General features: G+C 43.6%; 1 protein-coding gene and 4 long non-coding RNA genes across 6 annotated transcripts in view; all 5 read right to left on the bottom strand.

Annotated features, from left to right (window-relative positions):
- Positions 1 to 8,656, bottom strand: part of LOC138750209 (uncharacterized) — a 22,546-nt gene extending 13,890 nt beyond the window's left edge. Inside the window, exons 1-5 of the long non-coding RNA XR_011349161.1 lie at positions 8,360 to 8,656; positions 6,318 to 6,623; positions 4,276 to 4,580; positions 2,234 to 2,539; positions 192 to 496 (exon numbers count right to left, since the gene is read on the bottom strand). This is a non-coding gene — a long non-coding RNA (uncharacterized lncRNA). The remainder of the gene's footprint in view (positions 1 to 191; positions 497 to 2,233; positions 2,540 to 4,275; positions 4,581 to 6,317; positions 6,624 to 8,359) is intronic.
- Positions 8,657 to 116,802: 108,146 nt separating this feature from the next.
- Positions 116,803 to 122,629, bottom strand: LOC138750212 (uncharacterized). Its single transcript, XR_011349164.1, has 4 exons — positions 122,519 to 122,629; positions 121,218 to 121,407; positions 120,541 to 120,621; positions 116,803 to 117,235 (listed from the first exon to the last, which is right to left on the bottom strand). It is a non-coding gene; the product is annotated as an uncharacterized lncRNA (long non-coding RNA).
- A 7,273-nt stretch (positions 122,630 to 129,902) lies between these two features.
- On the bottom strand, positions 129,903 to 198,430 carry LOC138750213 (uncharacterized). Of its 2 annotated transcripts, none has more exons than XR_011349166.1 (4): positions 198,290 to 198,430; positions 180,620 to 180,780; positions 136,574 to 136,714; positions 129,903 to 130,278 (listed from the first exon to the last, which is right to left on the bottom strand). It is a non-coding gene; the product is annotated as an uncharacterized lncRNA (long non-coding RNA). The 2 variants fall into 2 exon arrangements; XR_011349165.1 differs by lacking the exon at positions 198,290 to 198,430 and adding an exon at positions 182,869 to 182,991.
- Positions 198,431 to 205,677: 7,247 nt separating this feature from the next.
- Positions 205,678 to 210,374, bottom strand: LOC138750210 (uncharacterized). The gene is made up of 3 exons (XR_011349162.1): positions 210,136 to 210,374; positions 209,442 to 209,522; positions 205,678 to 206,126 (listed from the first exon to the last, which is right to left on the bottom strand). It is a non-coding gene; the product is annotated as an uncharacterized lncRNA (long non-coding RNA).
- An 8,216-nt stretch (positions 210,375 to 218,590) lies between these two features.
- Positions 218,591 to 285,917, bottom strand: LOC138750208 (uncharacterized). The gene is made up of 8 exons (XM_069912343.1): positions 285,762 to 285,917; positions 281,932 to 282,021; positions 280,754 to 280,806; positions 253,723 to 253,942; positions 252,788 to 252,890; positions 251,677 to 251,752; positions 227,320 to 227,460; positions 218,591 to 219,238 (listed from the first exon to the last, which is right to left on the bottom strand). Exons 1-7 carry the CDS (start codon positions 285,915 to 285,917, stop codon positions 227,355 to 227,357), a joined length of 804 nt encoding a protein of 267 aa, XP_069768444.1. The 3' UTR covers positions 218,591 to 219,238; positions 227,320 to 227,354.
- Between the last annotated feature and the right edge of the window lie 2,441 nt (positions 285,918 to 288,358).

Below are 288,358 nucleotides of genomic sequence, written 5' to 3'. Positions count from 1 at the left end.
TATATTTTTAAGTCTAGTTCTGAACGATGGTTATAAGATTAATGTTTTCTCCATCCTGCTGCCTCAAATCACCAAATATTAGGACATGTTCTTGACAATAAATTCTGATTCTGAACCTGACAAGATATGAAAGGTATCTTCACAAAAAGTGGAAATAGGTGCATGAGACCAAAAAATATGTAAACAATTACCTTCCCAGCAGGAGGCACACTGCACATCCGGCATCCGGATTGAGGCTCTTTCCACATCCGGCAGGAGGACTATTCCACATCCAGCATCCGGCAGGAGTCCCGTTCCACATCCGGCAGGAGGCCCATTTCACATCCGGCATCCGGATGGAGGCCCATTCCACATCCGGCAGGAGGACTATACCACATCCGGCATCTGGCAGGAGGCCCAATCCACATCCGGCTGGTGGCCCCTTTCATATCCGGTACCCGGCAGGAGGCCCAAGGCTTTAAAGGCATGAGGCTCTCTTTTAAAATATTTCAGTGGCCTTTACAGAAACAGGAAACAAACAGAAGCCATTAATCAATGGTAATACATAAAAAGGAATATTCAGATAAAATACAAATTATAAAAATAAATTGATCATGTCTAACCATTATATCATAACAAACAGAAATAAAGTGATAAACATTTAAACAATTAAAACATATGTCTAATAGAACATGATTTAAGGAGTATACTATACTCAAAATTCCTTCCCCTTCCCTTCTGAAGTTCTTCAGTGAGTACATAAAATTTCACTACCATTAAAAAACACAAACATATAAAGCAAGGTCCAAGTGATTAAATGTTACAAAAACTTTGAATTAAAGTGCCCATGGACATAGAATGTTTAAATGTGAATCTGTGGAAGAATATCTCATTAATTCAAAGTTAGGCCTGCCACCATATCACAGAGTAAATGTGTGTTTTTACGGGCAACAGCATCTTTCCAACTCATCAATATTACACGTCGAGCAACAAGGGAGGCAAAAGAGACTGCATGTGGTTAATTCATAGTTCAATTCATTTAGGTAGTCTCTGTTGATTCAAAAGGAGCAATATTAGATTAGTTATCAACTTCAGGACGTCCTTCAATACCATTGTTCCCTCAGTGCTGGTCAAAAAGCAACTAACTTTATCCCTCTGTACCTCACTCTGCAATTGGATCTTTGACATTCTCATTGGAAGACCACAGTCAGGACGAATTGGAAACAAGGTCTCTTCCCCACTGATCATCAACACAGGCGCAGTCCAAGGATGTGTGCTTAGCCCCCTGCTCTACTCTCTGCAAACCCATGACTGTGTGTGGTGAGCCATAATTCCATTGCTATCGACATGTTGGCTGATGACACCAGAATGGTCAGCAAACAATAAATGGCAATGATGAAGCGAAGAAGGAAGGACATAGATCAGCTGGTTGAATGCTAACAAATCAAACCATTCACTCAATGTCAATAAAACAATGGATAAGATTTTGGATTCAGCAGGAAGTCAAAAGAACACGACCCAGTCTTCATGGAGGTGTCAGGAGTGCAGATGTTCGCGAACGTCAAATTCCTAAGCATTAAAACTCTGAGGATCTGTCATGGAGGCTCCATGGTGATGCTTTCACAAAAAAGCCTCACCATTGGCTATACTGTGAGATGTACCTGAGGAGATTCATTATCGCAATGAAGACACACCTTAACCTCCACAGGTGTACTATGCAGATCATTCTGGTAGGATGCATCACTGCCTGGCCTGGAGGTGCCATGTCTCAGGAAAATGATAATTTCGAGAGGGTGTTTAACTCTCCCTGTAACATCACAGGCACCAGAATTCACTCCAGTTAGAACCTATACATGACATGCTGTCTTAAAATAAAAGTCTGTATCATGTAAAACCTCCACCACACCAGACAATAACTTCCTCACTCTACTATCATTGGATAAGGTACTGGAGCCTGAGGAATAGAGGTGAATGCCACAATGACAGTTTCTTCCCTGATGCCACCAGTTCCTGTATAATCAATGAGCCAAAGACACAGCCTTGCTTTTTTGTGCACTTTTAACTATATTTTTAAGTCTAGTTCTGAACGATGGTTATAAGATTAATGTTTTCTCCATCCTGCTGCCTCAAATCACCAAATATTAGGACATGTTCTTGACAATAAATTCTGATTCTGAACCTGACAAGATATGAAAGGTATCTTCACAAAAAGTGGAAATAGGTGCATGAGACCAAAAAATATGTAAACAATTACCTTCCCAGCAGGAGGCACACTGCACATCCGGCATCCGGATTGAGGCTCTTTCCACATCCGGCAGGAGGACTATTCCACATCCAGCATCCGGCAGGAGTCCCGTTCCACATCCGGCAGGAGGCCCATTTCACATCCGGCATCCGGATGGAGGCCCATTCCACATCCGGCAGGAGGACTATACCACATCCGGCATCTGGCAGGAGGCCCAATCCACATCCGGCTGGTGGCCCCTTTCATATCCGGTACCCGGCAGGAGGCCCAAGGCTTTAAAGGCATGAGGCTCTCTTTTAAAATATTTTCAGTGGCCTTTACAGAAACAGGAAACAAACAGAAGCCATTAATCAATGGTAATACATAAAAAGGAATATTCAGATAAAATACAAATTATAAAAATAAATTGATAATGTCTAACCATTATATCATAACAAACAGAAATAAAGTGATAAACATTTAAACAATTAAAACATATGTCTAATAGAACATGATTTAAGGAGTATACTATACTCAAAATTCCTTCCCCTTCCCTTCTGAAGTTCTTTAGTGAGTACATAAAATTTCACAACCATTAAAAAACACAAACATATAAAGCAAGGTCCAAGTGATTAAATGTTACAAAAACTTTGAATTAAAGTGCCCATGGACATAGAATGTTTAAATGTGAATCTGTGGAAGAACATCTGATTATTCAAAGTTAGGCCTGCCACCATATCACAGAGTAATTGAGTGTTTTTACGGGCAACAGCATCTTTCCAACTCATCAATATTAAACGTCGAGCAACAAGGGAGATAAAAGAGACTGCATGTGGTTAATTCATAGTTCAATTCATTTAGGTAGTCTCTGTTGATTCAAAAGGAGCAATATTAGATTAGTTATCAACTTCAGGACGTCCTTCAATACCATTGTTCCCTCAGTGCTGGTCAAAAATCAACTAACTTTATCCCTCTGTAACTCACTCTACAATTGGATCTTTGACATTCTCATTGGAAGACCACTGTCAGGACGAATTGGAAACAAGGTCTCTTCCCCACTGATCATCAACACAGGCGCAGTCCAAGGATGTGTGCTTAGCCCCCTGCTCTACTCTCTGCAAACCCATGACTGTGTGTGGTGAGCCATAATTCCATTGCTATCGACATGTTGGCTGATGACACCAGAATGGTCAACAAACAATAAATGGCAATGATGAAGCGAAGAAGGAAGGACATAGATCAGCTGGTTGAATGCTAACAAATCAAACCATTCACTCAATGTCAACAATACAATGGATAAGATTTTGGATTCAGCAGGAAGTCAAAAGAACACGACCCAGTCTTCATGGAGGTGTCAGGAGTGCAGATGTTCGCGAACGTCAAATTCCTAAGCATTAAAACTCTGAGGATCTGTCATGGAGGCTCCATGGTGATGCTTTCACAAAAAAGCCTCACCATTGGCTATACTGTGAGATGTACCTGAGGAGATTCATTATCGCAATGAAGACACACCTTAACCTCCACAGGTGTACTATGCAGATCATTCTGGTAGGATGCATCACTGCCTGGCCTGGAGGTGCCATGTCTCAGGAAAATGATAATTTCGAGAGGGTGTTTAACTCTCCCTGTAACATCACAGGCACCAGAATTCACTCCAGTTAGAACCTATACATGACATGCTGTCTTAAAATAAAAGTCTGTATCATGTAAAACCTCCACCACACCAGACAATAACTTCCTCACTCTACTATCATTGGATAAGGTACTGGAGCCTGAGGAATAGAGGTGAATGCCACAATGACAGTTTCTTCCCTGATGCCACCAGTTCCTGTATAATCAATGAGCCAAAGACACAGCCTTGCTTTTTTGTGCACTTTTAACTATATTTTTAAGTCTAGTTCTGAACGATGGTTATAAGATTAATGTTTTCTCCATCCTGCTGCCTCAAATCACCAAATATTAGGACATGTTCTTGACAATAAATTCTGATTCTGAACCTGACAAGATATGAAAGGTATCTTCACAAAAAGTGGAAATAGGTGCATGAGACCAAAAAATATGTAAACAATTACCTTCCCAGCAGGAGGCACACTGCACATCCGGCATCCGGATTGAGGCTCTTTCCACATCCGGCAGGAGGACTATTCCACATCCAGCATCCGGCAGGAGTCCCGTTCCACATCCGGCAGGAGGCCCATTTCACATCCGGCATCCGGATGGAGGCCCATTCCACATCCGGCAGGAGGACTATACCACATCCGGCATCTGGCAGGAGGCCCAATCCACATCCGGCTGGTGGCCCCTTTCATATCCGGTACCCGGCAGGAGGCCCAAGGCTTTAAAGGCATGAGGCTCTCTTTTAAAATATTTCAGTGGCCTTTACAGAAACAGGAAACAAACAGAAGCCATTAATCAATGGTAATACATAAAAAGGAATATTCAGATAAAATACAAATTATAAAAATAAATTGATCATGTCTAACCATTATATCATAACAAACAGAAATAAAGTGATAAACATTTAAACAATTAAAACATATGTCTAATAGAACATGATTTAAGGAGTATACTATACTCAAAATTCCTTCCCCTTCCCTTCTGAAGTTCTTCAGTGAGTACATAAAATTTCACTACCATTAAAAAACACAAACATATAAAGCAAGGTCCAAGTGATTAAATGTTACAAAAACTTTGAATTAAAGTGCCCATGGACATAGAATGTTTAAATGTGAATCTGTGGAAGAATATCTCATTAAATCAAAGTTAGGCCTGCCACCATATCACAGAGTAAATGTGTGTTTTTACGGGCAACAGCATCTTTCCAACTCATCAATATTACACGTCGAGCAACAAGGGAGGCAAAAGAGACTGCATGTGGTTAATTCATAGTTCAATTCATTTAGGTAGTCTCTGTTGATTCAAAAGGAGCAATATTAGATTAGTTATCAACTTCAGGACGTCCTTCAATACCATTGTTCCCTCAGTGCTGGTCAAAAAGCAACTAACTTTATCCCTCTGTACCTCACTCTGCAATTGGATCTTTGACATTCTCATTGGAAGACCACAGTCAGGACGAATTGGAAACAAGGTCTCTTCCCCACTGATCATCAACACAGGCGCAGTCCAAGGATGTGTGCTTAGCCCCCTGCTCTACTCTCTGCAAACCCATGACTGTGTGTGGTGAGCCATAATTCCATTGCTATCGACATGTTGGCTGATGACACCAGAATGGTCAGCAAACAATAAATGGCAATGATGAAGCGAAGAAGGAAGGACATAGATCAGCTGGTTGAATGCTAACAAATCAAACCATTCACTCAATGTCAATAAAACAATGGATAAGATTTTGGATTCAGCAGGAAGTCAAAAGAACACGACCCAGTCTTCATGGAGGTGTCAGGAGTGCAGATGTTCGCGAACGTCAAATTCCTAAGCATTAAAACTCTGAGGATCTGTCATGGAGCCTCCATGGTGATGCTTTCACAAAAAAGCCTCACCATTGGCTATACTGTGAGATGTACCTGAGGAGATTCATTATCGCAATGAAGACACACCTTAACCTCCACAGGTGTACTATGCAGATCATTCTGGTAGGTTGCATCACTGCCTGGTCTGGAGGTGCCATCTCTCAGGAAAATGATAATTTCGAGAGGGTGTTTAACTCTCCCTGTAACATCACAGGCACCAGAATTCACTCCAGTTAGAACCTATACATGACATGCTGTCTTAAAATAAAAGTCTCTATCATGTAAAACCTCCACCACACCAGACCATAACTTCCTCACTCTACTATCATTGGATAAGGTACTGGAGCCTGAGGAATAGAGGTCAATGCCACAATGTCAGTTTCTTCCCTGATGCCACCAGATCCTGTATAATCAATGAGCCAAAGACACAGCCTTGCTTTTTTGTGCACTGTTAACTTTATTTTTAAGTCTAGTTCTGAACGATGGTTATAAGATGAATGTTTTCTCCATCCTGCTGCCCCAAATCACCAAATATTAGGACATGTTCTTGACAATAAATCCTGATTCTGAACCTGACAAGATATGAAAGGTATCTTCACAAAAAGTGGAAATAGGTGCATGAGAACAAAAAATAAGTAAATAATTACCTTCCCAGCAGGAGGCACACTGCACATCCGGCATCCGGATTGAGGCTCTTTCCACATCCGGCAGGAGGACTATTCCACATCCAGCATCCGGCAGGAGTCCCGTTCCACATCCGGCAGGAGGCCCATTTCACATCCGGCATCCGGATGGAGGCCCATTCCACATCCGGCAGGAGGACTATACCACATCCGGCATCTGGCAGGAGGCCCAATCCACATCCGGCTGGTGGCCCCTTTCATATCCGGTACCCGGCAGGAGGCCCATTGCTTCAAAGGCATGAGGCTCTCTTTTAAAATATTTTCAGTGGCCTTTACAGAAACAGGAAACAAACAGAAGCCATTAATCAATGGTAATACATAAAAAGGAATATTCAGATAAAATACAAATTATAAAAATAAATTGATAATGTCTAACCATTATATCATAACAAACAGAAATAAAGTGATAAACATTTAAACAATTAAAACATATGTCTAATAGAACATGATTTAAGGAGTATACTATACTCAAAATTCCTTCCCCTTCCCTTCTGAAGTTCTTTAGTGAGTACATAAAATTTCACAACCATTAAAAAACACAAACATATAAAGCAAGGTCCAAGTGATTAAATGTTACAAAAACTTTGAATTAAAGTGCCCATGGACATAGAATGTTTAAATGTGAATCTGTGGAAGAACATCTGATTATTCAAAGTTAGGCCTGCCACCATATCACAGAGTAATTGAGTGTTTTTACGGGCAACAGCATCTTTCCAACTCATCAATATTAAACGTCGAGCAACAAGGGAGATAAAAGAGACTGCATGTGGTTAATTCATAGTTCAATTCATTTAGGTAGTCTCTGTTGATTCAAAAGGAGCAATATTAGATTAGTTATCAACTTCAGGACGTCCTTCAATACCATTGTTCCCTCAGTGCTGGTCAAAAATCAACTAACTTTATCCCTCTGTAACTCACTCTACAATTGGATCTTTGACATTCTCATTGGAAGACCACTGTCAGGACGAATTGGAAACAAGGTCTCTTCCCCACTGATCATCAACACAGGCGCAGTCCAAGGATGTGTGCTTAGCCCCCTGCTCTACTCTCTGCAAACCCATGACTGTGTGTGGTGAGCCATAATTCCATTGCTATCGACATGTTGGCTGATGACACCAGAATGGTCAACAAACAATAAATGGCAATGATGAAGCGAAGAAGGAAGGACATAGATCAGCTGGTTGAATGCTAACAAATCAAACCATTCACTCAATGTCAACAATACAATGGATAAGATTTTGGATTCAGCAGGAAGTCAAAAGAACACGACCCAGTCTTCATGGAGGTGTCAGGAGTGCAGATGTTCGCGAACGTCAAATTCCTAAGCATTAAAACTCTGAGGATCTGTCATGGAGGCTCCATGGTGATGCTTTCACAAAAAAGCCTCACCATTGGCTATACTGTGAGATGTACCTGAGGAGATTCATTATCGCAATGAAGACACACCTTAACCTCCACAGGTGTACTATGCAGATCATTCTGGTAGGATGCATCACTGCCTGGCCTGGAGGTGCCATGTCTCAGGAAAATGATAATTTCGAGAGGGTGTTTAACTCTCCCTGTAACATCACAGGCACCAGAATTCACTCCAGTTAGAACCTATACATGACATGCTGTCTTAAAATAAAAGTCTGTATCATGTAAAACCTCCACCACACCAGACAATAACTTCCTCACTCTACTATCATTGGATAAGGTACTGGAGCCTGAGGAATAGAGGTGAATGCCACAATGACAGTTTCTTCCCTGATGCCACCAGTTCCTGTATAATCAATGAGCCAAAGACACAGCCTTGTTTTTTTGTGCACTGTTAACTATATTTTTAAGTCTAGTTCTGAACGATGGTTATAAGATTAATGTTTTCTCCATCCTGCTGCCTCAAATCACCAAATATTAGGACATGTTCTTGACAATAAATTCTGATTCTGAACCTGACAAGATATGAAAGGTATCTTCACAAAAAGTGGAAATAGGTGCATGAGACCAAAAAATATGTAAATAATTACCTTCCCAGCAGGAGGCACACTGCACATCCGGCATCCGGATTGAGGCTCTTTCCACATCCGGCAGGAGGACTATTCCACATCCAGCATCCGGCAGGAGTCCCGTTCCACATTCGGCAGGAGGCCCATTTCACATCCGGCATCCGGATGGAGGCCCATTCCACATCCGGCAGGAGGACTATACCACATCCGGCATCTGGCAGGAGGCCCAATCCACATCCGGCTGGTGGCCCCTTTCATATCCGGTACCCGGCAGGAGGCCCATTGCTTTAAAGGCATGAGGCTCTCTTTTAAAATATTTCAGTGGCCTTTACAGAAACAGGAAACAAACAGAAGCCATTAATCAATGGTAATACATAAAAAGGAATATTCAGATAAAATACAAATTATAAAAATAAATTGATCATGTCTAACCATTATATCATAACAAACAGAAATAAAGTGATAAACATTTAAACAATTAAAACATATGTCTAATAGAACATGATTTAAGGAGTATACTATACTCAAAATTCCTTCCCCTTCCCTTCTGAAGTTCTTCAGTGAGTACATAAAATTTCACTACCATTAAAAAACACAAACATATAAAGCAAGGTCCAAGTGATTAAATGTTACAAAAACTTTGAATTAAAGTGCCCATGGACATAGAATGTTTAAATGTGAATCTGTGGAAGAATATCTCATTAATTCAAAGTTAGGCCTGCCACCATATCACAGAGTAAATGTGTGTTTTTACGGGCAACAGCATCTTTCCAACTCATCAATATTACACGTCGAGCAACAAGGGAGGCAAAAGAGACTGCATGTGGTTAATTCATAGTTCAATTCATTTAGGTAGTCTCTGTTGATTCAAAAGGAGCAATATTAGATTAGTTATCAACTTCAGGACGTCCTTCAATACCATTGATCCCTCAGTGCTGGTCAAAAAGCAACTAACTTTATCCCTCTGTACCTCACTCTGCAATTGGATCTTTGACATTCTCATTGGAAGACCACAGTCAGGACGAATTGGAAACAAGGTCTCTTCCCCACTGATCATCAACACAGGCGCAGTCCAAGGATGTGTGCTTAGCCCCCTGCTCTACTCTCTGCAAACCCATGACTGTGTGTGGTGAGCCATAATTCCATTGCTATCGACATGTTGGCTGATGACACCAGAATGGTCAGCAAACAATAAATGGCAATGATGAAGCGAAGAAGGAAGGACATAGATCAGCTGGTTGAATGCTAACAAATCAAACCATTCACTCAATGTCAATAAAACAATGGATAAGATTTTGGATTCAGCAGGAAGTCAAAAGAACACGACCCAGTCTTCATGGAGGTGTCAGGAGTGCAGATGTTCGCGAACGTCAAATTCCTAAGCATTAAAACTCTGAGGATCTGTCATGGAGCCTCCATGGTGATGCTTTCACAAAAAAGCCTCACCATTGGCTATACTGTGAGATGTACCTGAGGAGATTCATTATCGCAATGAAGACACACCTTAACCTCCACAGGTGTACTATGCAGATCATTCTGGTAGGTTGCATCACTGCCTGGTCTGGAGGTGCCATCTCTCAGGAAAATGATAATTTCGAGAGGGTGTTTAACTCTCCCTGTAACATCACAGGCACCAGAATTCACTCCAGTTAGAACCTATACATGACATGCTGTCTTAAAATAAAAGTCTCTATCATGTAAAACCTCCACCACACCAGACCATAACTTCCTCACTCTACTATCATTGGATAAGGTACTGGAGCCTGAGGAAGAGAGGTCAATGCCACAATGTCAGTTTCTTCCCTGATGCCACCAGATCCTGTATAATCAATGAGCCAAAGACACAGCCTTGCTTTTTTGTGCACTGTTAACTTTATTTTTAAGTCTAGTTCTGAACGATGGTTATAAGATGAATGTTTTCTCCATCCTGCTGCCCCAAATCACCAAATATTAGGACATGTTCTTGACAATAAATCCTGATTCTGAACCTGACAAGATATGAAAGGTATCTTCACAAAAAGTGGAAATAGGTGCATGAGAACAAAAAATAAGTAAATAATTACCTTCCCAGCAGGAGGCACACTGCACATCCGGCATCCGGATTGAGGCTCTTTCCACATCCGGCAGGAGGACTATTCCACATCCAGCATCCGGCAGGAGTCCCGTTCCACATCCGGCAGGAGGCCCATTTCACATCCGGCATCCGGATGGAGGCCCATTCCACATCCGGCAGGAGGACTATACCACATCCGGCATCTGGCAGGAGGCCCAATCCACATCCGGCTGGTGGCCCCTTTCATATCCGGTACCCGGCAGGAGGCCCATTGCTTCAAAGGCATGAGGCTCTCTATTAAAATATTTTCAGTGGCCTTTACAGAAACAGGAAACAAACAGAAGCCATTAATCAATGGTAATACATAAAAAGGAATATTCAGATAAAATACAAATTATAAAAATAAATTGATAATGTCTAACCATTATATCATAACAAACAGAAATAAAGTGATAAACATTTAAACAATTAAAACATATGTCTAATAGAACATGATTTAAGGAGTATACTATACTCAAAATTCCTTCCCCTTCCCTTCTGAAGTTCTTTAGTGAGTACATAAAATTTCACTACCATTAAAAAACACAAACATATAAAGCAAGGTCCAAGTGATTAAATGTTACAAAAACTTTAATTAAAGTGCCCATGGACATAGAATGTTTAAATGTGAATCTGTGGAAGAACATCTGATTATTCAAAGTTAGGCCTGCCACCATATCACAGAGTAATTGAGTGTTTTTACGGGCAACAGCATCTTTTCAACTCATCAATATTAAACGTCGAGCAACAAGGGAGGCAAAAGAGACTGCATGTGGTTAATTCATAGTTCAATTCATTTAGGTAGTCTCTGTTGATTCAAAAGGAGCAATATTAGATTAGTTATCAACTTCTGGACGTCCTTCAATACCATTGTTCCCTCAGTGCTGGTCAAAAAGCAACTAACTTTATCCCTCTGTACCTCACTCTGCAATTGGATCTTTGACATTCTCATTGGAAGACCACAGTCAGGACGAATTGGAAACAAGGTCTCTTCCCCACTGATCATCAACACAGGCGCAGTCCAAGGATGTGTCCTTAGCCCCCTGCACTACTCTCTGCAAACCCATGACTGTGTGTGGTGAGCCATAATTCCATTGCTATCGACATGTTGGCTGATGAACCAGAATGGTCAACAAACAATAAATGGCAATGATGAAGCGAAGAAGGAAGGACATAGATCAGCTGGTTGAATGCTAACAAATCAAACCATTCACTCAATGTCAACAATACAATGGATAAGATTTTGGATTCAGCAGGAAGTCAAAAGAACACGACCCAGTCTTCATGGAGGTGTCAGGAGTGCAGATGTTCGCGAACGTCAAATTCCTAAGCATTAAAACTCTGAGGATCTGTCATGGAGGCTCCATGGTGATGCTTTCACAAAAAAGCCTCACCATTGGCTATACTGTGAGATGTACCTGAGGAGATTCATTATCGCAATGAAGACACACCTTAACCTCCACAGGTGTACTATGCAGATCATTCTGGTAGGATGCATCACTGCCTGGTCTGGAGGTGCCATGTCTCAGGAAAATGATAATTTCGAGAGGGTGTTTAACTCTCCCTGTAACATCACAGGCACCAGAATTCACTCCAGTTAGAACCTATACATGACATGCTGTCTTAAAATAAAAGTCTCTATCATGTAAAACCTCCACCACACCAGACAATAACTTCCTCACTCTACTATCATTGGATAAGGTACTGGAGCCTGAGGAATAGAGGTGAATGCCACAATGACAGTTTCTTCCCTGATGCCACCAGTTCCTGTATAATCAATGAGCCAAAGACACAGCCTTGCTTTTTTGTGCACTGTTAACTATATTTTTAAGTCTAGTTCTGAACGATGGTTATAAGATTAATGTTTTCTCCATCCTGCTGCCTCAAATCACCAAATATTAGGACATGTTCTTGACAATAAATTCTGATTCTGAACCTGACAAGATATGAAAGGTATCTTCACAAAAAGTGGAAATAGGTGCATGAGACCAAAAAATATGTAAATAATTACCTTCCCAGCAGGAGGCACACTGCACATCCGGCATCCGGATTGAGGCTCTTTCCACATCCGGCAGGAGGACTATTCCACATCCAGCATCCGGCAGGAGTCCCGTTCCACATCCGGCAGGAGGCCCATTTCACATCCGGCATCCGGATGGAGGCCCATTCCACATCCGGCAGGAGGACTATACCACATCCGGCATCTGGCAGGAGGCCCAATCCACATCCGGCTGGTGGCCCCTTTAATATCCGGTACCCGGCAGGAGGCCCATTGCTTCAGAGGCATGAGGCTCTCTTTTAAAATATTTTCAGTGGCCTTTACAGAAACAGGAAACAAACAGAAGCCATTAATCAATGGTAATACATAAAAAGGAATATTCAGATAAAATACAAATTATAAAAATAAATTGATCATGTCTAACCATTATATCATAACAAACAGAAATAAAGTGATAAACATTTAAACAATTAAAACAAATGTCTAATAGAACATGATTTAAGGAGTATACTATACTCAAAATTCCTTCCCCTTCCCTTCTGAAGTTCTTTAGTGAGTACATAAAATTTCACTACCATTAAAAAACACAAACGTATAAATCAAGGTCCAAGTGATTAAATGTTACAAAAACATTGAATTAAAGTGCCCATGGACATAGAATGTTTAAATGTGAATCTGTGGAAGAATATCTCATTAATTCAAAGTTAGGCCTGCCACCATATCACAGAGTAATTGAGTGTTTTTACGGGCAACAGCATCTTTCCAACTCATCAATATTAAACGTCGAGCAACAAGGGAGGCAAAAGAGACTGCATGTGGTTAATTCATAGTTCAATTCATTTAGGTAGTCTCTGTTGATCCAAAAGGAGCAATATTAGATTAGTTGTCAACTTCAGGACGTCCATCAATACCATTGTTCCCTCAATGCTGGTCAAAAAGCAACTAACTTTATCCCTCTGTACCTCACTCTGCAATTGGATCTTTGACATTCTCATTGGAAGACGACAGTCAGGACGAATTGGAAACAAGGTCCCTTCCCCATTGATCATCAACACAGGCGCAGTCCAAGGATGTGTGCTTAGCCCCCTGCTCTATTCTCTGCAAACCCATGACTGTGTGTGGTGAGCCATAATTCCATTGCCATCGACATGTTGGCTGATGACACCAGAATGGTCAGCAAACAATAAATGGCAATGATGAAGCGAAGAAGGAAGGACATAGATCAGCTGGTTGAATGCTAACAAATCAAACCTTTCACTCAATGTCAACAAAACAATGGATAAGATTTTGGATTCAGCAGGAAGTCAAAAGAACACGACCCAGTCTTCATGGAGGTCTCAGGAGTGTAGTTGTTCACGAACGTCAAATTCCTAAGCATTAAAACTCTGAGGATCTGTCATGGAGCCTCCATGGTGATGTTTTCACAAAAAAGCCTCACCATTGGCTATACTGTGTGATGTACCTGAGGAGATTCATTATCGCAATGAAGACACACCTTAACCTCCACAGGTGTACTATGCAGATCATTCTGGTAGGTTGCATCACTGCCTGGTCTGGAGGTGCCATCTCTCAGGAAAATGATAATTTCGAGAGGGTGTTTAACTCTCCCTGTAACATCACAGGCACCAGAATTCACTCCAGTCAGAACCTATACATGACATGCTGTCTTAAAATAAAAGTCTCTATCATGTAAAACCTCCACCACCCAGACCATAACTTCCTCACTCTACTATCATTGGATAAGGTACTGGAGCCTGAGGAATAGAGGTCAATGCCACAATGTCAGTTCCTTCCCTGATGCCACCAGATCCTGTATAATCAATGAGCCAAAGACACAGCCTTGCTTTTTTGTGCACTGTTAACTTTATTTTTAAGTCTAGTTCTGAACGATGGTTATAAGATGAATGTTTTCTCCATCCTGCTGCCCCAAATCACCAAATATTAGGACATGTTCTTGACAATAAATCCTGATTCTGAACCTGACCAGGTATGAAAGGTATCTTCACAAAAAGTTGAAATAGCTGCATGTGGACAAAAGATATGTTAACAATTACCTTCCCAGCAGGAGGCACATTGCACATCCGGCATCCGGATTGAGGCTCTTTCCACATCTGGCAGGAGGACTATTCCACATCTAGTATCCGGCAGGAAGTCTGTTCCACTTCCGGCAGGGGGCACAATTCACATCCGGGCACCAGAGGCCCATTCCACATCCGGCAGGAGGACAATTCCACATTCGGCAGGAGGTCCATTCCACATACGGCAGGAGGACTATTCCACATCCTGATTCCGGCAGGAGGCCTATTCCACATCCGGCAGGGTGCCCATTTCACATTGTCTCATAAACCTTCAGACCAGATAAGTTGAAACACTTGGAAATCACTTCAGTCAAACAAGCAGAAGGTCCTGTAGTGATGCTCTTCTTATCATGGGAGATCCACAATATCAGTGGCAATGAAGAAGGGTCAATTCACTGTCTCTTTGCCAAAAGAGGGCAGTTCTACTGTATCCATTTCTACAAGCTACTTTGTGTAGCCTTTGCCTGGGTTTGTAAAATTATTGTAGAAGAAAAACAAGTTCCAAAATTTCCATGCAAGAGTTGAAAATCAGTCACATGAAGAAACAAATCTTTGAAAACAACTTGACAAGAAATTTGTGAGTTTTGTGGTCTGATGCCTCACGCTTTCTCCATAATTGATTTTGAACAGCAGCAAAGACTAAGTTCAACACAAAAGCTTTCTGAGACTGAACTTTAAAATCATCTCTTCAGAATTAAGCTTAAACTATAATGGGCACCCCCTCCTCACACACACACACACACACACACACACACACACACACACACACATTCATTTGCGCATTGTGGGGTTAAGTTACATTTATGTTTAGAGTTAAGGAACAAACGATAAACTATAAATAAAAAAACGATTGTTTGGAAGATATTGTTTTCTTTGTGAATTTCTATTGCTGCTGGTCTCGTATTTAACACATTCCCTGGCTTTCTTCCTGTTAACCATGATTCCCTGACTAATCCTATACATCTCAATCTCTGCCTTAATTACTCCCAATGTCCTCATTTCCACAATTGCCTTTAGCAACAAGCTTCACAGACTCGTGAGCCCCGGACTAATGAAATATTTTGCATCTCTGTTTTAAATTGACACCCTTTAATCCTGAAATTATGCCCTCTTATCCTACAATCCACTGTCATGGGAAACATCCTTGCCACATCTACTCTGGCTCGGCCTTCCAGCATTTGAACTGCCTCAATAAATTTCCCCTCATCCTCTGTACTCTATCAAGAACAGCCGAAAAGCTTAAAACGATTCCTCAAATGCTAACCCTTTGAATCCTGGTATCATTCCAGTCAATCATCTCTTAACCCTCTCGTCTCCTAAATGCAATTCTACGATTAATGAAGTCCAATATACAGTATGCCTTGTTAATCACAGAATCAACCTGAACAGCTTTTTGGAGCCCCCTATGGACTCAAACCACAAGATCCCTGTGATCCTCCACACTGCCAAGAGTCTTACCATTAAAACTAAATTCTGCCATCATATCTGACCTACCAAAATGAACCAGTTCGCATTTCTTTGGATTGAATTCCAACTGCCACTACTCAGCCGGGATTTTGCTTCCAAACGATGTCCTGCTGTAACCTCTGACAGCCCTCCACACTATCCACAACACCCCCAATCACTGTGTCATCTGCAAACTGACTAACCCATCCCTCCACTTCCTCATCCAGGTCATTGATCCAAATCACAATGGTTCCCAGAACAGATCCCTGAGGAACACCACTGGGCACCTACCTCCATGCAGAATAGGACCCGTCCACAACCACTCTCTCCCATCTGTGGTCAAGCTCATTCTGCATCCACAATGCAATGCCCCTTTGGTTGCTTTGCCTCCATACCTTCTCAATAACACTTGCATAGGGAACCTTATCAAACGCCTTGCAAAAATTCATATACCCAACATCTCCTGCTCTTCCTTCATCAATGGGTTCAGTCCCAGCCTCAAAGAAATTCAATCAGGCTCGTAAGGCTCAACCTGCCCTGGACAAAGTCACCTTGACTCTTCTTCATCATAGTCGACCTCTCCAAATGTTCATAAATCCTGCCTCTCATCATCTTCTCCATCAATTGACCAACCACTGCTCGATCATTTCCTGGGCTACCTCGACTCACTCTCCTGAATAAAGAATCAACATCCTCCGGAACCTCTCCCGTCCCATCGATGATTCGAAGATCGTTGTCAGAGGTTCAGCGATCTCCTCCCTCACCTCCTCCAGTCGCCTGGGATCCATCTCATCTGGTCCCAGCCACTTCTCCCACTTGATGCTTTCCAAAAGCTCCACCACATCCTCTCTCTTTTATCTCCAGGCTCAAGCTTTTCAGTTTGCTGCAGGTCATCTCTTCAATCACCAAGATCCTGTTCCATCGTCAAGTCTTCATCAACCCCTCTGCTATTTCCTCACTTTCCCATTGTTACACTTGATAGGTCCTATTCTTTCACGTCTTATCCTCTTGCTCTTCACGCACTTGTAGAATGTCTTGATGATGTCGTGGTCTTACAGTTCAAAAATACACGCCACTTTTGAACAAATCTGCCCCTACACCCCCACTTATCTCCACCACTGTGTCAGCAGGATCAAGGCCTGTCCGACATGTCCTGTGCTGGGAAGGGAGCTGAATCTCATGCTCGGAATCAGAGATTGACAAGAATATGTGTCACAAATTTTGCTGAAACTGAATAACATTAATATTGACTTCTCTGGCTGTCGTTAAGCTCCCCACTTCAATTCTCCCCCATCACCTTCCCCAAGATCTGTCTCTCTCCCCTTTCCCTTTCTCCTTTCCCACAGACATCATCAATGCTCACCTCTCTGTTGGATATGACACCATTACGTGTATGCAATGATTTATACTGAATATTTGGTAGTAATTTCTGTAGTATGTAATGAATAAAGCATTGAGTTAGTCGGCATTGACGATATGACTGTCATTATTTACAATGGGGGGCTCGAACATAACAGTGGCAACAAGGATTCAAGAACTCACTCAACCATGACACATTTATCATTTCTAACTCCAGAAGACAGTGAGATGGCGGCAGAAGTTCCTGCAGCTCCCTTAGACTAATCCAATGAAGATGAAGACACGTGGGAAGCATATGTAGAAGGTTTTGATGATCATTGTATTGTACATGATATGACTGAAAATCCTCCATCCAATAAAAACGGGCATTGTTTTTAACCCTAATGGGAGGAGGCACCTGAGCTCTTAAGATCGCTGACCAGCTCACACATGCCTTCAACGAAAACATCTGCTGAAATCTGTCAAGTGATCGCTCAACACCTTAACACCCCACCTCCAGTGATGACAGAAAGTCATAAATTTTACCGATGTAAACAACAACACAGAGAGTCTGTCCCCAATTTCATGTAAACTGTCTAGATACAATGCAGTTGGGCAGATCAAAGACGTCAAGAGATCAATTCATAATGGGTTTAGCTGAACAAACGACCCGAAGAAAACAAATTGCAGCACAAAATCTGACACCTGAACTGGCGTTAGACATTGCTACTGCCGCCGAGACAGTGGGAAGCAATGCAGATGTCTGTCCGAGAGACTTGGCTATCAATAAATCTTGGCGCCAAGATTCTTCCCGCCAGGAACCTGCCCGTCAAAAATGTTTTTGCTGTGGGAAGACGAATCAAAGTCCCAATATTTGCTACTTCAAAAAGCCAAATGCCACAAATGCAATGTGAAGGGGCACATCAAAGCAAGATGGCCATTGATTAAACTGAGGAAAGATTACCAGCCAGACTCCTGAAAAGTACATTTTGACCAAGAGACGGGAAAAGCCAGACACTGAAATCCGGATACCAATGAATCAGAAGTGGAACCAAACCAAAGTGAACATGTGATCCAAGTAATCCCCGTCCGTGGGCCACAAAGAGCCAAATTTTTACATCCACGTCCACATGAACAGCAAACTGATATGGATGGAACTCAATACAGGAGGAGCGGTTTCCCTCAGGCCCAGAACAATGAAGGAGGGCCAGCTACCACACACAGATGCTCCATCTTAAAAACAGTTATTGGGAAGGAAATACAAGTTCTTGCCAAGTGCAATGTACACGTTAAGTACAAGGATCAATCGAATCAGTTGCCCCTCTATATCACCTAGAGGCCAGAATTGCTCGGTCCTCATGGTTAACAACTTTCAGCTGGATTGGCAAGAAATAGGGAACATAATCAGTCAAAAGAACAAAGAAAAGTGGGATGAACACCTGCTGCAAACCACACACCTCAAACTGGCTCCAATTTTAAAATGTGATGGTAAGGAGATCAAAGCAATCCTGGTGTCTCACCAAGGTTTAGATAATTAAAATAAGAAAACATCACTCCTGTCCAGGTGAACGCAAGACTATGAAGCAGTACTAGGCTATTCAGCCCTACTACCTGGCCTTCTCCCCTTGATGCTCTGACTAATCAAGAATCTCTGCCGATGACCTGGCTCCATAACTGCCTGTGGCAACAAATTCCACAGATTCACCACCCTCTGGCTACAGACATTCCTCCACATTTCTGCTCTAAGTGGAATTCCTTCAATCCTGAAGTTGTTCCTTCTCTTCAACTCTTCCATCATAGGAAACAACTGTTCTACATCCACTCTGACCATGCCTGTCAACATTCAAAATGTTTCAATGATGACCTCCCCCCCACACATTCTCCTAAATTCTAACGAGTCCAGGCCGAGAGCCAGCAAACATTCCTCATGCCATGTATCCCGCACACTTGCAGCACCAGGCTGTTAGTTTTCCCACAGCTTCCAAGTCCTGCACCATTCCTGCTTGGAAATATATTTCTGGTCCTTCATCATCCCTGGATCTTAATCCTGGAAGACCCCCCTCCCCCACCCTCCTGCCTAAAAGCAGCTTCACCAGAAAGATGGCTGCACTTCAAGAAGGCAGTTCAGCCCCACACTCCCCAAAGCTGAGTGGTAAATACTTGCTTTCAGATTAGATTAGATTAGATATGATTTATTGTCATGTCATCAAACATAAATGTAATATTACACATCATCAACAATATTACAGCAGGTAACATCAAGGATCCACACCACACAGCACATGTTCTGTTCTCGCTGGATAGGGTGTAGGGGCCACAAGACTCACACCACTAGGTTCAGGAACAGCCGCTCCCCCTCCACCATCAGACTCTTCAACAACAAACTCAATCAGGGCTTCATTTAAGGACATTACTTTGCCACTTTATGATTTTTCCCACTTCTCTTTATTGCACAGTCTGTTTCCATTTCTTTATTTGTTTCCGCAGTGTCCAGTTTTTTCTTGCAATTCCAAGAAGTGGTCATTTGGTCAGGCCCACAAGATAACAAATCTCAGGGTTGTATGTGCGATCATTCATGTACCTTGACTATAAATCTGAATCTGAAATCATTGCCCTCAGTCTGACAATAATGCAGACAAAGATTCACTGTGAGCCTGAACATTGACTGGCTCCCCTTACAGTCAGGCAAAGAGAGGTCAAAGAGAGTCCCTTCACAGTCATTGGGTGACCGTGGATTTGTCTCCGATGCTCCCGCAGCCTCTGCCAGACTCCCGTTCAGTTCAAATCATGGCCCGTTCCAAACCTACAGCACAGTGAGGAAGTCTTCAAAGCCCAAGGCATACAAAACGTGGATGTTAAACTGATTGGAATCCAGCATCTCAACAGCAACTCACTTGTACATGAGAAATGACATCTATTCGAGTTGACTTGTTCATGTGAAGTCTTGTTTGATGTCTATCATTTCCATTTCTTAAGAAAGTGCATCCAGAAATGTGAAAAGCTGAGACATGAAACAATGTACCTCAAACAAGTTTAAAGGGATGTCCATCAACTTTGTATTCAAGAATATGCCTTAAATATTGTACCTCCCCATGGTAAAATTCCAATGAGATTCTTGTATTAGCCAGGTGACACTGTCCACCTGACATTAATACTACTTATTCCCGCTGGTGTGACTCGAATTAAAGCCATGTCTTGTACTTTGTGGTTCTGTTGGGATTTTTGAACCTCACAGGAGGCACAATGATACAAGGGTAGTTCTATTGCGTCTGTTTCTTCATGGGACTTCGTGTAACCCTTGCTTGGGTTTTTTAAATCATTGGGGAAGAAAAACGTCCTGAAATTTCCATGCAAGAGTGGAAAATCAGTCATATGAAGAAACAATTCTTTGGAAACAACTTGACAAGAAATTTGTGAGTTTTGAGGTCTGATGGCTCACGCTTCCTCCATAATTGCTTTTGAACAGCAGTAAAGACTATTTTCAACACAAAAATTTCTGAGACTGAACATTAAAATCAACTCTTCAGAATTAAGCTTATAATTTAATAGTTTGGGTTTTGCCCCATGCGCGCATGCACACACATTTGCACATCATGTGGATAAGTTAGATTTAAGTTTCGAGTGAAGTAAGAGATTATTAATAAATAAATGATTGTTGTGAAGATACCCTTGCCTTTGTGAATTTCTATTGCTGCTGGTCGAATATTTAACACATTCCCTGGCTTCTTCCCTGTAAACCAAGATTCCCAGACTAATACAAAGCATAGCAATCTCTGCCTTAAATACTCCCAAAGACCTCACTTCCACAGCCGCCTGTGGGATCAAGCTCCACAGATCATGAACCTCTGGCTAAAGAAATTTTTCTGAATCTCTCTTTTAAATTGGCATCTTTTCTCCAGAAATTATACCCTCGTCCTAAAATCCAGGCCATGGGAAACATCCTTTCCCCATTTACTCTGGCCAGGCCTTTAGCATTTGAACTGCCTCGATATGTTTCCCCTCATCCTCTGTAATCCAGCTGAAAACCATTCCTCATAATGTTAACCCTTTCAATCCTGGTCACATTCCAGTAAATCTTCTCTCAACCCTCTCCGAAGCCAGCACTTTGTTTCTCAAATAAGGCACCAAAACTGTCCCCAATACTCCAAGAGAGGCCTTACCTGAGCTTGATGGAGTCTCAACATCACACCCCTGCTCTTGCCTGCTGTCTCTCTGGAAATGAATCCCAACATCGCGTTCACCCTGTTTATAACAGAATGGAATGTTCTAGAACTCATCAGGATGACCAATGGCCTTCATCGCAATCCGTCAATAATGGTGATTTCAGTTGGGATTGTGATGAATAAATTAGAACTTCCCTGGACATTCCATGTTGTCTTTTGAATGTCCCTCTTGTTCCAGCCTCCATCACCACCCTTGGCAATGCATTCCAGGCACCCACCACACTCTGTGGAAAATAACATCTGGCCTCTGTTATCACCACTAAACTTTCCTCTGAAACTACATTTTCATAAAATTGAATTATTCCCAATCAACTCACATGATCCTATATATGACAATATACCATTTAAGATTGTTTTTTTATAAATTTTTTATTTTTCACACCATAAACCACATTGACCAAGATACATACATTTTCCTTTTCAAATATATAGTGTCATTTTCTACCCCACCCCTCCCTCCTCCCATCCCACCCTCCCTACCTCCCCCCCATTCATTTAAAGTACAGAATCTAAGATACATTAAACCAGTCAAACAATGTTGTCATTCAATAAAAATAAACAAGAAATTCCAGAGTCAATTCTTTTCATTTCCTTCTCCTTTCGTTAATTTAGGTGGTAGATGTCCCCGGTAGGTTTTCTCTATTATGTTTCATGTATGGCTCCCATATTTGTTCAAATATTTCAATATTATTTCTTAAACTATATGTTATTTTTTCTAATGGAATACATTTATTCATTTCTATATACCATTGTTGTATTCTCAAATTATCTTCTAATTTCCAGGTTGACATAATACATTTTTTTGCTCTGACTAGAGCTATCTTAACAAATCTTTTTTGTGCATCCTCCAAATCAATTCCAAATTCTTTGTTTTTTATGTTACTTAGGAGGAAGATCTCTGGGTTTTTTGGTATATTGTTTTCTGTAATTTTATTTAATATCTGGTTTAGATCTTCCCCAAATTTTTCAACTTTCTCACATGTCCAGATTGCATGAATTGTTGTTCCCATTTCTTTTTAACAATGAAAACATCTGTCAGATACTGTTGGGTCCCATTTATTTAACTTTTGAGGTGTAATGTGTATCCAGTGTAATGTGTATCCAGTTATATTGTATCATACGTAACCTCGTGTTTATTGTATTTCTCATAGTTCCAGAGCATAAATTCTCCCATGTTTCCTTCTTTATCTTTATGTTTAAATCTTGTTCCCATTTTTGTTTAGTTCTACCATTTGTTTCCTCATTCTCCTTTTCTTGCAGTTTAATATACATATTTGTTATACATTTTTTGATTATCATTGTATCTGTAATCACATATTCAAAATTACTTCCCTCTGGTAACCTCAGACTGCTTCCCAATTTGTCCTTCAAGTAGGATCTCAGTTGGTAGTATGCCAACACTGTATCTTGAGTTATGTTATATTTATCCTTCATTTGTTCAAAGGATAGTAATTTATTTCCTGAAAAACAATTTTCTATTCTTTTGATCCCTTTTTTTCCCCCATTCTTTCAAGGAAAGGTTATATATTGTAAAAGGGATTAACTGATTTTGCATCAGTATTAGTTTTGGTAATTGGAAATTTGTTTTATTCCTTTCTACATGAATCTTCTTCCAAATATTGAGCAGATGATGTAATACTGGAGAACTCCTACATTGTACCAATTTTTCAACCCATTTATATATGTTCAGGTATCTTCTCCCCTATTTTATCTACTTCTAATCTAGTCCAATCTGGCTTTTCCCTTGTTTGATAAAAATCTGATAGGTATCTTAATTGTGCGGCTCTATAATAATTTTTAAAGTTTGGCAGTTGTAAGCCTCCTTGTTTATACCATTCTGTTAATTTATCTAGTACTATCCTCGGTTTCCCACCTTTCCATAAAAAATTCCTTATTATTTTCTTTAACTCCTTGAAGAATTTCTCTGTCAAGTATATTGGCAATGCCTGAAATAGGTATTGTATCCTTGGGAAAATGTTCATTTTAATACAGTTTATCCTTCCTATTAGTGTTAGTGGTAAATCTTTCCAATGCTCTAAATCGTCCTGTAATTTTTTCATTAGTGGATAATAATTGAGTTTATATAGATGGTCGAGGTTTTAATTTATTTGTATACCTAGGTATGTTATTGCTTGCATTTGCCATCTGAATGGTGATTCCTTCTTAAATTTTGAGAAATCGGCATTATTCATTGGCATTGCTTCACTTTTATTTGCGTTAATCTTGTAACCCAACACTTCTCCATATTCCTTCAATTTCTTATGTAATTCTTTTATTGACAATTCTGGTTCTGTTAAGTATACTATAACATCATCTGCAAATAAACTGATTTTATATTCCTTGTCTTTTATTTTTATCCCTTTTATTTTATTTTCTGTTCTTATCAATTCTGCTAGTAGTTCTACAGCTAACGCGAACAATAAGGGTGATAGTGGGCATCCCTGCCTTGTTGATTTGCTTAAATTAAATTACTTTGATATATATCCATTTACTGTCACTTTCGCCAATGGCCCCTAATATAATGCTTTAATCCAATTAATATACTTCTCTGGTAAACTGAATTTTTGCAATGCTTTGAATAAATAATTCCATTCTACTCTGTCAAAGGCCTTCTCTGCGTCTAAAGCAACTGCTACTGTTGGCGCTTTACTCCCTTCTACTGCATGAATTAAGTTAATAAATTTACAAATATTGTCTGTTGTGCGTCTTTTTTTAATAAATCCAGTTTGGTCTAGATTTACCATTTTAGGTACATAATCGGCTAATCTGTTTTCTAATAGTTTAGCTATTATCTTATAATCTGTGTTAAGTAATGATATTGGTCTATATGATGCTGGTGCGAGTGGATCTTTCCCTATCTTTGGTATTACTGTAATTATTGCTGTTTTGCATGAATCTGGTAAGCTTTGTGTTTTGTCAATCTGGTTGATTACTTCCAGGAGAGGAGGAATTAATAAATCTTTAAATGTTTTATAGAATTCTATTGGGAATCCGTCATCTACTGGTGTTTTATTATTTGGTAGTTTTTTAATTATTTCTTATATTTCTATTATTTCAAATGGTTCTGTTAATTTATTTTGTTCCTCTATTTGTAATTTTGGTAGTTCAATTTTAGTTAAAAATTCATCTATTTTCCCTTCTTTCCCTTCGTTTTCAGTTTGGTATAATTGTTCATAGAATTCTCTGAAGTTTTCATTAATCTCCGTTGGATTTTATGTGATTTGTTTGTCTTTTTTCCTTGATGCCAATACCATTATCTTAGCTTGTTCTGTCTTAAGCTGCCATGCTAGAATTTTGTGCGTTTTTTCCCCTAGTTCATAATATTTCTGTTTTGTCTTCATTATGTTCTTCTCCACCTTATATGTTTGTAGTGTTTCATATTTTATTTTTTTTATCTGCCAATTCTTTTCTTTTAGTTGTGTCTTCCTTCATTGTTAATTCTTTTTCTATATTTACTATTTCTATTTCCAACTGCTCTGTTTCCTGATTGTAGTCCTTCTTCATCTTGGTTACATAACTTATTATTTGCCCTCTGATGAACGCTTTCATTGCGTCCCATAGTATAAACTTATCTTTCACTGATTCCGTATTTATTTCAAAGTACATTTTAATTTGTCTTTCAATGAATTCTCTAAAATCCTGCCTTTTAAGTAGCATGGAGTTTAATCTCCATCTATACATTCTTGGAGGGATGTCCTCTAACTCTATTGTCAATATCAGGGGTGAGTGGTCCGATAATATTCTTGCTTTATATTCTGTTTTTCTAACTGTCTTCCATACGAGCTGAGTATGTTTTATGTCTCCCCGAATAATATGAATATTCCTTTTCCTTTGGGTGTTGTTTCCTCCATATATCCAAAATTTGCATTTCTTGCATCGATTTAATTATAAATTTGGTTACTTTGTTCTTTCTGTTAATTTTTTTCCCAGTTTTATCCATATTTGAATCCAAATTAAAGTTGAAATCCCCTCCTATTAATATGTTCCCTTGCGTGTCTGCTATCTTCAAAAAAATATCTTGCATAAATTTTTGATCTTCTTCGTTAGGTGAATATACATTGAGTAAATTCCAAAACTCCGAGTATATCTGACATTTTATCATTACATATCTCCCTGCTGGATCTATTATTTCCTCTTCGATTAAAATTGGTACATTTTTACTGATTAATATAGCTACCCCTCTAGCTTTTGAATTATATGACGCTGATGTTACATGTCCTACCCAATCTCTCTTTAATTTCTTATGCTCCGTTTCAGTTAAATGTGTTTCTTGCACGAATGCTATATCAATTTTTTCTTTTTTCAGTAAATTTAGCAGTTTCTTCCTTTTGATTTGGTTATGTATTCCGTTAATATTTAAAGTCATATAGTTCAACGTAGCCATTTCATACTTTGTTTATCTTCCCTTTCCGTTTCCTCATCATCACCTTTCCTTCTTATCCATTTCTGCTTTCTTGTTTTGAACACTTTATAAGAGAACATTTCTAAAACATCAAACATTTCCCTTATTCTCCTATCTAAAATTTCTTTAACCCCTCTATCCCCTCCCCTTCCTGAGTTGCCCTTTATCCCTTTTCGGGCAACCACATCTCCCCTCTCCATTTGGATTTGTGAATTCACTCGCAAGCATCAAGTGATTTCGCAATGACTGTAACTCCTCCCCACCCAGCCCCCCCGGAAAAGTTTTCAATTTTCATATATAACAAAGGTCACTCTTTTAATTCCCTCCTTATTTCCTCTGTTCCCTTTCATTCTCTTATTAATTCTTATCTATACTCTATATATTTTCCTCTAAATACGGATACACTCATATACACACATACATATAGTTCGTGGTCATTTTTACTCTTATTACATGTCTTCATCTCTCTGCTTGTTTTGTAGTTGTTCTGCAAATTTCCTTGCTTCCTCTGGATCCGAGAATAGTCTGTTTTGTTGCCCTGGAATAACTATTTTAAGTACCGCTGGGTACTTTAACATAAATTTATATCCTTTTTTCCATAGGATCGTTTTTGCTGTATTGAATTCCTTCCTCTTCTTCAGGAGTTCAAAACTTATGTCTGGATAGAAAAAAAAATTTTGACCTTTGTATTCCAGTGGCTTTTTGTCTTCTCTTATTTTCTTCATTGCTTTCTCCAATATATTTTCTCTTGTTGTATATCTTAAGAATTTTACTAAAATGGATCTTGGTTTTTGCTGCGGTTGTGGTTTCGGGGCTAGTGTTCTATGTGCCCTCTCTATTTCCATTTCTTCCTGTAATTCTGGTCTTCCTAGGACCCTGGGGATCCAATCTTTTATAAATTCTCTCATATTCTTGCCTTCTTAATCTTCCTTAAGGCCCACTATCTTTATATTATTTCTTCTATTATAGTTTTCCATTATATCTATCTTCTGAACTAACAGCTCATGTGACTCTAACTTTTTTATTAGATTCTTCTAATTGATCATTTAAGTCCTCTACTTCCATTTCTACGATTATTTCTCGTTCTTCCACATTATCCACTCTTTTTCCTATCTCTGATATGACCATTTCTATTTTATTCATTTTTTCTTCTGCACTCTTAATTCTTCTTTTTATTTCATTAAATTCTTGTAATTGACATTCTTTTACTGATTCCAAATATTCTTTAAAAAAAATGTTTCCATTGTCCTGCCTTTTCCTTCTTCTTCCATTTCTCTGTTCTTCTTCTTCTTCTTCTTCCTCTGGGTTGGCCATCTGTTGTTTCCTTGTTTTCTTTTTGCTCTCTTCTTTCTTGTTCTCGTTGTTTTCTGTGTTCTCCTCCTGTTGCTGTGTTGCAGCTGTCACTCTCAGCTGTGGAGATCGACTCCTCAGCTGTTCCCCCCTCCCGTCAGTGTGTTTTTTTTCATGCGCATCGCGCATGTGCGGTTGCGCACTTTTACTCGGCTCCGCGAGCCATTTTTGTAGTCCCGAGCTTGGGACTTCCACCGACCTTAGGGAGCGGGCTTCTCTCTCCGCAGCGGGCCTCCTCGGACAGGTAAGGCCTTCACCTTCTTCTTCCGACGTTCTTTCTTCTTCTCTTCTTCCCGTTGCTTTCGACTTTTCTCTCTTCGCTGCCATTTTCTTCTCACCTTTACTTGTACTTTGTTTTAATTTTTATTCTTGTACCTTTGTGTTTTGTGTGTTTTTTTTTCAACTTTTCCAGAGAGGGCTGGAATTCCCTGACCGGCCACTACTCCATCACGTGACTCCTCCACCATTTAAGATTGTTAAAGAGCATTTTATTTATTTAGGTGTTAAAATCACCAGGAATTTTAAAGATTTGGTTAAATTAAATTTTGCTCCTTTATTTGTTTTTGTGAAGCAATCCTTTACTAGATGGGCCCTGTAGACTTTGTCTTTGGTTGGCCATATTAACGCTGTTAAAATGATAACATTATTTAAAGTTTGAAATCTATTTCAAGCTGTCCAAATTTTAATTCCGAAATCTTAATTTGATGATATTGATTTGAAGATTTAATCTTTGATGCACCATCAATAATCGCATAAGACTGAAGTGAAACTGATGGGCTTTTATTAACTATAGACTGGAACAGCCGTCACCCTCATTGACTGATCGAGACAGAGTGGATTGGGGAGCAAACAAAGAATTATGGGTAGGATCGGTCTTGGGAGGCATTTCCTGTCAGCAGCACCCAATCACAGCACGACATCGGTTTACCACACCATTATATTTGGAATGGTGAAGGCATCAGATTGGGCTTCACTTCCAGAAACCTAAGAAGGATGGTGGTCTGATTTTACTATTGGGCACTTAATATTTCTTGTCTGATTTTTTTTGGATTTATTACTTGGATAAATTTGATTGTCCACACTGGGTAGATTTGGAATTGAAATCTTTCTAGAATGATTCCTTCACTTCTTTGTAGGGTCAGCATGACCTTTTAGACGACCTCAGATCAGTAAGTAGATTTCCAAACCCGTGTCCTATTGTTGCAACCACTTCAACCCAGAGATAAAGCCTCTGACTATCCAACAATCAATGCCTCTCAGTATCTTAAACACCTCTATCAGGCACCTCTCATCCTCCGTCAGTCCAAGGAGAAAAGGCTGAGTTCACTCACCTGCTTTCACAAGGCACGTTCCCTAAACCAGGCAACATCCTTGTAAACCTACTCTGCACCACATCCTTCCAGTAGTGAGGTGACCAGAATTGAGCACAGTACTCCAACTGGAGTCTGACCAGGGTCCTATAGACAAAGGACCACCCTTGGCAATGCATTCCAGGCACCCACCACACTCTGTGGAAAATAACATCTGGCCTTTCTCATCTCCACTTAACTTACCTCCACTTGCCTTCAACAGGTGCCCTCTGAGTTTTGCTGTTGCTGCCCCAGGGAAGAGGCGTTGGTTCTCCATCCTATCTAAGCCCATCGTCATCTTATGTACTTCTATTAAGTCTCCTCTCTTCCTTCGAGAGGTTCTGTGGTGAGGAGCCAGGAGATGGGTGATCAGCCGTTGTTCTTGGTACAGAGTAACAAGATGGTCAGCGAGGCAAGAGAAAAGTGGGGAATGTCTGGAATGAATCATTCAGGAAGTGATAGCAGGCCATCTAACGTGATGGTGGGATGAGATAGAGGCAATGGAAATGGTGTTGGATTCAGCTATCCAGTCCTTTTGAGGATGTCATTGTCAGATTAGATGAGTGGGAGCCAGATTGGGTGTTGATCCATTTTAAGGCATTTGGAAAGGTGCTTCACGAGAGACAATGAAACAAAATAGGAGAATGGGTGATTGTGATTGAGGACTATATACTGACATGGAGTGTGGGTTAGTTCATGGACAGAATATGGACAGTATGGCTGTTCACCAGTCTTTTGCAAACCGGTGAAGGGCAGCTGGTATCATCCCAACTGTTCATAATTCATGTCAGTGATGTGGTAAAGAGGTCCAAATGGAGGGAGGTAGCATTCGAACCTTTGATGACATGGTGGGAGACAGGGTGGTTGGGAGAGATGTGGCCAATGCTGTGCCACAGGAATCAGTGTTGGTCACTGAGGCATGGCTTTAAGATGGGAATGAACATTTGCAGTGCCTGAGGAACAATTTGTTACTGAGAGGGCGATCCATATCTGGAACAAGCTGCTAGAGGAAATTGTGGGGGCAAGTACAATTATGATTTTAATAGATATTTAGACAGATATATGGATGGGAAGAGCTTGGAAGAATCTGGGCCAAATGCAGGAAATGGGACAAGCCCTTAATCCTAAGTTGGTCGAGGGGAACAAATTAGATGGAAGGACCTGTTCCATGCCGTAGTTCACCAGGATTAAGTCAAGTCCAGTTTTTTGGCATCTGACTGTACAAGCACAAGCTGACGAAACAGCATTCTCTGGTCCTCGGTGCAAACATTCCGACACAAAACCAGACATATCACACATAAAAACAAACAATACATATGCAGGAGAAGTATTTTTCTCTGAAGGAAATACTATTTTGTCCAAATTAGAGCCTTGGATGTTAGTGTGAGCAGATCCTTTGGTCATTCAACATTCTCACCGCCTGTGGGAAGGAACTGTTCCTCAGCCTTTTATAACCATATAACAATTACAGGATGGAAACAGGCTACATGGGCCATTCTAGGCCGCATTGATTTAAGTGAACTCCACTAGTTCCACCTACCTGCTCACTGCCAAAAACCCTCACATCCATGAACTCATCCAACCTCCTGTTAAATGACAAAATTGACCCTACTGTAACGACCTCTTCCGAAAGGTCATCCCACTCAGCCACCACTCTCCGAGTGAAGAAGCTTCTTCTTGTGTTACTTCTAACATTTTGCCATCTAACCCTTAACTTATGACCCCTCGTTCCAATCTCTCTTACCCTCAAGGAGAAGAGACTATCTGAAATAGGTATATGACAAAGTAATGTTATCATTTTAACAGCATTAATACGGCCAACCAAAGACAAAGTCTACAGGGCCCATCTAGTAAAAGATTGCTTCACAAAAACAAATAAAGGAGCAAAATTTAATTTAACCAAATCTTTAAAATTCCTGGTGATTTTAACACCTAAATAAATAAAATGCTCTTTAACAATCTTAAATGGTGGAGGAGTCATGTGATGGAGTAGTGGCCGGTCAGGGAATTCCAGCCCTCTCTGGAAAAGTTAAAAAAAAACACACAAAACACAAAGGTACAAGATTAAAATTTACAATAAAGTAAAAATAAAGGTGAGAAGAAAATGGCAGCGAAGAGAGAAAAGTCGAAAACAACGGGAAGAAAAGAGGAAGAAAGAATGTCGGAAGAAGAAGGTGAAGGCCTTACCTGTCCGAAGAGGCCCGCCGCAGAGAGAGAAGCCCGCTCCCTCAGGTCAGTGGAGGTCCCGTGCTCGGGACTACAAAAATGGCTCACACAGCCGAGTAAAAGTGCGCAACCCCGCATGCGCGAGGAGTCGCGCATGCGTAATGCACATGAAAAAAAAAACCCACTGACGAGAGGGGGGACCAGCTGCGGAGTCGATCTCCACAGCTGAGAGAGACACCTGCAACACAGCAACAGGTGCAGAACACGGACAATAACGACAACAAGAAAGAAGAGTGTAAAAAGAAAACAAGAAAACAACAGATGGTCAATCCAGAGGAAGAAGAAGAAGAAGAGAAAGAAGTGGAAGAAGAAGAGAAAAGCAAGACAATGGATGAACCTTTTTTTAAAGAATATATGGAATCAGTGAAAGAATGGCAATTACAAGAATTTGATGAGATAAAAAGAAGAATAAAAATGCAGAAGAAAGAATGAATAAAATGGAAGTGGCCATATCAGAATTGGCAAAAAGAGTGGAAAATATGGAAAAATGTGAAACATTTGTAGACATGGAAGTAAAAGACTTAAAAGAGAAATTAGAAGAATCTAATAAAAAAGCTAAAGAAGCACAGGAGCTGTTAGCTCAGAAGATAGATATGATAGAAAACTATAATAGAAGAAATAATATAAAGATAGTGGGCCTTAAGGAAGATGAAGAAGGCAAGAATATGAGAGAATTTATAAAAGATTGGATCCCCAGGGTCCTAGGACGACCAGAATTACAGGAAGAAATGGAAATAGAGAAGGCACATAGAACTTTAGCCCCGAAACCACAACCGTAGCAAAAACCAAGATCCATTTTAGTAAAATTCTTAAGATATACAACAAGAGAAAATATATTGGAGAAAGCAATGAAGAAAGTAACAGAAGACAAAAAGCCACTGGAATATAAAGGTCAAAAAAATTTTTTCTATCCAGACATCAGTTTTCAACTCCTGAAGAAGAGGAAGGAGTTCAATACAGCAAAAACGATCTTATGGAAAAAAGGATATAAATTTATGTTAAAGTACCCAGCGGTACTTAAAATAGTTATTCCAGGGCAACAAAACAGACTATTCTCGGATCCAGAGGAAGCAAGGAAATTTGCAGAACAACTACAAAACAAGCAGAGAGATGAAGACATGTAATAAGAGTAAAAATGACCACGATCTATATGTATGTGTGTAAAGGGGTATATGTGTGTATATATATAGTGTGCATACATGAATGTATCCGTATTTAGAAGAAAATATATAGAGTATAGACAAGAATTAATAAGGGAGGGAAATGGAATAGAGGGAATAAGGAGGGAATTAAAAGAGTGACCTTTGTTACATATGAAAATGGAAATCTTTTCTGGGGGGTCTGGGTGGGGATGAGTTACGGTCACTGGAAAATCAGCTGACGTTTGCGAGTGAATTCGCAAATCCAAATGGAGAGGGGAGATGTGGTTGTCCGACAAGGGATAAAGGACAACTCAGGAGGGGGAGGGGAGAATGGAGTTAAAGAAGTTTTAAATAGGAGAATAATGAAAATGTTTGATGTTTTAGAAATGTTGCCTTATAAAGTGTTCAAAACAAGAAAGCAGAAATGGATAAGAAGGAAAGGTGATGATGGAGAAACGGAAAGGGAAGATAAACAAAGTATAAAATGGCAACGCTGAACTATATGACTTTAAATATTAACGGAATACATAACCAAATTAAAAGGAAGAAACTGCTAAATTTACTGAAAAAAGAAAAAATTGATATTGCATTTCTGCAAGAAACACATTTAACTGAATAGGAGCACAAGAAATTAAAGAGAGATTGGGTAGGACATGTAACAGCAGCGTCATATAATTCAAACGCAAGAGGAGTAGCTATATTAATTAGTAAAAATGTGCCAATTAAAATAGAAGAGGAAATAATAGATCCAGCAGGGAGATATGTAATAATAAAATGTCAGATATATTCGGAGTTTTGGAATCTACTCAATGTATATTCACCTAACGAAGAAGATCAAAAGTTTATGCAAGATATTTTTTTGAAGATAGCAGATACGCAAGGGAACATATTAATAGGAGGGGATTTCAACCTGAATTTGGATTCAAACATGGACAAACTGGGAAAAAAATTAACAGAAAGAACAAAGTAACCAAATTTATAATTAAATCGATGGAAGAAATGCAACTTTTGGATATATGGAGGAAACAACACACAAATGAAAAGGAATATTCATGTTACTCGGCTAGACATAAAACATACTCAAGAATAGACCTATTTTTGTTATCAGCTCATATGCAAGATAGAGTAAGAAAAACAGAATATAAAGCAAGAATATTATCGGACCACTCACCCCTGATATTGACAATAGAGTTAGAGGACATCCCTCCAAGAATGTATAGATGGAGATTAAACTCCATGCTACTTAAAAGGCAGGATTTTAGAGAATTCATTGAAAGACAAATTAAAATGTATTTTGAAATAAATACGAAATCAGTGAAAGATAAGTTTATACTATGGGATGCAATGAAAGCATTCATCAGAGGGCAAATAATAAGTTATGTAACCAAGATGAAGAAGGACGATAATCAGGAAACAGAGCAGTTGGAAAGGGAAATAGTAAATATAGAAAAAGAATTAGCAATGAAGGAAGATACAACTAAAAGAAGATAATTGGCAGATAAAAAAATAAAATATGAAACACTACAAACGTATAAGGTGGAGAAGAACATAATGAAGACAAAACAGAAATATTATGAACTAGGGGAAAAAAACGCACAAAATTCTAGCATGGCAGCTTAAGACAGAATAAGCTAAGAAAATGGTATTGGCATCAAGGAAAAAAGACAAACAAATCACATATAATCCAACGGAGATCAAGGAAAACTTTAGAGAATTCTATGAACAATTATACCAAACTGAAAATGAAGGGAAAGAAGGGAAAATAGATGAATTTTTAACTAAAATTGAACTACCAAAATTACAAATAGAGGAACAAAATAAATTAACAGAACCATTTGAAATAGTAGAAATACAAGAGATAATAAAAAAATTACCAAATAATAAAACACCAGGAGAGGATGGATTCCCAATAGAATTCTATAAAACATTTAAAGATTTATTAATTCCTCCCCTCCTGGAAGTAATCAACCAGATTGATAAAACACAAAGCTTACCAGATTCATGTAAAACAGCAATAATTACAGTAATACTAAAGCAAGGGAAAGATCCACTCGCACCAGCATCATATAGACCAATATCATTACTTCACACAGATTATAAGATAATAGCTAAACTATTAGGAAACAGATTGGCAGAGTATGTAGCTAAAATGGTAAATCTAGACCAAACTGGATTTATTAAAAAAAGACGCACAACAGACAATATTTGTAAATTTATTAACTTAATTCATGCAGTAGAAGGGAGTAAAGCGCCAACAGTAGCAGTTGCTTTAGATGCAGAGAAGGCCTTTGACAGAGTAGAATGGAATTATTTATTTAAAGTATTGCAAAAATTCAGTTTACCAGAGAAGTATATTAATTGGATTAAAGCATTATATAAGGGGCCATTGGCGAAAGTGACAGTAAATGGATATATATCAAAGCAATTTAACTTAAGCAGGTCAACACGGCAGGGATGCCCACTAACACCCTTATTATTCGCGTTAGCTATAGAACCACTAGCAGAATTGATAAGAACAGAAAATAAAATAAAAGGGATAAAAATAAAAGACAAGGAATATAAAATCAGTTTATTTGCGGATGATGTTATAGTATACTTAACAGAACAAGAATTATCAATAAAAGAATTATATAAGAAATTGAAGGAATATGGAGAAGTGTCAGGTTACAAAAGTAACGTAAATAAAAGTGAAGCAATGCCAATGAATAATGCGGATTTCTCAAAATTTAAGAAGGAATCACCATTCAGATGGCAAATGCAAGCAATATGATACCGAGGTATACAAATAAATAAAATTCTCAGCCATCTATATAAACTCAATTATTATCCACTAATGAAAAAATTACAGGACGATTTAGAGCATTGGAAAGATTTACCATTAACACTAATAGGAAGGATAAACTGTATTAAAATCAACATTTTCCCAAGGATATTATACCTATTTCAGGCATTGCCAATACACTTGACAGAGAAATTCTTCAGGGAGTTAAAGAACATAATAAGGAAATTTTTATGGAAAGGTGGGAAACCGAGGATAGCACTAGATAAATTAACAGAATGGTATAAACAAGAAGGCTTACAACTGCCAAACTTTAAATATTATTATAGAGCCGCACAATTAAGATACCTATCAGATTTTTATCAAACAAGGGAAAAGCCAGATTGGACTAGATTAGAAGTAGATAAAATAGGGGAAAAGATACCTGCACACATATTATATAAATGGGATGAAAAATTGGTACAACGTAGGAGTTCTCCAGTATTACATCATCTACTCAATATTTGGAAAAAAGATTCATGTAGAAAGGAATAAAACAAATTACCAATTACCAAAACTAATATTGACGCAAAATAAGTTACTCCCTTTTACAATAGATAACCTTTCCTTTAGAGAATGGGAGAAAAAAGGGATCAAAAGAATAGAAAATTGTTTTTCAGGAAATAGATTATTATCCTTTGAACAAATGAAAGATAAATACAATATAACTCAAGATACAGTGCTGGCATATTACCAATTGAGATCCTACTTGAAGGACAAATTAGGAAGCAGTCTGATGTTACCAGAGGGAAGTAACTTTGAATATGTGATTACAGATACAATGATAATCAAAAGATTTATAACAAATATGTATATTAAACTGCAAGAAAAGTAGAATGAGGAAACAAATGGTAAAACTAAACAAAAATGGGAACAAGATTTAAATATAAAGATAAAAAAGGAAACATGGGAGAAGTTATGTTCTGGAACGATGAGAAATACAATAAATACGAGGTTACGTATGATACAATATAACTGGATACACAGGCTATACATTACACCTCAAAAGTTAAATAAATGGGACCCAACAGTATCTGACAGATGTTTTCGATGTAAAAGAGAAATGGGAACAACAATTCATGCAATCTGGGCATGTGAGAAAGTAGAAAAATTTTGGGAAGATCTAAACCATATGTTAAATAAAATTACAGAAAACAATATACCAAAAAATCCAGAGATCTTCCTCCTAAGTAACATAAAGAACAAAGAATTTGGAATTGATTTGGATGGTGCACAAAAAAGATTTGTTATGATAGCTCTAGCCGTAGCAAAAAAATGTATTATGTCAACCTGGAAATTGGAAGATAATTTGAAAGTACAACAATGGTATATAGAAATGAATAAATGTATTCCATTAGAAAAAATAACATATAGTTTAAGAAATAATATTGAAATATTTGAACAAATATGGGAGCCTTACATGAAACACAATAGAGAAAACCTACTGGGGACATTCACTACCTAAATTAACGAAAGGAGAAGGAAATGAAAAGAATTGACTCAGTGGAATTTCTTGTTTATTTTTATTGAATGACAACATTGTTTGAATGGTTTAATGTATCTTAGATTTTGTACTTTAAATGGATGGGGGTGGAGGTAGGGAGGGAGGGATGGGAGGAGGGAAGGGGGGAGAAAATGGTACTGTATATATTTGAAAAGGAAAATGTATGTATCTTGGTCAATGTGGTTTATGGAGTGAAAAATTTTTAAAAATTTAAAAAAAAAGAAGAGACTATACACATTTACTCTATCTATTTCCTTCATAAATTTATATACCTTTATCAAATCGCCTCTCAACCTTCTCATTCCAATGAATAAAGACCCAGTCTACTCAAACTTTCTCCGTATTCTACATACTGCAATCCAGGAAACATTTTAGTAAATCTTCTCTGCACCCTCTCTACCTTATTGATATCCTTCCTATAATTTGGAGACAAGAACTGCACACAATATTCCAAACCTGGCCTCAACATTTCCTCCCACCTCCTATATTCTATGCTATGATTTATAAGGCCACCATAACAAAAGCCTTCTTCACCAGCCTATCTACATCAGTCGCCACCCTCAAAGAACGTTCAACCGTTATTCCAAGATCTCTTGATTCTTCTGCATTCATCAACACCCCCTCCCCTTCACTTCATTTTGTGTATTTTTCCCAAAATGAAGTACATCTCTCTTCTCTACATTAAACTCCATCTGCCACCATTCAGCCCACTCTTCTAAGCCGTCCAAATCCTTCTGCAGTCCACAAAAACCCTCCTCACTATCCACAACACCCCCACTTTTGTATCATCCACATATTTACTACCCAATTTACCACACCATCATCCAAATCATTCATGTAAATGATGAACAATAAAGGACCCAAAACCGATCCCTGAGGCACACCGCTGGTCACTGACTTCCATCCTCACAGACAGTTGTCCACCATGACTCTCTGGTGCCCATCTGACTACCTCAACATCTATCCATAGTGACTGAACCTACCTCACCATGTGGAACCATATCGAAAGCCTTACTGAAATCTAAACAGACCACGTCCACTGATCTACCTTCATCAACTTTTCTATTCACTTCCTCAAAAAATTCAACAAGATTTGTCAAACATGACTTCCCATCACAAACCCATGTTGGATGGCGCTGATCAATCCCTGCCCCTCTCGATACTTATACATATTATCCCTAAAAATACTTTCCATTAGTTTACCCACCACCAATGTCAAAATTACTGGCCAATAATTGCTGGGCCTACACCTTAAGCCCTTTTTAAACAGAGGAACCACATTTGCAACACGCCAATCCCACGGCACCACACCCTCCTCCAGTGACTGTGGAAAAATCACTGTCAGAGCCTTTGCTATTTCCTCCCTGACTTCCCTTAAGGTCCTGGGGAAAATCCCATCGGGATCTGGAGACCTATCCAGCTTTATATACCTCAGAAGTTTGAACACCCCCTCTTTGCTGATCCCTATGTTTTCCATAACTACCCCTTTTGCCTCACTTATCCTACACAATTCCATAGCCCTTTCCCTAGTGAATACCGATGAGAAGATCTCATTCAATATCTCTCTAATCTCATTTGGCTCCTTACATGCTCCGATTCTCCAGTGGACCAATTCTGTCCTTCACTCTCCTTTTGCTATTCACATAGCATAAACCCTTCGGATTTACTTTCACTCTATTTGCTTTTCCCACCTTGTACCTTCTTTTCGCTTTCCTAATTTCCTTCTTAAGCTTCTTTCTACAATCTCTGTATCTTTCAAGCATCTCGTCCATCCCTTGCTTCCCGTATTTAATGTAAGCCTCCCTCTTGACTTGAACCAACTTCCTAATCTCTCTTGAAAACCACAGATCTCTTGAACATCTGGCCCTGTCTTCTATCCTTACAGGAACATAAAGATTCTACACCTTCAAAATCTCACTTTTAAATGTCCTCCAATTCTCCTCCACCTCCTTCACAAAAAAAACAAATCAGCCCAAACCACACCCTCCAAATCCCTTCTCATTTCATCAAATCTGGCTTTCCCCCACTCAAAGACCTTCATCATCGGACCAGACCTATCCCTTTCCATAATTATGCAGAAACTAATGGTACCATGATCACTGGATTCGAAGTGCTCCCCAACAGTAGGTCCAACACTCCCCCCTCTCTCGTGCATACCTCAACATATTGATGCATCAAGCTATCCTGCACACATTTGACAAATTCTAAGCCAACCAGGCCTTTAACTGACGGAGTCTCCCAATCTATATTAGGAAAATTAAAATCCCCAACTAACACAACTCTGTGCTTATTGCACACCTCAGCTATTTCCTTTCACATTTGCTCCTCTAGTTCTCACTCCCCACTAGGTGGTCTATAAAACACCCCTATAATTGTAACCTCACTTTTTCTATGTTTTCATTCCACCCACACCGCCTCCCTCGACGAGCCCTTCAATCTATCACGTCTCACCACTGCTGTAATATTTTCCCTGACAAGTAATGCCACACACCCCCTTAACCCTCCCCCCCCCACCCCTCCAATTCTCTCACATCTAAAGCAGCAAAATCCTGGAATATATAAGTGCCAATCACATCCCTCATACAAACACATCTCACTAATATCCACCACATCATATTGCCAAGTGTCTATCCCACCTTCAGCTCGTCCACCTTACTTTTGATAGAGTTGAATGGAGATACTAGTTTGAAATTTTGGAAAGGTTCAATTTTGGTTTTGGACTGAATTCCTGGATTAAGTTACTTTATTTTAAACCAACTGCAGTAGTTATTACGAATGATCTCAAATCTTCGCCACTCACATTGTTTCGATGTACTAGACAAGGCCGTCCCCTCACACTTCACTTTTTAATCTGGTGTTAGAACCCCTTGCAATTGCACTCCGTAATTCAAATGAGATTCAAGGAAGAGATAAAGGACATCGTCTCTCGAGATGCAGATGATCTTCTAGTCTCTATTTGAGATCCTGCTCGTTCTATCCCTGCGATGCTCGCTTTACTATCACATTTTGGGAGGGTTTTCTGGATATAAACTACATTTTCATCAAACTGAATTATTCCCAATCAACTCACATGATCCTATTTATGACAATATACCATTTAAGATTGTTAAAGAGTATAGTACATACTTAGGTGTTAAAATCACCAGGAAATTTAAAGATTCGTTTAAATTAAAATTTGCTCCTTTATTCACTTTTGTGAAGCAATCTTTTACTCGATGGGCCCTGTTGACTTTGTCTTTGGTTGGCCGTATTAATGCTGTTAAAATGATAACATTACTTTGTCATATACCTATTTCAGCTGTCCCAATTTTTATTCCGAAATCTTAATTTGATGATATTGATTTGAAGAATTAATCTTTGATGACTAATGAAACTGATGGGCTTTTATTAACTATAGACTGGAACAGCCGTCAACCTCATTGACTGATCAAGGCAAACAAAGAATTATGGGTAGGATCGGTCTCGGGAGGCATTTCCTGTCAGCAGCACCCAATCACAGCACGACAGCGGTTTACCACACTATTATATTTGGAATGGTGAGGGCATCAGACTGAATCAGCTTCACTTCCAGAAACCTAAGAAGGAGGGAGGTCTGGCCTAACGGAATTTGAGATTTTGCTATCGGGCACTTAATATTCGCTGTATGATTTTTTGGGTTTATGACTTGGATAAATTTGATCGTCCACTCTGGGTAGATTTGGAATTGAAATCTGTCCAGAATAATTCCTTAGCTGCATTTTAGTGTCAGTGTTACCTTTTAGACGACCTCAGATCAGTAAGTAGATTTCCAAACCCATGTCCTCTTGTTGCGATAATTCCCATCTTGGGAAAAACCTTCTCACTATTCACATCATCAATGCCTCTCATCATCTTAAACACCTCCATCAGGTCCTCTCATCCTCTGTCAGTCCAAGGTGAAAAGCCCGAATTGACTCACCTGCTTTCATTAGGCATGCTCTCTAAATCAGGGAACATCCTTGGAAATCTCCTCTGCACCCTTTCTATGGTTTCCACATCCTTCCAGTAGTGAGGTGACCAGAATTGAGCACTCTACTCCAACTGGGGTCTGACCATGGCCCTATATCACTGCAACATTACGTCGTGGCTCCTAAATCCAATTCCACGATTAATCAAGGCCAATACACTGATCAGCTTCTTAATCACAAAATCAACCTGCACAGCTGCTTGAGTCTCCTATGGACTCGGACGTCAAGATCCCTCTCATCCTCTACCCTGCCAAGAGTCTTCCCATGAAAACTATATTCTGCCATCCTTTAACAAACTGTTTAAAGACAGCTCGGAGGAGTTGGTAGCAGGACTAGGCAGCAGTACCATGTGGGAGAGCACTGTGTCTCCACTGGCTGAACACGCTGGATTTGTACAAGTGACAACGCTGCCATTTCTCAACACAGTTTGCCAGTGATATCTGATCCCAAGAGACAAGGGATAGACACTGTAGAGAGCTGATAGTGAAATCAGTGGCCAAACCTAGTGGCTGAGGACATCAGCATATGTGGGGGCTGCACAGTTGGTATCTTGGGGCAGAAAGGGCGAGAGGAATATTATTCATCCTAGCTCTGCCTCTCAGAATCTTGTAGACCTCTATTAAGTCTCCTTTCATCCATCTTCACTCCAAAGAGAAAAGTGTCAGCTCTGGTTAAGACTTACTTTCCTATCCAGGCAAATTTCTGGGAACTCTGTTCTGCACCCTCTCCATAGCTTCCACATCCTTCCTATAATGGATGATGGTAGATGGGGAGAGAGGGGGTGGGACAGATGATGGATGGAATCTGCAGTTCTCTATCCTCACAGTCACATCAAAGTGAGGTTAATTACTCCCTGACCAACAGGTGATCTCTCTCGGACCAACAGGTGAATCGACCCTGACCTACGTGTGACCCCTGTCCAATAGGTGACCACTCTCTGATCAAAAATTACCTGTCCCTAACCAACAGGTGACCTCTGAACAGCAGGAGATATCTCCCTGACCTACAGGTGACCCATGACTAATAGATGACCTCCTGACCAAAAGAAGACCTCTCCCTGACCCACAGGAGACCCCTCGACCACAGGTAACACCTTCCTGACCAACAAGTGACTGCCTGACTAACAGGTGACTTGACCAACAAGTGACCACTGCTTGACCAACATATGACCCTGACCAACAGGTGATGTCTCCCTGACTAACATGTAGACTCCTTCCTGACCAATGTAGACTCCTTCGTAACCAACAAGTGACTCTCTCTGACCAATGGATCACCCCAGGCTAACAGGTGACACCTGACTAACAGTTGATTCCTGAACAAGATGACCCCTGACCAAAAGCTGACCTTGAACAACAGCTGATCTCTGACCAACAGGTGACCCTTAACAAACAGGAGACCTCTCCCTGACCAACAGTTCATTTCTCCCTCATCAACATCTGACCACTGACCAACAGTTGACACTTGACCCATTGGTAACCCTTGGTCAATATGTGGTCCCTCTCTCATGTATAAAAACAACTGACCTTCTCCAGCAAACCATCAAAGTCCGTCTGCTGGTTCATCTGTTGTTTTTAGGTAAGCAAGAACCCTTTAATGACTTTTTTGTGCACTCTTCAAAGGCCTTGCAAAAGGAATCAAGAGACAGTATGTCTCTTGCTGTTGCTTTAAAGACAATAGTCTATTCAACCTTAACGTCAATTCAGTTAACACCAACTTGTGAAATCTCCAGTGCTGTTCTTTACAACTTCTGCAAAGTCACTGTGGATATAAATTCTTCAGTATTTCAAATAAGATCTGCTTTAAAGTGTGTGTATGTACATAACCTGCTCTATGTTTCCCAATTTATCTCCCAAAAATATTTCTATATATTCTGTCACATGCCCAACAGGAGATCTCTCTCTGACCAATAGGTGACCACCATATGCAGGCCATTTGAGTCCACGTTGGTCGCCAGGGTTAACTGGCCCAACCTGTCCCCCATCCCTTTTACAGTCACAATGGACTACCTAAAGGTACTGGGGATCTGGTTTGGAGGGGTTGAGGCATGCACTAAGAATTGAACAGAGCAATCATTAAGGTCCTCCAAAAATGGTCATTGTGACTTTTGACCAACAGGTGACTTCTCCCTGACCAATATGTGACCCTTGACCAACAGATAACCCCTGACCAAGTGATCCACTGCATAACCAAGAGAAAACCTTTCCCTCACCCAAACGGGGCCCCTGTCCAACAGGTGACTATGACATGCCAACAGGTGACGCCGGATCCACCTTTGAGCCTGCCCTGACCCACAAGTGGCCCATAACCAACAGGTGACTCCTGATCCACAGAAGACATCTTGCTGACCCACAGGTGGCCCTGACCCACAGGTGATTCCTTCCTGATCAATAGATGAATCCTTCCTGACTAATACGTGACTATTCACCAAACAGAATTCTACCTGGCCAAAAGGTGACCCCTGACCTGCAGGTCACCTCTTCCTGACCAGCAGGTAACCCTTGACCAACAGGTAACTAACTACTCCTTGACCAACACATGCCCTGTCCTGACCGAGATATCCACTTGACCAACAGATGACCTCTCCCTAACCAATTCGTGACCATTGTCCAGCAGGTGACAACCTGACCAACTGGCAACCACTCTCTGAATAACAGGTTACCCTGATGAACAGATCATCTCTCCCTGACCAACAGGTGACCTCGGAACAACGGGTGACCCCTGAACAACACATGACATCTGAATAACACGTCCCGTTCAAAAACACACTGGGGTGTAGGTCAATGGGGTGTAAGGACTTGTAGGACCGAATTGGTGGCCTGTTACAGTGCTGTTTGTCTAATTATAAAAATTAAAGAAAAACAGGTGACCCCCTCCCCAAGAGTTAACTCTCCCTGAGCAACAGAGTGAGGAGTCTGAGGAGATTTGAGATGTCACCAAAGACTTGCCAATTTCTACCGGTTGCATCACCTGAGCTGCCAATACACAAGACAAGAAAAGGCAACAGAATGTTGTGAACTCAGCCAGTGCCACCATGGGCATTAGTCCCCACTCCATCGAGGACATCTACAAGAGGCGGTGTCTCAAGAAACCAGCCACTATCCTCAAGGATCCCCACCACCTGGGCCATGCCATCTTCTCACTGCTACCATCGGGATGGAGGTACAGAAGCCTGATGAACACCCAACAGAACAGGACAGCTTCTTCCCCTCTGCCCACAAGAGCCCGATAGCTATTTAATTAACACTGTTCTTGAAGCTTGGGGTGGGGGGAGGGGGTGTCAGGCAGAAGGTTTGTGAACTACGACCACCTGCAACCTTGAGGCATGGCCTTGTGACCCTCGCTCTGCCAGTGCTGTCAGGCGTGGGGTTGGCCATGGTTGGAGCATGCTGGGAGCAGCACCGTGCATGCTGGGAGCAGTGCCAGGCATTCTAAGGGCAACAAAGTGCCGACTGTGATGGCTATTTTTGTGAGAACAGCCTTCTACTCAAAACAGAGATGCTGCATGAGGGAGAGTTGACTGTTGAAGAGGTTTGTCAGTTGTCACCTCAGTGGCTGGCATTTTCAAAGTGTTTTATTCTGTGTAACAAGGCAATAAACTGATAACATCTATGAAGAAGGCAACAGTATTGCGAGCCTGCATCATTTCAAAGCCTCTGGTTCCTTCTGGCTGCCTTGCCGACTCCTGATACATATTTTTACAGGATGCAACTTCATCCACTTCTGAGTGGTTCCCTCAATTCCAGATCTCTCAAGGTTGCCCTTGCAGGTTGATAGGATCGTTCAGAAGGCTTATGGTATTCTGGCCTTCATTAGTTGGAGATTGAGCTCAAGAGTTGAGAGGTCACGTTACAGCTCGAGAAAACTGGTTAGACCACAATTAGAATATTGTGTTCAGTTCTGGTTTCCTTATTACTGGAAGCTTTGGAGAGGGTAAATGTAAATGTTTCACTATCATCATGTAACACTACATTTAGAATGTAACATACATGAAATTCTTTAACTTTTTTCTACGGGAAGGCGGACAGAGTGTTGCCCATTTCTCCAGCGCCCCTCAGAATCCTACAGCACCGGGTGTCCCTAGGCAGTCTCCCCTCCAAGTCCTGACCAGTCCTGAGCCTGCTTCGCTTCCAAGATCAGGCAATCTCAGGCATATTCAGGTTATTAGGGTGCATAGAAGATTTATGAGGAGGTTACCTGAACTGAAAAATGAGGCAAGCTTAACAGAGCTAGGGCTTTTCCCTTTGGAGTGAAGAAGGATAAGTGGTGACAATAGAGTCCTACAAGATTATGAGGGCATTGGTAGGGTGGACAGGTGGCAACATTTTCCTGGGGTGAGAGGAGCAAATACCAGAAGACAGAGAGGTGCTAATGAGACTCTTTCTCAGAAAGGATGTGATGTTGATGGAGATGGTGCAGAGATTTACTAGGATGATTCCTGGAATGCAGGGGCTGGCGTATGAGGAACATTTGGCACCACAAGGGTTGTATACGTTGGAGTATAGGTGAATCTCATAGAGATCTTTTGAATATTGAAAGATTTTGACAGAGAGAATGCAGATTAGATGTTTCCCTTGATAGGTGAATTGAGGACAAGGGTCATCATCTTAAAATTAGAAATTATTCATAGAGGAGGAACTTCTTTCGTCAGAGGGTCGTGGATCTGTGGAACTCACAGCCGCACAAGGCAGTGGAGGCCAGATCACGAGGAGAATTTAAATAGGAAATAGATAAGTATCTCATTAGTAAGGTTATCAAGGGACCTGGGGAAAAGGCTGGAAATCAGGTGTTCAGCTGAGTGTAGTCATGGAACAGACTCGATGGGCCTAGTGACCTGCTTCTGTCCCTTTACATTGTGATCAGATTTACGAATGTTCAACGAACCATAGACACGATCTCATATTCTCTTCTTTTGAAAATGTAATTTATAGCAATATTTGCACCTATGATACTGCTGTGGAACAATAAATTGCGTGAAATGTTCATGAGAATAAATTCGGATCTGGATTCTGCATTGTTCCAAAACAAGGTCTAATTAATAGAGTAGAGATACATGCTCCATTTGTGTCTGGTGGACTTTGCTTATTGTTGTACACTACTCTGATCTCGAATGATGGATGCCAGTGTAAGTTTGTTGTCTGTCTCAGTTGCTATTGTATGTGTGTCGTCAACTTCCAAAATGGCTATCCCCATGGTTTGCACGCAGTCGCCGTTGGAGTTGACGTTAACCCTATCCGTCATGCTCGGGCCCCCACGATGCTATTTTCCACGACTAGAAATGGGGCCAGAGGTGACACAGTCCAAGTTGGCGATGGCCGTTGTTCACATGAAGCACTGGAAGGGTAAGATCTGGCCTTACGCACTTATTCTTAGGGTCCCTTTCTTCCGCAGCTGAAACTGGCTGCGCTTCTGGCATGTCAGCTCTTTCATGGATGCTTTATCTGGGAGTGAGATGGGTAGAAGTTGGGGAATATCTTTGATAGGGTTAGACCATAAGATTTAATGCATGCAGTTACCAGATTCTGGAGTTCTGTTTTGATTTTCAGAGAGATTTTGTGACCCTTTAGGCTGTGAAGTTCCTGCTGCATTTCAGTCAATGGAAATCATTTCTAGACTGGACTGGGGCTGTGCCAACAGAGAGGCTGGGTCGAGAGGAACTGTTCGCCCTGGAATGACAGAGGCTGGGGGGTGACTTGAGAGAGGCTTAGAAAATAGAAAGGACATGTGCCAAGCATAGAGAAATGTAATGTATTAATATGAACGTAACAGTCTGGTGTCCCATGACACACTTGACTCCAATCACACCCAATTAACCTGCCAACCCTGTATGTTTCGAAGGGTGGGCGGAAACCGGAGCACCTGGCAAAAAGTCACACAGGTCATGGGGAGAAAGTACAAACCCTTCACAGCCCAACCAGGGGATACAACACAAACTCTGCCCACGTCACTCTTCACTCTGTCCTTTCATTTACACTTGTGGCTGCTCTCACTCAATCCCTCTGTTCATTAAACAGTTCTCCTGTCCCATTTCAGATTCAAGATTCCTTTGTTGTAATATGGCACGAGATTTGCTTTAATCTGTCCTAATTCGCAGAACAGCAGTAATCATCAGGAATCCGCACCACCCAGCACACGCTCTTTTCTCACTGCTACCATCAGGAAAGAGGTATTGGTGCCACAAGCCCCACACCACCAGGTTCAGGAACAGCTGCTCCCCCTCCACTATCAGACTCCTCAACGACAAACTCAATCAGGGACTCATTTAAGAATTCTTAATTGTGCACTTTATTGAGTTTTTCTTTTATTCTCTCTGGATTGCAGTTTGTTTACATTTATTATTTGCTTACAGTTAGAAACATAGAACACTGCAGCACAGAAAACAGGCTGTTCAGCCCTTCTAGTCTGTTCCAAAATATTATTCTGCTTGTCCCATTGACCTGCACCCAGTCCATAACCCTCCAGATCTCTCCCATCTGTGAATCTATTCAATTTATTCAAGAGTGAGCAGGCATTCACCATGACAGATGGCAGTTCATTCCACACTCCCACCATTTTCTGAGTTCCCCCTAATGTTCCCCCAATTCCTTTCTCCTTTCACCCTAAAGCCATGTCTTCTCCTAATCTGTGGAAAGAGCTGACTCTCATTTACTGTCTATTCCCCAGAATTTTGTAAACCTCGATCAAATCTCTCCTCGTTCTTCGACGCTACAAGCAATAAAGTCCTAACCTGTTTAATCTTTCCCTATAACTCAACTCCTGAAGACCTGGCAACGTCCTAGTAAATCTTCTCTGCCCTCTTTCAATCTTACTGATATCCTTCCTGTAGTTAGACGACCCAGAACTGCACACAATACTCCAGATTTGACCTCACCAACATATTATACAACCTCATCATAACTTCCCAACTCCTCTATCAATACTTTGATTTATGAAGGCCAAGAATGCCAAAACTTTCTTTGCAACCTTTAGTTCTTTACATCAGAACATTGAGTCCAGTTGTGTTTGCATGACCAATAAGTGGTAATTCTGCCTGACCCACAACAAAAATGATCTGAGGGTTGTATGTGATGTCATGTATGTACTCGGACAATAATTCTGAAATCTGAATGTTCCTGACACTGGGGCTTTGAATTAAAGGAGAGGTTGGATAGACTGGGACTGTTCTCCTTCGAGTGTAGGAGGATGAGGGGGACCTCAGAGATCTTGAAATCTTATGTTAATTCACCTTTTTCCCCAACATGTAACATCAGAGGACATAGATTTAAATTGAGAGGGGAAAGATTTAAAAAGGACCTGAGGGGCATCATTTTAACCCAGAGGGCGGCGGGGCAAGTGGAACGAGCTGCCAGAGGAAGTGGTAAAGCCGGGGACTATTGTAATGTTTTAAGAACATTTACCCAGGTACAGATTCAGACGGATATGGGCTAAATGCAGGTGAATGGAACCAGTTGAAGAAGACAACTTGGGTTTCAGGGTCGAGCTGGTCTGAAGGGTCGGTCTCTGTGGATTACAATTCCATGAGTCTCTGATATCAGTGACTGCACAATCTCTTCCATAGAAAACTCCAGCAGAACAACAGGCCTTTTGGCCCTTTTAGTCTGTGCTGAACTATTATTTTATACAGATCAAACTGACCTGCACCTAGAACATAGCCCTCTCATCAAGGTACAAGCCCAAAGTTTTATTAACTATTAAAATCAAGCCGGCATTCACCACTTCAGCTGGCAGTTGGTTCCATTCTCCCACCACTCTCTGTGTGAAGAAGTTCCCCCCAAATGTTCCCTTTCAACATTTCACCTTTCATTCTTGACCCATGCCCTCTGGTTCTAATCTCACCTTAACTCAGTGGATAAAAAGCCTGCTTGCATTTGTTTCATCTACATCGCTCAGAATTCTGTGTCGATGTAAGCAGAACAGTGCAGCGGAAGCGTGCTGGGCCCACATCCCAGAGGGCGATGGATCTAGATATTCTTTGGGTGCCATGGTTGGCTTAGCAGTTATCACAACTCCTTTCATCGCCAGCGATTGGGCCCAGGGTTCAAATCACGTGCTATCTGCAAAAAGTTTATACTGTGAGAGATTATGCTATATTTTATATTGGTTATAGATATGTTTTAAAATGAGATAAATTGTGGCAGGTTTTTTAGTGTAGGTCACATACAAACACTTCAAAACAGATCTCATTTAAAATGCCAGAGCTCTGCTCAAGGCAGACAGTCCAGGCTCCGGGTGCCTTTGCAAAAACTTTGAAGAATGACTATAAGGATTTCACAAGTACGGGTTAATTCGAACTGCTGTGGAGTGATGGATTATTGTTTTGGAAAGCAGCAGATGGACAAACTCAGAGGATTAGCTCTGGTGCCGCAGTCTGAGTGCAGTTGGCTGTTCTCAGAGGGTCATGTGGTTTTCTCTGTGTGAGTGAGAGAGAGAGAGAGAGAGAGAGAGAGAGAGAGAGAGAGAGAGAGAGAGAGAGAGAGAGAGAGAGAGAGTTGAGTTCTCCAGATCTGCAGCAGCTGGGACTGGAACAGGACAAGGAGGGAAATCCCCATTTGGAAGATGGGTTGGGAGTCCTGACTTCAGCCTGGTCAAAGCCCTTGTGGTCCACACAAGAGGAGATGTCTGGCTGTATAATGTTTCACTTGAAATAAGGGAAACACAAAAGGAACAGTGTGGTGCCCTGTCTGATGATATGCTGCAGTACCTAACTCCGCCACTAGGTGGCGTAGAGACTCGGCACCCGGCCTAATGACATCCATTTCTCTCTCTCTCCCCCTCCCTCTCTCTCACGACCCCCGGGACCACTGTAAACACAGCAAGCAGCCAACTAGATCTTTAGGTGAGTGAAATCAAGCTGTGTGGCCCCAAATACTATTGTGCCTGTGTTGTCCTTTGATGCATGCTGCCACAATTTTTTCCACTCACATAAAATTTGAGTGATCACACCCAAGCACGACGAGGAGATCGAGGAGGAGGTCAAACCTTTCATGGTTCAGATATGTGCGAGCCCCCCCCCCCCCAAACCTGTTGGACTTTGGCTCAGACACGGGGATGAGAGTGAGGACGCCAGACCCTCAGTGGACATCTACCAGGTAACGCCAGTCACCAGGGAGTCCCACATCCATCAGTGGAAGCGACAGTCCCCAGCCCCAGCACGACCGGGGCACTTAGAAATGAATCAACGGCAGCACTGGATGCTACGGCCGGAAAGCCTGGAACTAGACCCCTGAGACCCCTGCATACGCACGCATTTCAGTCGCTGCAGACATTGTTTCCTGAATCACAGTCACGTGCTGATGCCCACTGCCCACCCAGAAGACCTTTTCATGCAGCTGGTGGCCCAGCTGGGAGACCTCCTGTACACATTAGTCCAGAACTGTGCCTCATACAGGGAGGCTATGGACATGCTCCAGTCCCACTATCTCCAAGGGGGAGGTGAAGTTCACACGAGACACTGTCTCCTGACCAGAAGACAGCAACCAGGGGAGTCCTTCCGGGATTTCATGCTCTCAGTAAGAGCCCCAGCACGGGCATACAACTTCTGTGCTAGAATACCACAGCAAATAGCACAGGACCTGATGAGGGACACGCTGGTGGCAGGGGTCCGGTCAAACAAAATTCGCCAGCGGCTATTAGAACAAAGCACGGTGTCCCTGGAAGAGACTGTTAGGGTGGCAAAGGCAATGGGAGACGGCTAGAAACAACCTTGGGGAATACCTTCCCAACCACAGCGCCAAGCACATCATTCCAACTCTGCTAGATTCGCTGACACCCCGCCAAGATCGGGCCGAGAATATGGAGATGACAACGGCTGCAGCAATGGCAGCTCAGCTAGATGTGACCTATAGATGCCAGTTCTGTGGCCAAAACCCCCACCCCTAGGACGCTGCCCAGCAATAGACGCGGACTGCTCGAAATGTAGAAAACAAAGCCATTATGCTCAGGTCTGCAGGAGCCCATGGGCGACCACCAAGACACAATGTCATGTAAATAGGCGGCAGGATAGCTCTGGTTCTTCCCCAGGTCAGCCAGGAAGGAATGTCATGTGCACCCAGAGGGAGCAGCTACCTTGAACCTTGGATCCAGAGGAGGAACGCCACCAAGACGGAGATCTCGAGGAGACCGAGGAGAGCACAATGGATTCCCTGAGGATCAATCAGATGAGTCCACACAATTTGTCAGAGACTATGGTCTCCGTGCGGCAGTGACTGTGACACGAGGTACAAAATAGGAAGATGGACTGCAGACTGAGTCTGATACTGTGACACGAGGTTCAGAGTGGGGAGCATGTTTAATGGTGATGTACGGCAATCTTTGCCAGATACTGTGACACCAAGTTTAGAGTGGGGAGAAGGGTCAACGGTGATGTATGACACCGGGTTCATAGTGGGGAGGTTTATCAGTGAAGTACAAGAAACTGGCATATACTGTGACACCAGGTTCAAAGTGGGCAGAAGGTTTAAAGGTGTTACATGATACACTGTTGCAGAACCAGTGACACCGGTTTGACAGTAGTGAGAAGGTTTAACAGTGATGTACGATAAACTGCAGCAGAAACTGTGATACCAGGATCGCAGTGGGAAGAAGGTTTAACGGTGATACAGGATACACTGTTGCAGAACCAGCGACACCAGTTTTACAGTCGTGAGAAGGTTTAACAGTGATGTACAGTAAACTTTGGCAGATAATGTGACACCAGGTTCACAGTGGGGAGAAGTTTTAACCGTGATGTATGGTAGACTGAGACGGATACTTTGAGACCAGGTACACATTAGTGAGACGGTTTCACAGTGAGGTTCAATGAACTGTGGCAGGTACTGTGACACCAGGTTCACAGTGCGGAGGAGATTTAAGGTGACACACGATACATTGTTGCAGAAACGGAGACACGGAGTTAACAGTGGGGAGAAATTTTAATGGTGAATTTCGGGAGATTGAGGCAGATATTATTTCACCGGGTTCACAGTGGGGAGAAGGTTTCACGGTGATGTATGGAAGAATGAGGCAGACACTGTGAAACCGGGTAAATAGAGGGGAGAGGATTTAGCAGTGATATACAGTAGACTGAGGTAGATATTGTGACACCGTGTTCGGGAGAAGGTTTATCAGTGATGTAAGATAAACAGGGGCAGATACTGTGACAACAGGTTCACACTGGGAAGGAGGTTTAACAGTGATACACAGGAGACTGAGGCAGATACTGTGAGACAGGATTCACAGTAGTGTGAAGGTTTAACAGTGATATACAATAAACTGTGACATATACTGTAACACCGGGTTCGTAGAGGGTAGAAGTTTTATTTTTGATGTGACAGTAGATTGAGGCAAATAGTGTGACATCGGGTTCACAGAAGTGAGAAGGTATAAAATTGCTGTTTGAGACACTATATCAGATATTGTGAAAACAGGTACACAGTGGAGAGAAGGTTTAATGGTGATATACGGTAGATTGAGACAGGTAATGTGACCCTGGGTTCACAGTAATGAAAGGTTTAATAGTAATTGACGAAAAACAGTGTCAGATACTATACACCCAGGTTCATGGTGGGGAGATGGTTAAATGGTGATGTACGGCAGACTGAGGCAGATACTGTTACACTGTGTTCACAGTGGGGAGAAGGTTTATCAGTGATATGCAGTGGAGTGAGACAGAAACTGTGACACCGGGTTCAGAGCAATACAAAGGTTAAACAGTGATGAACATAAAACTTTGGCATATACTGTGACACCAGGATCAAAGTGGGGACTAAGTTTAATGGTGATATGCAGGTGACTGAGGCTGAAAGAGTTTACATCGGGTTCACAGTGGGGAGAGGGTTTAACGTTGTGTGCTGAGACAAATACTGTGACACCGGGTTCAGTGCAAAGAAAAGGTTCAACAGTGATGTACGATAAACTGTGGCAGATACTGTGAAACCAGTTTAACACTGGGGAGAAGGTTTATCAGTGATACAAAATAAACTCTGGCATATACACTTATATACGGTTCACAGTGGGTAGAAGCTTTAACAGTGATGTACGGTGGACTGTGATGGATACTGTGAAACCATGTTCACATTAGTGAGACGATTTAACGGTGAGGTTCAATGAACTGTGGTAGGTACTGTGACACCCGGTTCACAGTGCGGAGGATACATTGTTACATTGTGATACATTGTTGCAGATACAGAGACACAGACTTAACAGTGGGGAGAGATTTTAATGGTGATTTTCGGGAGATTGAGGCAGATATTATTTCACCGGGTTCACAGTAGGGAGAAGTTTTAACGTGGTGTATGGTTGATTGAGGTAGATACTGTAACACCAGGTTCACAGTCGGGAGAAGGTTTAACGGTGATGTGTGGTAGAAAGAGGCAGATACTGTGAAACTGGGTAAACAGTGGGGAGAGGATTTAGCGGTGATATACAGTAGACTGAGGTAGATATTGTGACACCGTGTTTGGGAGAAGGTTTATCAGTGATGTAAGATAAACAGGGGAAGATAATGTGACAACAGGTTCACAGTGGGAAGGGTTTAACGGTGATACACAGGAGACGGAGACAGATACTGAGACACTGGGTACACATTAGGGAGAAGGTTTAACTGTGATTTTCGGTAGATTGAGACTGATACTATGGCACAGGATTCACACTAGTGAGAAGGTTTAACAGTGACGTACGGTAAATGTTGGCAGATACCATGAAAATGAGTTCACAGAAGTGAGAAGGTTTAATAGCGATGTACGATTAACTGTGGCTGATACTGTGACACCAGGTTCAGAGTTGGGAGAAGGTTTAATGGTGATGTATGGCAGACTGAGGCAGAAACAGTTACATTGGGATCTCAGTGGGGTGAAGGTTTATCAGTGATGAATGATAAACTGTGGCAGAAACTCTGAAAACAAGTTTCCAGTGGAGATAAGGTTTAATGGTGATGTAAGATAAAGTGTGGCAGATCCTGAGACACCAGGTTAACAGAGGTGAGAATGTTTAATGGTGATGTACGATTGACTTAGTCAGGAACTCAGACTCCCAGCTTACAGGAGTGAGAAGGTTTAACGGTGATGTACGGCAGACTGAGGAAGATACTGATATACCGGGTTCACAAGGCTGCACCATTTCATTGGATGTAAGGATCGACAACAAGATAGACAACAGACTCGCCAAGGCAAATAGCGCCTTTGGAAGACGACACAAAGGAGTCTGGAAAAATAACCAACTGAAAAACCTCACAAACGTTAGGGTATACAGGGTCGTTGTCATACCCACACTCCTGTTCGGCTCTGAATCATGGGTCCTCTACCGGCATCAGCTATGGCTCCTAGAACGCTTCCACCAGCGTTGTCTCCGCTCCATCCTCAACATTCATTGGAGCAACTTCATCTCCAACATCGAATTACTCGAGATGGCAGAGGCCGACAGCATCGAATCCACGCTGTTGAAGATCAAACTGCGCTGGGTAGGTCGTTTCCAGAATGGAGGACCATCGCCTTCCCAAGATCGTGTTACATGGCGAGCTCTCCACTGGCCACCGAGACAGAGGTGCACCAAAGAAGAGGTACAAGGACTGCCTAAAGAAATCTCTTGGTGCCTGCCACATTGACCACCGCCAGTGGGCTGATATCGCCTCAAACCGTGCATCTTGGCGCCTCACAGTTCGGCGGGCAGCAACCTCCTTTGAAGAAGACCGCAGAGTCCACCTCACTGACAAAAGAAAAAGGAGGAAAAACCCAACACCCAACCCAACCAACCAATTTTCCCTTGCAACCGCTGCAACTGTGTCTGCCTGTCCCGCATCGGACTTGTCAGCCACAAACGAGCCTGCAGCTGACGGGGACATTACCCCTTCATAAATCTTCGTCCGCGAAGCCAAGCCAAAGAAGGAGACAATAAACTACAACAGATGCTGTGGCATCAGGCCAACAGTGGGGAAAAGGTTTAACAGTGATGTACGATATAATGTGGCAAATATAATGTGGATTCACAGTTGAGAGATAGATCAACGATGATATACGGTAGACTGAGGCAGATACTGTGACACAGTGTTCACAGTGGAGAGGTGGTTCATCAGTGATGTACGATATACTGTGGCAGATACTGTAACACTGGATTCACAGCAATGAGAAAGGTTAACAGTGATGTACAATAAATGACAGCAGATGCTGTGGCATCAGGTCAACAGTGGGGAAAAGGTTTCATGGTGATGTACGATATAATGTGGCAAATACAGTGACACTGGATTAACAGTTGAGAGATAGATCAACAGTGATGTACGGTAGACTGAGCAGGTACTGTGACACCAGTTACGCAGTGGGGAGTAAGTTTAACAGTGATATACAGTAGACAGAGGCAGGTACTGTGACACCGAGTTCACAGAAGTGAGAAGGTTTAACAGTGATATACAATAAACTGTGGCAGATACTGTGACAACAGGTTCACAGTAGGGAAGAAGTTTAACGATGATTCACGTCACACTTTTGCAGATTCAGTGACACTGTGTTCACAGTGTGGAGAACGTTTAATGGTGAGGTACAGTAGACTGGGACAGAAACTGTGACATTGGGTTCAGAGCACTGAGAAGGTTTAACAGTGATGAATAAAAAAAAACTCTGGCATATACAGGATCACAGTGAGGTGTAGGTATAATGGGGATAGAAACATAGAAGATAGGAGCAGGAGTAGGTCATTCGAATCTTCGAACCTGCTCCACCATTCAAAGAGATCATGCTGATCTTAAAGTTCAGTACCCCGTCCCCGCCTTCTCTCCGTAACCTTTAATACCCTTATACTGAAGAAATATATCTAATTCCCTCTTAAGTATATTTAATGAACCTGCCTCCACTGCCCTCTGTGGCAATGAATTCCACAGATTCACCACCCTCTGGGTAAAGAAATTCCTCATCTCAGTCCTAAATGGTTTGCCTTTTATCCTCAAACCATGGCCCTGGGTTCTGGATTTTCCCATCATTGGAAACATCCCATCTGCATCCATTGTGTCCAGTCCTGCCAGAATTTTATATGTCTCTATGAGATCCCCTCTCAATCTTCTAAACTCCAGAGAGTACAATCCCAATTTGCGCAATCTTTCCTCATAAGTCATTCCTGCCATTCCAGGTATCAGCCTGGTGAATCGCCTCTGCACTCCCTCCATTGCAAGAACATCCTTCCTGAGATAAGGTGACCAAAACTGCACACAATACTCCAGGTGGGGTCTCACCAAGGCCCTGTACAGCTGCAGTAAGGTATCCTTGTTCCTATACTCAAACCCTCTTGATATGAAGGCCAACATACCATTTGCCTTTTTAACCGCCTGCTGTACCTGCATTCTCACCTTCAGAGACTGGTGTACAAGTAACCCTAGGTCTCTCTGCACTTCCCCATCTCTTAAACTATTGCCATTCAAATAGTAATCTGCACTCCGGTTTGTATTACCAAAGTGGATAACCTCACATTTATCCACATTGTAGTGCATTTGCCATGTATCTGCCCAGTCCCTCAATTTATCCAAATCACACTGGAGCTTCCTGACCCCCTCTTCCGTGCACACAACCCCTCCTAGCTTCATGTCATCTGCAAATTTGGAGATATTACATCCAATCCCCTCATCCAGATTATTAATGTAAAGTGTGAACAGCTGGGGTCCCAGTACAGATCCCTGTGGCACCCCACTGGTCACCACCTGCCACTCAGAAAACGAGCCATTTATCCCAACTCTTTGTCTTCTACCCGCCAGCCAGTTCTCAATCCACATCAATACTTTCCCCCCCAATCCCATGAGCCTTGATTTTGGAAGCCAGTCGTTTATGCGGGACCTTATCAAAGGCCTTTTGGAAGTCCAGGTACACCACATCCATTGGCTCTCCCCCATCTATTTTATCTGTCACCATCTCAAAGAATTCCAATAGATTTATCAAGCACGATTTACCTTTTGTAAATCCATGTTGTCTCCATCCGATCCCTTCTCTGCTAATCATATGCTCTGCTATTACATCCTTAATAATGGATTCCATCATTTTGCCCACTACTGATGTAAGGCTCACCGGCCTATAATTCCCCGCTTTTTCTCTACCCCCCTTTTTAAATAGTGGGGTAACATTAGCTACCCTCCAATCCATGGGTACTGATCCTGAGTCTATTGAGTTCTGGAAAATAATTCTTAAAGCATCTGCTATCTGAATGGCCACTTCCTTAAGTACCCTAGGATGTAGATTTTCCGGCCCTTGGGATTTATCTGCCTTCAATCCCATCAATTTCCCCAAGACCATGTCCTTAGAGATACTGATTTCTTTCAGTTCCTCCCTTGCATTAGTCTCTATGTTTCCCAACATCCTTGGGAGGTTATTTGTATCCTCTCTTGTGAAAACAGAACTAAAGTAAGAATTTAATTGGTCTGCCATTTCCTTATTCCCCATTATATATTCCCCTGATTCCGACTGCAAGGGACCTACTCTGGATTTCACCAATCTTCTTTGGGAAATATATGGGAGACTGAGGCAGACACTGTTACACCGTGTTCACATTGGGGAGAAGGTTTAATGGTGATGTACAGTAGAGTGAGAGAGAAACTGTGAAACCGGGTTCAGAGCAGTAAAAAGTTAAGCAGTGATGGACATAAAACTTTGGCATACACTGTTACACAAGGATCTCAGTGGGGACAAAGTTCAATGTTGTACACAGAAGACTGAGGCAGATACAGTTACATGGGGCTCACAGTGTGGAGAGGGTTTAACAGTGATGTATAATAAACTCTGGTATATACTATGACACCAGGATCACAGTGGGGAGTAGGTTTAATGTTGATACACGGGAGACTGAGACAGATACTGTTACATCGGGTTCACAATGGGGTGAAGGTTTATCAGTAATGTACAATAAACTGTGTCAGATACTGTGACACCAGGTTCACATTGGGAAGAACCTTTATCAGTGATGTATAATAAACTCTGGTGTATACTGATATACAGAGTTCATAGTGGGGAGAAGGTTAACATGATGTACAATAAACTGTGGCAGATACTGTGACACCGACGTCACAGTAGTGAGAACATTTAACAGTGGTATACAATAAACTGTGGCAGATAAATTGACACCATGTTCACAGTGGGGAGAATGTTTAATTGAGATGTATGGTGGACTGAGACAGATACTGTGACACGGGGTTCAGAGCAGTGAGAAGGTTTAACAGCGATGTATAAAAAATTCTGGCATATATTGTGTGAGTAGGTTCACGGTGGGGAGAAGCTTTAATGGTGATGTATGGTGCAGTGAAACAGATATTATGACACTGTGTTCACAGATGGATATCCAACTGCACGAAAACCAACAAGGTCGGGTCAGATAGAGCAATGAGCTCTCTGAACCCTTCTCCATTAACAATGGTGTGAAGCAAGGCTGCGTTCTCGCACCAACCCTCTTTTCAATCTTCTTCAACATGATGCCGATACAAGCCATGAAAGACCCCAACAATGAAGACGCTGTTTACATCTGGTACCGCACGGATGGCAGTCTCTTCAATCTGAGGCGCCTGCAACCTCACACCAAGACACAAGAGCAACTTGTCCGTGAACTACTCTTTGCAGACGATGCTGCTTTAGTTGCCCAATCAGAGCCAACTCTTCAGCGCTTCACGTCCTGTTTTGCGGAAACTGCCAAAATGTTTGGCCTGGAAGTCAGCCTGAAGAAAACTGAGGTCCTCCATCAGCCAGCTCCCCACCATGACTACAAGCCCCCCCCCCACATCTCCATCGGGCACACAAAATTCAAAACGGTCAACCAGTTTACCTATCTCGGCTGCAACATTTCATCGGATGCAAGGATCGACAATGAGTTAGACAACAGACTCGCCAAGGCAAATAGTGCCTTTGGAAGACTACACAAAAGAGTCTGGAAAAACAACCAACTGAAAAACCTCACAAAGATTAGCGTATACAGAGCCGTTGTCATACCCACACTCCTGTTCGGCTCCGAATCATGGGTCCTCTACTGGCATTACCTACGGCTCTTAGAACGCTTCCACCAGCGTTCCCTCCGCTCCATCCTCAAAATTCATTGGAGCGACTTCATCCCTAACATCGAAGAACTTGAGATGGCAGAGGCCGACAGCATCGAATCCACGCTGCTGAAGATCCAACTGCGCTGGGTAGGTCACGTCTCCAGAATGGAGGACCATCGCCTTCCCAAGATCGTGTTATATGGTGAGCTCTCCACTGGCCACCGAGACAGAGGTGCACCAAAGAAGAGGTAGAAGGACTGCCTAAATAAATATCTTGGTGCCTGCCACATTGACCACCGCCAGTGGGCTGATATCGCCTCACAGTATGGCGGGCAGCAACCTCCTTTGAAGAAGACTGCAGAGCCCACCTCACTGACAAAAGACAAAGGAGGAAAAACCCAACACCCAACCCCAACCAACCAACCAATTTTTCCTTGCAACCGCTGCAACCGTGTCTGCCTGTCCCGCTTCGGACTTGTCAGTCACCAACGAGCCTGCAGCTGACGTGGACATACCCCTCCAGAAATCTTCTTCCACGATGTCAAGCCAAAGAATGTACAATAAATTTTGGCAGGTACTGTAACACCAGGATCACAGTGTGGAGAATATTTAACAGTGATGTACGAAGATTGATGCGAATACTGTGACACTGGATTCACAAAGGGGAGAAAGTTTATCAGTGGTGTATGCTAAGCTGTGGAAGATACTGTGAAACCGAGTTCACATTAGTGAGAAGGTTCAACAGTGATGTACAATAAACTGTGGCAGGTACTCTTACACCAGGTTCACAGTGAGTAGAAAGTTTAATGGTGATGTACAGTAGAATGAGGCAGATACTGTGACCCTGGGTTTACAGTACAGGGAATGTTTAAAAGTGATGTACAATAAAATGTGGCAGATATTGTGAAACCAGGTTCACTGGGGGAAGAATGTTTAAAAGTGATCCACATTACACTATTGCAGATACATTTTCCCCGGGTTCAGAGTAGGGAGGAGATTTAAGGGTGATGTATGGGAGACTGAGGTAGATACTGTGACACTAGGTTTACAGTGGGGAGAATGTTAAACGGTGCTGGACGGTAGACTGAAGCAAATACTATTACACAAGGTTCATAGTGGGGAGAAGGTTTAACGCTGATGTACTATAGACTGAGGCAGAAACTATGAGACAGGATTCACATTCATGAGAAGTTTTAACAGTGATGTACGATTAACTGTGTCAGATACTTTGACATCAGGTTCAAATTGGGGAGAAGGTTTAACGGTGATGTTCGGTAGAGGGAGTCAGATACTGTGACACCAGGCTCATTGTATTGTTCATTTTTCTTAATTACAACATCTAATTTATATCTCCATTTTTTTTGGTGGTAACTTCCAAACATTCCATAAACTTCAATTCTAATCAGATTTTGTTCATTTAAATAGGTCACCACGAAAAGCCCAAATCGTTTGGTCTCTTAAGTACGCTGCACAAAATTAAATTCTTTACCTGGGTTTGGTTCAACGTCATTTCAATCTGCTTCATTATTTTTTCAGCCCCTCGTTTTGTGCTTTCTGCTTTGCCCAGCCGATTCCCCAAATGGGCATCCAACTCTATCTTCTCAGCTTGACCCAACGTCTTCTCTGTAAACTTAAGCAAACCAAGAAGACCAAAGTTAACATTTTCACATCTGCATTTTCAAAAGCAAAAATGACGCTGTGACTTGCAGTTTCACATCATCATCCCACTTGCTAAACTTGCAAGCAACTGCACCGCATCCTGCAGCTGGAAAATTGCAAGAGAACTGCTTGGTTAAAGCAAAGATTCCACCCAGTCACCCCATTAAAGGCCTCCAAGTTAACAACAGATAGCAACCTGAAAGTTAAATACAAAGATCTGTGTCAGGAATATTAACAGGGTTTAAAAAAAATCATTTCCACTATTGAAAGAAAACTCCTCAGGGAACACCAGGCTCTTGTTGAACAATTCCTGTTGTATTCCTCAGAATGGTTTGAATCTTGATTTCAAGCAGAGTCATTTGGTGAGATTGTTGGTCCAGAACAAACCCTGCCCACACATTCCCTGAAATACCTGCGAAGTCCTGGCTCAGCTCTGCTCCATGCTAAAGCTATCAGAGCTTTTCTAAAGAGATAACGGACTTCAGTTCCTGGTACATTGAGTCAAAAATACCCTAATGCTTCCCTGAACAACACACCTCGCTCTGAAAACCAGCAAGAACCTTCCTGAGCAGTGCTCATTTACCTTTCAAGCACCAAAGCCTGGTGAACTTTATACATATATATATATGTTAAATTCTGTACACAGTAGAAGAATGGCCTGCAAACAGTGGACTTGGAGGAATGAGAAGTGAGATTGGACTGTGAACCAAAGAACTTTTCTGAACTTACACACACATTACACACACGTGCACTTAGAATTAGAAGGGGGGTAAGTTCAGTAAATTAAGTTAAAGTAGTAAAATAGTGATAAGTTAAAGTGTAAATCCGTGTTCATGTTTAAAGATAATTAAAATCAGCTTTTGTTTAAGTCACCATTTTTCTTGGTGAATATCTATTGCTGCTGTGTTTTGGGATCTTCTGGTCTCGTAACACAGCACCAAGCTTCAGAACAACCCTCATTCTTTAGGTTATGATAATAGTCCATTAAGGGGACCCGGCATCTTTTGAAAGTTATTAATTGACTCTTCAATAATTTTTGTAAATATCAACAAGACATAAAATCATTTCACTGTTATGTATGTGTCATTGGAGAATTCCCTTTCCATTCAATCAGAATTAGAATTTTGGGTGCCGTATTTGAGAAAAGATGTGCTGGTGTTGGAGAAGGTCAGCGATAATTTACTGGAATGATATCAGGAATGAAAGGGTTAGTGTATGAGGAACAATTGTCGACTCTTCGACTGTACTAGTTTGAGTACAGAAGGATAAGAGGGACCTCAGCGGCATTTCAAATGCTGGAAGGCCTGGACATAGTACATATGGCAAAGATGTTTCCCATGGTAGGAGATTCTAGAACAAGGGACATAATTTCAGGATAAAAGGGTGTCAATTTAAAACAGATGTGGAAAAATTTATTTTGTCAGTGGGTCGTGAATCGGTGGAACCGAGGTCATTGGGTGTATTTCAGGCAGAGATTTACAGGTATTTGATTAGTCAAGGAATCAAGGGTTAAGGGGAGAGAGCTGGGCAGTGGGGCTGAGTGGAAGAATGGTTGAACAGACTCAATGGGCCTACCTGCCCCTGTATCTTGTGATCTATATCCTGCGGAAGACCAAGACAACCCTCCTCTTGTATTCCATGATCAGAAAACAGTCTGCATCATGAGCTTATGTCATGTGAACCCATTTCCTATTGAATCCCATGTTACAAGTGACCCAATGCAAATTCTGCATTGAGAGGACTACAGCTTCCTCATTTTAAAAATTGTTATCGAGCAGCTCAAATGAGATTTCTTGCTTCTTTTTTTGAAAGGGAAAAATTGCTATCAAATAAAATAGGAGAGAGAAAGCAGATGAATTTCTATATGTGGGATTCAAAATTAAAGTTTGGTGATAAAAATATACCATTGTTGAAGCATATGATTAATATATGGAATAAAATTAATGATGAAATTGGTGTAAGTGGATTTACATCACCCAGAATCGCTTTGATTCAAAATCCTCTTATCTTTTTCCAAGGATCATCAATTTATGGACAGCTGGTTTCGTAAGCGGAATTATAAATGTTGAAGATTGTTATGAAAGGGGTCAATTAATGTCATTTGAGCAACTGAGAAATAAATATCGTATAATTCATCGCAATCTTTTTTGCTATTTCCAACTAAGAGCATATTTGAAGGATAAGTTAGGATCAACCATGTGGTACTGAAATAGAAATTCCTTATAAAGAGGAATTGTTAAAAAAATTTACTTCGATGATGTCTTCTTTATTATAAGTAGGAACTTTTAAACGAGGAGTTCATAAGTCGAGACAAAGGTGGGAAATGCATCTGAATATTTTAATTGATTGGCAAATAAGGGCAGGTCCATATAAGGATATCAATGTAAGATATAAATTAGTTCAGTATAATTCTGTTTACATCCGTAATGTAGCATATGTCAGAAAGAATTTTATCTGAAAGCTGCACCTGGAGTCAGGTGACTCAGGCAGTTGGATTTAAAAAGCTCAACAGGAAGCTGATTTTGGATTAGAGATCACGTGATCCAGGGAAGTTGTATTAATTCACTTCAACTCAGCATTTTGGATCAATTGACCAGAGTTCCACACTGCAGCAGCAATGAGGAAGGAATTCACAACTAGTTTTTCTTCTGCAGTTACTTCTTACACCAGAGAAATTGAATAGAATAAAATCAGAATTATCAGATCAATGTTTGATGTGTGGTGAAGATGTAGCAACTTTCTTGCGTACAACTTAGCTTTGTCTTAATGCAAGATCTTTTTGGGGAGAATTACAAATTTTTTGGAACAAGTTATAGGAGCTGTTTTTCCATAAAATCCAACCTTAATTTTATTAGGAAATATTGAAGGAACAAGGCCCAAATTAAAACTATTAAAGTATCAATTGAAATTTGTTTAATTAATGTTAGCGGTGATGAGGAAATGTTTGCACTTATTGGATATCAGATATAATTTTAGGGATGCCAAGATGACATGCAAAAATTCAAAGTTGTATTCCTTTTGAAAAAATTACTTAAAGCTTGAGAAATATATACTCTATGCTTTTGCAAATTTGGCACCTGAATATTCAAATATTAGGCTTCAATTTGTAAAAATGCCCTTTCCATCCCTCTAGACATGCGAGATTCTCCTCTAAGTTGTAAAATTTTTATTTAGATGTGTTAGATTTCCTCGCCACCACGAACTCTGGTGAAGCGGAGGACTAACACAGGGGACCAGAAAACAGGAAGACCACACACCATCAACATCTGAGAAGCAGAGGATTCATTCCACGGGTCAGTGACCATGGAAGCAGAACAGTGAGGGGTCCTGCATCTGTAGGACCCACATATCTGACAGGCTGTTGGTAATTTGAGGAGAGAAACCCACGCAGGCTATGGGCTTCTGGAGAATGAGGTCAAGGAAATCACACTAGGCTGTCGGATTGCTAGAGACGGGTTCAAAACTGGCTAACAGTGTATCAGGTATCAGAATTGGGATACGAGTGGGTGCTAAATGGTTCCTAATTGTGTCAGAGGTTCAAAACTGGAGCTCACATTGCCAATGACTTGGATTGGTCTGTGACCATTGAAAGAGAATCCACAGACCCTCAGTGACTTGGCCCAGGGCTTGGGATAGTGGGGTGGGGGGGGGGGGGGAAGAGAGAGAATGACTCTCTTTTGCTTCTTTCTCTCACTGCAAGAGGCATTTTAGGCAATTTCTACCAATGGCGAATGTCTGCCTTAAAGCAGGAAAAAAACAATTTTGTGTGATATGACACTTTTAATGACAAGACAGTAAATTGTCTCCTGAAATAGAGAGGTTCAAGTTTCAATCTATTACAAACTTCACTCACCAGATTATACCTCTTCCCATTTTTTTTTTGCAAGGATACCATTGATTTTATCACAACTCCTCTGCTGCGTCTGTCCTGTGACAGATTATATATTTTACATTGTATATAGAGATGTTTTTGAAAGAAATGGATTGTAGGAGTCGTGGAGGTCACAAACAAACACAAACACTTCACAAAACAGCTCTTATTTAAATTGCAAGAGCTTTGCTGAGAGTGAGTCATGCAGGTGCCGAGAGCCTTTGCAAAGACAAAACAAGGAGACTGCTTTGCTATAATTTCAAAATTAGGTGTAAATGGATTGTTTTTAAAGCAACAGATGAATGAACTCAGAAGTTTGGGTCAGGTGCAGTCATCTTGCTGGTTCCAGTTTGCTGTTCTAAGAAGGTCATGTGGTTTTGCAAGCAGAGAGGAGAGGCCAAATAGGCTTTTTTTCCTAAACGAGAGAGAGAGAGATGGCAAGCTGACATCTTGTTGAAACCCCATTTTGAAGACGGGTTATGAGTTCTCAGTTCAGCCTGCTGAAAAACCTTGTTGTCCATACAAGAGGAAATGGCTGGCTAGAAATGGTGTTTCACCTGAAATAAGGGAAAAAAAGGAACTCAATGGTGACCTGCAGAAGAGGTTATCATTTGGAAAACCCTGATGGGTTTGGCAAGACCCCAAAGTGAATGATCAGAGGGAATCAGATTTTGTGTGTCCAATGAGCAAGAAACCCTCTCTGAAACCAACAAGTGCCTTCCTGGAGAGTAAACATTTACTTTTAAGCACCAGAGCTTGGTGAAAATTCATAATGTTGAATCTGTGCACAGTATAAGAAATGATAGACACCGGTGAACTTGGAGTTGTTTCACAGGGGCACGTCTTTCTGTGACTCCCTCGACAGCACTTCCCTCTCCACCCATCACCACCTCATGAAGTCCCCACTGGAACTGCAGAAATTGCCAAATTTGTCTCTACATCTCCTGCCACCTCTATCCAAGGCTACAATCAGACCCTCCAGGTGAGGCAGTGTTTGACATGCACCCCATCCAACCTAATCTACTAAATTTGGTCGACTCAGTTGACCTCATTATAAGCAAGACCAATACAGACTGGGTGGCCATTTTGCTAAATACATGTGCTCTGTAGATCTAAACTTGAGCTTCCTGTGGCCTACCATATCAATTCTATAACCCTTCCAGCAACATGTCTATTGGCCCCATCCTTCGGCAGGTTGAGGGCACACAAACTGAAAGAAAACACATTATATTCCTTTTGGGCAGCCTTAAACTCTATAGCATGAACACGAATGTTTCTAATTTAAGCAGCCACTCACCTCTGTCTGATTTCACTGTTTCCATCTCTTGATCTACTGCCCATTTGAATATAATTAGTCCTTTAAGATTGAAAAGTTGACAGTGGTGTTTTCCCCATATAGCTTGACATTGAACAACTGGGAAAATTAAGTGGCAGTTGTTGCTAAATGAATGGTGTTATTGTTCAAAATCTGCCTGTGATCGAAAGTATTCTTGGACTGAATAGACATCTGGGCCAAATGGCTATTTAAGGACAATCTGTACATGATTGTACATCCTAAAGTACAATGACTACTTCTATCCACTAAAGACTGTTAAAGAGCAAGAATAGACAATACAATCACATAAAATTGCAATCCATACAGCACACGTATTAATACACAAAACAATCACACCTTCTTATTGGTCAGGAAGTGCCTACACTTCCCAAGGAGACTGAGGAGGTCAAGGCCAACAGCTCTATTCCTGAGATTTTACAGGAGTGCAGTTGAGTCTCCTGTCTGGCTGCATCATTCGATGGTCTAGTAGCTGGCAAGCATCAGACAGGAATGATGCAAAGAGTTGTGAGTATCACTGGGGTCTCCCTTTCTCCTGTAGGTGACATTTACTGGGAGTGTTGTGCAAATGGGGCTCAAGGAATTGTAAAAAGACCATTTCCATCCAATGCACAGCATCTTTAACCAGGTCCTTCATCAAAATCAGGACCGCAAGGCTGGGTAATAATTTCTTCCCACAGGCTGTGAGATGGATGAAAAGAATCCTGTAAGTGCAATAATCATCCAAAATATTAATATATGTAGCAGCTACTTCGATGGAGCTACTAAAGCAATACGCACGCACGCACGCACGCACGCACGCACGCACGCACGCACGCACGCACGCACGCACGCACGCACGCACGCACGCACGCACGCACGCACGCACGCACGCACCAGATTAGTCAACACAAGATTGCTTTATTCAGACTTTACAGACTTATTTTATTTACAGCGTGTCCCGGGCTCCATGGGACATCATTATGTGTTTGCTGCCGATCCACGGGACCGCAGGTTTATATTAAGCCCTGTGAGAGTCCCATGCCTTCTGTCAGGAGAATCCACAGATCAAGGTGTCGTTCCTCGGCACGCAGCACCACGCGAGGATGGTCAATTAAATGGACACCTGTTTGTCTTATGATTTCACACACCCGCCAAAGAACTAGCCCACTCAGCCCATTACACAGCTGCTACCCGCCCCCCCCCCCCAAAACCGTCACCAGAAACTAAAGCACCAGCTGCATGCACCTTAGGTGGACGTCCTCATCGTCTGCGCAGGGGGCACTGAATGGGTGAAGTGGGATCCACATGGGCAGGCTTGAGTCTGTCCACATAAAACAGCTACAATGTCCCCCAATGTCCATAGTATACACAACCCCATCCTTCTTCACCAAACGACAATGGCCCTCATACGGTCGTAACGGCACTCGTGGGACCTGTCTGCACACAAAAACAAAATCAGTGTCCAGGAGTGATGGGGGAACATTCTGTTTAGAGGTTCCATGCCAGTGGGTAGGAAAAGGTGATCGCGACACCACATCGAAGCTGCTGAAGAACGTTCAGATCAGAGTTGCTTGTGAAATGAATGTCCCAAGAAACTGTTAGGACAGTACCATAAACCAACCCTTCGGACAATGCAGACATGTCTTCCTTTGGAGCCGGGCACTCTCCCAATAGAAACCATGGCAACTCATCAACCTAATTGAGACCGGTGAATCAGGCCTTCAGTTACTGGTAGAAACGTTCCACAAGGCCGTTGGACTGTGGGTGAATTGTGTTCCGCGGTCTGAAGTAATTGTGGGTCGGGAAACCAAATCTAGCCATCCAATTGATGATGAATATTCTGGCCCTTTTCTTAGTGTCACTGCATGGCAATGGGATGGCCTCTGGCCAGCACGTGAAACGTTCTATGACTGTTAGAATCTATCTCATGTTTTGAGATACTGGCAATGGTCCGAGCAGGTTCACTTGAATGTGTTACAACAACCTGTGTACCGCCAGGAAAGGTTGAAGAGGTGCCTTAGTGTGGCACTGAATTTTGACAGTCTGGCAGGAGGTACATGTGCAGACACATTGCACAATGCCTTTTTTCAGACCATGCCATAAATATTTATTTGACATGAGCTTGACAGATATTCTGATGGACGGATGAGACAAGCTGTGTATCTGATCAAAAAGGTATTGCCTCCAAGATGGCGGAATCACTGGTCTAGTGTAGCCACAATACATGTCACAAAGTAAGGTTGGCAGCCCAGTTGTGCTGCCACCTGCTGTATGTCCAGGTTAGTCATGGCCGTACTATATGCCTGAACATTGGGGTCCATTGCCTGGACACTGGCAAATTCCGGAATATCAATGTTACCCTGAATATGATTTACAGTCAGTCTGATCAGCATATTCGTGACGCCATTGTTTTTACCAGAAATATAGTGCACATCCATGGTAAATTCTGAATTGTATGACAATGACCCTGCTGTCTTGCCGACCATTGATCCGTTATTTTGATGAAGGCAAAAACGAGTGGCTGGTGGTCTGTGATCACAATGAAGTACTGACCCTCCAAAACAAATCGGAAGTGCCGTGTCGCTTGATACAATGCACTGTATTTCATCCCCAATGGATATAAATGTCGGCTAAAGAACGCGAGAGGTTGGCAATGGCCATCGACGTACTGCTCAACAACCACACCCAGGGCCATACTCGAGGCATCAGAACTAAATGTCAAGGAAGTGTCGGGGTTAGGATGGGGGAGTGTTGCTGCATTGACTAAAGCGTCTTGAGCATCACAAATTCAACCTGTGTTGTCCAGGGAACATCCCTGTGCTTTGTGATGAGGATCGGAAACCGTGGACAAAGAATGTCAGCAGCTGCTGGAATGAACCGGTGATGGAAGTTTCTCCTGCCCAAGAATTTCTGCAGGCCCTGATCCGCGGTAGGTGTTGGAAAAGCAGGGACTGCCTTTACCTTGCTGGATAAGGGAAAGACACCATTGGCTGTGATCTTGTGTCCCAGGAAGCTGATGGTGGACTTGCCAAATTGACATTTGCTAGGGTTGATGGGAAGACCAAATTCCCCCAGCCCTTGGAACAGGCGGAGTAAATGCAGTTGGTGATATCCTGACTGGCTATGAAGTCATTATCCAAGTAGATGTCAGGGAACTCTAAATCTCTGCCCAAAGTGCCTATCAGCTGCTGGCAGGTTTGAACGGCATTCTTCAACCCAAGTGGCATCCTATGAAATTCAAAAAGCCTGCGCAGTTTATCAGGTGGAAGAGGACGAGTCCTGGTGTAACTCGGCAGGCCTGAAGTGTCTCTGTAATGGGACACACCCTGGGCCATTTAGGAGGGATTGGAATTTGGTGAGAGAGTACAGGGAAATTCATTGAGGAGAGCAGCATGTACATCTTTGTGCAGGGTCTGGACCCCGAGATTGGAAACACTCCCTTTGCTGCAGACCAGTGGGTATGTTTGAAAAGTGGTAACATGAACCAATTTCCTCCACCTCATGTCTACTAGAAAGTCACGGGACCTTAAAAAATCTGCACCCATAATGGGCCGTGTAATGGAAGCCAATACACAATTCCAATGGAATGTCACACCTCCTATCCAAATCGTGACTCGTCGTGTGCCAAAGCAGGGAATTTTCATCCCATTTGCTGTTTGAAGAGCCAGGTATTGTTATTTACATGGTTTTTATTTCAAAATCGGTTGGGTGGGAGCAAACGGACCTCAGCACTCGTGTCTACAAGAAACTTGTGCTTACCAGTGTCGTCTTGAAGACACAATGGGCCCGTACTTGTGCCAGATGCCGAGGCCATTAATGGTAGCCGGGTTTTTCATTTCCTACCTTTTTTCTGTAATAGGTACATGCAGGACACATTTATGGGCTTTTTTCCCCATTGGCGATGGTAAAAAAAGCATTCTCGCCGCCCGTCAGTGTGTTCATCCTTCTTTGACTGAACTGTAGATACAGGAGGCTCATAGGAAATTGGATTTAGATCTGCTGCAAAAACAGTCTGTACGTGAGCAGACTCTTGCATTGGAGTATGATGGAGCCTATCAGCCTCCCGCGCTACATGGAAATCCATGTTAATGATTGGTATTGCGACACGACCTGGGAGTTTGGACAGGAATAGAGTCTCAAAAAGTATACAATGAGAATGACCATCTGCTAATGCAACCATCTCATTCATTAGATCGGATAGATTCCTCTCACCCGAGCCCTCCATATTTAAAAGACGCAAGCTGCGCTCATGTCTAATCAATTCCAGTGTGTCCAGGAGAAATTGGCTAAACCTGGTGTACTGGTTTTCCGCCAGGGGATTGGCAACAAATTCTCTTACTTGAGATGCTGTAGCAGCGTCCAATGCACCGACTATGTACCAGAATGTCATGTCCTCTGCCATTATGCCACAACACAAAACTAGGTTTCAGCCTGATTAAGTCATACGCAAGGTTGATGGGTCCAGAAAGGAGGCAAGTGAAGTCCTAACATCGATTGGGAAACAGAGTCAGTGAGAGGTCAGGATGGCTTAGAGTTGAGATAACGTGTTCAGGACTACTTTTTGCAGCAGTATGTGGAGATGCCCACGAGATGGGGTCAGTGTTCGATCTGTGGGAAGGGAATGAAATGGGGCAGGTGGCGGAGGTGAGCGTTAGGGAGAACTTCAGATCCAGTGATCATGGGTCCTTTAGATTTAGCTTAATTATGGAAGGGGATAGGTCGGGTTGAAAGTTGAAGATCTTCGAGTGGGGGTAGGCCAGATTTGAAGAAATGAGAAGAGATTTGCAGAGTGTTGTATGGGCTGATCTTTTAGTCGAAAATGATCTAGAAGAAAATTGGAGGGTATTTAAAAGTGAGATTTTGAGAGTAAGGGATCTTCATGTTCCAGATCGGCCGAAAGGCAAGACTCCAAGGAAGCCGTGGTTTTCTAGAAAAATTAGGAACGGTTCAGGATAAGAGGGAGGCCCATGCTAAATGTAAGAAACAAAAGATTGATCCTTACTTAGATTGCAGAAAGAACCTCAAAAGGGAAATTAGAAAGGCAAAAAGATGGTATGAGGTGTCAATAGCTAATAAGGTGAACGTGAATCCTGAGGGTTTTTACAGATACCTGAACAGTAAAAGGAGGTTGAAGGATAGAGTAGGTCCACTGGAAAATGGTAACAGTGGACGATGTGTATGTGAGGAGCTGTATGAGATGGGGGAGATATTGAACAATTTTTTTTCTCTTCTACATTCACGAAGGAAAGGGACACTGGACTATGTGAGATAAATGAGATGAATGCTTTAGTTATGGAAAGGATAAGGATTATTAAAGAGAAGGTTTTGGATCTTCTAGGGTCAATGGAGGTGGATAAGTCTCCTGGTCCTGATGGTACTTTTCTCAGGATGTTAAGGGAGGTCAGGGAGCAAATAGCCGGGGCTCTGATGGTGATTTTACAAAGATCACTAGAGGAGGGTGTGGTGTCGCGGGATTGGAGGGTTGCAAGTGTCAATCTCAGGAGGAAATTAAGTTATGGCTCATTTAAATTTTGTGATCTTTAATGTTAAACGACTTAATAATCCGATTGAAAGGAAGGAAATATTAAAGAAAATGAAGGTTGATCTTGCTTTTTTGCAACAAACTCATATGGCTGAGAAAGAACATATGAAATTGAAAAGAGATTGGGTCGGACATGTTTTTCATCTCCATTTAATTCGAAAGCTCGAGGTGTTGCTACTTTGGTTCATAAGAAGATACCGTTTCAGTTGGAATCATTCTCTGCCACATCATTTTCTCGAAGACAATCAAGATAACTAACCTGTTCATGGAGCACAGTGCCTGGACTCAGATTCACAAACTCATCTGGCAAGGTCAACAAACAGCCATAGACAAGCTCTACCACTCAACATCCAAGATCTGCCCTAACAGCAGTAGGCATGCAAAGGAGAACCATGGCCAAACGTTCGCTCCATGGAGATGCATCACCACCTGCTTTCGATTGTCAATGGAAACGCTCAAAGAAGCTGTTCGCCTGAAATGCTCAGCGATAATTCAGGTCGTGCCAAGAGGATCAGTGAGAACTCAGACCAATACTGACTCCAACTGAGACCCTCGATCTGTTGTAATAGTGCCCAGAACATCAAAAGATGGAATCCACAAAAGCACAGGCATTTGTCTCTGCAGAGATGCCAATGTTAGGAATTTCATCCTGCCACCTGGTAGTCCAGTCCTCACACGTGAGCAGATTTGTACATTGCCGAGATGGCGGAAGTGGACCTTGCAAGCCACAAGGTGCACGTGCTGGAAATGGGAATCCAAAACAACAAAATCCCCCAGCTTGAATTTCATGTGCCTAGTGACTTTAGGGTGTTGACCCAGCAAGCGAGTCCTTGCCGATAATCCAACATTCTGTTTAACATAAAGCCAGGTAAAATGTTCCTTAACCAGTTTGATTGATGCTTTTCTACCAAGAAGAGATAGATTGTGAAGAGAAAATCTCCTGCCTCATAGCCACCACACAAACGGCCGAGTCCTTCCTGTTGGGGGAAAAACATCACAGACCAACTTTTCACCCGATTCATCCAGCGTCACATCTTGAAGATGGAGACCAGAGTTGATCTGGTTTCACCGGATGAAATCGGGATCAGTGTGCCGTGCATGAGTCATGGCACTGAAATCGATGGTAGTAGTTGTACTACCTGGATAGGGCACCAAACACAGCATTCACTTTTCCTCAGATGTGCTGTGTGTCTGATGAAAATTGTAGGATGAAGTCCAAGTGCTGAATCTCTCTGGGCAAGTAGAGATGTGTGCTTCTACTTGCAGTATGCAGAAGAGGCTGGTGGTCTGTACAAATGGTCAAAGAATGACCTTTCAATAAAAAGCTGAAATATCGAATTGGAAATTGGGATTCATGAGAGAATTGCAAAGAAATTTATTTCAAAATTGTATCTTCTATTTCAAGAGGAATCTCCAAACCCAGACTTGAATTAATCAAAAGAAAGATGGGAATTGGATTTGGGAACTGAAATTGACCCTTTTTGCTTGTCTGACATTTGTTGGGACAGTAATTAATGTTTTCGATAGATTAGTTAATTACAAATTTATTCATCAATTATATTTAATGCTATATCAATTAATTTATTCCTAATTTTTCAAATTCATGTTTTAGATGTGGCACAGAAATTGGTACATTTATACATTGTCTCTGGAGATGTCTCAAGGTGACATCATTTTGGAAAGATGTGGCCAAGTTTTTGGAACAAATTATAATAATGTTTATCATTAACACCTGAGCTTTTAATTTTGGGAAATGTATATGATTTGGAAGCCGAATTTAAGTTCTTAAAAAAAAACATTAATTATTTTTATAAGTTGCATTGGAAATGCCCTGGAGATGTATAGCAATTCCATGGAAATCTGAATCCCATCTTAAAATTGATCGTGGGGAAATGCAAAATTGTATTCCCTTAGCAAAGGTGACTAATAATATTAGAACTGGGTATGTTACATAATTCAAAATATGGAAACCATATTTTAAAATGGGTTTTTTATATCTAATGTATTCACCTCTCCACCCCACCAGCACTTTTCATTAATCTTAATGGTTGAACCTTATCATGTTGGTTTAATTCAAATATTTTATTAATATCCTGCCTTTCCTTTTGGGAGGGAATAGTTATCACAGTAGCTTTGAACCTATATCTGTGTTTTCTTTCATTATACTTTTTTTTCTCTTCTCACTTTTATGCACAGTACAACCATTTATTTTTTTTATTCTATTTTGATCAATGTAAGTATCATTTGGATACTATTATATTGAACTGTATACAAAACTATAAATATATATTTTTTTAAACTGAAATGTTTCACTGCGAGATAGATAGCTAAGAGTTCTTGCCCAATTGTACGATACTTTGCCTGAGCCGGTGACCGCTTGGCTGAAAAAATAAATGACAGACGTTCTAATTGCCCACAGACTCGTTGTGCGAACACTGCTCCCCACATCACTGACAGATGCATCTGTGGTAAGAGAGCAAGGCCTTGGGCATTTGATGTACAAGCTTAGTAGCATTTGTAAGAACAGTGTTCACATGATGGAAAGCATACACAGCATCATCTCCCAAAGTTAATGTCTTTTTGAAGCAGACATCATATCCTTTGAGTCGTTCAGCAAGAGGTAATAGAGATGCTGCGGTATTCACCAGGGAACAACAATAAAATTCCTCGTACCTAAAAACCATCACAACTGACCAAACGTTCCTAACGGGGGGAGGAAATTATCAAATTCCATGCACTTTCTATTCATCAGGCAAATACCATGTTGCATAACTCTAGATCACAAAAATACAAGATCAGCAGCTCCTGAAACACTTTCCTGGGATTGATCACGATGCCACATTCCTCAAGCCTCGGAAACAATGAGATAAGGTGGCTTTTGTGCTTCTCTTCATCCACACTTACAACCAGAATCTCCTCGATCAACACAAGCACCAAAAAAAACCCAAGGCCAGTGAGTTCGTGGTCCATGAACCGCTGGAATGTCTGAGCTGCATTTCATAGACCGAATGGTATTCTCAGAAACTCAAACATGCCGAACGGGACCATCACTGCTGTCTTCGTGACATCCGAAGACTCAAATGGAATCTAATAGTAAACATGTACTAGATCTATTTTAGCAAATGCATATTTGCCGTGGAGGTTGGCTGAGAAGTCTTGGTAAATTTGAAATATTGTATCAGTCAGGCACGGTGGAGTTGTTCAGGGCACAATTATCACTGCAAGGCTGCCAATCCCTAGTTTTGTTCAGAACCATATACAACCTTGAAGCCCAGCAGCTATCAGATCTGTGGGCTACGCCCAATTCTTGCCATTCCAATTTTGCGATTTTAAGATAATCCGGGGGTTTTACAAGCCTGCGTCTTATGGACCCTGCCTTTCAATGGTGGCTTATTACATGTCTGCACACCATTATGATGGGGTCACGAGATGAGGAAAACCCTTGAGCAAGGCTTGGAAAGGGCAGGAGCCAGGTTGAAGGCTTATCAGGCAGCAGATGGCATTGGAAGGACAACAAATGCAGCTCACTTGCATTCAAGAGCTGTAGTCCACACAACAGCATTTTTTTCCAAATACATCACTGAAAAATGTGACAAGAAATCCACTCCCAAAAAGGAATTTGCCACATTTACAACTGAAAACCCACCCAAAACGATTGTGAAGCTGAAATGAAATGTGAGTGACCTCTGGCCATGTTTGAATAAGAGAATCATTTGTCACTGAAAGAACACATGACATATTAGAAAGTCTATGTTCCTCATGGGTTGGAGGGACAGGCACCAGTCCAAAGTGACAGATAGTTTTGGAGTTTTACAAAGAGATGTCAAACCAATAACCTACTCTAACAACTGCCAAGAATTATTCAATTTTTCTCAGTTGCCTTCAATAAACTCTCTCAAATGAGAACAAGATCTCAAGACAAAGGACAGAACCAGGCCACAAGTCCCGTCGAGTCTGCTCCATAAACCGACATGAAACCACTCTGCACTCCTTCCAATTTCCGGACTTTTCCCATATCCCTTAATGCCCTTACTAATGAGATACTTGTCTATTTCTTGTTTGAATACTCCCAGTGATCTGGCTTCCACTGCTGTATGCGGCAGCGGGTCCACAGATCCACAACCCTCTGGCTAAAGAAGTTCTTCCTAATCTCTGTTTTATATGGATAATCTCTAATTTTCTTGTCCTCGATTCACCCACCAAGGGAACCATCTTACCCGCATCCACGCTATCTAAACCTTTCAATATACAAAATGACTCCATGAGAAAACTTCTTTAATTTCCTGTACTCCAATGAATTCTTCACTACCAATTTCACCTGGTCATTAACTTTTATGTTTCCTTGCACAAAGACACCCAAGTCCCTTTGCACATCCAAGGTCTGAATTTTCATCCCATCCAAATTGTATGCTTCCTGTTTATTTCCACTGCCAAAATGTACAACTGTACATTTCTCGGTGTTAAATCTCATCTGCCATCATTTTGCCCAGTTTCCTAATCTGTCTACATCCTTCTGCAACTTTACGGTTTCTACACTTCCTACTCTGTCCCCTATCTTGGTGACCTCCGCAAATTTCGCCACAAAACCATTTAAACCACAATCCAAATCATTAATTTCTTTTTCTTTGGAATATATCTATCCTGCATTCCTTTTATTACAGCCACATGCCATTCTAGAATTGATCATTACTGAACCTGAACATGTTTATTGTGGAAAACATCTTCAAATAAATGTTCTGGATTTAATTTTTAAAAGTCTTGTTGTGGCTCCTCTTCATCCCTTCTTTGCAAGTTGAATTCACAAAATTTTCCAAATATTTTTTCAGCAATAATTCTGTGCTACAGAAGATTACTAATCTTTCCTAGAGGTTAAAAGTTGCATTTTGATGTTCTTGTCTCAACTGAACATTGTACAAGGTGAAGGCTGATTAAAATGGATTCAGTAATGATGGCCTTCAAACTTTGCATTATTGCTGTGGCTACACAGCTTGAATGATAAACTGCTGTTTCTACCGGGAATTAACTCATGGAAATGTTCTAAATACATTCATTGGAGATAGACCTTTGTGAAAAGTTTACTGCCCATCGGCAACAATCCTTGAAAAGAGATGAATCATCACCCAACAAAGCAGCCCAGGAATAGGTAATTTGGTGAACAATGTCTGTGGTGACCATGATATTCATTTAAATTAATCCCATCTGTCAGCACATGGACCATACACATCACCCATTCCCTCTTGTTCATGTACCCAACCAAATGCCTCTTAAATCGTGGTGATTTCACCACTATCCTGGTAGCGTGGGCCAGACGCCCACTGCACTGTGCAAAAACCTTCCTCACTTCTCTCCTTTTCCCCTCTCATGTTCAATATAGACATCATAGTATTTTTACATTTCCTACAGGGGCGGGGAAGAAGACATCGACCTTCTCCAGGACTACAATAATTGGATAAATTTCAACCAGGTCATCTCTCAGCCTCCAAATCTCCAGAGAAAACTATCCACATTGCCACTTTCAAGGAGCTCGCACTTGCTCCCCAAGATCCCTCATTGCAACACTACTACAAGTCCTCTCAAAGTGCAAGACACTTGTCCAGATTAAACTCCATCTGCCATTTCTCTGCCCACATTAATAAGTCATCTGGTTTGGAAGGGAAAATATGAGGGGAACTGGGTGGATCAACAGGACAGAGAGAAAAACATGGGGGGGGTGGGCAGGTTACATGAACTTGGAAAATTTCATATTCATACCATCGATTCACAAATTCAATAAGAGATGGTTCCTTTGTATTTGACCTCACCCAGACAATGGAGGAGGCAGAAGACAAAGGTCAGTGTGGGAATGGAATGGAACTTAAAACAGCTTGTGACCATGAGCCAAGTTGGCCATTGCGATCAAAGTGGAGGTGCTCAGCCAATCTGTCATTTACTCTGCATTGGGTTTCCTGCCACAGAGGGCACGGACATGGATGGAGTAGGTGAATTTGAAACTTTACCCTGCATGAGAATCCCTGGATGGTGTTAACTGATGTAGATTTGTAGATTGCAGGAGTAAATGCCCGAGGATGGGGAAGAATTAGGAGTCTGTAATTATTTGAAAGATCTTACTGCAAGATTCATCACTAACGAGTTGGAAAGCCGCTTCACACTATTCTCCCTTTCAGAAAGATTTAGTTAATAAACAAAACAATCTTTCAGTACAGCAAGAGGCAAAAGGGCTCTTAATTTAGTCTTACAATCAACAGACTTTGAAGTTACCCACCGTAAATGACTCAAAATTCAATTCTAGATTCACTTCTGGTGGAAGTATAAGAGCCAGTGGCTTGCTAAATCAGATGAGCCTTATTCTGAGTTTCCATTTTGACTTTCACACCATCAAATGCAAGCCCCAGTTTTTTATCCCCAAGTATTTTCTATCCTTACCCACTTTGCAACCACACCTACCTGAAATTGGAACAAACAACAGCTAATTTTTCCATGTATAAATCATATACAAAATAATTTACCCACATTTTCACATCACTGAAGCCACTGAGTGATAACTTGTGCCCATCAGAAAATTGCACCAGCCACTACAGGGTGCTATTTACCTTGGTGTTACTGGTTCTTTTCCAGTGTTACTTGCAGACATAATGACATATTCAACATGTACAATATTTCTTTTCTTACTGACCAGAACTATAAAGCATTGTGTAAAAAAGAGGAAAGCTCAAGTCAACTCCTGACTGCAATGTTGCTGTGCACATTTGCTACATTATTGAAGTCTCACAGAGCTTACAAGAGATATTCAAAGTCAAGTAATAACAGAAATAACAGAATATTACAGCACGGTACAAGCCCTTTGGCCCACAATGTGTTGATCTAGATATTTCTAACAAAAAAAAATACGCTGTAGCGGCTACTGCAGAAGATGCTACTAAATAAAGGCAAACAGATACAAAGGTAGTCAACTCAAGACTGGTTTATTGCAGACATACACAGACCTTTTATTCCCTGCCTGTCAATGAGAATATTAGTGAAAACTTTCTGGTCCACAGGACCAGCTGGTTAAAGCTACGAGCCAATAGCGCCCTGTGCCTTTCAGCAGGGGCTTCATCTGATCCACTCACTGTACTTTGGTGCCCAGCACTGTTAGCCCGCGACGTGTCAGGTAAGTCTGTGAACTGATGGTGGTGGTTCGTAATACGCCCGCTACAACCCTGTTTTTCTTTCACACATGTATGCCTGTCTAAGAGTCTCTTAAGTGCTCCATACGTGATATTGTAATGGATAAATATATTTGGAGAATTTGGTAATATTTGGGATTTTGGTAAGATTTAGAGTAGGTTGCATACATATACACATACACATTTTAAAACAGATCTTATTTGAAAGACTAAAGAAATATTGAAGATCTCTGGAGAATGTTATTCACATTCACAAGTAGGTGTTAATCAAACTGATGTCATAAAATGAATGACCATTGTTTGTAAATGGAGCCAGGATGATGACAAGTACCTTTCTGCAGGGTGCTTACAGGAAAGTTATTCCTAGGTTTTGTTTATCTAACAATAGCTGGAGCAGAAGAAAGAACTCCTGTTGTTTCGAATAAGAGGAATAGAACTCTGTAGTAGCTTTGAGATAGAAGTTACCATCTGGAAAACCCTAACGGGGCAAGGTTCATCAGTGAGACATTGAGGTGACTAATGGTGTGGAAATCCTGGAACAACAAATCTCTCTCTAAAAACCCTACAAGAACAATCTTGAGCAGTAAACATTTACCTTTCAAGCACCAAAACCTTGTGAAATTTATACACGTTCAATTCTGTGCACAGCAGAAGAATTACCTGCACCAGAAAACTTGGAAGGAGAAGTGAGATTGAACTGTGAACCAAAGAACTTTTCTTAAATTTATACACATTACAAACATGTTCACTGAGAATTAGAAGGGGGATAATTTGGGTTAGTTAAGTATAGAGTTAAGTTAAAGTTTAATTCTATTTTCATGATTAAATTTGATTAAAAATAACTTCTGTTTTAAAAACCAATTGTATTGGTGAATGACTATTGTTTCTAGGTTTTGGGATCCTTTGGGCTCATAACAATATCTTCTTGGATAATGACATTGGGCCTGTTTAAAGTAGGAAATGGCTTCTACCAGCAGGAGTTTCTATTTGAGGAAAATATTGATAGGTGGATGGCCACATACGTTTCCTAAAAATTAATACCCTCTCCCTTCCTAAACCACATTCAGCCCCGTGACATCTTTCTGCATTGTCTTACTGGGACCACCAAGGACCTGATCCATTTCCCATCTCTCCTTGCAATGCCAATATGGCAGTTGGCATTAAGAACTGACAAATCACATTTCAATTAAGCAACTAAGATGAAAATCATCCTGACATTCCGCTTAAAAAAAAGAGTCAACAAACCTTCCTAATTACATCACTTCATTTTTATTTTGATTCCCATTGGGCATTAGTAAAAAATGTCCCATCCATTTGCTCACCAAATTATGAGTAAAATCATGATCCCTGTTCATGAAAACCCATAACATTGAATGTTACACAGATAATCTAGGAAGAATTCTGTAATAAAGGTGAATGAAACATAGAAAGAATTTCCCCCTTTAAAACATTGAGATTGTAGCATGCCAAGTGACCGGGTGAGGAAAAAAAGCCAAATCACTGCAACACTTGGACAGTCCCAGATGGCACGGACTCCCCTTCACTACCGAGAAGGAGCACGCGCTTAGCACCATGTATGGGCTTAGGAGCCCTACACTTCTGCGTAGCTGCCAGCCAGCCAGAGAGTGATGCAACAACGTCACTACTGGAAGTCAGGGGTATGTCACCAGAAGTGGCCGGGCCAGCGAGCAGACGTGGGGAATTTAAAACAGTAAAGCCAGTCTTTGTTTTACACTCACCTTGTGTGGACGTCTCTTTATTTGGTAGCGCTGCCGCAGCGGACGCTACAAATCGATAACTTCTTACTTGCTGCAACCAAACAGGCCTGCAAGATACACCAACCTAAATAGAAAACATGACCAGAAATCCCAGAGATCATAAATTCAAAAGGATTGGTGAAATCTTGACTCTGTATTGTTAACACCAAAGTCCCTATATTTTTAAGGCATTCGGACAAGTAACTGAGAAACATTATATTTAAACACATGGTACGTCAGGATCAGAAGGATTGGAGCATTATTGTTCAAGAGACACAACTTTAAAAAGATCACATCTAACTTGACGGAGAATGTGATGCTACAACAGGAACAACGGATGGAATCAGACACATTCTATGAGCATTGGGAAGCAAAGAAAAATGGATTTGTCTTCCATCTCTTCCTCAGCGACCCAATGACCCCGACAGGTCCTCCCCGACCTGCGACCGTAGTGGAGTCCAAAGGATCAATCAGATTCCACAATGGTCGCAAGTCGGGGTTTTTACCCAGTGCGAGGAGCCCTGAAGTCTTAGAGCCTATTTTTAAAATCAAATGATTTGACAAACGAGAACAGAGACACAGGACACGAAAGACCCAAAATGTGCGGATTGACTCAGCGCTTCGGGGTCCATCGACTGGGGGCAGCCATCTTAATTTCTGTGCGCATGCGCTTGCGCAAAGGGTTCGCTTCGTTGCCCTGTCGGCACATCCAAATCAGCCGCACATGCGCGAACTCACCACGCATGCGCCAACCAGACTTGCCAAGCTCCTGCCCCCGCCCCCTCCCTCCCCAAGTTACCTCGCGGCCTCCCGCCTCGCCCTGTCGGCGCCATCAGGCCTCGCACCGACGCCTCGGCTCCACTCAAACACCTCGCCGGTACCGGCCACTCCTGGGTGGGGCCCAGCGGGCTGCTGGTCGCCCGTTTTCCCTGGACCGCGCGGCTGAGGATGATCCCGGCGCCGTCGCCAACTTCTTCTCTTTAGCGCCCGCGGCGACGCGACGGACCCCGAGCAGACGACGCCGCCACCAACGTCCCGCCTCCTCACAGCAAGAGCCAATCAGCCCCCGAACCTGCCCATCCATCCAACACGACTTCAGCGTCCAATCAGATAGCAGCCTCACCGAATCATCCCATTGGCTGGCGCAACTGAAGGAACCAATCAGTGAGCGAGCGAACACACAGGTGCACCCAATCAGCTTCGCAAGACTGAAGACAGGCAGTCGAAGGAGCAGGAGCCCCTTCGGCCCTTCCATTCTCAACTACCCCAACAACAATCAAATCCTTAGATTTCATAAGATCACTTTGTCCTGGCTCCAGGATTCCTGAAGAAATACAAGGGAGACTATTTATTCTCAATCTTTCCTTCAAATTTATTACCGCTTCCAATTTAATGTCTGTTACATTTTTCAAAGTATCTGCATCTCAGTTCGATGGATCTGATCCCTCTATGAATGTGTATAACAGTAAACTCATCACATGTCCATGGATCCCAATTTTAAATGAACCTTCAACAGGGTAGACAATTCCAAATTCCATTTTCATTGAAGACATTTCTTAAACTCCAAGCAGCTGATCGGTTATTGGGAAATTGTGACACTTAGTGTTCAGCTCCATTACATTATCCTCTCTTGATCCGTGCTGCTGTGTCGCCTCATAATGTTGTAAGGCCATCTTCCTTTTTTCCAATGAGAAAGAGATCCATATTCAAACTTTCCTTCTATCACCCGGTTAAAACATCCCAGAAACAAATCTGATAATATTTGTGCACTTCTCATTCTTCAGATAAGGAAACTGGACACATGACTCCCGATGTAAGACCATTCGATGTGAAATTGGAGTGTGCGTGCTAATGTGAAGGGTAGAAAGAAGGACACACACTAAAGAAATCAAAATTAAAGACTTCTTTATTACACTGGCAGCTCTACTTCTATTCTCTCCCCACTGCTGTCGACTGGAGTTGTGTCATATCAGCGCCGGCCTCCAACTAGTCAGTATTCCTGTCTTGTTGATTACTGTTGTGCGGGTTGTCCCCTGGGTCGAAAGTTGTTGGTCCCTGTTGACTCTGCGTGGTCATCAGGTTCGTCAGTCATCTTGTGTACAGGGGGAATCCCAGTTAGCATGATCCCCCACCTCCCCAGAACCAGTGATTGGAGCGCTGTTCGCTGCTTTCGGTCGCCTATATCTGCGTTATGGGGGCTGAGTGGAGACCAATTTGCTAAGGTCCAGATGTGCTGGCTTGAGGTGGTCGATGGTGAAAGTCCCTTCCTCCGCACCAAGATGCAGCAGACTTACCGTAAAGTGTGGAATGAACGATGCACACCCAAGCAGTCAAAGTCGAAGACTGGTTTGTTGAACTGGCAGCTCTGCTTATATACTCTCCTGCTGTTGAGGACAGGTCTTACGAGATGACAGCACCAGGCCTTGGAGTAGTGGGTGTTCCCACCAATGCTCATTGCTTCCCGCCGTGCAGGATGTCACCTGGGACAAAGGTTGTTGGTTCTCGCGGGATCTGCTCAGTCACCACGTTCGTCAGCCATCTTTTGTACTCGTTTGCATCCTGGTTAGTGGGCCGCAACAACCATATATTGTGGAAGAATATGGAGCCCATATTTACAAAGGGTGGGTGTGAATATTTAAATGAAACTCTGACATTCCCTTTCTCCTTAAGGCCTCAGTTTATGAAAAAGAACTTTAAAGTAATCAGCGCTCCTGTTTGGGGGGACCCTTGTCCTCATTTTTCTTCTTTTTTCTTTTAGCACGGGGATAGAAGGGGGTTGGGGTGGTTTATGGGGGGGGATTTCTTTATTCTTTCTTTTAACTATGACACCAGTATTTATATTTGATTTGTATTATTATTCAGATCCTTTGTGTGAATTTTTTGTGGATTTATAAATATATTTTTTTAAATGATCAGAGGTCATTCCACGGGACCTAAAGTGGCCTAGAGCAACACTGGGGACACCCTCCTGCCCCCCACCACCCCAAATATCAATGTGATCCACTACGATCATTGACAAAATCATCGAGGACCCCTTCATCCGGCCAACAGCATCATCCAGCTATTCCCCTCGGGAAAGAGATCCAGGACTTTCAGAGCCGGTACCACTAGGCCCAGGAACAGCCTCTTCCTCCAGGCAGTGAGAATGTGGAACGATTGATGAGCTGCTCATACAAATACTCCTCCACTCTGCTATTTATTCAACAATATGGAGTTATTTTTCTGGACGTGCTCCACATGTATCATTTGTCTGTTGTGTGAGGGCTTGGTTGTGTGTTTACATGTGTTTACCCCAAGAACGCTGTTTCATCAGGTCGCTCTTGTGCTATCCAAGGGTAATAAATTTGAGCTTGTACTTTGGAGTGGGTGCAGAAGAGATTTCCTGGATCGGAGAAAATATCTCATGAAGTAAAGTTGACTGAGTAGGGCTTTTCTCATCCCACTACCACCACCCACCCCCCACCACTCAGCAAAATTGACTTTATTCACAAATTATTTCCAAAGAGGAAGGCTGTTCCAAGTCTTTTCTCCTGTCCTGTTGTATCCAGATATTCCCTTCACTGCACATTGCTGCATACGTCTTTGTTTACCTTCATTGCCACCACTTTGATACCCTGTGGTTACTGCCCCCCTCAGCTGTTGGAGGAGTTCCCCTTGGTCTCAGCCTCTCAATGCCCGGTAATGAGAGAGTTATGATCCATCCCCATAGTGCCTTCGTTTTGGCTGTTCCAAGCCTCCATCCATCCCTCAGCCTGTACTTCTGCAGCCTGGAATGTGCCAGTCGGCAGCGTTCCCTCCCCAACATCTCCGCTTGCTGAAAGACCGACAGGTTTAACATAGAACACGAGAGTACAGTACAAGCACTTCGGCCCTCGATATTATGCCAACCAATGTATTCCAACCAAAATAAAAATAACTAACCCCTTCCTCACTCATAACCCTCCATTCTTCTTTCATCCATGTGACACAGAGACTCTTAAATGCCCCAAAGGTTTCAGCCTTCACCACCACCCCAGTTCTTAGGCTCGTCCTATGTCCCTGACCTGGTAAGCATACACTGAATCCCCTCCCCTTGTCACCCTCCTGCTGCCCCCACCCCGAGCCAGAGGTGAAGGTGGTTTCTCAGCCAGGGAGCAGATCCGGGAGATGAACCTCATCTGCATCAAATTCAGTTTCCCGCAAATCAAAGCAGGTCCGTGGGCCAACGTGAGTGACCCGATGGTGAACTGGAGCTCCAGGGGTGGACTCCGTCCTCTGGGTCCATCCCCAATACTGTCCCCTGTCACCCACCAGGCGCATCCCCAAATCACCCATCTCCTTCCAGGCCCGTCCCCAAACCCCACCCTCTGCTGAGATCGTCCCCAAACCCCTCCCCCTGCTGATATCGTCCCCAAAACCATGTTCACCACCGGGCCTGTCAATAAAGTCCCTATCCCCCACCAGTCCCGTTCCCAAAGCCTCTGTCCCCCACTGGGCCCGTCCCCAATGCTCCGCCCATTGCTTGGACTGTCCCCAGAGCTTCTGTCTCCCACCAGGGCCTTAAACAAGCCACTGAACCCCAACATGCCCAGCCCGTCCCCGCACCCCCACCCCAATTGGCCTGCAACCAAAGGCCCATCCCCCATCAGGTCTGTCCTCCCACCAGACCCGTTCCCTCACTTGGACCCTCTCCAATCGATCACCCATCACAACTACCCCACCCCAGTTCTTGAACCTCCCCCTTCCCCACCGACAGGCCTTGGAATCTGAGCTGCTCCTGGGACACCCAGACAGTGGAGATGTGGGGAGGGCAGTGGTCTATCTCCTTCCTGGTGGCAGCATTCCATACCTTCACCAAGTTGGGGAATCCCCTGACCCTTGGCACTGGGTCAATTGACCCATCTGAGCCAGTCCTCTCTCTCCCCCCACACTGGAGAATGTGGCCCAGTTCAATTGGCTGCTACAGTACACACTGCCCTTCAGCTCTTGTCCCAGGACGCCTACTCCCACTTGTCCTTCAATGAGCTGTGTGACCACAGACAGGAGCTGCCCCCTCCTCATTACCCTTGGCCCTGTGCGTGAGTGGGTGGGACATGACGAGGGGGTTGTAGGTCATGGAATTGGGGTAAGAAAGTTTGGGTGAAACCTGGGAAAGCGAGCGGTGATCAGCCGGCTGTGATCATCCGGTAAAGATTGTGTCAGGCATTGAAGACGGAATTAATGCAGTCCCCTGCCGGGTCCATCCCCCACCGGATCCATCTCCAAAACTTTCCTCCACCAGGTCGATCCTGAATATTATCCCTCGCCGGGACCATCCCCAATCATATCTGCACTGGGTCCAACCCCAATACCGTCCACCCCCGGATCAGTCCCCAATACCATCCCCCATTGGATCCATTCCCAATCGCATCACCACCGGGTCCATACAAAATCCAATCTCCCTCCGAGTTCATCCACAATACCATTCCTAACCCGGTCTGTCACTAATTCTTTTGTTCAACAGGTCCTCCCACAAATGCTATTCCCCACTTGTCCCTCCCCAAAGCCCCTGACCCCTGCCAGGTCCATTCCCAAAGCCATTGTCCCTCACTGGCTGGTCCCCAAAGCCCCCGCCTCCCCACAAGACTCGTCCTGATGCCCCAGCCCTCCCCTGGGCCTGTCCCAAAGGCCCATTCCCCATCATGTCTGTCCTCCCACTGCACCGATACTCTCAATTGGCCCATCTCAAATCGATCACGCATCAGAGCTGCCTCACCCCAGTTCCTGAACCTCCCCCTTCCCCCACCGACAGGCCTTGGAACCTGTGCTGCTCCTAGGACCCCAAGACGGTGGAGATGTGGAGAGGGCAGTGGTCCAATCTCCTTGCCGGTGGCAGCATCTCAGTCCGTCACCGAGCTGGGGAGTTCCGTAACCCTTTGCACTGGGACATCTGTCCCATCTGAGCCAGTCCTCTCTCTCTCCCCACACCCTGGAGACTGTGCCCCTGTACAGCTGGCTGCCACAATACACACTGCTCTTCACCTCTTGCGTCAGGACTCCTGCTCTCACTTGTCCTTCGACAAGCTATTTGACTACAGCCTGGGCCTGCCCCCACCTCGTTACACTGGGTCCTGTGGGTAAGTGGGTGGAACATGACAAGGGAGTTGTAGGTGGTGGAATTGGGATGAGAAGGTTTGGGTGAGAGCCAGGAAACAGAGTGATGATCATCCGGCCAGTGAGAGGCATTGGGGACAGAGTCACTGGGGAGGGGTCAGAACCTCAGGGAAACAAGGGCACTGGATTTGGAAGCAATCACAGCTCATGGAAAGTAGGAGGAAGAACCCTGGGAATCATTGAGAGTGGTAAGGTTAGCGTCGCGGTTAGAACATCGGTGTTAAGGGGCCAGCGTGCCGGGTTCAAATTTGACACTGTCTCTGGGGAGTTGTACATTCTTCCTGTGTCTGCGTGCATTTCCACCAGTTGCTCCTGGTCCTTCCACCATTTAAAACGTACCGGGGGTTGTAGGTCATTGGTGTAATTGAGTGGTTGTGGCTCATAGGCTGAAAGGGCCTGTTCCCGGGCTGCATGTGTCAATCTAAAATCTCCATCTAAAATGATAGTCCAGCCTGTCATAAATTTTTTAAAGATTTAATTCAAAAGACTGGTCCAGATAAACAACTCCGAAACAGTCCTTTCAGCCTGTCTTTTCTGATGGCCAAGCTGCTTGCAAACAGTCCATATCCCTCTCAACCTTTTCATTCCACAGACCCATTCAACTCACATTACATTGTCAATCTCACGGCCTGTGGGAAGAAGTTATTTCCCTGTCTGGCAGCCTGATTTTGTTCCTCCATATCTCCTTCCTGATGGTACTGGGTCAAAGATGCTGTGTGCTGGATGTCTGCGGGTCTATTTACAGGCCCCATCCCTGGACAATCAGAGGCTCCTTGTCTCGAAGTCCCATCCATGTGACCTCTCACTCAGCTATCCCTCGTCTGTACACAACTACCCCCTCCTTACCTACCTCTACCAGCCCTTAGTATCCTCATGACAGTTCCAGGCACCTGTTATGTCGACCCTTGATGACCTGCGCCAGCTCTAATTTGGACACTGCCTCACCTAAAATATTGGAATAACCAGCGCCTTCTACCCTCGAGAGCCCGAGGGAATCCGCACCCTCAGCAGTGTCCTGTTGGTGCACCATCGAATGCCCTCCATCCCCCTTCCACGGGTTCCCTGCTGTTATCAGGCTCCTGGATGGACCCCACCCTGGCAAAACTATCCATATTTTCACTGATCCCTCTGTACTTCAACATTCCGTCCAGGGGTCAGCATTGTATTGTGGGACTGGTGGAGAACAAAGCACCAATATCAGGAGACAGGGCGCAATGTAGAGAACCCCAGCTCTGTGAGATGGGGAACATTGCAGAGACTCCCAACTCCAGGACACAGGGACTAGCACAGAGACCCCCAGTTCTGGGAGAACGGCTGAGTTGTACACAAGTCTGGAAGTGGCTGGGCCCAGAAGTATACAATGCTATTTTCCAGGGTAAACTGGAACAAACGCGAGGCAATGCACTTTGGTAAATTAGTCCGCTGTCCTCTTCACAGTCAGATCTGACTACCTGAAGGTGTCGGGGAACTGGCTTGGAGGGGCCAAGGCATGCAACAAGAATTGGTCAGAGCCGATTGTAAAGGTTCACCAGAAACTGGGAATGGCATTCCCTCTCAGTAATGGGGAAGAACCTGGTCATCATGTGCAAGGTGCTCTCGGTACTGCTGCGTGTGATGCAGGCGTGGCCCATCCCACAAACCTCTGCCCTGCCTATTACCAGAGCAGTTTCCCTCTTCATGTGGGGATCCAAAATGTATGGAGTGGGAAGGAGGTCCATGTACGTCACCAGACTATGGTGTTATGAGCCCAAAGGACCCCAAAACCCAGCAGCAATAGACATTCACCAAGACAAGTCGTTATTTAAAAATAAGTTATTTTATTTATCTTTTAATATGAAAACAGAATCAAACTTTAACTTATCTCTATTACCTTAACTAACCTTAATCCCCTTCTAATTTAAGCACATTTGTATGATGTGTGAGTAAATTTAAGAAAAAATTATTTGGTTCACAGTTCAATCTTACTTCTCATTCTTCCAAGTTTATTAGTTGTAGGCAATTCTGAGACTGTGGACAGAATTGAACATGTATAAAGTTCATCAGGCTTTGCCACTCAAGAAAGTTCCGTAGGGTTTGCAGAGAGAGATTTGTTGCTCCAGGATTTCCACAACTAAGCTACCACCATTAGTCACCACAATGTCTCGCTGATAAAACTTGGCCCATCAGGGTTTTCCAAATGATAACCTCTTTCTTTCAGGCTACCACAGTGTTCCTTCCTGTTGCACTTATTCCGAGAGAAACATCATACAGATAGCGCTTCCAGCCATCCGCCACTCTTGAGATTTCTGTTTCCTACAATCTTCTCCTGGCTTGCACTGTTCCACTGCTTTCAGTGCCATGCACACTCTGGCTGAGAGAGCTTGTTTCACCCCTTTCTCTCTCTCTCACTCCAACTGAGACTGCATGTGACTCTCTCACTTGCAAACCACCCCCCCCCCCCCATCCACCTCTTCAGCAAACAACAGAAGTTATCCTTCTTGGTCAAGCTGTTGTCTTAGCTAAACAAAACCCAGGGGTGACCTTTCTGTCAGCACTTTGTAGATATTCAACCAGCCAGCCTGTCTCCAAACCAAAACAATGGACTATTTATTTCATGACCTCATTTCAATTAGCAGCTACTTGTGAAATGTGCATAGCATTCTCCATAGTTTCTGTGATGTAACTGAATATGAATTCTTCAGTATTTCAAATCAGATATGTTTTAAAATGTGTGTATGTCTTTAACCTACTCTAATTTTACCAGATTCTCCCAAATATATATTCCATGACAATGGGGTTAAGGGCGTAACCAATGTGGCCTTCATCGTGTGAGGTTGCATCAGACTGAGCATGGAAACTAAGTACAAGGGCACCGAGTGCCGCTATGAACCAAGGATCTACCTGTCTCAGGTGTTCTGAAAGATTGGTGCAATGTTCCACTCAGCTGGACTTTGCCACATCACCTTTGTGGAAAAGTTTTCATAGACAAACATTTTTGACCACAAAGCCATCAGGTAGTGGTCAGCACGGAATTCCTGCTGACACAGAGAGACCAGGACTTGATGGATAATGCGGGGTGGTCCTCTGAGCAGAGAATCCAGAGACAGACAACCAGACCTCCCTCTGGTTAAGGAGAGTGAGGCCATCACGGACAAGGAGTGTGGCCTAAAGGACCAGGTCAAGGAACATAAGCTGCAGCTCGATGACCTTACTCTGGTTAGGGAGAACGAGGCTATCGTAGACAAGAGCTATAGGCAGGTGGTCGCACAGGGGCTCACGGGACGAGGGGCAGTGGGTTACCGTTAGGAGGAGGAAAGGAAGGGGGAAAATTCATGTGCATGCACCCGAGTCTGTAATCTTCAGAAATCAGTACTCCACCTTGAATACTGAGGAGAGGGATCGTTGGATCATGGTGGGCAGAGGTGTGGTGTCAACCTCTGTAGGGATAAAAGAAAAAGGGCAAGAGTTATAGGGTGAGGGTTAGTAGGATAAGGAAAGGGACAAGTTTAAATAATTTGAGGGAAGAAAAGCAGGAAGTCGTAAACAGATGTTGCAGTGAAAATTGTGAGAATAGTAGAAAGGAGGATATTCAGAAGGTAGGATGTAGGAGATCCCTGAGTTGTATTTATTTTAATGTGAGGAGCGTAGTAAGGAAGCTGGATGAGCTAAAGGTGTGGATTGACATGTGGCATTATGATGTTGTGGCCATTAGCGAGACGTGGTTGAAAGAAGGTTGTGACTGGCAGTTGAATGTTCCAGGATTTCACTGCTTGAGATGTGACAGAGTTGGTGGATTAAGAGGGGGAAGTGTGGCATTAAATGTCAGGGAGGACATTACAGCAATGCTGAGGCAAGGTAGACTGGAGGGCTCGTCAAGAGAGGCAGTGTGGGTAGAGCTGAAAAATAAGAAGGGTGAAGTTACTATTATGGGGGTATATTATAAGCCTCCAAATGGAGAAAGGGAGCTAGGAGAGCAAATGTGCAAATAGGTGAGATATGCAAGTGAAATAGGATGGTGTTGGTTGGGGATTTCAATTTTCCAAACATCAATTGGGAAACGCAGTCAGTAAAAGGGCAGGATGGCTCAGCATTGTGTTCAGGATTGCTTTCTACAGCAATATGTTGAGACGCCAATTAGAGTGGGAGCAGTGTTCGATCTGTTGTTTAGGAATGCAATGAGGCAGGTGATGCAGGTGAGCATTAGGGAGAATTGCGGATCCAGTGATCATGGGTCCATTAGCTTTAGCTTAATGATGGAAAGGGATAGGTCGGGTCCGAGGTTGAAGGTCTTCAAGTGGGGGAAGGCCAGATTTGGAGAAATGTGGAGGGATTTGCAGAGAGTTGTGTGGGCTGAACTTTTTCCTGGAAAGGATGTAGAGAAAATTTGCGGGGCATTTAGTGGTGAGATTTTGAGAGAACAGGATCTTTATGTTCCAGTCAGGCCAAAGGGGAAGACTAAAGGTTCGAGGGAGCCATAGTTTTCTGGTGAAATTAAGAAGTTGGTACGGGACAAGAGGGAGACCTACACCAAATATAAAAAACATGGGATTGAGGAGATAGGTTAAAAGGGATGTGTCTATAGCTAATAAAGCGAAGGGAATCCTCAGGGTTTTTTCAGATATGTAAACAGTAAAAGGAGGGTTAAACATAGAATAGGTCGACTGGATGATGGGACCAGTGAACTATGTCAGGAACCGTATGAGATGGAGAAATATTGAACAAATTTTTCTCATCTGTATTCACGAGGGAAGCAGACATTGGGCTATACAAGATAAGAGAGGCAAATGGTTTAGTTATGAAAAGGATAGGGATTAGTAAAGCAAGAGTTTTGGAGCTTCTGGGGTCAATTAAGGTGGATAAGTCTCCTGGTGCTGATGGGATTTTTCGCCGGAATTTAAGGGAGGTCAGGGAACAAATAGCGGGAGCACTGACAGCGATTTTTCAAAGATCACGGGAGGAGGGTGTGGTGGTGCGGGATTGGTGGGTTGCAAATGTAGTTCTGTTGGTCAAAAAAGACAGTAGGTGTAGGCCAAGTCATTATCGGCCAGTAAGTTTGACTTAGATGATGGGGATGGTTATGGAGGGTATTCTTCGAGATAGTATGTACAAATATCTTGATAGGCAGTGATTGATCAGGGGCACCCAGCACGGGTTAGTGAAGGGAAAATCATGTTTGATGAATCTTGTTGAGTTTTTTGAATAGGTGACAAGAAAACTGGATGAAGGTAGGACGGTTGACGAGATCTATTTAAATTTTAGTAAAGCTTTTGATAACGTACTGCATGTAAGGTTAGTTAGGAAGGTTCATCACTAGGGATTAATAGATAGTGAGATGAGTTCAGAGTTGGCTGGGAGATAGACAGCAGTGAGTCATGGTGGACAACTATATGTCAGGATGGAAGCCTGTGACTAGCGGTGTGCCTCAGGGATCAGTGTTGGGTCCCCTGTTGTTTAACATTTATATTCATGATTTGGATGATGGTGTGGTTAACTGGGAAAGCAAATATGCAGACGATACGAAAATAGGGGGAGTGGTGGATGGTGAGGAAGATTTTCTTGGATTACAGGATTTGGTTTGTTTTGAAAAGTGAACTGAAAGATGGCAGATGGAATTTAATGTTGACAAGTTAGTGGTGCTACATTCCAGAAAAAATAACCAAAATAGGACCTATGCAGTTAAGGGGAGGGGGTCGAGGAATGCAGAGGAACAGGGATCTTGGAGTTATGGTACAGAGTTCACTGAAGACATTCCCAGGTAGACATGGTGGTTAAGAAGACATATGGTCTGCTGGCCTTCATAAATCATAGTGTAGAGTGCAGGAGCTGGGAGGTGATGCTTCAGCTGTTAAAGGCATTGGTAAGGCCAGGTTTGGAGTACTGTAAGCTCACACCAAGACACAAGAGCAACTTGTCCGTGAACCACTCTTTGCAGACGATGCCGCTTTAGTTGCCTATTCAGAGCCAGCTCTTCAGCGCTTGACGTCCTGTTTTGCGGAAACTGCCAAAATGTTTGGCCTGGAAGTCAGCCTGAAGAAAACTGATGTCCTCCATCAGCCAACTCCCCACCATGACTACCAGCCCCCCCCCCCACTTCCACATCTCCATCGGCTACACAAAACTAAAAACGGTCAACTAGTTTACCTATCTCGGCTACACCATTTCATCGGATGCAAGGATAGACAATGAGATAGACAACAGACTCACCAAGGCAAATAGCGCCTTTGGAAGACTACACAAAAGAGTCTGGAAAAACAACCAACTGAAAAACCTCACAAAGATTAGCGTTTACAGAGCTGTTGTCATACCCACACTCCTGTTCGGCTCCGAATCATGGGTCCTCTACCGACATCACTTATGGTTCCTAGAACGCTTCCACCAGCGTTGTCTCTGCTCCATCCTCAACATTCATTGGAGCAACTTCATCTCCAACATCAAAGTACTCGAGATGGCAGAGGCCGGCAGCATCGAATCCACGCTGTTGAAGATCCAACTGTGCTGGGTAGGTCACGTCTCCAGAAAGGAGGACCATTGCCTCCCCAAGATCGTGTTATATGGCGAGCTCTCCACTGGCCACCGAGACAGAGGTGCACCAAAGAAGAGGTACAAGGACTGCCTAAAGAAATCTCTTGGTGCCTGCCACATTGACCACCGCCAGTATGCTGATATCGCCTCAAATCGTGCATCTTTGCGCCTCACAGTTCGGCGGGCAGCATCCTCCTTTGAAGAAGTCCGCAGAGTCCACCTCACTGACAAAAGACAAAGGAGGAAAAACCTAACACCCAACCACAACCAACCAATTTTCACTTGCAACCGCTGCAACCATGTCTGCCTGTCCCACATCGGACTTGTCAGCCGCAAACGAGCCTGCAGCTGACGTGGATATTACCCCTCCATAAATCTTCATCTGTGAAGCCAAGCCAAAGAAAGAGTGCAGGAGCTGGGAGGTGATGCTGCAGCTGTTAAAGGCATTGGTGAGGTCAGGTTTGGAGTACTGTGCTCAGTTCTAGTCTCCGAACTATAGGAAGGATATAGATAAGGTGGAGAGGGTGCAGAGAAAATTTACAAGGATGTTGCCTGGTTTACAGCATCTGGATTACAGGGAGTGATAAAGGAGACTGGGACTTTTTTCATTGGAATGTCGACGACTGAGAGGGAACTTGATGGAGATATTTAAAATTATGAAAGGAATAGATAGACTAGACATAAACAGACTCATTCCCCTGAGGATAGGGAAGGTTGGAACAAGAGGCCATGAGTTAAGGGTAAGAGGGCAAAACTTTAGGAGAAATATTAGAGGATGCTTCTTCACTCAGAGACTGGTGGCAGAATGGAATGTTCTTCCGAATGAGATAGTTGCAGCAGGGTCCCTTCTTTCATTTAAGAGAAGGTTGGATGTGTACATGGAGGTGAGGGGGTTGGTGGGATTTTGGTGGAGAATGGGAGGATTGAGCTAGTGGAGTTGTTCTAGTGAACCGGTGTGAACTCGAAAGGCTGACATGGCCTGTTTCTGCTCTGTAAATGGTTATATGGTTACATGGTGGCACAGTTTTGCATTTCAATGTCCCATCCCTCGCTACAAAACTCTCTGCTCTCCACGTTAGTGCTGCACATTTCTTCACTGCTGCTATTACTGGACTCAGAAAGTTTGTTTGATATTTATCCAACTTCTGTTTTGTATCTGCTTCATAAAGTTGACCAAGCACAAATATTCTCACGTCATTTTTGGTTTTTTATCTTCATAATTTGTCCTAATAATATACTGAAATCCTTCCAAAATTTTTCCACTTTTACACAGGTCCAAACCAAATGGAAAAAAAAAAGTCTCGATCACCTGATTACATTGAAAACATTTCTCGGAATAATTGGAGATAAGTCCATTTAATTTATATGTAGTAGAGCAGAATTGATGTAGACAATTGTACTTTTATAACTGACATAAATCATATTTGTAACACACTTGAAACAATCTTGACCCTATTTCTTCGTGAATTTGTATATTTCAATCTTCTTTCCAACTTTGTTTCGATTTATATAAATCTTTTTCCCCATATTATATTTGATGTCTATAAAATCTCCTTCCCACAAATTTAATATTCTATTTCCTCTGTTCATAGGCAATAACACATTTTTACACACTGGTGCTTTTCTTGAGATCCCTACCTTTTTTCCCTAAACATACATTAATTTCTTGCCACATTCTGATCAGATCTATCTGTCATTTTTTCTAGTGATTTGACTCTCCATTTATTGATAAAATACTTTGCTTCCCCTCCTCCATTGTTGTCGGGTTCGTGTGGGTCCCAAAGGTTAAGTATCAGACCAAAGCGGAGGTACAAAGCACACTTTTATTTCAGGGATGGAAACATGACAACAGGGTCGATATGTTAGGCAAACCTCTATACACAGAGTATGCAGGGAGTAAATATACACTTCTAATTAGGAGGGAGAAACCGAAAGAGCTTGGGGGAAATTATATAAACTTACACATTCAACATTCAGGATCAAGGTGATACTGTGAGCTCCCACCCCTTGACCGATATGGACACGGCTCTTCCTAGCTTTTTTTAAATTTTTTTTTATTTTTCACACTATAGATCACATTATTCAAGATATACACATTTCTCCTTTCAAATATATACAGTGTCGTTTTCTCCCCCCCTCCTCCCCTCCCCCCCCCACCTCCCCCTCCATCCATTCAAAACTCTGAGTCCAAGATACATCAAACCCATCAAACAATGTTGTCACTCAACATTAACGAACAAAAACTTTCACTGAGTCAATTCTTTCCATTCTCTTTTCTTTTTGTCACTTTAGGTGATAGATGTCCCAGTAGGTTTTCTCTATTATATTCCATGTTCGGCTCCCATATTTGTTCAAATAATGTTATATTATTTCTTAAACTATATGTTATTTTTTCTAATGGAATACATTTATTCATTTCTATATACCATTGCTGTATTTTCAAATTATCTTCTAATTTGCAGTTTGACATAATATATTTTTTTGCTACAGCTAGGGCTATCTTAACAAATCATTTTTGTACACCCTCCAAATCAAGTCCAAATTCTTTATTTTTTATGTTACTTAGGAGGAAGATCTCTGGGTTTTTTGGTATATTCCTTTCTGTAATTTTATTTAATATCTGGTTTAGATCTTCCCAAAATTTTTTCACCTTTTAACATGCCCAGATTGGATGAATTGTTGTTCCTATTTCTTTTTTACAATGAAAACATCTGTCAGATACTGTTGGATCCCATTTATTTAACTTTTGAGGAATGATATATAACCTATGTATCCAATTATATTGTATCATACGTAATCTCTTATTTATTGTTTTTCTCATAGTTCCTAAACATAACCTCTCCCATGTTTCCTTTTTTATCTTTATGTTTAGATCTTGTTCCCACTTTTGTTTAGTTTTATCATTTATTTCCTCATTCTCCTTTTCTTGTAATTTGATAAACATGTTTGTTATAAATTTTTAAATTATCATTGTGTCTGTAATCAGATATTCAAAATTGCTTCCTTCTGGTAACTTCAGACTACTTCCCAATTTATCCTTTAAATAGGATTTCAATTAGTAAAATGCCAGCACTGTATCTTGAGTTATATTATATTTCTCCTTCATTTGTTCAAAGGATAATAATTTATTCCCCGAAAAACAATTTTCTATTCTTTTAATCCCTTTTTTCTCCCATTCTCTAAAAGACAGGTTATCTACCATAAAAGGGATTAGCTGATTTTGCGTCAGTATTAGTTTTGATAATTGGTAGTTTGTTTTATTTCTTTCTACATGAATCTTCTTCCAAATATTAAGCAAATGGTGCAATACTGGGGAATTCCTATGTTTTACCAATTTTTCATCCCATTTATATAATATATGTTCAGGTATCTTCTCCCCTATTTTGTCTAGCTCTAATCTAGTCCAATCTGGCTTTTCTTTTGTTTGGTAAAAATCTGATAGATATCTTAATTGTGCAGCTCTATAATAATTTTTAAAATTTGGCAGTTGTAAGCCTCCTTGTCTATACCATTCTGTTAATTTATCTAGTGCTATCCTCGGTTTCCCCCCTTTCCATAAAAATTTCCTTATTATTTTCTTTAACTCCTTAAAGAATTTTTCTGTCAAGTGTATTGGCAGTGCCTGAAATAGGTATTGTATCCTTGGGAAAATGTTCATTTTAATACAGTTTATCCTTCCTATTAGTGTTAATGGTAAGTCTTTTCAATGCTCTAAATCTTCCTGTAATTTTTTCATTAGTGGATAATAATTGAGTTTATAAAGATGGCCGAGGTTTTTACTTATTTGTATACCTAGGTATCGTATTGTTTGCATTTGCCATCTAAACGGTGATTCTTTCTTGAATTTTGAGAAATCCGCATTATTCATTGGCATTGCTTCACTTTTATTTGCATTAATCTTGTATCCCGACACTTCTCCATACTCATTCAATTTCTTATGTAATTCTTTTATTGATGTTTCTGGTTCCGTTGGGTATACTATAACATCATCTGCAAATAAACTGATTTTATATTCCTTGCCTTTTATTTTTATCCCTTTTATTTTATTTTCTGTTCTTATCAGTTCTGCAAGTGGTTCTATAGCTAACGCGAACAATAAGGGCGATAGTGGGCATCCCTGCCTTGTTGATCTGCTTAAGTTAAAATGTTTTGATACATATCCATTTACTGTCACTCTTGCCAATGGCCCCTTATATAATGCTTTAATCCAATTAATATATTTCTCTGGTAAACTAAATTTTTGTAGTACCTTGAATAAATAATTCCATTCTACTCTGTCGAAGGCCTTCTCTGCGTCTAAAGCAACCGCTACTGTTGGAGTTTTATTTCCTTCTACTGCATGAATTAAGTTAATAAACTTACAAATATTATCTGTTGTTCGTCTTTTTTTTATGAATCCAGTTTGGTCTAAACTTACTATTTTTGGTACATAATCAGCTAATCTGTTTGCTAATAATTTAGTTATTATCTTGTAATCTGTGTTAAGTAGAGATATTGGTCGATATGATGCTGGTGTGAGTGGATCTTTCCCTGTCTTTGGTATTACTGTAATTATAGCGGTTTTGCACGAATCTGGTAAGCTTTGTGTTTTATCAATCTGGTTGATTACTTCCAGGAGGGGAGGAATTAATAAATCTTTAAATGTTTTATAGAATTCTATTGGGAATCCATCCTCTCCTGGTGTCTTATTATTCGGCAGATTTTTTATTGTCTCTTGTATTTCTACTATTTCAAATGGTTCTATTAATTTATTTTGTTCCTCTGTTTGTAATTTCGGTAGTTCACTTTTAGTTAAGAATTCATCTATTTTGCCTTCTTTCCCTTTGTTTTCAGTTTGGTATAATTGTTCGTAGAATTCTCTGAACTTTTCATTAATTTCCGTTGGATTATATGTGATCTGTTTGTCTTTTTTCCTTGATGCCAATACCATTCTTTTAGTTTGTTCTGTCTTAAGCTGCCACGCTAGAATTTTGTGTGTTTTTTCTCCTAGTTTGTAATATTTCTGCTTTGTCTTCATTATATTTTTCTCCACCTTATATGTTTGAAATGTTTCATATTTTATTTTTTTTATCTTTCAATTCCCTTCTTTTAGTTGTGGTCTTCCTTCATTGCTAATTCTTTCTCTATATCTGTTATTTCCTTTTCCAACTGTTCTGTTTCCTGATTGTAATCCTTCTTCATCTTAGTTACGTAACTTATTATTTGCCCTCTGATGAACGCTTTCATTGCGTCCCATAATATAAACTTATCCTTCACTGATTCCATATTTATTTCAAAATACATTTTAATTTGTCTTTCTATGAATTCTCTAAACTCCTGTCTTTTAAGTAGCATGGGGTTTAATCTCCATCTATACATTTTTGGAGGGATGTCCTCTAACTCTATTGTCAATATCAAGGGTGAATGGTCCAATAATATTCTAGCTTTATATTCTGTTTTCCTAACTCTATCTTGTATACAAGCTGATAACAGGAATAAATCTATTCTTGAATATGTTTTATGTCTATCCGAATAATATGAATGTTCCTTTTCCTTTGGGTGTTGTTTCCTCCATATATCCAAAAGTTGCATTTCTTGCATCGATTTAATTATAAATTTGGTTACTTTATTCTTTCTGTTAATTTTTTTCCCGGTTTTATCTATGTTTGAATCCAAATTGAGATTGAAATCCCCTTGCGTATCTGCTATCTCAAAAAAATATCCTGCATAAATTTTTGATCTTCTTCATTAGGCAAATATATATTAAGTAAATTCAAAAACTCCGAATATATCTGACATTTTATCATTACATATCTTCCTGCTGGATCTATTATTTCCTCTTCTATTTTAATTGGTACATTTTTACTGATTAATATAGCCACTCCTCTAGCTTTTGAGTTACATGACGCTGCCGTTACATGTCCTATCCAATCTCTCTTTAATTTCTTGTGCTCCACTTCAGTTAAGTGTGTTTCTTGCACAAATGCAATATCAATTTTTTTCTTTTTTCAGTAAATTTAGCAGTTTCTACCTTTTGATTTGGTTATGTATTCCATTAATATTTATAGTCATATAGTTTAATGTAGCCATTTTATACTTTGTTTATCTTTCCCTTCCGTTTCCTCATCATCACATTTCCTTCTCATCCATTTCTGCTTTCTTTCTTTGAACAGTTTATAAGACAACATTTTTAACACATCAAGCATTCCCCTTATTCTCCTACCTAATATTTCTTTAACCCCATTGTCCCCTTCCCTTCCTGAGTTGCCCATTATCCCTTGTCGGGCACCACATCTCCCCTCTCCATTTGGATTTGTAAATTCACTCGCAAGCGTCAACTGATTTTGCAGTGACCGTAATTTCTCCCTACCCAGCCCCCCCCCAGAAAAGATTTCAATTTTTATATACAACAAAGGTCACTCTCTAAATTTCCTCTTTACTCCTCTCTTCCCCTTTTTTTCCCTCATTAATTCTTCTCTATACACTATATATTTTATTTTAAATGCACATACACTTATGTAATATATGTATTATATATGTACATAGTCCTATACACACGTCTTTTTAGTTCGCAGTCTTTTGTACTCTCGTTACACGTCATCATCTCGCAGTCTATTTTGTAATTGTTCTGCAAATTTTCGTGCTTCCTCTGGATCCGAGAATAGTCTGTTTTGCTGTCCTGGAATAAATATTTTCAATACTGCTGGATGCTTTAGTATGAATTTATACCCTTTCTTCCATAAAATCGCCTTTGCTGTATTGAACTCCTTTCTCTTCTTCAGGAGTTCAAAACTTATATCTGGATAAATAAAATTTTTTTGCCCTTTGTACTCCAGTGGCTTGTTGTCCTCTCTTACTTTCTCCATTGTTTTCTCCAGTACCTTTTCTCTTGTAGTATATCTTAGGAATTTTACTAAAATGGATCTTGGCTTTTGTTGTGGTTGTGGTTTAAAGGCTAATGCTCTATGTGCCCTTTCTATTTCCATTTCTTGGGGTAGTTCTGGACATCCTAAGATCCTGGGGATCCAATCTTTTATAAACTCTCTCATATTCTTGCCTTCTTCATCTTCCTTAAGGCCCACTATCTTTATATTATTTCTTCTGTTATAATTTTCCATTATATCTATTTTCTGAGCTAACAGCTCTTGTGTCACTTTAACTTTTTTATTAGATTCTTCTAATTTCTTTTTTAAGTCCTCTACCTCCATTTCTACTGCTGCTTCTCGTTCTTCCATCTTGTCCATTCTTTTTCCTATTTCTGATATGGTCATATCTATTTTATTCACTTTCTCTTCTGTACTGTTTATTCTTCTTCTTAAATTACTAAATTCTTGTGTTTGCCATTCTTTAAATGAATCCATGTATTCTTTAATAAGAGAAAATATATCCATTGTCATTGCCTTTCCCTTCTTCTTCCATTTCACTGTGCTCTTCCTCTTCTTCTTCCTCTGGGTTGGCCATCTGTTGTTTCTTTGTTTTCTTTTTCTTCTCTTCTTTCTTGTTTTCGTTGTCTTCTATGTTCTCCTCTTGCTGCTGCTGTTCTGTAGCTGTCATTGCCGGCTGTGGAGAACGACTCCCCTTTCCTGCCATTTTTCTCTAATAGATAAATGGCGGGACACATTTATGGGCTTTTTGCCCCATTGGTGATGGTAAAAACACCATTCTCACTGCCTGTCTGTGCATTCATCCTTCTTTAACTGAACTGCAGATATAGGAGGCTTGTAGGACACAGGAGATGGATCTACTGATCAAAGCAGCTGTTTGTGAGCAGACACATGCGTTGGAGAATGATCGAGCCTGTCAGCCTCCCACGTTACATCATGGGGATGGCAGAAATCCATGTTAACGATTGGTATTGCGACACGACCCGGGAGTTTGGACAGGAATAGAGTCTCAAAAAGTAAACAATAAGAATGGCCATCTGCTAATGCGAGCATCTCATTCATTAGATCAGATGGATCCCTGTCACCCAGGCCCTCCATATTTAAAAGCTCATGTCTAGTCAATTCCAGGAGAAATAGGCAGAACCTGGTTTAACTTCAGCCGTGGTGGCAGCAGCTGCAGTCGTTGTGTCCATGATCACTGGAGATTCAAGCTTCGGCTGAATCTTGCATTCGGGGGGTCACCATTTCTGGCGGCAACTTCAGTACAGCTACTAAAGTCATATACATACCCACGTTAGTCAACACAAGACTGCTTTATTCAAACTTTACAGACTTCTTTTATATACCGCATTACTTGTCAGGGAAGATATTACAGCAGTGCTCAGGCAAGAGACTGGAGGTCTCATCGAGGGAGGCAGTGTGGGCAAAACTAAAAAATAAGAAGGGTTAAGTTACTATTATAGGGGTACATTATAGTCTGGCAAATGGGAAGGGAGAACTAGAAGAGCAAATGTGCAAGGAATTAGCTGACATCTGCAGTAGGAATAGGGTGGTGTTGGTTGGGGATTTCAATTTTCCTAACATTGATTGGGAAACACAGTCAGTGAGAGGGCAGGATGGCTTAGAGTTTGTACAATGTGTTCAGGACTGCTTTTTGCAGCAGTATGTGGAGATGCCCACTACAGTGGGGGGCAATGTTCGATCTGTGGTTGGGGAATGAAATGGGATGGTTAACTGGGTAAGCAAATATGCAGATGATATGAAAATAGGGGGAGTGGTGGATGGTGAGGAAGGTTTTCTTTGATTACAGGATTTGGTTTGTTTGCAAAAGTGGACTGAAAGATGGCAGAAGGAATTTAATGTCGACAAGTGTGAGGTGCTGCATTCCAGAAAAAATAACCAAAATAAGACATATGCAGTTAAGAGGAGGGAATCGAGGAATGCAGAGGAACAGAGGGATCGTGGAGTTACGGTACAGAGTTCCTTGAAGGTGGATTGCCAGGTAGACAGGGTGGTTATGGCAAACTGGCCTTCATATATCATAGCATAAAGTACAGCTGGAAAATGATGCTGTGACTGTTGAAGGCATTGGTGAGGTCAGGTTTGGAATATTGTGTTCAGTTCTGGTCTCCAAGTTATAGGAAGGATATAGATAGGTGGAGAGAGTGCAGAGAAGATTTACAAAAATGTTTCTTGGCTTCCAGCATCTAGAATCCAGAGAAAGATAAAGGAGGGCTCATCAAGGGAAGCAGTGTGGTTAAAATGAAAACATAAGGATGAGGGTACTATTATTGGGGTATATGAAAGGCTGCCAAATGAGACATGGTGAGACATCATTAAGAGTTTGCTATCAATCCATGGAACCAGCAGGTTTAAATTAAGCCCTGTGAATGTCCTGCACCTACCTGCAGGAGACACCACAGATCAACGTGCCGTTCCTCAGCATGCAACACCGTGCACGTGTGGTCCATTAAATGGATGAGTGCCCAGTGGGCTGTTTTATGGTATTGCGTGACATCGGAGAACTGCGTCACTGACGGTTCACAACGTGGGCTGTGTGCCCGCTTGGCCCTCTACATATATTTATTGAGATTATTCATTTGGTCATTACATGCTGCATATTGTGTGCTTTTGTGCAGGCACCATGGTAGTTTTGTCGGGTTGTAGATGTACGACCCAGTGCATCACTCCATGGATTCACAGAACATTACAGCACCGATACAGGCCCTTCAGCTTTTCTAGTCTGTGCCAAACTCTTATTCTGCCTTGTCCCACTGACCAGCATCCAGTCCATCACCCTCCATCTCCCTCGTATCCCTGAACTTGTCCAAACTCTTCAATGCTAACATTGAGCTCACATTTCCTCATGCAGCTGGCAGCTTGTTCCACTCTCCCACCACCTTGTGTGGAGAAGCTCCCCCTCATGTTTCCACTAAACTTTTCCCCTTTCATCCTTGGTCCATGTATTAAGGACTTCTCCAAGAGGCAGAGTCTCAAGAAAACAACCTCTATCCTCAAGGACCCTCACCACCCAGACCAGGCCTTCTTCACACTGTGATCACCAGGAAAACAGGTCCAGGAGCATGAATACGAAAACCCAATGGTACAAACACAGCTTCTCCCCCTCTGCCATCAGATTTTTGAATGGACAAGGAACCACAGTCACTCCCTCACTTACACTTCATTTTGCACAATTGGATTTCTTTTTTAAGAATTTAATTTAGAACAATATTTGCACCTGTATTGTTGCCACAAAATGACAAATTTTCTGACACGTTCATCACAATAATTTTTTTATTCTGAACACTGTGCGTACATCAGAAAACAATCATAGCTCAAAAACAATTTCAAAAGATGAATTAACTATTCCCATGCACCCTCCCCTTTTATGTCTATTTTTCTCAATCCACTCCATGATCGAGACATCTCCACTTAAACCCAACCCACATTTCTTCTCCCATTCAAAGCACTCAGTAATACACCAAGGCAATAAAATAAAAACTCAATGCTGGAAATACTCAGCAGGTCATCTACTGGAAAAATAATCGGAGTTAAAACCTTCAGGTCGATAACCTTTCACTGGGATTCAGAAAGATGATCAAACAAACCTGATTCTATTTGCTGAGAAAAAGAAGAGGGGAAATAACAAACTGAATACATGGGATGAAAAGCCCGAGCAGCAGAAATGGCAGTGGTGCTGGATGAGTGGAGTCGACTCGTTGATCAACACATCTGTCTGGATGGAGGGGTAAAGAATAAACAAGACAAACATGATGCCGTCACTGTGAGGTTCAATACGACAGCTGCAGAGAATCTGAAATGAAGGAATGGTGAAAATACTTGTTTTTGGATCAATGTGACAAAATTTGACCTGACAAAAAAAAACAAAATTGCTTTGCTCTGCCAGAACTCTCTAGATCAAGGGGCACAATAAAATAGTCCAGAAGTTAACGTTATGAAATTGAACAGAGAAGTTATACAAATCGGCAGCAAGAGATAAAACACAGTTACATAATTCCATGAAAGTGGTGTCACAGGAAGACAGGGTTCTAAAGACAGCTTTTGTCACCTTGGCCTTCATTAATTAACATATTGAAAATAAGAGTTGGGAAGTTATGGTGAGGTTGTATAAGATGTTGGTGAGCCCACATTTGGAGTATTGTGTGCAGTTCTGGTCGCCTAGCTACAGGAAGAGTATTAGTAAGATTGAAAAAGTGCAGAGAACATTCACGAAGACACTGCCAGGTCTTCAGGAGTTGAGCTACAGGGAAAGGTTGAACAGGTTGGGACTTTATTCCTTGGAGTGTCGAAAAATGAGTATGAGATTGCTTAAAGTGGCATATGAATGGGAAAAAAGGCTGAGAAAGACTGCAGTCGACCCAATTGTGAAGGAAAATTTTCCCTGAGAAAAATTGTCATTGGCCCATTTCCTCTGGAGTTATGAAACCACGCACAGAACAAGTCAATGAGGTACCCTTAAAACAGTGGTTTTCAAACTTTTTCTTTCCACTCACCTCCCACTTTAAGTAATCCCTTACTAACAGAGCACTTCTGGCATAAGGATTAAGTAGAATATGATCCGGGGGGTGGGGGTGGGGGTGGGGTGGAGGAGGAGTTTGAAAATCACTGCTCTAGATGAAAAGGTTTCTCCATCTCCATTTTAAGCAGACATCCTTTTATTCTGAGGTTGTGCCCACTGGTCCTAAACTCTCCCACTACTGGCAAAATACTCTCTATCCAGCCCTTTCACTATTCAGCAGATTTCAATGAGGTCCAGCCTCATCTTTCTAAACTCAGGCGAGTACAGGCCCAGAACCATCAAATGCTCCTCAAACATTTTTCTGCTCATCCCCAGGATCATTCTTGTAAACCACCTCTGGGCCATCACATCCTCTCTTAGAAATGGGGCCTAAAATTGCTCACAACACTTACAAGATCAGGACAACCAGAAGGTGGTCACGTGAGGGGAAGCCAGCTGCAGGACTGCCTCGAGTCCCTGGATTGGATCGTGTTCAAGAACTCAGCTGAGGAACTGAATCACTGTACCAGGACCATACCGAACTTTATCAAAACGACTGTGGACGAGGGTGTCACCACCAAATTGTTCAGGGAGTTTTCTCAACCAGAGATCCTGGATGAACAACAATATCCAGAAATTGCTGAGAGTCAAATCACAGTTTGGAGATACAGATACACAAGGAGCAATGTGTATCAGATACACAAGAACCATGGAAAGCCATCTCGCAGGTGGTGGAGATTCAGCACGAGAATGGAAACAACAAAGGATACCCATCAGCTGTGACAGGGGCCTAAATGACATAAAGTGCTGCAAAAACAAATCTGGTGCAGTGGGAGGCGGCAAAGCCTCACTCCACATGAACTCAATGCCTTCTACACCTGATATGACCACTAGTACAGGGAAGAACCGTCGCAAATCCCCCCTCCCCCTACATCTCTTGATGATCCGCTGCGATCAGTAACCAAAGATGACAACATGGGCTGCCTTCAGGACAGTGAATCAAAGGAAAGGATCAAGCCTGGATGGAGAACCCAGCAGAGGATTGATAACCTGTGTTGAACAACTGGCCATGGATATCTTCAACATCTCACTCTGACAGGGAGTGGCACCCACCTGTTTCAAACAGGCATCAAACATACCAATTCCAAAGAGTGGGGTAACCTGCCTAAATGATGATTAACGAGTGACACTCACATCCAGTGATGAGGTGGATTAGGGGCTGGTGTTGAAGTACATCAGCTCCTGTCCGAGGGGCGACATGGATCGATTCCAATTTACCAGACCTACGGTAGATGCCATCTTCACTGGCTCTGCCAAAACCCTGAAACACCCAGACGACAAAGGTGCATCCATCAGAATGCTCTTTATTGACTAGAGTCTGGCATTCCATACCATCCTCCCATCAAAGCTGATGAGCAAACTCCAAAGTCCTGGGACTCCATAACATACTGTGCAATTGGATCCAGAATTTCTTCACCTCCAGACCCCAATTAGTGTGGATTGGCAAGAACCACTCTTCCAAAATCTCCATTGGCTCCCAAACACCAGAGGGTTGCCTATTTCACCCCTGCTCGACTCGCTTTACATCTACAGCTGCATGGCTTGGTATGACGACACCATCTACAAATTCACTGACGATAGCACAGTCATGAGCTGCATGAGGAGGGCAACGAGTCAGCATTCAGGAGGGAGATTGAAAGCAGGGTTCAATCATGGACCAACAACAACCTCGCACTCAATGCCACCAAAACCAAGGAGCTGTAGGAAGTAAAAGAGATGGACATTGCCTGAACTGGAATGGTTTTGGTTTTGATACACACACACACACACACACACACACACACACACACACACACACACACACACACGCGCGCGCGCACACTCACACACACATATATTTGTGCAGAGTGGAGTTAGAGTGAAGTAAAAAGTGTTGTTATTAATCTTTACCAATGAAAATTATTGTTTGAAGATGCCATTGTCCTGTGAATTATCATGGACAATTTTGTGCGAATATTAATCTTTACAGTTACAATAGTCTATATATATTATCAAGTTATTTTGTGGGTTGGATTCAGGGTCACACACACAATTCTTTGAGATGCCAGAAGGCAAGCCATGTACGGAGATGAAACGTCTGCTCATTCAGCATCTGAAACCGAAAGAGGAAAACCTTCATGATGGTCCTTGAGATAGTGGAGTGTTTGCTTTATTAAAAACGGAAGAATTTGTGTCGTCAGGAAAGACTGGTGATCAAATCGAGAGACCATCTGTTGATTATCTGTGTTCTTAAAATTGAAACTAAGTCAATAGAGTGCTGAGAGATGGTAGCTGTTCGAATAAGCGAGTTCTTGATTCAAGTACCTGCACAGACAGGCTGGAGTCCATTGGCTCATGATTCATACTTTTGAAGAGGCTTAACGGACTTTAAAGGCAGAAATGATGGCACGTGTCATGGGATAAGCCATTCTGGAGAAACATTACAAATGAGAGGCAGAAGTTGTTGTCCATGCTGTGGGGAAGAGAGGATTGAAGATACAGTCGTCAGAGAAGGTACAGTTACATCGTCTTATCCTTTTGCCTGCAGTAACAAGTGGATTTTAAGGAGGAAGACCATTTCTAACCGTCTCTTTGAGATCAAGAGAGCAGCCTCATTGTGACCATGGAAATGGCCACTTTTGATGAATAAAGCCAAAGTAATCTTGCATTTGCAAAATAACCATTTTTAAATGGTGACTTAGTTCAGCCCTTGACTGGGTTGATGAAATCTTGGTGGAAGAAAATGGCCACTCCACTGTCTCTTTGAAAAGAGAACAGATTCATCATGTGGAACAGATTCTGAAACCTCCCTGCAAGAGAGGAAAATAAACTCTCGCAGAGTAAGTTTCAGAGCAATGATTCTTCATCCAAGAAATTCAGACGAGTTTGAAAGAGGACAGATGACGAGGTTTTGAAATCCTTCAGTTGCTTTTCCCACAATTTAAATAAATCGACAGGGTGTCCAATGACTTAAGTCCAGATACAACCCTTCACCAATTGAGCTCTTCCAGCTCCGTTGGGTTCAACCAGCGAAAGATGAGGGGGTAAAGCCACAGGGTTAGAGAGAGTCAGCAGGTCAAACAGACATAGAGCAAAGAGAAAGAGACATCAAACACATTGTGGGTTTGTCCCTTCATCAAGGAAAGATGAGGAAGAGAAGGTCAGAAATGGGACCATTACATTGTGGGGGTGGAGGGCAGGAGGAAGCCACCACACAGAGAGGGGACTTGGGCACCTGGGGCAAACAGAGGGGTTCCCTCCCCCTGCCCTTCTTCCTCTGCCCATCCTCCCCTGCCCGTCCTCCCCTGCCCGTCCCCCGCTGCCCGTCCCCCCTGCCCTTCCCCCTGCCCTTCCCCCTGCCCTCCTCCACCTGCCTTCCTCCCCCGCCCTCCTCCCCGCCCTCCTCCCCCTGACCTCCTCCCCCTGCCCTCCTCCCACTGCCCTCCTCCCCCTGCCCTTCTTCCCCTCCACTCCTTTCCCCTCCCCTCACCCTCCTTGCCCAGCCTCCTCCTCGCCCTCCAACTCCCCCTTCACCCTCCCCTGGCCCCGTCCCTCCCCTCCTTGACTTGCCCCGCCCCCTCCGGGCTCCCGCCCCTCCCATCCCCCTCCCTCTCCCTCATCCCCCTCCCCTCCCCCTGCACCGACTCCTCGGCTCCACCCAAACACCGCGCCGATACCGGCCACTCCCGGGTGGGGCCCGGTGGATTGCGGGTCGCCCGCTTTCCCTGGACCGGGCGGCTGAGGAATGTCCCGGCGCTGCCGCCAACTTCTTCCCTTTAGGCACATGGCGACGGACCCCGAGCAGACGACGCCGCCACCAACGTCCCGCCTCCTCACAGCAAGAGCCAATCAGCCCGCGAATCCGCCCATCAATCCAACCCGAATTCAGCATCCAATCGAATAACGGCCTCACCGAATCAACCCATTGGCTCGCGCAACTGAAGCAACCAATCAGAGAGCGAGTGAACACACAGGTGAACCCAATCAGCATCGCAAGACAGAAAACAGAGGCAGTGGAATGAGTAGGAGACCCTTCGGCCCTTCCACTTTTAACTACCCCAACAACTCAATCAAATCCTTGGGAAACACAGGATCAATTTGTCTTGGCTCCAGGATTCCTCTGATCTCAAGAAATACATTGTACCCCAACTGCAAGGGAGACTATTTATTATCAAACTTTCCTTTATATTTATTACTGCTTCCAATTTAATGGAGGACACAAGTGGTTGTGTCAGCCAGCTGGACCACCTCGGGGAACCTCATGGAGCAGGCAATCATGGTGAGAAGGTAACTCGTCCCGCGGGAGGCCGGTAGTGACCCTACAATGTCATTGTAGATGTAGCTGAACCTATGTGGTGCTGGCTCGAATGTCTGGCATGGTGCCTTCACGTATGTCTGCATTTTGGTCATCTGGCAGAGTGTGCAGGCCTTGGCCCACTGACAACCTGTTTCTGGAGGCTCAGCAAGACCAACCGATTGACCACCATTTTGACAGTACTGATGGCCGGGTGCGTCAGGTTGTGCACCTCATCATAAAACTGCCATCTCCATGCTGTCGGCACGATGAGGTGGGGTTTGCCATTGGAATGCCGCAGAGGAGCCTCTACTTACCAGGATCGATGTTAACATCCTCCAGCCTGAGCCTGGACACTGCTGTCTTGCTTGCAAGGATCTCAGGGTCATCCTGCTGTCCCCTGCCGAGGGCTAAGTAGTCCATTCACTGGGACAGGGCCTGGATAGACTTGATTGCGGGGATGGGGCAGTGCGTCACCCACGATGTGTTGAATGTCTGTAGTGAACTCAGACTCATAGGAGAGGAGTCGCTGCTGCTTGGCCGACCACAGGTCCAACACTTTATGGAAGGCAAAAGTTAATGGCTTCTGGTCCATGAAGACACTGAATTGTCTACCTTCCAAAAATACCTTAAGTGCCTGACTGCCAGGTACAGCACCAATTGCTCTCAGTCAAAGACGCTGTATTTGAGTTCGGGTGGCCAGAGGTGTCTGCTAAAGAATGACAGGGGCTGCCATTCCCCTTCGATGAATTGCTCCAGTGCACCCACTACTGCTGTGCTGGAAGCATCTACTGTGAGAGTGGTGGGTGTCTCTGGCCTGGCGTGTACCACAAGGGTTGTGTTGGCCAGTGCGTCCTTGGCCTTCTGGAACGCCTCCAAATCCTCATTGTCCCAGGTAATGTCTTTACCTTTCTCCGCATGATGTGGGCCACGGGTTGCGTGGCAAGATGGCGTAAGGATCAGACGTGCCTTCCAGTTCTCTCCTGACTCTATCTTAATGTTTTGTCTAGAAATGCCCGTTAAAATTCTTTAAAAGTATAGATAACTTCAGTGCTGTTAAATTAACTTATGATGGTACAATTGGTGGAAAAGAGCAAAAAAAAAGACAACAGATTATCAAAAAACTACATTTTCCAAAAGTTCAAGTTTTGGAGCCTACCTACAGGAAAGACATCGAGACTCAGCCTGAAATGGATCCCAGGAGAAAGGTACAGCTTTCGGATGTAGAGTTCAATATTACATCGGTAGAGCCCTCTAAAGTGGGCGCCAAACAGCCTTTAGAACAAAGAGTTACTCAGGTTCGCACATGTGCAGTAGCATCTGATGGCAATGTTATGAATGAACCACTTGTAGTAACATCAGTTGAAGTACCGGCTGGGGAAAGGCATTTGTCAACTGTAGCGGTGGCACTGCAAACTGCACCTTTTGAGATAAAAGAACCTATACAACTTGATGGACTGGGGAAAACCCTGGCCAGCGTCCTCCAGTCATTGCTGGAGAGGCTGTGGCTGGGGGTTCCACACGCAGCTATACTACAAGGAAGGCAACCAGAATGAAGGAAGCAACAGAAGACCCTTTGGTTATTCAGAAGAAGCAGGAATCTGTTGAGCCAGAATCTCTTCCAATTGAAAAGATTCTTGTGAATCTTGAATCTAAATTATCTTATACAATGCAGGGATTATCCAAGATTATGACTGAACTTGGTACTAGGTTTAATACTTTGTGGTGAAAATACATTCTCAACAGATGGCTGAGTTTGGAGCTTTTAAGCTTGAATTGAGAGATAATTTTAATTCGTGTGAAGAAGATATAGACGAAATACGAGATCATGTTTCAGATGTGACCAAAATGGTCAAAGACTTACAAACTCAAAATAAAGATTTGGTGAAAAAGATTGATTATTTGGAAATCCAATCCAGACGGAACAATATAAAGATTATTGGTTTGCCGGAAGGTATGGAGGGACCAGACCCAAGAAAATTTATTACTGAATGGATTCCGCAGGTGCTGGGTCAAGAACATTTCCCGGAAGGTATAATACTGGAACGTGCTCACAGAGCCTTGCGTAGAAGACCTATTTCAGGTCAAAGTCAAGACCTGTTTTGGTTCGTTGCTTGAATTATTACGACAGAGAAATAATTTTACGAGTGGCTATTAGAAATGCACAACAGAGAAACTCACCCTTGATGATTCAAAATAATCGAGCTTTCTTCTATGCGGATTTGAGTCAAGAGGTTATGTTCCAATGACGGGAATTCAATTCTGCTAAAGAGTTGTTGTGGAAGAAAGGTTATAAGGCAACCTTTAGATATCCAGCTGTTTTGAAGGTTTTTCAAGATGGTTGCCAACCAAAGTTCTTTGATTCTCCAAAGGAAGCTATAGCATTTGCTCAAGAGCTGCCAATTACTCGGTTTCAACGGAGACGTAGTCCGCCGCGAACTCTAAGTAGACAAGAGATGGAAGAAAAGAGCCGTGCTCCAAGAAGGAATGGTTGTAATGGTGACTCGGCAGTTGGAGCTGATTAAAAGAAGAGTTGTCCTTTTTTTTATAATGTTTTTTTTTAAAAAAGGAATATTAAATAATGATGATGTTAGTTTAAGATGAAGTGAGAGTTGGGGGAGAGAACTGGATGGGCACTATTTCCTGAAAGTCATCTGCTACGTGTGAGTTATCTCACACCCATTTTTTTTGGGAGTTACCGCATTGCGTGGTTTAGACGGGAGGGGGTATTTTTAACCTCCTACCTGTTTTTTTTTTCCTTTTTTGTATTATTAGATTAAAGAGTTAAGGGTTTTCTTTTGTGTTTATAAAAAAAAGCATAAGAAAGTATTTGATTGTTTAAAAAACTAAAAATTCATGTGGTTTTTTTTGTAAAGTTTATTCAGTAGATAAGGAATATTTGAAATTTAAATGTGAATGGGATAGATAAGTTTTTTAAAAATATTTTTTCTTTAACTTTAAGGTGAAAGGAGTGGTAATTCTGGTGTATATTATTTTGCTATTTTAGTTATAGAACGAAGGGAATAATGGTGAAAGTTATAAAATGAGGCTTGAATTTTGTTTGTGGCTTATGCTCTATTTGTTGAAGATATAGATTTCGTTGTAGATGTATTTTTATTATTTGGATATCTGAATTTTAACATAATGATTGGGGATATTTAAATGTGGTATTGGAGCTTTTATTGGGTAATTATTCAAGGTTATCTTTGTGAGGTTTTTCAGTTGGTTGTTTTTCCAGACTCTTTTGTGTAGTCTTCCAAAGGCGCTATTTGCCTTGGCGAGTCTGTTGTCTATCTCATTGTCGATCTTTGCATCTGATGAAATGGTGCAGCCGAGATAGGTAAACTGGTTGACCGTTTTGAGTTTTGTGTGCCCGATGGAGATGTGGGGGGGCTGGTAGTCATGGTGGGGAGCTGGCTGATGGAGGAATTCAGTTTTCTTCAGGCTGACTTCCAGGCCAAACATTTTGGCAGTTTCCGCAAAGCAGGACGTCAAGCGCTGAAGAGCTGGCTCTGAATGGGCAACTAAAGCGGCATCATCTGCAAAGAGTAGTTCACGGACAAGTTTCTCTTGTGTCTTGGTGTGAGCTTGCAGGCGCCTCAGATTGAAGAGACTGCCATCCGTGCGGTACCGGATGTAAACAGCGTCTTCATTGTTGGGGTATACAGAGCCGTTGTCATACCCACACTCCTGTTCGGCTCCGAATCATGGGTCCTCTACCGGCACCACCTACGGCTCCTAGAACGCTTCCACCAGCGTTGTCTCCGCTCCATCCTCAACATCCATTGGAGCGCTCACACCCCTAACGTCGAGGTACTCGAGATGGCAGAGGTCGACAGCATCGAGTCCACGCTGCTGAAGATCCAGCTGAGCTGGATGGGTCACGTCTCCAGAATGGAGGACCATCGCCTTCCCAAGATCGTATTATATGGCGAGCTCTCCACTGGCCACCGTGACAGAGGTGCACCAAAGAAAAGGTACAAGGACTGCCTAAAGAAATCTCTTGGTGCCTGCCACATTGACCACCGCCAGTGGGCTGATAACGCCTCAAACCGTGCATCTTGGCGCCTCACAGTTTGGCGGGCAGCAGCCTCCTTTGAAGAAGACCGCAGAGCCCACCTCACTGACAAAAGGCAAAGGAGGAAAAACCCAACACCCAACCCCAACCAACCAATTTTCCCTTGCAACCGCTGCAATCGTGTCTGCCTGTCCCGCATCGGACTGGTCAGCCACAAACGAGCCTGCAGCTGACGTGGACTTTTTACCCCCTCCATAAATCTTCGTCCGCGAAGCCAAGCCAAAGACGATTCAAGGTTAAAAGGGAAAAATGGTGGAAGAGTACCAAATTTGAATTGTACAATGTTTAATGAGGTTGGAATTTTGTTTTAAGATGGCAGTTTATGTGACTAATATGATGATAGATGTGAAGTTAGTTGATATTTGGTGAAGGTTTATCTCTATAGAGAAAGTTTTTTTTTTCATCTTTTTTTTCTCATGCTACAATTTTTTTTAAAGAATTGATTATTGTTTAAGAATTTTTGATAGACAATGTTACTAATTTTACTAATTTTTTATATTAAGTTTGAGTTAATTATATGTTTCATCTTAACTCTTAAATATATGCATTTAAGTTTGATTTAAATATGTTTTTTAAGTCTGATATCTTAGTATTAATTACTTTTCATTTTGTTAGTATTTTAATCGGTTATGTTTTTGTTTTTTTTTGTAAGTGGGTTTTTTTCTCACATATATTATTAACTTTATTAATTCTTCACTCATTATTTTGGGGGGAAGGGGGGGTTGGACTAATTTGAGTTGGGTTATTAATGTGTAATAATTATTGGGGAGGGTATAGTTTATTTAGATTACTGATACTGTATTGAAATTTTATTATTTTGTTCTTAATTTTTTAAATGTAATTCTATATGTTATTCATGTTATAAAATCTTAAATAAAGTTTAAAAACAAAAAAATGATGTTGGCCACTACCGGTATGAATCGGTGATAAAAATTAATCGTACCAGCGAATTCTTGCAGCCCCTTCATTATGTGGGGTTTGAGGAAGCACTTAACAAACTCTACCTTTTCAAGCAGGGTTTAGTTCTGTGCCTGTTGATTTGACCCCCAAGGAAGTCGAACGTTTCCAACCTGAACTAGCACTTAGCAAGGTTTATATAGTAAGTCCAAATTCCCGCAGCCAGGCGCACAGTCACATTAGACGGTCTCTGTTTAGCTTCATTGCCACCACTTTGACATCTTGTGGTTACTGCCACCCTCTGCTGTTGGAGAATATCCTCCTTGGTCTCAGCCCCTCAATGTAACTAATGTTATATATAGAGAATTTAGGTTAAAATGGCTTAAGTTAAAATGTGATGATTAATCATAAAAAGGGAAGCCAGAACGGACAGGGAGCTTACTAGCAGCCAAGGACAAAAGGTTCAGCTGGATATGTTTTTTTAAACATATCTTTCCATGGTCATAGTGAGAGACATGCAGGAGACAAAAGATTGATAAGAAGGGTGAGAAACAGAATTTAGTGTATGTAGAGTTCGCAGCGTACGTAACGAACGTGATAATTAAAAATGCAGTTGTACTTAGAATGCTTTTGCAATACTAACCAGTTAAAACAGTATTAATAAGTAGGGGAAGGGCAAACAACAAGGGTATAAAAATCAATGCACTCTATGTATCGGGGCTTAACTGGTGAGAAGCCAGTTGAGTCCAACTCTGCAGACTTGTAAATAAAGCTTGTCGTGTCATCAGTTTTAAAGAGCCTCATGTGTGAGAAGTTTTATTTCTGACAAATGGGGGCTCGTCCGGGATCTACACTCCAGCCGTGAGGGGAGGCGAGAAGAGGGACATCGGAGGTGGTGCACCCCGCTGAGTTCAGCGGCTCCTAGTCCCTTGCTCGTTGCTTCGGGCGGCTTGAGCGAGTGGTATCCGGACAAGGTGACACGACAAGACGGAGAGGAGAAGGGTGACGGTTCAATCCCCGAGAAGACACCGGTAAGTGACGACTTACGATTGTGGTGTGGGGATTGGGTAACAGGTGTAACGGGATACACCTGTTAGGATAAAAAAACCTAACGTAATAGATCAGGTATAGAGCTTTTGTCATGGCGTGAGGACCCTGTCGTGGGACTCTAGGATAGACCCCAGGGAAACCTCGGCGGTAACCGAAGGAGGGAGAGCACCTCCGACGAAGTGCCGGGAAGAGAGGGGTCGACCCCAGGGAAACCTCAGCGATAACTGAAGGAGGGACAGTACCTCCGACGAGGCGTCGGACCCCTAAAATGCCCCTAATGTTTTGGCCTTCATCACTACTCCTGGCAAGGCATTCTTGACACCCACAACTCTGGGTAAAAGAAAATACCCCTGATATCTCCCCTAAATCTTCCTCCCTTTGCTTTAGACAGATGTCTTCTAGTGTTTGCTACTCCCATCTGGGTTTCAGGCAAACTGAAGGGCATCTTTCACCGAGTTTCTGGTTTTCCAGCAGTTCTGGATGTCTGTCTCTGGATGCTCTGCTCCGTGGACCACCCCGCAGTATCCCATCTGGTCCTAGAGTCTCTGTGTCAGCATTTTGCTGCTGACCACTGCCTGACAGCCTTGTGGTCAAAAGTGTTTGTCTATGAAACCGTTCCCAGGAAGGTAAAGGGGAAAAGTCCTGCTGACTGGAACATTGTGCAGCACCAGGGCCAGGCCAATCCTTCGCAACACCTGAGCCAGGTAGAACCACAGCACATAGCAGCATTTGGTGCCCTTGCACTTTGGTTGCAAGCACAGCCACACACAATTATGGCCATGCTGGTTACACCCTTGTCCCCATTGATTGACGATGTACACGGTCCTTCTCCAGACTCTATCCATTTTGGACCCCCACATGAATAGGAAATTTGTTTTGGGAATTGACAGGGTGGTGGTGTGGGGATGGGCCAAACCTGGTCTACGTGCAGCAGGACCGAAAGTTCCTTGCACATTGCACCTGATAATCACGTTTTACCCGAATGACAGAGATGGGCATCTCTGTGGTTCTCCCTGTCTCCTGGACCTGGGGGTCTTTGTACTGCTCCCCATCTCCTTAAGTTGGTGCTTTGTTCTCCACCACCCCCACAAGAAATCCAAGACCCCTGGATGGAGGGCAGAGGCGCAGAGAGATCAGTGAGAACACGGGTAGTTTCAACAGGGTGGGGTCCATCCAGGCGCCTGATAACAGGAGGAACCAAGTGGGAAGGAGGATGCAGGGCATTCAAAAGCAGGACATTGCGAGAGAGTGGATTCCTCGAACTCTTGAGGAGAGAAGGCGCTGGTCGATCCATCGTTTTAGGTGGGGCAGGGTATAGACATGGCAGCTGACTGGAATTGTCAGCGGGGTTACTGAGACCTGGGAAAGGAGGGGAAGGAGGGTGCAGTAGTGTTCTGAGAGTGCTGAGGGAGAGGCAACATGGGTGCCACCTCAAGGCAACGGTCCCCTGATTGTTTGCAGGGATGGGCTCTGTAAATAGACTCATAGTTATCCAGCACAGAGCATCTTTGTCCCCCTGCCATCAGGAAGGAGATATGGAGGAATAAAAGCAGAGCAGCCAGGGAGGGAAATAGCTTCTTCCCACAGGCCGTGCGATTGACAAGGCAACATGAGCTGGATGGGAGCTAAGAATGAAAAGGGTTAGAGGAATATGGACTGATTACAACAGCTCAGCTAGCAGGAGAGAGGGGCTGAAGGGCCTGTTTCTGTTTTGTCTATCTGGACCAGCCGTTTGAGTTCAAGCTTTAAAAAACCCAATCATTTTTAATTTTAATATTAACGGTACAGAATGAATCAAGAGACAAGATGTCTATCCAGCAGCAAGCGTCGAAAGCACTTCCTGAAACGGAGGCTCTGAAACCACAGGGAGGTTCTGGACGGAAAGAGGCCCAGCTTCTTCTGGAAGGAGGAGAGGAGAGGCAGGGGAAATGCGGGGGAAGGGAAGGGGAGGAGAGGGGCTAGGGATGCCATCCACCGTTCACCTCCCCTTTCCTCTACCCCGTTCCCCTCCCCTTTCCACTGCCCGTTCCCCTCCCACATACCCTCCCCTTCCCTTCCCCAGTTCCCGTCCCCCGCTCGCCTCCCCCATTCCCCTCCCCCTTCCCTTCCTCCTACTCCTAACCCTAACCCCTAACAAAATCCTAAACCTAACCTTAACACTACCGATACCCGCTACCACCAATCCACGTCCCCTAACTCTACCCCCACCCTGTCCACTAACCCTAACTTTATCCCTACGCCTATGCCACCCCCTAACCCCAACCCTAATGCTACCCACCATACCCTAATCCCAAACCTCACTCCTCCTCTACCCCCCTGCTCCTACCCCCTTCCCCTATACCTAACACAAGCCCACTTCCCCGAACTATAAACCTAACAATAAACCAAGATATAGCCCTACCCGAACACTAACCCTAATGCTACCTCTACAATGCTCCTAACCCTAACCCTAACTCTACCCAACTTCGCCAACCCTAAACTAAACCCTACCCCTATCCCTTACAACCTACCCCCTTCCCCTAACCCTACCTCCTACCCCTTCCCCATACCCACACCCCCTACAACTACCCCCTTCCTCTAACCCTACCTCCTACCCCTTCCCCATACCCACACCCCTTACAACTATCCCCTACCCTATCCCTTACAACCTACCCCCTTCCCCTAAGCCTACCTCCTACACCTTCCCCATACCCGCACCCCCTTCCACTACCCCTACCCTATCCCTTACAACCTACCCACTTCCCCTAACCCTACCTCCTACCCCTTTCCCTTACCCGCACCCCCTACCACTACCCCCTACCCTACCCCTTACCACAATCCCTACCCTTACCCCCTTCCACTACCCCCTTTCTCCTACCCCCTTCCCCTCCCCCTCCTTCCCCTAGGTTAGGGGTAGGAAGGGGAAAGGGAAGGGGGAGGGGAAGGGGAGGAGGAGAAGGGGAGGGGAAGGGGGAGGGTTAGGGGAGGGGAAGGGGAGGGGAAGGGGGAGGGGAAGGGGAGGGGGTAAGGGGAAGGGAAGGGGAGAGGGGAAGGCGAAGGTGAAGGGTGGAGGGCTGGGGTTAGGGCATAGGTGTGAGGGCAGGGGAAGGGGAAGGTGAGCGGGAGGGGGTTGGGATGGAGGAGGGTTAGAGGAGAAGTGGGTGAAGGGACATGGAAAAGGCAGGGAATGGGGTTGGCAGGGCCAGAGGGAGAAGGAGGGGAGGGATTCAGGCCATCATGATGTTGTCTGCCCTCTGTTCAGCTGGGATGCGAGTTTCTTCTGGACTCGTGTCTTGTCTCTGAGATCGCTCCTTCTCCTGGGAAGAGAAATATAAGTGATAGAGGTACTGACTCTGAGGCCTGATCACAATGACTTTGGAGAGTCCCAATTCTTCCCCCATCATCCCCCCTACCCCTGAACACTGGAGCCTTTCCCCTTCCTCTGCTTTACCTGAGGAAGTGTGTTTTGGCGAAAACCACGATCTCTCTCTGCAGAGCTCAGAGCAACGTATGTCCATCAGGCAACACCCGGGTTCTCCACGATATGGCAGCAAGATGTTAGACAATCATGGATGGATCAGTCGAGACCGTTCAGCTGATCCATCTGAACCTACCCCACAACAATGTTACCCTCCCCTCCCTCACACCAGTACCCTCCTTTTTTGGACCAGCCTCTGCTACTAACCCGGCAATGCATTCCAGCCACCCACTACATTCTGTGCGAATAAAATGTACCCCTCACGTCTTGCCTAAATTTCCCTCAGCTCACCTTATTTAGACGTCCTCTGGTATTCTCGCCCCAGGAATGCACACAATATTCCAAGTGTGGTCTGACGAGAATTTTATACATCTGCAACGATACCTCTTGGTTTTTGAACTCAATCCCCTGACTCCTGAAGGCCAGCACACAATACACCATCTTAAACTCCCTATCAATTTGCACAGCAACCTTGAGTGATTTATGGAGCAGGATCTAAATATTTCTCTGTCCTGCACACTGTTCATAATCCTGCCATTAACCAAGTGCTCTGCCCACACATTCTTGTAATCCGCATTCAATAAAGATATTGGTCTATATGAAGCTACTTTTAATGGGTTTCAAACCTTCTTTGGAATAACTGTTATTCGTGCCCTTGAAAATGACTCTGGAAATAAACCTGGACCAGTTGCTTATTTAAGTACATCTGATTTACTGGTTTGAACTCCATCTGTCACTTCTCTGCAAACTGGATGACCTATGACAACCTTCTACACTGTCTACAACATCTCTACCTCTGTGTGATCCCCTGACGTACCCACCCTTCCACTCCCATCATCATTCATAAAAATCACAAAGAGCAGGGGTCCCAGAGCAGATCCCTTTGGAGCGCCACTAGTCATTGTTCCATCTACTACTGCCCTCTGTTTTCTGCAGACAAGCCAATTCTGAATCCACACAGCCAAGGCTCCATGGATCCCATGCCTCCGGACATTCTGAATGAGGCCACCGTGGGGACCTTGTCAAGCACCTTACTAAAATCCTCGTGCAGCACATACAGACCTTGACCTTCTTCTATTTCCTTTGACACCTCCTCGAAATACTCAATTTGACTCGTGAAGCAGGACCTGCTCCTCACAAAACTATCCATGAGTTTGCCCAGCATGTTTGGGAATTGCCCTCGGCCCCAGCATCTGCAGACTTCCTGGCCAGTCCCTCCCTTACCCCTTCCCAGAGCTTCCGCATCCATTAGAACATCAAGCATTGCTGCCCAGTACAGGCCCTTTGGCCCATAAAGGCTGAACTGACCTTTGTAAATGTTCTCCACAACCTTTACCTGTACCACACCCATAGGAACATAGGAAGTGGGAACAGGAGTAGGACAAAAATGGCCTATCGAGCCTGCTTCGCCATTCAATACGATCATGGCTGATCTAATTTATGACCTAACTCGACCTACCCTGCCTTCTCGCCATATCCCCAAATTCCTCTATCATGTAAAAATTCTGTTCCCTTACATCCACATGCTCGTCTCAGAGACTTTTATATGTACCTATTCTACCAACCACTACCACTTTCTCCGATGACGCATTCAAAGTTCTCACAACTCTCTGCATAAAAAAAATCTCCCCTCACCTGAAGCGGATGCTCTCTGAGATTTGCACCTGACACTTTAGGAAAGGTTTCTGGCTGTTCATTCCATCTAAGCCCCCCACAATCTTATTTAGAATAAGTTATTAAGCTGTGGAAGGGGCAAGTTCGGAGAGGGAGGAGGAGAGAGAGCTGGTGAGGGAGGGATGAGAGCTGGTGGGGAGGGGACAAGGCCGTGTTGGGGAGAGGGATCAGGACCGCATTGAGGTGGTGAACGGGAAGACACGGTTGGATCTACCTGCCTAAATAAAGGAGCAATAAGAAGGCCATCTTGGGATCTACCAGCATCTTTTGGGGCTTGATGTCTCAATGGAAAACCCCCTGAGGATGGAAGTAGGCCATGCTCTGCTACAGCTGGTACATGAACATCTGGCAACACAACGATATAACATGACCCACTCTGCCTCCACACTGGCCGGGTCTGGATCCTGAGGGTAAGGGGAGGTGGGTGAAGGGCCCCTCCCTGCCAATCAACATCCATCCTCATCATCCTCTCCACCCCTCTCCCCTCACTACCCTTTCTCTCCTCACCAATACCCATTGAGACCCTCATGCACCCTTCATCGATATCCAGTCCCCAGCGAGACTCAGCCAGTAAACTCCTTCATATCCTCCAACCCCACCATCCAAGCTTGCCCCAGTGGACAACTTGACCACCCAGACCCACAACCACCTTGATGTAGATCATGGGAATGGGCTGCTTGGCCTTGTTGAAGTGCTGGGCCATGCAGTGAACTGTCTCGGGAACATAGTCCAGACGCAGATTCAAATAAACCTCCTCTTTCTCTTGGACACAATACAAACATGTCAGCTGGATTTACCCTCCAACACCCAGTGCCTCTCCCAACTGGAGTGCCAGCGCCTCCTGCTCTCTGTAGGCCTGATGCCCCCACTGCTCAACACAACATGGCATGAATCCAAGGGCTCAGCGAGCAGAGCGTCAACAGGCCGTAGTGGACCCGTCCACTGCCCCATCATTCGGCTTCTGGTGAGACTGCACAAAATGTGCAGCTCTGACCGCCCTCCCTCGTGAGGCAAGGATTCACCGGGAGAGAAAACCATTGACGTTTTGAGATGAGAAATGTTTGCAGCCGGGTGTTGGCTGGGGTCGAACATGTGGAGGCTGAGTTGTTGGGACGATTCAGAGCAGGCGTTGATTTGGAAGCGCACCAAAAGGTTCTGGGGAAGTGAGTTATGGGGGAAAATACATTCGTGAAATGAATTGGGGAAACAGACTGGAGGGGCTGAGTGGCCGAATTTGGCGACCTTGTCTTGTGGTCTTGGCTGCTGCTGTCTGGAGTTGAAATGGCAAGAGGTCATGAGTTAATGGGTGAGGAGCAGGGCAGCCAGCTTCAAGGAGTCGGCACTGGTCAGAGGGGCAGGATGGAGGCAACAGAGAGGCTGCAGCGAGACAGATCGATTGAAGGAATGGGGAAGGAAGCAGCAAATAATATGCATCAGAGTGGGGGTGGGGTGGGTGCAGGTGGATCTTACCTTGACTACAGAGGAGTAGAAGTTGAGAAGAGGGACAATGATGGTGTGATTCAACTTTCGCACGATCTGCAGTTTGCGGTTCTATGGCGAGAGAGGAACATCAGCAAGGCTGGGCGATGGGTCGGGGCCCTGAGGGGCGACTTGTCCAAGTTGAGGGGGGAGGCGGTGAGGAGATTCGTCAAGAGGTCAGAGGTGGGGAACTCCTAGGGAGGCCGAAGTGGGGGACTTTTCGAGAGTCAGTGGGAGGGACTTTTCGTGTCGCTGGAGTGGGGACTCGTCAGGGGGTTCAATGAAGTATCATTTCAGTTTTTATGATTGTTTTCCCAGCTTCTACTGAACAATTAATTTGCAGAAAATCTCTGATGTGTGTGTGTGTGTGTGTGTGTGTGTGTGTGTGTTTGTGTGTGTGTGTGGGGGGTGGGGGGTTGTGTGTGGGGAGGGGGGGTGCTGTTGTGGGTTTGTGTGACTTTCTCTGTTTCCAAACCCCATGGCTGCTTTCGTCTCTGTCAGATGCTCCTCTTTCCACCCACCCTTCAAAAATGTGTTTGGGGTGTTTGTCAATTGGGTGTAATTGTGTGAAACGGGCTCATGTGTCGCAAGGGCCTGTGAACGTGCTGTAGGCCCTAAAGTTAAATATCAGGGTGTTCCATTTCCACACAACTGCTCCTCCCCCTCACCTTGAATCTCTTGTCTTGCAAGATCTTCTTGATGGCAATCAGCTCTCCGGAGTCCACCAGCCTTGCCTGGTACACCACACCGAAAGATCCATTGTCGATGATTTTATCATCTGTGCAGGACACCACCTTGGGGACGTTGGGTCCATGACCCGGTGTGGCCACCTCTGTTGTGACCTTATTGCCATGTCCTCTGGGGCAGAAGCAGCAGCATTTACACACCCAGAGGGTACACAACAGGTCATTTATCCCAACCCAGCCTTGCTGTCCAAGTTAGTCTCTACCCCTCCCTCTAACTCCCTTCCAAGGGTCACCTAAATGTCAGAATTGATCCTCTGGTGGTTCGTTCCAGCCTCTCAGTAGAAATATTGCCACCCCAGGTCCCTCTTTGATCACTCTCCTCAGACTGAGGCCAGTTCCGCAGCCGATCATTCTGTCTACAACCCTCCCTCCATGAGAGGATCGGGTCATCCTTGACCTTCAGCACGTCCCGGGGAGATGAACCACTCTGAACCCTACCACAGGTTTAGCAGAAGCCCTCCACATTCCCAGAAGCTTAGCAACACCGTGATCTTCCATGATGCAAGCGAGACCTCGTCGCCTGAGGGAGCAGGTGGTGCGGAGAGAGCCCCACTCTTCACCGCTAAACTCTGCTGGGTCCACCGCAGCAGAAACACTTTCTAGCACCTTGATCCAGGTCCACTGGGGAAAGAATCCTATCCCAGTTGGGGGGTTGTGGGGTTGAAGGGATCTTGTAACCACGGGGGTGGGGGTGCGGGTGGAGGAGCGGTCCTGTCTCTCAGTGGACAGATCCCATTCCAGGTGGAGAGGGAGCTCTGTCCCATTTCTGATGAAAGGTCTGCCTTCCATCCCCCTCGCAACTTCTCTTCTCCCTCAGACACCTCACACTCTCCCCTGCCCCGATTCCTCTACCACACTCTCATCCCCCACCCAACAACACCCCCATGGTTTCCCCAGTGCTTTCCGTCCCCTCGCACCCCATGCCCCAAGCTCAACCCTATGTCCCCTACCTCTGATCCAATCTCCCTTGACATTAGCCTGTGGTGCAACCCCGTTCCTTCATTCTCCCCTCCAATCCTACAGACCCCATCCCTGTATCCCCTCACATGCCATTGTTCTCCCCTCCCCAGTCCCCTCCAGCTGCCTCATAAAGTGCCCTGCACTCAGGATGGGGAGAGGGGATTAAATGCAGCCTCCATTCTCTCCGCCCACACTGGGTGAAGGATGGTGCCAGAGGAGGCTCTGTCCCTGTAGGGGAGCCTGTAACAGGCTCTTTATCTCACCCATGGGCGCAGGGTGCTTCCAAACTCAACCCTGTTGATCAGAGGGTCCCTGGGATGAGACAGCATCCTACTCCGACACGCGGGCTAGAATCCCCTTCCAGGAGAGGCATCTTTCTCGTGTTGCTGTGCCATGGCATGACTCAGCTATGGCTGCCCCATGCAGTGACATCATCACCCCCTCTGTGTCATCATCTCCCCCCTCTGTAACACCTCCCCTCTCTGTCACACCACTAGTGTAATGGGCAGGGACATCCAACCATTTAAATCCTCCTCAATTTCCCCAAGCAAGGGGAGAATAATTCAGCTGGTCTAAATTACTCGTTGTTATCTATTCTAACTCCTAGATATTTGATGCCATTTTGCCGCCACATTTGTTGACTATTTTCTTGACATTGGCTCTAATCCCTTTTCCTAAGTGACATGATTTTGCACATATCCCAAAAGAACTTATACCCAGAGATCTCCCCATAGTCCTCCAAGGTGGAGCACAACTTGGGCAATGAGTGTGTCGGGTCTGTCAGATATATCAGAACAACTTCTGCAAATAAATTGATTTCATGCTCTTCCTGGCCTGTTCTGAAACCTTTAATGCCTGAATCCTGGCAAATGGCCTCGGCTAATCGCTCCATGGCCAGTACAAACTCACTCACTGGGGGTGTGGGGGGTGGGGGAGTCAGACCTTCATTGGCATGCCTGTTGGCTAACTCTGTCCCTCTCATCTCGACATCAGTGGCTCAGGTTGGGGGAGTCTGTACTGCCTCCTGCAGTGCACAGCAGCACTGCTGGACCAGCTTTATCTCCTTATTTTCCTGGGCCCTCTCCAAATCTTTCCTTTCTATGATCTCACATTGGTTTCTAAGGAGAAACACTGGCAGCCAAAAGGCACCCTCTGATTCCCCTTAGATTTTGGGAACCCCAACTTCTTGAAGTGGGACAACACGTGGTGACCTATTTTCTCAAGATGTGGATCCAGGAGCTTGGACCAGTCTACCAGTTTGCGGTGGTCCGCCAGCATGCTTGCCAAGCTTCCTAACCCTGCACTCTCGTCAGTCCACCCACAGATCTTGTTCTCCCTGCCTGCACTCGATTTCCTGCACTGATTCGAAAGCATCTCCACTGCAGCTGTGTTCAGTCGGAACTCGAAGGACCCTGCTCACTGCACCAATTATTATGTGTGTGAAACTGAATCGAGGGTTCCCAAGGGTGGCGAATTTGAACACAGTTGTCTTTTATTGACACGTAGTGAAGTCGCACGAGGAATAAAAGATACACACAGACACAAACTCGCCGGATTAATCGATACACTTGCAACCAGTCGTGGATAGAAGACTTGACAATCAACTTGTCACATACAATACCTTGAACAGGTCATTCATTCACTCATTGATCTTGGATGCCTGTGGGTGGTAGGGGATATGCAGGTGGCCCCAAATACTTGGCATCACCACCCATTGCTGGTCGGACGTTATCCGATAGGGTATTCCACATATGGAGCACGCTTAAATGGTGCTTGGTCGGCCCGCTGGCAGGACATCCGAGTATGTGCTGACCATCGTGAGAACATATCACTTTTTATTTTGGCAGGGGAGAGGCCTGATATGGTCAATTTATCAGACTTGGCCGGCTCCCGAACCCCAGCGAATGTGGCCCTTGGGTTTAATTGCTGACAAATAGGGCATTTGGCCATCACAGTTCTTGCAACATCATGAGACCCCCAGATCCTCTGTCCATCATAGTGCCCCCATATGCCCACATTTATGATGCACCAATGCTGCCAAGGCTCTGGGGTCTCTCTGCTTGGGGAAATAGTGGCAGAGCATATTTGAGCAGCTCAGTCCACAGTGGCATTGCATCAGCTTCAGCGGTTTTCCTGGAGGTGTGTCCATCCACGTGGTGGACCCTGACTATTCTTTTGTTGTTCCACCTCTCAGAAGATCTGCCAGTGCTGTTGTCCTCAGAGCAGGCAGCCATGGATCTGCCTCCCTGTCTCCTGATGCCGACCCATCCACACTGACGTGCTGTTTGGCACAGCCCAGAAATCCTGTTGCACTGATCGGAAAAGAGGCTCCTGGGCCCGCCTGGTTGTCCCTTTTCGGATCAGTGCCACAGCTGCCAGCTTGGACAGTTGGCTCTCCCCTCCACCTCACCCTCTTGTGTCAGTACTTTATCTGTGGTGGGCTGGAGCGCTCCCACTTTACACCGTTGTTTTTCGCACCTCCACCAGCCGGAGCCGTCAGTAAACCAAGCTTTTTCCTGCTGTCCAGCATCGAGGATGTTGAACGGTTTGCCCCAGGCCATGGTGCCAAGCTCTTCTCGGGGTCATTCAAGTGGGAGGCTGTCACTTTCGGACAGGACATGATCTGTTCTTGCAAGTGGCTCAGCCCTTCGGGCCCGGCCGCTGTGCGGTCTGCCATGTACCACTTCTTCGGTCCGCTGTGAGTGGCATCCGCAGATTTAACCCATCACATGTTGGGGAGGTGTGGCTGGAGTGTGACTGTCTCTGCTGCCATCTGGTTCTCTGTGGTGAGCAGGCGAGCATCTGACACTCAGATGGGGAGTCGCGAGAGGCAGCTTCCAGGAGGGAATTGAACCAGAAGCTGTGTGGGACTCGGCGACCTTGCCTCTTTTGCTCGAGGCTCCACTAGGCCATTGTCTTCATTGCAGAGACAAGTCATTCAAAGGGTCTTCCAGTTTTGAGGGGTTGGGGGGTGCTTATGGTCAGTGGCAGTGGTGTTGAACAGCGTGTTTTGCCATTTAAGAAGCCATTTGTTGTTCAGGTCATCAATGAAGCTGAGAGTTTTTTTTTCTGGGCAACATTGTACAGTAGATGGAGGGGCAGGGTGAGATGGGGAATATGTTGGCACCAGTAACCGAAAAGACCCACAAAACTTTGTGCCTCAACTTGTTGGTGGGCACCGCAATGAGGATTTTGCTTTGAGCAACCATTGATATTTCTCTGCTGCCTGGATTCTCAGGAAAAGGACTGTTGGACTAGGACCCTGGACCTTTTCCAGGTGGTGCCTCCCTGGTGCCAGTGTCTGGGGTGTTGCTGCTGGTGTACAAGACATCCTAAAGTGGGCCAGAGGTTGTGGTACATGGAGATACCAATGATATAGGGAGGAAGAGGGAAGTTCCTGAAAAGTGGGTCCAGGGCGTTTGGTGAGAGCTGAAAAGAAATAGCATGAAAGGAGTCATGTTGGGATGACTGTCTGGGCCATGCAACAGTGAGAGCAGGAACAGAATGAGGTGGAGGATGAAGGCGTGGCCTGAAGGTGCGGGTTAAGAGCTCCATGAGGGCATCCTATTTGCCTTTCTTGGGAGGCTGATGTCAGAAGTCGATGAGCCTTGCTGCCATGTCCTGATGAGCAAGAACATCGTGGAGGAGTAATGGATGTCATCAGCGGTGATCTCTTGGAGGTGGAACTGGTCCTTGGCCTGTTTGAACCCCACGTGTAGCTGCGACATCCAGAACATTGACAGCTTCAACCAAACCATCTGAAGAGCCGCCTGGACCGTGATCTTCATGTCCAACTGAAGGGCTGGGTCCTGCTGAGGTCACCACTGTAGCAGTCACTTCTGTTGAGGAGAGAAGTGGGAGAGGGTAGGATATTGGGGATGGGGGTGGGGGGTGGTTTCTTTATTCTTTCTTTTATAGATGCCACACATTAGATGAGCATTATTATTAATTGTGTGAATTTGTTGTGGTTTTAAGTTTATAAATATTTTTTTAAAATGATCGGCAGGACCACGAGTGGCAGATAGGATCATGGGTACTCTCTTCCTCCAACCCACCCACCCCAAATATCAATGGGATAAACCGGGTTCATTGTCAACGTCGTCGAGGATCCCTTCCACCTGCCCACAGCATTTGGCAGCTCTTCTCATCAGGAAAGAGGTCGAGGAATATCGGAGCCAGTAGCACCAGGCCCAGAAACAGATTCTTCCTGCGAGCAGTGAGAATGGAGAATGATGGATGACCGGCTCAGTCAAAGACTCCATGACTCTGCTATTGATTCAAGAGAATTTATTTCTTTTTTGGGAGGGACTGCACGTGTATCATTTGTCTCTCTGTGCGTAGGTCCGGTTGTGTGTTTGCAGAGGTTTCCACCATGAACACAGTTTCCTCAGGTTAAATTTGAACGGGTACAGAGGAGCTTTCCTGGATTGGAGAATGTATCTCATGAAACAAAGGTGACTGAGTTCGGGCTTTTCTCTTTTTCACCCCAAAATTAACTTTATTCTAAAATTATTGACCAAGAGGACAACTGTTCCATGTCTTTTCTCATCCTCGTGTTGCATGCCTATATTCCCTTCACTGCTCATGTTCTCTGTTTAACATCATCCCACCACTTTGACACCTTGTGGTTACTCACTGCACTCTGTGGTTGAAGGGGTTCCCCTTAGTCTCCGCCCCTCAAGACACGGGGGATGAGAGTCCTTCCCCACAGCGCCCTCGTGTTGGCTGCGCCAAGCCTCAGTGCATCTCTCAGCAACCTGGAATAGGCCGGTGGGCAGCGTTCCCTCACCCACATCTCCATGTGCTAAAAGACCAGCAGGTTAACGTCGAACAGTTATGCCCTTCAGACCTCAATGTTGCGCTGACCTATCAATTCCAAGCAAAATAAAAACTAGACCCTTCCTCCTTCATAACCCCCAATTCTTGCAATGGAGGGAGTGCAGAGGGGATTCACCAGGCTGATACCTGGAATGGCAGGAATGACTTATGACGAAAGATTGCGCAAATTGGGATTGTACTTGCTGGAGTTTAGAAGATTGAGAGGGGATCTCATAGAGACATGTAAAATTCTGGCAGTACTGGACAGAATGGATGCAGATGGGATGTTTCCAAGGATGGGAAAATGCAGAACCCGGGGCCATGGTTTGAGGATAATAGGCAAACCTTTAGGACCGAGATGAGGAGGAATTTCTTTACCCAGAGAGTGGTGAATCTGTAGAATTCATTGCCACAGAGGGCAGTAGAGGCAGGTTCATTAAATATGTTTAAGAGGGAATTAGATATATTTCTTCAGTATAAGGGTATTAAAGGTTACGGAGAGAAGGCGGGGACGGGATACTGAACTTTAAGATCAGCCATGATCTCGTTGAATGGCGGAGCAGGCTCGAAGGTTCAAATGACCTACTCCTGCTCCTATCTTCTATGTTTCCTTCATTCATGTGTCCAAGAAGCCCTTAAATGCTGCTAATATTTCAACCTTCATCACCACTCCTGGCAAGGCATTCCTGGCACCCACAACTCTGTGTAAAAACAAGTACCCCTTATATTGCCCCTAAACCTTCCTCCCTTTGCTTTGGGCTTCTAGTGTTTGCTTCTCTTATCTGGGTTTCAGGCAGACCAAAGGGAATCTTTCACTGAGATTCTGGTCTTCCAGCAGTTCTGGATGTCTGTCTCTGGATGCTCTGCTCAGGGGACCACCCCGCAGTATCTCATCAAGTCCTAGTCTCTGTGTCAGCAGGAATTCCATGCTGACTACTGCCTGATGGCCCTGTAGTCAATAGTGTTTGTCTATGCAACCATTCCCATGAAGGTGATGGGGCAAAGTCCTGCTGACTAGAACATTGTGTGGCATCAGGGCCAGACCAATCTTTCGCAACACCTGAGCCAGGTAGAACCTCAGCACATAGCGGCTTTTGGTGCCCTTGCACTTTGTTTCCAAGCACAGCCATACACAATAGCCATGCTAGTTAGGGTTATTCCCCCATTGATTGACGACGTACATGGTCCTCCAGACTCTATCCATTTTGGACCCCCACATGAATAGGAAATGTGTTTTGGGAATTGACAGGGTGGAGGTGTGGGGATGGGCCACACCTACCTCACGTGCAGCAGTACCAAGAGCTCCTTGCACCTGATGACCGGGTTCTACCGGATTGACAGAGTTGGGCATCTCTGTGGTTCTCCCTGTCTCCTGGAACTGGGGGTCTCCTTACAGCTCCCCATCTCCTTGAGTTGGTACTTTGTTCTCCACCATCACCACAAGACAACCAAGACCCCTGGATGGAGGGCAGAGGCACAGAGAGATCAGTGAGAATATGGGTAGTTTCAACAGGGTGGGGTCCATCCTGATGCCTGATAACAGGAGGAAACCAATGGGGAAGGAGGATGCAGGGCATTCGATAGCAGGTGGGGCAGGGTGTAGACATGGCAGCTGACTGGAATTGTCAGGGGGATACTGAGACCTGGGAGAGGAGGGGAAGGAGGGTGCAATTGTGTTCTGACGAGAGAGTGCTGAGGGAGAGGCAACATGGGTGGAACCTCAAGGCAAGGAACCCCTGAATTTTTTGCAGGGATGGGCTCTGTAAATAGACTCCCAGATATCCAGCAAAGAGCATCTTTGTCCCCCTGCCAAAAGGAAGGAGATATGGAGGAATAAAAGCAGAGAAGCCAGGGAGGGAAATAGCTTCTTCCCACAGGCCGTGAGATTGACAAGGCAACATGAGGTTGATGGGAACTAAGAATGAAAAGGTGGACAAGAATATGGACTGATTACTACAGCACAGCCAGCAGGAGAGTGGGGCCGAAGGGCCTGTTTCTGTGTTGTCATTCTGGACCAGACTTTTGAGTTCAAGCTTTAAAAGACCAAATCATTTTTAAATTTAATATCAATGGTATAGAATGAATCAAGAGACAAGATGTCTGTCCAGCAGCAAGCGTCGAAGGCACTTCCTGAAACGGAGGCTCTGAAACTACAGTGAGGTTCTGGCCGGAATGAGGTCCAGCTTCCTCTGGAAGGAGGAGAGGAGGCAGGGATAACGTGGGGGAAGCGGTGCCTTCCTACATTCACCTCCCATTTCCTCTACACCGTAACCCTCCTCATTTCCCTGCCCATTCCCCTCCCTCATCACCTCCCCATTTCCTGTGCCCCGCTCGCCGCCCACGCTCCCCTCCCCAACCTAACCCTAACCCCTAACAAACCCTAACCTTAACATTAACACTACCGATACCCTTAAACACTACACCACGTCCCCAACCCTAACTCTTATTTCCACCCTCTCCTCTAACCCTATCCCTACGCTGTCCCCTAAACCCAACCCTAATCTTACCCACCTTCCCCTAACCCCAACTCACACCCCACCTCTACCTCCTACTCCTACCCCCTTCCCCTAAACTTAACACAAGCCCACTTCCCCGAACTCTAAACCTAACCCTAAACCTCGACCTAACCCGAGCCCACATCTCCTAACCCTAAATCTAACTGTACCTCTACCCGTCCCTGACCCTTATCTTAATTCTACCCACCTTCCCCAACCCTAAGCTAAACCCTACTCCTATCCTCTACACCTACCCCCTTCCCCTAACCCTACCCCAAACCCGCACCCCCTACCACTACCCCATTACCTACCCCTACCCTCTCACTACCCCACTTTCTCCTACCCCCTTCCCCTATCCCTCCTTCCCCTGTTAGGGGTAGGAATGGAAGGGGAGGGGAAGGGTAGGAGGCGAAGGGGAGGGGGAAAGGAGAGAGGAAGGGGAGGTGAAGGGAGGAGGGCTAATTTTAGGGCATAGGTGTGAGGGTAGGTGAAGGGGAAGGTGAGTGGGGGGGGGTTGGAATGGAGGAGAGGTAGGAGACAAATGGGAGGGGAAGTGGGTGAAGGGATATGGAAGAGGTGGTGAATGGAGTTGGCAGGGCCAGAGGGAGAAGGGGAGGGGTTCAGGCCATCATGATGTTGTCCATCCTCTGTTCAGCTGGGATGCAACGTTCTTCTGGACTCGTGTCTTGTCTCTGAGATCGCTCCTTCTCCTGGGAAGAGAAATACGAGTGATAGAGATGCCGTCTCCGAGGCCTGATCATGATGAGTTTGGAGGGCTCCAACTCCTCACCCATCACCCCCCTCCCTACCCCTGCACACTAGGGCCTTTCCCTTCCTCTGCTTTACCTGAGGAAGTGTGTTATGGAGAAAACCACAATCTATATCTGCAGAGCTCAGAGTACCGTGTCTCCATCAGGCAACACCCTGGTTCACCACGACATGGCAGCAAGATGCTGGACAAATCATGGATGGATCAGTCGAGTCCCTTCAGCTGACCCATCTGAACCTACCCCACAACAATATTACTCTTCCCTCCCTCTCACCAGTACCTTCTGTTTTTCTTTTATTCCTGTCCCTATATTAAAATCTTTTTCATGCCTTTTTTGGATGAGCCTCCAGTACTACCCCTGGCAATGTATTCCAGCCACCCACTACATTCTGTGTGAATAAAATATCCCCCTCACATCTTGTCTAAAGTTCCCTCATCTCACCTTATTTAGACGTCCACTGGTATTCTGGTCCCAGGAATGCACACAATATTCCAAGTCTGGTCTGACTAGAATTTTATATATCTGCAACGTTACCTCTCGGTTTTTGAACTCAATTCCCTGACTCCTGAAGGCCAGCACACAATACACCATCTTAAACTCCCTCTCAATTTGCACAGCAACCTTGAGCGATTTATGGCGCAGTATCTAAATATATCTCAGTCCTACACACTGTTCATAATCCTGCCATTAACCATGTGCTCTGCCCTCACATTCTTGGAATCCACATTCAATAAAGATATTGGTCTATATGAAGCTAATTTTAATGGGTCTCAAACCTTCTTTGGAATAACTTTTATTTGTGCCCTTAAAAATGACTCTGGAAATTAACCTGTACCAATTGCTTGTTTAAGTACATCTGTATTTACAGGATTCAACTCCATCTGTCACTTCTCTGCAAACTGGATGACCTATGATAACCTTCTACACTGTCTACAACATCTCTACCTCTGTGTCATCCCCTGACGTACCCACCCTTCCATTCCCATCATCATTCATAAAAATCACAAAGACCAGGGGTCCCAGAGCAGATCCATTTGGAGAGCCACTAGTCATTGTTCCATCTACTAATACCCTCTGTTTACTGCAGACAAGCCAATTCTGAATCCACACAGAACAGGGTTCCATGGATCCCATGTCTCCCGACATTCTGAATGAGGCCGCCGTGACGACCTTGTGAAGCACCTTACTAAAATCCACGTGCAGCACATACAGACCTTGACCTTCATCTATTTCCTTTGACACCTTCTCGAAATACTCAATTTGACTCGTGATGCAGGACCTGCTCCTCACAAAACTATCCATGAGTTTCCCCAGCATGTTTGTGCATTGCCCTCGGACCCAGCATCTGCAGACTTCCTGGCCAGTCCCTCCCTTACCCCTTCCCAGAGCTTCCGCATCCATTACAACATTAAGCATTGCTGCCCAGTACTGCCCAGTACAGACCTTTGTAAACGTTCTCCACAACAAACTAACCCTTACCCGAACCACACCCATAACTATGGGTGGATTAAATATCCAATTAACTTCTTTCTGAAATAATGCATCATGAATTTGACGTTGATTCCAATTTTGAATAACTTTTCATAATTCTCGTTCAGCTCCTTTAAATTTAGATCCATTATCAGAACATAATTCTTTTACTTGACCACATCTAGGAATAAAACGCCAAAGAACATTAATAAAAGAGTCTGTATCAAGCAATGACGCTACTTCAATATGAATTGCTCTCATAGTCAAACAAGTGAAAATAACTCCATATTGTTTTTCAACACTTCGTCCTCACTTTAATTGCAAAGGACCAAAATAATCAACTTCCACGGATGTAAATGGGAATTCATCAGGTGAAACTCTGTCCTGTGGTAAATCTGCCATTTGTTGTTGTCCAGGTTTTCATTCTCTCTGTTAGTCACAAAGAGATGAAACCTCATAATTTCATTATTAATATATTTAAGAACTGATGTTCTATCAGTCCAAAACACAGGATCTGCTAACTCCATCTGTAATTCTCTTCTTAACATAGCGTCCATTTTGCTCACCATAATAGCAGCAGTCAATTCCATTCAAGGTCTGGTGACTGACTTTAATGGAGCCACTCTGGCTTTTCCCAATACAAATCCACCATCTACTCGCACTTGGTTATTTCACAGGACTCAGTAACTGACAGGATGAAAACCACCTTCACTTACATCAGAAAAATGGTGTAACTGAGCAAATGTGGCCACTCCAAAGTCTGTTGATGTCAAAACTTCCAAGTATTTGAAGACGCTCAATCTAATTTTTCCAATCTTGTGCAATGGATTCTGGATTAGTTTCATCCCATCCAAATTTTCTTCTGCACAAAACTGGTATTTGGCCGGGCTGATCATTAGGCTGAATTCAGCCAGTCGGGAGAAGAGGGTGTGCAGGTGAGACTTGTGTTGTGCCCAGTCTCTGCTGGCGACAAGAATGTCATCCAGATAAATAAACACGAAATTCAAATCCCTGCGCAATGTATCCATGAGGTGCTGGAAGGTCTGGGCGGTGTTCTTGAGCCTGAAAGGCATGCATAAAAATTCAAACAAACCGAAGGAGGTGATGATGGCCGTTTTGGGGATGTCCTTGGGGTGCAATGGGATTTGATGATACACGCACACCAGATTGACCTTGGAGAATACTCTCATATCATGCAGATTGGCCATAAAGTCCTGAATGTGAGGGATGGGGTAACAGTCAGATACTGTCATGTCATTAAGCCGTAGATAATCTCCGCAGGGGTGCCAGCCATCGGAGGCTTTTGGGACCAGGTGGAGCGGTGAGCCCCAGGGCTGTCAGAGCGACGAATGATCCCCAGTTCCTGCAGATGCGAGAACTCCTCTTTCGTTAACTGGAGCTTATCTGGCGGGTTTAACAGTAATGTACGATAAATTGTATCAGACACTGTGGCCCCAGGTTCACAGTTGGGAGAATATTTAACGGTGATGTACAGTCGACGACTTTGGCAGATACTGTGACACTGTGCTCACAGTACTGAGAAGGTTTAACAGAGAAGTATTGTAGAATAAGGCAGAATCTGTGACTCCAGGTTTACAGTAGTAAGAAGGTTTTAAAATGATGTACAATAAACTGAGGCAGATACTATGAAATCTGGTTCACTGTGGGGAGGAGGTTAATGGTGATGTACAGGAGACTACGTAGATACATTGATACTGTGCTCAGAGTGGGGAAAAAAAGCTTTTTTGGTGTTGTATGGGAAACTGAGGCAGTTACTGTGACACCGGGTTCATAGTGGGGAAAATGTTTAACAGAGCTGTACGATAACCTTTGGCAAATAAAGTGACACCAGCTTCATATTGGGGAGAATTTTTAATGATGATGTACACTAAACTGTGGCAGATACAGTAACATCAGGCTCACATTAAGGAAAACGTTTACTGGTGATGTACGGTAGAGTGGCAGGCTCTGTAACACCGAGTTCATAGTAGTGAGAAGGTATAATAGTGACGTACGATAAACTGTGGCAGATACAGTAAAAACGGTCTCACAATGGGGAGAAGGTTTAATGGTGATGTGTGGTAAACTTAGGCTGATACTTTAACACCAAGTTAACAGGGGGAGAAGGTTTAATGTTGATGAACGGTAGATTGAGGCAGAAGCTGAGAGACAGCATTCACAGTAATGTGAAGGTTTAACAGTGATTTACTATAAACTGTGTCAGATACTGTGACAAGATGGCGCAGAGGGTAGACGTGTGGTTCCACCCTTCCCCAGTTAGACTATTAAATGCTCAATTTTAAAAGTTGTAAAAGTGATTAAAAATACTGTTTATAGACTTTGGAATTGTGTAGGATCAAAATAGCTACAAATGTGAAAAAATCAAAAACTCAGTTCCAGAAGAAATTACCTTACAAAAGTGTTGAAGAATTGTGGCCGAGTTCAAGTTGAAGCAACGGAGTCGTCGACTGGAGTCTCCAAGCCTCAGAGGACTCCTGCCCAGCTAAGTATTTCGTTGGCACCACTTGCGCTATCACAAGATGGCACCAGCTCAGCAATGAGTTCAGCGGTTTCGACTCGTGCACTCATGAACACAGGCGTGAGGGCGGGCCAGATTAGCGACGACAGGCCCGTGAGACTGCAGCATTGACTGGTGGTCAGGAGAGGTACAGTGTAGCATCAGAAGACGCACCTGTGCAGTCGGTGGCCCTACCGGGCATGCGCGGTGCGTCGAGGGTCCACAAACCTTTGGAGAAGGTGTGGGCTGTGCGGGAGCCTGAGCAACGGTGAACTGACGAGGTCGGCACACTGTTGTCGCGTGTCCAGACTTCCACCAGCACCGGAAGAGGACCTATTGCTATGGAGGAAGAAGATGCACAACTTCATTAGAATTTGAAGAACTGGGGACAGCAGCAAAAGAAGGTCAGCCTCAAAGGGAGGTGACGGATCCTGGACTGGATTCTGTGTTTCCAATTCTGGAAGGGATTGCTCAGCTCATGGAAGATATGTCAAATATATCAATGCAGATGACTCATCAGATGACTCAAGGATTTTCGAAATGAAAACTAAAATGAACACTGTGTGTGAAGAAATAACTTTTATGAAGCAAGATATTAATGTAGTTAAGAGTGATGTTACGAGATGGACACGATCAGTGGATACTGTGCAAAAACATTTTAAAAAGATTGAGGAGGCTTTCTTGAATGCAAGAGTCAAGTGGAGCGTAATAGAGAAAAAATGGAAATAGTGGAAGATCCTTTTGTAGATTGGGGGATTCAGAAGAAGGAATTATTGAAGAAGTTTGACTCATTAGAAAACCAAAGTCGTAGAAAGAATGTTAAGATAGTAGGTCTTCCGGAAGGTATGGAAGGTTCGGATCCGGTGAAGGTTTTGAAGAAATGGATCCCAGAAGTGTAGGGCAGGTAATTCATTCCAGATGGACTGGAATTAGATCGAGCGAACAGAGCATTAAGGAAGAAACCGTTTCCAGGCCAACTACCACGAGAAGTTTTGATTCGCTGTTTTAAATATCAAGACAGAGAGATGATCCTCCGATTGGTGGTGCAGAAAACACGGCAAAATCAGGATCCACTGATGGTTCAAAATAATAGGGTTTTTTTTTAATGCAGATCTGAGTCAAGAAATTATCAGAAGAGACCGAGAATTTAATTCAGCCAAAGAAGTATTGTGGCAAAAGGGATATAAATTTGCTTTTCGTTATGCGGCAGTATTGAAAGATTTTTATGGGAATTTTCGATCTCAGTTTTTTGTAGAATGACCATGATGCTTTAATATTTGCTAATTCATTGCCAGATGGACGAGGAAATGGGCGATCGTCATCATTGTCACCGAAGGGAAGGGTCAATGGGAATGGAAATGGGAAGATTGGAAAATATGGAAAGAATGGGAAAAAAGTTGAATTGACGCAAAGTCTTCTCGATATTGAAGATCCGGAACAATCAGTGGGACTGGAATCACTGGGTTGAATGTTTTTGTTTCAGTACTTTGTGAAAGTCTGACTGGGGGTGGGTGACACTGAGTCCTTTAGTCACCTGCCACTTGTGGACTTTACCACACCCAAATTTTTAGGGGGCTACTACTTTTGAGTAGCTTGTTTTGGGATTGATTTTTCTCTCTTTTTTGGAATTTTTTAAATAGGTGGGGATTAGAATACAGCAAGACTTAGAAGGGGAGCATTATTTTATAGTAGGATTCACATTTGTGAGAAGGTTTAACAGTGATATACTATGAACTGTGTCAGGTACTGTTACACCAGGTTCACAGTGGGGAGAAGGTTTAACAGTGATGAACTGTGTCAGATACTGTTACACCAGGTTCATAGTGGGGAGAAGGTTTAACAGTGATGAACTGTGTCAGATACTGTGACACCAGGTTCACAGTGGGGAGAAGGTTTAACAGTGATGAACTGTGTCAGATACTGTGACACCAGGTTCACAGAGGGAGAAGGTTTAACGGTGATTTACGGTATGTTGAGGTAGATAATTTGACACCAAGAGTAAAGTGGGGATCAGGTTTTATGCTGATGTACTGTAGACTGAAGCAGATACTGTGACACCAGGCTCATTGTATTGTTCATTTATCTTAATTACAACATTTAATTTATATCTCCATTTTTTTTGGTGGCAACTTCCAAACATTCCATAAACTTCTATTCTAATCAGATTTTGTTCATTTAAATAGGTCACCACTAAAAGCCCAAATCGTTTGGTCTCTTAAGTACGCTGCACAAAATTAAATTCTTTACCTGGGTTTGGTTCAACATCACTTCAATCTGCTTCATTAATTTTTCAGCCCCTCGTTTTGTGCTTTCTGCTTTGCCCAGCCGATTCGCCAAATGGGCATCCAACTCTGTCTTCTCAGCTTGACCCAACATCTCCTCTGTAAACTTAAGCAAACCAATAAGTCTAAAGTTAAAAATTTCACCTTGGCATTTTCAAAAACAAAAATGACGCTGTGACTTGCCGTTTCACATCATAATCCCACTTGCTAAACTTGCAAGCAACTGCACCGCATCCTACAGCTGGAAAATTGCAAGAGAACTGCTTGGTTAAAGCAAAGATTCCATCCAGTCACCCCATTAAAGGCCTCCAAGTTAACAACAGATAGCAACATGAAAGTTAAATACAAAGATCTGTATCAGGAAGATTAATGGGCTTAAAAAAATCATTTCCACTATTGAAAGAAAACTCCTCAGGGAACACCAGGCTCTTGTTGAACAATTCCTGTTGTATTACTCAAAATGGTTTGAATCTTGATTTCAAGCAGAGTCATTTGGTGAGATTGTTGGTCCAGAACAAACCCTGCCCACACACTCCCTTAAATACCTGCAAAGTCGTGGCTCAGCTCTGCTCCATGCTAAAGCTATCAAGCTTTTCTGAAGAGAAAACGGATTCAGATGCTGGTACGTTGAGTCACAAAAACACTAATGCTTCCCTGAACAACACACCTCTATCTTAAAACCAACAAGAACCTTCCCGTGTGGTAAATATCAACAAGACATAATATCATGTAACTGTTGTGTTTGTGTCGTTGGAGAATTGCCTTTCCATTCAATCAGAATTCGAGTTTTGGGTGCTGTATTTGAGAAAAGATGTGCTGGTGTTGGAGAAGGTCAGAGATGATTTACTGGAATGATATTAGGAATGAAAGGGTTAGTGTATGAGGAACAATTGTCGACACTTTGACTGTACTAGATGGAGTACAGAAGGATAACGGGGACCTCAGAGGCATTTCAAATGCTGGAAGGCCTGGACAGAGTACATATGGCAAAGATGTTTCCCATGGTAGGGGATTCTAGGACAGGAGAGCATAATTTCAGGATAAAAGGGTGACAATTTAAAACAAATGTGGAAAAATTGATTGTGTCAGTGGGTCGTGAAACCCACGTGACGTCATTGGGTGTATTAAAGGCAGAGATTGACAAGGAACCTGCTGGAGACCTAGACAACCCTCCTCTTGTATTCCATTCTTAGAAAACATTCTGCTACTCTTTGCAGACGATGCCACTTTAGTTGCCCATTCAGAGCCAGCTCTTCAGCGCTTGACGTCCTGCTTTGCGGAAACTGCCAAAGTGTTTGGCCTGGAAGTCAGCCTGAAGAAAACTGAGGTCCTCCAACAGCCAGCTCCCCACCATGACTACCAGCCCCCCCACATCTCCATCGGGCACACAAAACTCAAAACGGTCAACCAGTTTACCTATCTCGGCTGCACCATATCATCAGATGCAAGGATCGACAATGAGATAGACAACAGACTCGCCAAGGCAAATAGCGCCTTTGGAAGACTACACAAAAGAGTCTGGAAAAACAACCAACTGAAAAACCTCACAAAGATAAGCGTATACAGAGCCGTTGTCATACCCACCCTCCTGTTCAGCTCCGAATCATGGGTTCTTTACCGGCATCACCTACGGCTCCTAGAACACTTCCACCAGCGTTGTCTCCGCTCCATCCTCAACATCCATTGGAGCGCTTTCATCCCTAACGTCGAAGTACTCGAGATGGCAGAGGTCGACAGCATCGAGTCCACGCTGCTGAAGATCCAGCTGCGCTGGGTGGGTCACGTCTCCAGAATGGAGGACCATCGCCTTCCCAAGATCGTGTTATATGGCGAGCTCTCCACTGGCCACCGTGACAGAGGTGCACCAAAGAAAAGGTACAAGGACTGCCTAAAGAAATCTCTTGGTGCCTGCCACATTGACCACCGCCAGTGAGCTGATATCGCCTCAAACCGTCCATCTTGGCGCCTCACAGTTTGGCGGGCAGCAACCTCCTTTGAAGAAGACCGCAGAGCCCACCTCACTGACAAAAGGCAAAGGAGGAAAAACCCAACACCCAACCCCAACCAACCAATTTTTCCCTGCAACCGCTGCAATCGTGTCTGCCTGTCCCGCATCGGACTTGTCAGCCACAAACGAGCCTGCAGCTGACGTGGACTTTTACCCCCTCCATAAATCTTCATCCGCGATGCCAAGCCAAAGAACCCATTTCTGATTGAATTCCATGTCACAAATAACCCATTGCAAATTTTGCATTGAGAGGACTGAAGCTTCCTCTTTTTAAAAATTGTTATGGAGCAGCTCAAATGAGATTTCTTGCTTCTTTTTTTGAAAGGGTTAAAATAGAATCAAATAAAATAGGAGAGGGAAAAGCAGAAGAATTTATGTACAAGTGGGAATCAAAATTAATGCTTGGTGATAAAGATACACAATTGTTGAAACATTTGATTAATATATGGAATAAAATAAATGATGAAATTGGTGTAAGTGGATGTACGTCACCCAGAATGGCTTTGATTCAAAATCCTCATATCTTTTTTAAAGGATCATCAATTTCTGGACAGCGGGTTTCGTAAGGGGATGTTAAATGTTGAAGATTGTTATGAAAGGGGTCAATTAATGTCGTATAACTCATCACAATCTTTTTGCTATTTCCAACTTAGAGCATATTTGAAGGATAAGTTAGGACCAACTATGTTGTACTGAAATAGAAATTCCTTATAAGAGGAATTGTTAAAAACAATTATTTGATGATGTCCTCTTTATTACAAGTAGGAACTTTTAAATGAGGAGTTCATAAGTTGAGACAAAGGTGGGAAATGGATCTGAATATTGTAATTGATTGGCAAATATGGGAAAATCCATATAAGGATCTCAATGTAATATACAAATGAGTTCAGTATAATTGTTTTGACATCAGTCATGTAGCAGATGTCAGAAAGGAATTTATCTGAAAGCTGCCCCTGGAGTCAGGTGACTCAGGCTGTTGGATTTGAAAAGCTCTACAGGAAGATGATTTGGCAATAGAGATCACGTGATCCAGGGGAGATGTATTAATTCACTTCAACTCAGCAGTCTGGAACTATTGACCAGAGTTTCACACTGCAGCAGTGAGGAAGGAATTCACAACTAGTTTTTCTTCTACAGTTACATCTTACACCAGTGAAATTGAATAGAATAAAATCAGAATTATCAGATCAATGTTTTAGGTGTGTTGAAGATGTTGGAACTTTCTTGTATTCAACTTATCTTTGTCCTAATGCAAGATCTTTTTGGGGAGAATTACAATATTAATGGAACAAGTTATAGGATACGTTTTTCCGCGGAATCTGACCTTAATTTTATTAGGAAATATTGAAGGAACAAGGTCCAAATTAAATCTATTAATATACCAATTGAAATTTGTTAAATTAACGTTAGCGGTGATGAGGACATGTATTGCATTTACTTGGAAATCAGATATATATAGATATATTTTTTTAGGGATGCCAAGATGACATGCAAATATTCAAAGTTGTATTCCTTTGGAAAGAATTACATATAGCTTGAGAAATATATACTCTATGCTTTTGCAAATTTGGCAACTGAATATTCAAATATTAGGCTTCAATTTGTAATAATGCCCTTTCCATCCCTCTGGACATGTGAGATTCTCCTCTAAGTTCAAAATTTTTTATTTAGATTTGTTAGATTTCCTCACCACCGCAAACTCTGTGGAAGTGGAAACTGGTCCAGGGCACCAGAAAACATGAAGACCACACCCCACCAACATCTCAGAAGCAGAGGATTCAATCCATGGGTCAGTGACCAAGGAAGCAGACCAGTGAGAGGTTCTGCAACTGAAAGACCCACATAGGTGGCAGGCTGTTGGTGACTTGAGGAGAGGAACCCACGCAGGCTGTGGGCTTCTGGACAAAGCAGTCAAGGAACTCACACCAGGATGTGGATGCTAGAGTGGGTCAGAACTGGCTAAAAGGATGTCAGGTATCAGACCTGGGATATGAGTGAGTGCTAAATGGTTCCTAATTATGTCAGAGGTTCAAAACTGGAGCTCACATTGCCAATGACTTGGATGGTCTGTGAGCTTTGAAAGAGAATCCACAGACCCTCAGTGACTTGGCACAGGGTTCAGGGTGGCAGTGGATGGTGGGTGCAAGAGGCATTTCAGGCAATTTCTGCCGGAGGTGAATCTGTCTGTCGTACAGCAGGAAAAAAGCAATTTTGTGTGATATGACACTTTTTAATTACATGACAGTAAATTGTCTCCTGAAATACAGAGAGAGGTTCAAGTTTCAAATTATTACAAACTCCACTCACCAGATTATACCTCTTCCCACTTTTTATTTTTGCAAGGACACCGTTGATTTTATCACAACTCCTCTGCTGCGTCTGTCCTGTGACAGATTATATATTTTATATATTGTATATGGAGATGTTTTTGAAAGAGATGGATTGGAGGAGTCGTTTAGGTCACAAACAAACACATACACTTCACAATACAGCTCTTATTTAAAATGCAAGAGCTTAGCTGAGAGTGAATCATCCAGGCACCAAGAGCCTTTGCAAAGACAAAACAAGGAGACTGTTTTACTAAAGAATTTCAAAAGCAGGTGTAAATTGATTATTGCTTTTAAGGGAACAGATGAATGGACTCAGAAGTTTGGGTCTGGTGCAGTAATCTGGCTGGTTCCAGTTTGCTGTTCTAAGAAGTTCATGTGGTTTTGCAAGCAGAGAGGAGAGACCAAATAAGAGAGAGAGAGAGAGAGAGAGAGAGAGAGAGAGAGATGGCAAGCTGGCATCTTGTTTTGAAGACGGGTTGTGAGTTCTCAGTTCAGCGTGTTGAAAAACTTTGTTGTCCATATAAGAGGAAATAGCTGGATAGAAATGATGTTTCACTTGAAAAAAGGGAAACAAAAGGAACTCTATGTTGTCCTGCTGAAGAGGTTATCATTTGGAAAACCCTGATGGGTCAAGTTTCTTTGGAAAGACACCAAAGTGGCTGATCAGAGGGAATCAGTTTATGTGTGTCCAATGAGCAAGCAATCCCTCTCTGAAACCAATAAGAGCCTTCCTGCAGGATACACATTTACTTTTAAGCACCAGAGCTTGGTGCAAATTCATAAATGTTGAATTCTGTGCACAGTATAAGAATTGATAGACATCAGTGAACTTGGAGTTGTGTCAAAGAACTTTATGTACATTAAATACACCTGCGCTTAGAATTAGAAGGGGGTAATGGAAGGCTGTTAATAGTGATAAGTTAAAGTTTGATCCTGTTTTTTTTTTGTTTAAAGAATATTAAAAACGATGTTTGTTTAAGAATCAATGGCGTTATTCTTCAAAATCTGCCTGTAATCGAAAGTATTCTTGGACTGAATAGACATCTGGGCCAAATGACTATTTAAAGACAATCTGTCCATGATTGTACATCCTAAGGTACAATATAACCACTTAGAGCACAGAACAGGCCAGTTCGGCCCAACTAGTGCCATAACAAATTCCCACCCTCCTAGTCCCACTGACCAACACACAGTCCATACCCCTCCAGTCCTCTCCTCTCCATGTAACTATCCAGTCTATACTTAAATATAACCAATGATCCCGCCTCAACTGTCTGCCGGAAGCTCATTCCACATCCCTAGCACCCTTTGCGTAAAGAAATTTCCCCTCATGTTCCCTTTATAATTTTACCCCTTCAATCTTAAACCATGCCCTCTAGTTTGAACCTCCCCCACTCTTAATTGAAAAAGCCTATCCACATCTACTCTGTCTGTCCCTTTTAAAATCTTAAAACTCCTCTATCAAGTCTCCCCTCAATCTTCTATGCTCCAGAGAAAAAAGCCCCAGTCTGCACAACCTTTCCCTGTAACTCAAACCTTGAAATCCTGTCAACATTCTCGTGAACCTTCTCTGCACTCTCTCTATTTTGTTTATATCTTTCCTATAATTTGGTGACCAAAACTGGACACAGAACTCCAAATTTGGCCTCACCAATGCCTTGTACAATTTCATCATAACCTCCCTGCTCTTGAATTCAATACTCCGATTTATGAAGGCCAACATTCCAAATGCCTTCTTCACCACATCATCTACCTGAGTATCAGCCTTGAGGGTACTATTTACCATCACTCCTACATCCCTTTGTTGTTCTGCACATCTCAATAGCCTACATTTAATGCATATGACCTATTTAGATTTGCGCTTTTTCTATCTACTAAAAATTGTTGAAGAGCAAGAATAGACAATACAATCACATAAAATTCCCATCCATACAGCACACGTATTAATACACAAAACAATCACATCTCCTTATTGGTCAGGAAGGGCCTACACCTCCCAAGGAGCCTAGGAAAGTCAAGGCTAATGGCTCTCATCCTGAGATTTTACAGGAGCGCAGTTGAGTCTCCTGTCTGGCTGTATCATCCTCTGCACATCCGGAGATGAAAGATGGCACCGAGATCTTTGGCCGATCCAGGAGGAGCGAAAGTGTGGAATTCGACACGAGCCAGACTTGACTAAGGAGAGTGGGGCGTGAGTGCCCGAATGCAAGCATGAGTTACCAGGAAGGGGAATGTCTGTACGCAGCGGCGCATCTGAAGATGTTCTCGCTTGAAAGAATTTCTGGATCCGATCCATAGTCCAGCTGCCAGGTAGGATGTGGAAGAGAAGAGGTGGAGGAGGACAACTCAGAAGTTCGAGAAGAAGAAGAGCAAGATTTACTACTTGCTGCAGTTGGACTCAATGAAGGGAGACCTAAGGCTTGAAGAACATCTCCTTCTCCAATGAAAGCTGTTGTTTAACCAGATACCTTCCCCAGACTTCAAGGCCCCTATAACAGGGATGGAAGTTAACCTCATGTCTACAGAACTGAGCCAACAAAATGAAAAGATGATGTCTTCTGTGAACTAAGGTTTTGAAACTTTAAATGATCAATTTGCTGTTATGGAGGAAATAAATGGCTGGTATGTGTGAAGAAATTACATCTATTCAAGTTGATATTAATAAGAGTTTAACAGCAGTGGACACTGGACAAGATCAATTTAAGAAGATAGAAGACGTTTTTATTGACTGTAAGGATCGTGTGGACCATTATGCGGAGAGAATGGATCATATTGACGATTTGTTTACAGGCTGGGATGTCCAGAAGAGAGATTTGTTAAAAAACATTGATTCGTTTGAAAATCAAAGTTCACGTAATAATATTAAGATAGTTGGTCTGCCGGAAGATATTGATGATTCAGATCCTGTAAAATTATTTCTGGAAATGGATTCCAGAGATGTTGGGAGTCGAGTCTTTTTAGATAGGGTTCATAGGGTGTGAAGGACAAAACCTTTTCTGGGTCAAATGTCAAGAGCAGTTCTTTTAAGATGTTTGTGATATCAGGATAGAGAAATTATATTGCGGCTTGCGGTTCAGAACGCTCGCCTTGATCAAAGCCCTACGATGTATCAAGGCAATAGGGTTTTATTTTATGCTGATTTAAGTCAGGAGATTATTAAGTGACGGAAAGAGTTTAATCTGGTCAAAGCAGTTCTGTGGAAGAAAGGGTATAAGTTTACTTTTCGGTGTCCGACGATATTTAAGGTGAATTATGGGCCAGATCAGTCTCAATGTTTTGAGAGTCCTTATGGTGCATTTTCTTTTGCAAATTCCTTCCCAGATTTGAAGGAATCGATGGGGAAAATTGGGAAGGGAACAGGGAAAAGAATTGGAATCAGAATCGGTGAGTGATGTTGAAGATGAAGCTCAAGCTGAATGTGGGTGTTATCACTGGGATGACTGATGGGTTTTAATGTTTGGTTGGGGGGGCGGTGATTGATTCTGCTACTTCTAAAGTCATCTGCCACTTGTGGTATTAACTGCAGCTGGTCCACAGAGGGGGGTCCGACTCTTGTACTTGTAGATTTTTACATTTTTTAAAGGGGTTTCTTATTGTTTGAAAGGGGGGTTTGGGTTTTTAAAAATATTTAATTGCTCTGTGAAGTGCCAATCTCAAGAGGAAATTAAGTTATGGCTCATTTAAATTTTGTGACCTTCAAAGTTAAAGGATTTAATAATCTGATGAAAAGGGAATATCGGCATATATAAAGAAAATGACAGTTGATGTTGCCTTTTTGCAAGAAACTCATTTGTCTGAGAAAGAACATATGAAATTGAAAAGAGATTGGGTCGGACATGTTTTTGCATCTTCATTTAATTCGAAAGCTCGAGGTGAGTTGCTACTTTGGTTCATAAGAAGATACCGTTTCAGTTGGAATCATTCTCTGCCACATCGGGTCGAGAGCTGTTGGTGAATTGTAAAATTTTTGCTGAAGCATGGACTTTGATGAATGTTTATCCACCCAATGAAAATAATGAAGATGTTATTTCTGAAACTTTTTTTGAATCTGGGTCAAGCTAATGAAAATATTTTGATTGGTGGGGATTTTAATTGTGTGTTGGATAAATTTCCAAAAACTGCACAAAGAACCAAAATAGTTAAATGGATGTTAGACTCAATGAAAGATTTGAATTTGGTGGAAATCTGGAGGAAGTTAATTCTGACGGAAAAAGACTTTTCTTTTTATTCACCCAGACATGATCCTTTTTTGAGAATCGACTTTTGCTTAACATCAACACAATTACAGGGTAGATTTACACATGCAGAGTATAAGAGTACGATTTTATCGGATCATTCCTCATTGTTAAGTAGAAGTACACAATCCTTTTTCCAGACATCTAAAATCCGGAAAGCTCCAAACACCAGCAAGTGGGGAGAGAGATGGCAGTGCGAGTCAGGCGGGAGAGGGGTGGAGGAAAAATGGCAGTGTGACTGGAAGGGAGTGGGGGTGGATACAGCAGCATAATTTGGGTGGGCTTAAATCTGGCTTTCCAAAATCCTGAAAAATCTGAAATTCAAAACACAGTGACCCCCCCCCCCCCAAAGGGTTCTGGATAAAGGATTGTGCACCTGCACATGTTCTGGTTTGCATAATGCAGAGACCCCTTATCGATGACAATTTAATGGAATGTTATTGAAGCAACCAAAGTTTCTAAGTTAAATCAAAGACCATATTCAATCTTATTTGCCAATTAATACATATTCAGTACAAAGTAAATTTGTTTTGTGGGATGCTTCAAAAGCTTATTTAAGAGGTCTGATAATCAATTATTCTGCAAGAATTAAGACGCAGCATTTGGCAGAGAGGCAAAATTTGGAGAAGGAAATAACAATGTTAGAAAAGGAATTCCAACGAAATTCGACTGTGGATAAAAAGACTTTTTTGATTCAGTTGAAACTGTTATAATATAATGCAAACATATAAATATGAAAAATTAATACAATGATCCAAATAGCGTTATTATGAGTCAGGAGAAAGAGAACATAAGGTTTTCGCTCGGCAATTAACGACTGAACAGGCATCAAGGACAATAAATGCGATGAAATAATTCAGGAATCACTTTTAAACCTCAGGAAATGAATGATGAATTTCACTCATTTTACCAGAATTTATATTCTTTTGAAGTAAGTCAGGATCAGGAACGTGTTGAGTCTTTTTTAGGTAGTTTGGAGTTATCGGTTTTGGACAATAAAGATAGGACAGAATTGGAAGTTCCTTTCAGTGATTTAGAAATTGAAGAAGCGATATTGAATATCACCTGGAGAAGATGGGTTTACAGGAGGGCTTTATAAAGAATTTTATGAAGTCTTGTCTCCTGTTTTCATGGATGTTCTTAAACAAGCTACAGAAGAGCAAACGCATTTCCAGAATCCTTTTCTAGAGCTAGAATTAGTTATTGCAAAAAAGGATGAGCCCCATTCAAAGTTGCCTCATATCGAACAATATCTTTATTAAATGTAGATTATAAGATAGTAGCTAATAGTCTTGCAAAGTATTTATCACATTTAATACATGTTGATCAAGCAGGTTTTATTAAGAATAGATTTTCTTCTGAAAATATTGTTCGACTGTGACGTTGATTAATGGATAAAGATATTGTTTGAATCAATCAATGACTAAGCAAGGTTGTCCTTTGTCATCATTGGTGATAGAACCGCTAGCCCAAACAAAAAGACAAAACGATAAAATTATTGGGATTAAAATAAATGAAGAGAATATAAGATTCATTTGTTTGCAGATGACGTAGTAATATATTTAACAAATCCTCAGTAATTGTTATGACATCTGCAAACCTGTTTGGTGCTATATGGAGAAATGTCTGGTTATAAGGTTAACTGGGATAAGAGGAACATATTGCCAATTACAGAGGAAGATTATCCTGCTTGTAAACAGATTACACAGCTTAGGTGGACGAAGAAAATTTAATATTTAGAGGTAATGGTTGATGCGGATTATCAACATTTGTGTAAGTTGAACTATGTTTCTCTATTGATAAAATTAAAACTGATTTAATTAAATGGAAAAATCTTCCTTTGACATGAATGGCACATGTGAATTGTGTTGAAGTGAACATTTTTCCTTGTATTCAATATCTTTTTCAATCAATTCCATGTTCGCTTCCAAAGATATTTTTAAAAGAGTTATGCAGCCATCAGAATATTTTTATAGAAAGGTACTTTGGCTAGAGTATTGTTGCATAAATTTACATGGAAATATGCATTAGCATCTACAATGGCCTCATTTTCTGAATTATTTGTTAAATTATTAATTAATTATCAGTTAAAATTTATGAATATGATGTTCAAAATTAATCTACCTCCTCGCCTGTATAAAGTGGAATTAGCACAGATTTCTCATTATACATCAATGTATATTTAGATGGACTCCTCATCTTTTGCATTATTATAATTTCCCAGTATTATGACATTTATGTGATGTTTGGTATAAAAGAAATCTGGCAACAGAAACTGGAGATAAGGCTTCATTTCAAATTCCATTTCAAGTTCATATTCTTCTCGATGAATAATTTTAGTATTTAAAGATTTGCCAAATGAAAGGTATTCAAGTGTTAGCAGATTGTTTTGAAATGGGACAACTCTTTCTTTTGATAGGCTTGGGGAAAAAAATTGAGGTACTGTTAAATTCTTTGCTTGCATGTTTTCAAGTACGTGCTCCAGTACTGAAGAATTGTGGGTGAGAATTGAAGATACCTAAGTTAACTAAATTTAAAAATGTAGTTGTAAATGGGGAAAAAAGGGATTTATTTCAGAAATGTATTCTTTGTTGCAAGAGAAAATGGCCAAACTGGATTTAGATAAATAAAATATTAAATGGGAGAAAGATTTATCCTTAGAATTATCCCAAGAAGAATGGACTACTATGTGTGAAGATAGTGTGACTACATTTGATGAACTATAATTTTCTACTTCAGTTGTATTAAACACCAGAAAAGTTAAAAAGATATGGATTTACTCATTTGGATTTATGCTTCCTGAGATTTTACAGGAGCGCAGTTGAGTCTCCTGTCTGGCTAAGTCATTGGATGCTCCGGTAGCTGTAAAGCATCAGACAGGAATGATGCAGAGTTGTGAGGATCACTGGGGTCTCACTTTCTTCTGCAGATGACATTTACTGGGAGTGTTGTTCAAATAGGGCTCAAGGAATTGTAAAAAGACCATTTCCATCCAGTGCACAGCATCTTTCACCACATCCATCATCAAAATCAGGACTGCCAGGCTGGGGAATAGCTTCTTCCCACAGGCTGTGAGATGGATGAAAAGTATCCTGTAAATGGGATAGTTACCCTAAATATTTATATATGTAGTCAACACAAGACTGCTTTATTCAGACTTTGCAGGCTTCTTTTATTTACCGTGTGTCCCAGGCTCCATGGGAGAAGGTGGGACATCATTATGAGTTTCCTACTGATCCACGGAACCACAGGTTTAAATTAAGCCCTGTGAGTCTCTCGCGCCTTCTGTCAGGAGAATCCACAGATCAACGTGTCGTTCCTTGACACGCAGCACCACGTGGGTGTGGTCCATTAAATGGACAGCTGTCTGTCTTATGCTTTCACGCGCCTGCCAAAGAACCATCCCCACTCAGCCCGCTACACAGCTGCTAACCGCCACCCCCCCCCAGAACTGTCACCAGAAACTAAAGCACCAGCTGCATCGACCTTAGGTGTACCCCCTCATCATCTGTGCTGGAGGCACTGAAAGGGTGAAGCGGGATCCACATGGGCAGGCTTGCATCTGTCCACACTAAACAGCTGTGAATGCCCCCCAATGTCCAAAGTATACACAACCCCATCCTTCTTCATCACGCGGAAAGGGCTCTCATACGGTCATTGTAATGGCGCTCCTGGGACCTGTCTGTGCACAAAAACATAATCAGTGTCCAGGGGTTTTGGGGACACATTCTGTTTAGGGGAACCATGCCAGTGGGTAGGAAAAGATTTGCTGATCACAACACCATGTCGAAGCTGATGAAGGACGTTCAGATCAGAGTTGGTGTGAAATGAATGTCCCATGAAACTGTAAGGACCGTACCATAAACCATCTCTGTGGACAATGCAGACATCTTCCTTTGGAGCCATGCACACTCCCAATAGAACCCATGGCAATCATCGACTATATTGTGTCCGGTGAGTAGGGCCTTCAGTTGCCGATGGAAACGTTCCACAAGGCCGTTGGACTGTGGGTGAATTGTGGTGCGTGGTCTGATGCAATGTGGGTCGGGTAACCAAATCTAGCCATCCAATTAATGATGAATGCTATGGCCCTTGTCTCAGTGTCACTAGATGGAAACAAGATGGCCTCTGGCCAGCGTGTGAAACGTTCTACGACTGTTAGAATGTATCTCAAGTTTTGAGATTTTGGCAATGGTCCGAGCAGATCCACATGCACATGTTCCAACCGCGTGTGTACCACCGGGAAAGGTTGAAGAAGTGCCTTAGTGTGCTGTTGAATTTTGGCAGTCTGGAATGAGGTACATGTGCAGACCAATTGCGCGACACCTCGTGTACTGGTTTTCTGCCAGGGGATTAGCAACAAATTCTCTTCTACGAAATGCTTTAGCAGCATCCAATGCACCTACTATGTACCAGAATTTCATGTCCTCTGCCATTATGACACAAGACAAAACTAAGTTTCCTCCTTGGTTGATGGGTCTGGAAAGGAGGCAAGTGAAGTCCTAACATCGATTGGGAAACACAGTCAGTGAGAGGTCAGCATGGCTTAGAGTTTAGACAACGTGTTCAGGACTGCGTTTTGCAGCAGTATGTGGAGATGCCCACGAGATGGGGGGCTGTGTTTGATCTGTGGTTAGGGAATGAAATGGGGCAGGTGGCGGAGGTGAGCATTGGGAAGAACTTCAGATCCAGTGATCATGGGTTAATTAGATTTAGCTTAATTATGGAAAGGGATAGGTCATGTCTGAAGTCGAAGGTCTTCGAGTGGGGGAAGGCCAGATTTGAAGAAATGAGAAGGGATTTGCAGAGAGTTGTATGGGCTGATCTTTTATCCGGAAATGATGAAGAGGAAAATTGGAGGGTATTTAATGGTGAGATTTTGAGAGTACAGGATCATTTTGTTCTAGATCGGCTGAAATGTAAGATTAGAAGTTCAAGGGAGCTCTGGATTTCTAGAAAAATTATGAATGATTCGGGATAAGAGGGAGGCCCATGCTCAATATAAGAAACAAAAGATTGATGAGATTTATGATCCTTACTTATATTGAAGAAAGAACCTCAAGAGAGAAATTAGAAAGGCAAAAAGAAGGTATGAAGTATCCATAGCTAATAAGGTGAAAATGAATCCTTCGGGTTTTTACAGATACGAGAACAGTACAAAGAGGGTTAAGGATAGAGTACGTCCACTGGAAAATGGGAACGGTGGACTATGTGCAAGTGAGAAGCTGTATGAGATGGGGGAGATATTGAACAATTTTTTTTCTTTTCTGTATTCACGAGCAAAAGGGACACTGGACTATGTGAGATAAATGAGGTGAATGGCTTAGTTATGGAAAGGATAGGGATTAGTAAAGAGAGGGATTTGGAGCTTCTAGGATCAATAGAGTTGGATGTCTCCTGGTCCTGATGGGATTTTCCACAGGACATTAAGGGAGGTCAGGGAGCAAATAGCCGGGGCTCTGACAGTGATGTTTCAAACATCACTGGAGAAGGGTGTGGTGTCGCGGGATTGGAGGGTTGCAAATGTTGTTCCACTGTTTAAAAAAAGCAGAACGTGCAGGCCAAGTAATTATTGGCCAGTAAGTTTTACTTTGGTGGTGGCAAAAGTTATGGAGGGTATTCTCAGAGATAGTATGTACAAATATCTGGATAGGCAGGGAATGATCAGGGGCACCCAGAATGGGTTTATGAAGAGAAAATCATTTTAATGAATCTTTTTGAATGTTTTGAAGAGGTGACAAGGAAAGTGGCTGAAGGTAGGGCAGCTGACAATATCTATTTGAATTTTAGTAAGGCTTTTGATAAGGTTCCGCATGTAAAGTTAGTTAGCAAGGTTCAGTCACTAGGGATTAATAGATAGTGAGATGGGTTCAGAGGTGGCTGTAAAACAGACAGCAGAGAGTCATGGTGGACAACTGTCTGTGAGGATAGAAGCCTGTGACGAGCGGTGTGACTCAGGGATTGGTGCTGGGTCCCCTGATGTTTATCAATTATTTTCATGATTTGGATGAGGGGGTGGTTAACTGGGTAATCAAATATGCAGACGATACAAAAATAGGGGGACTGGTGGACTGTGAGGAAAGTTTTCTTGGATTACAGGATTTGGTTTGTTTGGAAAAGTGGACTGAAAGATGGCAGATGGAATTTAATGTTGACAAGTATGAGGTGCTGCATTCTGGAAAAAATAATCTTAATATGACATATGCAGTTCAGGGATGGGCATCGAGGAAGGCAGAGGAACAGAGGGATCTTGAGTTATGGTATAGATTTCCTTGAAGTTGGTTTCCCATGTAGACACGGTAGTTAAGAAGGCATGTGACATGCTGGCCTTCATAAATCATAGCATAGACTAGAGTATAGCTGTTTAAGGCATTGGTGAGGCCATGTGCAGAGAAGATTTACAAAAATGTTGCCTGACTTACAACATCTAGGGTACAGAGGAAGATGAAGGAGACAGCGACTTTATTCATTGGAACGTGGACAATTGAAGGGGGTTATGATAGAGGTATTTAAAATAATGAAGGGAATAGATAGGCAAGACATGAGTAGACTCTTTCCACTGAGGGCAGGGGAGGCTGGAATAAGAGGGCATGAGTTAAGGGTAAGGGGGTAAAACTTCAGGAGAAATGTTAGAGGATGTTTCTTCACTCAGAGAGTGGTGGCAGAATGGAATGATCTTCCAGAAGAGATGGTTGTGGCAGGGTCCTTTTTGTCATTGAAGAGATTGTTGGATGTGTACATGGATATGAGGGGGTTGGAGGATATGGGCAGAGTGTGGGAAGGGGCTGGGGAATGGTTAGGGAGTGGAGTGGTTCATGTGAAATGGCATGCACTCGAAAGGCTGATATGGCCTGTTTCCGTGCTGTAAATTGTCATATGGTTAGATGTGCCGGGCTCCACGAGACAAGGTGGGACATAATGAAGTGTTTGCTGCCGGAAAGTTTAAATTAAGTCCCGTGAGTATCCCACACTTTCTGGCAGGAGTCTCCACAGATCAACGTGCCATTCCTCGGATCGCTGCACCAAGCGCAGTCCATTAAAGGGGTGAGAACACAGCTGTCTGTCTTATGTTTTCGTGCACCCACTGAACAACTCTTATTCTGCCTTGTCTCACTGACGAGAATCCAGTCCAGAGACCTCCATCCCCTTCGTATCCCTGAACTTGTCCAAATTCTACAATGCTAACATTGAGCTCATATTTCCTCATGCAGCTGGCAGCTTGTTCCACTCTCGCACCACCTTGTGTGGAGAAGTTCCCCCTCATGTTTCAACTAAACTTTTCCTCTTTCATCCTTGGCCCACGTATTAAGGACTTTTGGAAAAGTCAGACTCCGCCTCTTGGAAAAAACAACCTCTATCCTCAAGGACCCTCACCACCCAGGCCAGGCTTTCTTCACCCTGCTATCAGCAGGGAAACAGGTCCAGGAGCCTGAAGACGAATACCCAATGGTACAAACACAGCTTCTCCCCCTCTGCCGTCAGATTTCTGAATGGACAAGGAACCACAGTCACTCTCTCACTTCCTCTTCATTTTGCACAGATTTCTTTTTTAAAAATGTAATTTATAGCAATATTTGCACCTATATTGTTGCCACAAAATGACAAATATTGTGACATGTTCATCATAATAAATTTTTAATTCTGAACACTGCGCGTACATCAGAAAACAATCATAGCTCAAAAAACAATTTGAAAAGATGAATTAACTATTTCCATGCTCCCTTCCCTTTTATGTCTATTTTTCTAAATCCACTCCATAATCAAGACATCTCCACTTAACCCAACCCACATTTCTTCTACTATTTAAAGCACTCAGTAATACACCAAGGCAGTAAAATAAAAATTCAATGCTGGAAATACTCGGCAAGCCATCTACTGGAAAAATAATCGGCTTTAAAACCTTCAGGTTGATAACCTTTCACTGGAATTCAAGAAGATGATCAAACAAACCTGATTCTCTTTTTGAGAAAAAGAAGAGGAGACATATCAAACTGAATAAGTGGGATGAAAAGCCCAACAGCAGAAATGGCTGCTGGATGAGTGGAGTTGACTCTTTGATCAACACATCTGTCTGGATGGAGGGGTAAAGGATAAACAAGACAAACATAATGCCGTCACTGTGAGGTTCAATACGACAGCTGCAGAGAATCTGAAATGAAGGAATGGTGAAAATACTTGTTTTTGGATCAATGTGACAAAATTTGACCTGACAAAAGAAAACAAAATTCCTTTGCTCTGCCAGAACTCTCTAGATCAAGGGACATAATAAAATAATCCAAAAGCCAACATTATGAAATTGAACAGCCAAGTTATAGAAATTGGTAGCAAGAGATAAAACACAGTTACATAATTCCATGAAAGTGGTGTCACAGGAAGACAGGGTTCTAAAGACAGCTTTTGTCATCTTGGCCTTCATTAATTAAAATGTTTAAAATAGGAGTTGGGAAGTTATGGTGAGGTTGTATAAGATGTTGGTGAGGCCAAATTTGGAGTATTGTGTGCAGTTCTGGTCACCTAGCTACAGGAAGGGTATTAGTAAGATTGAAAGAGTGAAGAGAAGATTTACTCGGACGCTGCCAGGTCTTCCTGAGTTAAGCTCCAGGGAAAGGTTGAACAGGATTGGACTTTATTCCTTGGAGTCTCGAAAAATGAGTAAGAGATTGCTTAAAGTGGCATATGAATGGGAAAATAGGGTGAGAAAGACTGCCGAAGACCCAATTGTGAGGGACAGATTTTGCTTGAGATAAATTGTCATTGGCCCATTTCCTCTGGAGTTATGAAACCACGCACAGAGCAAGTCAATGTCATACTATTAAAACAGTGGGTTTCAAACTTTTTTTCCCCAATCACATAGCTCATTAAGTAACTCCTTACTAACAGAGCACTTCTGGCAAAGGGATTAAGTGGAATATGATCCAGGGGGTGGGGGTGTGGAGGAGGAGTTTGAAAATCACTGCTCTAGATGAAAAGATTTCTCCGTCTCCATTTTAAGCAGACATCCTTTTATTATGAGTTTGTGCCCACTGATCCTAAACTCTCCCAGTACTGGCAAAATCCTCTCTCTCTCCAGCCCTTTCTCTAGTCATCAGATTTCAATGAGGTCCTGCCTCATCCTTCTGAACTCAGGGGAGTACAGGCCCAGAACCATCAAATGCTCCTCAAATATTATTCCTCTCAACCCCAGGATCATTCTTGTAAACCACCACTGGGCCATCACATCCTCTCTTAGAAATGGGGCCTAAAATTGCTCACAACACTTACGATATCAGGACAACCAGAAGGTGGTCACGGGAGGGAAGACAGCTGCAGGTCTGCCTAGAGTCCATGGATTGGATGGTGTTCAAGGAGTCAGCTGAGGGGGGGGTGTCGTGGCAAGATGACGTAGGAAAAAGAAGTTCGAAGACACCTCTCCCTGACTGAACTGTTCAATACTCGAACTGTAATGTCTTGTTTGACTTTATCAATGTTTTGAACAATAATTTTCTACTGTAGAATTCTGGAAATGAAGAAAGGAAAAAAAACAGTGTTGGGCACGATCAGTTGCCCCAATTATCATAGAGACAAAGACTGAGGGGAACGATAGGCTTTATTACACACAAGACTGCAGGCCCGGGTCCAAGTGAGGGAAGTGAAGGCCTGGATCACAGGGGAGGACTCCAGGGAGGAGTCTCGGAGAGGATGTCATCAGGAGGGTGGGCCAGCCCGTGCCTGTACTGGTCAGTACATACAATACCATTTCATTACAAGCAACTTAGAAAAAACCTAGGTTGTCAACCTGTGAAAAGTGCAGAAGAAGCAAGGACGACCTTCCAGAAGGAGCCTCAGGACAAGTTAGACATGGATCCGAATCCTCAACGTGCAAGTCGGGAGCAGCTGGAAGAAATGTCTGCAACTTCTGCACATCCGGAGATGAAAGATGGTGCCAAGATCTTTGGCCGGGCCAGGAGGAGCGCAAGTAAGGAATTCGACATGAGCCGGGCTTGGCTAAGGAGAGTGGGGGGTGAATGCCCGAATGTGAGCTCTAGATACCGGGAAGGGGACTGCCTGTATGCAGCGGAGCATCTGGAGATGTTCTCACTTGCAGGAAATTCTGGTTCCGATCTACAGTCCGGCTGCCAGGTATGATGTGGAAGAGAAGAGAAGAGGTGGAGGAGGACAACTCAGAGGTTCAAGAAGAAGAAGAGCAAGAATTACTACTTGCTGCAGTTGGACTCAATGAAGGGAGGCTTGAAGAACATCTCCTTCTCCAATGAAAACTGTTGTTTCACCAGATACCTTCCCCAGACTTCAAGGCCCCTCTACAGAACTGGTCCATCAAAATGAAAATATGATGCCTTCTGTGAACTAAGGTTTTGAAACTTTAAATGATCAATTTGCTGGTATGAAGGGAAAAAATGGCTGGTATGTGTGAAGAAATTACATCTATTGAAGTTGATATTAATAAGAGTTTAACAGCAGTGGACATTGGACAAGATCAATTTAAGAGGATTGAAGAAGTTTTTATTGACTGTAAGGATCGTGTGGACCATTATGCAGAGAGAATGGATCATATTGAGGATTAATTTACAGGCTGGGATGTCCAGAAGAGAGATTTGTTACAAAACATTGATTCATTGGAAAATCAAAGTTGTCGTAATAATATTAAGATAGTTGGTCTGCTGGAAGATATTGAAGATTCAGATCCTGTAAAATTATTTTTGGAAATGGATTCCAGAGATGTTGGGAGTTGAGTTTTTTTAGATCGGGCTCAGAGGGCGTTAAGGAGAAAATCTTTTCCGGGTCAAATGCCAAGAGCGGTTCTTTTAAGATGTTTGCGATATCAGGATAGAGAAATGATTTTGCGGCTTGCGGTTCAGAAAGCTCGCCTTGATCAAAGCCCTACGATGGTTCAAGGCAATAGGGTTTTATTTTATGCTGATTTAAGTCAGGAGATTATTAAGTGACGGAAAGAGATTAATCTGGCCAAAGCAGTTCTGTGGATGAAAGGGTATAAGTTTACTTTACTTTATGGGCCAGATCAGTCTCAATGTTTTGAGAGTCCTTATGGTGCATTAACTTTTGTGAATTCCTTCCCAGATTTGAAGGAATCAATGGGGAAAATGTCCGAGGATAAGATTGGGATGGGTATGGGGAAAAGAAGTTGGAATCAGAATTGGTGAGTGATGTTGAAGATGGAGCTCAAGCTCAATGTGGGTGTTATCACTGGGATGACTGATGGGTTTTAATGTTCGGTTGGGGGGTGGTGGTTGACTCGACTACTTCTAAAGCCATCTACCACTTGTGGTATTAGCTGCACCTGGTCCACAGAGGGGGATCCGACTCTTATACTCGTAGGTTTTTTTTACAGGATTTTCTTCTTTGAAAAGAGGGGTTTGGGTTTTTTTATAGATATATAATTGTAATTGCTGTGTTAAGTGTCAATCTCAGGAGGAAATTAAGTTTTGGCTCATTTCAATTTTGTGATCTTTAATGTTAAAGGACAATAATCCGATTGAAAGAAAGTGAATATTGGCATATATAAAGAAAATGAAAGGTGATCTTGCTTTTTTGCAAGAAACTCATTTGTCTGAGAAAGAACATATGAAATTGAAAAGAGATTGGGTCGGACATGTTTTTCATCTCCATTTAATTCGAAAGCTCGAGGTGTTGCTACTTTGGCTGATAAGAAGATACCGTTTCAGTTGGAATCATTCTCTGCCACATCATTTTCTTGAAGACAATCAAGATAACTGACCTGTTCATGGAGCACTGTGTCTGGACTCAGATTCACAAACTCACGTGGCAAGGTCAGCATTCAGCCATTTACTAGCTCTACCACGAAACATCGATGATCTGCCATAACAGCAGTAGGCATGCAAAGGAGAACCACGGGCAAACGTTTGCTCCATGTAGATGCATCACCACCTGCTTTCGATTGTCAATGAAAATGCTCAAAGAAGCTGTTGGCCCTGAAATGCTTAGCGATAATTCAGGTCGTGCACAGAGGATCAATGGGAGTTCGGACCAATGCTGACTCGAACTGAAACCTTTGATCTGTTGTAATAGTGCCCAGAATACCAAAAGATGGAATCCAATGATCCACAAAAGCCAAAGCAATTGTCTCTGCAGAGATGCCGATGATAGGAATTTCATCCTGCCACCTGGTCGTCCAGTCCTCACATGTGAGCAGTACATTGCCGAGATGGCAGAAGTGGACCTTCCAAGCCACAAGGTGCACGTGCTGGAAATTGGAATCCAAAACAACAAAATCCCCCAGCTTGAATTTCATGTGCCTGGAGACTTTAGGGCGTTGAACCAGCAAGCGAGTCCTTGCCCATAATCCAACATTCTGTTTAACATGAAACCAGATAAAATCTTCCTTAACCAGTTTGATTGATGCTCTTCTACCAGGAAGAGATAGATTGTGAAGAGAAAATCTCCTGCCTCATAGCTGCCACACAAATGGCAGAGTCCTTCCTGTTGGGGGAAAAAAAATCACAGGCCAACTTTTCACCCGATTCATCCAGGGTCACATCTTGAAGATGGAGACCAGAGTTGATCTGGTTTCACCTGATGAAATCGGCATCCGTGTGCCGTGCATGAGCCATGGCAGTGAAATCGATGGCAATTGTTGGATGTAATGTCGCGCCTGGATAGGGCACCAGCCACAGCATTCGCTTTTCCTCAGATATGCTGTGTGTCCGATGAAAATTGTAGGATGAACTCCAAGTGCCAAATCTCTCTGCGCAAATAGAGATGTGTGCTTCTACTTTCAGTATGCAGAAGAGGCTGGTGGTCTGTACAAATTGTGTAAGAATGACCTTCCAATAAAAAGCTGAAATATTGAATTGGAAATTTGGATTCATGAGAGAATTACAAATAAATTTGTTTCAAAATTGTATCTACTATTTCAAGAGGAATCTCCAAACCTAGACTTGAATAAATCAAAAGAAAGATGGGAATTGGATTTGGGAACTGAAATTGACCCTTTTTGCTTGTCTGACATTTGTTGAGAGAATAATTAATGTTTTTGATAGATTAGTTAATTACAAATTTATTCATCAATTATATTTAATGCTATATCAATTAATTTATTGCAATTTTTTCAAATTTATGTCTTAGATGTGGCACAGAAATTGGTACGTTTATACATTCTCTCTGGTCATGTCTCAAGGTGACATCATTTTGGAAAGATGTGGGCAAGTTTTTGGAACAAATTATAATAATGTTTACCATCAACACCTGAGCATTTACTTTTGGGAAATGTATATGATTTGGAAGCCTAATTCAATTTCTCAAAGAACAATTAATTATTTTTATAAATTGCATTGACAGTGGCCAGGTGATGTATAGCAATTCCATGGAAATCTGAATCCCATCTTAAAATTGATTGTGGGGAAATGCAAAATTGTATTCCCTTCGCAAAGGTGATGTATAATATTAACTGGGTATGATACATTATTCAAACTATGGAAACCATATTTAGATATGGGTTTGGATATCTAATGTATTCACTTCTCCACCCCACCACCACTTTTCATTAATCTTAATGGTTGAACCTTATCATGTTGGTTTAATTCTAATATTTTTTTAATGTCCTGCCTTTCCTTTTGGGAGGGAATAGTTATCACAGGTGCTTTGAACCTAGATCTGTTTTTTTTTCATTATACTTTTCTTCTCTTCTCACTTTTATGGACAGTACAACCATTTATTTGTTATTCTCTTTTGATCAATGTATTATTTGGATACGATTCTGGTATTATATTGTACTGAATACAAAACTATAAATTTAAAAAAAAATTGAAATGTTTCACTGTGAGATAGATAGCTAAGAGTTCTTGCCCAAATGTACAACACTTTGCCTGAGCCGGTGACCGCTTGGCTGAAAAAAAACACCGGAGGTTCCAATTGCCCACAGACTCGCTGTTCGAACACTGCTCCCACAGCACTGACAGATGCATCTGTGGTAAGAGAGCAAGATCTTGGGCATTTGATGTACAACCTTAGTGACATTTTTCAGAACAGTGTTCACATCATGGAAAGCATAAACAGGATGGTCTCCCAAAGATAATGTCTTTTTGAAGCAGACATCAGATCCTTTGAGTCGTTCAGCAAGAGGTGCAGTGGCATTGACCAGGAAACAGCAATAAAAATTCCTCATACCTTAAAACCATCACAACTGGCCAAACGTAACAGAGGGAGGAAATTCTCAAATTTCACGCACTTTCCATTCATCAGGCAAAATACCATGTGGCATAACTCTAGCTCCCAAAAATACAAGATCAGAAACACCAGAAACACTTTCCTGGGATTGATCACGGTACCACATTCCTCAAGCCTTAGAAACAATGAGATAAGGTGGCTCTTGTGCTCCGTTTCATCCACACTTACAACCAGAATCTCCTCAATCAACACAAGCACCAAACAAACCCAAGGACAGTGAGTTCGTGGTCTATGAACCACTGGAATTTCTGAGCTGCATTCCATAGACAGAATGGTTTTCTCAGAAACTCAAACATACCGAACGGGAGCATCACTGCTGTCTTTGTGACATCCAAAGACTCAAATGGAATCTAATAGTAAGCACATTCTAGATCTATTTTGGCAAATGCAGATTTGCCGTGGAGGTTTGCTGAGAAGTCTTGTAAATTTGGAATATTGTATCAGTCAGGCATGGTGGAATTGTTCAGGGGACGATCATCTCTGCAAGGCCGCCAATCTCTAGTTTTTTCAGAACCACATACAATCGTGAAGCCCAGCAGCTGTCAGATCTGTGGGCTAGGCACAATTCTTGCCATTCCAATTTTGAGATTTTAAGATAATCCGGGGTATTACAAGCCTGCGTCTCATAGACCCTGCCTTTATATGGTGGCTTATTGCATGTCTGCACACCATTATGATGGGGACACGAGGCGAGGAAAAGACTTGAGGAAGGCTTGGAAAGGGCAGGAGCCAGGTTGAAGGCTTGTCAGGCAGCAGATGGCATTGGAAGGACAATAAATGTAGCTCACTTGCATTCAAGAGCTGCAGTCCACACAACGGCATTTTGTCAAATACATCACTGAAAAATGTGACAAGAAATTCTCTCCCAAAGTGGAACTGGCCACATTTACAACTGAAAACCCACCCAAAACGATGTGAAGCTGAAATGAAATGCGAGTGACCTCTGGGCATATTTGAATAAGAGAATCATTTGTAGCTGAATGAACACATGACATATTAGCAAATCTATGTTCCTCAGGAGTTGAAGGGACAGGCACCGCTCCAAAGTGACATAGTTTTGGAGTTTTACATAGGGATGCCAAACTAAGAACCTATTCTAACAACTGCCTAGAATTGTTCCATTTTTCTCAGTTGCCTTCAATAATCTCTCCCAAATGAGAACAAGATCACAGACAAAGGAACAGAACCAGGCCACCAGGCCCATCGAATCTGCTCCGTAAACTGACACAAAACTATTTCTTGATTTAATACTCAGTGATCTGGCTTCCACTACTGTATGTGGCAGCGGTTCCACAGATCCACGACCCTCTGGCGAAACAAGTTCTTCCTAATCTCTGTTTTATAGGATAACCTCTAATTTTCTTGTCCTCAATTCACCCACCAAGGGAACCATCTTACCCACATCCATCCTATCTAAACCTTTCAATATACAAAATGTCTACATGACATTACTTCTTTAATTTCCTGTACTCCAATGAATACAACCCTAGAGCTGTCAAACACTCCTTGTACGTTATCCTTTGCATTTTGGGAATCATCCTAGTCATTCTCCTCTGCACCCTCTTCAACAACATCACATCCTTTCTCAGATAGGCGGCCCAAAACTGCACACACTACTCGAAATGAGGTCTCACCAGTGCCCATACAGCCTCATCAACACCTCTTTACTCTTGTACACCATTCCTCTTGAAATGAATGCCAACATAGCATTCGCTTTCTTCATGACCAATTTCACCTGGTCATTAACTTTTAGGTTTTTTTGCACAAGGACACCCAGGTCCCTTTGCACATCCAAGGTCTGAATTTTCTTCCCATCCAAATAGTATGCTTCCTGTTTATTTCCACTGCCAAAATGTACAACTGTACATTTCTCGGTGTTAAATCTCATCTGCCTTCATTTTGCCCCGTTTCCTAATCTGTCTACATCCATCTCCAACTTTACGGATTCTACACATCCTACTCTGTCCCCTATCTTGGTAACCTCTGCAAATTTCGCCACAAAACCATTTAAACCACAATCCAAATCATTAATTTATATTTCCTTGCAATATATCTATCCTGCATTCCTTTTATTACAGCCACATGCCATTCTAGAATTGATCATTATTGAACCTGAACATGTTTATTGTGGTAAACATCTTCAAATAAATGTTCTGGATTTAATTTTTTAAAATCTCGTTGTGGCACCTCTTCATCACCTCTTTGTAAGTTGAATTCACAAAATATTCCAAATATTTTTTCAGCAATAATTCTGTGGTACAGAAGATTACTCATCTTTCCTAGAGGTTAAAATTTGCATTTTGATTTTCTTGTCTCAACTGAACATTGTACAAGGTGAAGGCTGATTAAAATGGATTCAGTAATGATGGCCTTCAAACTTTGCATTATTGCTGTGGCTTCACAGCTTGAATGATAAACTCGTGTTTCTACAGGGAATTAACTCATGGAAATGTTCTAAATACATTCATTGGAGATAGACCTCTGTGATAAGTTTACTGCCCATCGGCAACAATCCTTGAAAAGAGATGAATCATCACCCAACAGAGCAGCCCAGGAATAGGCCATTTGGTGAACAATGTCTGTGGTGACCATGATGCTCATTTAAATTTATCCCATCTGTCAGCACCTGGTCCAAACACATCACCCATTCCCTCTTGTTCATGTGCCCAACCAAATGCCTCTTAAATCGTGGTGATTTCACCACTATCCTGGCCATGTGGGCCAGACCCCCACTGCACTGTGCGAAACCCTGCCTCACTTGTCTCCTTTTCCCCTCTCATGTTCAATATAGGCATCGTAGTATTTTTACATCTCCCATGGGGACAGGGGAAAGAAGAAATCTATCTTCTCCAGGACTACAATAATTGGATAAATTTCAACCAGGTCATCTCTCAGCCTCCAATGCTCCAGAGAAAACTATCCAAATTTGTCCAACCTCTCCTCAGACCCAATGCGCTATCCCAAGCAACTCCCAGATAAATTCCTTTTGTCATGCAGTAAGTAGAATTGCAGGAAACACTCACAATGTGGCTTAATCACATTTATACTTCATGCCCTGCTCAATGAAGAATAATTTCTTTAACACCCTACACTTGTGTTGCCACTTTCAAGGAGCTCACGCTTGTACCCCAAGATCCCTCTTTGCAACAGTATGACAAGTCCTCTCGAAGAGCAAGACACTTGTCCAGATTAAACTTCATCTGCGATTTCTCTGCCCACATTTATCAGTCATCTGGTTTGGAAGGGAGAATACGAGGGGAACTGGGTGAATCAGCAGGAGAGAGAGTGAAACCTGGGGAGTGGGGAGGTGGTGGGCAGGTTACATGATTTTGGAAAATTCCATATGCATACTATCGAGTCACAAATGCAATAAGAGATGGTTCCTCTGGATTTGACCTCACCCTGACAATGGAGGAGGCAGAAGACAAAGGTCAGTGTGGGAATGGAATAGAACTAAAAACAGCTTGAGACCATGAGCCAAGATGGCCATTGTGATCAAAGTACAGGTGTTCAGCCAATCTGTCATTTACTCTGCATTGGGTTTCCTGCCACAGAGGGCACGGACAGGGTTGGAGGAGGTGATTGTGACACTTTACCCTGCATGAGAATCCCTGGATGGTGGTGACTGATGCAGATTGCAGGAGAAAATGCCCGAGGACAGGGAGGAATTAGGAGTCTGTAATTAGTTGAAAGATCCTACTGCAAGATTCATCATCAACGAGTAGGAAAGCAGCTTCAGTCTATTCTCCCTCTCAGAAAGATTTAGTTAATAAACAAAACAATGTTTCAGCACAGCCAGGGGAAAAAGGGCTCTTAATTTAGTCTTACAATTAACAGACTTTGAAGTTACCCACCGTAAATGACTCAAAATTCAATTCTAGATTCACTTCTGGTGGAAGTATAAGAGCCAGTGTCTTGCCTAATCAGATTAGCCTTATTCTGAGTTTCCATTTCTACTTTCACACCATCAAATGCAAGCCTCAGTTGTTGATCCCCTACAATTTTCTATCCTTACCCACTTTGCAACTACACCTACCTGAAAATGGAACAAACAACAGCTAATTTTTCCATGTATAAATCATATACAAAATAATTTACAAACATTTTCACATCACTGTCGCCACTGAGGGATAACTTGTGCCCATCAGGAAACTGCACCACCCACTACAGGGTGTTAATGACTCTGTTCCAGTGTTACTTTCAGACATAATGACATCTTCAACATGCACAATATTTCTTTTCTTACTGACCAGAACTATAAAGCATTGTGTAAAAATTGGAAAAGCTCAAGTCAACCAGGAGAAACAAACTCCTGACTGCAATGTTGCTGTGCACATTTGCTACATTATTGAAGTCTCACAGAGCTTACAACAGATATTCAAAGTCAAGCAATAAGAGAAATAACAGAATACTACAGCACAGAATACTACAGCCCTTTGGCCCACGATGTTGTGTTGATCTTGATATTTCTAACAAAAAAATAATACCATGTAGCAGCTACTGCGGTAGATGCTACTAAATAAAGGCAAACACATACAAAGGTTATCAACTCAAGACTGGTTTATTGCAGACATACACAGACCTTTTATTCCCTGCCTGAAAATGAGAACATTAGTGAACTCCATCCGGTCCAGAGGACCAGCAGGTTAAAGCTACGAGCCTTTAGTGCCCCGTGCCTTTAGGCAGGGGCTTCATCTGATCCACTCACTGTACTTTGGTGCCTAGCACTGTTAGCCCACGAAGTGTCAGGTAAGTCTGTGAACTGACGGTGGAGGGGCGTCCGCTACAACCCTGTTTTTCTTTCACCTATGTATGCCTGTCTTAGAGTCTCTTAAATGCACCTTACGTGATATTGTAATGGATAAATATATTTGGAGAATTTGGTATTATTTGGGATTTTGGTAAGATTTAGAGTAGGTTACATACATACACACACATACATTATAAAACATCTTATTTGAAAGACTGAAGAAATATTGAAGATCTCTGGAGGATGTTATTCTCATTCTCAAGTTGGTGTTAGTCAAACTGATGTCATAAAATGAATGACCATTGTTTGGAAATGGAGCCAGGATGGCTACAAGTACATTTCTGCAGGCTGCTTACAGGAAATTCACTCCTAGGTTTTGTTTATCTAACACTAGGTTAAGCAGAAGAAAGAACTCCTGTTGTTTGGAATAAGAGGAATGGAACTCTGTTGTACCTTGTAGAAAGAAGTTACCATCTGGAAAATCCTGACGGGGCAAGTTTCGTCAGCCAGACATTGAGGTGACTAATGAAGGTACCTCAGTTGTGGAAATCCTGGAATAACAAATAACTCTCTCCAAATCCTACAAGAACCTTCCTGAGTGGGAAGCATTTACCTTTCGAGAACCAAAACCTGGTGAAATTTAGAAACATTCAATTCTGTGAACAGCAGAAGAATTGCCTACATCCAGAGAACTTGGAAGCAGGAGAAGTGAGATTGAACTGTGAACCAAATAACTTTTCTTAAATTTAAACACATTACAAATATGAATTAGAAGGGGGTTCATTTGGATTAGTTAAGAATAGAGTTAATTTAAAGTTTCATTCTAATTTCATGTTTAAATTTGATTAAAAATAACTTCTGTTTTAAAAACCACTTGTCTTGGTGAATGTCTCTTGCTGCTGGGTTTTGGGATCCTATGGGCTCGTAACAATATGTGCTTGGATATAGACATTGGGCCTGTTCAAAATAGGAAATGGCTTCGACCAGCAGCAGTTTCTATTTGAGGGAGATATTGATAGGTGGCTGGTCACATACATTTCCTAAAAATTAATACCCTCTCCCTCCCTAAACCACATTCAGCCCCACGACATCTTTCTACGTTGCATTACTGGGACCACCAAGGACCTGACCCATTTCCCATCTCTCCTTGCAATGCCAATATGGCAGTTGCCATTAAGAACTGACAAATCACATTTTAATTCAGCAAGCAAGATGAAAATCATCCTGACATCCTGCTTAAAAACAAGGGTCAACAAACCTTCCTACTTTTGTCACTTCATTTTTATTTCGATTCCCATGGGGCATGAGCAAAAAATGTCCCATCCATTTGCTCACCAAGTTATGAGTAAAATCAAGATCCCTGTTCATGAAAACCCATAACATTGAATGTTACACAGATAATCTAGGAAGAATTCTGTAATAAAAGTGAATGAAACATTGAAAGAATTTCCCCCTTATAAACGCTGAGATTATGGTGCGCCAAGAGACCAGGTGAGCAAAAAGAGGCCAAATCGCTGCAACACTTGGATAGTCCAAGATGGCACGAACTCCCCTTCACTGCCGAGAAGGAGCCCACTCCTAGCACCATGTATGGGCTGAGGAACCCTACACTTCCGCATAGCGGCAGCCAGCTGGAAAGTGACGCCACGACACAATGACGTAAAGCTGGAAGTCGGGGAGTACGTCACCAGAAGTGGGTGGGCCAGCAAGCACACGTGGGGAATTTAAATCAGTATGTGGTAGCGCTGCCACAGCGGATGCTACAAGGCGATAACTTCTTACTTGCTGCAACCAAACAGGTCTGCAAGATACACCAACCTAAATAGAAAACATGACGAGAAATCCAAGAGATCATAAATTCAAAAGGATTAGTGAAATCTTTACTCTGTATTATTAACACCAAAGTCCCTATATTTTTAAGGCATTCGGACAAGTAACTGAGAAACATTGCATTTTAAACACATGGTACGTCAAGATCAGAAGGATTGGAGCATTATTGTTCAAGTGACACAACTTTAAAAAATAACATCTAACTTGATGAAGAATGTGATGCTACAACAGGAAAAACGGATGGAATCAGACACATTCTATAAGCATTGGGAAGCACAGAAAAATGGATTTGTGAGAAGTGGCTTCACGTTCACAAAATCTACTCGAGACAAAAGTTGAGAACAAAGAACATTTATTTACATTTACAACATTGCAAGGTTGGATACTCTCCCCCTACCTCAGGAAAGTACACCGAGGGCGGGAAGCTTCTTTGTTTTTATACATTTTTCAATTCACCTCCCCTTACATTTTTCCTACATTTATCCTTCTTGGATTGGTTTGGCACTTTTCCCTATTCGCCTGACTCTTGACTGACTCCAACTTTCTCCTATCCCGTACTCACACCTCCTTTTCCCCACCCCCTAATAAACAAGCTCTTTGTGTGTGTACGTGCATATTTCTTAAATTCCTCTGTTATTTTGTTTACTCTGTTCTGCTGTTTTTCATGCGCCATTTTACACAAAGAACATTTTAGCTTTTTTCTTGCTTTTTCTTTCTACCTTCTATAACTGTTTCAGAACTCCTAACATTAAAATAATAACTGTTTCTAAACTCCTGCAATTAAAATAATAACTATTTCTAAACTCCTTCAGATTTGTTTTCCATCCCTTCCTAAGCGACCCAATGACCCCCGACAGGTCCTCCCCGACTTGCGAACGTAATGAAACCCGAAAGGTCCCACAATGGACGCAAGTCGGAGATTTGCCCCTGTGCGAGGAGCCCTGAAGTCTTAGAGACTATTTTTAAAATCAAACGAGAACAGAGACAAAATGTGCAGATTGATTTTGTGACTCCGTTTCTCAGGGTCCATCGGCTGGGGGCAGCCACCTTAATTTCAGTGCGCATGCGCGACTTGTTAGTTGGAGCTTCCACAAGGACTTTGCTGAGTGGCCCTCAGTCGGCACGTGCGTATTGTTAGGTCTGCTTTGTTCATGAATGAGTGAGACAAACACCAGGCTGAGTCGAAATCAGGGTTCTTTGTTCTTTATTACCGGATTGTAACACTTGCGACTAAACATGTTAGTCGGAGAATGCATTCTGCCGTTATCAGCAAAATGGTGATTTTTTATACCCTTGGATATGTGCTTAGAACATCATCATATCATTACTTGTCCAATGACTAAAACTGTTGCTATCCTTTCCCTGCTAGCTTCCTGCCTCTCAATCCATCAATGTCTCTCTTATCTTGTAAGTACAAGGATGCATTTACATCTTGTTACAGCCCTGTACAGGGCAGGGTAACTCCTTACACATTCCCATCTCATGATGTTTTACCTTACAGTATCAGCCGCACATGCGCGAACCCAACTCCAAGTAACAAATCCACAGCGCATGCGCCAACCAGACTTCCAAAACTTCACCATTATGGAGGAACATAATCAGGTTGCTAGGCAGGGAAATAACTTATTCCCACGGGCCCACAGGTTGACAATGTAATGTCAGTTGAATGGGTCCGTGGAATGAAAAGGTTGAGAGGGATATGGTTTGTTTGCAAGCAGCTTGGCCAGCAGAAAAGAAGGAGCGAAAGGACTATTTCAGAGTTGTCTATTTGGACCAGTCATTTGAGTTGAATCTTTAAAAAATTCATGACAGGCTGGACTATCATTTTAGATGGAGATTTTAGATTGACACATGCAGCCCGGGAACAGGCCCTTTCAGCCTATGAGCCACAACCACTCAATTACACCAATGACCTACAACCCCCGGTACGTTTTAAATGGTGGAAGGACCAGGAGCAACTAGTGGAAACCCACGCAGACATGGGAAAAACGCACAACTCCCCACTGACAGTGTCAAATTTGAACCCGGCTCGCTGGCCCCTTAACAGCGTTGTTCTAACCGCGACGCTAACCTCGCCATTCTCAATGGTTCCCAGGGTTCTTCCTCCTACTTTCCATGAGCTGTGATTGCTTCAAATTCCAGTGCCCTTGTTTCCCTGAGGCTCTGACCCCTGCCCAGTGACTCTGTCCCCAATGCTTCTCCCTGGCCAGATGATCATCGCTCTCTTTCCCGGCTCTCACCCAAACTTTCTTACCCCATTTCCACCACCTACAACCCCCCTGTCATGTCCCACCCACTCACCCACAGGGCCAAGGGTAATGAGGTGGGGACAGGTCCAGGCTTTAGTCACACAGCTTGTTGAAGGACAAGTGAGAGCAGGAGTCCTGGGGAGAAACTCAGAGATGCAATCAGGGGTCAATCGGATAAAACCTGATCATCAGTTGAAAGGTGCAAGGAACTCTCAGTACTGCTGCACGTGGGGCAGGTGTGGCCCATCCCCACACCTCCACCCTGGCAATTCCCAAAACAGTTTCCCTATTCATGCGGGGGTCCAAAATGGATAGAGTCTGGAGAAGGACCACGTACGTGGTCAATCACTGGGGGCAAGGGTGTAACCAGCATGGCCATCATTGTGTGTGGCTGTGCGTGAAACCAAAGTGCAAGGGCACCAAATGGCGCTATGTGCTGAGATTCTACCTGGCTCAGGTATTGCAAAAGATTGGTCTGGCTGTGGTGCCTCTCAATGACCCAGTCAGCAGGACTTTGCCCCATTACCTTCCTGGGAATGGTTTCATAGACAAATACTTTTGACCACAAGGCTGTCAGGCAGTGGTCAGCAGAGCATTGCTGACACAGAGACTCCAGGACTTGATGGGATACTGCGGGGTGGTCCACGGAGCAGAGCATCCAGACACAGACATCCAGAACTGCTGGAAGGCCAGAAACTCAGTGAAAGATGTCCTTCGGTCTGCCTGAAACCCAAATGGGAGTTGCAAACACTAGAAGGCATCTGACAAAAGCAAAGGGAGGAAGGATTAGGGCAATATGAGAGGTACTTGTTTTTACACAGAGTTGTGGGTGCCAGGAATGCCTTGCCAGGAGTGAAGGCCAAAACATTAAGGGCATTTAAGGGGCTCTTAGTCACATTGACCAATAAATATATTCTCCAACAGCAGAGGGTAGCAGTAACCACAAGATATCAAGCTGGTGGCAATGAAGCTAAACAGAGACCACCTAAGGCAACTGTGCGCCCGGCTGCAGGAATTTGGACTTACTATAAACCTTACTTAGTGCCAGTTCAGTCTGGAAATGTTTGATTTCCTGGGGCATCAAATCAACCGGCACGGAACTAAGCCCCTGCTTGAAAAGGTAGAGGCTGTTCAGTGCTTACCCAAACACACCATAAATTCACCAGTACAATTAATTTTTATAACCAATTCATACCAGTAGTGGCCCACATCATGCGGAGAAAGGTAAAGACATTACCTGGGACAATGAGGATTTGGAGGTGTTCCAGAGGGCCAAAGATGCACTGGACAACACAATCCTTCTGGTAGACACCAGGCCAGAGACACCCACCACTCTCACAGTAGGTGCTTCCAGCACAGCAGTAGGGGGCGCAATGGAGCAATTCATTGAAGGGCAATGGCAGCCCCTGGCCTTCTTGAGCAGACACCTCTGGCCACACGGACTCAACTACAGCACCTTTGGCTGAGAGCAATTGGTGCTGTATCTGGCAGTCTGAGGCAGGTAAACTGACCCCAGCTTCACAGTGGGGAGAATGTTTCACAGAGATGTACGAAAAACTGTCACAAACACTGTGACACTGGGTTAACAGCAGTGAGAAGGTTTAACACTAATGTACGATAAACTGTGTCAGATAAAGTGACAGCAAGTTCACAGTCGGGAGAAGGTTTAATGATAATGAGATAGATACTGAGACAATGGGTTCACAGCAGTGAAAAGGTTTAACTGTGATGTACGATAAACTATGGCAGAAGCAGTGACAAATGGTTCACATTGGGGAGAACGTTTAACTTAATGTATGGTAGATATGGCAGATATTGTGACAATGAGTTCACAGTTGTGAGAAGGTTTAACGGCGATGTACGGTGGACTGTGATGGATACTGTGAAACCGGGTACACATTAGTGAGACAGTTTAATAGTGAGGTTCAATGAACTATGGTAGGTACTGTGACACCGGGTTCACAGGGGGGAGAAGATTTAACTTAATGTACGATAAACTGTGTCAGATACTGTGACACCAGGTTCACATTGGTGAGAATGTTTAACAGTAATATACGATAAACTGTGTCAAATACTGTGACACCAGGTTCACAGTGGGGAGAATGTTTAACGGTGATGAACAGTTGACTTAGGTAGGTACTGTAACACCAGTGTCACAGTGTCACAGTATCTGCCTCAGTCTACCGTACATCACTATTAAACCTTATTCCCCACTGTGCACCAGATGTCACAGTATCTATCTCAATTTACCGTACATCATCGTTAAATCATCTTTACTATCTTCTTCAGCATGATGCTGAAAGAAGCCATGAAAGACTTCAACAATGAAGACGCTGTTTACATCCGGTACCGCACGGATGGCAGTCTCTTCAATCTGAGGCGCCTGAAAGCGCACACCAAGACACAAAAGCAACTTGTCCGTGAACTACTCTTTGCAGATAATGCTGCTTTAGTTGCCCATTCAGAGCCAGCTCTTCAGCGCTTGACGTCCTGTTTTGCGGAAACTGCCAAAATGTTTGGCCTGGAAGTCAGCCTGAAGAAAACTGAGGTCCTCCATCAGCCAGATCCCCACCATGGCTATCAGCCCCCCACCCCCCCCACATCTCCATCGGGCACACAGAACTCAAAACGTTCAACCAGTTTACCTACCTCGGCTGCACCATTTCATCTGATGCAAGGATCGACAACGAGATAGACAACAGACTTGCCAAGGCAAATAGCACCTTTGGAAGACCACACAAAAGAGTCTGGAAAAACAACCATCTGAAGAAGCACACAAAGATCAGTGTGTACAGAGCCGTTGTCATACACATGCTCCTGTTCGGCTCCAATTCATGGGTACTACACCGGCATCACCCACAGCTCCTAGAACGCTTCCATCAGTGCTGTCTCCGCTCCATCCTCAACATTCATTGGAGTGACTTCATCACCAATATCGAATTACTCGAGCTGGCAGAGTCTGCAAGCATCGAATCCACGCTGCTGAAGACCCAACTGCACTGGGTGGGTCACGTCTCCAGAATGGAGGACCATCGCCTTCCCAAGATCGTGTTATATGGCGAGCTCTCCACTGGCCACCGTGACAGAGGTGCACCAAAGAAAAGGTACAAGGACTGCCTAAAGAAATCTCTTGGTGCCTGCGACATTGACCACCGCCAGTGGGCTGATATCGCCTCAAACCGTGCATCTTGGTGCCTCACAGTTCGGCGGGCAGCAACCTCCTTTGAAGAAGACCGCAGAGTCCACCTCACTGACAAAAAACAAAGGAGGAAAAACCCAACACCCAACCCCAACCAACCAATTTTCCCTTGCAACCGCTGCAACCATGCCTGCCTGTACCGCATCGGACTTGTCAATCACCAACGAGCTTGCAGCTGACGTGGACATTTACCCCTCCATAAATCTTCATCTGCGAAGCCAAGCCAAAGAAAGAAAGTAACACCAGGTTCACAGGGAAGAGAAAGTTTAATGTTTTTTTAAATTTTTTTTTAAATTTTTTATTTTTCACACCATAAATCACATTAGCCATGATACACACTTTTTCCTTTTCACACATACACAGTGACATTTTCTTCCCCCCCCCTCCCTCCTCCCAACCCATCCCCCCACCCCCCCTCCCATCCATTTAAGGTGTACAATCTAGGTTACATTAAACCAGTCAGACAATGTCATTCAACAAAAATACACCAGAAATTCTACTGAGTCCATTCTTTTCTTTCCTTCTCCTTCCATCAACTTAGGTAATGATTGTCCCCGGTAGGTTTTCGCTATTGTATTTAATGTAATGCTCCCATATTTGTTCGAATATTTCAATATTATTTCTTAAACTATATGTAATTTTTTCTAATGGAATACATTTATTCATTTCTATATACCATTGTTGTATTTTCAGATTATCTTCCAATTTCCAGGTTGACATAATACATTTTTTTGCTACGGCTAGAGCTATCTTAACAAATCTTTTTTGTGCATCCTCCAAATCAATTCCAAATTCTTTGTTCTTTATGTTACTTAGGAGAAAGATCTCTGGATTCTTTGGTATATTGTTTTCTGTTATTTTATTTAATATCTGATTGAGATCTTCCCAAACTTTTTCTACTTTCTCACATGTCCAGCTTGCATGAATTGTTGTTCCCATTTTTTTTTTACATCGAAAACATCTATCAGATACTGTTGGGTCCCATTTATTTAACTTTTGAGGTATAATGTATAGTCTGTGTAACCAGTTATATTGTATCAAACGTAGCCTCGTATTTATTGTATTTCTCATCGTTCCAGAACATAATTTCTCCCATGTTTCCTTTTTTATCTTTATATTTAAATCTTGTTCCCATTTTTGTTTAGTTTTACCATTTGTTTCCTCATTTTCCTTTTCTTGCAGTTTAATATACATATTTGTTATAAATCTTTTGATTAACATTGTATCTGTAATCACATATTCAAGGTTACTTCCCTCTGGCAAACTCAAACTGCTTCCTAATTTATCCTTCAAGTAGGATCTCAATTGGTAATATGCCAGCGCTGTATCTCCAGTTATATTGTACTTATCTCTCATTTGTTCAAAGGATAAGAATCTACTTCCTGAAAAACAATTTTCTATTCTTTTAATCCCTTTTTTTTCCCATTCTCTAAAGGAAAGGTTATCTATTGTAAAAGGGAGTAACTTATTTTGCATCAATTAGTTTTGGTAATTGATACACTTGACTGAGGCAGAAACTGTGAGACAGGATTCACAGTCATGAGAAGGTTTAACAGTGATGTTCTATAAACTGTGTCAGATACTGTGAAAACCACTTTCACATTGGGAGAAGGTTTAACGGTGGTATACGGTAAACTGTTGGAGATAAAGTAAAACCGAGTTCACAGTCGGGAGAAGGTTTAACTGTGATGTACGATAAACTGTGGCAGAAACAGAAACAAATGGTTCACATTGGGGAGAATGTTTAACGTGATGTACACTCGACTGAGGCAGAAACTGTGAGACAAGATTCACAGTCGTCAGAAGGTTTAACAGTAATGTACAATAAACTGTGTCAGATGCTGTGACACCAGGTTCATAGTGGGGAGAATGTTTAACAGTAATGTACGATAAACTGTGTCAGATACTGTGACTCCAGGTTCACAGTGGGGAGAATGTTTAACATGATGTACAATAAACTGTAGCAGATACTGTGACACCAGGTTCACATTGGGGAGAATGTTTAACAGTAATGTCCGATAAACTGTGTCAGATACTCTGACACCAGGTTCACAATTTGAATAAGATTTAACGGTGATGTAAAATAAACTGTGGCAGATACTGTGACACCAGGTTCACAATGGGAATAAGGTTTAACGGTGATGTAAAATAAAATGTGGCAGGCAAAGTGACACCAGATTCACAGTGGAGAGAGGTTTAATGCTGATGTATGGACGACTGAGATCATTACTGTGACATTGGCTTCACAGCAGTGAGAAGGTTTAACAGTAATGTACGATAAACTGTGTCAGATACTGTGACACCAGGTTCACAGTGGGGAGAATGTTTAACGTGATGTACAATAAACTGTGGCAGATACTTTGACACCAGGTTCACAGTGGGGAGAATGTTTAACGAGATGTACATTAAACTGTGTCAGATGCTGTGACACCAGGTTCATAGTGGGGAGAATGTTTAACAGTAATGTACGATAAACTGTGTCAGATACTGTGACACGAGGTTCACAGTAGGGAGAATGTTTAACATGATGTACAATAAACTGTAGCAGATACTGTGACACCAGGTTCACATTGTGGAGAATGTTCAACAGTAATGTTCGATAAACTGTGTCAGATGGAGGAGTCACGTGATGGTGTAGTGGCCAGTCGGGGAACTCCAGCCCTCTCCGGAAAAGTTTAAAAAAAACCAGAAAACACAAAGGCACAAACACGAAAATTAAAATAAAGTGAAAGTAAAGGTGTGAAGAAAATGGCAGCGAAGAGAGAAAAGTCAAAAGCAACGGGAAGAAGAGAAGAAGAAAAGACATTGGAAGAAGAAGGTGAAGGCCTCACCTGTCCAAGGAAGCCCGCTGTGGAGAGAGAAGCCCACTCTCTCAGGTCAGTCGAAGTCCCAAGCTCGGGAGTACAAAAATGGCTCGCGGAGCCAAGCAAAAGTGCGCAAGTCAAAAAAAACACTGACGGGAGGGGGGACCAGCTGAGGAGTCAATCTCCACAGCTGAGAATGACAGCTGCAACACAGCAACAGGAAGAGAACACAGAAAACAATGACAACAAGAAAGAAGAGAGTAAAAAGAAAACAAGGGAACAACAGATGACCAACCCAGAGGAAGAAGAAGAAGAAGAACATAGAGAAATGGAAGAAGAAGGGAAAGGCAAGACAATGGATATATATTTTTTTAAAGAATATATGGAATCAGTAAAAGAATGGCAATTACAAGAATTTAGTGAAATAAAAAGAAGAATTAAAAGTACAGAAGAAAAAATGAATAGATTAGAGATGGTCATGTCAGATATAGGAAAAAGAGTGGACAAGGTGGAAGAATGAGAAACAGCCATAGAAATGGAAGTAGAGGACTTAAAAAAGAAATTAGAAGAATCTAATAAAAAAGTTAAAGAGACACAAGAGCTGTTAGCTCAGAAGATAGATATAATGGAAAATTATAATAGAAGAAATAATATAAAGATAGTGGGCCTTAAGGAAGATGAAGAAGGCAAGAATATGAGAGAATTTATAAAAGATTGGATCCCCAGGGTCCTAGGAAGACCAGAATTACAGGAAGAAATGGAAATAGAAAGGGCACATAGAACATTAGCCCCTAAACGACAGCCACAACAAAAACCAAGATCCATTTTATTAAAATTCCTAAGATATACAAGAGAAAATATATTGGAGAAACCAATGAAGAAAATAAGAGAAGACAAAAAGCCATTGGAATACAAATGTCAATTTTTTTTTTCTATCCTGACATAAGTTTTGAACTCCTGAAGAAGAGAAAGGAGTTTAATACAGCAAAAGCGATCCTATGGAAAAAAGGATATAAATTTATGCTAAAGTACCCAGCGGTACTTAAAATAGTTATTCCAGGGCAGCAAAACAGAGTATTCTCGGATCCGGAGGAAGCACAAAAATTTGCAGAACAACTACAAAATAGACAGAGAGATGAAGACATGTAACGAGAGCAAAAATGACCACAAACTATATGTATGCGTGTATGTGGGTAATATATATATATATATATATGTATATATAAATATATGTGTGTGTGAGTGTGTGTGTACATGAGTGTATGTGTATTTAAAAGAAAATATATAGAGTATAGATAAGAATTAATAAGGGAAAGAAAGGGAAGAGAGGAAGTAAAGAGGGAATTAAAAGAGTGACCTTTGCTGTAAATGAAAATTGAAGTCTTTTCTGGGGGGGGCTGGGTGGGGAGGAGATGCGGTCACTGCGAAATCAGTTGACGCTTGCGATTGAATTCGCAAATCCAAATGGAGAGGGGAGATGTGGTTGCCCGACAAGGGATAAAGGGCAACTCAAGAAGGGGAGGGGATAGTGGGGTTGAAGAAATTTTAGATAGGAGAATAAGGGAAATGTTTGATGTTTTAGAAATGTTGTCTTATAAAGTGTTCAAAAAAAGAAAGCAGAAATGGATAAGAAGGAAAGGTGATGATGAGGAAACGGAAAGGGAAGATAAACAAAGTATGAAATGGCTATGTTGAACTATATGACTTTAAATATTAACGGAAAACATAACCAAATCAAAAGGAAGAAACTGCTAAATTTACTGAAAAAAGAAAAAATTGATATAGCATTCGTGCAAGAAACACACTTAACTGAAATGGAGCACAAGAAATTAAAGAGAGATTGGGTAGGACATGTAACAGCAATGTCATATAATTCAAAAGCTAGAGGAGTAGCTATATTAATCAGTAAAAATGTACCAATTAAAATAGAAGAGGAAAAAATAGATCCAGCAGGGAGATATGTAATGATAAAATGTCGGATATATTCGGAGTTTTGGAATTTACTCAATGTATATTCACCTAACGAAGAAGATCAAAGATTTATGCAAGATATTTTTTTGAAGATAGCAGACACGCAAGGGAACATACTATTAGAAGGGGATTTCAACCTTAATTTGGATTCAAACATGGATAAAACTGGGAAAAAAATTAACAGAAAGAACAAAGTAACCAAATTTATAATTAAATCGATGCAAGAAATGCAACTTTTGGATATATGGAGGAAACAACACCCAAAGGAAAAGGAATATTCATATTATTCGGGTAGACATAAAACATACTCAAGAATAGACCTATTCCTGTTATCAGTTCACATGCAAGACAGAGTTAGAAAAACAGAATATAAAGCTAGAATATTATCGGACCACTACCCCTGATATTGACAATAGAGTTAGATGACATCCCTGCAAGAATGTATAGATGGAGATTAAACTCCATGCTACTTAAAAGGCAGGATTTTAGAGAATTCATTGAAAGACAAATTAAAATGTACTTTGGAATAAATACGGAATCAGTGAAAGAAAAGTTTATACTATGGGACACAAAGAAATCGTTCATCAGAGGGCAAATAATAAGTTATGTAACCAAGATGAAGAAGGACTACAATCAGGAAACAGAGCAGTTGGAAAGGGAAATAGTAAATATAGAAAAAGATTTAGCAATGAAGGAAGACACAACTAAAAGAAAAGAATTGGCAGATAAAAAAAATAAAATATGAAACACTACAAACATATAAGGTGGAGAAGAACATAATGAAGACCAAACAGAAATATTATGAACTAGGGGAAAAAACGCACAAAATTCTAGCATGGCAGCTTAAGACAGAACAAGCTAAGAGAATGGTATTGGCATCAAGGAAAAAAGACAAACAAATCACATATAATCCAACAGAGATTAATGAAAACTTCAGAGAATTCTACGAACAATTATACCAAACTGAACACGAAGGGAAAGAAGACAAAATAGATGAATTTTTAACTAAAATTGAACTACCGAAATTACAAATAGAGGAACAAAGTAAATTAACAGAACCATTTGAAATAGTAGAAATACAAGAGATAATAAAAAAACTACCAAATAATAAAACACCAGGAGAGGATGGATTCCCAATAGAATTCTAAAAAACATTTAAAGATTTATTAATTCCTCCCCTCCTGGAAGTAATCAACCAAATTGATAAAAAACAAAGCTTACCAGATTCATGCAAAACTGCTATAATTACAGTAATACCAAAGACAGGGAAAGATCCACTCGCACCAGCGTCATATAGACCAATATCTTTACTTAACACAGATTATAAGATAATAGCTAAACTATTAGCAAACATATTAGCCGACTATGTACCAAAAATAGTAAATCTAGACCAAACTGGATCTATTAAAAAAAGACGAACAACAGACAATATTTGTAAATTTATTAACTTAATTCATGCAGTCGAAAGAAATAAAACTCCAACAGTAGCGGTTGCTTTAGACGCAGAGAAGGCCTTTGACAGAGTAGAATAAAATTATTTATTCAAAATATTACAAAAATTCAGTTTACCAGAGAAATATATTAATTGGATTCTCTTTGGCTTGGCTTCGCGGAAAAGCATTATATAAAGGACCATTGGCGAAAGTGACAGTAAATGGATATATATCAAAGCAATTTTACTTAAGCAGATCAACAAGGCAGGGATGCCCACTATCACCCTTATTGTTCGCATTAGCTATAGAACCACTAGCAGAATTGATAAGAACAGAAAATAAAATAAAAGGGATAAAAATAAAAGACAAGGAATATAAAATCAGTTTATTTGCAGATGACGTTATAGTATACATAACAGAACCAGAAATATCAATAAAAGAATTACAGAAGAAATTGAAAGAATATGGAGAAGTGTCGGGATACAAGATTAACGCAAATAAAAGTGAAGCAATGCCAATGAATAATGTGGATTTCTCAAACTTTAAGAAAGAATCACCATTCAGATGGCAAAAGCAAGCAATACGATACCTAGGTATACAAATAAATAAAAACCTCGGCCATCTATATAAACTCAATTATTATCCACTAATGAAAAAATTACAGGACAACTCAGAGCATTGGAAAGACTTGCCACTAACACTAATTGGAAGGATAAACTGTATTAAAATGAACATTTTCCCAAGGGTACAATACCTATTTCAGGCATTGCCAATACACTTGATGGAGAAATTCTTCAAGGAGTTAAAGAAAATAATAAGGAAATTTTTATGGAAAGGGGGGAAACCGAGGATAGCACTAGATAAATTAACAGAATGGTATAAACAAGGAGGCTTACAACTGCCAAACTTTAAAAATTATTATAGAGCCACACAATTAAGATACCTATCAGATTTTTATCAAACAAGGTAAAAGCCAGATTGGACTAGATTAGAACTAGATAAAATAGGGGAGAAGATACCCGAACATATATTATATAAATGGGAATAAAAATTGGTACAACTTAGGAATTCTCCAGTATTACATCATCTACTCAATATTTGGAAGAAGATTCACGTAGAAAGGAATAAAACAAATTACCAACTACCAAAACTAATACTGACGCAAAATCAGCTAATCCCTTTTACAATAGATAACCTTTCCTTTAGAGAATGGGAGAAAAAAGGGATCAAAAGAATAGAAAATTGCTTTTCAGGAAATAAATTATTATCCTTTGAACAAATGAAGGATAAATATAATATAACTCACGATACAGTGTTGGCACACTACCAACTGAAATCCTACTTGAAGGACAAATTGGGAAGCAGTCTGAAGTTACCAGAGGGAAGTAATTTTGAATATGTGATTACAGACACAATGATAATCAAAAAAATTATAACAAACATGTATATTAAATTACAAGAAAAGGAGAATGAGGAAACAAATGGTAAAACTAAACAAAAATGGGAACAAGATCTAAACATAAAGATAAAGAAGGAAACATGGGAGAAGTTATGCTTAGGAATTATGAGAAATACAATAAATACGAGGTTACGTATGATACAATATAACTGGATACACAGGCTATACATTACACCTCAAAAATTAAATAAAGGGGACCCAACAGTATCTGACAGATATTTTCGCTGTAAAAAGGAAATGGGAAAAACAATTCATGCAATCTGGACATGTGAAAAAGTTAAAACATTTTGGGAAGATCTAAACCAGATATTAAATAAAATCACAAAAAGCAATATACCAAAAAACCCAGAGATCTTCCTCCTAAGTAACATAAAAAAACAAAGAATTTGGACTTGATTTGGATGGTGCACAAAAAAGATTTGTTAGGATAGCCCTAGCTGTAGCAAAAAAATGTATTATGTCAGCCTGGAAATTAGAAGATAACTTGAGAATACAACAATGGTATATAGAAATTAATAAATGTATTCCATTAGAAAAAATAACATATAATTTAAGAAATAATATTACAATATTTGAACAAATATGGGAGCTATACATGAAACATAATAGAGAAAACATACAGGAGACAGAAGGAGAAGAGAATGAAAAGAATTGACTGAGTGGAATTTCTTGTTTATTTTTATTGAGTGACAACATTGTTTGACGGGTTTAATGTATCTTAGATTCTGAACTTTAAATGAATGGGAGGGGAGGTAGGGAGGGTGGGATGGAAAGAGGGAGGAGGGGGAGAAAACGACACTGTATATATTTGAAAAGGAAAATGTATGTATCTTGATCAATGTGGTTTATAGTGTGAAAAATAAAAAATTCAAAAAAAAAACTCTGTCAGATACTGTGACACCAGGTTCACAGTGGGGAGAATGTTTAACATGATGTACAATAAACTGTAGCAGATACTGTGATACCAGGTTCACATTGGGGAGAATGCTTAACAGTAATGTGCAATAAACTGTAGCAGATACTGTGACACCAGGTTCACAATTTGAATAAGGTTTAACGGTGATGTAAAATAAAAAGTGGCAGGCAAAGTGACACCAGATTCAGAGTGGAGAGAGGTTTAATGCTGATGTATGGACGACTGAGATCGTTACTGTGACATTGGCTTCACAGCAGTGAAAAGGTTTAACAGTAATGTACGATAAACTGTGTCAGATATTGTGACACCAGGTTCACAGTTGGGAGAATGTTTAGCGAGATTAACGATAAACTATAGCAGATACTGTGACACCAGGTTCACATTGAGGAGAATGTTTAACAGTAATGTACAATAAACTGTGTCAGATACTGTGACACCAGGCTCATTGTATTGTTCATTTATCTTAATTACAACATCTAATTTATATGCTCCATTTTTTTGTGGTAACTTCCAAACATTCCATAAACTTCAATTCTAATCAGAGTTTTTTCATTTAAATAGGTCACCACTAAAAGCCCAAATCATTTGATCTCTTAAGTACACAGCACAAAATTAAATTCTTTACCTGGGTTTGGGTTCAATGTCACTTCAGTCTGCTTCATTATTTTTTCAGTCCCTCGTTTTGTGCTTTCTGCTTTGCCCAGCCGATTCGCCAAATGGGCATCCAACTCTGTCTTCTCAGCTTGACCCAACGTCTCCTCTGTAAACTTAAGGAAATTTTCACATCTGCATTTTCAAAAACAAAAATGACGCTGTGACTTGCAATTTCACATCATAATCCCACTTGCTAAACTTGCAAGCAACTGCAACACATTCTACAGCTGGAAAATTGCAAGAGAACTGCTTGGTTCAAGCAAAGATTCCACTCAGTCACCCCATTAAAGGCCTCCAAGTTAACAACAGATAGCAACCTGCAAGTTAAATACAAAGATCTGTATCAGGAATATTATCGGGGTTTTTAAAAAAAAAATCATTTCAAGTATTGAAAGAAAACACCTCAGGGAACACCAGGCTCTTGTTGAACAATTCTTGTTGTATTCCTCAAAATGGTTTGAATCTTGATTTCAAGCAGTGTCATTTGGTGAGATTGTTGGTCCAGAACAAACTCTGCCCACACACTCCCTTAACTACCTGCAAAGTCCTGGTTCAGGTCTGCTCCATGCTAAAGCTATCAGAACTTTTTTGAAGAGATAATGGAATTCAGATGCAGGTACGTTGAGTCAAAAACACCGTAATACTTCCCTGAACAACACACCTCTCTCCGAAAACCAACAAGAACCTTCCTGAGTGGTAATCATTTACCTTTCGAGCACCAAAGCCTGGTAAACTATATACATGTTCAATTCTGTCCACAGTATAAGAAAGGCCTGCAACAAGTGGACTTGGAGGAATGAGAAGTGAGATTGGACTATGAACCAAAGAACTTTTCTGAACTTAAACACACGTGCACTTAGAATTAGAAGTGGGGTAAGTTAAGTAAATTAAGTTAAAGTAGTAAAACAATGATAAGTTAAAATGTAAATCCGTGTTCACGTTTAAAGATAATTAAAATCAATTTTTGTTTCAGTAACCATTTGTCTTGGTGAATATCTATTGCTGGTTAGTTTTAGGATCCTCTGGTCTCGTAACACAGCACCAAGCTTCCGGTTATGATAATAGTCCAAAAAAGGACCCGGCATCTTTTACAAATTATTAATTGACTCTTCAATAATTTTTTGTAAATATCAACAAAACATAATATCATTTAACTGTTGTGTTTGTGTCGTTGGAGAATTCCCCTTCCATTCAATCAGAATTAGAGTTTTGGGTGCTGTATTTGAGAAAAGATGTGTTGGTGTTGGAGAAGGTCAGAGATGATTTATTGGAATGATATCAGGAATGAAAGGGTGAGTGTATGAGGACCAATTGTCGACTCTTTGACTGTACTAGTTGGAGTACAGAAGGATAAGGGGGACCTCAGAGGCATTTCAAATGCTGGAAGGCCTGGACAATTAAAAACAACATTTGTTAAAGTATCGCTTTGTCTTGGTGATTTCCTATTGCTGCTAGGTTTTGGGGTCCTCTGGGCCTGTAACAGTCCCAAGATGAGGTCTTCTATTCCAGGACACCCAAAATGTCTTATTTCTTCAATAAATGCAGTTTCCCCCATACTGTCTTTGATAAAATCTGCACCCGTACCTCCAATTCTCTTTCTGCCCTTACCCCACCTCCTCTCCAGCCAAACAAGGACAGAATCCCTCAGGTTTCTCACTTACCACCCATCAGCTGCCACATCTGACACGTTAACCTTGAACACTTCCAACTTCAGCACCATCCTCTAACCTGCTCCACTCAGATCCTCTTTTCACAGGGGCACATCTTTCTGTGACTCCCTCGACGGCACTTTCCTCTCCACCCACCACCACCTGATGCACTTCCCATTGAAACCGCAGAAATTGCCAAACTTGTCCCTTCCTATCCTCTCACCTCCATCCAAGGCCACAATCAGACCTTCCAGTTGAGGCAGTGTTTCACATGCACCCCATCCAACTTAATCTCCTACATTTGGTTGACTCAGTTGACCTCGATATCAGCAAGACCAAATACAGACTGGGAGGCCATTTTGCTGAACACATGCGCTCTGTGGATCTAAACTTGAGATTCCTGTGACCTACCATATCAATTCTCAAACCCTTCCAGCAACATGTCTGTTGGCCCCATCCTTCGCCAGGGTGAGGGTAAAAAATCTTAAAGAAAACACATTATATTCCTCCTGGGCAGCCTTAAACTCTATAGCATGAACACGAATGTTTCTAATTTTAAGCAGCGACTCACCTCTGACTGATTTCATTGTTTCCACTGCCCATTTGAATATAATCACTCCTTTAAGGTAGAAGAGTCGACATGGTGTTTTCCCCATATAGCTTGCCATTGATCAACTGGCAAAATTAAGCGGCAGTTATTGCAGAATGAATGGGGTTATTGATTAAAATCTGCCTGTGATTGAAAGTATTCTTGGACTGAATAGACATCTGGGACAAATGGCTATTTAAAGATAATCTGTACATGATTGTACATCCTAAAGTACAATGACTACTTCTATCCACTAAAGATTGTTAAAGAGCAAGAATAGACAATACAATCACGTAAAATTCCCATCCATACAGCACATGTATTAATACACAAAACAATCACACCTCCTTATTTGTCAGGAAGTGCCTACACTTCCCAAGGAGACTGAGGAAGTCTAGGCCAACAGCTCTCATCTTGAGATTTTACAGGAGCACAGTTGAGTCTCCTGTCTGGCTGCATCATTGGATGGTCCAGTAGCTGTAAAGCATCAGACAGGAATGATGCAAAGAGTTCTGAGGATTACTGGGGTATCCTTTTCTTCTGACGATGACATTAGTGGGAGTGTTGTTCAAATAGGGCTCACGGAATTGTGCAAAGACCATGACCATGCAGTGCACAGCATCTTTAACCATGTCCATCATCAAAATCAGGACTGCCAGGCTGGGGAATAGCTTCTTCCCACAGGGTGTGAGACGGGTATCTTGTAAGTGGGATAATCATCCAAAATATTTATATATGTAGCAGCTACTTTGATAGAGCTACTAAAGGAACACACATACACCAGATTAGTCAACACAAGACTGCTTTATACAGACTTTGCAGGCTTCTTTTATTTACAGCTTGTCCCGGGCTCCATGGGTCAAGGTGGGACATCATTATGAGTTTGCTGCCGATCCACGGGACCCTGTGAATGTTCTGCGCCTTCCGGCAGGAGAATCCACAGATCAGCATTCCATTCTTTGGCACGCAGCACCACGAGGTTTGTCAATTAAATGGATGTGTACCCAGCTCTCTGCCTTATGATTTCACGCACCCACCAAAGAACCTTGCCCACTCGGCCCACTAGTAGACAGCTGCTACACCAACCCCCCATCCTCACCCAGAACCGTCGCCAGAAACTAAACCACCAGCTGCATGCACCTTAGGTGGACCCCCTCGCCGTCTGGGCTGGGGGCACTGAAGAGGTGAAGCAGGCTTGAGTCTGTCCACACTAAACAGCTGTGAATTCCCACCAATGTCCAAAGTATAAAGAACCCATCTATCTTCACCACGTGGAAAGGGCCCTCATACGGTCATTGTAACGGGACTCCTGGGATAAAAACAAAATCAGTATCCAGGAGTGGTGGGGGAACATTCTGTTTAGGGGATCCAAGCCAGTGGTTAGGAAAAGGTTTGCTGATCGCGACACCATGTCGGATCTGCTGAAGGATGTTCAGATCAGAGTTGGTTGTGAAAGTCCAATGAAACTGTAAGGACCGTACCATAAACCATCTCTTCGGACAATGCAGACCTATCTTCCTTTTGGAGCCGTGCGCACTCCCAATGGAACCCAAGGCAACTCATCAACCTAATTGAGACCGGTGAGTTGGGCCTTAAGTGCGGACTTCAGTTGCCGGTGGAAACATTCCACAAAGCCGTTGGACCGTGGGTGAATTGTGTTCCGCGATCTGAAGAAATGTGGGTCGGGAAACCAAATCTAGCCATCCAATTGACGATGAATGCTCTGGCCTTTGTCTCAGTGTCACTGGATGTCAAAGGGACGGCCACTGGCCAGCGTGCGAAACGTTCTACGACTGTTAGAATGTTTCTCATGTTGTGAGATACTGGCAATGGTCCAAGCAGGTGCACATGCACATGTTCCAACCGCCTGCGTACCGCCAGGAAAGGTTGAAGAGGTTCCTTAGTGTGCCGCTGAATTTTGGCAGTCTGGCAGGAGATACATGTGCAGACCCATTGTGTGACACCTTTTTTCAGACCGTGCCATACATATTTATTTGACATGAGCTTGAAAGATGTTCTGATGGATGGATGAGACAAGCTGTGTATCTGGTCAAAAAGACGTTGACTCAAAGATGGTGGAATCACTGGTCGAGTGTAGCCCAAAGACATGTCACAAAGTAAGGTTGGCCACCCAGCTGTGTCGCCCCCTGCTGTATGTCCAGGTTAGTAATGGCCGTACTGTATTCCTGTTCACTCTGTGAACAGAGTGAAATGCCGACCCTCCAAAACTAATCAGAAGTGCCATGTGGCTTGATATAATGCACGATATTTCATCTCCAATGGCCAAAGATGTCAGGAAAAGAACACGAGGAGTTGGCAATGGCCATCGACGTACTACTCAAGAACCACACCCAGGGCCGTACTCGAGGCATCAGGACTAAATGTCAAGGAAGTGTTGGGGTTAGGATGGGGGAAGCATTGCTGCATTGACTAAAGCGTCTTTGGCATTGCAAACTCAACCTCTGCCTCTGTTGTCCAGGGATCATCCCTGTGCTTTGTGGTGAGGATTGGAAACCATGGTCGAAGAATGTCAGCAGCTGCTGGAATGAATCGGTGACAGAAGTTTTTCATGCCCAAGAATTTCTGCAGGCCCTGAACCGTGGTAGGTGTTGGAAAAGCACAGACTGCCTCTACCTTGATGGTTAAGGGAAAGACACCATTGACCATGATCTTGTGTCCCAGGAAGTCGATGGTGGACTTGCCAAATTGACATTTGCTATGGTTGATTGGAATTCCTGCAGCCATTGGAACAGACAGCCTAAATGCAGTTGGTTATATCCTGTTCAGTTTGACTGGATTTGAGGACGTCATCCAAGTAGATGGAAGTGAACTCTGCCCAAAGCATCTATAAGATGTTGGAAAGTTTGAGCGGCATTCTTCAGCCCAAATGGTATCTTTAAGAAATTCAAAAAGCCTGAAAGGGGTAACAATGTCATCCTTATAGACCAGGATCTGACGGTATCCCTTGACAAGATCAACTTTGGAGAAAACATGGAAAATGTGCAGATGGGCAGCGAAATCTTGCATATGAGGGAGAGGGTAATGGGACACACCCTTGTCTGTTTTGGAGGTGTTGAAATTAGGAGATAATGATGGGAAATTCATTGAGCAGGACAGCATACGCATCTTTGTGCGGGGTATGCATCCCGAGGTAGGAAATTCTCCCTTTGCTGCATACCAGTGGGTATGGTTTCAAAGTGGTGGAAAGACCAATTTCCTCCACTTCACGTCTACTGGCAAATCATAGGACCTTCAAAAATTTGCACCCAAAATGACCTGTGCAACGGAAGACAATACGCAATTCCAACGGAATGTCACACCTCCTTTCCAAATCGTGACCTGTCCTTTGCTAAAGCAGGGAATTGTAGCACCATTTGCTGCTTGAAGAGCCAGGTGTTGTTATTTATGTTTTTTTTTCAAAATAGGTTGGTTGGATATTTGCACTTACTAGCGTCGTCTTGAAGATACAATAGGCCGGTCAGTACTTGTGCCAGATGCTGAGGCCCCGACTGGCAGCCGGCCTTTTCATTTCCTGCCTTTTTTCTCTAATAGGTAAATGGCTTTTTATGGGCTTTTTTCCCCATTGGAGATGGTAAAAACACCATTCTTGGTGCCCATCAGTAGGTTGATCCTTCTTTGACGGAATTGCAGATATAGGAGGCTTGTAGGACACGGTAGATGGATCTACTGATCAAAGAGGCTGTTTGTGAGCAGACACTTGCGTTGGAGAATGATTGAGCCTGTCAGACTCCCATGCTACATCATGGGGATGGCAGGAATCCATGTTAACGATTGGTATTGCGACACGACCTGGGAGTTTGGACAGGAATAGAGTCTCAAAAAGTAAACAATCAGAATGACCATCTGCTAATACGAGCATCTCATTCATTAGATCAGATGGATCCCTGTCACTCAGGCCCTCCATATTTAAAAGCTCATGTCTAGTCAATTCCAGGAGAAATAGGCAGAACCTGGTTTAACTGCAGCCGTGGTGGCGGCATCTGCTGTTGTTGTGTCCATGATCACTGGAGATTCAAGCTTCGGCTGAATCTTGCATTCGTGGGGTCACCATTTCTGGCGGCAACTTTGGTACAGCTACTAAAGTCATATACATACCCACGTTAGTCAACACAAGACTGCTTTATTCAAACTTTACAGACTTCTTTTATAAACCGCATTACTTGTCAGGGAAGATATTACAGCGGTGCTCAGGCAAGAGACTGGAGGTCTCATCGAGGGAGGCAGTGTGGGTAAAACTAAAAAATAAGAAGGGTGAAGTTACTATTATAGGGGTATATTATGGGCCGCCAAATGGGAAGAGAGAACTTGAAGAGCAAATGTGCAAGGAATTAGCTGGAATGTGCAGTAGGAATAGGGTGGTCTTGGTTGGGGATTTCAATTCTCATAACATCAATTGGGAAACACAGTCAGTGGGAGGGCAGGATGGCTTAGAGTTCATACAACGTGTTCAGGACTGCTTTTTGCAGCAGTATGTGGAGATGCCCATAAGAGGGGGGGCAATGTTCGATCTGTGGTTGGGGAATGAAATGGGGCAGGTGGCTGAGTGAGTGTTGGGGAGAACTTCAGATCTTGTGATCATGGGTCCATTAGCTTTAGTTTAATTATAGAAGGGGATAGGTCAGGTTCAAAGTCGAAGGTCTTCGAGTGGGGGAAGGCCGTATTTGAAGAAATGAGATGAGATTTGCAGAGAGTTGTGTGGGCTGATTTTTTTGCCGGAAAGGATGTAGAGGAAAATTGGAGGGTATTAAAAGGTGAGATTTTGAGAGTACAGGATCATTATGTTCCAGTCTGGCCGAAAGGCAAGACCAAAAGTTCAAGGGTTTTCTTCGAGATAGTATGTACAAATATCTGGATAGGCAGGGATTGATCAGTAGCACCCAGCATGGGTTTGTGAAAGGAAATTCACGTTTGACAAACCTTGAGTTTTTTGAAGAGGTGACAAGAAAAATGGATAAAGGTAGGGCGGTTGACGTGATCTCTTTGGATCTTAGTTAGGCTTTTGATAAAGTTCCGCACGCAAGGTTAGTTAGAAAGGTTCAGTCACTAGGGATTAATACAGAGATAGTGAGATGGGTTGAGAGGTGGCTGTAAGATAGACAGCAGAGAGTCAGGATGGAAGCCTGTGATGAGAGGTGTGCCTCAGGGATCAGTGCTGGGTCTCGTTGTTTATCATTTATATTCATGATTTGGATGAGGGGATGGTTAATTGGGTAAGCAAATATGCAGATGATACAAAAATAGGGGGAAAAATGGATAGTGAGGAAGGTTTTCTTGGATTACAGGATTTGGTTTGTTTGGAAAAGTGGACTGAAAGATGGCAGATGAAATTTAATGTTGACAGTGTGAGCTGCTGCATTCCAGAAAAAAATAACCAAAATAAGACATATGCAGTTTAGGGAGGGCGTTGAGGAATGCAGAGGAACAGAGGGATCTTGGAGTTATGGTACAGAGTTCATTGAAGGTGGATTCCCAGGTAGACAGGGTGGTTAAGAAGGCATATGGCAAACTGGCCTTCATCCATGTGTACATGGATATGAGAGGGTTGGAGGGATATGGATGGAGAGTGGTGGGGGGGAACTAGTGAGTTGTTCAAGTGAACCAGCGCGAACTCAAAGGGCCGATATGGCCTGTTTCCATGTTGTAAACTGTTAAATGGTTAAATGTGCCTGGTTCCATGAGACATGGTGAGACATCATTAAGAGTTTGCTATCGATCCATGGGACCAGCAGGTTTAAATTAAGCCCTGTGAATGTCCTGTACCTACCTGCAGGCAACTCCACAGATCAACATGCCATTCCTCGGCATGCAGCACCATGTGCATGTGATCCATTAAGTGGGTGAGTACCCAGCTGTCTGTTTTATGGTTTTGCGCGACGTCGGAGAACCGTGTCAGCGACGGTTCACAATGTGGGCTGTGCGCCCTCTTGGCCCACTACATTTATTTATTTAGATTATTCATGTGGTCATTACGTGCTGCATATTGTGTGTTTTTGTGCAGACACCATGGTAGTTTTGTCGGGTTGCAGATGTACGACCAAGTGCATCACTCCATAGATTCACAGAACATTACAGCACCGATACAGGCCCTTTAGCTTTTCTAGTCTGTGCCAAACTCTTATTCTGCCTCGTCCCACTGACAAGCATCCAGTTCATCGCCCTCCATCCCCCTTGTATCCCAAATTCTTCAATGCTAACATTGAGCTCACATTTCCTGATGCAGCTGGCAGCTTGTTCCACTCTCCCACCACCTTGCGTAGAGAAGTTCCCACTCCTGTTTCCCCTAAACGTTTCCCCATTCATCCTTTGCCCATGTATTAACGATTTCTCCAAGAGGTGGAGTCTCAAGAAAACAACCTCTATCCTCAAGGACCCTCACCACCCAGGCCAGGCATTCTTCACCCTGCTATCACTAGGGAAACAGGTCCAGGAGCCTCAAGATGAACGCCCAATTGTACAAACGCAGCTTCTCTCCTTCTGCCATCAGATTTCTGAATGGACAAGGAACCACAGATACTCCCTCACTTACTCTTCATTTTGCACAAATGGATTTCTTTTTTTAAAATGTAATTTAGAACAATATTTTCCCCTATATTGCTGCCACAAAACTACAAATATTGTGACATATTCATCACAATAAATTTTTAATTCTGAACACTGCGCGTACATCAGATAACAATCATAGCTCAAAAAACAATTTCAAAAGATGAATTAACTATTTCCATGCACCCTTCCCTTTTATGTCTATTTTTCTCAACCCACTCCATGATCGAGACATCTCCACTTAACCCAACCCACATTTCTTCTCCCATTCAAGCACTCAGTAATACACCAAGGCAGTAAAATAAAATCTCAATGCTGAAAATACTCAGCAGGTCATCTACTGTAAAAATAATTGGAGTTAAAACCTTCAGGTCGATAACCTTTCACTGGGATTCAGAAAGATGTTCAAATAAACCTGATTCTCTTTGCTGAGAAAAAGAAGAGGGGAAATAACAAAATGAATACGTGGGATCAAAAGCCCGAGCAGCAGAAATGGCAGTGATGCTGGATGAGTGGAGTCGACTCGTTGATCAGCATATCTGTCTGGATGGAGGGGTAAAGGATAAACAAGACAAACATGATGTCGTCACTGTGAGGTTCAATACGACAGCTGCAGAGAATCTGAAATGAAGGAATGGTGAAAATACTTGTTTTTGGATCAATGTGACAAAATTTGACCTGACAAAAGAAAACAAAATTGTTTTGCTCTGTCAGAATTCTCTAGATCAAGGGGCACAATAAAATAGTTCGGAAGCCAACATTACGAAATTGAACAGTGAAGTTAAAGAAATCGGCAGCAAGGGATAAAGCAGAGTTACATAATTCCCTGAAAATGGTAATAAATATGAAGGAAAGTTTGATAATAAATAGTCTCCCTTGCAGTTGGGGTACAATGTGTTTCTTGAGATCAGAGGAATCCTGGAGCCAGGACAAAGAGATCTTATGAAACCCAAGGATTTGATTGAGTTGTTGGGCTAGTTGGATGTGGAAGGGCTGAAGGGTCTCCTGCTCCTTCCACTGCCTCTGTTTTCTATATTGCGATGCTGATTGGGTGCGCCTGTGTGTTTGCTCGCTCGCTGATTGGTTGCTTCAGTTGCGCAAGCCAATGGGTTGATTCGGTGTGTCCGCGATTGGATTGGACGCTGAAATCCATTGATGGGCGGATTCATGGGCTGATTGGCTCTTGCTGTGAGGAGGCGGGATGTTGGCGGCGGCGTCGTCTGATCGGAAGGAAGACAGGGTTCTAAAGACATCTTTTGGCATCTTGGCCTTTATTAATTAACATACTGAAAATAGGAGTTGGGAAGTTATGGTGAGGTTGTATAAGATGTTGGTGAGGCCACATTTGGAGTATTGTGTGCGGTTCTGGTCGCCTAGCTACAGGAAGGGTATTAGTAAGATTGAAAGAGTGCAGAGAAGATTTACTAAGACGCTGCCAGATCTTCAGGAGTTGAGCTACAGGGAAAGGTTGAACAGGTTGGGACTTTATTCCTTGGAGTGTCGAAAAATGAGTAAGAAATTGCTTAAAGTGGAATATGATTGGGAAAAAGGCTGAGAAAGACTGCAGTGGACACAATTGTGAAGGAAATATTTTGCTTGAGAAAAATTGTCATTGGCCCATTTCCTCGGGAGTTATGAAACCATGCACAGAACAAGTCAATGAGGTACGATTAAAAAAGTGGTTTTCAAACTTTCTTTCCACTCACATCCCACTTTAAGTAATCCTCTACTAACAGAGCACTTCTGGCATAGGGATTAAGTAAAATATGAGCTGGGGAGGGGGGGGGGGGGGAGTTTGAAAATCACTTCTCTCGATGAAAAGGTTTCTCCATCTCCGTATTAAGCAGACATCCTTTTATTATGAGGTTGTGCCCACTGGTCCTAAACTCTCCCACTCCTGGCAAAATCCTCTCTATCCAACCCTTTCACTATTCATAAGATTTCAATGAGGTCCTGCCTAATCCTTCTAAACTCAGGCGAGTCTAGGCCCAGAGCCATCAAATGCTCCTCAAACATTATTCCTCTAATCCACAGGATCCTTCTTGTAAACCACCTCTGGGCCATCACATCCTCTCTTAGAAATGGGGCCTAAAATTGCTAACAACACTTACAAGATCAGGACAACCAGAAGGTGGTCACGGGAGGGGAAGCTAGCTGCAGGACTGCCTAGAGTCCCTGGATTGGATCGTGTTCAAGAACATACCTGAGAAACTGAATCACTGTACCAGGACCATAGCGAAATTTATCAAAACAGCTGTGGACAAGGGTGTCCCCACCAAATTGTTCAGGGGATTTTCTCAACCAGAAATCCTGGATGAACAACAATATCCAGAAATTGCTGAGAGCCAAATCACAGTTTGGAGATACAGATACACAAGGAGCCAATACGAACCATGGAAACCCATCTCGCAGATGGTGGAGATTCACACGAGAATGGAAACAACAAAGGATACCCGTCAGCTGTGACAGGGGCCTAAATGACATAAAGTGCTGCATAAACAAATCTGGTGCAGTGGGAGGCGGCAAAGCCTCACTCCACATGAACTCAATGCCTTCTACACCTGATATGACCACTAGTACAGGGAAGAACCACTGCACACCCCACCCCCCCTACATCTCTTGATGATCCGCTGCTATCAGTAACCAAAGATGACAACATGGGCTGCCTTCAGGAGAGTGAATCAAAGGAAAGGATCAAGCCTGGATGGAGAACCCAGCAGAGGACTGATAACCTGTGTTGACCAACTGGCCATGGATATCTTCAACATCTCACTCTGACAGGGTGTGGCACCCACCTGTTTCAAATAGGCATCAAACATACCAGTTCCAAAGAGTGGGGTAACCTGCCTAAATGATGATTGACAAGTGACACTCACATCCAGTGATGAGGTGGATTGAGGGGCTGGTGTTGAAGTACATCAGCTCCTGTCCAAGGGGCGACATGGATCGATTCCAATTTGGTTAAAGCAGTACCAGACCTATGGCAGATGCCATCTTCACTGGCTCTGCCAAAACCCTGAAACACCCAGACGACAAAGGTGCATCCATCAGAATGCTCTTTATTGACTAGAGTCTGGCATTCCAAACCATCCTCCCATCAAAGCTGATGAGCAAATTCCAAAGTCCTGGGACTCCATAACATACTGTGCAATTGGATCCAGAATTTCTTCATCTCCAGGCCCCAATTAGTGTGGATTGGCAAGAACAACTCTTCCAAAATCTCCATTAGCTCCCAAACACCAGAGGGTTGCATATTTCACCCCTGCTCGACTCGCTTTACATCTACAGCTGCATGGCTTGGTATGACGACACCATCTACAAATTCACTGACGATAGCACAGTCATGAGCTGCATGAGGAGGGCAACGAGTCAGCATTCAGGAGGGAGATTGAAAGCAGGGTTCAATCATGGACCAACAACAACCTCGCACTCAATGCCACCAAAACCAAGGAGATGATTGTCGACTGTAGGAAGAAAAAAAGATGGACACTGCCTGAATTGGAATGGTTTTGGTTTTGACACACACACACACACACACACACACACATATATTTGTGCAGAGTGGAGTTAGAGTGAAGTAAAAAGTGTTGTTATTAATCTTTACCAATTAAAATTATTGTTTGAAGATGCCATTGTCCTGTGAATTATCATGGACCGTTTTGTGCGAATATTAATCTTTAAAGTTACAATAGTTTATATATATTATCAAGTTATTTTGTGGGTTGGATTCAGGGTCACACACACAATCCTTTGAGATGCCAGAAGGCAAGCCATGAACGGAGATGAAACGTCTGCTCATTCTGCTTCTGAAACCGAAAGAGGAAAACCTTCATGATGGTCCTTGAGATACTGGAGTGTTTGCTTTATTAAAAACGGAAGAATTTGTGTCGTCAGGGAAGACTGCTGATCAAATCGAGAGACCATCTGTTGATTATCTGTGTTCTTAAAATTGAAACTAAGTCAATAGAGTGCTGAGAGATGGCAGCTGTTCGAATAAGCGAGTTCTTGATTCAAGGCTGGAGTCCATTGGCTCATGATTCATACTTTTGAAGAGGCTGAATGGACTTCAAAGGCAGAAATGACGGCACGTGTCATGGGATGAGCCATTCTGGAGAAACATTACAAATGAGAGGCAGAAGATGTTGTCCATGCTGTGGGGAAGAGAGGATTGAAGATACAGTCGTCAGAGAAGGTACAGTTACATCGTCTTCTCCTTTGACCAGGAGTAACAAGTGGATTTTGAAGGAGGAAGACCATTTCTAACCGTATCTTTGAGATCAAGAGAGCAGCCTCGTTGAGACCGTGGAAATGGCCACTTTTGATGAATAAAGCCAAAGTAATCTTGCATTTGCAACATAACCATTTTTAAATGGAGACTTAGTTCAGCCCTTGACTGAGTTGATGAAATCTTGGTGGAAGAAAATAGCCACTCCACTGTCTCTTTGAAAAGACAACAGATTCATCATGTGGAACAGATTCTGAAATCTCCCTGCAAGAGAGGAAAATAAACTCTCGCAGAGTAAGTTTCAGAACAATGATTTTTCATCCAAGAAATTCAGACGAGTTTGAAAGAGGACCGATGACGAGGTTTTGAAATCCTTCAGTTGCTTTTGCCACAATTTAAAGAAATCGACATGGTGTCAAACGACTCAAATCCAGATACAACCCTTCACAAATTGAGCTCTTCCAGCTCCATTGGGTTCAACCAGCGAAAGATGAGGGGGTAAAGCCACCGCGTTAGAGAGAGTCAGCAGGTCAAACAGACATAGAGCAAAGAGAAAGAGACATCAAACACATTGTGGGTTTGTCCCTTCATCAAAGAAAGATGAGGAAGAGAAGGTCAGAAATGGGACCATTAAATTGTGGGGATGGAGGGCAGGAGGAAGCCAACACACACAGAGAGGGGACTTGGGTACCTGGGGCAAACAGGCGGTTCCCTCCCCCCTGCCCTTCTCCCCCTGCCCTTCTCCCCCTGCCCTTCTCCCCCTGCCCTTCTCCCCCTGCCCTTCTCCCCTGCCCTTCTCCCCCTGCCCTTCTCCCCCTGCCCTTCTCCCCCTGCCCTTCTCCCCCTGCCCTTCTCCCCCTGCCCTTCTCCCCCTGCCCTTCTCCCCCTGCCCTTCTCCCCCTGCCCTTCTCCCCCTGCCCTTCTCCCCCTGCCCTTCTCCCCCTGCCCTTCTCCCCCTGCCCTTCTCCCCCTGCCCTTCTCCCCCTGCCCTTCTCCCCCTGCCCTTCTCCCCCTGCCCTTCTCCCCCTGCCCTTCTCCCCCTGCCCTTCTCCCCCTGCCCTTCTCCCCTGCCCTTCTCCCCCTGCCCTTCTCCCCCTGCCCTTCTCCCCCTGCCCTTCTCCCCCTGCCCTTCTCCCCCTGCCCTTCTCCCCTGCCCTTCTCCCCCTGCCCTTCTCCCCCTGCCCTTCTCCCCCTGCCCTTCTCCCCCTGCCCTTCTCCCCCTGCCCTTCTCCCCCTGCCCTTCTCCCCCTGCCCTTCTCCCCCTGCCCTTCTCCCCCTGCCCTTCTCCCCCTGCCCTTCTCCCCCTGCCCTTCTCCCCCTGCCCTTCTCCCCCTGCCCTTCTCCCCCTGCCCTTCTCCCCCTGCCCTTCTCCCCCTGCCCTTCTCCCCTGCCCTTCTCCCCCTGCCCTTCTCCCCCTGCCCTTCTCCCCCTGCCCTTCTCCCCCTGCCCTTCTCCCCCTGCCCTTCTCCCCCTGCCCTTCTCCCCCTGCCCTTCTCCCCCTGCCCTTCTCCCCCTGCCCTTCTCCCCCTGCCCTTCTCCCCCTGCCCTTCTCCCCCTGCCCTTCTCCCCTGCCCTTCTCCCCCTGCCCTTCTCCCCCTGCCCTTCTCCCCCTGCCCTTCTCCCCCTGCCCTTCTCCCCCTGCCCTTCTCCCCCTGCCCTTCTCCCCCTGCCCTTCTCCCCCTGCCCTTCTCCCCCTGCCCTTCTCCCCCTGCCCTTCTCCCCCTGCCCTTCTCCCCTGCCTTCTCCCCTGCCCTTCTCCCCCTGCCCTTCTCCCTGCCCTTCTCCCCCTGCCCTTCTCCCCCTGCCCTTCTCCCCCTGCCCTTCTCCCCCTGCCCTTCTCCCCCTGCCCTTCTCCCCCTGCCCTTCTCCCCCTGCCCTTCTCCCCCTGCCCTTCTCCCCCTGCCCTTCTCCCCCTGCCCTTCTCCCCTGCCCTTCTCCCCCTGCCCTTCTCCCCCTGCCCTTCTCACCCCTGCCCTTCTCCCCTGCCCTTCTCCCCCTGCCCTTCTCCCCCTGCCCTTCTCCCCCTGCCCTTCTCCCCCTGCCCTTCTCCCCCTGCCCTTCTCCCCTGCCCTTCTCCCCCTGCCCTTCTCCCCCTGCCCTTCTCCCCCTGCCCTTCTCCCCCTGCCCTTCTCCCCCTGCCCTTCTCCCCCTGCCCTTCTCCCCCTGCCCTTCTCCCCCTGCCCTTCTCCCCCTGCCCTTCTCCCCCTGCCCTTCTCCCCCTGCCCTTCTCCCCCTGCCCTTCTCCCCCTGCCCTTCTCCCCCTGCCCTTCTCCCCCTGCCCTTCTCCCCCTGCCCTCTCCCCCTGCCCTTCTCCCCCTGCCCTTCTCCCCCTGCCCTTCTCCCCCTGCCCTTCTCCCCCTGCCCTTCTCCCCCTGCCCCTTCTCCCCCTGCCATTCTCCCCCTGCCCTTCTCCCCCTGCCCTTCTCCCCTGCCCTTCTCCCCCTGCCCTTCTCCCCTGCCCTTCTCCCCCTGCCCTTCTCCCCCTGCCCTTCTCCCCCTGCCCTTCTCCCCCTGCCCTTCTCCCCCTGCCCTTCTCCCCCTGCCCTTCTCCCCCTGCCCTTCTCCCCCTGCCCTTCTCCCCCTGCCCTTCTCCCCTGCCCTTCTCCCCCTGCCCTTCTCCCCCTGCCCTTCTCCCCTGCCCTTCTCCCCCTGCCCTTCTCCCCCTGCCCTTCTCCCCCTGCCCTTCTCCCCCTGCCCTTCTCCCCCTGCCCTTCTCCCCCTGCCCTTCTCCCCCTGCCCTTCTCCCCCTGCCCTTCTCCCCCTGCCCTTCTCCCCCTGCCCTCTTCTCCCCCTGCCCTTCTCCCCCTGCCCTTCTCCCCCTGCCCTTCTCCCCCTGCCCTTCTCCCCCTGCCCTTCTCCCCCTGCCCTTCTCCCCCTGCCCTTCTCCCCCTGCCCTTCTCCCCCTGCCCTTCTCCCCCTGCCCTTCTCCCCCTGCCCTTCTCCCCCTGCCCTTCTCCCCCTGCCCTTCTCCCCCTGCCCTTCTCCCCCTGCCCTTCTCCCCCTGCCCTTCTCCCCCTGCCCTTCTCCCCCTGCCCTTCTCCCCCTGCCCTTCTCCCCCTGCCCTTCTCCCCCTGCCCTTCTCCCCCTGCCCTTCTCCCCCTGCCCTTCTCCCCCTGCCCTTCTCCCCTGCCCTTCTCCCCCTGCCCTTCTCCCCCTGCCCTTCTCCCCCTGCCCTTCTCCCCCTGCCCTTCTCCCCTGCCCTTCTCCCCCTGCCCTTCTCCCCCTGCCCTTCTCCCCCTGCCCTTCTCCCCCTGCCCTTCTCCCCCTGCCCTTCTCCCCTGCCCTTCTCCCCTGCCCTTCTCCCCCTGCCCTTCTCCCCCTGCCCTTCTCCCCCTGCCCTTCTCCCCCTGCCCTTCTCCCCCTGCCCTTCTCCCCCTGCCCTTCTCCCCCTGCCCTTCTCCCCCTGCCCTTCTCCCCCTGCCCTTCTCCCCCTGCCCTTCTCCCCCTGCCCTTCTCCCCCTGCCCTTCTCCCCCTGCCCTTCTCCCCCTGCCCTTCTCCCCCTGCCCTTCTCCCCCTGCCCTTCTCCCCCTGCCCTTCTCCCCCTGCCCTTCTCCCCCTGCCCTTCTCCCCCTGCCCTTCTCCCCCTGCCCTTCTCCCCCTGCCCTTCTCCCCCTGCCCTTCTCCCCCTGCCCTTCTCCCCCTGCCCTTCTCCCCCTGCCCTTCTCCCCCTGCCCTTCTCCCCCTGCCCTTCTCCCCCTGCCCTTCTCCCCCTGCCCTTCTCCCCCTGCCCTTCTCCCCCTGCCCTTCTCCCCCTGCCCTTCTCCCCCTGCCCTTCTCCCCCTGCCCTTCTCCCCCTGCCCTTCTCCCCCTGCCCTTCTCCCCCTGCCCTTCTCCCCCTGCCCTTCTCCCCCTGCCCTTCTCCCCCCTGCCCTTCTCCCCCCTGCCCTTCTCCCCCCTGCCCTTCTCCCCCCTGCCCTTCTCCCCCCTGCCCTTCTCCCCCCTGCCCTTCTCCCCCCTGCCCTTCTCCCCCCTGCCCTTCTCCCCCCTGCCCTTCTCCCCCCTGCCCTTCTCCCCCCTGCCCTTCTCCCCCCTGCCCTTCTCCCCCCTGCCCTTCTCCCCCCTGCCCTTCTCCCCCCTGCCCTTCTCCCCCCTGCCCTTCTCCCCCCTGCCCTTCTCCCCCCTGCCCTTCTCCCCCCTGCCCTTCTCCCCCCTGCCCTTCTCCCCCCTGCCCTTCTCCCCCCTGCCCTTCTCCCCCCTGCCCTTCTCCCCCCTGCCCTTCTCCCCCCTGCCCTTCTCCCCCCTGCCCTTCTCCCCCCTGCCCTTCTCCCCCCTGCCCTTCTCCCCCCTGCCCTTCTCCCCCCTGCCCTTCTCCCCCCTGCCCTTCTCCCCCCTGCCCTTCTCCCCCCTGCCCTTCTCCCCCCTGCCCTTCTCCCCCCTGCCCTTCTCCCCCTCCCCTTCTCCCCCTCCCCTCCCCTCCTTGCCCAGCCTCCCCCTCGCCCTCCAACTCCCCCTTCACCCTCCCCCTTACCCCTGCCTGGCCCCGCCCCTCCCCTCCTTGACCTGCCCCGCCCCCTCCGGGCTCCCGCCCCTCCCATCCCCCTCCCTCTCCCTCATCCCCCTCCCCTCCCCGCACCCTGCACCGACGCCTCGGCTCCACCCAAACACCCCGCCGGTACCGGCCACTCCCGGGTGGGGCCCGGCGGGCTGCGGGTCGCCCGCTTTCCCTGGACCGTGTGGCTGAGGAAGGTCCCGGCGCCGCCGCCAACTTCTTCCCTTTAGGCCCGCGGCGACGCGACAGACCCCGAGCAGACGACGCCGCCGCCAACGTCCCGCCTCTTCACAGCAAGAGCCAATCAGCCCGCGAAACCGCCCATCAATCCAACCCGACTTCAGCATCCAATCCAATAGCGGCCTCACCGAATCAACCCATTGGCTCGCGCAACTGAAGCAACCAATCAGCGAGCGATCGAGCGAACACACAGGAGAACCCAATCAGCATCGCAAGACAGAAAACAAAGGCAGTGGAAGGAGTAGGAGACCTTTCGGCCCTTCCACTTACAACTACCCCAACAACTCAATCAAATCCTTGGGAAACACAGGATCACTTTGTCTTTACTCCAGGATTCCACTGATCTCAAGAAATACATTGTACCCCAACTGCAAGGGAGACCATTTATTATCAAACTTTCCTTTATATTTATTACCGCTTCCAATTTAATGGAGGACACAAGTGGTTGTGTCAGCCAGCTGGACCACCTCGGGGAACCTCAGGGAGCAGGCAATCATGGTGAGAAGGTAACTCGTCCCGCGGGAGGCCGATAGTGACCCTACAATGTCATTGTAGATGTGGCTGAACCTATGTGGTGCTGGCTCGAATGTCTGGCATGGTGCCTTCATGTATGTCTGCATTTTGGTCATCTGGCAGAGTGTGCAGGCCTTGGCCCACTGACAACCTGTTTCTGGAGGCTCAGCAAGACCAACCTATTGACCACCATTTTGACAGTACTGATGGCCGGGTGCGTCAGGTTGTGCACCTCATCATAAAACTGCCATCTCCATGCTGTCGGCACGATGAGGTGGGGTTTGCCATTGGAATGTCGCAGAGGAGCGTCTACTTACCAGGATCGATGTTAACATCCTCCAGCCTGAGCCTGGACACTGCTGTCTTGCTTGCAAAGGATCTCAGGGTCGTCCTGATGTCCCCTGCCGAGGGCTAAGTAGTCTATTCACTGGGACAGGGCCTGGATAGACTTGATTGCGGGGATGGGGCAGTGCGTCACCCATGATGTGTTGAATGTCTGTAGTGAACTCAGACTCATAGGAGAGGAGTCGCTGCTGCTTGGCCGACCACAGGTCCAACACTTTATGGAAGGCAAAAGTTAATGGCTTCTGGTCCATGAAGACACTGAATTGTCTACCTTCCAAAAATACCTTATTTGCCTGACTGTCAGGTACAGCACCAATTGCTCTCAGTCAAAGATGCTGTATTTGAGTTTAGTGGCCAGAGGTGTCTGCTAAAGAAGGACAGGGGCTGCCATTCCCCTTCGATGAATTGCTCCAGTGCACCCCCTACTGCTGTGCTGGAAGCATCTACTGTGAGAGTGGTGGGTGTCTCTGGCCTGGCGTGTACCTCAAGGGTTGTGTTGGCCAGTGCGTCCTTGGCCTTCTGGAACGCCTCCAAATCCTCATTGTCCCAGGTAATGTTTTTACCTTTCTCCGCATGATGTGGGCCACGGGGGGCGTGGCAAGATGGCGTAAGGATCAGTCGTGCCTTCCAGTCTTCTCCTGACTCTATCTTATTGTTTTGTCTAGAAATGCCCGTTAAAATTCTTTAAAAGTTTAGATAATTTCAGTGCTCTTAATTTAACTTATGATGGTACAATTGGTGGAAAAGAGCAAAAAAAACGACAACAGATTATCAAAAAACTACATTTTCCAAAAGTTCAAGTTTTGGAGCCTACCTACAGGAAAGACACCGGGGCTCAGCCTGAAATGGATCCCAGGAGAGAGGTACAGCTTTCGGATGTAGAGATCAATGTTACATCGGTAGAGCCCTCTAAAGAGGGCGCCAAACAGCCTTTAGAACAAAGAGTTACTCAGGTTCGCACATGTGCAGTAGCATCTGACGGCAATGTTATGAATGAACCACTTGTAGTAACATCAGTTGAAGTACCGGCTGGGGAAAGGCATTTGTCAATTGTAGCGGTGGCACTGCAAACTGCACCTTTTGAGATAAAAGAATCTATACAACTTGATGTATTGGGAGAAATTAACACATTATGGACTGGGCAAAACCCCGGCCAGCGTCCTCCAGTCACTGCTGGACAGGCTGTGGCTGGGGTTTCCACACGCAGCTATACTACAAGGAAGGCAACCAGAATGAAGGAAGCAACAGAAGACCCTTTGGTTATTCAGAAGAAGCAGGAATCTGTTGAGCCAGAATCTCTTCCAATTGAAAAGATTCTTGTGAATCTTGAATCTAAATTATCTTATACAATGCAGGGATTATCTAAGATTATGACTGAACTTGGTACTAGGTTTAATACTTTGGTGAAAATACATTCTCAACAGATGGCTGAGTTTGGAGCTTTTCAGCTTGAAGTGAGAGATAAATTTAATTCGTGTGAAGAAGATATAGATGAAATACGGGATTAAGTTCTTGATATGACCAAAATGGTTGAAGACTTACAAACTCAAAATAAAAATTTGGTGAGAAAGATTGATTATTTGGAAAACCAATCCAGACGGAACAATATAAAGATTATTGGTTTGCTGGAAGGAATGGAGGGACCAGACCCAAGAAAATTTTTTACTGAATGGATTCCGCAGGTGCTGGGTCAAGAACATTTCCTGGAAGGTATAATACTGGAATGTGCTCACAGAGCCTTGCGTAGAAGACCTATTTCAGGTCAAAGTCCAAGACCTGTTTTGGTTCATTGCTTGAATAATTACGACAGAGAAATAATTTTACGAGTGCGTATTAGAAATGCACAACAGAGAAAATCACCCTTGATGATTCAAAATAATCGAGTTTTCTTCTATGCGGATTTGAGTCAAGAAGTTATGTTCCAACGACGGGAATTCAACCCTGCTAAAGAGTTGTTGTGGAAGAAAGGTTACAAGGCAACCTTTAGATATCCAGCTGTTTTGAAGGTTTTTCAAGATGGTTGCCAACCAACGTTCTTTGATTCTCCAAAGGAAGCTATAGCATTTGCTCAAGAGCTGCCAATTACTCGGTTTAAACAGAGACGTAGTCCGCCGCAATCTCTAAGGAGACAAGAGATGGAAGGAAAGAGCCGTGATCCAAGAAGGAATGGTTGTAATGGTGACTCGGTAGTTGGAGCTGATTAAAAGAAGAGTTGTTCTTTTTTTTCTAATTTTTTTTTTAAAAAAGGAATATTAAGTAATGAGGATGTTAGTTTAAGATGAAGTGAGAGTTGGGGGAGAGAACTGGATGGGCACTATTTCCTGAAAGTCATCTGCTACGTGTGAGTTATCTCACACCCATTTTATTTTGGGAGTTACCGCATTGCGCGGTTTAGACGGGAGGGGGTATTTTTAACCTCCTACCTGTTTTTTTTTTTCCTTTTTTTGTATTAGTAGATTAAAGAGTGAAGGGTTTTTTTTTGTGTTTATGAAAAAATGCATAAGAAAGTATTTGATTGTTTAAAAAACTAAAAATTGATGTGGTTTTTTTTTGTAAAGTTTATTCAGTAGATAAGGAATATTTGAAATTTAAATGTGAATGGGATGGATAAGTTTTTTGATATATTTTTTCTTTAACTTTAAGGTGAAAGGAGTGGTAATTCTGGTGTATATTATTTTGCTATTTTAGTTATAGAACGAAGGGAATAATGGTGAAAGTTATAAATTGAATTGTACAATTCTTAATGAGGCTTGAATTTTGTTTTTGGTTTATGCTCCATTTGTTGAAGATATAGATTTTGTTGTAGATGTGTTTTTATTATTTGGATATCTGAATTTTAACATAATGATTGGGGATATTTAAATGTGGCATTGGAGCTTTTATTGGATAATTATTCAAGGTTAAAAGGGAAAAATGGTGGAAGAGTACCAAATTTGAATTGTACAATGTTTAATGAGGTTTGAATTTTGTTTTAAGATGGTGGTTTATGTGACTAATATGATGATAGATGTGAAGTTAGTTGATATTTGGTGAAGGTTTATCTGTATAGAGAAAGTTTTTTTTTCATCTTTTTTTTTCTCATGCTACAATTTTTTTTAAAGAATTGATTATTGTTTAAGAATTTTTGATAGATAATGTTACTAACTTTACAAATTTTTTATATGAAGTTTGAGTTAAATATATGTTTAATCTTAACTCTGTTTGTTAAATATATGCATTTAAGTTTGATTTAAATATGTTTTTTAAGTCTGATATCTTAGTATTAATTACTTTTCTTTTTGTTAGTATTTTAATCGGTTATGTTTTTGTTTTTTTTTGTAAGTGGGTTTTTCTTTTTCTCACATATATTATTAACTTTATTAATTCTTCACTCTTTATTTTGGGGGGGAAGGGGGGGTTGGTCTAATTTGAGTTGGGTTATTAATGTGTAATAATTATTGGGGAGGGTATACTTTATTTAGATTACTGATACTGTATTGTAATTTTATTATTTTGTTCTTAATTTTTTTAATGTAATTCTATATGATATTCATGTTATAAAATCTTAAATAAAATTTTTTTAAAAATAATGTGGGCCACTACTATCGGTGATAAAAATTAATCGTACCAGTGAATTCTTGCAGCCACTTCATTATGTGGGGTTTGGGGAAGCACTTAACAACCTCTACCTTTTCAAGCAGGGTTTAGTTCTGTGCCTGTTCATTTGACCCCCAAGGAAGTCGAACGTTTCCAACCTGAACTGGTACTTAGCAAGGTTTATAAAGTAAGTCCAAATTCCCGCAGCCAGGCACACAGTCACATTAGACGGTCTCTGTTTAGCTTCATTGCCACCACTTTGACATCTTGTGGTTACTGCCACCCTCTGCTGTTGGAGAATATCCTCCTTGGTCTCAGCCCCTCAATGTAACTAAGAACCCCTAAAATTCCCCTAATGTTTTGGCCTTCATCACTACTCCTGGCAAGGCATTCTTGACACCCACAACTCTGGGTAAAAGAAAATACCCCTGATATCTCCCCTAAATCTTCCTCCCTTTGCTTTAGACAGATGTCTTCTAGTGTTTGCTACTCCCATCTGGGTTTCAGGCAAACTGAAGGGCATCTTTCACCGAGTTTCTGGTTTTCCAGCAGTTCTGGATGTCTCTCTCTGTATGCACTGCTCCGTGGACCACCCCGCAGTATCCCATCTAGTCCTAGAGTCTCTGTGTCAGACATTCTCTGCTGACCACTGCCTGATGGCTTTGTGGTCAAATGTGTTTGTCTATGAAACCGTTCCCAGGAAGGTAAAGGGGCAAAGTCCTGCTGACTGGAACATTGTGCAGCACCAGGGCCAGGCCAATCTTTCGCACACCTGAGCCAGGTAGAACCTCAGCACATAGCAGCATTTGGTGCCCTTGCACTTTGGTTCCAAGCACAGCCACACACAATTATGGCCATGCTGGTTACACCCTTGTCCCCATTGATTGACGATGTACACGGTCCTTCTCCAGACTCTATCCATTTTGGACCCCCACATGAATAGGAAATTTGTTTTGGGAATTGACAGGGTGGTGGTGTGGGGATGGGCCAAACCTGGCCCACGTGCAGCAGGACCGAAAGTCCCTTGCACATTGCACCTTATAATCAGGTTTTACCCGAATGACAGAGATGGGCATCTCTGTGGTTCTCCCTGTCTCCTGGACCTGGGGGTCTTTGTACTGCTCCCCATCTCCTTAAGTTGGTGCTTTGTTCACCACCACCCCCACAAGAAATCCAAGACCCCGAGATGGAGGGCAGAGGCGCAGAGAGATCAGTGAGAACACGGGTAGTTTCAAAAGGGTGGGGTCCATCCAGGCGCCTGATAACAGGAGGAACCAAGTGGGAAGGAGGATGCAGGGCATTCGATAGCAGGACATTGCGAGAGAGTGGATTCCTCGAACTCTTGAGGGGAGAAGGTGCTGGTCGATCCATCGGTTTAGGTGGGCAGGGTATAGACATGGCAGCTGACTGGAATTGTCAGTGGGTTACTGAGACCTGGGAAAGGAGGGGAAAGAGGGTGCAGTAGTGTTCTGAGAGTGCTGAGGGAGAGGCAACATGGGTGCCACCTCAAGGCAACGGTCCCCTCATTGTTTGCAGGGATGGGCTCTGTAAATAGACTCATAGATATCCAGCACAGAGCATCTTTGTCCCCCTGCCATCAGGAAGGAGATATGGAGGAATAAAAGCAGAGCAGCCAGGGAGGGAAATAGCTTCTTCCCACAGGCCGTGCGATTGACAAGGCAACATGAGCTGGATGGCAGCTAAGAATGAAAAGGGTGAGAGGAATATCGACTGATTACAACAGCTCAGCTAGCAGGGGAGAGGGGCTGAAGGGACTGTTTCTGTTTTGTCTATCTGGACCAGCCTTTTGAGTTCAAGCGTTAAAAAATGCAATCATTTTTAAATTTAATATCAACGGTACAGAAGGAATCAAGAGACAAGATGTCTGTCCAGCAGCAAGCGTCGAAGGCACTTCCTGAAACGGAGGCTCTGAAACCACAGGGAGGTTCTGGACGGAAAGAGGCCCAGCTTCTTCTGGAAGGAGGAGAGGAGAGGCAGGGGAAATGCGGGGGAAGGGAAGGGGAGGGGAGGGGCTAGGGATGCCGTCCACCGTTCATCTCCCCTTTCCTCTACCCCGTTCCCCTCCCCTTACCACTGCCCGTTCCCCTCCCACATCCCCTCCCCCTTCCCTTCCCCAGTTCCCGTCCCCCGCTCGCCTCCCCATTCCCCTCCCTCTTCCCTTCCTCCTACTCCTAACCCTAACCTCTAACAAAATCCTAAACCTAACCTTAACACTACCGATACCCCCTACCACCACTCCACGTCCCCTAACTCTACCCCCACCCCGTCCACTAACCCTAACTTTATCCCTACGCCTATGCCGCCACTTAACACCAACCCTAATGCTACCCACCATCCCCTAACCCCAAACCTCACTCCTCCTCTACCCCCCTGCTCCTACCCCCTTCCCCTATACCTAACACAAGCCCACTTCCCCGAAATATACACCTAACCATAAACCAAGATAAAGCCCTACCCCATGTCTCCTAACACTAACCCTAATGCTACCTCTACACTGCTCGTAACCCTACCCCTAACTCTACCCAACTTCCCCAACCCTAAACTAAACCCTACCCCTATCCCTTACAACCTACCCCCTTCCCCTAACCCTACCTCCTACCACTTCCCCATACCCGCACCCCCTACAACTACCCCCTTCCCCTAACCCTACCTCCTACCCCTTCCCCATACCCACATCCCCTACAACTACCCCCTACCCTATCCCTTACAACCTACCCACTTCCCCTAACCCTACCTCCTACCCCTTCCCCATCCCCACACCCCCTACCACTACCCCCTACCCTACCCCTTACCACAACCCCTACCCTTACCCCCTTCCACTACCCCTTTTTTCCTACCCCCTTCCCCTCCCCCTCCTTCCCCTAGGTTAGGGGTAGGAAGGGGAAAGGGAAGGGGGAGGGGAAGGGGAGGAGGAGAAGGGGAGGGGAAGGGGGTTAGGGGATGGGAAGGGGGAGGGGAAGGGGAAGGGGTAAGGGGAAGGGAAGGGGAGAGGGGAAGGGGGAGGTGAAGGGAGGAGGGCTGGGGTTAGGGCATAGGTGTGAGGGCAGGGGAAGGGGAAGGTGAGCGGGAGGGGGTTGGGATGGAGGAGGGGTAGAGGAGAAGAGGGGAAGTGGGTGAAGGGACATGGAAAAGGCAGGGAATGGGGTTTGCAGGGCCAGAGGGAGAAGAAGGGGAGGGATTCAGGCCATCATGATATTCTCCGTCCTCTGTTCAGCTGGGATGCGAGGTCCTTCTGGACTCATGTCTTGTCTCTGAGATCGCTCCTTCTCCTGGGAAGAGAAATACGAGTGATAGAGATACTGTCTCTGAGGCCTGATCACAATGACTTTTGAGGGTCCCAACGCTTCCCCCATTATCCCCCCTACCCCTGAACACTGGAGCCTTTCCCCTTCCTCTGCTCTACGTTAGGAAGTGTGTTTTGGCAAAAACCACGATCTCTCTCTGCAGGGCTCAGAGCAAAGTGTCTCCATCAGGCAACACCCTGGTTCTCCACGATATGGCAGCAAGATGCTAGACAATCATGGATGGATCAGTCGAGACCGTTCAGCTGATCCATCTGAACCTACCCCACAACAATGTTACCCTCCCCTCCCTCACACCAGTACCCTCCATTTTTCTTTAATTCTTGTCCATATTAAAATCCTTTTCATGCCTTTTTTGGACCAGCCTCCGCTACTACCCCGGCAATGCACTCCAGCCACCCACAACATTCTGTGTGAATAAAATGTACCCCTCACGTCTTGCCTAAATTTCCCTCAGCTCACCTTATTTAGACGTCCTCTGCTTTTCTCGCCCCAGGAATGCACACAATATTCCAAGTGTGGTCTGACTAGAATTTTATACATCTGCAACGTTACCTCTCGGTGTTTGAACTCAATCCCCTGACTCCTGAAGGCCAGCACACAATACACCATCTTAAACTCCCTCTCAATTTGCACAGCAACCTTGAGTGATTTATGGAGCAGGATCTAAATATTTCTCTGTCCTGCACACTGTTCATAATCATGCCATTAACCAAGTGCTCTGCCCACACATTCTTGTAATCCGCATTCAATAAAGATATTGGTATATATGAAACTACTTTTAATGGGTCTCAAACCTTCTTTGGAATAACTGTTATTCGTGCCCTTGAAAATGACTCTGGAAATAAACCTGGACCAGTTGCTTATTTAAGTACATCTGATTGACAGGATTGAACTCCATCTGTCACTTCTCTGCAAACTGGATGACCTATGACAACCTTCTACACTGTCTCCAACATCTCTACCTCTGTGTCATCCCCTGACGTACCCACCCTCCCACTCCCATCATCATTCATAAAAATCACAAAGAGCAGGGGTCCCAGAGCAGATCCCTTTGGAGCGCCACTAGTCATTGTTCCATCTACTACTACCCTCTGTTTTCTGCAGACAAGCCAATTCTGAATCCACACAGCCAAGGCTCCATGGATCCCATGCCTCCAGACATTCTGAATGAGGCCACCGTGGGGACCTTGTCAAGCACCTTACTAAAATCCTCGTGCAGCACATACAGACCTTGACCTTCATCTATTTCCTTTGACATCTCCTCGAAAAACTCAATTTGACTCATGAAGCAGGACCTGCTCCTCACAAAACTATCCATGAGTTTGCCCAGCATGTTTGGGCATTGCCCTCAGCCCCAACATCTGCAGACTTACTGGCCAGTCCCTCCCTTACCCCTTCCCAGAGCTTCCGCATCCATTAGAACATCAAGCATTGCTGCCCAGTACAGGCCCTTTGGCCCATAAAGGCTGTACTGACCTTTGTAAATGTTCTCCACAACCTTTACCTGTACCACACCCATAGGAACATAGGAAGTGGGAACAGGAGTAGGACAAAAATGGCCTATCGAGCCTGCTCTGCCATTCAATACGATCATGGCTGATCTAATTTATGACCTAACACGACCTACCCTGCCTTCTCGCCATATCCCCAAATTCCTCTATCATTTAAAAATTCTGTTCCCTTACATCCACATGCTCATCTCAGAGACTTTTATATGTACCTATTCTACCAACCACTACCACTTTCTCCGGTGACGCATTCAAAGCTCTCACAACTCTCTGCATAAAAAAAATCTCCCCTCACCTGAAGCGGATGCTCTCTGAGATTTGTACCTGGCACTTTAGGAAAGTTTTCTGGCTGTTCATTCCATCTAAGCCCCCCACAATCTTATTTAGAATAAGTTATTAAGCTGTGGAAGGGGCAAGTTGGGAGAGGGAGGAGGAGAGAGAGCTGGTGGGGGAGGGGTGAGAGCTGGTGGGGAGGGGACAAGGCCGTGTTGGGGAGAGGGATCAGGACCGTGTTGAGGTGGTGAACGGGCAGACACGGGTGGATCTACCTGCCGAAATTAAGGAGCAATAAGAAGGCCATCTCGGGATCTACCAGCATCTTCTGGGGCTTGATGTCTCAATGGAAAACCCTCTGAGGATGGAAGTAGGCCATGCTCTGCTACAGCTGGTACATGAACATCTGGCAACACAACGATATAACATGACCCACTCTGCCTCCACACTGGCCGGGTCTGGATCCTGAGGGTAAGGGGATGTGGGTGAAGGGCCCCTCCCTGCCAATCAACATCCATCCTCATCATCCTCGCCACCCTTCTCCCCTCACTACCCTTTCTCTCCTCACCAATACCCATTGAGACCCTCATGCACCCTTCATCGATATCCAGTCCCCAGCGAGACTCAGCCAGTAAACTCCTTTATATCCTCCAACCCCACCATCCAAGCTTGCCCCAGTGGACAACCTGACCACCCAGACCCACAACCACCTTGATGTAGATCATGGGAATGGGCTGCTTAGCCTTGTTGAAGTGCTGGGCCATGCAGTGAACCGTCTCAGGAACATAGTCCAGACCCAGATTCAAATAAACCTCCTCTTTCTCTTGGACACAATACAAACATGTCAGCTGGGTTTACCCTCCAACACCCAGTGCCTCTCCCAACTGGAGTGTCAGTCCCTCCTGCTCTCTGTAGGCCTGATGCCCCCACTGCTCAACACAACATGGCATGAATCCAAGGGCTCAGCGAGCAGAGCGTCAACAGGGCGTAGTGGACCCGTCCGCTGCCCCATCATTCGGCGTCTGGTGAGACTGCACAAAATGTGCAGCTCTGACCGCCCTCCCTCTTGAGCCAAGGATTCACCGGGAGAGAAAAACCAGTGACGTTTCGAGATGAGAAATGTTTGCAGCCGGGTGTTGGCTGGGGTCGAATATGTGGAGGCTGAGTTGTTGGGACGATTCAGAGCAGGCGTTGATTTGGAAGGGCACCAAAAGGTTCTGGGGAAGTGAGTTATGGGGGAAAATACATTCGTAAAATGAATTGGGGAAACAGACTGGAGGGGCTGAGTGGCCGAATTTGGCGACCTTGTCTTGTGGTCTTGGCTGCTGCTGTCTGGAGTTGAAATGGCAAGAGGTCATGAGTTAATATGTGAGGAGCAGGGCAGCCAGCGTCAAGGATTCGGCACTGGTCAGAGGGGCAGGATGGAGGGAACAGAGAGGCTGCAGCGAGACAGATCGATTGAAGGAATGGGGAAGGTAGCAGCAAATGAGGATCTTACCTTGACTACAGAGGAGTAGAAGTTGAGAAGAGGGACGATGATGGTGTGATCCAACTTTCACACGATCTGCAGTTTGCGGTTCTATGGCGAGAGAGGAACATCAGCAAGGCTGGGCGATGGGTCGGGGCCCTGAGGGGCGACTTGTCCAAGTTGAGGGGGGAGGCGGGGAGGAGATTCGTCAAGAGGTCAGAGGTGGGGAACTCCAAGGGAGGCCGAAGTGGGGGACTTTTCGAGAGTCAGTGGGGGGGACTTTTCGTGTCGCTGGAGTGGGGACTCGTCAGGGGGTTCAATGAAGTATCATTTCAGTTTTTATGATTGTTTTCCCAGCTTCTACTAAACAATTAATTTGCAGAAAATCTCTGATATTTGCCAGGTGTGTGTGTGTGTGTGTGTGTGTGTGTGTGTGTGTGTGTGTGTGTGTGTGTGTGTGTGTGGGGTGGGGGGTTGTGTGTGGGAACGGGGGGTGCTGTTGTGGGATTGTGAGACTTTCTCTGTTTCCAAACCCCATGGCTGCTTTGGTCTCTGTCAGATGCTCCTCTTTCCACCCACCCTTCAAAAATGTGTTTGGGTGTTTGTCAATTGGGTGTAATTGTGTGAAACTGGCTCATGTGTCGCAAGGGCCTGTGAACGTGCTGTAGGCCTAAAGTTAAATATCAGGGTGTTCCATTTCCACACAACTGCTCCTCCCCCTCACCTTGAATCTCTTGTCCTGCAAGATCTTCTTGATGGCAATCAGCTCTCCGGAGTCCACCAGCCTTGCCTGGTCCACCACACCGAATGATCCATTGTCGATGATTTTATCATCTGTGCAGGACACCACCTTGGGGACGTTGGGTCCATGACCCGGTGTGGCCACCTCTGTTGTGACCTTATTGCCATGTCCTCTGGGGCAGAAGCAGCAGCATTTACACACCCAGAGAGTACACAACAGGTCATTTATCCCAACCCAGCCTTGCTGTCCAAGTTAGTCTCTACCCCTCCCTCTAACTCCCTTCCAAGGGTCACCTAAATGTCAGAATTTATCCTCTGTTGGTTCGTTCCAGCTTCTCAGTAGAAATATTGCCACCCCAGGTCCCTCTTTGATCACTCTCCTCAGACTGAGGCCAGTTCCGCAGCCGTTCACTTTATCTACAACCCTCCCTCCATGAGAGGATCGGGACATCCTTGACCTTCAGCACGTCCCTGGGAGATGAACCACTCTGAACCCTACCACGGGTTTAGCAGAAGCCCTCCACATTCCCAGAAGCTCAGCAACACCGTGATCTTCCATGATGCAAGCGAGACCTCGTCACCTGAGGGAGCAGGTGGTGCGGAGAGAGCCCCATGCTTCACCGTTCAACTCTGCTGGGTCCGCCGCAACAGAAACACTTTCTAGCACCTTGATCCAGGTCCACTGGGGGAAAGAATCCTATCCCGGTTGGGGGAGTGTGGGGGTGGAAGGGATCTTGTAACCCGGGGGGGGGGGGGCAGGTGGAGGAGCGGTCCTGTCTCTCAGTGGAGAGATCCCATTCCAGGTGGAGGGGGAGCTCTGTCCCATTTCTGTTGAAAGGTCTACCTTCCATCCCCCTCGCAACGTCTCTTCTCCCTCAGACACCTCACACTCTCCCCTGCCCCGATTCCTCTACCACGCTCTCATCCCCCACCCAACACCACCCCCATGGTTTCCCCAGTGCCTTCCGTCCCCTCGCACCCCATCCCCCCCAGCTCAACCCTATGTCCCCTACCTCTGATCCAATCTCCCTTGACATTAGCCTGTGGTGCTACCCCGTTCCTTTGTTCTCCCCTCCACTCCTACAGGCCCCATCCCTGTATCCCCTCACATGCCATTGTTCTCCCCTCCCCAGTCCCCTCCAGCTGCCTCATAAAGTGCCCTGCACTCAGGATGGGGAGAGGGGAAATTAAATGCAGCCTCCATTCTCTCCGCCCACACTGGGTGAAGGATGGTACCAGAGGAGGTTCTGTCCCAGTAGGGGAGCCTGTAACAGGCTCTTTATCTCACCCATGGGCGCAGGGTGCTTCCAAACACAACCCTGTTGATCAGAGGGTCCCTGGGATGAGACAGCGTCCTACTCCGACACGTGGGCCAGAATCCCCTTCCAGGAGAGGCATCTTTCTCGTGTTGCTGTGCCATGGCACGACTCAGCTATGGCTGCCCCATGCAGTGACATCATCACCCCCTCTGTGTCATCATCTCCCCCCTCTGTGACACCTCCCCTCTCTGTGACACCACTAGTGTAATGGGCAGGGACATCCAACCATTTAAATCCTCCTCAATTTCCCCAAGCAAGGGGAGAATAATTCAGCTGGTCTAAATTACTCGTTGTTATCTATTCTAACTCCTAGATATTTGATTCCATTTTGCCTCCACATTTGTTGACTATTTTCTTGACATTGGCTCTAATCCCCCTTCCTCAGTGACATGATTTTGCACATATCCCAAAAGAACTTATACCCAAAGATCTCCCCATAGTCCTCCAGGGTGGAGCACAACTTGGGCAATGAGTGTGTCGGGTCTGTCAGATATATCAGAACAACTTCTGCAAATAAATTGATTTCATGGTCTTCCTGGCCTGTTCTGAAACCTTTAATGCCTGAATCCTGGCAAATGGCCTCAGCTAATCGCTCCATGGCCAGTACAAACTCACTCACTTCGGGTTTGGGGGGGGGGGGAGTCTGACCTTGATCGGCATGCCTGTTGGCTACCTCTGTCCCTCTCATCTCGACATCAGTGGCTCAGGTTGGGGGTGTCTGTACTGCCTCCTGCAGTGCACAGCAGCACTGCTGGACCACCTTTATCTCCTTATTTTCCTGGGCCCTCTCCAAATCTTTCCTTTCTATGATCTCACATTGGTTTCTCAGGAGAAACACTGGCAGCCAAAAGGCACCCCTGATTCCCCTTAGATTTTGGGAACCCCGACTTCTTGAAGTGGGACAACACGTGGTGACCTATTTTCTCAAGATGTGGATCCAGGAGCTTGGACCAGTCTACCAGTTTGCCGTGGTCCGCCAGCATGCTTGCCAAGCTCCCCAACCCTGCACTCTCATCAGTCCACCCGCAGATCTTGTTCTCCCTGCCTGCACTATAGTTCCTGTCCTGATTCAAAAGCATCTCCACTGCAGCTGTGTTCAGTCGGAACTCGAAGGACCCTGCTCACTGCACCAATTATTATGTGTGTGAAACTGATTCGAGGGGTCCCAAGGGTGGCGAATTTGAACACAGTTGTCTTTTATTGACACATGTAGTGAAGTCGCACGAGGAGTAAAAGACACACACAGACACAAACTCGCCGGATTAATCGATACCCTTGCAACCACTCATGGATAGAAGACTTGACAATCAACTTGTCACATACGATACCTTGAACAGGTCATTCATTCAGTCATTGATCTTGGATGCCTGTGGGTGGTAGGGGATATGCAGGTGGCCCCAAATACTTGGCATCACCACCCATTGCTGGTCGGACGTTATCCGATAGGGTATTCCACATATGGAGCACGCTTAAATGGTGCTTGGTCGGCCCGCTGGCAAGATATCCAAGTATGTGCTGACCATCGTGAGAACATATCACTTTTTATTTTGGCAGGGGAGAGGCCTGATATGGTCAATTTATCAGACTTGGCCAGCTCCCGAACCCCAGCGAATGTGGCCCTTGGTTTTAATTGCTGACAAATAGGGCATTTGGCCATCACAGTTCTTGCAACATCATGAGACCCCCAGATCCTCTGTCCATCATAGTGCCCCCATATGCCCACATTTATGATGCACCAATGCTGCCAAGGCTCCAGGGTCTCTCTGCTTGGGGAAAAAAGTGGCAGAGCATATTTGAGCAGCTCAGTCCACAGTGGCATTGCGTCAGCTTCAGCGGTTTTCCTGGAGGTGTGTCCATCCACGTGGTGGACCCTGACTATTCTTTTGTTGTTCCACCTCTCAGAAGATCTGCCAGTGCTGTTGTCCTCAGAGCAGGCAGCCATGGATCTGCCTCCCTGTCTCCTGACGCCGACCCATCCACACTGACGTGCTGTTTGGCACAGCCCAGAAATCCTGTTGCACTGATCGGAAAAGAGGCTCCTGGGCCCGCCTGGTTGTCCCTTTTCAGATCAGTGCCACAGCTGCCAGCTTGGACAGTTGGCTCTCCCCTCCTCCTCACCCTCTTGTGTCAGTACTTTATCTGTGGTGGGCTGGAGCGCTCCCACTTTACACCGTTGTTTTTCGCACCTCCACCAGCCGGAGCCGTCAGTAAACCAAGCTTTTTCCTGCTGTCCTGCATCGAGGGTGTTGAACGGTTTGCCCCAGGCCATGGTGCCAAGCTCTTCTCGGGGTCATTCAAGTGGGAGGCTGTCACTTTCGGACAGGACATGATCTGTTCTTGCAAGTGGCTCAGCCCTTCGGGACCGGCCTCTGTGTGGTCTGCCATGTACCACTTCTTCGGTCCGCTGTGAGTGGCATCCGCAGATTTAACCCATCACATGTTGGGGAGGTGTGGCTGGAGTGTGACTGTCTCTGCTGCCATCTGGTTCTCTGTGGTGAGCAGGCGAGCATCTGACACTCAGATGGGGAGTCGCGGGAGGCAGCTTCCAGGAGGGAATTGAACAAGAAGCTGTGTGGGACTCGGCGACCTTGCCTCTTTTGCTCGAGGCTCCACTAGACCATTGTCTTCATTGCAGGGACAAGTCATTCAAAGGGTCTTCCAGTTTTGAGGGGTTGGGGGGTGCTTGTGGTCAGTGGCAGTGGTGTTCAACAGCGTGTTTTACCATTTAAGAAGCCATTTGTTGTTCAGGTCATCAATGAAGCAGAGAGTTTTTTTTTCTGGGCAACATTATACAGTAGATGGAGGGACAGATGTGAGATGGGGAATATGTTGGCACCAGGAACCCAAAAGACCCACAAAACTTTGTGCCTCAACTTGTTGGTGGGCACCGCAATGAGGATTTTGCTTTGAGCAACCATTGATATTTCTCTGCTGCCTGGATTCTCAGGAAAAGGACTGTTGGACTAGGACCCTGGACGTTTTCCAGGTGGTGCCTCCCTGGTGCCAGTGTCTGGGGTGTTGCTGCTGGTGTCCAAGACATCCTAAAGTGGGCCAGAGGTTGTGGTACATGGAGATACCAATGACATACGGAGGAAGAGGGAACAGTTCCTGAAAAGTGGGTCCAGGGCGTTTGGTGAGAGCTGAAAAGAAATAGCATGAGGGGAGTCATGTTGGGATGACTGTCTGGGCCATGCATCAGTGAGAGCAGGAACAGAATGAGGTGGAGGATGAAGGCGTGGCCTGAAGGTGCGGGTTAAGAGCTCCATGAGGGCATCCTATTTGCCTTGCTCGGGAGGCTGATGTCGGAAGTCGATGAGCCTTGCTGCCATGTCCTGATGAGCAAGAACATCATGGAGGAGTAATGGATGTCATCAGTGGTGATCTCTTGGAGGTGGAACTGGTCCTTGGCCTGTTTGAACCCCACGTGGGGCTGCGACATCCAGAACATTGACAGCTTCAACCAAACCATCTGAAGAGCCGCCTGGACCGTGATCTTCACGTCCAACTGAAGGGCTGGGTCCTGCTGAGGTCACCACTGTAGCAGACACTTCTGTTGAAGAGAGAAGTGGGAGGGGGTAGGATATTGGGGATGGGGGTGGAGGGTGGTTTCTTTATTCTTTCTTTTATAGATGCCACACATTAGATGAGCATTATAATTAATTGTGTGAATTTGTTGTGGTTTTAAGTTTATAAATATTTTTTTAAAATGATCGGCAGGACCACGAGTGGCAGATAGGATCATGGGGACTCTCTCCCCCCAACCCACCCACCCCAAATATCAATGGGATAAACCGGGTTCATTGTCAACGTCGTCGAGGATCCCTTCCACCTGCCCACAGCATTTGGCAGCTCTTCTCATCAGGAAAGAGGTCGAGGAATATCGGAGCAAGTAGCACCAGGCCTAGAAACAGATTCTTCCTGCAAGCAGTGAGAATGGAGAATGATGGATGACCGACTCAGACAAAGACTCCATGACTCTGCTATTCATTCAACAGAATTTATTTCTTTTTTGGGAGGGACTGCACGTGTATCATTTGTCTCTCTGTGCGTAGGTCCGGTTGTGTGTTTGCAGAGGTTTCCACCATGAACACAGTTTCCTCGGGTTAAATTTGAACGGGTACAGAGGAGCTTTCCTGGATTGGACAGTGTATCTCATGAAACAAAGTTGACTGAGTTCGGGCTTTTCTCTTTTTCACCCCAAAATTAACTTTATTCTAAAATTATTGACCAAGAGGACAACTGTTCCATGTCTTTTCTTATCCTCGTGTTGCATGCCTGTATTCCCTTCACTGCACATGTTCTCTGTTTAGCATCATTCCACCCCTTTGACACCTTGTGGTTACTCCCTGCACTCTGTGGTTGAAGGGGTTCCCCTTAGTCTCCGCCCCTCAAGACCCGGAGGATTAGAGTCCTTCCCCACAGCGCCCTCGTGTTGGCTGCGCCAAGCCTCAGTGCATCTCTCAGCAAACTGGAATAGACCGGTGGGCAGCGTTCCCTCACCCACATCTCCATGTGCTAAAAGACCAACAGGTTAACGTTGAACAGTTATGCCCTTCGGACCTCGATGTTGTGCTGACCTATCAATTCCAAGCAAAATAAAAACTAGACCCTTCCTCCTTCATAACCCTCCATTCTTGCAATGGAGGGAGTGCAGAGGGGATTCACCAGGCTGATACCTGGAATGGCAGGAATGACTTATGAGGAAAGATTGCGCAAATTGGGATTGTACTCGCTGGAGTTTAGAAGATTGAGAGGGGATCTCATAGAGACATATAAAATTCTGGCAGGACTGGACAGAATAGATGCAGATGGGATGTTTCCAAGGATGGGAAAATCCAGAACCCAGGGCCATGGTTTGAGGATAATAGGCAAACCATTTAGGACCGAGATGAGGAGGAATTTCTTTACCCAGAGGGTGGTGAATCTGTGGAATTCATTGCCACAGAGGGCAGTAGAGGCAGGTTCATTAAATATGTTTAAGAGGGAATTAGATATATTTCTTCAGTATAAGGGTATTAAAGGTTATGGAGAGAAGGCGGGGACGGGGTACTGAACTTTAAGATCAGCCATGATCTCATTGAATGGCGGAGCAGGCTCGAAGGGTCGAATGACCTACTCCTGCTCCTATCTTCTATGTTTCCTTCATTCATGTGTCCAAGAAGCCTTTAAATGCTGCAAATATTTTAGCCTTCATCACCACTCCTGGCAAGGCATTCCTGGCACCCACAACTCTGTGTAAAAACAAGTACCCCTTATATTGCCGCTAAACCTTCCTCCCTTTGCTTTGGGCTTCTAGTGTTTGCTTCTCTTATCTGGGTTTCAGGCAGACCAAAGGGCATCTTTCACTGAGATTCTGGTCTTCCAGCAGTTCTGGATATCTGTCTCTGGATGCTCTGCTCAGGGGACCACCCCGCAGTATCTCATCAAGTCCTAGTCTCTGTGTCAGCAGGAATTCCATGCTGACCACTGCCTGATGGCCCTGTGGTCAATAGTGTTTGTCTATGCAACCATTCCCATGAAGGTGATGGGGCAAAGTCCTGCTGACTAGGACATTGTGTGGCATCAGGGCCAGACCAATCTTTCGCAACACCTGAGCCAGGTAGAACCTCAGCACATAGCGGCTTTTGGTGCCCTTGCACTTTGTTTCCAAGCACAGCCACACACAATAGCCATGCTGGTTAGGGTTATGCCCCCATTGATTGACGACGTACATGGTCCTCCAGACTCTATCCATTTTGGACCCCCACATGAATAGGAAATGTGGTTTGGGAATTGACAGGGTGGAGGTGTGGGGATGGGCCACACCTGCCTCACGTGCAGCAGTACCAAGAGCTCCTTGCACCTGATGACCAGGTTCTACCGGATTGACAGAGTTGGGCATCTCTGTGGTTCTCCCTGTCTACTGGAACTGGGGGTCTCTTTACTGCTCCCCATCTCCTTGAGTTGGTACTTTGTTCTTCACCATCACCACAAGACAACCAAGACCCCTGGATGGAGGGCAGAGGCGCAGAGAGATCAGAGAGAATACGGGTAGTTTTAACAGGGTGGGGTCCATCCTGATGCCTGATAACAGGATGAAACCAACGGGGAAGGAGGATGCAGGGCATTTGATAGCAGGTGGGACAGGGTGTAGACATGGCAGCTGACCGGAATTGTCAGGGGGATACTGAGACCTGGGAGAGGAGGGGAAGGACGGTGCAGTTGTGTTCTGACGAGAGAGTGCTGAGGGAGAGGCAACATGGGTGGAACCTCAAGGAAAGGGACCCCTGAATTTTTTGCAGGGATGGGCTCTGTAAATAGACTCACAGATATCCAGCAAAGAGCATTTATGTCCCCCTGCCATCAGGAAGGAGATATGGAGGAATAAAAGGAGAGAAGCCAGGGAGGGAAATAGCTTCTTCCCACAGGCCGTGAGATTGACAAGGCAACATGAGCTGGATGGGAGATAAGAATGAAAAGGTGGAGAGGAATATGGACTGATTACAACAGCACAGCCAGCAGGAGAGTGGGGCCGAAAGGCCTGTTTCTGTGGTCTTTCTGGACCAGCCTTTTGAGTTCAAGCTTCAAAAGACCAAACCATTTTTAAATTTAATATCAACGGTATAGAATGAATCAAGAGACAAGATGTATGTCCAGCGGCAAGCGTCGAAGTCACTTCCTGACAGGGAGGCTCTGAAACCACTGGGAGGTTCTGGCCGGAATGAGTCCCGGCTTCCTCTGGAAGGAGGAGAGGAGGCAAGGATAATGTGGGGGTAGGGGTGGGGAGGGGAGGGGGTAGGGATGCCTTCCTCCATTCAACTCCCATTTCCTCTACACCGTACCCCTCCTCATTCCGCTGCCCATTCCCCTCCCCATCACCTCCCCATTTCCCGTGCCCTGCTCGCCTCCCCCGCTCCCCTCCCCAACCTAACCCTAACCCCTAACAAACCCTAACCTTAACGTTAACACTACCGATACCCTTAAACACTACACCACGTCCCCAAACATAACTCTTATTTCCACCCTGTCCCCTAACCCTATCCTTACGCTGTCCCCTAAACCCAACCCTAATCCTACCCACCTTCCCCAAACCCCAACTCACACCCCACCCCTACCTCCTACTCTTACCCCCTTCCCCTAAACCTAACACAAGCCCACTTCCCCGAACTTAAACCTAACCCTAAACCTCGACCTAACCCGAGCCCACATCTCCTAACCCTAAACCTAACTGTTCCTCTACCCGTCCATGACCCTTATCTTAATTCTACCCACCTTCCCCAAACTTAAACTAAACCCTATCCCTATCCTCTACACCTACACCCTTCCCCTAACCCTAACCCATACCCGCACCCCCTACCACTACCCCATTACCTACCCCTACCCTCTCACTACCCCCTTTCTCCTACCCCCTTCCCCTATCCCTCCTTCCCCTGTTAGGGGTTGGAAGGGAAGGGGAGGGGAAGGGAAGGAGGGAAAAGGTAGGAGGCGAAGTGGAGGGGGAAAGGAGAGTGGAAGGGGAGGCGAAGGGAGGAGGGCTGAGTTTTGGGCATAGGTGTGAAGGTAGGTGAAGGGGAAGGTGAGCGGGAGGGGGTTGTAATGGAGGAGAGGTAGGGGAGTAATGGGAGGGGGACGTGCGTGAAGGAATATGGAAGAGGTGGGGAATGGAGTTGGCAGGGCCAGAGGGAGAAGGGGAGGGGTTCAGGCCATAATGATGTTGTCCGTCCTCTGTTCAGCTGGGATGCAATGTTCTTCTGGACTCGTGTCTTGTCTCTGAGATCACTCCTTCTCCTGGGAAGAGAAATACGAGTGATAGAGATACTGTCTCCGTGGCCTGATCACGATGCCTTTGGAGGGCCCCAACTCTTCCCCCATCACCCCTCTCCCTACCCCTGCACACTAGGGCCTTTCCCTTCCTCTACTTTACCTGAGGAAGTGTGTTATGGAGAAAACCACAATCTATATCTTCAGACCTCAGAGTACTGTGTCTCCATCAGTCAACTCCCTGGTTCACCATGACATGGCAGCAAGATGCTGGACAAATCATGGATGGATCAGTCGAGTCCCGTCAGCTGACCCATCTGAACCTACCCCACAACAATATTATTCTTCTCTCCCTCTCACCAGTACCTTCTGTTTTTCTTTTATTCCTGTCCCTATATTAAAATCTTTTTCATGCCTTGTTTGGACCAGCCTCCACTACTACCCCTGGCAATGCATTCCAGCCACCCACTACATTCTGTGTGAATAAAATGTACCCCTCACATCTTGTCTAAAGTTCCCTCATCTCAGCTTATTTAGACGTCCACTGGTATTCTCGCCCCAGGAATGCACACAATATTCCAAGTGTGGTCTGACTAGAATTTTATATATCTGCAACGTTACCTCTCGGTTCTTGAACTCAATCCCCTGACTCCTGAAGGCCAGCACACAATACACCATCTTAAACTCCTTCTCAATTTGCACAGCAACCTTGAGTGATTTATGGAGCAGGATCTAAATATTTCTCTGTCCTGCACACTGTTCATAATCCTGTCACTAACCAAGTGCTCTGCTCTCACGTTCTTGTAATCCGCATTCAATAAAGATATTGGTCTATATGAAGCTAATTCTAATGGGTCTCCAACCTTCTTTGGAATAACTTTTATTCGTGCCCTTGAAAATGACTCTGGAAATAAACCTGTACCAGTAGCTTGTTTAAGTACATCTGTATTTACAGGATTCAACTCCATCTGTCAGTTCTCTGCAAACTGGATGCCCCATGACAACCTTCTACACTGTCTACAATATTTCTACCTCTGTGTCATCCCCTGACGTACCCACCCTTCCACTCCAATCATCATTCATAAAAATCACAAAGAGCAGGGGTCCCAGAGCAGATCCCTTTGGTGCGCCACTAGTCATTGTTCCATCTACTACGACCCTCTGTTTACTGCAGACAAGCCAATTCTGAATCCACACAGCCAAGGCTCCATGGATCCCATGCCTCCCGACATTCTGAATGAAGCCACCGTGATGACCTTGTCAAGCACCTTACTAAAATCCACGTGCAGCACATACAGACCTTGACCTTCATCTATTTCCTTTGACACCTCCTCGAAATACTCAATTTGACTCGTGATGCAGGACCTGCTCCTCACAAAACTATCCATGAGTTTCCCCAGCATGTTTGTGCATTGCCCTCGGCCCCAGCATCTGCAGACTTCCTGGCCAGTCCCTCCCTTACCCCTTCCCAGAGCTTCCGCATCCATTACAACATTAAGCATTGCTGCCCAGTACTGCCCAGTACAGACCTTTGTAAACGTTCTCCACAACCAACTAACCCTTACCCGTACCACACCCATAACTATGGGTGGATTAAATATCCAATTAATTTCTTTCTAAAATAATGCATCAGGAATTTGATGTTGATTCCAATTTTGAATGACTTTTCATAATTCTCGTTCAGCTCCTTTAAAGTTAGATCCATTATCAGAACATAATTCTTTTACTTGACCACGTCTAGGAATAAAACGCCAAAGAATATTAATAAAAGAGTCTGTTTCAAGCAATGACACTGCTTCAATATGAATTGCTCTCATAGTCAAACAAGTGAAAATAACTCCATATCGTTTTTCAACACTTCGTCCTCACTTTACTTGCAAAGGACCAAAATAATCAACTTCCACGGATGTAAATGAGAATTCATCAGGTGAAACTCTGTCCTGTGGTAAATCTGCCATTTGTTGTTGTCCAGGTTTTCATTCTCTCTGTCAGTCACAAAGAGATGAAACCTCATGATTTCATTATTAATATATTTAAGCACTGATGTTCTATCAGTCCAAAACACAGGATCTGCTAACTCCATCTGTAATTCTCTTCTTAACATAGCGTCCATTTTGCTCGCCATAATAGCAGCAGTCAATTCCATTCAAGGTCTTGTGACTGACTTTAATGGAGCCACTCTGGCTTTTCCCATTACAAATCCACCATCTACTCGCACTTGGTTATTTCACAGGACTCAGTAACTGACAGGATCAAAACTACCTTCACTTAGATCAGAAAAATGGTGTAACTGAGCAAATGTGGCTACTCCAAAGTCTGTTGACGTCAAAACTTCCAAGTATTTGACGACGCTCAATCTAATTTTTCCAATCTTGTGCAATGGATTCTGGATTAGTTTCATCCCATCCAAATGTTCTTCTGCACAAAACTGGTATTTGGCCGGGCTGATCATTAGGCTGAATTCGGCCAGTCGGGAGAAGAGGGTGTGCAGGTGAGACTTGTGTTGTGCCCAGTCTCTGCTGGCGACAAGAATGTCATCCAGATAAATGAACACGAAATTCAAATCCCTGCGCACCGTATCCATGAGGTGCCTTATGTCTGGGCGGTTTTCTTGAGCCTGAAAGGCATGCATAAAAATTCGAACAAGCCGAAGGGGGTGATGATGGCCGTTTTGGGGATGTCCTCTGGGTGCAATGGGATTTGATGGTACACGCACACCAGATCGACCTTGGAGAATACTCTCACACCATGCAGATTGGCCATAAAGTCCTGAATGTGAGGGATGGGGCAACGGTCAGGTACTGTCGTGTCATTAAGCCGTCGATAATCTCGCAGGGGCACCAGCCATCGGAGGCTTTTGGGACCAGGTGAAGCGGCGAGGCCCAAGGACTGTCGGAGGGACGAATGATCCCCAGTTCCTGCAGATGCGAGAACTCTTTCGCTATCTGGAGCTTATCTGGTGGGTTTAACAGTAATGTACGATAAACTGTATCAGACACTGTGACATCAGGTTCACAGTTGGGAGAATATTTAACAGTGATATACAGTAGACTTTGGCAGATACTGTGACACCAAGTTTTCAGTAGTGAGAAGGTTTAACAGTAATGCATGATAAGCTGTGGTAGATACTGTGATATCAGGTTCACAGTTGGAAGAAGGTTTTACGGTGATGTAATATTAACTGTGGCAGATAAAGTGACACCAGGTTCACATTGGGGCGAAGTTTATGGTGATGTACGGAAGACTGACACAGATATGGTGACACCGCATTCACAACGAGGGGAAAGAATATCAGTGATGTGCAATAAACTGTGGAATATACTGTGACTCCAAGTTTACAGTGGGGAGGTTGAACTGTGATGTACGATAAATGGTGGCAAAAACAGTGATGAATGGGTTAACTTGGGGAGAATGTTTAACGGTGATGTACAGTCGACGACTTTGGCAGATACTGTGACACTGTGTTCACAGTACTGAGAAGGTTTAACAGATATGTATGGTAGAATAAGGCAGATTCTGTGACTCCAGGTTGACAGTGGTGAGAAGGTTTAAAAATGATGTATAATAAACTGTGGCAGATACTGATACTTCGTTCACAGTGGGGAGGAGGTTAATGGTGATGTACAGGAGACTACGTAGATACGTTGATACTGGGCTCAGAGTGGGAAAAAAAGCTTTATTGGCGATGTATGGGAAACTGAGACAGTTACTGTGACACCGGGTTCATAGTGGGGAAAATGTTTGACAGAGCTGTACGATAACCTTTGGCGAATAAAGTGACACCAGCTTCATATTGGGGAGAATTTTTAATGATGATGTACACTAAACTGTGGTAGATACAGTAACACCAGGCTCACATTGACGAGAAGGTTTACTGGTGATGTACGGTAGACTGGCAGGCTCTGTAACACCGAGTTCACAGTAGTGAGAAGATATAATAGTGATGTACGATAAACTGTGGCAGATACAGTAAAACCGGTCTCACAATGGGGAGAAGGTTTAATGGTGATGTGTGGTAAACTTAGGCTGATACTTAAACACCAATTTAACAGGGTGAGAAGGTTTAACGTTGATGAACGGTAGATTGAGGCAGAAACTGAGCGTCAGCATTCACAGTAATGTGAAGGTTTAACAGTGTTATAAACTGTGTCAGATACTGTGACAAGATGGTGCAGAGGATAGACGTGTGGTTCCACCCTTCCCCAGTTAGACTATTAAATGCTCAATTTTAAAAGTTGTAAAAGTGATTAAAAATACTGTTTATAGACTTTGGAATAGTGGAGGGTCAAAATGGCTGCAAATGTGAAAAAATCGAAAACTCAGTTACAGAAGAAATTACCTTACAAAAGTGTTGAAGAATTGAGGCCGAGTTCAAGTTGAAGCAACAGAATTGTCGACTGGAGTCCCCAAGCCTCAGAGGACTCCTGCCCGGCAAAGTATTTCGTCGGCGCCAGCTTAGTGATGAGTTCAGCGGTTTTGACTCGTGCACTCGTGAACACAGGCGTGAGGGCGGGCCTACTGAGCAAGGACAGGCCCGTGAGCCTGCAGCATTGCCTGGTGGTCAGGAGAGGTACAGTGTAGCATCAGAAGACGCAGCTGCGCAGTCGGTGGCCCTACCGGGCATGCGTGGTGCGTCGAGGGTCCACAAACCTTTGGAGAAGGTGTGGGCTGTGGGGGAGCCTGAGCGATGGTGAACTGACGAGGTCGGCACACTGTTGTCGGGTGTCCAGACCCGCAGCAGCACCGGAAGAGGACCTATTGCTATGGAGGAAGAGGATGCTCAACTTCATTAGAACTTGAAGAACTGGGGACTGCGGCAAAAGAAGGTCAGCCTCAAAGGGAGGTGATGGATCCTGGACTGGATTCTGAGTTTCCAATTCTGGAAGGGATTGCTCAACTCATGGAAGATATATCAAATATATCAATGCAGATGACTAATCAGATGACTCAAGGATTTTCGAAATGAAAACTAAAATGAACACTGTGTGTGAAGAAATAACTTTGATGAAGCAAGATATTAATGTAGTTAAGAGCGATGTTACGAGATGGACACCATCAGTGGATACTGTGCAAGAACATTTTAAAAAGATTGAGGAGGCTTTCTTGATTGCAAGAGTCAAGTGGAGCGTAATAGAGAAAAAAATGGAAATAGTGGAAGATCCTTTTGTAGATTGGGGTATTCAGAAGAAGGAATTATTGAAGAAGTTTGACTCATTAGAAAACCAAAGTCGTAGAAATAATGTTAAGATAGTAGGTCTTCCGGAAGATATGGAAGGTTCGGATCCAGTGAAGGTTTTGAAGAAATGGATCCCAGAAGTGTAGGGCAGGGAATTCTTTCCAGAAGGACTGGAATTAAATCGAGCGAACAGAGCATTAAGGAAGAAACCATTTCCGGGCCAATTACCACGAGCAGTTTTGATTCGCTGTTTTAAATATCAAGACAGAGAGATGATCCTCCGATTGGTGGTGCAGAAAGCACGGCAAAATCAGGCTCCACTGATGGTTCAAAATAATAGGGTTTTTTTTTTAATGCAGATCTGAGTCAAGAAATTATCAGAAGAGTCTGAGAATTTAATTCAGCCTAAGAAGTATTGTGGCGAAAGGGATATAAATTTGCTTTTCGTTATGCGGCAGCATTGAAAGATTTTTATGGGAATTTTCAATCTCAGTTTTTTGAGAATGACCACGATGCTTTAATATTTGCTAATTCATTGCCAGATGTACGAGGAAATGGGCGATCGTCACCATTGTCACCGAAGGGAAGGGTCAATGGGAATGGAAATGGGAAGATTGGAAAATATGGAAAGAATGGGAAAAAAGTTGAATTGACGCAAAGTCTTCTCGATATTGAAGATCCGGAACTATCATTGGGACTGGAATCACTGGGTTGAATGTTTTTGTTTCAGGACTTTGTGAAAGTCTGACTGGGGGTGGGTGACACTGAGTCCTTTAGTCACCTGCCACTTGTGGACTTTACCACACCCAGATTTTTAGGGGGCTACTACTTTTGAGTAGCTTGTTTTGGGATTGATTTTTCTCTTTTTTTTGGAATTTTTAAAATAGGTGGGATTCGAATACAATGAGACTTAGAAGGGGAGTATTATTTTATAGTAGGATTCACATTTGTGAGAAGGTTTTACAGTGATATAATATGAACTGTGTCAGATACTGTTACACCAGGTTCACAGAGGGAGAAGGTTTAACAGTGATGAACTGTGTCAGATACTGTGACACCAGGTTCACAGTGAGGAGAAGGATTAACAGTGATGAACTGTGTCAGATACTGTGACACCAGTCTCACAGTGGGGAGAAGGTTTAACAGTGATGAACTTTGTCAGATACAGTGACACCAGGTTCACAGTGGGGAGGAGGTTTAATGGTGATATACGGGAGACTGAGGCTGAACTGTGCCACCAGGTTCACAGTTGGAGAAGGTTCAACAATAAGGTAGGGCAGACTGAGACAGTTACTGTGACACTGGGTTCCCAGAAGTGAGAAAGTTGAAATGTAATGTCCGATAAACTGTATCAGATACAGTGACACCCATTCACAGATGTGTAAAGGTTTAACGATGATGTATGGTAGACTGATAAGAGATACTGAGACAATGGGTTCACAACATTAACACAGTTTAACAGTCATGTACAATAAACTGTGTGAGATACTGCGACACCAGGTTCAGAGTGGGGAGATGTTTTAACGGTAAAGTACAGTAGACGTTGGCATATACTGTGACGCTGAGTTCAGGGCAGTAAGAAGGCTTAATGGTGATGTGTGTTAAACTGAGGCAGATACTTTAACACCAGGTTCACAGGTTCATAATGTTTATGAACGGTAGACTGAGGCAGAAAATGTGAGATGGATTCCACAGTACTAAGAAGGTTTAACAGTGATTTACTTTAAACTGTGTCAGATACTGTGACATCATGTTCATATTGGGGAGAACGTTTAACAGTGATGTATGGTAAATTGAGATGGATACCGTGACACCGTGTGAACAGTGGGGAAGAGGTTTATCAGTGATGTACTATAGACTGAGATCAATCCTGTGACAACAAGTTCACAGTAGTGAGAAGGTTTAACGGTGATGTACAGTAGACTGAGGCAGATACTGTGACACCAGGTTCACGTTGGGGGGAAGGTTTAACGGTGATATACTGTAAATTGAGATATATACCGTGACTGCAGGTTCACAGTGGGGAGAAGGTTTAATGGTGATGGACGGTAGACTAAGGCAGATTCCATTAAACCAGGTTCACAGGGGGGGGAGAAGGTTTAACAGTGATAAACTGTAAATTGGGATATACACCGTGACACCAGGTTCACAGTGGGGAGAAGGTTTAATGGTTATGGACGGTAGACTGAGGAAGATTCTATTACACCAGATTCACAGGGGGGACAAAGTTAAACGTTGATGTACGATAGACTGAGGCAGAAACTTTGAGACAGGATTTACATTCGTGAGAAGGTTTAACATTGATGTACGATTAACAGTGTCAGATACTTTGACATCAGGTTCATATTGGGGTGGCAGGCAAAGTGACACCAGATTCACAGTGGAGAGAGGTTTAATGCTGATGTATGGATGATTGAGATCGTTACTGTGACATTGGCTTCACAGCAGTGAGAAGGTTTAACAGTAATGTACGATAAACTGTGTCAGGTACTGTGACACCAGGTTCACAGTGGGGAGAATGTTTAATGAGATGTATGATAAACTGTGGCAGATTCTGTGACAACAAGTTCACAGTGCGGAGAACGTTTAATGGTGATGTACAGTAGACTGGGACAGATATACTGATGCTGGATTCACTGTAGTGAGAAGGTTTAACAGTGATGTACAATAAACTCTGACCTATACTGTGACATCAGGTTCATATTGGGGAGAAGGTTCAACAGTGATGTACGGTAGAGGGAGGCAGATACTGTGACACCAGGCTCATTGTATTGTTCATTTATCTAATTTATATGCTCCATTTTTTTGTGGCAACTTCCAAACATTCCATAAACTTCAATTCTAATCAGATTTTGTTCATTTAAATAGGTCACCACTAAAAGCCCAAATTGTTTGGTCTCTTAAGTACGCTGCACAAAATTAAATTCTTTACCTGGGTTTGGTTCAACGGCATTTCAGTCTGCTTCATTATTTTTTCAGCCCCTCGTTTTGTGCTTTCTGCTTTGCCCAGCCGATTCGCCAAATGGGCATCCAACTCTGTCTTCTCAGCTTGACGCAACATCTCCTCTTTAAACTTAAGCAAACCAAGAAGACTAAAGTTAAAATTTTCACATTGGCATTTTCAAACACAAAAATGATGCTGTGAGTTGCAATTTCACATCAAAATCCCACTTGCTAAACTTGCAAACAACTGAATTGCATCCAACAGCTGGAAAATTGCAAGAGAACTGCTTGGTTAAAGCAAAAATTCCACCCAGTCACCCCAAGTTAACAACAGAGAGCAACCTGAAAGTTAAATACAAAGATCTGTATCAGGAATATTAATGGGCTTTTTAAAAAAAATCATTTCCACTATTGAAAGAAAACTCCTCAGGGAACATCAGGCTCTTGTTGAACAATTTCTGTTGTATTCCTCAAAATGGTTTGAATCTTGATTTCAAGCAGAGTCATTTGGTTAAATTGTTGGTCCAGAACAAACCCTGCCCACATACTCCCTTAAATACCTGCAAAGTCGTGGCTCAGCTCTGCTCCATGCTAAAGCTATAAAGCTTTTCTGAAGAGATAACGGACTTCAGATGCTGGGACGTTGAGTCACAAAAACACTCATGCTTCCCTGAACAACACACCTCTATCTGAAAACCAACAAGAACCTTCCCGAGTGGTAAATATCAACAAGACATAATATCATGTAACCGTTGTGTTTGTGTCATTGGAGAATTCCCTTTCCATTCAATCAGAATTAGAGTTTTGGGTGCCGTATTTGAGAAAAGATGTGCTGTTGTTGGAGAAGGTCAGAGATGATTTACTGGAATGATATCAGGAATGAAAGGGTTAGTGTATGAGGAACAATTGTCGACTCTTCGACTGTACTAGTTGGAGTACAGAAGGATAAGGGGGACCTCAGATGCTTTTCAAATAATGGAAGGCCTGGACAGAGTACATATGGCAAAGATGTTTCCGATGGTAGGGGATTCTAGGACAGGAGAGCATAATTTCAGGATAAAAGGGTTTCAATTTAAAACAAATGTGGAAAAATTGATTTTGCAAATGGGTCGTGAAACCCACGTGAGGTCATTGTGTGTATTTAAGGCAGAGATTAATAGGTATTTGATACGTCAAGGAATTAAGGTAATGGGGAGAGAGCTGGGCAGTGGGGCTGAATGGAAGAATGGTGGAACAGACTCGACGGGCCAACTTCTTCTCCTATATCTTGTGATCTATATCCTGCTGGAGACCTAGACAACCCTCCTCTTGTATTCCATTCTTAGAAAACATTCTGCATCGTGGTTTTATGTCACATGAATCCATTTCCGATTGAATCCCATGTTACAAGTAACCCATTGCAAATTCTGCATTGAGAGCACTGCAGCTTCCTCATTTTAAAAATTGTTATGGAGCAGCTCAAATGAGATTTCTTGCTTCTTTTTTTGAAAAGGTTAAAATAGAATCAAATAAAATAGGAGAGGGAAAATCAGAAGAATTTATGTACGTGGGAATCAAAATTAATGGTTGGTGATAAAGATACACAATTGTTGAAACATTTGATTAATATATGGAATAAAATAAATGATGAAATTGGTGTAAGTGGATGTACATCACCCAGAATGGCTTTGATTCAAATTCCTCGTATCTTTTTCTAAAGATCATCAATTTCTGGATAGCTGGTTTCGTAAGGGGATAATAAATGTTGAAGATTGTTATGAAAGGGGTCAATTAATGTCATTTGAGCAACTGAGAAATAAATATCGTATAACTCATAACAATCTTTTTGCTATTTCCAACTAAGAGCATATTTGAAGGATAAGTTAGGACCAACCATGTTGTACTGAAATAGAACTCCCTATAAGAGGAATTGTTAAAAAAAATTATTTGATGATGTCCTTTTTATTACAAGTAGGAACTTTTAAATGAGGAGTTCATAAGTTGAGACAAAGGTGGGAAATGGATCTGAATAATTTAATTGATTGGCAAATATGGGCAGATCCATATAAGGATCTCAATGCAAGACATAAACTAGTTCAGTATAATTGTTTTTACATCAGTCATGTAGCAGATATCAGCAAGGATTTTATCTGAAAGCTGCACCTGGAGTCAGGTGACTCAGGCTATTGGATTTGAAAACCTCCTCAGGAAGCTGATTTGGCAATAGAAACATAGAAGATAGGAGCAGGAGTAGGTCATTCGACCCTTCGAGCATGCTCCGCCATTCAACGAGATCATGGCTGATCTCAAAGTTCAGTACCCCGTCCCCGCCTTCTCTCCGTAACCTTTAATACCCTTATACTGAAGAAATAGATCTAATTCCCTCTTAAATATATTTAATGAACCTGCCTCTACTGCCCTCTGTGGCAATGAATTCCACAGATTCACCACCCTCTGGGTAAAGAAATTCCTCCTCATCTCGGTCCTAAATGGTTTGCCTATTATCCTCAAACCATGGCCCCGGGTTCTGGATTTTCCCATCCTTGGAAACATCCCATCTGCATCTATTCTGTCCAGTCCTGCCAGAATTTTATATGTCTCTATGAGATCCCCTCTCAATCTTCTAAACTCCAGCGAGTACAATCCCAATTTGCGCAATCTTTCCTCATAAGTCATTCCTGCCATTCCAGGTATCAGCCTGGTGAATCACCTCTGCACTCCCTCCATTGCAAGAACATCCTTCCTTAGATAAGGTGACCAAAACTGCACACAATACTCCAGGTGTAGTCTCACCAAGGCCCTGTACAGCTGTAGTAAGGTATCCTTGTTCCAAGACTCAAACCCTCTTGATATGAAAGCCACATACCATTTGCCTTTTTAACCACCTGTTGTACCTGCATGCTCCTCTTCAGAGACTGGTGTACAAGTACCCCTAGGTCTCTCTGCACTTCCCCATCTCTTAATCTATTGCCATTCAAATAGTAATCTGTCCTCCGGATTGTATTACCAAAGTGGATAACCTCACATTTATCCAGATTGTAATTCATTTGCCATGTATCTGCCCAGTCCCTCAATTTATCCAAATCACACTGGAGCTTCCTGCCCCCCTCTTCTGTGCACACAACCCCCCTAGCTTAGTGTCATCTGCAAATTTGGAGATATTACATCCAATCCCCTCATCCAGATCATTAATGTAAATTGTGAATAGCTGGGGTCCCAGTACAGATCCCTGTGGCACCCCACTGGTCACCGCCTGCCACTCACAAAATGAGCCATTTATCCCAACTCTCTGTCTTCTACCTGCCAGCCAGTTCTCAATCCACATCAATACTTTTCCCCCAATCCCATGAGCCTTGATTTTGGAAGCCAGTCGTTGATGCGGGACCTTATCAAAGGCCTTTTGGAAGTCCAGGTACAGCACATCCACTGGCTCTCCCCCATCTATTTTACCTGTCATCATCTCAAAGAATTCCAATAGATTTGTCAAGCACGATTTACCTTTTGTAAATCCATGTTGACTCTGTCCGATCCCTTCTCTGCTAGTCATATGCTCCGCTATTACATCCTTAATAATGGATTCCATCATTTTGGCCACTACTGATGTAAGGCTCACCAGCCTATAATTCCCTGCTTTTTCTCTACCCCCCTTTTTAAATAGTGGGGTAACATTAGCTACCCTCCAATCCATGGGTACTGATCCTGAGTCTATCGAGTTCTGGAAAATAATTCTTAAAGCATCTGCTATCTGAATGGCCACTTCCTTGTGTACCCTACGATGTAGATTATCAGGTCCTTGGGATTTATCTGCCTTCAATCCCATCAATTTCCCCAAGACCATGTCCTTAGAGATACTGATTTCTTTCAGTTCCTCCCTTGCATTAGTCTCTATGTTTCCCAACATCCTTGGGAGGTTATTTGTATCCTCTCTTGTGAAAACAGAATGAAAGTAAGAATTTAATTGGTCTGCCATTTCCTTACATATTCCCCTGATTCTGACTGCAAGGGACCTACTCTGGATTTCACCAATCTTTTCCTCTTGACATATTTATAAAAGCTTTTGCAGTCGGTTTTTATATTTGCCGCAAGCTTACTTTCATAATTTATTTTTGCTCTCTTGATCACGAGATCCAGGGGAGTTGTATTAATTCACTTCAATGCAGCATTTTGGATCTATTGACCAAAGTTCCACACTGCAGCAGTGAGGAAGGAATTCACAACTAGTTTTTCTTCTACAGTTACTTCTTACACCAGTGAAATTGAATAGAATAAAATCAGATTTATCACATCAATATTTTAGGTGTGGTGAAGATATCGCAACTTTCTTGCATTCAACTTATCTTTGTCCTAATGCAAGATCTTTTTGGGGAGAATTACAATATTTATGGAACAAGTTATAGGAGATGTTTTTCCACAGAATCTGACCTTATTTTTATTAAGAAATATGGAAGGAACAAGGACCAAATTAAATCTATTAATATATCAATTGAAATTTGTTAAATTAACGTTAGCGGTGATGAGGACATGTATTGAACTTACTTGGAAATCCCATATATTTTTAGGGATGCCAAGATGACATGCAAAAATCCAAAGTTGTATTCCTTTGGAAAAAATTACATATAGCTTGAGAAATATATACTCTATGCTTTTGCAAATTTGGCACCTGAATATTCAAATATCAGGCTTCAATTTGTAACAATGCCCTTTCCATCCCTCTCGACATGTGAGATTCTCCTCTTAGTTAATTTTTTTTTTTATTTAGATTTGTTAGATTTCTTCGCCACTGTGAACTCTGGGGAAGCAGACGACTAGTGCAGGGCACCAGAAAACAGAAAGACCACACCCCACCAACATCTCAGAAGCAGAGGATTCAATCCACGGGTCAGTGACCAAGGAAGCAGACCAGTGGGGGGTTCTGTAGCTGAAAGACCCACATAGGTGGCAGGCTGATGGTGACTTGAGGAGAGGAACCCACGCAGGCTGTGGGCTTCTGGACAAAGCAGTCAAGGAACTCACACCAGGCTGTGGATTGCTAGAGACTGGGTCAAAACTAGCTAAAAGGGTGTCAGGTATCAGACCTGGGATACGAGTGAGTGCTAAATGGTTCCTAATTATGTCAGAGGTTCAAAACTGGAGCATACATCTGTGAGCATTAAAAGAGAATCCACAGACCCTCAGTGACTTGACCCAGGGTTTGGGGTGGTGGGGGTGGGGGGGAGCACTCAGTCCTTCTCTGACTGCAAGAAGCATTTCAGGAAATTTCTGCCAGAGGTAAGTCTGTCTGCCTTATAGCAAGAAAAAAGCAATTTTGTGTGACATGACACTTTTTAATTACATGACAGTAAATTTTCTCCTGAAATAGAGAGAGGTTCAAGTTTCAAACTATTACAAACTCCACTCAACAGCTTATACCTCTTCCCACTTTTTGTTTTTGCAAGGACACCATCGATTTTATCACAGCTCCTCTGCTGCATCTGTCCTGTGACAGATTATATATTTTACATTGTATATAGAGATGTTTTTGAAAGAGATGGATTGGAGGAGTCGTTTAGGTCACAAACAAACACATACACTGCACAAAACAGCTCTTATTTAAAATACAAGAGCTTTGTTGAGAGTGAGTCATTCAGGCGCCGAGAGTCTTTACAAAGACAAAACAAGGAGACTGTTTTGCTAAAGAATTTCAAAAGCAGGTGTAAATGGATTATTGTTTTAAAGCAACAGATTAATGGACTCAGAAGTTTGAGTCCAGTGCAGTCATCTGGCTGATACCAGTTTGCTATTCTAAGAAGGTCATGTGGTTTTGCAAGCAGAGAAGAGAGACCAAATAGGCTTTTTCTAAAAGAGAGAGAGAGAGAGAGAGAGAGAGAGATGGCAAGCCAGCATCTTGTTTTTAAGACGGGTCGTGAGTTCTCAGTTCAGCCTGTTGAAAAACAGGAAATGGCTGGCTAGAAATGATGTTTCACCTGAAATAAGGGAAACAAAAGGAAATCAATGGTGACCTGCAGAAGAGGTTATCATTTGGAAAACCCTTATGGGTCAAGGTTCTTTGGCAAGACACCAAAGTGGCTGATCAGAGGGAATCAGTTTATGTGTGTCCAATGAGCAGGAAATCCCTCTCTGAAACCAACAAGAGCTTTCCTGGAGGGTAAACATTTACTTTTAAGCACCAGAGCTTATCATTCATATTCAAATTCATAAATGTTGAATTCTATGCACAGTATAAGAATTGATAGACACCGGTGAACTTAGAGTTGTGTCAAAGAACTTTATGCACATTAAATACACCTGCACTTCGAATTAGAAGGGGGTAATGGAAGGCTGTTAACAGTGATAAGTTAAAGTTTGATCCTGTTTTTTTTAAAAAGAAAATTAAAAACAATGTTTGTTTAAGTATGAATGGTGTTATTGCTTAAAATCTGCCTGTGATGGAAAGTATTCTTGGACTGAATATACATCTGGGCCAAATGGCTATTTAAAGACAATCTGTACATGATTGTACATCCTAAAGTACAATGACTACTTCTATCCACTAAAGATTGTTAAAGAGCAAGAATAGACAATACAATCACATAAAATTCCCATCCATACAGCACATGTATTAATACACAGAACGATCACACCTCCTTATCAGTCAGGAAGGGCCTACACTTCCCAAGGAGCCTGAGAAAGTCAAGGCTAATGGCTCTCAAACTGAGATTTTACAGGAGCGCAGTTGAGTCTCGACCTTTGGATGGTCTAGTTGCTGTATAGCATCAGACAGCAATGATGCAGAGTAGTGAGGATCACTGGGGTCTCCCTTTTTCTGTAGATGACATTTACTGGGAGTGTTGTTCAAATTGGGCTCAAGGAATAGTACAAAGACCATTTTGATCTAGTGAACAGCATCTTTAACCACGTCCATCATCAAAATCAGGACTTACATGCTGGGGAATAGCTTCTTCCCACAGGCTGTGAGATGGATGAAAAGTATCCTGTAAGGGTGATCATCCTCCCAAATATTTATATATGTAGCGTCTACTTCGATAGAGCAACTAAAGCAACACACACACACACACATACCAGGTTAGTCAACACAAAACTGCTTTATTCGGTCTTTACAGGCTTCTTCTATTTACACCGTGTCCCGGACTCCATGGGTCAAGGTGGGACATCATTTGTGAGTTTGCTGCAGATCCACGGGACCACAGGTTTAAATTAAGCCCTGTGAGTGTCCTGCACCTTCCGGCAGGGGAAATCACAGATCAACGTGCCATTCCTTGACACGCAGGACCACGTGCATGCGGTCAATTAAATGGATGAGTTCCCAGCTGTCTGCCTTATGATTTCATGTGCCCGCCAAAGAACCTGGCTCTCTCGGCCCGCTACATAGCTGATACACACCCCACCCCCCACCAGAACCGTCGCCAGAAAGTAAAACACCAGTTGCATGCACCTTAGGTGGACACCCTCATCTTCTCGGCTGGGGGCAATGAAAGGGTGAAGCGGGATCCAAATGGGCAGAGGTTTTGTCTGTCCCAACTAAACAGCTGCGAATGTCCCCCAATGTCCAAAGTATATTCAAAACCATCCTTCTTCACCACGTGGAAAACGCCCTCATACGGTCGTTGTAACAGCACTCCTAGGTCCTGTCTGCGCACAAAAACAAAATCAGTATCCAGGAGTGGTGGGGTACATTCTGTTAAGGGGATCCAAGCCAGTGGGTAGGAAAAGCTTTGCTGATCGCGATACCATGTCGAAGCTGTGGAAGGAAGTTCAGATCAGAGTTGGTTGTGAAATGAATGTCCCATGAAACTGTAAGGACCGTACCATAAACCATCTCTGTGGACAATGCAGACATATCTTACTTTGGAGCTGTGCGCACTCCCAAAAGAATGCATGGCAACTCATCAACCTAATTGGGACCAGTGAGTTGGGCCTTAAAAGTGGACTTCAGTTGCTGGTGGGAACGTGGGTGAATTGTGTTCCGCGGATTGAATTAATGTGGGAAAACCAAATCTAGCCATCCAGTTGATGATGAATGCTCTGGCCCTTGTCTCAGTGTCACTGGATGGCAACGGGACGGCCTCTGGCCAGCACGTGAAATGTTCTACAACTGTTAGAATGTATCTCATGTTTTGAGATTCTGGCAATGGTCCAAGCAGGTCTACATGCACGTGTTCCAACTGTCTGCATACCGTCGGGAAATGTTGAAGAGGTGCCTTAGTGTGGCACTGAATTTTGGCAGTCTGGCAGGAGGTACATGTGCAAACACATTGCACGACGCCTTTTCTCAGTCCATACTATACATATTTATTTGACATGCGCTTGACAAATGTTCTGATGGACGGATGAGATCAGCTGTGTATCTGGTCAATAAGGTGTTTCCTCCAAGATGCAGGAAACATTGGTCTAATGTAGCCCAAAGACATGTCACAAAGTAAGGTTGGCCACCCAGTTGTGCTGCCCTCTGCTGTATGTCCAGGTTAGTAATGGCCAGACTGTATGCCTGAACATCTGGGTCCATTGCCTGGATACTGGCTAATTCAGAAATATCAATGTCACCCTGAATATGATATATAGTCAGTCTGGACAGCATATTCGTGAAGCCGTTGTTTTTACCAGATGTTATCCAAGTAGATGTAAGGGAACTCTAAATCTCTGCCCAAGGTGTCTATAACCCGCTGGCAGTTTGAACACCATTCTTCAACTCAAGTGGCATCCTAAGACATTCAAAAAGCCCAGAAGGGGTAATAATCACCGTTTTAGGAATGTCTTCCTTATGGATGGGATCTGATGGTATCTCATGATAAGATCAACCATGGAGAAAGCACAGAAATTGTGCAGATGGGAGGCAAAATCTTCCATATGAGGGACGTTAAGACAGTGGGTCTTATCCTGAGATATGGTCTGCTGCGATTCAGAAATCATATCATAGACCAGAGTATAGCTGGAAAGTGATGCTGCAACTGTTTAAGGCATTGGTGAGGCCAGGTTTGGAGAATTGTTTTCAGTTCTGGTCTCCAAATATAGGAAGGAAATAGATAAGGTGGAGAGGGTGCAGAAAATATTTACAAAAATGATACATGGCTTACAACATCTAGAGGACAGAGAAAGATTAAGGAGACAGCGACTTTATTCATTGGAACGTAGATGGATGAAGGGGGTTATGATAGAGGTATTCAAAATTATGAAAGGAATAGATAGACTAGACGTGAGTAGACTCTTTCCCCTGAGGGCAGGGGTGGTTGGAACAAGAGGGCATGAGTTCAAGGTAAGGGTGCAAAACTTTAGGAGGAATTTTAGAAGATGTTTCTTCACTCAGAGAGTGGTGGCAGAATGGAATCATCTTCCAGAAGAGATCATTGCGGCAGGGTCCTTGCTGTCATTTAAGAGAAGGTTGGATGTGTACATGGATATGAGGGGGTTGGAGGGATATGGCCAGAGTGTTGGAGGTGAAAACTAGTGGAGTTGTTCATGTGAACTGAAACAGACTCGAAGGGCCAATATGACCCGTTTCCATGCTGGAAACGGTCATATGGTTATATGTGCTGGGCTCCACAGGACAAGATGGGACATCATTAAGAGTTTGCTGCCGGCAGGTTTGAATTAAGCCCGATGAGTATTCTGCGCTTTCCGGCAGGAGACTCCAAAATTCAAAAAGATGAATTAACTATTTCCATGACCCTCCATTTTTACGTCTATTTTTCTAAATCCACTCCATATTCTAGACATCTTTACTTAACCCAACCCACATTTCTTCTCCCATTCAAAGTACTCAGCAATATACCAAGGCAGTAAAATAAAAACTCAATGCTGGAAATACTCAGCGGATCATCTACTGGAAAAGTAATTGGAGCTAAAACCTTCAGGTCGATAACCTTTCACTGGGATTCAGAAAGAATATCAAATTAACCTGATTCTCTTTGCTGAGAAAAAAGAAGAGGGGAAATAACAAATTCAATATGTGGGATGAAATGCCCGAGCAACAGACATGGCAGTGGTGCTGGATGAGTGGAGTCGACTCGCTGATCAGCACATCTGTCTGGATGGAGGGGTAAAGGATAAACAAGACAAACATGATGCCGTCACTGTGAGGTACAATACGACAGCTGCAGAGAATCTGAAATGAAGGAATGGTGAAAATACTTGTTTTTGGATCAATGTGACAAAATTTGACCTGACAAAAGAAAACAAAATTGCTTTGCTCTGCCAGAACTCTCTAGATCAAGGGGCACAATAAAATAGTCCAGAAGCCAACATTATGAAATTGAACAGAGAAGTGATAGAAATTGGCAAGAGATAAAACACAGTTACATAATTCCATGAAAGTGGTGTCACAGGACGACAGGGATCTAAAGACAGCTTTTGTCATCTTGGCATTCATTAATTAACATATTGAAATTAGGAGTTGGGAAGTTATGGTGAGGTTGTAAAAGATGTTGGTGAGGGAAAAATTAGAGTATTGTGTGCAGTTCTGGTCACCTAGCTACAGGAAGGGTATTAGTAAGATTGAAAGAGTGCAGAGAAGATTTACTAGGAAGCTGCCAGATCTTCAGGAGTTGAGCTACAAGGAAAGGTTGAACATGTTGGGACTTTATTCCTTGGAGTGTCGAAAAATGAGTAAGAGATTGCTTAAAGTGGAATATGAATGGGAAAAAAGTCTGAGAAAGACTGCCGTTGACCCAATTGTGAAGGAAAAATTTTGCTTGAGAAAAATTGTCATTGGTCCATTTCCTCTAGAGTTATGAAACCACACACAGAATAAGTCAATGACGTACAATTAAAACAGTGGTTTTCAAACTTTTTCTTTCCAATCACATTCCACCTTAAGTAATTCCTTACTACAGAGCTCTTCTGGCACAAGGATTAAGTGGAATATGATCCAGGGGGTGGGGGTGTGGAGGAGGAGTTTGAAAATCACTGCTCGAGATGAAAATGATTCTCCATCTCCGTCTTAAGCAGACATCCTTTTATTCTGAGGTTGTGCCCACTGGTCCTACACTCTCCCAGTACTGGCAAAATTCACTCTATCCAGCCCTTTCACTATTCATCAGATTTCAATGAGGTCCTGCCTCATCCTTCTAAACTCGGGCGAGTACTGGCCCAGAACCATCAAATTATTCCTCTCATCCCCAGGGTCATTCTTTTAAACCATCTCTGGACCATCACATCCTCTCTTAGAAATGGGGCCTAAAATTGCTCACAACACTTACGAGATCAGGACAACCAAAAGGTGGTCACGTGAGGGAAGCCAGCTGCAGAGCTGCCTAGAGTTCATGGATTGGATGGTGTTCAAGGAGTCAGCTGAGGGGAGGTTGGGAGGGGGGGGTCGTGGAAAGATGGCATCGGAAAATGACGTGAGAAGACACCTCTCCCTGACTGAACTATTCAATACTCGAACTGTAGTGAATTATTTGACTTTATCAATGTTTTGAACATTAATTTACTACTGTAGGATTCTGGAAATGAAGAAAGGAAAACAGCAGTGTTGGGCACTGACAGTTGCCCTAATAATCAAAAAGACAAAGACTAAGGGGAGCGATAGGCTTTATTACACACAAGACTGCAGGCCCGCGTGCAAGCTAGGTAAGTGAAGGGATGGAAGACGTTGCTCGACCTTTATGGCCTGGGTCACTGGGGAGGAGTCCAGGGAGGAGTCTCGGAGAGGATGTCATCAGGAGGGTGGCCAGCCCATGCCGATACTGGTCAGTTAATACAATACCATTTCATTACCAGCAACTTAGAAAAAAACCTAGGTTTTCAACCTGTGAAAAGTGCAGAAGAAGCAAGGCCGACCTTCCAGAAGGAAACTCAGGAGCAGTTAGAGATAGATCCAAATCCTCAATGTGGAACCCAAGAGAAGCTGGAAGAAACGTCTGCATCCTCTGCGCCTCCAGAGACGCAAGATATCGCCAAGATCTTTGGCCTGGGGGTGGGCCAGGAGAGTGAGCGTGGAATCCGACCCAAGCCTGGCTTGACTAAGGAGACCAGGGGGGTGGGTGCCCGAATGTGCGCGCGTGTTCGCGGGAAGGCGAATGACTGTATGCAGCGGCCCATCTGAAGATGTTCATCTGGTGCTACTGAGCTTCTCAGCATGGATGGATGTTCTCACATGCAGGAAATCCACAGTAGGGCAGCCAGGTATGAGGTGGAGGAGGACAACTCAGAAATTCGAGAAGAAGAAGAGCACGAATGACTATTTGCTGCAGTTGGACTTACTGAAGGAAGGCCTTAGGCTTTAACAACATCTCCATCTCCAATGAAAGCTGTTGTTTAACCACAGACACCTTCCCCAGTCTTTAAGGCCCCTGCAACAGGGATGGAAGTCAACTTCATGTCTACAGAACTGATCCAACCAAATGAAAAGATGATGTCTTCTATGACCTAATATTTTGAAACTTTAAATGATCAATTTGCTGCTATAAAGGAAATAATGGCTGGTATGTGTGAATAAATTACATTTATTCAAGTTGATATTAATAAGAGTTTAACAGCAGTGGACACTAGACAAGATCAATTTAAGAAGATCGAAGACATTTTTATTGACTGTAAGGACTGTGGGGACCATTATGCGGAGAGCATAGATCATATTGAGGAGTTGTTTACAGGCTAGGATGTCCAGAAGAGAGATTTGTTAAAAAACATTGATTCGTTAGAAAATCAAAGTTGTCGAATTAATATTAAGATAGTTGGTCTGCCGGAAGATATTGATGGTTCAGATCCTGTAAAATTATTTCTGGAAATGGATTCCAGAGATGTTGGGAGTCGAGACCTTTTAGATAGGGTTCATAGGGTGTGAAGGAGAAAATCTTTTCCGGGTCAAATGCCAAGAGCGGTTCTTTTAAGATGTTTGCGATATCAGGATAGAGAAATGATTTTGCGGCTTGCGGTTCAGAAAGCTCGCCTTGATCAAAGCCCAATGATGGTTTAAGGCAATAGGGTTTTATTTTATCCTGATTTAAGTCAGGAGATTATTAAGTGATGGAAAGATTTTAATCTGGTGAAAGCAGTGCTGTGGAAGAAAGGGTGTAAGTTTACTTTTCGGTGTCCGACGATATTTAAGGTGAATTATGGGCCAGATCAGTCTCAATGTTTTGAGAGTCCTTATGGTGCATTATCTTTTGCAAATTCCTTCCCAGATTTGAAGGAATTGATGGGGAAAATGCCCAAGGTTAAAATTGGGAACAGAACATGGAAACGAATTGGAATCAGAATTGGTGAGTGATGTTGAAGATGAAGCTCAAGCTCAATGTGGGTGTTATCACTGGGATGACTGATGGGTTTTAATGTTCGGTTGGGGGGGTGGTGATTGACTCTGCTACTTCTAAAGTCATCTGTCAAATGTGCTATTAACTGCAGCTGGTCCACAGAGGGGGGTCCGACTTTTGTACTTGTAGATTTTTACATTTTTTACACGGGTTTCTTATTGTTTGAAAGGGGGGGGGTTTAGGTTTTTTAAAATATGTAATTGCTCTGTGAAGTGCCAATCTCAAGAGGAAATTAAGTTATGGCTCATTTAAATTTTGTGACCTTCAAAGTTAAAGGACTTAATAATCCGATGAAAAGGAAGGGAATATTGGCATATATAAAGAAAATGAAGGTTGATGTTGCCTTTTTGCAAGAAACTCATTTGTCTGAGAAAGAACATATGAAATTGATGAGAGATTGTGTAGGACATGTTTTTCATCTCCATTTAATTCGAAAGCTCGAGGTGAGTTGCTACTTTGGTTCATAAGAAGATACCGTTTCAGTTGGAATCATTCTCTGCCACATTGGGTCGAGAGCTGTTGGTGAATTGTAAAATTTTTGCTGAAGCATGGACTTTGATGAATGTTTATCCACCCAATGAAAATGACGAAGATGCTATTTCTGAAACTTTTTTGAATCTGGGTCAAGCTAATGAAAATATTTTGGTTGGTGGGGATTTTAATTGTGTGTTGGATAAATTTCTAAAAACTGTACAAAGAACCAAAATGGCTAAATGGATGTTAGACTCAATGAAAGATTTGAATTTGGTGGAAATGTGGAGTAAGTTAATTCTGACAGAAAAATACTTTTCTTTTTATTCACCCAGACATGATCCTTTTTTGAGAATCGACTTTTGCTTAACATCAGCACAATTACAGGGTAAATTTATACATGCAGAGTATATGAGTAGGATTTTATCGGATCATTCCTCATTGTTAAGTAGAAGTACACAATCCTTTTTCCAGACATCTAAAATCCGGAAAGCTCCAAACATCAGCAAGTGGGAGAGAGATGGCAGCGCGAGTCAGGCAGGTGAGGAGTGGAGCAAAAATATCAGTGTGACTGGAATGGAGTGGGGGTGGATACAGCAGCATAATTTGGGTGGGCTTAAATATGGCTTTCCAAAATCCAAAAAAATCTGAAATTCAGAACACAGTGCCCCCCCGCCCCACAAAGGGATCTGGATAAAGGATTGTGCACCTGCACATGTTCTGGTTTGCATAATGTAGACACCCCTTACCGGTGAAGGTTTAATGGGATGTTATTGAAGCAACCAAAGTTTCTAAGTTAAATCAAAGACCATATTCAATCTTATTTGTCAATTAATACATATTCAGTACAAAGTAAATTTGTTCTGTGGGATGCTTCAAAATCTTATTTAAGAGGTCTGATAATCAATTATTCTGCAAGAATTAAGACGCAGCATTTGGCAGAGAGGCAAAATTTGGAGAAGGAAATAACAATTTGAGAGAAGGAATTCCAACGAAATTCGACTGTGGATAAAAAGACTTTTTTGATTCAGTTGAAACTGTTATAATATAATGCAAACATATAAATATGAAAAATTAATACAATGATCTAAATAGAATTACTATGAGTAAGGGGAAAGAGCGCATAAAGTTTTGCTTGGCAATTAAAGACTGAACAGGCATCAAGGACAATAAATGCGATAAGAAATAATATAAGAGTTACTTTTAAACCTCAGGAAATGAATGATGAATTTCACTCATTTTACCAGAATTTATATCCTTTTGATGTAAATCAGGATGAGGAACGTGTTGAGTTTTTTTTAGGTAGTTTGGAGTTATCGGTTTTGGACGATAAAGATAGGACAGAATTGGAAGTTCCTTTCAGTGATTTAGAAATTGAAGAAGTGATATTGAATATCACCTGGAGAAGATGGGTTTACAGGAGGGTTTTATAAAGAATTTTATGAAGTCTTGTCTCCTGTTTTGATGGATGTTCTTAAACAAGCTACAGAAGAGCAAAAGCATTTCTAGAATCCTTTTCTAGAGCTAGACTTAGTTATTGCAAAAAAGGAAGAGCCCCATTGAAAATTGCCTCATATCGACCAATATCGTTATTAAATGTAGTTTATAAGATAGTAGCTAAGGTATTGGCTAATAGACTTGTGAAGTATTTATCATGTTTAATACATGTTGATCAAGCAGGTTTTATTAAGAATAGATTTTCTTCTGAAAATATTGTTAGACTGTTGACGTTGATTCATGTGTCAAGACATTGTTTGAATCAATCAATGATAGTGGCATTAGATGCAGAAAAAGCCTTTGATCGAGTTGAAAGGTACTTTTTATTTAAATACTTGAAAGATTTAAGTTTGGACCTTTTTTGCCTGGTTGGGTTAAAGACTTGTATAAAAATCCCTTGGTGAGGATGGTGACAAATGGACAAATTTCAGATACGTTTAATTTAACACGCTCCACTTGGCAAGGTTGTCCTTTGTCACCATTGGTGATAGAACCGCTAGCCCAAGCTATAAAGACAAAATGATAAAATTAGTGGGATTAAAATAAAGGAAGAGAATATAAGGTTCCTTTGTACCAATATATTTAACAAATCCTCAGTAATCGTTATGACATCTGCAAACCTGTTTGGTACAATATGGAGAAATGTCTGGTTATAAGGTTAATCGGGATAAGAGGAAGATATTACCAATTACAGAGGAAGATTATCCTGCTTGTAAACAGATTACACAGCTTAGATGAAAAATGAAACTTAAATATTTAGAGGTAATGGTTGATGTGGATTATCAACATTTGTGTAAGTTGAACTATGTTTCTCTATTGATAAAATTAAAGCTGATTTAATCAAATGGAAAAACCTTCCTTTGACATGAATGGCACATGTGAATTGTATTAAAAATAATAATTTTCCTTATATTCAATACCTTTTTCAATCAATTCCATCTTCGCTTCCAAACATATTTTTAAAGAGTTATGCAGCAATCAGAATATTTTTATAGAAAGGTACATTGGCTAGAGTATTGTTGCAAAACTTAACATGGCAATATGCATTAGGGACGACAATGGCCTCATTTTCAGAATTATTCATTAAATTATTAGTTTATTATCAGTTAAAATTTATTAATAGGATGTTCAATGTTAATCAACCTCCACACTGGGTTAAAGTGTTATTAGCACAGATTTCTCATTCCACTGGCCCTCTGGCGCACTGGCCCTCTGGCGCACTGGCCCTCTGGCGCACTGGCCCTCTGGCCCTGATGCAGAACATGGACATTCAAAATACACTGGCATCAACCTGTTGATGGAAACAGTGTTACCTTTTCCATTCCTGTCAATCTCAAAACACTATGGATGGTGCCATAAGACCTGGAAAGGACCATCGTAAATGGGCTAGAGTGGTTTACGAACAACATCATGCCAAAGAAACACACGAGTACAGTGTTGTAAATCATTTGGCACATCCACTGCAGATGATGCTGCCACATAGGAGAACATCAGAGTAATCTCATTTTTCGAAGAAAATCAAGATAACTGACCTGTTCATGAGCACTGTGTCTGGACTCAGATTCACAAACTCACCTGGCAAGGTCAGCATACAGTCATAGACTAGCTCTACCACTAAACATCCATGATCTGCCCTAAGAGCTGTAGTCACACAAAGGAGAACCATGGGCAAACGTTCGCTCCATGTCGATGATTTGCCACCTGCTGTCAATGGTGCTTTCGATCGTCAAGGAAAATGCTCAAAGAAGCTGTTGGCCCTGAAATGCTTAGCCATAATTCAGGTAGTGCCCAAAGGATCAGTGAGAGCTCAGACCAATGCTGACTCGAACTGAGACCCTCGATCTGTTGTAATAGTGCCCAGAACACCAAATGATGGAATCCAATGATCCACAAAAGTCCCATCAATTGTCTCTGCAGAGATGCCGATGATAGGAATTTCATCCTTCCACCTGGTAGTCCTGTCCTCACACGTGAGCAGAAAAGTACATTGCCGAGATGGCAGAAGTGGACCTTTCAAGCCACAAGGTGCATATGCTGGAAATGGGAATCCAAAACAACAAAATCCCCCAGCTTGAATTTCATGTGCCTGGAGACTTTAGGGCATTGACCCAGCAAACAAGTCCTTGCCCATAATCCAACATTCTGTTTTAAATGAACCCAGGTAAGATGTTCCTTAACCAGTTTGATTGATGCTGTTCCGCCAGGAATAGATAGATTGTGAAGGGAAAATCTCCTGCCTCATAGCTGCCCACACAAATAGCCTAGTCCTTCCTGTTGGGGGAAAAAAAGTCAGACCAACATTTCAGCCGATTCATCCAGGGTCACATCTTGAAGATGGAGACCAGAGTTGATCTGGTTACACCGGATGAAATCGGGATCAGTGCACCGTACATGAGCCATGGCATTGAAATTGATGTCAGTAGTTGTATGTAATGTCGCACCTGGATTGGGCACCAATTCGCTTTCTCTCAGATGTCACGTGTGTCCGATGAAAATTGAAGGATGAAGTGCAAGTGCTGAATCTCCCTTGGCAAGTAGAGATACAGTATGCATAAGAGGCTGGTGGTCTGTACAAATGGTCAAAGGATGACCTTCCAATAAAAAAGCTGAAATATTGGATTAGAAATTGGGATTCATGAGGGAATTACAAAGAAACATTTCCAAATTGTATCTTCTACTTCAAGAGGAATCTCCAAATCCAGACTTGAATAAATCAAAAGAAAGATGGGAATTGGATTTGGGAACTGAAATTGACCCTTTTTGCTGGTCTGACATTTGTTGGGACAGTACTTAATGTTTTTGATAGATTAGGTAATAATAACTTATTCATCAATTATATTTAATGGCACATCTATTAATTTATTCCTAATTTTTCAAATTCATGTTTTAGATCTGAATCCCATCTTAAAATTGATTGTGGGGAAATGCAAAATTGTATTTCCTTAGCAAAGGTGACTTATAATATTAGAACTGGGTATGATACCTACTTCAAAATATGGAAACCATATTTAGATATGGGTTTAGATATCTAATGTATTCACTTCTCCACCCCACCACCACTTTTCTTTCATCTTAATGGTTGAACCTTATCATGTTGGTTTAATTCTACTATTTTATTAATATCCTGCCTTTCCTTTTGGGAGGGAATAGTAATCACAGGAGCTTTGCACCTAGGTCTGTATTTTTTTCTTTTATACTTTTTTTCTCTTCTCACTTTTATGTACAGTACAACATTTATTTTATTATTCTATTTTGATCATTGAACGTATCATTTGGATACGATTCTATTATTATATTGAACTGTATACAAAACTATAAATATATATTTTTTAAAACAGAAATGTTTCACTGCGAGATAGATAGCTAAGAGTTCTTGCCCAAATGTACTATACTTTGCCTGAACCGGTGACCGCTTGGCTGAAAAAAAACATCAAAGGTTCCAATTGCCCACAGACTAGCTGTTCGAACACTGCTCCCACAGCACTGACAGATGCATCTGTTGTAAGAGACTAAGGCCTTAGGCATTTGATGTACAAGCTTAGTGACATTTACAAGAAAAGTGTTCACATCATGGAAAGCATACACAAAGTTAAGGTCTTTTTGAAGCAGACATCAGATCCTTTGAGTCGTTCAGCAAGAGGTAATAGAGATGCTGTGGCATTCACCAGGGAACAGCGATAAAAATTCCTCATACCTAAAAACCATCACAATTGGCCAACCTTAATGGGGGGATGAAATTCTCAAAATTCACACACTTCTCATTCATCAGCCAAAATACCATGTTCCATAACTCTACGTCCCAAAAATACAAGAACAGCAGCTCCAGAAACACTTTCCTGGGATTGATCACGATGCCACATTCCTCAAGCCTCGGAAACAATGAGATAAGGTGGCTCTTGTGCTTCTCTTCATCCACACTTACAACCAGAATCTCCTCGATCAACACAAGCACCAAAAAAAACACAAGGCCAGTGAGTTCGTGGTCCATGAACCACTGGAATGTCTAAGCTGCATTCCATAGACCGAATGGTATTCTCAGAAACTCAAACATGCCGAACGGGACCATCACTGCTGTCTTCGTGACATCCGAAGAGTCAAATGGAATCTAATAGTAAGCATGTACTAGATCTATTTTAGCAAATGCATATTTGTCGTGGAGGTTGGCTGAGAAGTCTTGTCAATTTGGAATATTGTATCAGTCAGGCACGGTGGAATTGTTCAGGGAACGATCATCTCTACAAGGCCGCCAATCCCTAGTATTTTTCAGAACCATATGCAACCATGAAGCCCAGCAGCTGTCAGATCTGTGGACGACACCCAACTCTTGCCAATCCAATCTTGCGATTTTAAGATAATCTGGGGGCATTACGACCTGCGTCTCAGACCCTGCCTTTATATGGTGGCTTATTGCATGTCTGTACACCGTTACGATGGGGTCACGAGGCGAGGAAAACACTTGCGTAAGGCTTAGAAAGGGCAGGAATCAGGTTGAAGGCTTGTCAGGCAGCAGATGGCATTGGAAGGACAACAAATGCAGCTCAGTTGCATTCAAGACCTGCAGTCCACACAACAACGTTTTTTCAAATACATCACGGAAAAATGTGACAAGAAATCCACTCCCAAAATGGAATTTTCCACATTTACAACTGAAAAACCACCCAAAAAGATTGTAAGACAGAAATGAAGCACGAGTAACCTGTGGCCATGTTTGAAAAAGAGAATAATTTGTAGCTGAAAGAACACATGACAAATTAGAAAAACTATGTTCCTCAGGGATTGGAGGGACCAGCACTGATCCAAAGTGACAGATAATTTTGGAGTTTTACATAGAGATGGCAAACAAATAACCTACTCCAACAATTGCCTCAAATTGTTTCCATTTTTCTCAGTTGCCTTCGATAATCTCTCTCAAATGAGAACAAGATCCCAAGACAAAAGAACAGAACCAGGCCACCAGGCCCATTGAATCTGCTCCGTAAATACACACTAAGCTACTCTACACTCCTTCCAATTTCCAGCCTTTTCCGCATATCCCTTCATGCCCTCACTAACGAGATATTTGTCTATTTCTTGTTTAAACACTCCCAGTGATCTGGCATCCACTGCTGTATGAGGCAATAAGTTCCACAGCTCCATGACACTCTGGCGAAAGAAGTTCTTCCCAATCTCTGTTTTGGATGGATAACCTCTAATTTTCTTGTCCTCAACTCACCCACCAAGGGAAACATCTTACCCGCATCCACCCTATCTAAACCTTTCAAAATACAAAATGTCTCCATGAGCTTTCTTTTTTAATTTCCGATACCCCAATGAATACAATCCAAGAGCTGTCAAACACTCCTCGTACATTATATTTTGTATTCTGGGAATCATCCTCATCATTCTCCTCTGAACCCTGTCCAACAACATCACATCCTTTCTCAGATAGGGGGCCCAAAACTGCACCCAGTACTCAAAAGGAGGCTCACCAGTGCCCCATAGAGCCTCATTAACATCTCTTTTCCCTTGTACACTATTCATCTTGAAATGAATGCCAACATAGCATTCGCTTTCTTCATTACCAATTTCACCTGGTCATTAACTTTTAGTTTTCCTTGCACAAGGACACCCAGGTCCCTTTGCACATCCAAGGTCTGAATTTTCATCCCATCCAAATAGTATGCTTCCTGTTTATTTCCACTGCCAAAATGTACAACTGTACATTTCTCGGTGTTAAATCTCATCTGCCATCATTTTGCCCAGTTTCCTAATCTGTCAATATCCTTCTGCAACTTTACGGTTTCTACATTTCCTACTCTGTCCCCTATCTTGGTGACCTCCGCAAATTTGGCCACAAAACCATTTAAACCACAATTCAAATCATTAATTTATTTTTCCTTGGAATATATCTATCCTGCATTCCTTATATTACTGCCACATGCCAATCCAGAATCGATCATGACTGAACCTGAACATGTTTATTGTGATAAACATCTTCTAATAAATGTTCTGGGTTTAATTTTTTAAAATGTTGTTGTGGCTCCTCTTCATCAACTGTTTGGAAGCTGAATTCACAAAATTTTCCAAATATTTTTTCAGCAATAATTCTGTGGTACAGAGGATTACTCATCTTTCCTTGAGGTTAAAAGTTGCATTTTGATTTTCTTGTCTCAACTGAACATTGTACAAGGTGAAGGCTGATTAAAATGGATCCAGTAATGATGGCCTTTAACTTTGCATTATTGCTGTGGCTACACAGCTTGAATGATAAACTGGTGTTTCTACAGGGAATTAACTCATGGAAATTTTCTAAATACATTCATTGGAGATAGACCTTTGTGAAAAGTTTATTGCCCATTGGCAACAATCCTTGAAAAGAGATGAATCATCACCCAACAGAGCATAATCCAATCTGTCAGCACATGGTCCATACACATCACCCATTATTCCCTCTTGTTCATGTGCCCAACCAAATGCCTCTTAAATCGTGGTGATTTCACCACTATCCTGGCAACGTGGGCCAGACCCCCACTGCACTGTGCAAAAACCTGCCTCACTTCTCTCCTTTTCCCCTCTCATGTTCAATATAGGCATCGTAGTATTTTTACATCTCCCACAGGGGAGGAGGAAGAAGAAATCTACCTTCTCCAGCACTACAATAATTGGATAAATTTCAACCAGGTCATCACTCAGCTTCCAATGTTCCAGAGAAAACTATCCAAATTTGTCCAACCTCTCCCCAGAACCAATGCTCTATCCCAAGCAACCCCCTGATAAACTCTTTTTGTCATGCAGCAACTAGAAATGCAGAAAACACTTGAAATGTGGTCTAACCACATTTATACTTCATGCCCTGCTCAATGAAGAATACTTTCTTTAACACCCTACACTTTTGTTGCCACTTTCAAGGAGCTCGCGCTTGCACCCCAAGATCCCTCATTGCAACACTACTACAACTCTTCTCAAAGTGCAAGACACTTGTCCAGATTAAACTCCATCTACCATTTTCTGCCCACATTTATAAGTCATCTGGTTTGGAAGGGAAAATATGAGGGGAACTGAGTGGATCAACAGGACAGAGAGAAAACCTGGGGGGGTGTGGGCTGGTTACATGAACTTGGACAATTCCTTATTCATACCATCGATTCACAAATTCAATAAGAGATGGTTCCTTTGTATTTGACCTCACCCAGACAATGGAGGAGGCAGAAGACAAAGGTCAGTGTGGGAATGGAATGGAACTTAAAACATCTTGTGACCATGAGCCAAAATGGCCATTGTGATCCAAGTGGAGGCGCTCAGCCTATCTGTCATTTACTCTGGATTGGGTTTCTTGCCACAGAGGGCACGGACATGGTTGGAGGAGGTGAATTTGAAACTTACCCTTCATGAGAATCCCTGGATGGTGGTAACTGATGTAGATTGCAGGAGAAAATGCCCGAGGACTGGGAGGAATTAGGAATCTATAATTATTTGAAAGATCTTACTGCAAGATTCATCACCAACGAGTTGGAAAGCCGCTTCACACTATTCTCCCTTTCAGAAAGATTTAGTTAATAAACAAAACAATCTTTCTGTACAGCCAGAGGCAAAAGGGCTCTTAATTTAGTCATACAATCAACAGACTTTGAAGTTACCCACCGTAAATGACTCAAAATTCAATTCTCGATTCACTTCTGGTGGAAGTATAAGAGCCAGTGGCTTGCTAAATCAGATGAGCCTTATTCTGAGTTTCCATTTTGACTTTCACACCATCAAATGCAAGCCCCAGTTTTTGATCCCCAAGTATTTTCTATCCTTACCCATTTTGCAACCACACCTACCTGAAATTGGAACAAACAACAGCTAATTTTAACATGTATAAATCATATACAAAATAATTTACCCACATTTTCACATCACTGTCGCCACCGAGTGATAACTTGTGCCCGTCAGGAAACTGCACCAGCCACTAAAGGGTGCAATTTACCTTGGTGTTACTGACTCTTTTCCAGTGTTAATTTTAGACATAATGACATATTCAACATGCACAATATTTCTTTTCTTACTGACGAGAACTAGAAAGCATTGTGTAAAAAAGAGAAAAGCTCGTCAACCAGGAGATACAAACTCCTGACTGCAATGTTGCTGTGCACATTTGCTACATTATTGAAGTCTCACAGTACTTACAACAGATATTCAAAGTCAAGCAATAATAGAAATAACAGAATATTATGGCACGGTACAAGCCCTTTGACCCACGATGTGTTGATCTTGATATTTCTAACAAAAAAATAATACCCTGTAGCGGCTACTGCGGTAGATGCTACTAAATAAAGGCAAACACATACAAAGGTAGTCAACTCAAGACTGGTTTATTGCAGACATACACAGACCTTTTATTCCCTGCCTATCAATGAGAATATTAGTGAACACCTTCCGGTCCACAGGTCCAGCAGGTTAAAGCTACGAGCCATTAGTGCCCCATGCCTTGAGGCAGGGGCTTCATCTGATCCACTCACTGTACTTTGGTACCCAGCACTGTTAGCCCGCGATGTGTCAGGTAAGTCTGTGAACTGATGGTGGCGGTTTGTAATACTGCGCTGTGCATCCGCTACAACCCTGTTTTTCTTTCACCCATATATGACTGTCTAAGATTCTCTTAAATGCTCCTTACGTGATATTGTAATGGATAAATATATTTGGAGAATTTGGTAATATTTGGTATTTTGGTAAGATTTAGAGTAGGTTACATACATACACACACATACATTTTAAAACATCTTATTTGAAAGACTGAAGAAATATTGAAGATCTCTGGTGAATGTTCTGCACATTCACAAGTAGGTGTTAATCGAACTGATGTCATAAAATGAATGACCATTGTTTGGAAATGGAGCCAGGATGGCTACAAGTACCTTTCTGCAGGCTGCTTACAGGAAAGTCACTCCTAGGTTTTGTTTATCTAACACTAGGTTAAGCAGAAGAAAGAACTCCTGTTGTTTGGAATAAGAGGAATGGAACTCTGTAGTAGCTTGCAGAAATAAGTTACCATCTGGAAAACCCTAACGGGGCAAAGTTCATCAGTGAGACATTGAGGTGACTAATGGTGGTACCTCAGTTGTGGAAATCCTAGAACAACACATCTCTCTCTAAAAACCCTACAAGAACTATCCTGAGCGGTAAACATTTACCTTTCGAGCACCAAATCCTGGTGAAATTTATACACATTCCATTCTGTGCACAGCAGAATTGCCTGCATCCAGAGAACTTGGAAGAAAGAGAAGTAAGATTGAACTGTGAACCAAATCACTTTTCTTAAATTTAAACACATTACAAATATGTGCACTTAGAATTAAAAAGGGGTTAATTTGGGTTTGTTAAGTATAGAGTTAGGTTAAAGTTTAATTCTAATTTAATGATTAAATTTGATTAAAAATAACTTCTGTTTTAAAAACCACTTGTCTTGGTGAATGTCTCTTGCTGCTGGGTTTTGGGATCCTTTGGGCTCTTAACAATATCTGCTTGGATCATGACATTGGGCCTGTTCAAAGTAGGAAATGGCTTCTACCAGCAGGAATTTCTATTTGATAAAAAAATATTGATAGGTGGCTGGCCACATACTTTTCCTAAAAATTAATACCCTCTCCCTCCCTAAACCACATTCAGCCCCGTGACATCTTTCTACGTTGCATTACTGGGACCACCAAGGACTTGACCCATTTCCCATCTCTCCTTGCAATGCCAATAATGGCAGCTGCCATTAAGAACTGACAAATCACATTTTAATTCAGCAAGCAAGATGAAAATCATCCTGACATACTGCTTAAAAAGAAGGGTCATCAAACCTTCCTAATTTTGTCACTTCATTTTTATTTTGCTTCCCATGGGGCATTAGCAAAAACTGTCCTATCAATTGGCTCACCAAATTATGAGTAAAATCATGATTCCTGTTCATGAAAACCCATAATTTTCAATGTTACACAGATAAACTAGGAAGAATTCTGTAATAAAAGTGAATAAAACATTGAAAGAATTTCTCCCTTATCAACGCTGAGATTGTAGCGCACCAGGCAACTGGGCAAGCAAAAAAGGCCAAATCACAGCAACACTTGGACAGTCCAAGATGAGAAGGAGCCTGGGCCTTGCACCATGTGCGGGCTGAGATGCCCTTCACTTCCGCGTAGCGGCCAGCCAGCTGGAGAGTGATGCTGGAAGTCAGGGGTACGTCACCAGAAGTGGGTGGGCCAGTGAGCACACGTGGGGAATTTAAACCAGTAAAGCCAGTCTTTGTTTTACACTCACCTTGGGTGGATGTCTCTTTATTTGGTCGCGCTGCCGCAGCGGATGCTACAAATGGATAACTTCTTACTTGCTGCATCCAAACAGGTCTGCAAGATACACCAACCTAAATAGAAAACATGACCAGAAATCTCAGAGATCATAAATTCAAAAGGATTGGTGAAATCTTTACTCTGTATTTTTAACACCAAAGTCCCTATATTTTTAAGGCATTCGATCAAGTAACTGAGAAACATTACATTTTAAACACATGGTACGTCAGGATCAGAAGGATTGGAGCATTATTGTTCAGGTGACACAACTTTAAAAAATAACATCTAACTTTATGAAGAATGTGATGCTACAACAGGAAAAACGGATGGAATTAGGCACATTCTATGAGCATTGGGAAGCAAAAAATGGATTGGTTTTCCATCCCTTCCTCAGCGACCCAATGACCCCGACAGGTCCTCCCCGACCTGCGACCATAGTGTAGTCCAAAGGATCAATCAGACCCCACAATGGTCGCAAGTCGGCGTTTTGCCCCCGAGCGAGGAGCCCTGAAGTCTTAGAGCCTATTTTTAAAATCAAATGATTTGACAAACGAGAACAGTCACAGGATTGACTTTGTGACTCAGGGTCCATTAGCTGGGGGCAGCCATCTTAATTTCTGTGCGCATGCGCCAGTGGTCAGTTGCCACTTGCGAAAGGGTTCGCTTCGTCGCCCTCAATCGGCACATGCGTATCTGCAACATATGCGCGAACTCACCACGCATGCGCAAACCAGACTTGCCAATCACCTGCCCCCGCCCCTTCCCGCTGCAAGTAACCCCGCGGCCTCCAGCCTCGCCCTGTCGGCGGCATCAGGCCTCGCACCGACGCCTCGGCTCCACCCAAACACCCCGCCGGTACCGGCCGCTCCCGGGTGGGGCCCGGTGGGCTGCGGGTCGCCAGCTTACCCTGGACCGCGCGGCTGTGGAAGGTTCCGGCGCCTCCGCCAACTTACTCCCATTCGCTCCCGAGGCGACACGACGGACCCCGAGCAGACGACGCTGCCGCAAATGTCCCGCCTCCTCACAGCAAGAGCCAATCAACCCGCGAACCCGCCCATCAATCCAACCCGACTTCAGCGTCCAATCAAATAGCGGCCTCACCGAATCAACCCGTTGACTCGCGTAACTGAAGCAACCAATCAGCGAGCGAGCGAGCGAATACACAGGTGAACCCAATCAGCATCAGAAGACAAATCAAGCAGTCGAAGGATCAGAAGACCCTTCGGCCCTTCCACTTTTTACTAATCCAACAACAATCAAATCCTTGGGAAGCACAGGATCACTTTGTCCTGGCTCCAGGATTCCTCTGATCTCAAGCAATACATTGTACCCCAACTGCAAGGGAGACTATTTATTCTCAATCTTTCCTTCATATTTATTACCGCTTCCAATTTAATGTCTGCTACTTTTTTCAAAGTATTTACATCTAAGTTTAATGCATATGATCCCTCTACGAGTGGGTACGGCAATAAACTCATCACAAGTCCATGGATCCCAATTTCAAATGCACCTTCAAAAGCGGAGAGAATTCCAAGGATATTACATTTTCATTGAAGACATTTCTTAAAGTCTAAGCAGCTGATCGGTTATTGGGAAATTGTGACACTTGGTGTTCGGCTCCTTTGCATTATCCTCTCTCGATCCGTGCTGCTGTGTCCTCTCATAATGTTGTAAGGTCCTCTCCCTTTTTACCAACGACCAAGAGATCTACATTCAAACTTTCCTTCTATCACCTGCTTAAAACACCCCAGAAACAAATCTGACGATCTTTGTGCACTTCTCATGCTTCAGGTAAGGAAACTGTACACGTGACTCCCGATGTAAGATGAGCAAGACCATTCGATGTGAAATTGGAATGTGCGCGCTACTGTGATGGGTGGAAAGGCGGACACACGCCCAAAAAATCAAGTCAAAGACTCCTTTATTACACTCGCAGCTCTGCTTCTATTCTCTCCCTGCTGCTGTCGACTGGAGTGATGTCACATCCATGCCGGCCTCCAATTGTTCGGTGTTCCATTCTTTGTTGATTCCTGCCGTGCGAGTTGTCCCCTGGTATGAAAGTTGTTGGTCCCCGTGGACTCTGAACAGTTGCCACATTCGTCGGCCATCTTGTGTACAGGGTGGCATCCCAGTTAGCATGATGCCCCATCTCCCTAGAACCAGCACTGTTCGCTGCTTTCGGTCGCCTATATCTGGGTCGTGGGGGCTGAATTTGCTAATGTCCAGATGTGCTGGTTTGAGGTGGTCAATGGTGAAAGTCTCTTCCTTCGCACCGATATCCAGCACACTCACCATGATGTGTGGAATGAATGATACACACCCGTGAAGTCGAAGTCGAAGACTGGTTCGTTGAACTGGCAGCTCTGCTTATATACTCTCCCGCTACCAATGACAGGTCTTTCGAGACGGCAAAGCCAGCCTCGGATTGGTGGGTGTTCTCGCCATTGCTCATTGCTTCCCACTGTGCGGGATGTCACCTGGGACGAAGATGATTGGTTGCCGCAGGATCTGTGTAGTCACCGCGTTCGTCATGCATCTTGTGTACTGGCTTTCGTCCTGGTGAGCAGGCCGCCTCAACCATATATTTTGGAAGAATATGGACCCCATATTTACAAAGGGTGGCTCTAACATTCCCTTTCTGCTTAAGGCCTCAGTTTTTGAAAAGGAACGTTAAAGTAATTGGTTCTCCTGTTGGGGGTCCCTTGTCCTCATTTTTCTTCTTTTTCTTTTAGCAAGGGGATGGAGGGGAGATGGGGTGGTTTAATGGGGGGGGGGGATTTCTTTATTCTTTCTTTTAACTATGACAAGTGTATTTATATTTTATTTGTGTTATTATTAATTGTGTGAATTCTTTGTGGATTTTATTTATAAATAATATTTTTAAAAAATGATCAGAGGTCAATCCACAGGAAGTAAAGTGGCCTAGAGCAACACTGGGGACACCCTCCTGCCCCCCACCACCCCAAATATCAATGTGATCCACTATGATCATTGACAAAATCATCGAGGACCCCTTCACCCGGCCAACAGCATCATCCAGCTATTCCCGTCGGGAAAGAGATCCAGGAATTTCAGAGCCAGTACCTCCAGGCCCAGGAACAGCCTCTTCCTCCAGGCAGGGAGAACGTGGAACGATTGATGAGCTGCTCATACAAATACTCCTCGACTCTGCTATTTATTCAACAATATGGAGTTATTTTTCTGGACGTGCTGCACATGTATCATTTGTCTGTAGGTGTGAGGGCTTGGTTGTGTGTTTGCGTATGTTTACCCCAAGAACTCTGTTTTATCAGGCCGTACTTGTGCTATCCAAGGGTAATAAATTTGATCTTGTACTCTGGAGCGGGTGCAGAATAGATTTTCTGGATCGGAGAATGTATCTCATGAAGCAAAGTTGACTGAGTAGGGCTTTTCTCTTCCCCTCCCCCCAACCCCGCAAAATTGACTTTATTTACAAATTATTTCCAAAGAGGAAGACCGTTCCGTCTTTTCTCCTCCTCCTGTTGTATCCAGATATTCCCTTCACTACACATTGCTGCATACGTCTCTGTTTACCTTCATTGCCACCACTGTGATACCGTGTGGTTACTGCCCCCTCTGCTGTTGGAGGAGTTCCCCTTGCTCTCAGCCTCTCAGTGCACGGTTATTGAAGGATTATGATCCATCCCCATAGTGCCTTCATGTTGGCTACGCCAAGCCTCCGTGCATCCCTCAGCATGTACCCCTGCAGCCTGGAATGTGCCAGTCGGCAGCGGTCCCTCCCCGACATATCCGCTTGCTGAAAGACTGACAGGACACATTTAACATAGAACATGAGAGCACAGTACAAGCACTTCAGCCCGCGATGTTGTGCCGACTGATGTATTCATACCAAAATAAAAATAACTAACCCCTTCCTCCCTAATAACCCTCCATTTTTCTTTCATCCACGTGACTCAGAGCCTCTTAAATGCCCCTAAGGTTTCAGCCTTCACCACCACCCCAGTTCTAGGGCTCGTCCCATGTCCATGACCTGGTACACATACACTGCATTCCCTCCCCTTGTCACCCTCCTGCTTCCCCCACCCCGAGCCAGTAGTGAAGGTGGTTTCTGTCCCAACAGGTGTTGCGGACCTCATCCAGGGAGCAGATCCGGGAGATGAACCAAAACTGCAACGAATTCAGCTTCCCGCAGATGAAAGCACGTCCGTGGGCCAAGGTGAGTGACCCGAGGTGAACCAGAGCTCCAGGGTTGGTTTTGTCCTCTGGGTCCTTCCCTAATACTGTCCCCTGTCACCCACCTGGCCCTTCCCCAAAGCCCTCATCTCCCACCAGACCTGTCCCCAAATCCCTCCCCCTGCTGAGATCATCCCCAAAATACTGTCAGGCCTGTCAACAAAGCCCCTATTCCCCACTGGGTCCATCCCCAATGCTCCACCCATTGCTTGGACCGTCTCCAGAGCTCCTGTCTTCCACCAGGGCTTTCAACAAGCCCCTGTCCCACAACATGCCCAGCCAAAAGTCCCTGTCCCCGTCCCCCACGCCAATTCGCCTGTATCCAAAGGCCCAACATCAGGTCTGTCCTCCCACCAGACCAGTTCCCTCACTGGGACCCTCTCCAATCGATTACCCATCACAACTACCCCACCAAAGTTCTTTAACCTTCCCCTTCCCCCACCCACAGGCCTTGGAATCTGAGCTGCTCCTAGGACCCCTAGACAGTGGAGATGTGGGGAGGGCAGTGGTCCATCTCCTTCCCGTTGTCAGTGTCCCATACCTTCACAAAGCTGGGGAATCCCCTGACCCTTGGCACACAGATATCTATCCCATCTGAGCCAGTCCTCTCTCTCTCTCTCTCCCCCCACCATCCTGGAGAATGTGGCCCAGTTCAGCTAGCTGCTACAGTACGCACTGCCCTTCACCTCTTCCCCAGGACTCCTGCTCCCACTTGTCCTTCAACGAGCAGTGTGCCCACAGCCAGGAGCTTCCCCCTCCTAGTTAACCTTGGCCATGTGGGTGAGTGGGTGGGACATGACAAGGGTTTGTGGGTGGTGGAATTGGGGTAAGAAAGTTTGGGTGAGACCTGGGAAAGAGAACGGTGATCATCCGGCCGGTGTGAGGCATTGAAGACGGAGTCAATGGGCAGTCCCCTGCCGGGTCCATCCCCCAGCATGTCTATCTCCAAATCTGACCGCGCCAGGTCCATCCTCAATATCATCCCCCGCCGGGTCCATCCCCAATTCTGTGCACGCCGGGTCCATCCAAAATCCCATCTCCCACCGAGTCCATCCCCAATCCCACCCCCCGCTGGGTCCATCCCCAATCTTGTCCCCCACTGGGTCCAACCCCAATACCGTCCCCCACCTGATCCATCCCAATACCATCCCCCACCGGATCCATCCCAATACCATCCCCCACCGGATCCATTCCCAAACGCATTCCCGCCGGGTCCATCAACATCCCATCTCCTGCTGAGTCCATCCCCAATGCCATTTCCAACTTGGTCTGTAACTAATTCTTTTGCCCAACAGGTCCTCCCACAAACCCACTGGTCTCTCCCCAAAGCCCCTGACCCCCACCAGGTCCATTTCCAAAGCCATTGTCCCCCACCGACTGGTCCCCAAAGCTCCTGCCTCCCCACGGGATCTGTCCTGAAGCCCCAGCCCTCATGTCTGTCATGTCTGTCCTCCCACTGGACCGATCCTCTCGATCACCATTCAGAACTACCCCACCCCAATTCCCGAACCTCCCCCTTCCCCCACTGACAGGCCTTGGAATCTGAGCTGCTCCTGGGACCCTCAGATGGTGGAGATGTGGGGAGGGCAGTGTCCCAGACCTTCACCGAGCTGGGGAATTCCCTGACCCTTGGCACCGGGACATCTGTCCCATCTGAGCCAGTTCTCTCTCTCCCCCCACCCTGGAGGCTGTGACCCTGTGTAGCTGGCCGCTACAGTACACACTGCCCTTCACCTCTTGCCCCAGGACTCCTGCTCTCACTTGTCCTTCGACAAGCTTTGTGACTACAGGCTGGACCTTCACCCACCTTGCTACCCTTGGCCCTGTGGGCGAGTGGGTGGGCCATGACGAGGGGGTTGTAGGTGGTGGAATTGGGTAAGAAAATTTGGGTGAGAGCCAGGAGAGACTGGTGATCATCTGTCCAGGGAGAGGCATTAGGGACAGAGTCACTGGGCAGGGGTCAGAGTCTCAGGGAAACAAGAGCACTGGAATTGGAAGCAATCACAGCTCATGGAAAGTAGGAGGAAAAACCCTGGGAATAATTGAGAGTGGCGAGGTTAGTGCCGCGGTTAGAAAAACGCTGATAAGGGGCCAGCGAGCCGGGTTCAAATTTGACATTGTCTCTGGGGAGTTGTACATTCTTCCTGTGTCTGCGTGCATTTCCACAAGTTGCTCCTGGTCCTTCCACCATTTAAAACGTACTGGGGGTTGTAGGTCATTGGTGTAATTGAGTGGTTGTGGCTCAGAGGCTGAAAGGGCCTGTTCCCGGGCTGCATGTGTCAATCTAAAATCTCCATCTAAAATGATAGTCCTGCCTGTCATGAATTATTTAACGATTCAACCCAAAAGTGTGGACAAGATAGACAACTCCGAAACCATCCTTTCGGCCCTTCTTTTCTGCTGGCCAAGCTGCTTGGAAATAGTCCATATCCCTCTCAGCCTTTTCATTCCACAGACCCGTTCAACTCACATTACATTGTCAATCTCACGGCCTGTGGGAAGAAGTTATTTCCGTCTGGCAGCCTGATTTTGTTCCTCCATATCTCCTTCCTGATGGTACTGGGTCAAAGATGCTGTGTGCTGGATGTCTGCGGGTCTATTTACAGGCCCAATCCCTGCAGACATTCAGAGGCTCCTTGTCTCAAAGTCCCATCCATGTGGCCTCTCACTCAGCAATCCCTCATCTGAACACAACTACCCCCCCTTACCTACCTCTACCAGCCCTTAGTATCCTCATGACAGTTCCAGGCACCTGTTATGTCGACCCTTGAACTGCGCCAGCTCTAATTTGGACCCAGGCCTTACCTAAACCATTGGAATAACCTGCGCCTTCTACCCTTGAGAGCCTGAGGGAATCTGCACCCTCATCAGTGTCCTGCTGGTGCACCATCGAATGCCCTCCATCCCCTTCCACTGGTTCCCTGCTGTTATCAGGCTCCTGGATGGACCCCACCCTGGCAAAACTACCCATATTTTCACTGATCCCTCTGTACTTCTACATTCCGTCCAGGGGTCAGGGTTGTGTTGTGGGACTGGTGGAGAACAAAACAACAATATCAGGAGACAGGGAGCAGTGGAGAGACCCCCAGATCTGCAAGATGGGGACAGTGCAGAGACCCCCAGCTCCAGGAGACAGGGAGCAGCACAGAGACCCCCCAGTTCTGGGAGACCGGCTGAGTTGTACACAAGTCTGTAAGTGGCTGGACCAGGAAGTATACAAATCTACGTTGCAGGGTAAACTAGAACAAAAGCGAGGAATGCACTTTGGTAAATCAGTCCGCTGTCCTTTTCACAGTCAGATCTGACTACCTGAAGGTGTCGGGGAACTGGCTTGGAGGGGCCGAGGCATGCAACAAGAATTGGTCAGAGGCGATTGTAAAAGTCCACCAGAAATTGGGTCTGTGGGAATGACATTCCCTCTCAGTAATGGGGAAGAACCTGGTCATCAGGTGCAAGGTGCTCTCGGTACTGCTGCGTGTGATGCAGGCGTGGCCCATCCCACACACCTCTGCCCTGGCTATTACCAGAGCAGTTTCCCTCCTCATGTGGGGGTCCAAAATGGATGGAGTGGGAAGGAGGTCCATGTACATCGCCAGACTATGGTGTTATGAGCCCAAAGGACCCCAAAACCCAGCAGCAATAGACGTTCACCAGGACGAGTAGTTATATAAAGATAAGTTGTTTCTAATTATCTTTAAACATGAAAACAGAATCAAACTTTAACTTATCTCTATTAACTTAACTAACCTTAATCCCCTTCTAAGTCTAAGTGCACGTGTATGATGTGTGTGTAAATTTAAGAAAAGTTATTTGGTTCACAGTTCAATCTCACTTCTCATTCTTCTAAGTTCATTGGTTGGAGGCAATTCTAATACTGTGCATGGAATTGAACATGTATAAAGTTCACCAGGCTTTGCCACTCAGGAAAGTTCTGTAGGGTTTGCAGAGAGAGATTTGTTGTTCCAGGATTTTCACAACTGATTTAACACCATTAGTCAGCTCAATGTGTCGCTGATAAAACTTGGCCCATCAGGGTTCTCCAGATGATAATATCTTTCTTTCAAGTTCGCACAGTGGTCCTTCCTGTTTCACTTATTCCGAGAGTAACATCAGGCAGCGAGCACTTCCAGCGAGCACCTAGGATTAGGTGGAGGTTAAACATGTGGCGCAAGGAGTGGAGTCAGAGACTGGGTTTCAAGTTGTTGGACAACTGGGACCTTTTTTGGGGAAGCTGGGACCTATACCATAATGATGGGTGACATCTTAATCTCAGAGGGACCAGACTCCTGGCGGGGGCATTTGCTAGGGCTGTCAGGAGGGGTTTAAACTAGTATGGTTGGGGACAGGGTTTCAAGTTAGGCAGGATGGTAGGGTGAGGGTTAGTAGGATAAGGAAAGAGACAAGTTTAGATAATTTGAAGGAGGAAAAGCAGGAAGTAGTAAACAGATACTGCAGTGAAAATTGTGAGAATGGTATAGAGGAGGATATGCAGAAGGTAGGATGTAGGAGATCCCTGAGTTGTATTTATTTTAATGCGAGGATTAATGTGGATTGACATGTGGCATTATGATGTGTGGCCATTAGCGAGACATGGTTGAAAGTAGGTTGTGACTGACAGTTGAATGTTCCACGATTTTGCTGCTTCAGATGTGACAGAGTTGGTGGATTAAGAGGGGGAGGTGTGGCATTACATGTCAGGGAGGATATTACAGCAGTGCTGAGGCAAGATAGACTGGAGGGCTCGTCAAGAGAGGCAGTGTGGGTAGAGCTGAAAAATAAGAAGGGTGAGGTTAATACTTTGGGGATTATTAAAGGCCTCCAAATGAGGAAAGGGAACGAGGAGAGCAAATGTGCAAGGAAATAGGTGGAATATGCAGGTAAAATAGGGTGGTGTTGGTTGGTGATTTCAATTTTCCAAATATTGATTGGGAAATGCAGTCAGTAAAAGGGCAGGATGGCTTAGTATTTATGCATTGTGTTCAGGATTGCTTTTTGCAGCAATATGTTGAGATGCCAACTAGAGTGGGAGCAGTGTTCGATCTGTTGTTTGGGAATGCAATGGGGCAGGTGACGGAGGTGAGCATTAGGGAGAACTTCGGATCCAGTGATCATTTTGACATACTCTTAAGACCTTGAAGAGGGAAATTAGAAAGAAAAAAAGAAGGGATGAGGTGTCCATAGCTAATAAGGCAAAGGTGAATCCTCAGGGTTTTTTCAGATATGTAAACAATAAAAGGAGGGTTAAACATAGAATAGGTCGACTGGATGATGGGACCAGTGAACTATTTCAGGAACCGTATGAGATGGGAGAAATATTGAACAAATTTTTCTCGTCTGTATTCACGAGGGAAAGGGTCAAAGGGCAATACAAGATAAGAGAGGCAAAGGGCTTAGTTATGAAAAGGATAGGGATTAGTAAAGCAAGAGGTTTGGAGCTTCTTGGGTCAATTCAAGTGGATAAGTCTCCTGGTCCTGATGGGATTTTTCCCAGGACTTTAAGGGAGGTCAGGGAACAAATAGCGGGGGCACTGACAGCGATTTTTGAAAGATGACTGGAGGAGGGTGTGGTGCCGTGGGATTGGAGGGTTGCAAAAGTAGTTCTGTTGGTCAAAAAAGGCAGTAGGTGTAGGCCAAGTAATTATCGGCCAGTAAGTTTGACTTCCGAGTGGGGAAGATTATGGATGGTATACTTCGAGATAGTATGTACAAATATCTGGATAGGCAGGGATAGATCAGGGGCACCCAGCATGGGATTGTGAAAGGAAAGTCATGTTTGATGAATCTTGTTGAATTTTTTTGAAGAGTTGACAAGAAAAGTGGATAAAGGTCGGGTGGTTGATGAGATCTATTTGAATTTTAGTAAGGCTTTTGATAAGGTTCTGCATGTAAGGTTATTTAGGAAGGTTCAGTCATTAGGGATTAATAGATAGTGGGATGGGTTCAGAAGTGGCTGGGAGATAGACAGCAGAGAGTCATGGTGGACAACTATATGTCATGTTGGAAGCCTGTGACAAGTGGAGTGCCTCAGGGATCGATGCTGGGTCCCTTGTTGTTTATCTTTAATATTAATGATTTAGAGGAGGGTGTGGTTAACTGGGTAAGCAAATATGCAGACGATACGAAAATAGGGGGAGTGGTGGACAGTGAGGTAGATTTTCTTGGAATAAAGGATTTGGTTTGTTTGGAAAAGATGGCAGATGGAATTTAATGTTGACAAGTGTGAGGTGCTGCATTCCGGAAAAAAAAATAAAAAATAGAACATATGCAGTTAAAGGGAGGGGGTAGAGGAATGAAGAGGAACAGAGGGATCTTGGAGTTATGGTACAGAGTTCACTGAAGGTGGGTTCCCAGGTAGACAGGGTGGTTAAGAAGGCAAATGACATGCTGGCCTTCATAAATCATAGCATAGGCTAGAGTGCAGCTGTTTAAGGCATTAGGGAGGCCATGTTTGGAGAATTGTGTTCCGTTCTGGTCTCCAAATTATAGGAAGAATATAGATAAGGTGGAGAATGTGCAGAGATTTATAAGAATGTTGCCTGGCTTCTTTCTTCTTTGGCTTGGCTTCGCGGACGAAGATTTATGGAGGGGGTAAAAAGTCCACGTCAGCTGCAGGCTCGTTTGTGGCTGACAAGTCCGATGCGGGACAGGCAGACACGATTGCAGCGGTTGCAAGGGAAAATTGGTTGGTTGGGGTTGGGTGTTGGGTTTTTCCTCCTTTGCCTTTTGTCAGTGAGGTGGGCTCTGCGGTCTTCTTCAAAGGAGGTTGCTGCCCGCCAAACTGTGAGGCGCCAAGATGCACGGTTTGAGGCGTTATCAGCCAACTGGCGGTGGTCAATGTGGCAGGCACCAAGAGATTTCTTTAGGCAGTCCTTGTACCTTTTCTTTGGTGCACCTCTATCACGGTGGCCAGTGGAGAGCTCGCCATATAACACGATCTTGGGAAGGCGATGGTCCTCCATTCTGGAGACGTGACCCATCCAGCGCAGCTGGATCTTCAGCAGCGTGGACTCGATGCTGTCGACCTCTGCCATCTCGAGTACTTCGACGTTAGGGGTGTAAGCGCTCCAATGGATGTTGAGGATGGAGCGGAGACAACGCTGGTGGAAGCGTTCTAGGATCCGTAGGTGGTGCCGGTAGAGGACCCATGATTCGGAGCCGAACAGGAGTGTGGTTATGACAACGGCTCTGTATACGCTTATCTTTGTGAGGCTGTTGTGAGAATGTTGCCTGGCTTACAGCATCTGGATTACAGGGAGAGATTAAGGAGACTGGGACTTTATTCATTGGGACGTAGACGAATGAGAGGGGACAATATAGCTATTTAAAATTATGAAAGGAATAGATAGACGAGACATAGACAGACACTTTCCCGTGAGGGAAGGGAAGGTTGGAACAAGAGGCCATGAGTTAATGGTAAGGAGGCAAAACTTCTGGAGAAATTTTAGAGGATGCTTCTTCACTCAGAGAGTGGAGGCAGAATGGAATGATCTTCCGAATGAGATAGTTGCGGCAGGGTCCCTTCTGTCATTTAAGAGAAGGTTGGATGTGTACATGGAGGTGAGGGGGTTGGAGGGATATTGGCGGAAATCAGGAGGATTGAGCTAGTGGAGTTGTTCTAGTGAACCGGTGCGGTCTCAAAAGGCTGACATGGCCTGTTTCTGCTCTGTAAATGGTTATATGGTTGCATGGTGCCACAGTTTTCATTTCAATGTCCCATCTCTCGTTACACAACTCTCTGCTCTCCACGTTCATGCTGCACATTTCTTCACTGCTGTTATGGCTGGACTCAGAAAATGTTATTGATATTTATTCAACTTCAGTTTTGTATCTGCTTCATATCTCTGACCAAGCACAAATATTCTCACATCCTTTTGTATTTTAATCTTCATAATTTGTCCTAATAATAGACTGAAATCCTTCCACTTTTACACAGGTCCAAACCGAAAGGAAAGAAAAGTCTCAATCACCTGATTACATTGAAAACATTTCTCGGAATAATTGGAGATAGTCCATTTAATTTATATGTAGTATAGCAGAATTGATGTGGAGATTTTTATTTTTATATCTGGCATTAATCATATTTGTAACACTCTTGACACAATCCTGACCCTATTTCTTCTTGAATTTGTATATTTCAATCTTCACACCACTCTGAACAGCTTCTTTCTGAAATCGTCACATCCAAGCCCGACTCCCATCTTTCTCCTGACCTCTGCTATCCTAGTTTTGGATTTTCTCTCTGGAGAGCATCATACATTTCATTGATAACTTTGGGTGTATTTCCCATCCAACTCTTTGTTCCATTTCACTAATTTTAGGTGGCGTCAATGTTGGTCCCTATCTTTCTCATAAGAACGATCTAAGCGGGAGAAAACAGAAGAAGGTCCCACTTGCCTCTCCATATTTGTGTTTAATTGTTTGAAGAATTTCTTCCATGTAGCGTCTTCAAAATATCTTATACTCTGTCATAACATAAATTTAATATTCTATTGCCTCTGTTCATAGGCAATAACACATTTTGACATACTTTGCTTCCCCTCCTCCATTGTTGTCACATTCGTGTGGGTCCCACAGATTAAGAACCAGACCAAAGCGGAGGTACAAAGCACACATTTATTTCGGGGATGGAAACAGGACAACAGGGTTGATATGTTAGGCAAGCCTCTACACTTCTAATTAGGACGGAGAAACCGACAGAGACGGGGAAATTACATGAACATACACATTCAACATTCAGGATCAAGGTGATAAAAGGTGAGAAGGAATGCAGTGGTCATTGGGTCTCCATTGTCAGAGGTACAGACAAGAGATTCTGTGAGCCAGATAGGTATACCCACATGGCGTGCTGCCTCCCTGGTGCAAGGGTACAGGAATATCTCAAATCGGGTCCAGAGTATTCTGAAAGGAGACTGTGAGCAGCCTGATGTCTTGGTATATGCCTCATTGGGTACCAATGAGATAGATAAAAAGAGGGAGGAGGTACTAAAAAAGGATTACAGCGAGCTGGGACAGAAGCTAAAAAAAAGGACCGCCAGGGTGGTGATCTCTGGATTGCTACCTGTGCCAAGTGCAACTGAGGACAAAAATGGTAGGTTAAGACAAATAAATGTGTGGCTGAGGGGCTGGTGTAAAAGACAGGGTTTTGGCTTCTTGGATCATTGGGATCTCTTTTGGGGAAGTCATGACCTTTACAAGAAGGATGGGTAACACCTAGACCCAAAAGGGGTCAATATATTGGCAGCTAGGTTTGGTACAGCTGTCGGATGCGGTTTAAACTAATTTGGCAGGGGGATGGGAACCTGTATGATAGGGCAAAGGACAGGAAAGATAAAATAGGAAAAGTTAGGTTGGGCAGTGAAAGTAAAAAAATCAGAAAGAGCAGGGAAGGTAAAAAAAGCAAATTTGAAGGCTTTATATCTTAAGCATTCGGAACAAGGTAGATGAATTGGCTGTGGACATTGAGATAAACAAATACAATTTGATTGGGATTACAGAAACATGGCTGCAAGGTGGGTAAGCCTGGAAACTTAACATCCCGGGGAATATGATATTTAGGAGGGATCGGCAAGAAAGAAAAGGGGGGTGGGGTAGCATTGATGGTGAGAGAAGGGACCGACACGATTGACAGAAAGGATATTAACTCGGAAGATACCGAATCTATATGGGTAGAACTGAGGAATAGCAAGGGGCGGAAAACGTTAGTGGGGGTGGTATATAGGCCTCCAAATAGTAATGTAGAGATGAGGGAAGGCATAAAAAGAGAAATTAGATAAGGGAACAGCTGTCGGAGACTTTTATTTACATATTGATTGGACTAGCCAAATTTGTAAAAATACTGAGGAGGAGGAGTTTCTTGAATGTTTACGGGACGGTTATCTAGACCAATATGTCGAGGAACCAGCTCGGGAGCAGGCCATTTTAGGCTGGGTATTATGCAATGAAAAGGGGCTAATCAGCAATTTTGTTGTACGAGGTCCTTTGGGTAGGAGCGATCACAATATGATCGAATTCTCACTCGACATGGAGAGTGAAGAAATTAAAACCGAGACTAAGGTCCTGAATTTAAATAAAGGGAATTATGATGGTATGTGATGGGAGTTGAGTAAGATTGATTGGGTGGTGTTTATGGGGTGGGGGGGTTGACGGTGGATAGACAATGGAAAGCATTCACAGATCTAATGGAAGAATTGCAGAAATCTTTTATACCCGATTGGCATAAAAATAAACCAAAAAAGGTGACTCAACCGTGTATAACAAGGGAAATTAGACACAGCATTAGGTCCAAAGAGAGAGCATATCAATTGGCCAAAAAAGTACCAAATCCGAAGACTGGGAACAGTTCAAGATGCAGCAAAGGAGGAGAAAGGGATTAATCAAGAGGGTAAAAATAAATTACGAGAGTAAGCTTGCGGCAAACATAAAAACCAACTGCAAAAGCTTTTATAGATATGTCAAGAGGAAAAGATAGGTGAAATCCAGAGTAGGTCCTGTTAGAAATAGAAGTACCTTTAAAGAAATTGCTCGAGACAAATATTGAGAACAAAGAACATTTATTACAACAACAATGCAATGTTGGGTGCTTCCCCTTACCCTGGGAATACACACATACACTGGGGATCACCCAACTTTTATACAGTAAATTTCAGTATCAGAATACCCTCCCCCTTCCATTCTTCTTCCCCCTGGATGGGTTTGGCAGAGGCAATCCTTCCTGCCTACATGCAGTTTCAGTATACTTGGAGGACCAGGGGGTATCCTGTCGGTGTCTTCTTATGCCATTATTCCCATTGTACTTATTCACATCATAGCCCTTGTCCCCATTCACACCTTCCCGACTCCCAGGGCTTCAGTCCCTTCATCTGCAGGGTTCGTTAATCTTGTCTAGGGTTTACTAGTTAAATACGCATACTTGAAAAATCTGTTGTATGGCTTACTAATTATAGATGTATAACTTGCTAATACTGTCTAAGGTCTTCTAATTATTTATGCAAGCCTTGCTAATTCTATCTGGGGCTTGGCGACCCTTATCTCGTTCAGACTAACTCTACTTCTATTCTCAATTGTCTGTCCTTCTCTCCTTCATTCAGTGAACTTGCTGGTGTAGGAGATTCTTATCTTACTCAGACAGTGTCAGCTTCCTGCCTTCTAATATCCATGTCTCATGTTGTTTGCACTGACTTCATTCATTTACTTATGTATCAATTTTATTTTCTTCATTTCTTCATGTTCATATTGCAATGTCAGTTTTTCTCATCTCTCACAATCCTCACTTTTCTTTTAGATCAGTAATACTGATCTCACACAATGATCAGTGTTACTGATCTCAGTGTTACTGGTCTCTCACAATCCTCCGTTTTCTTTTAGATCAATATTACTGATGCAGTAAAGTGGAACTTGTCGGTTTTCCCAGCTGGTCAATAAACGGATAGCAGTTTCTATGTCCTCAGAAAGATGTTGGGAATTGTACATCCTTTGGGTGTAAGTGTTCTGACGAAAGGGTTGATGAGTTAAACGATGTGTACCAGTCTGTATGTAGGGAAGCAGTAAGATGGTGAGAGTAATGAGTCCAGCTGTTAAAAGGGTTGCGAGTATCAGATTCCAGTAACCTGTGAAAAGTCCAGTCGATCCTGCAGAGGACCGAGGTGGCAAAGTCTGTCCCTGGGCATGGGAAATTTTTTGACGTCCTGAAGAAGTGTTCTTAACCGCCAGCCCGTTGTGAGTAGTGTCTTTAAGGAGTCTTTCACAAGTGCTGCGTTCAGCAGCGAAGCTGTAATCGAGAGGCAGGCGGTGTTGTTGAAGTGTGTCTGGTAAACGTTGTTTATCTTCAGCCCGTAACCTCAGGGTCATTGTGTTGTGTTGGATGATAATGCCCAAGGCTGCATGGAGTCTGATTAGATGTTTCAGGTGGCAAGGAGCGTTAGCGATCTGTAGCCGCTGTTGCCGTTTATAACTGGAACTTCCCTTAACGATGCAGTAGTAAGGATTGTAAATGCCGGCGGAACCCAAAGGATGTTTGAGAAAAGACCAGTCTGGGGAGGATTGTGCATTACGATTAGAGATGTGTGTAACAGTCTGAGTAGAATTGAAGTTGTGAGTCGAAGCCTGTCTGTGTACATTAGCAAACGTCTTCTCTCTCTCTCTCTGACAGGTGCATTGGTTACTAACATTCAGTGTGTCTGTGTCATATCGCTCTCTTTGTGCTACAGGTTTAGAACTATTACCTTTAATATCTATGTGGGAAGTTAAGTGATGGTCTCTACAGCTGTTCTGGTCCCCTGGTCCGTATTGGAATCCCTTATTAAAACATATCTTACTATGGCTAAAAACTAAATCTACACCTTGTCTAAACTCTAAAGGAAAAAAATTGTGACCTCTGCTGCCCCTATTCCAGGAGGACTTAATACATTGTGAGTAATTAAGTGATGTCCCAGAAATGGAGAAGCAACAATTAAACAATACAATAAAGAATAAAAACAACATTACAGCACTTTTTCACGGCGTAGTGTAAGTTTCAGGTCAGATGGATGAGGCACTGCACGCCAGGTGGAGGGTTGAGTTTGAGTGTCTTGATCCTGTGGTTTGGTAGCTGGTTTAATCCGTTGGATGTGGGTCCAGCCTTTTTCTCTTGTTCGCACGGCAGCGTCAGAAATCAAAAGGACACAGTAGGGACTATCCCAGGCAGGTTTCAGTTGGTTATCTTGCCATGCTTTGACATAAACCCAATCACCAGGTTTAATAGAATGGATAGGAAATTCCAGGGGTGGAGTTTGGGCTAATAATCCCTTCTGTTTCAGGTCATGTATAGAAGTAGAAAGACCCTGTAGAAATTTTGAAATGTATTGATCATTAGCCTCAGGGATAGGGATATCAGTGTGGAATCCCATAAATGGAAGTCCAAACATCATTTCGTATGGTGAGACTGCAAGGTCTTTACGAGGGGCTGTGCGAATTCTAAGCAGGGCTAATGGTAAAGATTTAATCCAGGAGAGGCCAGTCTCTTCATGAAGTCGAGTAAGTTGATTTTTCAAAGTTTGATTCATTCTTTCAACTCGACCTGAACTTTGGGGGTGCCATGGGGTATGTAGTTGCCAGTCTATTCCCAGTTTCTTGCAGACACCCTGGAGAACCTGAGAGGTAAAATGTGTTCCTCGGTCTGAATCAATGGTTTGAATCAGACCATATCTTGGAATCACAGATTCAATAAGTATTCCGATTACAGTGATAGCTCGATCATTCGGGGTGGGGAAAGCTTCAACCCATCGTGTAAAATGATCTACCATGACTAGAAGGTATTTGTAAATACCAATTTTAGGAAGTTCTGTAAAATCAACTTGTATGCGTTGAAACGGGCGAACTGCGATGTTGCGACCGCCAGGCATTACAGGGCGCATAGATTTCTTATTGATTCTCTGACAGATCGGACAGCTGCGAGTAGTAAGTTTAGCAATTGTATATATACCGGAGCAGTATAAAGATCGTTGAAAGGCATCAACAAGCGCCTGAGTTCCCCAATGTGTCTGTTGGTGTAGCTGATCTACCACTTGGCGGGCTAATGCTTTGTTAAGGACTTGACGTCCGTCTGCTGTCCACCACAACCCGTCGGCAGTTTGGCGAAATCCCTGATCTTTCATTGAGACCTCCTCTTCCCGTGAAAAGATGGGGGTTTTTTAAATCTCTAGTGGTGTGGGCAGTAATAGGTGGATGTGAATCTTTTCCGCAAGTGCAGCCTGTTTGGCAGCTGCATCAGCCTGTCTGTTGCCCTGAGCTTCAGGACTGTCACCACTTTGATATCCTTGGACATGTACTACGGCTATTTCAGTCGGGAGCGTCAGAGCATCTAGGGATTGGACAATTAAGTGTTCATGGGCTAACTTCTGTCCTTTACCAGTTATCATTCCTCGTTCTTTCCAGATCTTCCCAAAGGTGTGGACTACACCAAAAGCGTACTTAGAGTCAGTGTAGATAGTCTCTATTTTGTTCTCTAAGCCGTGGAGTGCTCTACATAGGGTGTGTAATTCACAGGATTGCGCTGACCAATGACCAGGGAGGTGACCGGCTTCAATCACTAGTCCTTGCTTCCCATCCACTACACTGTACCCACTATAGCGAGTTCCTGCAATGCATCGTGAAGAGCCATCAATAAACCATCTTTCACCTTCTTTTAAAGGGACATCAGTAAGATCTTCCCTAATTTTGGTTTGTAGATCTATGACTTCTAAGCACTCATGTTCTAATTCATTTGTGGAATTGTCCAAATTTGGAGCAACGAGGAAGGCTGCTGGGTTAAGGGTTTTAGTCGTGAGCAAGGTCAAATCATCCCTATCCATTAGGATCGTTTCATATTTTAAAATTCTAGGGTCCGTGAGCCATCTCCCAGCACGTTGTAAGAGAATATTGCGGACTGTGTGAGGGGTGTGAACTATCATAGGGACGCCGAAAGTAATTTTCCGTCCTTCCTCAACTAAAACAGCAGTGGCTGCTATGGCTTGTACACATTCTGGACAGCCACGACAAACGGGGTCTAAAATCTTTGATAGAAAAGCCACTGGTTGTCTATAGCCTGCCCTGTCCTGGGTTAGTACTCCGGTGGCTACACCTCCTTTGGCATTAGTATATAAATCAAAAGGCTTATTTAAGTCGGGTAGTGCCAAGACTGGGGCACGCGTAAGGCTATGTTTAACGAAGTCAAAATCTTTAATCTCATCGTCTGTCCAGACTAGAGCTTCGGTTTCTATAATCGTGAGTTTATCGTAAAGAAATTTGACAAGGCTAGAATAATTTTCCATCCAGATTCTACAGAATCCCACTAAGCCAAGGAATTTCCTAAGTTCCTTGGCATTTTTGGGAGGGGGAATCTGCAGAATACCACGTATCCTCTCTGGACTTATTTTCCTAGTTCCCTGACTTACCAGATGACCTAAGTATTTAACTTCTGATTGAACAAATTGTAATTTGGATTCGCTCACTCTAAGACCTTTTTTTTCTAAAAAATTTAAAAGTGCAACAGTAAATTCTTTAGCCAATTCGTATGTTCTTCCAATAATTAACAAGTCGTCTACGTATTGTATTAGCTGACAATTGTCTCTCCGAGGAGACTCATCTAGTATCTGTTCCAGGACCTGACCGAATAAATTTGGAGATTCTGTAAAGCCCTGAGGAAGGACAGTCCACTGGTATTGATTTTTACGTCCAGTAAAAGGGTTTTCCCATTCAAAGGCAAACATGTCTCTGCTTTCTGTTGCTAACGGGCAGGTCCAGAAAGCAACTTTGAGGTCAATCACACTAAACCATTTACTATGGGGATCGATTTTACTCATGATCGTATAGGGATTAGGTACAACAGGGTGACGGGTAAGAATGATTTTGTTCAACTCCCTTAAGTCCTGTACTAATCGATAGGTACCGTCTGGTTTCTGGACAGGTAAAATCGGGGTATTAAAGGGTGACATACAAGGATCGAGTATACCATCCTTAAGCAGCTGGTCAATTACGGGCTGCAGACCTTTGCGGCCAGCCATAGGAATTGGGTACTGTTTTCTTCTAATTGTTTGTTGCGAGTCTTTTAAAGTAACTTGGAGGGGAGGAATGTCTAAAACCCCTCTATTGCCTTTTTCTGCCCATACTCTTGGATTGATAAGTTCTCGATCTTCCTCGCTTAAAATATAAAATTGAACCCCGATGCCTGATTCTAGTGGTCTGGTACCGATAGCCAATTGGTCCTGTAAGTCTCATCCTAATAAGCATACTCCAGCCTGGGGAAGTAGTAGAAGATCCTCTACTATTACCTTATTTCCCATTTGGATTCTGACCTCTCTTAATACAGGGACTGTGAAGTCTCTTCCTCCCACCCCCGAAATTATCATTGTCCCTTCTATTTTAACCCCCTTTGGTTGGTGTAAAATACTAGATCGGGCTTCTCCAGAATCAACTAAAAATATCATGTTGTCACTGTGGGGTCCTATGCATAAATTAACTAATGGTTCTCCGTGCAGCCCCACAGTGTGTATTGACTGAGAACCGTGACCCCCCTATTCATAATCTGCTTCCATCAGGGCATAGGATCGTGTGTCCCTGGCTCGCAGTGGGCAATCCTTTTTAAAGTGTCCTTCCTTTTTACAATGGAAACAGACAAATGTTCCCGTTTCCCAATCTCTACCTAGGTTTCTAAGGTCCCCGGAATCCTCCTCTACTCCTCCATCCACTGGGGTCCGCACTTCCCCACCCGTGGCTTCCCTCACCGCATACAGGAGCTGGCACACAGTCCCTATCCTTTTTATGTCGCTCATCTACTACCTCTCTGACTGCTTGGATTAATGTTTTTGCCTTCCCTATTTGCTTATCTTCAGACCTCTGGACAAATGCTTTCTGTGCAATCTGTAGTAGCTGGGTAATTCCTTGCTCATGCCAATTTTCTGTTTTTTGTAATTTTCTTCTAATGTCTGGGGCTGAGTTGGTAACAAAACCAGTTAGTACCAATTGTTGCCCTGCTGGGGATTCTATGTCGAGACCCCCATATTGCTGTATTGCCGTGCGCAATCTATTCAGAAATGCGGAGGGGGTCTCGTCGGGACCTTGGGGAACCTCAAAGGCTTTCTTGAAATTCTGTCCCTTTGGGACAGATACCTTGATTCCTCTTATCAAATTAACCCTGTACTCTTCCATCAATACCCGACCGTCATTGGTATTTTTATCCCAATTAGGTCTTGCCAAGGGAAATTTAGTTTCTCCGGGTACCGCATCTAGTCCCCCTTGGTGATCCCTATCCCAGACTTTAATCCCTGCCTGGCGGATCATTCCACGCTCATCCAAAGTAAACAGGGTCCTAAAGATAGATGTTAACTCCTCCCAAGTATATAGATTTGGTCCCAAAAATTGGTCTAACTGTTCGGCACATCCCTGGGGATCTTCTATCAGGGAGGTGAGTTCTTTCTTAAAGTTACACACTTCAGTACTGGTCAGGGGCACATTTATGAAACCGAGACCCTCTCCTACGGGAACTTCCCGCAGAGGTCGCATCCAGTTGGTTTCTGGCTTATTAAGTCTGGGTTCCTGCCCCCTGGGAGATGGATTGGGGGGCTCTGCCCTTTCTTCCTGAAGAGTCTCACACTGTTCTGAATTAAAGTTTCCTCTCTCTCCTGTCAACAGGGGTGGTAATCGAGTGCTTTGTGAGCGAGTCATCATACCACTCCTGCTCTCTTCTCTCTTCTCTAGTGGTGGGGGAGGTGGGGAAGGTGCAGAAGGGTAGGTTATAGGAGGGGGAGGAAAGATAGGAGCTGGCATAGGAGGAACATAAGGTGGAGAGAGGGAATGTAGCACATCCCACCCTTGTGGTTCAGGGACAAAAGGTTCCTCATCTCTCTTGTCCCTGTTCTCTTTTTCTTTCAAAACCAATTGATCACACGATCCCCTAAGCCAGCAGGCTGCATATTCCTTGCTCTCTAGGTTCTCTCTCTGGTTTTGATAGAGCCAGATGTTCAAAGCTTGACACATCCAGTCATCCTCGGATCCGAGTTTTGGCCAGTACACGGAGCTCCCTTTTATCGGGTATTTAACCCAGTCCCTACAACAATACCTGACCATGGTCAGTTTGTCCTTTCCACGGGTCCTTCCCGTGCCCCAGTCAGATAACATCAACCCAAGCGGGCTGTGTGTAGTTATCTGATCCTCACATCCTTTACCAGGACTCTCTTCCTTGCTACCCATATTTCCCATACTGATAGGCAAGTAAAATTCCTCTTACCGGGTTCCAGTAGCAAGGCTCTAGCGCGCTTCCTTAACGTTCTTCCGTTGTTTGTTCTCAATGCTTCTTCTCGGATATCACTCGCTTCTTCCACTGACCAGCCACCCGTCGTCCGTGAGTCCAGCTGAATCAGCTGGGATGCACCTACTCTCGTCGTCGGGCACTCTGTCAGTGGAGGGAGTGTGATCCCGGATGAGCCCCCATTTGTTAGAAATAGAAGTACTTTAAAGAAATTGCTCGAGACAAATATTGAGAACAAAGAACATTTATTACAACAACAATGCAAAGTTGGGTGCTTCCCCTTACCCTGGGAATACACACATACACTGGGCTCACCCAACTTTTATACAGTAAATTTCAGTATCAGAATACCCTCCCCCTTACATTCTTCTGCCCCCTGGATGGGTTTGGCAGAGGCAATCCTTCCTGCCTACGTGCAGTTTCAGTATACTTGGAGGACCAGGGGGTATCCTGTCGGTGTCTTCTTATGCCATTATTCCCATTGTCCTTATTCACATCCTAGCCCTTGTCCCCATTCACACCTTCCCGACTCTCAGGGCTACAGTCCCTTCATATGGAGGGTTCGTTAATCTTGTCTAGGGTTTACTAGTTAAATATGCATACTTGAAAAATCTGTTGTATGGCTTACTAATTATATATGTATAACTTGCTAATACTGTCTAAGGTCTTCTAATTATTTATGCAAGCCTTGCTAATTCTATCTGGGGCTTGGCGACCCTTAACTCGTTCAGACTAACTCTACTTCTATTCTCAATTGTCTGTCCTTCTCTCCTTCATTCAGTGAACTTGCTGATGGAGGAGATTCTTATCTTACTCAGACAGTGTCAGCTTCCTGCCTTCTAATATCCATGTCTCATGTTGTTTGCACTGGCTTCATTCATTTACTTATGTATCAATTTTATTTTCTTCATTTCTTCATGTTCATATTGCAATGTCAGTTTTTCTCATCTCTCACAGTCCCTTGCGGTCAGAATCAGGGGAATATATAATGGGGAATAAGGAAATGGCAGACCAATTAAATTCTTACTTTAGTTCTGTTTTCACAAGAGAGGATACAAATAACCTCCCAAGGATGTTGGGAAACATAGAGACTAATGTAAGGGAGGAGGTGAAAGAAATCAGTATCTCTAAGGACATGGTCTTGGGGAAATTGAAGGGATTGAAGGCCGATAAATCCCAAGGGCCTGATAATCTACATCCTAGGGTACTTAAGGAAGTGGACATTCTGAATTATTTTCCAGAACTCAATAGACTCAGGATCAGTGCCCATGGATTGGAGGGTAGCTAATGTTACCCCACTATTTAAAAAGGGGGGTAGAGAAAAAGCAGGGAATTATAGGCCGGTGAGGCTTACATCAGTAGTGGGCAAAATGATGGAATCCATTATTAAGGATGTAATAGCGGAGCCTATGACTAGCAGAGAAGGGATCGGACAGAGTCAACATGGATTTACAAAAGGAAAATCGTGCTTGACAAATCTATTGGAATTCTTTGAGATGGTGACAGGTAATATAGATGGGGGAGAGCCAGTGGATGTGGTGTACCTGGACTTCCAAAAGGCCTTCGATAAGGTCCCACATAAATGTCTGGCATGCAAAATCAAGGCTCATGGGATTAGGGGCAAGGTATTGATGTGGATTGAGAACTGGCTGGCAGATAGAAGACAGAGAGTTGGGATAAATGGCTCATTTTCTGAGTGGCAGGTGGTGACCAGTGGGGTGCCACAGGGATCTGTATTGGGACCCCAACTGTTCACAATTTACTTTAATGATCTAGATGAGGGGATTGGATGTAATATCTCCAAATTTGCAGACGACTCTAAGCTAGTGTGCACTGAAGAGGGGGTCAGGAAGCTCCAGTGTGATTTGGATAAATTGGGGGACTGGGCAGATACATGGCAAATGCACTACAATGTGGATAAATGTCAGGTTATCCACTTTGGTAATACAAACCGGAGGGCAGATTACTATTTGAATGGCAATAGATTGGGAGATGGGGAAGTGCAGAGAGACCTAGGGGGTTCTTGAGCACCAGTCACTGAAGGTGAGCATGCAGGTACAGCAGGCGGTTAAAAAGGCAAATGGTATGTTGGCCTTCATATCAAGAGGGTTTGAGTATAGGAATAAGGAAACCTTACTGCAGCTGTACAGAGCCTTGGTGAGACCCCACCTGGAGTATTGTGTGCAGTTTTGGTCACCTTATCTAAGGAAGGATTTTCTTGCAATGGAGGGAGTGCAGAGGCGATTCACCAGGCTGATACCTGGAATGGCAGGAATGACTTATGAGGAAAGATTGCGCAATTTGGGATTGTACTCGCTGGAGTTTAGAAGATTGAGAGGGGATCTCATAGAGACATATAAAATTCTGGCAGGACTGGACAGAATGGATGCGGAAGGGATGTTTCAAATGGTGGGGGAGTCCAGAACCCAGGGCCATGGTTCGAGGATAATAGGCAAACCATTTATGACTGAGATGAGGAGGAATTTATTTACCAAGAGGGTGGTGAATCTGTGGAATTCATTGCCACAGAGGGCAGTAGAGGCAGGTTCATTGAATATATTTAAGAGGGATTTAGATATATTTCTTCAGTATAAGGGAATTAGGGGTTACGGAGAGAAGGCGGGGACGGGGTACTGCACTTTAAGATCAGCCATGATCTCATTGAATGGCGGAGCATGCTCGAAGGGCCAAATGACCTCCTCCTTCTCCTATCTTCTATGTATCTATGTAAGCTATATGGGGAAAACACCACTGTCAAGTCTTCTGCCTTAAAGGAGTAATTATATTCAAATGGGTAGTAGATCAAGAGATGGAAACAGTGAAATCAGACAGAGGTGAGTGGCTGCTTAAATTAGAAACATTCGTGTTCATGCTATAGAGTTTAAGGCAGCCCAGGAGGAATATAATGTGTTTTCTTTAAGATTGTTTGCCCTCACCTTGGCGAAGGATGGGGCCAACAGACATGTTGCTGGAAGGGTTCGAGAATTGATATGGTAGGTCACAGGAAGCTCAAGTTTAGATCCACAGAGCACAGGTGTTTAGCAAAATGGCCACCCAGTCTGTATTTGGTCTTGCTGATATTGAGGTCAACTGAGTCGACCAAATGTATTAGATTAGGTTGGATGGGGTGCACGTGAAGCTCTGCCTCACCTGGAAGGCCTGATTGTGGCCTTGGATGGAGGTGAGAGGAGATGTAGGGACAAGTTTGGCAATTTCTGCAGTTCCAATGGGGAGTGCGTCAGGTGGAGGTGGGTGGAGAGGGAAGTGCCGTCGAGTGAGTCACAGAAAGACATGCACCTATGAAAAAAGGATATGAGTGGAGCGGTTTAGATGTAGCAGGTTAGAGGATGGTGCTGAATTTGGAAGTGTCCAAGGATAACGTGTCAGATGTGGCAGCTGATGGGTGGTAAGTGAGAAATCTGCGGGATTCTGTTCGTGTTCTGCCGGAAAGGAGGTGGGGTAAAGGCAAAAAGATAATTGGAGATATGGGTGCAGGGTTTATCAATGGGGGTCGGCAATTATTGAAGAAATAAGACATTTTGGGTACCCTGGTATGAGGACCTAAACTTGGGATTGTTACAGGTCCAGAGGACCCCAAAACCTAGCAGCAATAGAAAATCACCAAGACAAACAGATACTTCAACAAATGTCTTTTTAATTTCCTTGAAACAAAAAAACAGGATGAAACTTTAAACTATCACTATTAATGTAACTGCCTAACATTAACCCTTTCTAATTCTAAGCACAGGTGTATTTAATGTGTATAAAGTTCTTTGACACTCCTACAAGTTCACCGGTATCTATCAATTCTTATACTGTGCACAGCATTCAACATTTATGACTTTTCACCAAGCTCTGGTGCTTAAAAGTAAATGTTTACCCTCCAGGAAGGCTCTTGTTGGTTTCAGAGAGGGATTTCTTGCTCATTGGACACACAAAAACTGATTCCCTCTGATCAGCCACTTTGGTGTCTTGCCAAAGAAACTTTCACCATCAGAGTTTTCCAAATGATAACCTCTTCTGCAGGTCACCATTGAGTTCCTTTTGTTTCCCTTATTTCAGGTGAAACACCATTTCTAGCCAGCCATTTCCTCTTGTATGTAGAACAAGGTTTTTCAACAGGCTGAACTGAGAACTCACAACCCGTCTTCAAAATGGGGTTTCAACAAGATGCCAGCTTGCCATCTCTCTCTCTTTTAGCAAAAAGCCTATTTGGTGTCTCCTCTCTGCTTGCAAAAGCACATGACCTTCTTAGAACAGTTAACTTCTGAGTCCAATAATATGTTGTTTTAAAAACAATATTCCATTTTGCACCTGCTTTTGAAATTATTTAGCTAAACAGTCTTTGCAAAGGCTCTCGGTGGCTCTCAGCGCCTGCATGACTCTCTCTCGGCAAAGCTCTTGCATTTTACGTAAGAGCTGTTTTGCAAAGTGTTTGTATTTGTTTGTGACCTACACGACTCCTACAATCTATCCTTCAAAAACATATCTACATACAATATAAAATATAGATAATCTGTCACAGGACAGATGCAGCAGAGGAGTTGTGATAAAATCAATGGTGTCCTTGCAAAAAAATAAGTGGGAAGAGGTATAATCCAGGTAGCTCTGGTGAGTGGAGTTTATAATAGTTTGAAACTTGAACCTCTCTCTCTATTTCAGGAGACAATTTACTCTCATGTATTTAAAATGTGTCATAACACACAAAATTGTTTTTTTCTTGCTGAAAGACAGACAGATTCGCCATTGGCAGAAATTGCCTGAAATGCCTCTTGCAGCCAGAGAAGGAAGGAAATGAGAGTCACTCTCCCCCACCCCCACCATCCCGAATCCTGGGCCAAGTCACTGAGGGTCTGTGGATTCTCTTTCAGTGCTCACAGATCAATCCAAGCCATTGGTAATGCGAGCGGCAGTTTTGAACCTCTGACACGATTAGGAATCCTTCAGCACCCACTCATATCCCAGGTCTGACACCCTTTTAGCCAGTCTTCAACCAGTCTCTAGGAATCCATGACCTGGTGTGAGTTCCTTGACTGCTTCTTTACACAGCCTGCGTGGGTTCCTCTCCTCAAGTCACCAACAGCCTGTCACCTGTGTGGGTCCTTCAGCTGCAGAACCCCTCACTGGTCTGCTTCCATTGTCACTGACCTGTGGATTGAATCCTCTGCTTCTAGATGTTGATGGGGTTTGGTCTTCTTGTTTTCTGGTGCCCTGCGCTAGTCCTGCGCTTCCCTAGAGTTCGCGGTGCCGAGGAAATTTAACACATCTAAATTAAAATTTTACAACTTAGAGGAGAATCTCCCATGTCTAGAGGGATGGAAAGGGCATTATTACAAATTGAAGCCTAATATTGGAATTTTCATGTGCCAAATTTGGAAAAGCATAGAGTATATATTTCTCAAGCTATATGTAATTTTTTCCAAAAGAATACAACTTTGAATGTTTGCATGTCATCTTGGCATCCCTAAAAATATATCTGATTTCCAACTAATTAAATACATTTCCTCATCACCACTACGGCTAATTTAACAAATTTCAATTGATATATTAATAGTTTTAATTTGGGCCTTGTTCATTCAATATTTCCTAATAAAAATAAAGTTTGATTTTGCGGAAAAACATCTCCTGTAGCTTGTTCCAAAAAATTTATAATTCTCCCTAAAAAGATCTTACTTTAGGACAAAGATAAGTTGAATGCAAGAAAGTTGCTACATCTTCACCACACTTAAAACATTGATCTGATAATTCTGATTTTATTCTAATCAATTTCTCTAGTGTAAGAAGTAACTGTAGAAGAAAAACTAGTTGTGAATTCCTTCCTCACTGCTGTAGTGTGGAACTCTGGTCAATAGTTCCAGACTGCTGAGTTGAAGTGAATTAATACATCTCCCCTGGATCACGTGATCCCTATTGCCAAATCAGCTTCCTGCAGTGCTTTTCATATCCAACTGCGTGACTCACCTGATTCTTGGTGTAGCTTTCAGATAAAATCCTTGCTGACATCTGGTACATGACTAATGTAAAAACAATTATACTGAACTAATTTATATCATACATTACTACAACATTCAAATCCATTTCCCACATTTGTCTAGACTTATGAACTCCTCATTTAAAAATTCCTACTAGTAATAAAGAATACATTATCGAAGTAAACATTTTAACAATACCTCTTTATAAGGAATTTCTATTTCAGTACAACATGGTTGGTCCTAACATATCCTTCAAATATGTCCTTAGTTGGAAAGAGCAAAAAAGATTGCGATGAGTTATACAATATTTATTTCTCAGTTGCTCAAATGACATTATTTTACCCCTTTCATCACAATCTTCAAAATTTATAATCCCCTTACGAAACCAGCTATTCAGAAATTGATGATCCTTCGAAAAAGAGACGAGGATTTGTATATCCACTTACACCAATTTCATAATTTATTTTATTCCATATATTAATTAAATGTTTCAACAGTGGTTTATCTTTATCACCAACCATTAATTTCAATTCCCACTTGGATATAAATTCTTCTGCTTTTCCTCTCTCCTATTTTATTTGATTCAAATTTAACCCATGGCAATTTTTTCCCTTTCAAAAATAGAAGCAAGAAATCTCATTTGAGCTGCTCAATACTAATTTTCAAAATGAGGAAGCTGTAGTCCTGTCAATGTAGAATTTGCATTGAGAGAAACGCAGCTGTCTTTAGCTATCTTATTGAATTGGCTAAAATGGCATAACATGAGAGCAAATATCCTGGAGGAGTGTGGGTCACTTGTAGCATGCGATTCAATCGGAAATGTGTTCACATGACATAAACTCATGATGCAGACTGTTTTCTAAGAATGGAAAACAAGAGGAAGGTTGTCTAGGTCTCCAGCAGGATATAGATCACAAGATAAAGGAGTAGAAGTATGCCCTTTGAGTCTATTCCACTATTCTTGCACTCAGCCCCACTGCCCAGCTCTCTCCCCATTACCCTTGATTCCTTGACTAATCAAATACCTTCAATCTCTGCCTGAAATACGCCCAATGACCTCAATTCCACAGATTCACGATCCACTGACAAAATAATTTGTTCCACATTTGTTTTAAATTGACACCCTTTTATCCTGAAATTATGCTCTCCTGTCCTAGAATCCCCTACCATGGGAAACATCATTGCCATATGTACTCTGCCTAGGGCATCCAGCATTTGAAATCCTTCTGAGGTCCCCCGTATCCTTCTGTACTCCAACTAGTACAGTCAAAGAGTCGACAATTGTTCATCATACACTAACCCTTTCATTCCTGATATCATTCCAGTAAATCATCTCTGACCTTCTCCAACACCAGCACATCTTTTCTCAAATACGGCACCCAAAACTCTAAACCTGATTGAATGGAAAGGGAATTCTCCAACAACACAGACACAACAGTTACATGATATTATGTCTTGTTGATATTTACAATAATTATTGAAAAGTCAATTAATAATTTGCAAAAGATGCCGGGTCTCTTTTTTGGACTATTATCATAACCGGAAGCTTGTTGCTGAGTTACGAGACCAGAGGATCCCAAAACACAGCAGCAATAGATATTCACCAAGACAAATGGTTGCTTAAATAAAAGTTGATTTTAATTATCTTTAAACATGAAAACAGAATTACTCTTTAACTTATCACCATTTTACTAACTTACTTTACCTAACTTACCCCCCTTCTAATTCTAAGTGCACGTGTGTGTAATGTGTGTGTAAGTTCAGAAAAGTTCCTTGATTCACAGTCCAATCTCACTTCTCATTCCTCCAAGTCCACTGTATGCAGGCCATTCTTATACTGTGCACAGAATTGAACATATCAAAAGTTCACCAGACTTTGGTGCTCAAAAGGTGAATGATTACCACTCGGGAAGGTTCTTGTTGGTTTTCAGAGAGAGGTGCGTTGTTCAGGGAAGCATTAGTGTTTATTTGTGCTCAACGAATCAGCATCTGAAAACCGTTATATCATCAGAAAAGCTCTCATAGCTTTAGCATGGAGCAGAGCTGATCCAGGACTTTGCAGGTATTTAAGGGAGTGTGTGGGCAGGGTTTGTTCTGGACCAACAATCTCACCAAATGACACTGCTTGAAATCAAGATTCAAACCATTTTGAGGAATACAACAGGAATTGTTCAACAAGAGGCTGGTGTTCCCTGAGGAGTTTTCTTTCAATAGTGGAAATTATTTTTTTTTAAAAAAGCCCATTAATCTTCCTGATGCAAATCTTTGTATTTAACTTTCAGGTTGCTCTCTGTTGTTAACTTGGAGGCCTTTAATGTGGTGACAGGGTGGAATCTTTGCTTTAACCAAGCAGTTTTCTTGCAATTTTCCAGCTGAGGGATGCGGTGCAGTTGCTTGCAAGTTTAGCAAGTGGGATTATGATGTGAAACTGCAAGTCACAGCGTGATTTTTGTTTTTGAAAATGCAGATGTGAAAATGTTAACTTTGGTCTCCTTGGTTTGATTAAGTTTACAGAGGAGACGTTGGGTCAAGCTGAGAAGACAGAGTTGGATGCCCATTAGGCGAATCTGCTGGGCAAAGCAGAAAGCACAAAACAAGGGACTGAAAAAATAATGAAGCAGACTGAAGTGACGTTGAACCAAACCCAGGTAAAGAATTTAATTTTGTGCAGTGTACTTAAGAGACCAAACAATTTGGGCTTTTAGTGGTGACCTATTTAAATGAACAAAATCTGATTAGAATAGAAGTTTATGGAATGTTTAGAAGTTGCCACAAAAAAATGGAGCATATAAATTAGATGTTGTAATTAAGATAAATGAACAATACAATGAGCCTGATGTCACAGCATCTGCCTCACTACCATACATCACCATTAAACCTTCTCCCCAATATGAACTTGATGACTGTAGAGCTTATTGAAAGAATCAAAGACTTGTTGATCCAAACCAAGGCTTTTATTAGCAAAAGACAGGAGCTCTTCACAGGTGGCCGACCAGTCCGGAATGATCTGACCTGGCTAGGGACACAACCCTTTAAGGCCCAGAGAGTAGGCGTGGCTAAGCTCTCAGCCAATCGCTGTAAGTGCAGTCTAGATACTGTAACTATATACACTATGTATATTGGTGATAGATCTGTACCATCAAAATGTCAAAGTATATGCCAGAATTTATTGTACATCACTGTTAAACCTTCTCACTCTAGTGAATCTGGTGTCAGCATTATCTGTCTAAGCCTAAGTTAACCATTCAACATTCTTCCCACTCTGAACCTGGGGTTACAGTATCTAACAGAGTTTATCGTGCAACACTGATAAACCTTATTAACCCTGTGAACCTGGGGTCACAGTATATTCCACAATTTATCGTACATCACCGCTAAACCTGCTCCCCACTGTGAACCTGGGGTTACAGTATCTTTTACAGTTTAGCGTACATCACTGATAAACTTTCTCCCAATTGTGAATTCGGTGTCACAGTATCTGCCTCAGTTTTCCGTACATCACCATTAAACCTCTCCCCAATGTGAACCTGGTGTCACTTTATCTGCCACATTTTATTTTACATCACCGTTAAACCTTTTTCTTACTGTGAAACTTTCGTCACTTTATCTGCCACAGTTTATTTTTTTTTTATCACCGTTAAACCTTATTCCCGTAGTAAACCTGCTTTCACAGTATCTGCCACAGTTCATAGTATATCACTGTTAAACCTTCTCACAAATGTGAATCCTACTATAAAATAATACTCCCCTTCTAAGTCTCGCTGTATTCGAATCCCCACCTATTTTAAAAATTCCAAAAAAAGAGAAAAATCAATCCCAAAACAAACTAATCAAAAGTAGTAGCCCCCTAAAAATCTGGGTGTGGTAAAGTCCATAAGTGGGAGGTGACTAAAGGACTCAGTGTCACCCACCCCCAGTCAGACTTTCACAAAGTCCTGAAACAAAAACATTCAACCCAGTGATTCCAGTCCCAATGATTTTTCCGGATCTTCAATATCGAGAAGACTTTGCGTCAATTCAACTTTTTTTCCCATTCTTTCCATATTTTCCAATCTTCCCATTTCCATTCCCATTGACCCTTCCCTTCGATGACAATGGTGACGATCGCCCATTTCCTCGTACTTCTGGCAATGAATTAGCAAATATTAAAGCATCATGGTCATTTTCAAAAAACTGAGATTGAAAATTCCCATAAAAATCTTTCAATACTGCCGCATAACGAAAAGCAAATTTATATCCCTTTCACCACAATACTTCTTAGGCTGAATTAAATTCTCGGTCTCTTCTGATAATTTCTTGACTCAGATCTGCATTAAAAAAAACCCTATTATTTTGAACCATCAGTGGAGCTTGATCTTGCCGTGTTTTCTGCACCACCAATCGGAGGATCATCTCTCTGTCTTGATATTTAAAACAGCGAATCAAAACTGCTCGTGGTAATTGGCCTGGAAACAGTTTCTTCCTTAACGCTCTGTTTGCTCGATCTAATTCCAGTCCATCTGGAACGAATTACCTGCCCTACACTTCTGGGATCCATTTCTTCAAAACTTTTATCGGATCCGAACCTTCCATATCTTCCAGAAGACCCACTATCTTAACATTATTTCTACGACTTTGGTTTGCTAATAAGTCAAACTTCTTCAATAATTCCTTCTTCTGAATCCCCTAATCTACAAAAGGATCTTCCACTATTTCCATTTTTTCTCTATTACGCTCCACTTGACACTTGCATTCAAGAAAGCCTCCTCAATCTTTTTAACATGATCTTGCACAGTATCCACTGATCGTGTCCATCTCGTAACATCACTCTTAACTACATTAATATCTTGCTTCATAAAAGTTATCTTTTCAAACACAGTGTTCATTTTAGTTTTCATTTCTGAAAATCCTTAACTCATCTGATGAGTCATCTGCATTGATATATTTGCCATATCTTCCATGAGCTGATCAATCCCTTCTAGAATTGGAAACACAGAATCCAGTCCAGGATCCATCACCTCCCTTTGAGGCCGAACATCTTTTGCCTTAGTCCCCAGTTCTTCAAACTCAAATGAAGTTGAGCAGTCTTCTTCCTCCAAAGCAGTAGGTCCTCTTCCAGTGCAGCTGCAGGTCTGGACACCCGACAACAGCATGCCTACCTCATCAGCTGGCATCACTCGGGCTCCCCCATAGCCCACACCTTCTCCAAAGTTTCGTGGACACTCGACGCATGGAGCATGCCTGGTAGGGCCACCCACCGTGCAGGTGCATCTTCCGACGCTATACTGTGCACCCCCGGACCACCAGGCAATGCTGCAAGCACGCAGGCCTGTCCTCACTCAGCTGGCCCGCCCTCACGCCCGAGTTAACGAGCGTATGAGTTGAAACCGGCCGAACTCATCGCTGAGCCTGCACCATCTTGCGATTCCACAAGATGGCGCCGGTGTATTACTAAGTCGGGCAGGAGTCTTCTGAGGCTTGGGGACTCCAGTGAACAACTCCGTTGCTTCAACTTGAACTAGGCCTCGATTCTTCAACAATTTTGTAAGGTAATTTCTTCTGTAACTGTGTTTTCACTTTTTTTCACATTTGCAGCTATTTCGATCCTCCACTATTCCCAAGTCTATAAACAGTATTTTTAATCACTTTTACAACTTTTAAAATTGAGCATTTAATAGTCTAACTGGGGAAGGTTGGAACCACATGTCTACCCTCTGCGCCATCTTGTCACAGTATCTGACATAGTTTATAGTAAATCACTGTTAAACCTTCTCATTCCTCTGTTTCTGCCTCAGTCTACCTTTAATCAACATTAAATATTCTCCCCCTGTTAACTTGGTGTTAAAGTATCAGCCTAAGTTTACCACACATCACCATTAAACCTTCTTCCCAGTGTGAGACCGTTTTTACTGTATCTGCCATAGTTTATTGTAAATCACTGTTATACCTTCTCACTACTGTGAACTTGGTGTTACAGAGTCTGCCAAAGTCTACCTTACATCATCAGTAAACCTTCTCCCAAATGTGAGCCTGGTGTTATTGTATCTGCCACAATTTATTGTACATCACCGTTAAACATTCTCCACCATGTGAACCTGGTGTCACTGTGTTCACGAAAGGTTATCGTACAGCTCTGTAAAACATTTTCCCCACTATGAACCCAGTGTCACAGTAACTGCCTCAGTTTCCCATACATCACCAATAAAGCTTTTTTTTCCCACTCTGAGCCCAGTATCAACGTATCTACGTAGTCTCCCGTACATCACCATTAACCTCCTCCCCATTGTGCACCAGATTTCACAGTATCTGCCACAGTTTATTGTACATCATTTTAAAACCTTCTCACTACTGTAATCCAGGAGTCATATAATCTGCCTTATTCTACCGCACATCTCTGTTAACCCTTCTCAATACTGTGAACATGGTGTCACAGTGTCTGCCAAAGTCGACTGTACATCACATTCACCCCATGTTGACCCATTTTTCACTGTTTTTCCCACCATTTATCGTACATCAGAGTTCAACCTTCTCCCCACTGTAAACTTGGAGTCACAGTATATTCCACAGTTTATTGTACATCACTGATATACCTTCTCCTCATTGTGAATGCAGTGTCATCGTATCTGCGTCAGTCTTCCGTACATCACCATAAACTTCTCCCCAATGTGAACTTGGTGTCACTTTATCTGCCACAGTTAATATTACATCACCATAAAACATTGTTCCAACTGTGTACCTGGTATCACGGTATCTACCACACCTTATCATGCATTACTGTTAAACCTTCTCACTACTGTGAAATTGATGTCACAGTATCTGCCAAACTCTACTGTATATCACTGTTAAATATTCTCCCCATTGTGAACCTCATGTCACAGTATCTGACACAGTTTATTGTACATTACTGTTAAACCTGCCGGATAAGCTCCAGATAGTGGAGCATCTGCAGCAACTGGGGCCTCACCGCTCCACCTGGTCCAGAGCCTCTGGTGGCTGGCGCCCCTGCAGAGATTATCGATGGCTTAATGACATGACAGTATCTGACCGTTACCCCATCCCTCTCATTCAGGATTTTACGGCCAATCTGCATGGCGCGAGGTTATTCTCCAAGGCCGATCTGGTGCGCGTGTGTCATCAATCCCATTGTCGCCTGAGGACATCCCCAAAACAGCCATCATCACCCCCTTCGGCTTGTTCAAATTTCTACGCATGCCTTTGGAGCTCAAAATCATCACCCAGACATTCCAGCACCTCATAAATACGTGGCGCAGGGATTTGAATTTCATGTTCATTTATCTGGATGACATTCTTGTCGCCAGCAGAGACTGGGCACAAATCAAGTCTCACCTGCACACCCTCTTCTCCCTACTGGCCGAATCTGGCCTAACAATCAACCTGGCCAAATGCCAGTTCCGGAAAGAGTCCATGCAGTTTCTGGCCCACATCATCATGGCCGAAGGAGCTACACCAGCTGCTATGAAGGTCACTGCAATCAGAGATTTTCCATGCCCGGACAACCACAAGGGGCTACAAGAGTTTGCAGGTATGGTCACCTTCTATAACCGATTCATTCCAGGAGCTGCACACATCATGCAGCCACTCTTCGCCAAGGACA

This window comes from Narcine bancroftii, unplaced genomic scaffold, assembly GCF_036971445.1.
Source record: "Narcine bancroftii isolate sNarBan1 unplaced genomic scaffold, sNarBan1.hap1 Scaffold_106, whole genome shotgun sequence".
NCBI lineage: Eukaryota > Metazoa > Chordata > Chondrichthyes > Torpediniformes > Narcinidae > Narcine > Narcine bancroftii.
Note: the sequence above shows the minus strand (reverse complement) of the source record. Positions and strands in the feature narration are given on the sequence as shown.

Coding starts and splice junctions, on each gene's coding strand:
- LOC138750208 (XM_069912343.1), bottom strand. CDS start 285,917: ATGCCAGCTGATGAGGTAGGCATGCTGTTGTCGGGTGTCCAGACCTGC. Junction 280,807..281,931: donor TGGCAATGATGTTTCCCATG/GTAGGGGATTCT, acceptor TTTTTACATTAG/TCATGTACCAGATGTCAGCA. Junction 253,943..280,753: donor AAAGCTACACCAAGAATCAG/GTGAGTCACGCA, acceptor TGGTTGCTTCAG/TTACGCGAGTCAACGGGTTG.